The 288,358-nt window shown below is 39.3% G+C and overlaps 3 protein-coding genes across 3 annotated transcripts; 1 reads left to right on the top strand and 2 right to left on the bottom strand.

The window, feature by feature from the left end:
• Positions 1 to 50,556: 50,556 nt before the first annotated feature.
• suclg2 (succinate-CoA ligase GDP-forming subunit beta) lies at positions 50,557 to 186,669 on the top strand. Its single transcript, XM_078947330.1, has 11 exons — positions 50,557 to 50,709; positions 70,698 to 70,839; positions 101,475 to 101,574; positions 102,510 to 102,600; positions 104,016 to 104,168; positions 107,719 to 107,808; positions 109,896 to 109,992; positions 135,271 to 135,432; positions 136,536 to 136,678; positions 177,600 to 177,720; positions 185,704 to 186,669. Exons 1-11 carry the CDS (start codon positions 50,626 to 50,628, stop codon positions 185,814 to 185,816), a joined length of 1,296 nt encoding a protein of 431 aa, XP_078803456.1. The 5' UTR covers positions 50,557 to 50,625; the 3' UTR covers positions 185,817 to 186,669.
• A 45,205-nt stretch (positions 186,670 to 231,874) lies between these two features.
• Positions 231,875 to 247,539, bottom strand: LOC101163407 (monocarboxylate transporter 2). The gene is made up of 5 exons (XM_004068851.5): positions 247,307 to 247,539; positions 246,955 to 247,175; positions 241,721 to 241,864; positions 238,648 to 239,460; positions 231,875 to 232,958 (listed from the first exon to the last, which is right to left on the bottom strand). The coding sequence occupies exons 1-5, from the start codon at positions 247,396 to 247,398 to the stop codon at positions 232,663 to 232,665; spliced, it is 1,566 nt and encodes a 521-aa protein (XP_004068899.2). The 5' UTR covers positions 247,399 to 247,539; the 3' UTR covers positions 231,875 to 232,662.
• Position 247,540: 1 nt separating this feature from the next.
• Positions 247,541 to 254,781, bottom strand: kbtbd8 (kelch repeat and BTB (POZ) domain containing 8). Its single transcript, XM_004068852.5, has 5 exons — positions 254,466 to 254,781; positions 252,042 to 252,249; positions 251,568 to 251,874; positions 250,599 to 251,418; positions 247,541 to 250,515 (listed from the first exon to the last, which is right to left on the bottom strand). Exons 1-5 carry the CDS (start codon positions 254,479 to 254,481, stop codon positions 250,052 to 250,054), a joined length of 1,815 nt encoding a protein of 604 aa, XP_004068900.1. The 5' UTR covers positions 254,482 to 254,781; the 3' UTR covers positions 247,541 to 250,051.
• Positions 254,782 to 288,358: the final 33,577 nt, after the last annotated feature.

Raw genomic sequence — 288,358 nt, forward strand, 5'->3', positions numbered from 1 at the left:
GTCCTGGCTCGTACCTGGGGTTGGGGCGGGGGGATGCCCAGAACCCCTGGGTGGTGATGGGGTGCTCGTCTGGGGCTGTGGGCACCCCTCTCGGGTGGGGCCCGGCGTTGGGCCCTGCTGGCCCTGCTGGCGCTGCGGGGGGACTGCTCTCCTGGTTGGGCCGGGGTGGCACTCTCTTTCTCTCTTTCCCCCCATGCCTCCCTCTCTGGCCTTTCACTCTGGCTCTGGGGGCCTCGTGGCGGTCCTGCTGGCCCCGGCCTGGGTGGCGGGCGTGGTCACCCGGGGGGCGGTTGTTCTCTGCCTGCTTCCACGTGGCGTTGGGGGCTTCTGGCGGCCGCGGCTGCTGCGGCAGGGGTCTTGGTGTGGGGGTGGCTGGGCACTCTCCTTCCTTCTTTTCACATTCCATCATCCATTTTAGAAGAACATAAACACTCAACTGAGCACAGGTGTTAGCTCACCTTTGCACTAATAGTTTGCGTGATTGAATGAAATATCTCACACTAGTTGGCTTGAAGGCATAAGTATGCATGTGTGAACAATATCTGTATTGTGTACATGTTGACATGTGGACATTTTTGCAGCTAACAGGTGTGTTTATGACATTTGAGTGTGTGTGAGGACATGCCCCGCTCCTTTGAGATTTGTATTCTATCTGAACCTTACCGTAATGATAAACATCCAGTAGCTTGTTGCTTTATGTTGATTCATGGTTTTACCCCCCCTTTCTATAATCACTCTCCTATCCCCCCTCTCTCTAACGTCCGTCTCTCTTCTTCCCTCCTTTCCTTTTCCGTCCGGTCCAACACAAAAGATTTTCAAAAACAATTAAAATGAATAAAGTTTGGCCTCGATTACAAAAGGGGTTTATTCAGAAATACCTCTGGTTTGTCAGAAGATTTATAACCCTTGTTGTTAAAGTAAAACATTTCCAACACTAGAGGCCGTCAGCTCTCATCTGTCTGCCCAGCTGTTGGACAGGACAAGTTAAAAAAAAAATTGAATAAATAGATTTGATATCTATGTGTAGTTTATTAGATTCTATTAGGAAAGAAGTAGGGCTATAAGGTGATCTTCAGCTTGATGGAACTCCTTATTTTATGTAGCTAAGTGTTACTTTTCTCTTTGCAACCAAATACTCTTGTAAATATTCATCAGGTGGATGCTTTGTAAGCTTGCTTTTCTGGATCGATCATTTCTTTGTTTAATGTTTGTTTGACTTTTTTATGAGTATTATTGTTTGCCAGAGTTGTGTTTTCTAAAACCAGATACTTTGCAGTTAAACATTTAATAACTCATGTTAATGTTTTTTTTTAAAGACCATAATGTTCCTCTGGCTTGCTCAGGCATCCCACTGTACAGCTGAAGCAAATGCAGCTTTTCATTACTTTGTGATGTGGATCGAAATATTCCCCACGCAGTTCTGACTATTGATTAACAAGCCGTGGGTTCTGAGAGGTTTGACAAACAGACACAAGTGGGAATAATCTATTGCCGACCACATTAACAGGGTTGTCCATTTATAAACACAAAGGTCAGTCAATCGATGGTTAGTATTAAAACCAAAAACACAAGAAGATGCCTTGTCAAATCAATGTGTGAGCAATCTCTCCAACTCCATGTAGTTTTGACCTTTTCAAAAATTCTGAATCTCCACATCCCTCTGTGTTGTTTTCTTTTCTTTTTCCTTGCAGGCGATTATTTAAGATAAACATCAAAATATAACTTTAATTGTAGGCAATTGTTAATTTGATGCTGACATTTTTTCCACCAACGTTAATACTGAATACGTGTGGATTCATGTTGCCTGAAAATGGAAAGAATTTACTTTTTGTTTTAATTATGAGCAGTGTAAATACACCTTTGCACCATAATGAACCATTTGTACAATAACAAACAGGTGCAATTTAATGGAACATGCAAAACTCACCGAAAAATGTGTTTTTCTGTGGATGTCCAGATGAGTCAGTAAAAAAAATAGAGCAACAAGTACAATAATACATTGGTAACTAGTGTTTCAACAAATGGAAATGCTGTGTTAAATGGTTCTGGTAGGATTAGTGTAAAAAGTCATGCAGATCTGGACAATGTAGGCATATTGTTCAATAAATGTAAACTTCCTGTGACTAAACTCCCTTTTTTCACAATTTAGTCATGAACTTTCATTAGTCAAACATTTCTAGTTTCTAGTTTCACAAGATTGTGGACTTCCATCTTTTTCACTTTCATGCTTAGACACAAAAGTGGTCATAAACTCACCTAAACTGATCCCTTCAGAGGCAATAGTTTTATTAATAATTAGTCAATTATATAAACAAACAAGAATGATAATTAACCTTCACCAAAGTACAATTGGTTAAGTGTGCAGTGGTTCACATCCAACTCTGCTAGAACTCGGCTTCTCATTTTGCTGGACTGCAAGGACGTGGGGTTTACAAAAGGGAGAGATTATAAGGGAGTGTTCTTTCAAGTAACAGGTTTAAGCTAAGTCAGGACACAAAATTCACTCTACAGTCGTCGTCATTCCCCCTGAATTTGATTATGCATGCCATGAGGAGGGAAAGGATGGGGGGGGGGGTCTACTTTGTAGTCTGATTAGTTGATCAAACCTTTGCTTTTTGTAGATGATGTGTTGGCTTCATTTGAGTGAAACACCAGGAGACACTGAAGCAGTATGCAGACTAAACCAGTTTAAATGAACTACCATCATCTTTAAACCTTGACCCTTGACACACATATTTTAAATTGTTGTAAAACTTACTTTAAAAATAGTAAGAGTTAGTTTTAACCTTCATTCAAACTTGGCTTCTCTTAAAGACTGGTGATAGTTTTACTCAACAGAAAAATATTTACTTGTTCGGAGCCCTCCGCTTTTTCAATTTTATTTTACTTCACGTTGCTTGCCATTACACAAACTTATTTTTAGTAAATCCTATTTCTCTCTGTTTTCCTGGATCCTTCAGAAGGTCAGTTGTCCCATTCCTGACTTCTGCAGTAAAAAGTGACACTTCTGTGTTTGTGGCTTTCCAGCTTGTCGGGCGGTGCCTTTTGAACTAGAAATGTTCTAACTCTGACACCCATTCCCAATATTGTCTGGATCTGCAGTTCAACAGCCTTGTTTTCTCAGAAGGCAGACTTGTAGCAGTGAGGCGCTAATAACCTTTTTTCTCTGCTGATATCTAAGACTGCTATTCTGAATGTAAATCAGAAAGCAGTTTTTTGACTGTAGCCTTTGAGCATTAAAACAATTTGAGGTCAGCACCACGGAGAGCTCCCACTCCCCGCTCTATTTGATGGAAGGGCTGAAGAGAATTTCTTTTTCTTGGCTGCTCTCATGGCTTGTTTCATAACCAAACAGCCTCACCAGAGAGATAATGACTGCACATTAATTTTCTTCTTGTTTGAAGCTGGAACACACTGGCCTTGTGCATCAATTTTAAATCTCTTTGAATATGACCTTTCTTCTTGATCAGTTGCACCTGCTCCTCAGATAGTCTTTTATTTATTAAATTGACAAATATCTAGTATAAATGTAAAATCCTTTAAAATGGAAGCTGGGCACAATGTGTCTCTCCTTGCGTGTGCTGTGAATGCAGTCTTTATCTGAGAAACAATGAGCTGTCTGTCGTTGTAGAAACTGTGAGTCATTCTAAACTCAGAGACAGACGTCACTCCAGGATAATTCAAATAATTGGTAACCCTCTTGTAATACAAGGGCACATGTATTTCTATAACTGTGTTGTACAGTTATGCATCAGTTGCATGCACCTATAGAAGCAATGAAAGTGTGAGTGTGTGGCTACTTCTATTTTTTTTCTTTAGCACTCATTATGTCTGAGTTCTAACATTTAATAAAAACCTATGAGATATTGGTATTGCCATATTAGAGCTCCTGCCTATGAGCTTTTTAACTCTTTAACCCTTGTGCTATCCTAGGCACTTTAACATTGGGAGTTGGGTCATCTAGACCCACTAGACAGTGCTCTGAACCTTTTTTCCTCAATGATTTGTGAACCTCACTGGTTTCCATGGATTACATGAAATCTTTCCACCTTTATCCACCTTTGTCATGGTAGGAATAACATGTCAATGTAAGGGTGGGGTCATCTAAGATGGCACAAGGGTTAACACAGGAGATGTCACCACCAGCTACATCTAAGTAACACACACTTTTTTGACATACAGTAAATCTTTGACCGTTTATGCCAGGGGTGCCCAAATCCAGACCTCGAGGGCTGGCCTCCTCCTAGTTTTCCAGAAGCCTTGCCTTATCTGCCGTTGATTACCTGGATCAGGTGTGTTTAGCCAATAAGGAGCCTCAATGGCAGGTTGATTAAAAAGCATGTAGGACACCGGCCCTCAACGTCATTTCAGCCCCCTGGTTTATGCGATTAACGTGAATCAGCTGATTCTGTGGTGGAGAAAAGCAGCAGACCTATGTAAAGCTGCTTTTCTCCACAACAAAACAGCTGGTTTAAGTTATTTGCATAAACGGTTAAAGAGTTACGGTAGTCGAAAGAAACTTGGAAGCTTTCTTTAACACTGGAACTAAAGCTTTGGTTTTCAAAGGGTGAAGTAAATTTAATTTCTTTAGTTGAAAATGGAATACAAACAGTAAAGAAAGTCCTAAATTTTTGAATTGTGGGGATTGGGTATCAATGACGCGTAGTTGCTTCATGCTCATGCAACATTGGTTAAAAGCTCTTCCAGACTGAGCCACGTTTGCACCAAGAGTCACAAGCTTGGTATTATTCTCCAAACTTTCAGAAGACCTCTGCAGTTCTTGCTGTTTTAGATTTAATTTTTTTAAGAGCTTCACAAAAGCAACGGTAAACCCGTCTCCATGCCTGGGTTTATGTGATCATTCAGTCTTTTTTTTGTACTGTTCTTTCTACTGCAGGAGCTGCAGCTGAATGACGTCCAGCATTAGACCAAGAAAAAAAAGGGGGGGGTCCAGGAATTTTTGGACTCCAAACTTTACACAATTGGCGTAATGGCTTGTAATAATCCTGTACAACTACCCCATGGTCTTATTCTTGTGACAATTCTGAATGGTACATCTTTTAGAATGTCCAGGTCAGATGCATGGTCCTGGATTAGGCAAAACAGGCCCAAACACCACAAACACAGTGATTTCTACTGCTTATCTGTAGATCTTTAACCTCAAAGCAGTTGTGTTTTTCATTTCACATCTAGTCCAAAACTTCCATTGAGTGCATTGGCTTTAAAAAAATCTTTAGCTTTTGGATCAATTATGGTTTCTTCCCCTGAAAGTTTGTAAAAGAAGTGCTCTCATTAATTTAATCTCCCTGTTGAAAATGACTGTTAAAAAATCTTGGCAGGTGAAAGAAGCCGTGAAGTTGATGTTATTCTAACTGTAATGTCTGCAGGAGCGATAAGAACCTGTTTGTTTTTGCCCCCATGGTTCAGAAAGCTAAAAATTGACTATTACTATCTAAGCCTCTGGGCGATTATCTGACTTTCCAGAGGGTTCATGCCTCAAAGACTAATTAGTTTCATTACCCTGCTCTCAAGATAAAAACAATTGCTCTTATGTAATTGAAATCCTGATTTTCTCATCCATCAGCTTTCCTGTCTTCCTCATCTCTGGGTGCGCTGTCTGCTGCCGAGCAGCGCTCCTCTCTCTCTTTTTTCTTTTTCTTTCTTATGAGGTTTGGCCCTAATCTTTTTGATAATTAATTTTTTTTTAACTCACACACGTCTCCCTTTTTGTAAGCTCTGGTGAAAATTGCTCTGTTGTGTGAGTCCTTTTTTTGGAGGTGAGACATTCTCCTTTGCGATCTTGGCAGTTTCCGAAGACAAAACTGAAAATGCTGTGCGTGTTAGTGTGCCACAAGATGTAAAAGGCAGATGTGATAAAACACCCTCTCATGAAACACACACAGACACGTTTCTCACCAGAACAGTTTTTTTGCCTTTGCCACCAACTCTTAACTTTCTTTATCAACATTTAAAATATAATTTTATTGAAACAGTCAATGCAATTTTTGTACAGCATGTAGTGTGAGCAGCAATGCAGGAGAAAAATGTTGACTTTGTTTAAAACTGTTGATCGTAAACGTTTTATTTCAAATAATACATACAATCGATCAAATTAAATAAATAAATTAAACAGTCTGATAACTAATAATTTAAAAATCAACTGCTCCCCTCCTCAACTCATGCCAGGAATTCAGAACAAACTAAATCAACCTGGATCATAATCAAACAACAACTCATGGCATGATCACATTCGACCAAGGAAACCGAACTAAGCTCAGCTTAGAATCCTCACGCATGTACTCAGAATCAGAAAGCACTTGTAAATTATTGAGCCTGCATCACCTCCTCTGCCAATTTCTACAACTTTCTCTGCCCACTACTTCACTTCAAGGAAATCATATATACTGTGGTTCACATTTGAAAGGATCTTGCGGCTAAGCTGAACACAGAACACACACTTTACATTCAAGTGGCTTCTGGTCTTTCATAATGGAGCAAGTGGACTCTGATGTGTGAGATTTTGTTTGGTATTGTTCTGGAAATGAAGCTCTCTATGGTTGGTCAGAAAGCCTCAGCAGGGACAAGTTCAGACCCGCTTGAGATATTGACGTTTTGACCAAAAGAGGCCTTTGCCCATCACAAATGACCTTTTCATATACAGAGATCAAATACATGTATTAAAGCTGTAAGATCAAATGTTTTTTTTTTCTAGCAATCAAATGCTGTGTTTTGTAAAGAGCCATAAGTCCAAAAATAGGAAAACAAAACTATTCTGATCCACATTTTTTTCTTTCAATCAGCTCAGTAGGTTGGATAATAGAATTCTCACTGATGTATGTTAGTTTTTGCAGTATTTATCCTTAAAATGGTAACAGTTTTTGGTTTCTGTTTCCTACTGAATTGGCCCTGAATCTGTTTAATTTAGGTCATTATATACAATGCCAGTTTACCAGTAAGGTAGTCTTAATGTGCTACACAAAAGGAAAAACACATCAAACCAAGTTACATCAATTACGATTTTCATAATCTACTGTTTTCCAAATTTTCAAGATCGTTCCAACACTGCAAAATTGACTTTTTATTTTTAAAATTACCAGTAAGGACCATATAGGGATCCTCAAGTTGGCGAGATTACCGGTACATGCTCAGAGAAAAAGCAATCGGGCAACAGTACTGAATGTGTCATGCATGTATTTCTCAGGATGCATTATTTATCCAAAAGAAGGCATAAGTGTTCCTTGTTCACCTCTTGGCACATCCCATCAGGGGTCGCCACAGCAAATCCTGTTTCACTGATTCACACAGGCAATTCGGCAGAGATTTTTATGTTGAATGTCCTTCCTGAAACAACCCTGTATTTTTCTTCCGAGCTGGGGACCGGCACAGGGAGATCCCAAACTTAGGCTCTCCTTATTGCTATATAGTGGGACAGTAGTACGAAGGGAGCCACACTGGATGAAGCTCAATATGCCTCCTGGGAATCAAATCCTATTTTCCACGTGTCAGTCCTGCACTCACACATCTGAGCCATCCAGCCACTTTAAAGAATGCACAAATGAACATCAGTATTTTTCTTAGTACGGACATTTTACAAGAAATTTAAGGGAATCAAAGTGAAAGCCATCATTCTATATTTCTCACCATATTCCCTCACTGTTTTGACCCAACTTTTGAAAAAACTTCAGATTTAGGTTTTTCACAATAAAGGCTTTGTGCAGTTGTCAGAATATAATATATTGAAATAAAAAAAAAAAAACAGCAACAACAACAAGATGTATCAGCAAATGTAACTATACATTTCTCCAACAGGAGTGTCTGTTAGTGTGTGGAACCACACACTGCAGGAACAGCCAGGCTTATTATCTTCATGCTGGTCACCTGCCTGGTCACACACTGCGGTGAAATGAGTGACATCCCTATTCTGTAACCAGCATTTGTCACAAGTCAAGGAACATTGAAATGTTTAATGTGGTAATCTCTGATAAACCCTACTCTGTGGTCACAGTAACTCATTTCTCTCTGCTTTGAAGTTGCCTCCAATGAAGACATGTCTCAGTTTTTTAGTGAGGGCGATTCTGCCCTATAAAATCAAACTGCCTCTTTTAAAATTTGTCACTTTAGTTTTGCATAGATTTTCAATAGTTTTTTTGGTAACACTTTATATTAAGATTCCTTAACAAGCTTTGTTAACATATTAACAAGCATTTTAAATGAATTTATAGGGTGTTAGTAAGACATTTATTAGTACAATAAGTCTAATAAGGTTTATTAAATTACTTATTAACACATTTACAAGCATTATTATTAGGATGTTTTCAAGATGTTAATGATGCATTTACTGATATTATAGGTGCCTAACAAATGTGTCAGTGTTAATAAGCTTAATAAGATTTATTAACAACCTTTGTTAACAAATGAAGAAGTATTATTATTGTTTGGGGTTCTAGTAAGATATTTATTAGCATTATAGATGTCTCACACAAGCCTAAGTGTTCATAAGCTTAATAAGTTTTATTAACTAACTTAAAAAATTAATAGGCTTTATTAATGTGTCAGATGCTAGTAAGATATTTATTAGCATTATAGATGTCTTGCAAATACCTGAAAGTGTTAATAAGATTTATTAACATAACGACCGACCGGTACAGAATCAAAGATGGGCGGGGCTTTTTTCGTCACCTGTGTGAAAGCAAAGTCTAAGAGGCTATTCAATTGGCTGAAAGTGAGCACGCCTGTTTTGCTGATGAGTTTGATTGACAGATTCATTAGTCAATGGTGACATTAGTTAACCTGCCCATCTTTGATTATGAATCGATGGGCAGGTTAGCGTGTTAGCTTTAGCATGGCTCCTGTAGGTTTATTGTCTTGGTTCTTCAAAAATGACTGGCTTGTGCAACTTTCTTGTGGACTTTGAAGCAAGGCAACAGTGGTTGAATGCAGTTGGCATTGAATGCAGAGAATTGTCTCCTGGTGATGGGATTTGCAATGAATGTTTCACTCAGGATAGATGCTAATACTTTATCCTATTACTAGCTATGATGCTAGAGTCATCCAACACCAGTTTATATGTTTTTAAAAAATGTTTATTTGTCTGAATTAAATTATTATTTATCTTTTACAGAACGATTTGTGTATGTTTAGTCTGTTTTCATGTCATAAAGTTCTTTTTACAATCTTTATGCTTTGTGGTTGTTTGTGGTAAAAAACGTCCACACTTTAGATGAGGTGCTGCAAAACAATTAATAAACTATTAACAAAGTTAATTAATACATTTGTAAAGCTTATAAGCAGTTTAGTAATATGGATTTAGAAGACAATGGTCTGACTTTAGATGTTAATAAATCTTATTAACACTTTCAGGTATTTGCAATACATCTATAATGCTAATAAATATCTTACTAGCATCTGACACATTAATAAAGCCTATTAATTTGTTAAGTTAGTTAATAAAACTTATCAAGCCTATGAACACTTAGGCTTGTGTGAGACATCTATAATGCTAATAAATATCTTACTAGAACCCCAAACAATAATAATACTTCTTAATTTGTTAACAAAGGTTGTTAATAAATCTTATTAAGCTTATTAACACTGACACATTTGTTAGGCACCTATAATATCAGTAAATGTATCATTAACATCTTGAAAACATCCTAATAATAATGCTTGTAAATGTGTTAACTAAGTAATTTAATAAACCTTATTAGACTTATTGTACTAATAAATGTCTTACTAACACCCTATAAATTCAGTTATAATGCTTGTTAATGTGTTAACAAAGCTTGTTAAGGAATCTTAATATAAAGTGTTACCGTTTTTTTTTTTTTGTTACACTTTGGCCCCATAATCTAAATGGCAAAAGCATAATCTGGCCTTGTTGCTACACATAAAGTCTACTCATGTCCTACGTTCTAGTGCACATTAGGAGGAAGTCTTGGCAGGACCTTGAAATTGATTTTCTTGCTTCTGATTGGCTGTTTTGTTTTGTTTTTTACTTGGGAAGGTCTCCAAAGCTGAAATGCACAAGCAGTCTTTTCTGAGGAACTCAGAGAGAAAGTAGGCCTCCACTATAAAGTTCTTCACTTGTACACAAAAAAAAATTGCAATAGAATTTTATTCACATGCACAATGTCCAGGCTATACAGATACAGGTAAAACACTTTTATTCATGGGTTTTATTTCACTGTCAAATCCACAATAAAACTGTCCAATCACAAATACCGAAAAACAGTGCTGTTATGTTACCGACCTACGAAAATAAATAGCTTGGTTTTTATTGGGAGGGAAAAGATTACACGCCTTTTCATGAGCAAAAGTGCACTTTTTCTTCAAGTGTATATAAACATGCAACATAGCCAGGAGATGAACCCTGTGCTGTGCCATAAAGCACCTTTGCAAGAGTGAGTCCAGTGAGCAGATGGCCAAGCTAAATTACAGAGCACACATGCACACAGCAAACTCACAAGCACACACATTTCCTTAAAAGACTGGCTTATTTAGCTTAGTTTAAACAGAAGAGGACAGTGTTTCAAAGCAAGATCTCAGTTTGTGCACAAAACAAAATTTAAGTAAAGTTCAAGTTTTATCTTACATTTGTAACAACATTGACAAAACATTGCACAGATCAAAAAATATTCCAATTTCTTTGTTATTTCAACTGTAAAAAAAAAAAAATCCAAACTTCAGTACTAAGTTAGTCAACTAGGGCCAAATTCGTCCTCTTCCCCCACAACTTCTCCCTACCCCTCCAATTGTAGGGGCATTTGGAGATCTGTATAGTTCTTTTAAGGGCTAACCCTTGCGACGGAGGGATGCCGAACCCTCTGCCGTTAAGGTGTTCCGTGGAGGAGAAGCGCATTTACTTCACATGGGTGTGCTCTGATGCACAGATGTTTAGCATGACCTTTTTAAAGTTATAAAACCAATGTTGTTACGTATTTCCGAGCAGCTCCACAACGTAGCTGACCGACGAATAATGATGACGTCATCGAGTGGGAGAAACATCCAAATTTGAAGACACTATTTTTTGATAACTCTCTGTTTGGAGGACCTAATGTAGGGGTAGGTAGAAGCCGAAGGGGTTAGGGGAGGAATTTGGATTCTGCCTAAGTCCTTTCCTTTATACAGTGGGAAGTTTGAACCTGTGTAAAATGCTCTGCAGGTCTCTCATTTTCTTTTTGCACATTTCAGAGCTGAACATCTTGAAAGTGATTATGCAGCATGAATGATGATGGGTTAATGCGAACAGAAAGTGACAGTAATAAAGCACCGCGGGATAAGCATACACACTGACTAGCGGGCAGAGTGAGACGCTTCCTCCCTCTGAAGTATAACTTCCTGAATTTCAATTTCAATCAGCCACTGCCTCCTGGGAGACCGCAGGCTCTGATACCTGAATGGGAGGAGTCTTGCCCCCTCTTTGCCAACAGTGGTTAGCATCGAGAAGCGCAGGCTGATGTCTCTTTGCTGTGCATCTCTTTCACACCTGGTAGGAACCATACTGAGTTGGAATGCACCTCGGTTCGTCCAATTCTCTTCCTGTCAGTCTTCCTCCCTCATCTCTCTCAGCAATTTTGTTTCTAAGCCAACACAGCATCAAACTTTCCTAACTCAACACAAGCAAAATTTAGGATCTCGTCAACTTTAGCTTCAGTTAAGATTCCTATTTTTAAACTGAAGGTCATTTGAAATGGTCATGAAACATCTTGTCTTCTGTCCTAGGAAATTGAAAACCTGTTTCAAGATGTAATCTGATTATATTATCTAATTTAAAAGTTGGCTGCATCTTACTAAACAATGCAGCTGTCTTCTCTCTCTCTCCATTTACTTTTATACGGCGCACAGGCTGTGTCGAGGATTGGAACAGCACTTTCAGTTTGTAAGTGAGATGCACTGATGCTCGCTGACATAAATAGGTCCTCCATATTTGGCAATCCATCGCCTCGATATATTTGGATGCATTGCAATAAAACCTTTATTAGCTCCCTATCTCCTTGTCATGACTGAAATATTCATCTTTGGTGCAAATAAGGCGTGGTTTAGTAGCTAATATCTGCAAGGCATTCACCAGAACATAAATATATGGTCTTCTTATGAACTCAATTGTCCACAAAAGCACTTCAGGCAAAGTGATCAGAAGCAAATTAAAGAACAATATGTCATTTCCTGACTCTCCTCTTCTGGGTTTCATCCCATTCATGTATGTACTGCCATCCCTGTGAGTAAGATGAAAGGCCTTTTTAGCCTAAATACAATAAAGACATTAATGCCTCTGGGTCCACTAACCCTTGATCAATGGTCATCAATTGTGTTTTAGTCTAACTAGCATACACAAATACTCAGAAGATGGATTTCTACTTGTATCAACATTTTTTTTTGTCTCCTATGATTTGGGGGCAGCCACAGAAGTGACAAATATTATCTCGCCCGTCTTTGCTGTTTTCTATCAATAAAACTGGGAATTATGGGCAAAATGTCATACAGATGATTCTCTACTATGACACACATTTGAGGGGATTGCTTCTATTTTTGGGAGCCTGTGTAGCTGCAACTCTGGCCCAAAAAGAACCCCACTGATCTTTTTTAACTCAATATAACGCCTATGCAAACAAACAACATGAGCCCGTCACTCTGGCAAAATTAGAATTTTCAACATTGCTCTGGCTTTCTCCTTCTTTTCAAAGTGCCACAAGCATTGTTCTCATAGTGCTTCTCTGTGATCTCTCAGTTTCTTGTCTTAAGTGTTCAAGATTGCAAAGTTAGTGCCAAATACCATTTGTAGGCTGCAACCAATCAGTAATCTTCTCAGCAAAATCCTCCAGTCAGTCCAGTGTGATGTTAAGCTCACATTGGGCACCAAATGCTTCCAAAAGAAAAGTCTATGTAAACTTGCATAAATGGGCATTTTGGGCTTCTGCATTGAAAATCCTCATGTTTTTGTGTCACTACCCAAGTACATTCTCGAGCTTTACATACAAAACACTAAACGCACATTAAAAGTTAAACCGGTTAAACTTTGACCAATCAAGACTCAGCTTTGGTGGTGATGTATAGGTAGTGTCCTTTTCAAAGGACAGAAATGCAAACCAGTTAAATATTGATCATCATGGAGACATTTAAAATTGTCTTTTGTGCCTGGCTGGAATTATACACACACCTTTATGTGCTGTAATTTGAGCTCCGATAAAATGAACATTTGTTCTAAAATTGTATGAATTGTTTTAAGCATTTCCTCTCCAATTAAGTAATATTGTCATAGTTCGTATGCATGGCAGACCCAGATGCTGGAACCCGGAAGGAAAAACACAGGTTAAGTTGGAAGGTAAGTAATGAATTTATTTTTAGATGTGGGTTGTAGTCTTATGAAAGGTCCTGGCTTGAATGAGGCTGGTGGCGTGACTGGAGATTGGAACTGCTTAGGAAGACATTCACACAGGTGACACTCGTGGGCATCCTGAAGCAGGAGAATAAGGTTAGCAAGGAAGCAAAACAGGCTTAGCATAACTGGAGTAGACTAGACAAGGCGTAGTCACCATGACGGGCAACAACATTTTATCTTTAATCAATCTTTCCTTTCCTCACGGACACACAAATCCAGACTACTCCTGCTTTTCCTTCATGTCCAAATTTTTGTCAGATTTCATCATTAAATCACACCAAGCCAAAGCTTCTTGATTCCTGCCCCAACCAGGCTGAAACCTTCCTTTACGCATCAAAATCATTTTTCTGGATCTGCTTTCAACGCAAACCCCATACCCATGACCCCATTTTGCAAAATGTTTTGCTTTTATTTAAATTTTAATTAGCATTGTTTCATAACTACATCTATGAGTTTTTCAAAAATTTTGCAGCAACAAAATAGAATTCTACTGCACAGGTTTGCACACTTTACTCTCCAATGCCAAAACAGTTTTGCCTCAGGAGAAAATCAATATCAGAAAGGATGTACTCAAATGAATTGCCAACGAAATGTTTTTGTAGCTTTTAAAAAAAATAAATTTAAATCTCAACAAGTAAATCATAAAAAAGAGATTAAATTTGAATTCAATAAACTTTCACATTTAGTGTAAATGACCTGTTCTGCAGTGAACTTCATTTTCTTTTTCTAAAATGTATTTAAAAAAGCGGTTTGTATTTATGTACAATCTATAATTCTTGCATTTTGTTTAAAAACAACAAAATAAAAAGCTTCTATTTTTTTAACTCAATTATATAACGGTAAAGCTGTGTCACACTCACGGGCAATGCACGTCAGTCTTCTCCTATTGTATTCTAAGTTTGTTAAAAATGTTGTGGTAAATGATACAGTTTCCAAGTCGCCCTGTGAAGTAAAGAAACTGGCGACAGTCACAATTGTGTTGATCAACAACATGAGAGCAAGCACAGAGCACACTGCACCTTCTTTATAAAGTGCATACGCCACCTGAGTGGAGGAGAAGGGCTTAAGCTGGATGACAGGAATTGTGTGCATGAACAACAGTATATCTCTGTGTTGCAGGCATGCAGTTCTGAACGGAAGAGGAGAAATTCTGCACAGCCCTGGGACCGTCTAAGCTCAAAACTTGTTGTGGAGAACACGCTGAACAAAATCTGAGTAAAACAATAAGAAAACATGCATTCAAACTCAAATGTTGAGCTCTTCGACAAGGATAGGGATGAGCACTCCTGATAGGCTGGTATCAAAGTGCAACATTTGCATGTCTGCTTTGTTTGTATGCAAGCATTCGATGCATGGTACACCGCACATTTAGCTCCTCCTCATGTTGATTTCTGGTTGTGCTCATCTGCTGTTGTAAGCTCTGTGCAAATCTCCCTTTAAGAGAGGGTTTCTTTATTTGATTTTCTCTTGGCAAGTGAGAACCCTGTAAAAACACAGGGCCCTTTGTAAATAAATCAAGAAAGCATTTGATGTGTAAATTTGTATTAAAGATGTAAATAGAATGATGTCAGCGATTGAAGATATGTCTTGATCTGGTTTTGCTTTGACAAGAAAGCAAACAGGCAAGTGTAGCCTGAGGCAGAGCTGGGGAGAAGTTCCTTAAAAGCTTATAAATTCTGGAGTCTTGCTGGAAGAAAACTTCAGCAGTTTAATTTTTTTTTTCAAATCATAAAAGCATAAGACATTAAATATTGTTTGAAATATTATACATTTGTAATCGTTAAACTGAGACTTGGTAACATTTTAGACATTATGATCAATATGAGAGCAAAAACATTCAAACCCTCAATATTTCAATGGCATTTGCCTCATACAGTTTTTTTTATCTGTTTCTTTCTTTCAATCTTTTTGCACTGTATAAGAACAGCTGCCAAAGCATGTCAAAATTTAAATAGGAAAAGCAGAGGTTTGACAATTGCTGTAAATTCTCTATTATTACATTATACATTATGAATTCCAACATGTGGAAATGTTTTCAAATGAAAACCTCGGAAGAAAAGCCTTTAACTCAATTTTCACTGCAGCCATAATGAGCCAAACAATTACTCCCAACACAACAGCTCTATTGACCCATGAAAAAAGATGTGGTTGTTCTGAGATACAACAATTGCCCATGCTCTTCATGGAAAAGACAGCGTGTTTGGACAGATTTACAGAAAAATATGAAGCATCGAGACTGTGTGAGTAATGATTTTGTGAATTTTTAATGAACCGTAAACTGTGCAGGAATCATTTAAGCACCACCTATTGATTTGCTGTCTGCTGTTTAAAATATTGTGCCACCATGTTGCACGAAGGGAGACACAGGAAACACAATTGTTTCAGTATGATTAATGCATACATCTGCAGCTGCAACCAAATATAAACGTATATAAGTTAAGTATAAACCTAATTTTTGTTTTAATACAAGGATTTTTCTGTAATAATACAGTAGAAAGGAGCTTTTACCCCCTAGATGTGATGTTGGTTTGGTGCACAATTAAAAAGCAAATGCCTTCCAAGCCCACAAAAGATAAGGCGTAGACAACTGTTTGATGTCACAAAACCCTGACCCCAGTGTTACGGAAAAGTGTGATTGGTGCACAAGTGTGGAGCAGGGGAGTCCAAAAGCTTAATTATGCTCCACCAGATCTGTCAGAAAGAATAAGCCAAAATTCCCCAAAGATGATGAGGAGTTTATGAAGGGCTTCCTAAAATATTTAAACCATGCTGAGCGGTTTAAAGGCATTTCAAACCAAATATATAAAATCATGACTTTGAAGAGAGAAAATATATACTTTCAAAGCACAGAACATATTATTTTCATGAAAGGTGATGCAGGAGATTGTGAGCTCAAATGTGTGGTTATCAGGGAGAAGGCATCCAGATGAAAGCAGTGATCTTTTATTGATAAAAATGAAACAAACAAAAAAAGCATCTAGAGCAATATCAGTGAAAAACTAAAAGACCAGTAAGGATACAAGCATACATTTTTATAGATAAGGCTTTATGAGACATTTAATTAAATTAAAAAAACAGAAAAATTACTTTTAAGAAACTGCTGAGATGCTAAACCAAATAAGGAGCTGGTGGGGAAAAATGCAGGACAGTGCGACCATAAGATGAAACAAGAATTCTAGTCAACATTTTTGAAAATTTTTCGCAATTGAGACCAAATCCCCTGCCCCCCACCCCCCACCCCCCAAAAAAGGTCAGTGCTTTTGGTTAAAACCAACATCCAACAACTGTGCAAATACCATTTGGTCCTTCGTCTTTACATGCTGCAATTTTCCAGATGCTTTATTTTTACCCCTTGAAATACTCAGATAGCCCACAAAAATAACTAAAGACCTGCACTTCTTCTCTTAAGATGGTTTAAGAATAAAACTAACCAAAACACTTCAAGTCCCCACTCAACTTCCACAACTTCCATTACAAAAAACATTGTGACATAAAAAAAACCTTCGACCGTGTGGCCAATTTTAAGACCCATAACATACAGGGAAGAATTTTTTTAGCTTTCTGTTTTTCTATTTATGTCAAAATAATCAAAATGAAAATTGGAATTGGTTCATGTCAAGTTTTAAGTTTGTCAAATTAAAAGAAAATTGAATGCAGTGATTGTTATTTTAGGGTTGTATGTGCTGGGAATGTGATACACAAGTAGAAGAACTACACACATTTAACCTCTATTCAACATACCAGCATAGTGAGAATAGTAACAACTACAAAAATAATCTATTTTTGGCTCATAACTATTGTGATGTTTTGTAATTAATGCAATCAAACTATATTTGACAGCCAAATAATTAATGGATTCCACGTGTTGTGTGTGTACTACATGATTAAGTGCAAATATCTTGATTCATGATTATGAACAAATATAATGTGAAGAAGATAGCATCATTTTCTTTTTTTTTCATTCTGTATTTTGTAATGACTGTGTCAGACTGACCACCTGTCCAGACTATACCCTGCCTTGGCTTACGAGTGGCCAGGATAGGCTTTGGCCGCCTCATCACCCCAAAAAGGACAAAACGGGTTTAGAAGATGAATTTAAGAATTACCTGTAATGTTTTAAATTTCTTTGAACTCACTGTGTATTTTTTTATTGTCTATTTTTATTGCTGTTTTTTTAGATCAACCAAATGAATCAAAATCAAAACAAAACAAAAACGTTGTTTTGTTTTTTTTTTACTTACAATTTTACTTTAAACATGCACTCATTTTGTTGGTAGATGCAGAAATTAAACAAATCTGAGGACAAACATTTTACAACAGTAAAAAGCATATAAAAGTAATATAACTTTATTTAGGTGTGAGGTGTAGAAGACTGTGCTGGGAGTAGCCATGTTGTTGGTTTAAAGACAGTGGCTCAAAAAATGCAATTGGAAGAGGTGGAGGCAGCAGAGCTGAAGATGTTGAAGTTCTCTTTGGTAGTGATGAGGATCGACAGAATCGGGAATGAATCCACCAAAGGGATGGCTCATGTTAGATGCTTTAGAGAAAGGTGCAGGAAAGCAGACTAAGATGTTTTTTAGAGAGGAGGGACAGTGATGATGTTGGCAAAAGGATATGGAGGTTGGAACTACAAGGAAAGAAGCCAAAAAGAAGATGAAAATGGAGGATCATGGATGTAGTGAAGGAGGATTGTGAGTGAAGAGGATGAAGAAGATGCTTAGGCAAAGGAGATTAATTTGTTGTGTTGAGCCTTAAAGGTAGCTAAAAGACAAATCAGGCTATCTGAATAAAATGATTAATTGTTAAGGAAGCTGTGTGTTTTTGGAATACATAACAATATTGATACATAACCCAATAAAAACAAATTTTACCTGTGCAACACATACAATACATTGCTTAAAATAGTCACAGCATGTTACTTTTGGTGCAGCAACAACAAAAAATCATGCAGCATGATGGGTAGTTACTGAAATACAGAGGAAGCTAAATACATACAAAGAATTAATTCAACTGGTCTTACACTGTAAATCATTCATATTTTAAGGCTAAAAATACTATAGCTGTTTTGTTTTAAAGATTCGACTCTAAAAATGTTAAGACCTCTAATCAAAGATAGTTTTTTGGGCTTTTAAAACATTTTTGTAAATAAATTCCTTTTAAATTTTCCTAAATAAAACACTCAAAAATCTACACACTGTTTGTGTTGATAAAGGAAAAGAAAGACAGCAGAATTCTTTTTTTTCATTTCTCCTAACGCCTTAAAGCTATACACTCGGCTTTACATATACGTTTTAGTTGTTATAAAGTCTTACAGCAGTCTCACGTGAAAGCAAAAGATGTATTTTTCAAAATGCCCTCAAGAAAGGTCTGTATCATGATTGCTCAAAGGCCAAACAAAAGGGGATTTGTAGCTTCTTTGTCTGCTTTGTGTTTCACTGCTCTGTCAAGAACTCTTTGCTGTAAATCTCAGAATTTGAAAACCGCCCCAGGAGAGCAGGCCCCCTGTGGTTTGATATGTAATCGTATAAAGGTCACAATCAGCCAAATCCACCTTCCAAACCAGACTTTCTCACTCCCACTGCTGCTGTTTTCATTTCAACTCAAACATTCGTTGATTTTATTTGTGGCTTTAAAAAGGAACCAAACATCCCAGAGATGTTTAGTTGGTCTGGATGTCTGATCTCACCACAAGCTCATTAAAAATGCATGATTGTCTTTCCAGCTGTGGCTGCTGGTTAACTGCTTTTCTATCTGTCACCATCTGAGGGAATTTGAAAGCTGATATCTGCACGATTTCTCCCTCTACGGCGTTTACATGAGTTTACATGAACACAGATGTACTTGCCATCGCTGCTTGCAGTTTCTACGTTGCGCCAATCATCAACAAGTGTATCAGGAAAAAGAAGGACATAAGTATTTTGATGCCTTGATGACCTGCAACAGTTTTTAGAGTTTTAACTATTTCAACAATAACACAATTGTGCGTTGATTGACAAACACTTACCTAGTTTTAATGTTTTGAATTGCTACAGGCTTCACAGGGTCTGCAGGTGGTCAAAAGGTTTGGGAGAGCAATGATGGTCATTAAAAACATGAAGTTATAATCATATTAACTGGTCACAGTTGGAACACTTTAGATATTTGCATGATAGAAAACAGTTACAACTTTAGAAGATGAAAGTCTTTTTATGAAGACTAAAGTAAAACACAGTTGATAATTGCAGGATGTCCAATAACAATGACATGAACATGATATGATACTAGAAGATACTATACATTATGCACCTCATGGCTCATGATGCCAGTACAAGAATCTGGTAAGTAAGGGTTAACGGCCGACGAAGTATGCATTATCAGAAATTAACACACGACATGGAAGGTTGCTTCCGTGAAGTGCGTTAATGCTGATAGTGCATACATCGAAGGCCATTAATCCGCTTATACCATGGTCACTTACAAAAGAAATAAACATTCAATCAGTTTTTAGTTCTTTATTCTTGTTATTTTTTCGGTTTGGCTATAAAAATAGCCAATCATTTTATTTTCAATTACATTTCCCTACTTAAGCTGTTTGAATACATCAAAAACGAAAAAAAATAAAAATTAATGGGGAAGTATGTATATGTGCTAAGAATGATTCTGTAACCCCTGAAGTTAATTCAAAAAGAGCTGTGTGACAACAACACGGCACACACTCTGGAAAAAAGAATTAATTTACAGTTATCGAATTATCTTTGTTTCAGCTGACTGACACTGATTCCTGCACCAATTCAGTCTCTCATCAGGAGATGGAACTGAGACCAACAAATGTGACAAATGTACTTTTAAATCTTTAATTACGGCCACAGCGTTCTGAAGATATTATTGTTTAAATATATTAATGCTGTTCATAGAGCCTTTTTGGGAAAAGGGTTTCAAGTCAGCTGCTGGATTTTAGCTGGAACAGTTGTTTTTTTTAAATATATATATATATATATTCAAATGTAGTTTTAAATGCATTTCCAGATTTAGGTTGGGTGTGCAAATAATTTAAGCATTTCAGGTTGTGTGTGAGTTAAAGTGAGGGAGAGAAAGGAGAGGAGGTTCTAATTTCAGTATTGATATCACAGATATCACTCACCAGGCACCAAACTGTCTGAACACTTAAAAAGAAACCCCTTGCAGCAATAAATCCCCCATGCCAGAGATGTTTATGTGCAAGCTGTCATTTTTTTTTCCAACCATCTGAAAAGTGTTCTTTTTTTTTTTTTTGCTGCTACACACTGTGGGACAAGCCTTGTCATTTGCTGTCAATTATTCAGAACTAATGTGTCTTTTAAGCTGTTTATGTTCCTTAAGCAAAGTCTCCCAGGAATGTTCCCCATGACAAAGGTTGGAGATATAATGATGAACAATTAATAAAACAGCGGAGGTCAAAAACTGTTTCCTCCTCCCTTTGACATCGTATCCATAAAACATGGTGCGATATCAAGGCTGATCATAGCAGACAACGACAGGCTCAGTGCGGCGCCGTGGTCATTCCAGGTCACAAATCCACTAATCTATATTTCACAAGTTGTTCTGTGAAAGTGAAGCCCTTCTGTTCTTGATGATAAGTTATAAATGATTCCTTCATGTTTCCCTTCCCATTTCTTAAAACACATCATCTCATCATCACACTCTCGTCTTTTCTTGGTTTATCTGATGGTTTCGATATTTCTCTGTACTTTGCCACCCTCGATTGTATGAATTTTTTATATTTTCCTTTAATAAATAACACTCAGAGGATTTTATTTTGTGTCGCAAAATGTGTTGGATTTGTGATAATGGAGCAAAACAAAAGAATGAAACATGCATTTGGCATTTTGAGGAAAAAATAACCTTTTTCCAAGCTAAGAAATACTTTTAGCTCTAAAAGCTTTGACAAACTTTTTACATTTATTCCTGACAGTATTATGTGGAGAATACTTGGATACATTCACAATACATGCACTAAGTCCAGGCCACTTGAGACCTGCCTGGCAAAAAGTAGTGCCAGAATCAGGTGAGGCTAATATTAAAAGCATGGCTCCGTGGCTGTGCCTCCCCGCAATGCCATAAAACACGTTTATAGGCCTCGGTTGCTCACGTTCTTTCCCCCCACTTTTCATCGCTGTGACAAAATGCCCTCTCCCTGCTCAGAGAATAACTCTCAGGCCGCTGACAGCTGCAAGATTATGACTATGGGAAAGTGGGTGAGGTGAGTGAGAATGGGAGTTGACGACCATGCTCCTCAAAGTCATCACGAGTCGTAGATTACAGAGTATCGTCTCCCTCACTCTTCCTGGCAGGCCCACAGAGGGCAACAGCTTGCATGCTGATCAGTTGTAGGAACAGCGAGGTAGGAAGGACTGCAGAGTGGGATCGTATTGCCTTGGTACAAGGAAGAAAAGCCACCTGATCCCACAGCTCTTGGTGCAACGTAGGCGCCTCTCTTTCACCCATTCAATAAACAGAGACAGGAAGTGCTTTTGTGAGCTGAGTCATGTGACTGTAGCCTTTGCTGTGTCTACATCAGCACTATAAGTTGACATCTAGTCTTTGAAAGAGCTATTCCCAAAGGTAAATCATGAGATACAACAAATATCTGTGTGGAACGAGCCATTTCACACAGAAAAGAACAGTGAGAAAGAGAAAAAATCTTTCTAAAGCATAGAGGGAAGGGCCAATGAGAAAGTATCCATCCCATAGACATGCATACACTAATAATATCTGATATCCATAGGATTCAAGGTAAAGAATGAAGCCTCAGTAGGTTTAGCAACAATTTATTTTCCCCCACCCATCTCAACAATTTCCAAAATTAAATTGATTTGTTGGAAAAAAATAAAGTACGGGTTTGTTAAGTCCACCTTTGAACTTACCAGTTGAGGAAACGTATCACTATTAATGCAAAAGATTTGGGCTCGAGAATAATTAAAATGGCTTTTTTTTTATTCCCCTTCTGAACCCAGCCAACTGTCTGAAAGAAGACAAAAGTGAACCTAATCTGGCATTTGACACATGTTCTTGAACGCACTTAAAGCATCTCCTGAATGTGCTTTAACATATGTTAGCATACAGTGTTTTAGCATAATAATAATTCACACTGCTGCCACCCAGTACTAGCATATGTGCTCAGAGAGGCTTGGTGTGAAATCTCAAAACGGTGTATATCTCGCCAATCGTGCTCCAGGCTTTTTCTTTCACAGCTCGACTCCAATAAATGAGAAGACTTGGTGCCATAGAATTTCAGCTGGTCACAAACCGTAATTATTGATTCTCCTCAATGATCAATTTTGAAAAGGGTTGGCCCTTCTAGGAATTAAAAGGAATGCCATCCATACGTGATTACCAAATCCAAGTTCCTCACAGGTCAAAATTCATCTGGTATAACCATCATGGCATGTTTTTTACTTAGAGCCTAAAGACTAACTTAAAAACTTGTGTAGAGAGGCATGAACATGAGAGTTTTGAATGTGGAAGCCCAAAACACGCTTTTGCACGTGATGGTATAGACTTTTTATTGGAAGTGGCCATTTAAATAGGCTTTTTTTTAAATATCAGAACGGATTCAAGCATCATTTCACTGATATTCAACAAAAATTATCACATCAACCAGAGTACAGCTAATTGATCTTGTTATTCAGTGTAAAGTGAGCTTCCTTTTTACTTACCATTTACATTTTGGATGTTCTGCCAAACTTGTTAGGGGTTTTCAGGCAAATCTGTGACTTTGTTATGAAGAATGTCAGCTCAGTCCACTTATCTGGAGTCAAGATAGATGCAAGATACAACAAATTGGCTGCTGGTATTCATCACACATACATTTTTTTATTTTTATTTTTTATTTTCAGCTGAGCACTGCAAACTGTCTCCAGAAGTCAATTGAGGAACTGCAACATTTGGTACTTCCTGGTTGGCTCAAAATCCAGGACAGAAGGTGCTTGGTTTAATCTCATGTCTGGGATGTTGAAACTGTACACAGAACAACAGGAGGGAGATTTTTTATGAGCTGCTTAGAGGAAGAAAGAGATGCTGTCATGGAGGGGCAAGTCCTGCATAGCTAACAAGAGACACAACCAAAGGCTACAAAGATTAGTCAGAAAAACAGCATGTGGTCTCAGTGATGGCAGCAACACATCCAAAGACCCTAAGCAACAGAGACTCTTGCTAAGCACAAGACTGGTTACACTCATCCATGTGGTTAGCTTTTACATTTGAAAGTATAAATGGGTTACATATTCATCCAAAAGTTGCATATTTGTGCCTCAGTGCAGGCGAAGCATTAAGACAGCTGTCTCTTATGAATGATATTCCTTACTTCTTGTCTTCTTGTCATGCAGACACTGTCAAGTTGATGGATCAGAACCTGATTTTCTCCACCAGGACTTTTCTGTGTGTCACAGATTTAGACAAAAAAAATGGGGTTGGGGAACCATGCTGATCTCTGCATCACATTGACTAGAAAATATCAGAGCTGTGTCACGCATGACATGTGATAGAAATCCAAATGAGTTACTTCTTAGCTACAGTGTGAGCACACCTTTGCCTTTCTATTTGTGGTTCCTGTCTCCCTCCATCTGTACTCATTTGTCTTTGTATCTTTCTGTCACCTTACAATCAGTTTGTGAATGTTTCTATTCCCCTCATCTGCTCTTCTTTCCTTTCTGCTACTTTCCCTCCTTTTTATCAGTTTTTTTCCTGACTCCTTCATTTTTTTCTGTCCGAATATGCCTGTCCCCTCTGAATAGATTAACATATTTTACACATTTAACAGTGGCTCCATAATAAAGGATCATATTCAGCTTGTTTCTCCAAGAGCAGAAGCCACATTTCCCCAAGGTCAGGACAGACCTGAATAGTCCACCTTAATTCATTTTTGGGGATGTGCCAGTACTTTGGCACTACGCCTATTTTGCATCACCTATTGGGCCAGGTGTTGCTTTTAGATTACAGTCTGTGCTCACAAAGGCAAGGTGAAGACCTGTAATCAGGTTAGCTGGATAAAGACACACAGCTTCTCTAGCTCTTCATGAAATTATAGCTATTGTGAACACTCAGGACCACTTATCCTCCAGGCTTTCTTACAAGCAACATGAAGCTGTGTGTGACTGTGAGTGAGAGAGAGGGGAACTGATAGCGAAGCAGCCAGAGGCGCCCCGAGATTGGATGCCGCATGCCAGCATGCAACAGCAAAGGTGAAAATAGGTTTTTGGATCACAACATGCACAGAAAAGACCTAATACCACCTTTCAACACCCACCTCTTCTCTCCAACCTCATCAACGCGTTCCTCTGGAGACATTTAGAAACAGCAGAACATCTGTTATTATTTCCAAATTTGGTTTACACTCCCTTGTTCCCTCAACACCAATCTGTCTGTATCAGTTAGGCAATCAACACACTAGTAAACACAAATGCATGTTTATTAAAAATTCACTTTGTCTGTCTGTGCAGGAAAATCAATCAAACAAACCTGGGTAGATGCTCTTTAAACCATGACCTCAACACCCACAGTCCAAAGTTAATTATTAGAGTGGTGAAAAGGCAGGACAAAAAATACGTTTTATGACAGCGTTGTGGTGAAAGCAAAAGAACAACTTATATCTCACACAACCAGCCTAGAGGACAATATTAAATGAAAACACACAAATCTCTGTCTCCGCCTTATGTGAGAAGGAAACAGGAATTATTAATATTTGCCTGGAGCTTTTACTTGCTATTCAAAAAGAATGCTATATGTTGGAAAGAACTTACCAAATCTGTGGGATTGATGCAGCCTCTGGAGACAGCAGGGAGCAAACCCGAATCCTCTGCATTCACCATTATTTACCACTTTTTATTCACTGTTGTAATACGCCCCCAAGTCATGAGATGAACTCTGGTTTTGTTCTTTTCTAAACACCAAAGTGTATTCTTTTAGCTTTGAGATTCTTTTAGCTTTGAGTCACAACAGAAACTGCAATTCCTCTGCTCTGTGTAAATTCTTGGAGTTTTCAGTTCTCTCTTCACAGTTAAACTAAAAAACTAAAATTTGTCATAATTTCATAAAAAAATGTTTAATTTATTTACACAGGGGACTCCAAGTGCTACACAAAAATGGAAACAATGACAATAAACCAAAAACTACCCATGGTATGTAACGCTAACAAATTCTCAATTAGTCAAGACAGTTAAAATGCAGTTAGACTAGAACGTTTTGACACTGCAGTCAAAATTTTCTGAAAGACATTCCATTTTTTTAATTTTTAAAAAGTATTTTCAAACACTCATCAGTAGGAATTTTCTCTCCAACCAAAATGTTTTTACCATCATTGGTGAGATCAAAATGTGCTTTTCATGTGTCAGCTGGAGGATGCCCAAATAGTTATTGCAATGGAATAAGAAAAGAAAAAAACAAGTCTTACATCAGATGTTTCTGGGGGAAAAAACGTGTTTAAGATTAAAAATATGGTTGGTGGATTAAAACAATAACAATAACCAACAGACAGTTAAAAACCCACAGATTAAATTCATGTTTTTGGTATTTTTAACATTTTCTTTGTAGTGTTTTTCTCATGATGGAGGACATGTATGAAGAACATTAAGCTTAAAATTGCATTTCTGAGTATTTCCTTCTTTAAATCGTGAATCACACAGTATGTATCATGACTCCCATTTGAGGCATAAACTATTTCTCATTTGTCAAAGAAATTTTAATAAAAAGCTCTAACTTGTCCATAGTTTTGTGGTTAAGCTTTTCATTAACAGATGTCAAATAGGTAGAACCTTGCTTCAAACATTGTCTTCTGTCAGTGACATGTTCACAAGAAGCAAGATTCTTAAACACAAATGTTGACGTCCTTCATGTGTCAAGTGGTAAACCCAAACTTCGTTTTTTCTTCTGCAATACATTTGACACTTTGAATACTTTCCTTACATCTTGCTGCTTGATTTATGATATCATCAACAGACTGAAAATGAAATCAACAGAAGTTTAAAAGCACTCGTTCTTATTATTATTCATCACCACATAAGCCCTCTAAATGTTCAAGACGGAACACACAAACACGACCTTGAGGCGCCGTGACTCACATATACTGTGTGTTTATTGCTAGCTATTTAACTCACATTTCTTATTTAGAAATGTCCAACTTACTTTAACTCATTACATTGATCATTTGAATTTATTTCTACATGAAAACGTTGTAAAATTCACTTTTGCAACAAGCTATCATTAAGATGAATTTGATAAGATTGATATGCATGAAAAGCGTACTTGGCAGCATACTGGATTCTCATTCAATTTACTGCTGCTTGTGCCGTACATATTGGAGGTTTGCTCATACTAGAAAACAGAACACCTTCCTGCAATATTCATTAACTTTTTTTCTGTCTATTTATTGTTTTATCCAGTTTCACATTTTTCCTCCTTGTCAATCTCATTTCACTAAAACGTGTCAGGTTGTGCAGTACAGGCATATGCGGGAGACCTGCATTTGCAACATTAAGCCTCATTAGACTTTGGGACATTTTTTGTTGTTGTTGTTTTGATGAAGATGTTTCATGCCTTTTTTTTCCTGCATGCACAATGCAACACGTACAGGCTCTTTGGTTGTGTTCCCAGATATAAAGAAAACAAGAAAAAAAAAATCTTTGACAGTCTTGTCTGTTTTAAGTTTTACAGCTAATTAGCTGTAATTCTTCTAGTGTAAACATTTGCAAAAACATTCTGTTTACATAGTAATTACTGTAAATTCTGCATGCCCTCAATAAGATCTTTTGATTAAAGCTTATTTATTATGTGAGACAGCACAAGACCCACACCCCACAACCATAGTAGCTTTATTGGCTTCATTTAATAAAACTTTTTTTCCCAAAATTATTTTATCTTGTGACTAATGTGACCAAAGTTTATCAGAGTTTCTGGCAGACAAAATTCGGTTTATTTACGGGATCAAAGAGAATCTTTCAAACCCCAGTTTCTACCAGCAGGTTTTGAACTGCTAAAGATGGAATTACCAAAAGGTCATTCATTGATGGATTTACATTAAAGTTAGAAAACTACCAAGTGCCTGGATGACCTTGACTCTCTTTTTCCACCTTGTGAAGTTTCATCTCTGTATCTTTCATCACTAAAAATTTTATTTTTCTGCTCAGAAAATAGAGCAGGCACATGTATTCAGACAAGTAGAGATTTGCACCTCAGAAAGCCACAAGTGTCATGATCCGCTCCTTTATCCTGGTTTTTGCTCTCTGCAGCCCGCCACATCTCTCATGTAATGCACCTTTCATCATGCTCCGACGGTTCACCTGTGATACGCTTGATTTAAGGGGCTACAGTTTAAGGACCATGAACTACTTGCCATCAAACTCACCCAAGATGGAATGGCGTCATTGACTTGAAGGTTTCAGGGACCCCTTTCCCTGTGTTTATAGACCAAAGGATACCTGCAGACTGCTAAGAGATTCAATAATTTAATTTAATTTATCATCCCAGGTGATCTTTGTTTTCAACAAATTGAAGTCTGACTCCTGTTGAATCTGCCATATCCTGCATGCCTGGCTGGTTTGACCAACAGTAAATTGAGGTAATTCAAGCACAGACACATGCATCCTGATTGTGATCTGGCTAAACCCTCATCAATGATTTAAAACTCTCTATTCCCAGATGTCTTTATATAAGCATGAACTTTGTCACAAGCATTTCTATGTTCAGTAATACCAATATGCTAATTGTTGTTGACAAGTTTTCACATTGGTTAACTTCCTTACTTTTCCCAAACCTCAATTGGAGGACAGTGCTGAAACCCTGTGTTTAGGCTCAGTGGTTTTCCTAGAGATATTTCATCCAACAAAAGCCCACAATTCACAGCAAGGTCCTAGTCAAAGTTCAGTTGGCTGTCTGATGTCACTGTGAGTCTCTCTCCTCCAGTTTAAAGGATAATCTATTTACACAGGGCCAATGGACCAATCTCCCAATTCTGTGTTGCTGCCATTCAGCATTTTGGTCCCAACATGTAGTTTGGGCTAAATACTCTCACAACATTTTCCCCTTGTCTGCCACAGATTGTTCACCTTTTGAGGTATCCTGTAGTTTCCAACTTCCTGAGTTCCCTTCTGAGGGAAAGAAAAGCCTTGTCACATCTGTCAAGTGTAATAAGAGGTTCATCTTGTTTTGTTCTAGACGGTTCTGGGCAACAGAGATAAGCGGCACGCCCCTAAAATCATATTAAATGAGAGATAATATGATATTTTCCACAAACTCAGAGTGCCAATAAATTCTTTAACATTATCCTAGGGTTTGCAGTTCTTGGGTTGTCCAGCATTTCATGACATCTAATAACCTGTTTTGTTTTTTTTTTGTTTGTTTCAAAGCTGAACCTTGGAGTAAAACCTAAGTACTAAAGAGTTAATACGGTGACAGACTATATGGCATAAAAATGCAGGCAAAAAGAGTCATGGTTAAGCAGTTTTTCTTTTTTTTTTTCCTATTAACACCAGAGATTGTAGAGTGGCACGTTCTCAAAAAGACTTACCTGTCAATTTATTGAACAATTACTAATTTAATTGGCTTTTAAAAACTCAGTAACAGTCTGTAGGTCATGGTAAACCCAACATCATCCTCACTGTTCGTCATTTTGGATAAATTCAGCCCTAAAATTGTAAATTTTAATTGAACAGTGGAAAACAATGCTTAAATGGCAACATCAGATGTTGGCATAGCCTGTATTGATAGTATTGTTAAACATAGTGACATGTCAGATGTCAAAAACCCAACATTGTTGGTCCTTAATTTGTTACACATTACTGAACACCTCTTGTTTAAAAAGACTAAAAAGAAGATGTTTGCCTTTATTTGTTTGATTATTACTATGCCCAATGATAAAGAGTTTTTGGTTACTCTGCTTAACTCAGATTGACACCATGCAAAGCTGTAAAAATGTATTTTGATGTTATTGAGGAAGTTTAAAAGAGCATCTACATTCTTCCATGTTTTTATGGTAGCAGTCTCAGAGTAAATATGCTCAGGGCTGATAAGTTTTTTACATTTATGCAATAATGTATCAACAAATACGGGTCTGAAATTAATTAAGCTGTCCAGCTCCCATTTCCTTCATGCTGATAGCATGCAGAAATGTTGCCAGCTGAGAAATGGAATGCATGAAAACTGAATGCTGTTCAGAATAGCTCGTGTGATCCTTCATATAGCAAACCTGTTCCGATTAAATTATAAGCCATCAAAACACACATGACTGATTTGCACACCCTTGAGTGTGTGACAAGCAGAAAGAGTGGGATGTGAGTCAGTGAACACTTTTGCCTGCACAAAAACCTCTCTTTTTTTCTTCCCTGGAATGACTTGTTTTTGCCTCCAGCAGTCTTTTTGGAAAGTCAAAAAGGGCATTCATGTGTCATGAAAAAAAAACTTTAGAAGAATTTCTCTTTCCTTTTGCATTGTTGACTAAATTGTCACAGTCTTTACACAATGTTTTTATGATTTATCTTTCATATTTTTTGGCTTAATTTCAAATTTTCCTACCTGACATCCACTTCTTGATACTTATACAACCCACAGGCATGAAGTCAGTTAGTTATTTATAACAGACCATCACCTGTATCTAGCAGCAGCAGGAGGTATCCCTCAGCCAGCCGGAGGACATGAGTGTGTGACATTGGTGTATCATTGTTGACTTTGTGCTGCGGTGGGGTTTCCATTGCCGGGTTGTGGTAATGACTGTTTCTTTTCAGAGCGGCAGCTCTGCCTGCTGAGAGCAACTTAGTCCATACCAGGTCAGTGAACGGTGAGACACTGACCTCTCAGGCTGTTGTGTGCAGTCTGCTCCTGCTGTGCAGGAAGTGTATTGTGCACTCTGAGCTCGCTTCACCAGAGTAGACTGACTGTTACTCCCTAGGGAGGTGCTGTCATGAGCAGGAAATCAGCTTTAAGAGGAGCCATTAAAGTGCGTCTGAAGATTTAAATGACAGCAAGACAATAATTAGCTGCTGGCAATGCTGGCTGTTATCAAAAAGGGTTTCCCTTGCAAAGATTTCAGGAAATATTATTTCAAAAATTGACAGTATCACCAAATTTATACATTGCAAAAAACTGACATTTTTACCTGAACTTAGATCTCTAAATAAAAGTGTTAAACTGTAGTTTATAATCTGCGAGCAAACGAATAAAACATTTTTGTTCTGGTTTGACAACAATTCCTGCTGTAAGAACCAAAACGCATGGGGAGCCTGCGGTTCACTGTTGGGGTCTTCGCCTGTGGATTTGTCTCCCTAAGAGTTTCCGCCGTTGGAATTTTTAAATGCAAATTGAAAATATGTTTGATACAATATAAACCAAAGTAAAATACATGTTTTTGAGTCATCTTAGTAATTTACTTGTTTTATATATAGTGTCATTTTTAAACTCACGATTTTTTATCAATTGTTTTATGTTAAATTCATCTAATGAACTTATTTTACACTACCAGAAATAATCAAAAGAAAAGCACAAATTATTGGCAGAAAAATATTTATTTTTAGCATGAACTGTAAACTAGAAAATAGTCATTTTAATTGGTGTATCAATATGAACACAACCTGTATTTGTGCATTTGACATGCAAAACAGCACAATTTTCCAATAAGGTTTTTAGTTAAGGGATTCATGGATTAACATCAGCTATTTTTGAGAAACCATGCACACAGTAGTCCAAAGACTGACGATTGCAGAGTTTTATCAGAGAGTGTTCATAAATGGCAAAGAGTGCAGTTGGTTCTGAATGTTGCAATTTTTTTTTGTGATATTTACAAAAACTCTATCTGAGGCCGCAAATGGGTGACTGGAATTTTTATATTTTTCTCCCTGTCTGTGACATATTCAGTCACATATTCTGATTAAAAAGGTTGTTAATCTTTTAAGGCCAGAACATTAGCAACAGTAGCATTTTTTTTCACAATGAAAGCAGTTTAATGCCAATAAAACAGAAAAAGAGCAGTAGTTTCTGTCAGACTGCAAAAACTTAGATTCCATCAAATTACCTGGTAATTTCATTGACAGAGTGTCTCATTAAGCAACATATCAACAGCAAAAGTGCATGATTCGGTTATCACTTACAGTTTCAGCATAATTAAATATTTATTAGTAAAGGTGACAAAACATGGAGTAGCTCTTTAGTGGTTTGAAGTGAAAATATATATTTCTATAGTATTAACGTATAGTATTAACATGCAAACGTACACTTTTTTTAACTTTCCGTATGAGATTTTAAAAATAGATATAGGCTAGGTGTAAAAATGAACAAAATCTTTCAAGGATTCTAGCTGTGTTATAGAGCTGATCCAGTGATCATGTCAGGACAGAAGCCACTGCAGAGTTTGTGTTTCCACCGTTAACTGTACTTCTGTCGCCAGCATAGACATGCAGCTGGGAGGCTGAGGAGTGTGATTCCCTGGCAGCTAGAATACACCTTTGAGTTACCCCCTTAAGAAATCGTACATTGGTGTCCTTGTCATGCTCTAAGACATTTTAGTCAGGTCAGTCCCAAGACATCAGGACCACAAACATTTTGGGACAGAACATGCTCACTCCCAGAACCTTGAGGCAGCCAATCAACAGGTACTGCTTGAACGTGGCAAATAACATGGTAGAATTCAGAAGAATTTGTCCTTCAACAGCCTTAAAACCTCCTCAATCAGGGTCAACATCTTTCCAATTGTAGTGCAGCTTTTGGCCTTTTTTTGAGACCATATAAACTCTTTTTATACCCATTGGCTTTGACTTTATTTTTTATTGTGGTCTTGATTATTTTGTGTTTTTATAGACCCAGTCCAATAAAAATTGTGTTTTTAACATGTTCCTGAAGCAGTTTTCTCATGATGGAGGACATATTTAAAGAAAACTGACCATAAAATTATGTTTCTATGTATTCATTTATTCAAATCGTTGTGAATCAGGAGCAGATGAAAATGTCGTTGGAAAAAGCTTGTGGCAGTGATGTAGATGCTACAGTTGGTGGGCCACAAGCTCCCTGCCCGCTCCATTCTGATGCATCTACTTGTAGACAAATAGATCCATGTGCGTCTTTGTTTCCTCATTCAAGCTGGTATCTGGCTTAAAACTGTACGACTGAATGGGTCCAATATTGCTTGCCATTTTGTTTCAGCTGCAATGTTAGGTTGGGGTTGTGATGGGCTGTGAGCTAGCAAGAGAATGTAAATAGATAGATGATGGGAAATGGGGACAGGCTAACTCACTGCCAACGGTCCTGCCCACCACTCAAAAGCAAATTTCTAATGAACTCCTGCCACTCTGCAGAAACTACGTCCTGGAAAACGACACCTTTTTTTTATTTTGGCTAAAAACTACATAATCATAATTAAAAGTTCACTGGGAATACTATCACAATAGATCGAAAGATGATCGGAGTTAGACTTTGAGAGCATATGATGATTTCAACAGTAAAGAGCTCAAAGGTGTCATCTTCTTCCTACTCTGTCTTAAGGCCCGTACACACCGGGATGAATATTCACCAGGCGTTATTCGCCAGCGTTTTTCGCCACGTTTTTTGTGTTCACACCCAGGCGATTTTCGCTGACGATGAGCCGAGCGAACATGCAATTTCATTCCCTGACATTAGATGGCGCTTAATGTAAACAGAAATACTCCTGTACACAAGGTGGCGCTGCGCAACTTTACGCTTCTTAAAGTCGCTTTTCGCTCAGAAGAAGAGAGTAAGTATTTACGCGCTTGTCAGAATAATACAAAGAAAACATGAATATTTCAAGCACCAGTAGCTCCAACTGGTACTTGGTTCGGGGATATTTTAGAATGTCCGTCATTATTTCTCCGCGGCAGTGTAGACGCTACTTGGCGTCTATCTTCTTCGCTGGTATGTGTGCTCAGCAAGGCAGTTTTGTGTTTGAGCGCCCCCAAGTTGTGTTTTACTGTAACTTCAGAAGCTCCAGACACGTGTGCAAAAGCGCCATTCTCATTGGTCGAATAGATTTCGACGCGAGGCGTCAAACAAAAAAACGAACCCGAGGCGTTTTTTTTTTTTGACACTTTGACGCGTGGCGTTTTTTCGCGTCGGTGTGCACACTCTCATTGGTGCCCTTTGTTTAGTCACGAGGCGTTAAACGTCGGCGAAAATCGCCGGCGAAATTCGTCCCGGTGTGAATGGGCCTTTATGTTGTTGCTTTTTAACAACCTGCTTTGAATTAAATATGTTTTCAAATGTTTTGTGTCCTCTTTTACTGTCCTTTCCTCCAGTATGCTGGTCATAGTGAGAATCATTAATCCTCAGTTGCTGATACAGGGGAAATATCTCAACTTGAAAAACGTGTGGCCATCAGGCTAATCAAATCCACACAAACATTTAGAAACATATAGAGATCCTTCCTATACTCTGTTTAGTGGAGGCCAGGGGCCTCATTTATAAAACTTTGCGTAGGATTTGCGTCAGAAGTGGCGTACGGATGAAACATAGGACGTACGTACGCACAGAAATATTCGGATTTATAAAACCGTGCGCACGCACATCCTACACATCTTTCCCTTAATAAATCACAACCAATTCTAAATGCAGCGCAGCTTTTGCGGCTTCATGACACGCCCATAGTTGCCCATAAATAGTCCGTGAAACGCCCACAAATGAATATTCATTGGTTGCGAAACCATGGCACACACCGAGAGGAATTGAAAAAAACGTGACTTCACTCAATGTGAAGTAGAAATTATCGTTGGCGAGGTGGAAAAGAGGAGAAAAGTGTTGTTTGGGGGGCACAGTGTGGGCATTACTAATGCCAAAAAGGCACTTGAGTGGCAAACGTTTAAACGTTTGCAGACGCCGTAAATGCTGTAACCTCACAACCTCGAACCGTGGCCGAAATAAAAAATAAATGGTCGAGCATCAAAGTCGAGGCAAAAAAAACGTCTGCCGCTGCATCGCCAGAGTGTGTCTGCCACGGGGGGCAACTGACGGCAATAATTAGGGAATCCCTTTTAAGTGGAGTGGTGACTGAGGCACAGGGGGAACACCGACTCGCCAGATGCACCGGGTGACATCCCCCCAAAAGCCCGCAGAGGTCCAACAGGACAGCTCGAGTCAGTCGGAACCGGCTCATAAGCCACTCATCCTCGTTTGCCAGCAAGTCTTCTTGCTGTCTAAAGATGCGTTCACTCCGAATTCTTCCATTTGCCACATCTTCTAAGAGCGCTAGATCAGCCATTGTGCGTCATTACACATTGTGATGGGGCATTTTATTTCCATCCATTTAATTACATCTGACAAGCTACAGATGTCGGTAATAATCGACGTGGAAATGGGAAATTGATCAGCGCAAATGTCATTTCTTGTTGCTTTCTGAATGGTTGAGACATACGCCATAAATTGTTTTATCAAAAATAAAACAAACTAAAGGCATATGCATGAATACAATAATTCTGTAGCTTATGAAGAAATGATTTACTATGTAAAGAACTTTCCCTAGTGGACAATTAATGCATCTCTCTCTATCTATCCATCTGTCTGTCTGACTGCACCTATATCTGCTCCGCCAGACGGACACATTGACGAGAATATCAGTTTGGCACATTATTTCTATCTGTTAACTATATTATTTATGAGGATGAATTGCACAACATGCCAATATTGCAGAACATATTTCACTTTTCTTTTCTGCAAATAAGTGTTCATTATAATTTCTGTTGTAATTTTCGTTTGATTATTTTGTTTGTTTCACTGCTGATCGATCAAACGGGTGTTCGTGTAGCTGTTAATTGTAAGACTTGCTTTGTGAAGTCTTCATGTTATTTATGAGACGCAGTATTGTCATTTTCTTTTTCACGTGTTTCTTCCATCTGCCGACGGTGTCGCCGTTTCTCATTTCATCCGTTTTTGTGCGCACGCCTGGGTCAGAGCTTGCGTGAAGGACCGCACATTTTCCCATCAAGTTTGCTTTTTATAAATCTCAATTATTGCGTAGAGAGTGGCGTACGCCTTCTTTTGTGCGTACGCAACGTTTATAAATGAGGCCCCAGGTCTTACTATTCCCCACTGACAGAGGGCAACAGTCATGCTTAAGCTTTAGTGTGAAACATTTCAGCGAATAAGCATAGAAATTGTACTTGTTTATGGTTGTATGCCTGCTGCTGGGGAAGGACAAACATGCACCGGAGTCTGAGATGAGAAGGCAAGACCCACACATTCATGTTCCACTCATTCAGCTTCTGACCTGCTCACCCCTCTGCGTCCTTGCAAATAAAAACAGAATATGTTATTCCTCCTCTCCCAGCAGTGGATTGTTGATTGGCAGCTGCTCAAAATGCAAGTTGAACAAAGTTGTTTTTGGCATTTTTAAGAAAAACGAACATTGTTATGGTTAGATTTAGCACAAGGAGCACAGTGTGTTTCTTTAATAACCATATCACAAAAAAAATCTGTTGTCTCATTCTGCCTTTTGTAATGCATATGTATTTTAGAGTCTGCAGGGTAAAAGAAAGAGGTGACTCATGAGCTGGAAGTGGAGAAGCTCCACAAACACAATACAGCATTATTGTAAAAGGGATGTGCTGCAATTCAATTTAAAAGCTCAGTGAAAGCAATGTTTCAGCTGATGGAGACACGAATGAGATGGAAAAATGAAAATCTGTAGATAAGTATATGCATATTTAACTTCTGAATATGGTTTTCTGCTTATTAACACATATTTTTTATTTATTTAATAGTTTTAAAGAGGATTCTTAAAAAAAAAAACAGAGGGTGATTTTAAAAAATGATCTTGTAATGGAAATAAACGCAGTAACACAGGCCCACACAAATGTACAAATGCATATGAAAGAAAAGAATTTGGTTGCTGGGTAGACCTCGCTGTACTCAACAATAAATGTTAAACCAATGACAATGAACAAAAGCTGTGACATTAACTAACCCAAACAACTAATTAAGTTTAATCCATTCAATAAAGCATTTTTACACTTTGAACTCAAGAAAAACCTAAATCTTTTAATGCTAAATAGGTTGGTAACTCACTATTTTATCTTCAGGCTTTTAAATGCTGTTCCAGAGATTCTAGAGTTTCTCCTTTTTTAAACCTGCTAGCCCAGATTTTGCTTTAGCATTTGTTAATTTCGTCATCTCTGTTTTTTAGAGGATCTATAACCCATTTCTCATGTATGCAGTAGAAGAAGGTATGAATAGAAAGAAAAACCACTTTACTTGGTACAAACTCGTGTTAACCCAGGCACTTTGCTTTTAATTAATTAAGGACCCTGATGTGCTGGATGATCCTTTTATTTGCTTGTGATCTTTGCTCCTCTCGTCAGTTCGGTCTTGACGTGATCATAAGAACTGAATGTGAAGTTCAGGCTGAAATGAAATGTATAACCACTTTGAATCAAAAAAGCTGCTTTGTACCTGTTTGGTTGATAAAAGAGTATGCACCCATCAGGTCTGAGAGGAGTCCATTATGCACCTGTTACAGCATAATACAAACGTCTTTTACCTGATTCAGGCTTGTTTCTATTTCTGACGGTCAAAGCGATGATCTTATTCAATTACCCATTATTTTTTTCCCTTTCTTTAAAGGTAGGCGTTTGCATTTTTACAACCAAATTATGAGCTTGTTAGTTTTAGTGAAGTAATAATGAAGATTAGTGCTACTTAACTGACACATACAGTATTTAAAAATAGTTGTTTTTATTTAAAATTGTTTTCCTCTAACCGATAAAAAATAACAGAAGACGTTTATTTAGAACAGAGGTCTGCAAAAAGAGCTATTTGCGGCAATTTCATTCTGACCAAAACCCAGCGGGAATCACCAAGTCTAACTAAACCTTTTGAAAGAATACACTTTATACAGTATATTTTTGTGCGGCCGTTTAAGTATAAAATGGAGCTTTTAAATATTTATAGTTGAACTATGAAAGTGTTATAATTTTCTATTAATGACAACTTTATCTTCTTTACTTTTGACAGCAGCACATACACGTTTCTTTCAAAATAAAATACTTGACGCTTTGTGTCATATTAGATCCTTTTGCTGCAGCAGATTTACTATAATTGAAAATGCAAGAAAACCAAGTCAAATATGGCCTCTTCTATCATTATAACAATGCTATTGTGCAGCATAGATTAAAATATGTGCCAATCTAAGTAATTTAAAATACATTCAAATTGTTAGCATTTTTATGGAGGGGTGAAAGAGCCTGGTTTAGAACCTATGTGGCCTGCTCTGTCCTATCTTCAGTGAGCTCTTATTGGTCATGCTCCTTTAGGTGTGCTTCAACTATTGCAAAGCCAGTTAATATTTCATCTTTTTATTAAAATATGGTCCATTTGAGATCATAATCACTATGGCATAACGCCAAGGGTCCATTCTGCTCTCAATATTCTGATTTATGTTCCACTAATGTCCTCCTGTGGGCCTGCATGCAGTATAAATGTGGCTAGTGGCTGACCTGGATATTTAGGCATTATACACCATTACAGGGAGTCACAGGCTTTGAGAACCATTGTGAGCAGAGTAATGCTGGGAGTTTACATTCACTGTTAATATATCCTTTTCCCTGAGGGCTGCATTTTCGTGCATGTTGGGGGCTACTGTGATCTCTTAACTCCAACTTAGATTAATAAAGCAAACATAAAGAGGGCTGTCTGGAAAAATCTACGCTCTTTTTTTCTTTTATGCTCATTAGGAAGCTTTCAAGAACTTTTTAGTTACTGCAGAATTTCAAATTCGCTTTGGTGCAAAAGGGTTCTGTGGAGTCTAGTTGAAGGTACTGGATTCTGGGATAAAGTGGTCTAATTTTGCTTGGGTTGTAGATGTTTTCTTCAGCATAATTTGCACACCAGGGAGAGCGATCCAGCTGCGATGAAAGGAAACTCTTTCATAATTCATGGATCTGTAAATGTGGGGGCAATGTGCTAATGGGCAATGAGCTCCTATGTAATGAAACACAGTATAAAGAAATTTAAGAGCAGTGTATGTCATGAAACCTAGAGGTTTGTAATTAATTTGGAGGTGAAAGTGTACTTTTTCAGTTCATTTAATTTCATTTTGATATGCTAGGTAAGGTAATTATCTTGCTGTTAAGAAAGAGATGCTTCTTAAGTATATATGGCAGGTGGAAAATAAATAAAAGGATCTAAAAGCAAACCAAACTGCACATGATCATGAAATTTCCTGTCTTGTCTTGCCACCGCTGGCGTCTGAAATTCAAAATGTTGACATGAAAAGATCTTTTGAAGTGACACTTAAAGACCCCAACACAGGCCAGACATTCTTGCCAAAATAAATCATTAAAACCAAGAGATAAAAGCAAGGTAGATGGACAGATTGGAGGAAATAAGACAGAGGAAGAGGGAGTGAGTGGGAGACAAAGACACCAAGAGCATGCTAAGGAAGCGCGCAGCTGCAGCAGCCTTTGTTCTCATGCCACATTTAGAAGAAGGCCACCTCAGTGATGCTGAATGTTTCCAGCAAATAGCAAAGAAGAGAGGAGGAAAGAGGTAGGAGAGGTAGAAAAGCTGTTTGATATTCTGGAAGGGCCTCAGTCCTCCCTGTCACTTGTCCATCCTTCGCTGGAAACAAAGAGCATTATGCATGAAGCCCAGAAGGTCCGTGAGCTCGCACCATGCTGTCGTCCACCTCCAGTGTACAAAGTTGCCTCAATGCAGTTTCTCCAAGAATCCACAGTGCAGAATTGCACAATAAAAAAGGTCCAAGTCACACAAGGGGTTAGAGTGATAATTTATGCATCTTTCAGCCATGACCACCCCCTCATTACTCTTGCTGAAGTGTGACTAACAGCAAGTCACCTTTCAGATATGACACTTCCTTTCCACTGGATAGAGTCTGAATAAAAATGGCGTGCAGAGAGCTATAAAAGATATTCAAATGCATTGTGTCCCTTTCTTTTGAAGTCTCAAAGTGCTGTCTTGGATTTTTCAGTCAATTTCTGTGGTATTTTCTCCTGGGTAAAAGTCCCAAACTTCCTTATTCTGCTGTAAAGTTTATAAAGAGATGGAGATGTGGCAAGCAGCTAAAACACTGTGCAGCACCGAGTCAAACACACAGCAGGGAGGGGATATGAAAAATATGATAAAGACTGAGTCAGATCAGAGACCGAGTTATGTGATGCCCCGATAAAGAGGTGGTGAAACATTCACCTTTGAATGCATTTTTGAACACATCGCTGGCGGGAGTCCCTGCATGTCAAGAAATCTGAGATAAAGACTGTCACAGATCCCGATATTCCCCTGCTTGTACAATGTTAGTGCTGACATTTTCCAAATATCCATGGTACTTTTTGTATGCCTTTTGCTGCATTCATCTGCTTGTTCAAGATATACAAAATGTAAAAATGACCTGATTTTTGGATTAAATTATGTTGAAGGGATTCACAAAATCATTAAACACAAATGCCCCATGGTTGTAAGTATACAGTTTCTCTCTGGCAGATTAATCTGGATTTAAAGGGAAAAAAGGTGTGTTTTATTTTTTATGTTTTATTTTTGAAAGGTAAATCTTTAGATTGCTTCAATTTTTCATATTTCTGCGTTCGGTTCAGAAACATTGGCTTTAAGGTTTTTTGTTACGGGAGGCTAAATATTTCAAACAGTTGGTATAGCATGTGGATTCTCAGTTTGTTTGTGTAAATTGTGTCAGCATCCAGTCCTGTTCTAATAATAGTTAATGAATAGTGTTCACTCTCAGCTTGGTGCAGCACTTTTTTTCTCAGTTTGTTTCCCAGTCTGCGAAATCATGCTAACTGTTTATTTACACAGTCTTCCTCCCACAGACCAGACAAGCAGGTCAGCAGAATTAATGAATCAAAATTGCCTGTAGGTGTGATACTCCATTTTTTTTTCTTTCTCAGTTCTTGTTTGACCATATTTCGTCAAGACTTTCCATGTTGTCCCTGTTAAACAGTGAAATGTGTGCAATCCCTTACCATAAAAAAAGGTGTCACTTCGAATTCAGCTTTGTCACACCACAGCTTGAACCGGCAGGAGACAAATATTGGTTTTGTGTCAAAAAGCTACTTGAAAGTTGGATGTGTTAATCTTCTCACTAATGGCCTGGCAAAGGCTCTCTTATTATTCAGGTCCCAACCTCCCTCCACTGAGGGTGTCTCCACAAGGTTAATTAGTGGAAGGTCCTGTGAGGTTTCCCACTCAATGAGAGCTTAGGATAGTGGAGGTGCCTCAACACATACAAGGTTAATGGAGCCTTGGATAACTCTCTCCTTCCTGTTCATGCATCCACACACATCCAAATGGAGAATCTTACTGTGACCCGAGTTATTTGTCTGCCTATGAGATGGAGTGTGAGCTGTAGGCATTAGCCAAGATGACATTTGCATCAGCTGGCAGTCAACACATTATTTAAGAAGGGAAAGTAAGGTACAAAAAAAATAAAACAACTGCTATTTTCCAATAATATTATGTGAAAGCCAAGAAGTTGAATCATTGTGTGTGCAGAAGTAGCAACCACAGAAATCATTTCCTCAACTGAGAAATGCATTTGGATATCATTTTGCCAAGAAAACCATTTCAGAAACCATCATCCGTCAGTGATCTTGCAGCGTTGCAGCTTTCTGATGTGAGCAATAATGTCCGTACTCATGGGTTTGAGCTAATCTCGAGCCCATGAGTGTATCTGTCATCAGCTCCCAAGAGAAAGACACAGTAACACAAGGCTTAAATCAAAGAAATAACACACAGAGAATGGGGCCCACAGAGGTCACCATGTCACAAATGACTTTGCATCCAGAGTCACACTCCGAATTGCACCTTTGAATAAAGTGTGTCTTCGAGCCATTCCCTCAGGCGCATGGTCGAACCTTGCCACTCCTCTTTTTCTACTTGCCTTCCACCGTCCTGACCTTCATCGGGAAAACCATGATTTATCACACCAATAGCCCTAGAGTGTACTGATTGCTTTGATTTCTCGATTGACATTTTCCATGATTCCACTCGCATTCATTTTTCCTGCTTGCTCTGACTTGGTGAGCATGCATCTCCAAGATGTATTTTTTTTTTGTAAAAAAAAAACACTGAATGCCTGGAGCTTTATGTGCTGGGATCCTTTTTACCTGACATTGACCGGATTTAAAGGCTGGTTAGTACATCTCTGTCTGTCCACACATTTGCTGGTCCGTGTTAGAGCTTGGCCTTCAAAGAAAAAGGGATGAGAGGGATCCTGCTGCTTCTCTGAGGTCACAGGCAGAGAGGGTGCTGATATGCTCTGTTTTTTTTTTTTTTTTTAAGAGGAATGAATTGCAGCAGAAGAGCAGCAGAAAGTTTGAAAGCTTGACCCAGTCCTCCTTTGGTGTCGAAGGTGGCAATACATGTGCTGCGAGTCTTGTAAAGGAATCTGGTGCTTCTTACTCTCATTTGCACATCTGAGCGCTCTCCAACTCTCTGTTGGCCTTGCCACTGTGTTCCTGACTGTGTTTTCTTGTGTGTGAGGAGTTGTGCCCATTTGGGTGTTAGGTTTTGTTTGGGTTATCAATTCAGCGCTCGTCTGTGCAGCCAGCCATGCAGCGTGTGATACTGGAGGCTAAAGAAAAAGACAGACAAAACAAAAAAACAATAGAGCCCTCTACTAAAGCAAGCTTTTTCTGATGTCACCTCTACTTATGCTGTTGAAGTTGAGAATTTGTCAGCATTAGATTTCCTTTGAGAGAACACAAAAAAGGGCCTCAATAACTGCCTCTTGCTGCAATGCAGCAGAATAATGCCCGAGATCAGCACGGTACGTCATTTACCGCTGAAGGCCTATTGCTGCTGAAATGCATGAAGTTACAAACTAACAGGTAACCCACATCCATTAAGACTAATTTCATGATAAATTAAAAACAATCTCATTCTTGCTTTGATCCAAGCTTGTGTTTTCTTTCATCCAGGGAAGTGCTGCAAACCTGCAGGAACATCACAGACTCATAGAGCCAATACTTCACAAGGTTTGTTTGATGCATCTGTCTCCAAGCATGGCACTCACTGTGTTATTCCACAGCACATTAATGGAGGGCTTCCAGCTGAGTGTGGCTGACAGGCATCTGGGGTAGAGAGATAGCAGAGATGTGGCAGCTTCTGTCATCGTATTGATTCAATCTCCAGCACTGACATTCAGAGCAGACACAAGCCAAGCCTCTGCAATCTTATGTTCTGTGGCTGTTATGGATTTTAGGGCAGAAAAGTGAAAGTTGTGGTGGGTAAGGCTGTGGCGTAGCAGTCAAGATTGTGTGGAAAAATAACTGTTTAGCAGGTCAAAATCTCTGCAAACTATGCTCTTTAATGAGGGATGAGAGGAGGGGCTTAGACTCATACATATGCACTGTGTGACATTGTGAACTCCAAGGCTTCGAACAGAAATTGATGACTAATTACATTTTCCATCTGTCATATTAAAAGATGTGCTGAGCACGGGAATGCACTGACCCCTGTTCCCCCCTTCCCCATTCTGTTCACCCAATCTTTGTTTCTCAGCACATTTCAAAGTATATTTTGCCTATTTTAACTTCCTTAACCTTTTTGTTATTATTGCCCGCAGCATGAGTCACTGACTGCAAGGCCCAAATTGTTTTCGCAGTTGGAAAGATTTCGGCGAGCGATCCCGATAAAAAAATGAATGGGCCGAAAATCGCTTAATAGACCGGAAAAAAGTTATTCCAAAAAAACAGTTACGAAACCAAAACACGTGTTGGAGATATCCCAAGAAAATTTTGAAATCATTATGGGACGGCCACATGACGTACGGCTTGGCGGCCAAGTATTGGCGAACTCTGAGAATTGGCGATTTTTGTGTTTTTTTCTCAATATGGGAAAACAATACTTTTGTTTGAGCAGTTTTCACGAAAATGCACACACTTGCTACAAACAGCACAGAACTGTCGTTGACCTTTGGTAAAAGGCCGCCATGTTGCATTTAAAAAAAAAGTAACTTTAGCACCAGATACAAACGAAAACTCATCCTAGGGATTTTTTGCGATCCTCTCGTAACTTCTCAGGCATCCATAGCAAGGCACTGTGGACAACATGCTGGAATTAGAATTTGTAGATTTTGAACGGCATGTCCGTGGCAAATTCACAAGCATTGCGATCTTAGCTAGCTCTTAGCTAGCTCGCACAATTTTTTTCTTGAGAACTGATTAACGAAACCAATATATCCTTGTTGCCAATATCCAAAGGAAGTTTTGAAATCATTACGGGATGGCGACAGGGCCTACGGTTTGGTGGCCATTTTGTGCCAAAATCTGCAATATCGCGATTTCGCATTTTTACACAAAATGGAAAATTACCTTTTTTTTGAACAACTTTCACAACATTTCACGCATGTCGCTAGCATAACTCTTCAACAACCACTGGAGTTTCGTCGACCTTAGACTTCGGGAAAAGGTCGCCTTCTTGAATTTCTTTTAAAATAGCACATTTAATATCAGAAACAAACATAAACTTGTCAGTGGGATTTTTAACGATCGTCTCGTAACTTTTCTGGTATCAATGGCACGCTACTGTGGAAAAAATGTTTGAATTAACAGTTCTAGATTTTGAACGGCGTGCGCGTGGCAATCTAGCAAAAGTGGCGCACTGTTATAACTCTCATGTTTTTCAAAGGATATGGACACATAAGGAATGTGGGAGTGGTTAGCAAAAAACTTCAGTTGCTAGGGACATTAAAAGGTTTACTTTTTCCGATTCTTGAGAAACTGGCGTTGATTTTTTCGTCATCCCGAGGCCACAAAAGCATAAAATGGTGGCTATGGAGATAAAATCAACAAAAAAGCCGCCATTTTGAAAAGTGGATTAAACTCTTACCAATGGAGCAGTGGGTTTTTCTGAGTGAGTTGATGATGCTGATTGCAATGCTAGCACCTTTACCCACATTAGCATAACTAACATAGTTATAGCATAATAGTTGTAGCATAGTTAGCATAGTTACCATCTTAAGCAATGTGTTCTGAGTGAGTTCATGATGCTGATCACAATGCTAGCACTTTTATCCACATTAGCATAACTATCATAGTTAGCATAATTAGCCTGTTAAGCAATGTGTTTTTCTGAGTCAGTTGATGATGCCAATCCTGAAGCTAGCACTTTTATCAACATTAGCACAACTGGCATAGTTAGCATAATTAGCACATGCAGCTTTGACTACCCTTTATAAAAGATGGGCGGTGCTGCGTAGAAGTGGGCAGCGATGGTGCGGCAGTGGTGCGTAGAGCCAGGCGGCGGGGGCGCATAGTGCCTGTGGGGCATTCTTCTTATTTTTTGTGAAACCTGGCTGCCGAGCTTGCTTGTGTACTCACACGTTAAGGAAAGTCCTTCATCTTCTGTTTCTTACATTTTTAATCATTTCGAAGCGCTAACACAAGCGCTAAACTTGAAAACACCCAAAAACTGTAGACCAATGCAACAGACTCTCACTGAGAAAAGTAAAAAAAAACATGCATTTATAGTATTACATGTTAATTCTGTACCCACAATCTTTTCATAGAAATTAGCCCCTGCATACCAAAGCACTCTGTCAAATGAATGCCCTCACAATTACAATTGCCTCACGTACTCTGTTACTTTCCCAGTAGAATGAAAATCAATTGAAAAGGTTTATTTTAAGAGAAGACCTTGTCACAATCACCAATTTAGCTGGACTGCACCTAATTTGCACCTGACAACACCTAAGGGTAAAGAAAACTCAATACAAGTGAAGGCTACTGGTGGGCCAGTGGTTGGTGACATGTGCCTAAAGGGTTGCTGCTCTATGTCCTGGTCCTTGTTTATCTTCGCCTCTAATGCACTGCTGTGGTGCCCTTAAGCCAGGCCCTTAACAGCTATATGAATGTGATACTGGGTTAATGTGGACAGTGTATCCTTGAAAAATGATGTTCACTTACAAAAATGGCAGCAAACAACAGTGTAAGCATTAAGAGCAGTTTCTTCACAAACAAGAAATAATTTACGATACATAAATTTCCCAAATTGTTCTGCTAAGTGTGTAATAACTGAAAGAAACATTGTAAAGGTTCAACAGACCACAACAGATTTGTCAGATTTCTATTACCGGTATATTTGCCAGGTTAACCCTACGCTTGGTCAGTCTCTGTAAGTGTCAGTATTTGTCAATTTAAGCACATTCCTGAAAAACTTGCCACTTTCCTCATCCACTGTGAGTAAGGCTGCTTTGCAGATGTTTGATAGCTCACTCCATAATTAAAGAGTCAGAGCATTGGGGAGTTTAGCTTGAAAAGATGTTTTGCCAGGATCATTCACCACCAGTCACTGCTTGTTGGCAGAATACAGAAAATGGTAGCGTTTTTTGACCTGGCAGAGGGTGATCAGGTAGAAAGGTGCTGTTAGCTGATGTCAGAGTTTCACCTATAGTCTGGGTAGTCACAATGGGCCAGTGCAGGGTATGAAAAGCTGTGTATTCCTTTTTGCTGATTAAATATGAGACAGCCATTTGGATTTTCTCTGAGGATTTTACGGCCTGTTGAACTCACGTTAGAACAGCATTAGATACATCAAGTTGTAATGCAACAAGTTCTTGTGCAAGAGGCAGGGCTTGATCTTTACTTTAATAAAGAAAAAATCCATCTGGTTTTTAAGCATTCAACTACTTAATAAACCCACTGGCCATTTTTCCAAGACTTTGATCAGAAAAGAAAAAGAAACAACACATAGACTTTTTCAATGCTGCTTTTGTCTGCGTGAGAGACTTCATACATTTGAGTCTGTCGCAAACTTAGAAAAAGAGTTATCAGAAATCGGTAAAAAAATTGATTAATCAATTGATTAAAAAATTGTTCTGTTCAGAGTGTCATAAACTTAGGGTGGTTTATGCATAAGAACAAAAAACTCAAATCATTCATTGAAAAAAGGATAATATCCCATGAGACAAAGCATAGATTTGATAAGGAAGTGAATATTTTGACGGATTTGAATATCTGTTCCTTTCAGACAAGAAACCATAAATTATAAGGAGACGAAAGGAAAGAAAAAAAGAGAATAGAACCAAAGACTTGGAAATCCAGACCTATATGATTCACTACTGGTTCTGCTTGAATTTAACTTGTAAGGATTTTTTCCCATCAGACCATAGTTGAGCATGCTACACTTCTGTGACACAGCAAAGCAGGCAGAGCAGTTTATTTATTCATGGATTTGTTGGCATACCAAGATATTTTGCCACTGTAGCCTCTTTACTTCCTCTCTGCCCTTACTGTGGTTATGTTAAACCACTCTGCAACCAAAGAATAATTTGCTGTGAGGAATCTGGATCACTGACTATCCAAAGCTCTCACTCAAAACAGAAAGTTTAAAGAGGAAAAAAAGATCAAGTGAACCTGAAAGCAAACTGTCTGCTAAAAAATTCAGTAACTTGGATATGCACATTTTGTAGAATTTTCAAGGTTTTATTATGTGGACTTATTTATTTAAGCATAACACGACACAGAGTAGAAATATCTTGGCCATGCCCGTTTATCTTCATCTTCTGCCCTTCATCTTGTCATCTGCAGCCTGCTGACACTGATGGTTTCTAAGTGAGGATCTTTCTCTCGCCCTTTGTCATAATCGCTGCTGTTTATGATCAGTTTGCCCTCTTTGCCCTTTCAAGAGGCAGCAAGTAATGAGGGCTCTGGAGAACTATGTGAGTGGGTTATTTAACTCTTCAGAAAAAAAATCAGCTCACACATGCAATGCTTTCAAACTAAATTCAAAACCAACACCTTTCAGACAAGCATTATTGTTCTGTCAACAAGGATTCTAGATGCTGCCTAGATGTTTGACATCCTTAAGGACACTTTTACTGCATACTTTCTTGTATGGACTAAATTACTTACGGTAAATTTAAAGTTAGTTAGTTTACTTATTTACGTAATACCAAGGACCCAATTACGTTGCCCGGATTGGCGTCACCGGGTTGCCACTCTGGAGCCAGGCCTGGGGTTGGGGCTCGCAGGCGAGGCGAGGTGAGGTGAGGTGGCTCGGGCATCTAGTTCGGATGCCTCCTAGACGCCTCAGTGGAGAGGTGTTCCTGGCATGTCCCACTGGACGGAGGCCCCGGGGACGACCCAGGACACAGTGGAGAGACTACGTCGCTTAGCTGGCCTGGGAACGCCTCAGGGTCCCCCCAGAGGAGCTGGGGGAAGTGGCCGGGGAGAGGGAAGTCTGGGCATCATTGCTCAGACTGCTGCCCCCGCAACCTGGTCCTGGAAAAGCGGAGGAAGATGGATGGATGGATGGATGGATGGATGGATGGATGGATGAATGGATGGATGGATGGATGGATGGATGGATGGATGGATGGATGGATGGATGGATATTCACACCAGAAGGCAGTGGATGCAGTTTGATTTGCTAGACATATATTTGGGTTTTGGAGTTTTTTTTTTCTTTCTACGCACTGCATCACAAAGGATGTTTTTCTACATAAAACTATGTATGAGGCTGATTTGCACCAAGCTGCCTTATAAATGTGCTCACAAGTTAAAGTAACCAATTAACCCATGGAGAATGAACATTATAATACACTCAAATGCTCAAAAAATGGATTCTGCATTGTATAGGCCCCTTAGGTCCATGATTACATATGTGGGCCCCAGGAGACATTCTGTTTTCCCTTAATTAATGCTTCCCCAGAGAGGCATCTGTCATGACCACCTTTCTATGTTTCACTATACCCATGGAGACACCTTGAATATATGTGTCTGGAATCCTTGAAGGGCTCAGTGCAACTGCACATTTTGCTGATATTCACACTCTTTTTGACCTGTGTGGCTTCAGTTTTTGCCAGGGCACTCACTGTTACATTCATCTCATGTGCAGGAAATCCAATGTGATTACAGCCAGCATTGAAACCATCAGCCCTAAAAATCTGTGGCAGAGACAAAGTCAAGTAAGCTTGCATCTGCAAAGAAAGTGAAGCAGTTCACAAGGGCTTCTTCACTGTCCATTGTCAGTTTACACTGGCTAATGATGACAAAAGAAAATACCTGGAGAAAACTTCAAAACTTTGCCATCTCTTTACTTGTTTTCTGCACCGAACAAGGCACCACAAGTTGTAGAATTGGCAAGGTTTTTCTTGTTGGTGGGGAGAGTTGCAAGGTTCAGCCAACAAGCAACATCAGCCCATGGACCTACCTTAACCCTTTGTGCTATCTTAGATGACCCCACCCTTGCATTGACGTGTTCTCCCTACCATGACAAAGGTGGACAAATGTGCAAAGATTTCATGTAATCCATGGACACCAGTGAAGATCACAAATCATTGAAGAAAAAAGATTCAGCTCACTGTCTAGTGGGTCTAGATGACCCAACTCCCAACGTTAAAGTGCCTAGGATAGCACAAGGGTTACCCCTGGATGGTAACCTTTTGAAGGTGTAGACAGTGATATGTGACAAAGTATACTTCGTCCCTCAGTGAAGATAAGGTTGTCTTTTTCTCGTTCAGTTTAGCTGAAATGAGAGAAGTCACTTTAACAGGGCGTACTGACAGAGGAGCTGATTTGTTAGATTTCACAGTAAGTCTAATAATAATAATGGATTGGATTTATCTGCGCTTTTCAAGTCACTCAAAGCGCTTACATTGTGTCCATTATTCATTCACTCCTCATTCATACTTGGTGATGGTAAGCTACTGATGTAGCCACAGCTACTGATGTAGCCACAGACTGACAGAGGCTGCCAGTTCGCGCCTACAGCCCCTCTGACCATCACTAGTATCATTCATACACATTCACACACCAGTGGAGCCACACTGGAGGCAAGGAGGGTGAAGTGTCTTGCCCAAGGACACAACGACAGTTGGCTGGGGGGAGTGGGGATCGAACCGCTGACCCTTCGATCATTGGACCACCCGCTCAACCGCCTGAGCCACTGCCGCCCTGTCTAGACTATAAATGGTCTGCTCTGGAAGGATAGGAAGGTAGGTAGGAAGGTTCCTCAAAGTACATAGGTGACAAAGGTGAGCCATGGTAAAGTCTATGTTTTTTTTGGGGTTTATTTTTTACCAATTTTTTGTTTTCTGTAAATGACTAAAAAACACATTATGAAGCTCCGTCCAGGTTTAGAGAATAAATGCAACGCATGAATTGCTTTAGTTCTAGCACTGCTTATTTTTTTGTAAAAAATTACAAAAGTGTTTGGAGTAAATTATCTCTAACAAAAAAGGAAAATGGAAAAAAAGAAATGAAAGCTACAACTTATATTTTCTTTTGTCCTAAAGTTGTAGACACTGGCTCATCTATCTAGCGAGGCCCTGTGCTTGAATAATTCAGAGCTGTTATTGTGTTAGATACACTTAACCAAAAAGTCAAACTCTACAAAATGGCAGGTGGAAAGGTCTGGATGAAATATAGAAACAACTGTTGAAAGAAGAATAAAAAGGAAAAATCCTTGAAAATGCCTGGGGAACCTTGTGCTCGATACAATTTGAAGAATAGCGTGGAAGTCTGGGTGCTTGGAAACAACACTTCAAATTATAGGGGAAAGGAAACTTCAGCTTTTTGCCTTGTTTGCTTTCACACAAAACTTTACAGCATTTTGATTACATATTTGCCTCGTGCTGAAAACGTTGACTCAGCAGCTAAATAATGCAGGCAACACATCAAATGTAGGCCCTGCACATTTCCAGGAACGCTATTTAGGGCAGAACCTATACCCACATCATTTGGGGTGATATTGTAATCTATATAAAAAAAAGATAAAGTCAAAAACTAAATGTTCTAAAAGATTCAGTGTTTTCTTTCTCTCCAAAAAGATACCTGGTAGATGAAGCTTTTATTCCGTTTTAAACTTCACACACTTAAATTAATGTTGAAAGGTTTAATTAAAATCTATTTTTATTATATTTGGGTTTTCTTTGTGTGTTTTTGGAGACAGTCTTTTCTCTTTACTTACTAGGATATTCATTTCAAATGGGAGTATTTAGACAAAACCTTAATGAAAATAGTGAAAGAAAGTGAAAGAAAATGATTGCTTAAAAGTAATACCCCTGTGTGACAAATAAACAAACAAACAAACAAACAAACAAACTAGCAAACACATGAACAAATAAATAATAATCATAATGATTTGCTGTCAATTTGGTTATCCCTCGTTATTTAGAAATAAAGAAAGGCTAAATAAAAATTGAATAAATAAAAAGGACTTGGTTCCGTGAGCACGTGACCACATTTGGAGGACCGCCCCCGTCTTCCCATTGACCTATCAGCGGGTCGGTTTCCAAACGCACATGTTACAACGTCATTACTATCTTCTTACGTGTCAACATGGCGGCATCCATGGCATCCCAGGCTGCAGCAAGAGGACTTAGGACAGCTGCGTCAAAGAACATTCTTCTAGACAAATTAAAGGTAATGTAGCGTTCAGGTTATTGGCAGGTCACTCCTGCGCGGGCACAGGAGTTGTCGCGGTGCTTTGGCTTCGCTGTCAGCGTCTCAACGCGCTGCTGTCACTCTGCCAGAGCTAGCACGTTAGCATGCGTGAAAAACAAGCAGAGCTCTGGGACAGATAACAGCAGAACATAGCAAACTCTTCAAAAAAGCTCCAGAAATGCAGAATAACGTGGGATGTTTTTTTTAAATGGTTCAGGGTTAGAGCAACTTTAAATATACTTTAAGAAATATTCATTACGTTTCTACTTGGAACTATAACTCATAGAAAGTTCCAAGTAACCTTCATTTTTATCATGCTGTGCTTGCATTTTAAGTGCAAGTCAATCGTTAGCATTTCTCTTTTTAATCGTATTCTTATTTTCACGTTTCATTGACATCTGTGCTACTTTGTATGGTCATTAATTTGGATAACAATTATTTTTCTTTTTCACAATAAAGTCATCATTATTCTTTAAGAGTATAGGCCTGTTTTTTTTTTAATCAGCGCAGAGTGCAAAGGGTAACTCTCTTGCACTTTGAACTTTAAAGAGTAAAAGCTGCTGTTTATATCTTTCTGCCTGACGACTGCTGTGTGATATCTGTGTTTTTGGCAAACAGAGTTATGGCCGGAGGATTCTAAAATGCCAAAGGAGTTTCCAACAATAAAGTATTCAATCTGACCTTTTTAATTTTTTTATTTTAACCCAATGTTTTGCAGGTGTTTTTCTGAACCACCAATCCCTCACCTTAATCAGTGACAGAGAAAAAGGAAAACTTTACATTTGACGTAGCCTTACAAGCTTACTCTAGCTATTCTGACTGGACACGGCAAACGTTCAACATTAAAGCCTGCAAGCCAACCTTAGCCAGCCTCAGCCATTTTTAGAAAACCTAATGTGTTCCTTACAGAATTACTGCTTGAAAACGGATAAAACAAGCAGATCGTACTTCTTACACACAGGTCTCCATTTTTATTATATTTTTAAGCAGTTTGAAGTCCCACTGCAATCATCTTTTGATCTATTTTAAAAGCGTTCCCAGCGCTTATTTTAAGGGCTTATATCATTCTATTCTTAAGCCTTTCAGAGTAAATTATATTCATGTATATGATAACCTTTGGCACACTAAAGAACGATTTATTTTTATTTTTTTGCTGATCATTTTCCTACCCACAAGTAAGACGACTCGATCTCAGAGGCACTGGCTTTGGCTCCTTGAGAGTGCTGCCCATTTCATGTCGTCAACCTATACCCGGCCTCGGCAGCCTGTCTGTGTTTTGCCAATTTAAACAAATAACACTTTTGCAAAGATGCATGTGCATATTGTGCTTATAAAAGGAGAGCGTTTTAGCTGATCATTCTAGCTTTGCAGTGAAAGTGTGTTTGTCTGATAGCCTGGGGGATGGGTGAGTGGGTGGGGGTGTGTGTGCTGGCAGCGCAGATTCTTCCTGGAAGGGGCTGTTCCCCCATGTTCATATTTAACAATGTGGGAACCCACTAGTTTTTGTGGATTGGTAGGAGCTGGTGCTCAGAGAGCAGGGTTTAAACGAATGGTTAGAGATCCGTGAATGGAGCAAAATACCTGTTTGGGGTTCTCTTTTGTGAGTAATTAGCATTATAAAACACTTAAAAGCTCAAAGAAGTTGATTTTGCTCAATCCACTATAGGCCTTTTAATTATTATTATTATATAGTTTTTAGCCATAAAACCTGGGTCGTTTTTTAGGACATAATTTCTGCAGAGCGGCAGGAGTCCATTAGAAATTTTTCTCTAAATTGTGGGCGGGACTGTTGGTGCAGTGTAGGCCTGCTCACACTCCTTCACACCCTTTTGTTTACACTCTCTCCCGCTAGCTTACAGCCGCTCACACCCCGAAGCTAACATTAGTGACGCAACAACAATGACGAGCAATGTCAATGCCATCCAGTCGTACAGTTTAGAGGCATAGGCCAGCTTTTTCAATTACAAGCTTTTTCAGTTGTCTTTTTTTCATCTGCTCTTGTTTCACCATGATTTGAATAAAGAAATAATCCGAAACACAATCTAAATTCTCTTTCAGATCATGCCCTCCATCATCAGAAAAAGTGTAAGGGTTCTGTGTTTTGTTTGGTTTTTGTGGTTTTTGGTCATGCTCTATGTTGTCTTCAGTCACACTGGTTCCAGGTTCATCGTGATCCACAGCTGTCGTCGGTTCAGTTAATTTCCCTCAGCCTATTTAAGTGTCTGGTTTTCAGTTCATCCTTGTCAGGTCATCTGCTCTTTTATTTTCTGTCACCATGCCTGGTCTCCTGCATTTTGGGTCCTCCACCACCAGTTAACAAGACCATGTTAAAAACACGAATAACATGATTTTTATTGGAGTAGGTCTTTAAATGGCAGCTCCAGTTGTGCAGGCCTAATATATATATATATATATATATATAAAATCAGTGACATGTAGGGTTACATTCATGTGTATAAATGTGTTTAAGAAAATAACTGTTCCAAAAGTTTAAATCTCATTTTGACAGACATTTTACCTGGCAGATGTTTGTTGTTGGCTTCTCCCACTAGTCTCTTGCTGTCTACCTTCTCTGTTTGGTTCTCAGGCGTGAGAGGCGATAAGAGAGATGATCTGGAATTCTTTCTGGTCCATCGCACACTATCAGAGCCTGAACTGATTGACAGCCAGGTTTACCACAATAGAGTCAAATCAGCTCTGACAGTGTGTCAGCTTAGCTGAGAAATTCAATTTGCCATGATTTGTCAACAACAATACAAAGGACATACCAATATTCAGATGGTTAGGCTCCAGGATGATGCACAATAAAGGAGTGGTGGGATGTTGTTTCTCCCTCTTCCATAAATCAAAATCTTTCAAATTCTTGTCTGCAAAGAGAGATACATTTCAGGTTATTTAGGCTGTCACTACATAGGTCTTTTGAGAAGGTAAGCCTAGGAATAATCCCAGTGTCCAACTCCAGCCTAGTTTGAAGGGGCATACTGGGAAGAAAGGTGGCTCATTGAGACTGTCGTGAATATTTTACAGAGGGGGGTGGAGAGCCGCTGTATGCAAAGATTTCTTTTGCTGGAACTTCAAACAACATGAGGTTTCCCCATCTGTCTCAGCCAGAACACATTTACATTTCCTCCCCGCGAGGGACACTGGAGGACGAAGTTAGCTCTTACTGGATTTGAATATCTCTCCTCAAGGTTAATAGCCGTTTCTGTAGCTGATGTGGTGCTTTGGCTTTCTCAATTATTTAAAATGGCTGCAGTCATTTGGAAATGTTGCCAGCTTCTAGAATGAGGAGAGCAGTGAGTAAAGGTGGGACACGAATCAACCTAGTGCCTGCTGTTGTGCTGTAGATATATTTAAGCATTAGGATGCTGAGACAATGATAGTAAAACCTTGTGACTGAGTAGTTACAGACAGAAATCAATCAAAGTGCTAATATTAAAGATTATAGTCAGTCTATCATTTTTGAAATGCAGGGAGACTATCAGTTGGGAGTGTGGATTTGATTTTATGTTTGAACTTTGTGCTTTTATCAGTGATTTGACTTTTCGTCAGACGTGAATAACTTGTAATTAAAAGTACTCTTCAAGTCATGTGTTTATAGTTCTAATTTTTTTAACTGTATGAAGCATTTAGCTGATAATTTTTAAGTTTCAAGTAAGACTGGATTTAAAAAACAATTTATCTAATTTGATATTCACTTAAAGAGTTGAATATAGATTCATAAAGTTTATAAATGTATTTTCTTTTATAGCAAAGTTATGGATATATGGAGAACATATTTTACAAAAATATAAATATTTTTGCTTTTAAATGGAAATTTGAAAACTTCATCAAATTAATTCATCTTCTTAACTGTTTTGTCCCTTCCGGGGTCATGGGGGGCTGGAGCCTATCTCGGCCACTTGTGGGTGAAGGCAGGGCACATCCTGGACAGGTCGCCAGTCTGTCGCAGGGCAACAATCACACACTCATTCACACTCACATTCACACCTAGGGAAAATTTAAAGTAACTAATTAACCCAGTGCTTCTTAATGATTTTTTTGCCAGGCCCCCCCATAGGAAAAAGAAAATGTTTCCCACCCCCCAACCCCCATAACCTTCCCCCAGGTTAAAAAAATATGTCAGTCCTTATTCCAACTAGAAACATTTTGACCAACTGAACCATTTGATGTTGAGAAAAATTATTAAATTAATAAATAATATTAAATCTAAATTGATCTGAAACATTAACAGCACCAATATATTTAACGTTTTTAGTCTGAACAAATGGGTATAAAACATTGTTCTTATTTTTTTTTCTAAATGATGTATTGTTTATTTAGGATCTCATAAAGTGCAGCTGTTTTCCTGCATGACCTGCTGTCTTTATGTCTAATACTGACACCAACTAAACCACAGGCAGACAAAGAATACATTTATGGAAACAAAAGAGACATTATCAAAATGTCTACAATAGTTCATAACGAATGACATTATTAGCATGAGCTGAGTCATCTAAAGGCAGCGATCATCCTGGTGTTGCGTAATCCAGGCAGTGCTTGGAGCGCTCCTCCGCGTGCCCCGTTTCACCTCTTAGCCTGAGCCCTCTACCCTTCCCTTTTCGACAGGAGACGGGAACGCGCAGCTGCAGGAACGGGGATTCAAAGGTTTCAGGCTGTTACCAACTCGGTGATAGAACAGATAAAAGGAAACCAATAGTGGCAAAGATTTTTTTCCGAGCACTGAGCCGCTGTCACCCCCCCCCCCCCCCCCCCCTTAAATTTGCACCCCGTACAATTGCCCGTATTACCTGTGTATAAAACCGCCACTACTGCCACTATTTGAGCAGCACTGAATTAACCTATGAAGCATGTTTTTGGATGATGGGAGGAAGCCATAGTCCCTAGAGAAAACCCATTCATGCACGGGGAGAGCATGCAAACACAGAAGGGTCCTCCATTGGTGTTTTGTTTGGGTCCCCCAGCAGGGATTTTAACTACTCCCTGATTGCCTAATTTCTTCATTTGTAAAATTCAAGCCTCAAGCACAAAACGCACTACAGGCGCTCAAGTGTTCTCTACGACCTGTTAACCTGTTAACCACAGCATGCCGGTTTAAAAATGTGCCTGGACAACTCAAAAACCTGTAGCACCCTTATGGATCAACTCTCGTACGGGTGCATAGGACAATAGCCACAGTTTGTTTCTGAGAGGGATGAGTGAAAGCAAACCAAACCAGATGCACTTCCAAATCCTCCTATGAAAGAAATCTAAGGATAGGGTTTATTGTTTATTTTTTTCTTGAATGCTGCTAGCACTTAACATTTTGACACCTTGGACATACAGCCACAGAATTTGGTTGAAGTGTTTTCGGCATAGAAAACCAAGAAAATCATCTTTTTTCCTTCTTTGCTGTTATGTATCTTACAGTGCAGCAGTTCCACAATGACATGCATATGTGGATGTACTTTGAAGGTAAAAATGAAAGTACAACAACTGTCTATGACAATTTTATATGACAACCTGATAGTAACAGATGTTAGCTGCTGGTGCTGGTTGACAGGAAGAACGGAATGGGAAGTTTCTATATTTGTTATCCATGAAAAAAGAGATATAGATGGCATATACTTTTTCTGTCTAAAAATACCATGAACTAGCTTTTTTTACCTACTTGACTCAGCTGTGTTGCTAAGATTTGATTTTCTTTGCAATCATGGTTTCTCTTAAAAACTGTGACAAATGCATAGTTACACGTTGGAACATGGAGTGATGTTTTTACAAACATACTACAAACCACAAGAACATTTTGGGGTTTTCGCATTTTTTCTTAACAATGCTTCTTAGCAAAACATTTTTGGGCATTAAAATCCTATTTACCTTTTTAAAAAGCCCCATAGAGCTGGGTGTGTTAGTTACACCCCCCAAAAAATGCCCAAATCTTCCCTGCTAATGCCAAACTGCCTAAATTGCTGTAGTTTTCATACATGGACTTAGTTTTTTCTTGTTTACTTGAATAATATATATATATTTTTTTCTGTGCAGGTGCTCATATTTGTATGTCTGAAAATTCGATGGAGCCAAAATCAAGCTTTCAACACAGCCTAAACTATGTCCTGGCTGCACTCAATGCCAAACAATAGCAGAAAGCAGATCAAACCCCTCACAGAAACCAAAGCATGGCTCAAACAATGCAAGAAAACTATACTGAATAGGCGGCGTTCTTTACACTAAAGGCTGAAGTGGGGTGTGTGCAAAGTGAAGCAGACTGGGGGCTTTTTGATTTTTTGGCTTCACTGAGTTTCTTAGAAAAGAAGCCATGTTCATCGTAGTTTGATCTACTTTTTAGATGTTGTGAAAACCACAAAACTTATGGAACAATCTGTTCAAAAAAGAACAAGAAAACAGAGAAAGTTTTGCCAATACAACCATATGGAATTATATAACTTGATTATTTTATAATTAATTTACCAGTACTGCTAAATATTCCTAAATGAATATGGCTTGCATGTCTGGTATGATTGCAGCCATTGTTTGTTAATATACTGTTTTTTGGTCTTGTGTTTTTTTTTGTCAAACCATGTTGTTGTTGCAAGATACAAATCCTTAATCTAATGTCTTTATGTTTTATGCTACTGTACGTTTGTGTGGGAAATAACTTTGACATATAGTTTGTGAGTTTTTTTTTTGTTGCCTTCTGCATAATGCATTTTCATCTTCCCCATGGACTGAAGTACTTTTAATAGACCTACTTATTAACAATACTAATTATTGAAATCTGTATCTTTAGAGACACAACAGTCAGCTTTCTCTTTCCTAAGCCTGTCTGCAAGAGATTAGACCTGTCCTACCTAAAGACCTGCCAATGATTCAAATCTCCCTGATCTAAATCCTGCAGCCATGCTCTGCTGCTCCTGTGCCTATCGCTGCTCTTGCTCGCCCCTCTTCTCTGCAACAGCCAGATGTCATTTCTGTTTCGTCTCTCAAATGGTTTTGGTTTGACCTTTAACTTAAAACGGCACTTAAAATACAACAAATGCTGTGAACTAATAATGAAAAACATGTTATGTTTATTCCTGTAATAACACTATTATTAATTACAATATTTATTTAAACTATTTATATACTTTAATTGAATTCCTGTTGTAAGTTTTTTTTTTAAAAGCTGTTTCATTTCAAAAGGTCGTCTTATTTATATTACTATGATGTATCTAATTATGTAAAGCACTTTGAGGGGCTATTTAGCAGGGAAAGTGCTCTATAAATAAAGTTGAATTTGAATTTAGTTAAATGTTGCTAATTTAACCTGCAGCCTTATTTTTCAAGAGATGATAACCTCTGTAAACACATAAGGACTGCATTAAAAGGTTCCTCTGGAGGCATGCTTTGGCTGCATGACTGGTTATACCACTGAATCACACTGGAATGTTTATTAGTAAATTTCACTGCTTTGCCTTGTTCATTTTCTTCATTGGTTGTCACCTTCATCACCGCTTACTTACTTCACCGAGCTTGTGTAATTGCAAAACAGTCTGATTTATAGGTTGCAACGAAGTAGCAAAGTGCCACCTCATTAACCGAGAATCATTCCACTGCATTCAGATCGCAATAATTCTGATAGTCACTGTGAGAACTGCTGAGTGTGATTCAGCATGTGCTCATGCATGTGGACCCTGATAAATTTCCCTTTAAATATTTTTGCTGGATGGTTAGTCAAATGGCTGAAGAAAAGACATTTGTTCATAATATGAACGAGAACAAATCAATTAGCGAGAATTGGGTGTTCTGTTAATTCCTTTAGCATTTGATAATGCCCCCTAAGGAGCATACTGGTTCATTAAATCTTCTGTGATTTTTTTTTTTTTTTCACTAATTAGGTCACTTTGTTTTTGACATACTAATACTGCTTGTAAATCATTAAAGACTTTAGTCACAACTGCCTTTATGGGTGAATACTGGTTGACTGCGGGGGAAAAATGGGCAAATCTTAACGGGTCACTCAGGTGGCCCATTAACAAAATTTTATGATTGTAGACAAACCAGCGAGTCTGTAAGGTGAAAATCTTTATGCACATTTTTTCTGCGGGTATGCTGTAGGCGAAAGGTTGTAGTGAACACGTAAGGATAAGTAAGGGTGAAGTGGGTGAGATGCAGGCATGTCGTACAGATTTTTCTTTTTTTGACAAGTGCTTCCCTTGCGCGCAGCCTGACTGTTAGAAATGAAGACATTAGACAGAGTTTAGTTAATGTCAGCATCCTACAATCGTATGAGCGTGTAACTTACATTATCCTTCCAAATACTCCACGATACACTTACCGCATGCATAACGATGACACGTTCCGTTTTCATGAGATGGACACATGCGCCTCAAAGAAAATGCAAGACGCACCTGTGCTCCTCTTAAGAGAATCAGCCATGCCTAAAGCTTTGGTAGAAGAGTGGGCCCCTCTCAGCTTCCAAGTAAATTCCTCTGTGGTTCTGTGATAGGATGCGGTCTGTGCAACAAGTCAAGTTGTAAAAATTCTATACCACACAAACTGAGTGGTTTCAAATACAATGTGAAAGCGTTTGGAGATAGCAACAACTTCAACATTGTCATGTAAACTGACTTAGTTGCATGCTGAGGCACATTGCCCAGATTAAGCCAATTCTCTGTTAAGGGAAATTTGTTTAAAGGGTGAGCGTTAGCTGAGATATTACATCCTGTCTATACACCACAATTGCAATGCAAACTATCAGATGCACTTCACCCTGGCCACTAGGGGTGTAACGATGCGCTAAAATCTCAATTCGGTTCGGTACTGTTGTTTGACAAATCTGCCTGACATGAACTGCTATTTTATGAACTTATATTTTATTATTTATTGTGTGTGTTTGTGTGTGTTTTACTGCCGGACACACACCTACTATCTATCAATCAATCTATCGCTCTATCTATCGATCTATCTATCTCATCTATCTATTTTTGGTATTTTTTTGGTACAAATAAAAGAAGGCAGAAAAAAATTACTTGCAAAATGCATTTATTGGTTTTACATAACAATAAATAAAATTGATCTATGTAGGTGATCTGCTTAATAAAATAAGAAAAACTATTAGCTGCCAGGAACCAAAAACTTTGGATACTTAACACTGGCCTGGAAAAAAACATTTTAACTTGCACATTTTTTTTCTTGTAGACCCGATTGTTAGTCAGGTGATGCCGTTTTAAGTTCATTAACAGATTAGATGTGTTACCTGTGGCATACGCTATCTTTGTGTAACAATGTACAATGTAGACACACAGCATTCCACCTATCCAATTGTCTTTTCACTTCATGGATGCTGACAACGAAGCCGAAGGCTGCATTTATGCCACAGGTCTTGAGGCCCAAATCCAATTTTCTGACTATATCCGATTTTTTTGACGACCCGCTTACATCATTTTTTTAAAGTGATTTTTGCATTTACACTATACAATGCTGAAACTATCAAACGTAGACGTTCTGAGGACTACGTAAACGAAGCAGCATTTCCGCCATCCGCGGACCTGAGCACTGACTGCACGGATTTAAAAAATTATGAGCGAGCAGGCCCTTAATAATATTCATGACCGTGATAAAAGCACATTTAAAAGATACGTGTTGGTCCAAACTGCAAACGTTTGGCAAAGCAAAACCCTGCACCTGCCCCAGGTTGGTCTAAGAAAATAAATAAACGGCTTCTAGCCTGTTCCAGAGCAACGGTGTCCCGCTTGATTAGTTACCGTTTACGTTCCGACCGGGACCGGACCGGAAATAGCGGTTTCCGACTACGGTCTGAAGCCTGAGGCTGAAAGGTAACACGCTGATGGGGCTCCAGCTGTCCTCGAACAGCAAAATCAGCGCACAAAAGCACCTTAATAAGTCATGTGATCTCAGTTGGTGGTGTCCTGAGTTGATTTCACTGACATACGACTCGCATTTACTGGGGAATATCCACTTTGTCTGCTTACATGGCACACGCAAATGCACGTATCCGATTCGTATCCGATTTATTTCCACATATGATAGAGGCCTGATTCTGATATGAGAAAATCGGAATCCATGCGCTTTTTTCCTGCTTACACGTTCACCGGTCATATCCGATCTGTGCCACATGAGAGGAAAAAATCGGAATTGGGTCACTTGAACCATGCAGTGTAAATGCGGCCAAAGTGTTCGTCACCTAATAGCATCTCGGAGGAAAGTCACGGCTAACATTACTTCCGCCTCGGCGCAAAGTTAAAACAGTGGCGACTTGGGGTTAGCCCCGCCTATAGCCACTAAGACTCATGGGAAGTGTGAAATCTTGTGCGTTGAATTCTTCACCATCACTGAGAGAGCTATGAAGAGAAGTCAGGTTGTTGTTGTTAGCTGTTCGTGTGTGTTCATAATAAATGGGTTTTAATGCCGGAAAGGAGATGGAGCAATCTTTTTCTCTGTCTACTCTCTCTCTGAGACTGTTTGAGGGCGTGTAAAGCATGGAGCAAGGAAGGTCAACGCAGCTAGTTAATTAGCAGCTCGGCTCTTATTTCCCCGCTATGAGAGAAAGCAGTTGGGTTGTTACAATGCATATGCGGGAAAAAAAAGAAAAAACGTACCGAAACGGTACAGTAGTGAACCGAACCGTACCTGCTATACCGAAACGGCTCGGTTCCACTACGTGTATCATTATACCTTTACTAACCACTAGAACCAGGACTTACTAGCTTTCATTTTGATTTGCCGGGAGACTGGTAGGTGTTCGACTAAACTGTGCCAAATGTAGAGTTTGATGGAGTGAGTGTTATGGTGTGGGGTTGTTTTTCAGGAACAAATATGACTAACTGCCAAAGCTCTAATTGCACGTGCAAATGGAACAACTTTCAAAGAACATTTGTATGTCCTTGCCTTGCTATTAACCCTTTTATTAAAAACTCTTTGGAAAGAGACAAATGTTGTCATCAGGTTAATAAAAGGTGTTTATCTTTAGGTGAAGTTGTGTTTGCTTTTTCCCCCCATGAGAAAAGGATTTTTTGGTCATTTGTTTGTGAAATGTAATAAGCTTTATGTATTTATTATTTATAAGCTTTTAGTAAAGAAAAAATGTAGTCTGTGTTTTATTTTATTTTTTTCTGAATGGAGGTAAAAATTAAGTTGTCATTTGGTGTACAATAAAACGCATTTTAGCATTATGGTTGTTTGTTAAAGTGCTGCTGTGTAGTCATGGGAGAGTTTGGCCCCATTAGTTTGCACAAGTCTTACTTTGCTATAGATCAGTCACTTGACTCTAATGAGCATTGTACAAATCAAGCAAGCGAACAAATCTGTTCAAGTCTGTTCATTTTCAAATAATTAAACTTTGCAAAGTTTAGGCCTATATCATTTTTTAAATCAGCAATAGCATTGTCAAAGAGAAAGTAATATATTGTTTGGAAGTAAGTTTTTTTTTTTATAAACACCAGCTGTCACTTAAACAGATGACTCATTTTAGTCCAGCTGTCTACTTTATGAGATCTAATGACTTCATCCTTTAATGAATACAATCAGACATCTATTGGTTACAACATTCCTCCACTCTGGAAAGATTTAATAAACTACCAGAACCACACGTAATCTTATTGCCTTTAAAAGCATGCATGCGTGTTTATGTAAAATATGGTTACTTGTTAATTATTCATTGAGAAACTTTAATTCAAGGTAACATATTTAGACATAAACACGTCTTTTTAAGCAGACACAAACTAACGATACACATTTTAGTACTATAGAACTCAGGTGCTAAGCTACTTTTTCCATTAAATCTGACTTAATCAGCTGCACTTTTTACATACAACTATTGTATTTTGTCAAGAAATGTTAGGCTTATTTGATCACTTATATTAGCTCTTTACATTTTTAAAGGATAGATTTGGAGATTTGACTGGCTGATGTTGGTGTGCCTGATCACAAGTAATCGCCTGCATTATAACCTTTCTATGTAAATTACAGTTTATGGCTCAAATAAATAACTAAAAGGTTCAGGTCTATTCTGTCATAGACTGACATTTTGACCCTTTTTCAATCTCTCAAACTGATGAAGACAACTCAAGGATATTGACTCATTAGGTTTAACAGAAGGGTAGTGAAAGTAGTGGCATTTGTTGAAATGACTTTGCAAAGCATCAAGTTCATTGGCTAACTATGATGGCACTTTGTACATCAAGTGCAGTTTGACATTGGGCTTTCTACTCTCAACCAAATATGAGACTGGACAATTTCAAACCTCTTAGGACAAGAAGTCCTGATGTTGCATGGTGCTAAGCAGAATGCCATATGGTTTAGCCTGAGAAGTGTTTTTAAGTCTAGCATATACTCTTATTTTGTCCTTCAGTAGTGCTTGCTGTTCAGTGCAGCTGGAGCAAGGACTTGGCAATCTGATGCATCTGCTGCCTTAGCACTTTGCCCTCCATGTGTCTTTGTAACAACCACTTTATTTTAAGACGAAGGGGTGCATATTTTATTTCTTTATTTTTAAATTGCCACTTCATGTGTCTCTATAATTGTAATAACTTTTTGAAATGCAACTTTAATTACCATTAAAATAGAACCATATTGTTGAAAATGCTTCAATTAAGGTGTAACAAGCTGGTTGGTACTTGTGTTTGCTCACTGATTGCATTTTTTCTGTTTTCATGTGGAGACATGTCAAGTTTTTTTGGTAATTCAAACATATACATACTAGTCATTTTACGTTATTGTCTATTCTGTTGTAAGTTATAACAACAATTGCACTGCAAACATTGCAAACATGTCTTTGAAACATTTAAAATGTTGAATAAAAGTTAATTGAATGAATGCTAAAAGTTGTATTTTGGTCTACCATTGAGTCTATAATTTTTTCTTAAAATTACACTCTTAAAATTAAAAGATTTTTTTGCACACATTGAAAAACTTGTTTGAAGTTTAGTAATGTATGCTTTTATCTTTTTAGATGCTTTTCTTTTTTGTGAGTTGTGAATTACCAAGCTGCACAGGTTGGGGTCAGTACACAGTGACGTGTACTTAAGTAAAAACGCATCGCTATGGAGTTGTGCCATAGACAGGCTGGTCCTTTTTAAAGGGCAAAATGTTTTCGGGGCTTACTTTTGTTATGATGAATTTTACATCAATTCATCATTATTTCATAGACATTTGAGACAGGTTGGTGTTAAGAAATCTTGTGTCCCGAATTTAACCGCAAGGGGAAAACTCTTAAGAGATTTAGGTGGCATACTCTTAAGAGATTGTGTTGACTTTTCCCTGGTTTGTCAGTCACTCAGATTTGGTGAAACCTCAAAAGAGACAGATGAACTCTAAATGCAGGGCTCTTTTTGAAATGTCAATTTTGGGGATTTTCTTTTATCTGACTTTTAATATATTGGTGCTCTATCCTATCACTTCTTTTTTTTTTTTTTTTTTTTTAACTTGTCCTGTCCAACAGCTGGGCAGGCAGATGAGAGCTGAGGGCCTCTTGTGTTGGACATATTTTACTTTAACAAGAGGGGTTATTAATCTTCAGACAAACCAAAGGTATGTCTGAATAACCCCTTTTGTAATTGAGGCCAAACTTTATTCATTTCAACCATGTTTGAAAATCTTTGGTGTTGGACCGGACGGAAAAGGAAAGAAGGGAAGAAGAGAGAGGGATGTTAGAGGGGGGGGGGGGGGGGTGATAGTGAGAGGGGGGGGGGGGGGTTAGACCATGAAGCAGCATAGAGCAGACAGGTTTACTGGTTGTTTATCATTACGGTACGGTTCAAATGTAGTACAAAAAGGGCGGGGCCTGTTCGCACACACTCAAATGTTATCAACACACCTGGTAGCTGCAAAAAATGTTCACATGTCAACATGTACACAAAACAGATAGTGTTCACGAACGCATACCTATGCCTTTAAACCAACTAGTGTTGGTTTAAAGGCATATCACTTCTTCTGTAAAACGAGGCTGTTGTCTGAACTTTGCTTGATGCAGTTCAGAGTTCAAATCCCGTAAATTCAGAAGTGTTCATTGTTCACTTCTTACCTTAATAAGTAAATGTTTTATTTGTCATTGTCGCCAGTCTGTTACTCTCCTGCCAATGTGCCCCACTTCTCTCCACATGGGTGCATTCATCAAGATGATCTTGAGTGCTTTTGTGTGTAGATGGGTTTGCTCGAATACTTTATTGTATCTCAGAACCTCAGCGAATACTTGCTCATTGTTTGGGTTCTATCTTTTTCTTGTATGTTCATGAAGAAGAAGTAGAATAATAGCTTGGTAGGTGCATTGTTTGGAATTGTCTCTGGAGTCCTACTGATGATAATCACTTCAGAGAGAATGTTTCTAGGGACTGCATGCCAGCTGCCTGCTTTGCTGCCAGTATGTCATTAACCATTTACTGTTTTCTTCCGGTGCAGACAAGGAGCACTTAAATTACTCATGTCCCCATCAAGACGGCAGCAGTATTAACCTTATCTAATGTCTGAAATAAACCTTAATAGAGCTTATAAAATAAGCAAAAGGACTCCCACAGATTCAACTTTAGCTAGTTATGTTTCTGTACTTTCAATTTTCTTGTGCTTGAGATGTTTTTTTTTATCATCGCTGCTTTCCATTTGTGTCTTGCTATGTATAGTCAGTGCTGCGCCATGACATTATCACAATAGTCTTAAAGATCCTTTTAAGTTCAGAAAGCACCTATGGTCAGAAATATAATTGATGGACGCAAAGTCACCTCTAAGAGTCTGTTTTCTTCCAACAATGTTTTTAGCTTTAATAGAAGAAATAACATTCAGCCAGCAGTCAGAACTCGGCATAACATGGGTAAAACTGTCTCTGAGTGGGACAAGTGAAAATGAAATCTTTGCTTGTAATGCTGATTGAAGAGATTTGTTTTGTTTCTTTCTGCAATCTGAAGTCAGAAAAGCGTTGCAGCCATTAAGAAGACTGCAGTCAAATGATCCATCATTTTTGCGTTCGCGGTCAGTCACTTGTCACTTTTGGTGATGACAGAAAGAGATTCAGCCATGCCTGTTTTGATAATGGGGGAATCTGGAAGGGATTTTAGTGCTATTGCAGGAGTGTGCGAAGCAGAGGGATAATGGTAAAAGGAGATGCTTAGATCTCTGTCTGAAAGATCCTTTTTGTTATTTGCAAAAAAAGCTGCTCAACAGTGTTGCATATATCTCACAATTTGTGGAGCTGAGCAGCACACACATCTTCACAAAGGAGATAAAATAAATCTTGCTCTTCATGAAAATGTTCCTAACCTCATACCTTAATCAACTTAGCTATAAACCTGCTCTGTCTTAGCACCTATGTTTGAATATGATATGATAAAGCAACATATTTAGGAAGTAGGAAAAACTTAAGCTAACAGTTATAAAGCAAAAAAATGCATTTCATAATGAGTCCCTTGCTGCCTGAATGTGAAGTTACATTTTCTTTTTGGAACTAAAAAAAAAAAAATCACCTTTTTGATACAAGCTGTCTGTAAGTTTGGTTCTTGCATTGCCCTAGGTTCTTTCCATTTTCTGGTGTCTTGCCTCAGTTAACTGGCAGAGCCAGGGGGGGCACCTCAGGCCCCACCTGACTTCTCCAATAAGCAGTTGTTATTTTGGGAAGTCTGTATAGCTGTATAGCTTCTTTTCACTTCTTTTCATTGTTCTCAGGGAGTCACATTGTCTGGTTTGGGCTTCTCATTAGTTAGTTACTTTCTAAGGTAACCACGAACAAAAGTGTTGAAAATCAACCTACTCTTTATAAAGCAATCAGTGACTATGCTATTTTCCACGTCATTAGTAATTATTAACGACTATTTTATAATAGTAGCCTATATAGCTCTTTTAGTGGCATAAGAGTAGTTGATTTTGTAATTTTTTGTTATTCTACATTTAAAAAACAACAACGACCTTATCCTCTTGGGTTAGCTATCAGAGCTTGCTAAGGTCTAAAACTACATACCAGCCTCCCAAAAATGCATGTTTTCAAATTGACTAAACCAATGTATGTTATGGAGCCCGTGTCCTGACATGGAAAAAATAAAATAAAAAGATATTAATTTGTGGGAGCAAGATATTAATTTGTGGGAATGAGATATATTTTATTTTTTCCATGTCAGGACACGGGCTCCGTAGTATGTTCTATTGTTAGATTAAAAAAAAAAAAAAAGTTATATTTTTCCATCTTATAACCATTACATTGAATTTGACCAATATTTCCTCAATTTAATGTCTTCACCATAGGGATCTGTATGGCAAATAAAACTTGAGATACATGTAATTTTTAGTATTTCGAGACTGACTCTAAGTGGCAATCACTAGTTCGGCTAGATTAAACAGCTAATTGGTTTCTTAAACAATAATAGACCAAATTGTAGTAATTTTAGCCATATTGTTTGTCCAATTCTAAATTTTTGGCTGTTATTTCTGCTTTATATGATGATGGGTGCTTTTTTTCTGTTTGATTTTCTGCATTTACAGCTATTTCAGCTAACAGTTTAGCATTCTGTCTGTGATATATAAATACAATTTACTTACTTGATTATATTTTAAGCAATAAGAGGAACAGTTTTTGGGAATAACGCAAGCAAAGGGAATTGACATTTAATTAGTTTTACCTGATCTTTAAAGACCCTATCCAGTCATCTTTTGATCTATTTTAAAAGTGTTCCCAGTGTTCTTTTAATTGTGATTACCGGTATGCTGTTTTTTGCCAAAATAAAAAAAAAAAAAACCCTACACCTGCTCGAGCGAGTCCAGTTGTGGTAAAAATGTGCGCAGATGCAGGTTTATGGAGGAAGGACGGATCCAGATCCAACTGAATAATATAAAATGAAGGAGTTATGGTCAATGTTCTAACTGGCTTCTTAACTATCACTCATGTCTTTTATATTTGTGTTCTCTGCATCCTTTTGGAAACTTTGAAGTATTTTATCATAGCAGCAAACATGCTTATAACATCAAAATTAGTTTTTTTTTGCTATTTTCTTGATAATCCAAATATATGGTGAGATATTTGAGTTGTTTTCCTTTCGTACACAAACAGTTGCTGCCACAGAATGGAACAATGACAGTGTTATAACACCTCAGCAGTTAATATTCCAGGCATCTCTCTTCTGCCCCAGCATGGCGTCTTTCGCTTCATTCAGGAGAAAAACACAGCAGGGCTGCAGGGTGAGTTAGGTGAGATGTACTTGAAACTTTAAGGGTAAAAGGTGAGAAACTTTAGCAGGTGATGAGGTGATACAAGGTAACTGCCATACATTAGTTAATTTGATGTCAATTTGAGCAGATTCACATAATCTTCTGGGTTTTTTTCTTCAATTCAAATTAGGTTTTTATTAATCATTTTTTAGTATCATTAAAAAAAACACAGAGGCATTATTTTGCACATAATAGCATTGAGGTTTTAGCTTGAATTTTGATCACATTTATCAAGGGTTATTTAAATGATATTTTGATATTTTGTAGGTGAGTTCATTTTGGAAGAACTGAATGTTCATGATGTTGTTTTTTTTTGCAAGCATTCTGAAAACCTTTTAAGTCTATGTTAAGTGAGATGTAATTTTTTTGTTGTTTTGAATTTGGGCAATACAAATAAAATTGAATTTAATTGACACCACTCCCTGAATCTTACTCCAACAATGAAACCTTGGTTTTGCTATATTAAGCAGGTCATTTCTGATTAATTTCCAGCAGAAATATGTAAACTGTTAATTATGTCCATTTATCGAACACAAACCTTTGGTTCACTGTCAAGTAAGTTGATATAATTTCTTTAGTTTTATTTTATTGTGTCTGAGTGATAAAACCAAATTGTGGTCCTGCAGTCTTTAGAAACAGTAAATTAATATAAAGAGCTAAATGAAGGAGAAATTTTGGAATTTTGTGTAAAAAGTACTTTCTGTAGTGGATTAAAACTTTAACTTTGCTAATGATCATTATATATCTATATTACTTTGAAAATGTTAAGAGTAAATGGTGTATGCTTATCTAGCACCTTTCTACCTTTGTACCATCACTAAAGCCTAGAGTAATTTACAGTCATAAGCCTCATTCACTCAAGCACACTAATGCCAGGCAGGGCGCTGACCGGACCACCAGGAGCAATGTTGGGTTCAGTGCCTTGCCTTTGGACGATGTGGGGAAGAAAGGAACTAAGCCTGCAACCTTCTAGACAAAGGTCAACGGTTCTCAGCTGAAATCCAACTCCAATTTTATAGCCATGTTGATGAAATGCAGTGTTGTAAAAGCCCTAGTATATCTGTAAACCAATGACATTCAATGGCAATGACATCCATTCAATTTTTTCCTATTTAACAGAGTAACTGTTGCCCACCTCTTCAAAGGACTATAAGTCCCACTTTCTGAGTTGGTTTCTGAGCTGAGAAACTGTTAAGGTCAGGAGTTGTTCATTTGGTTCCTAGTTATTCTTCAAATACATATAATCCTCGAGGTGTGATCTTAAGTGCCCTTTTCACACTTTTGGATCTGTGGTGCTTTTTGGGTTGTGATTTACGTTGTCACAAGGGATCCAGTGTTGGTGTCATTAAGCAGTGAGGCTAGTTTGACATTTTCATTAAAGAGTCAGAAGAAAACTCAAACTATGGCCTAGTTTGGGGGTTTATCAGCCCCTCCCTAACAACTCCTCCCATCATTGCAGTATCTTAATGGAGGCACATACCTGACACAGGTTATCAGTAGTACAGGAAATTCAGGAACAGAAGTAGGACACCAGCCCTCAAGGACAGCAGTTGGACATGACTGATTTTACGGATTACAGTTTTACCTATGATCTTTTTTATAAAAGGTTGTGATGTTGAAAACTGGGTTATATTTTACATCATCTTCCGTTGAAATGGTTTCTAATTTAACTGTAGAAAAATAATGTTATCATAATGGAAATGAAAGAAGCTGAACCTTAAGGAGCACAAAGAATTTACCAGGAACATTTAAGTACTTCTTTTCAAACTCCTGGTTCAGACATCAATACTTATGATAGGATTTAAGGCAGTCCTAAATGCTTTCATCTATTATATAATCGTTTTTATTGCACTCAAAATAGTTTGGAAATGTCCTTCATATTTCCTGCGTGAGCTTTTAACCTTTTCAGTTTGCAAAGTGCTTAGACTTCTGTTTCCAAAGTTGTCACACTTTGCTGCGACCTAATTAATGGAGCAGATTAGGAGATTTTGCTTGTCCTAATCTCTCCTATATCACAATGAAACATTTTCTTATCCACTTAGTTCTGTGTATGCTTTACCTTATTAAATAGCCGTGTCCTTGTGAAGTCATTGCTGGCACAACAATCAGAATTTTTAAGACTATTGTATCTTGACATTGTCAGTATAAGTGAAATCAATTGTGTTCCTATTTGTATGTATTCTAGTTGTTAAAGAAATACAATTACTAGAATATAATTTACATGCTATTTCTGAATTCATCTCATAGTCCTTGTTTTCGTTTAATTTAATGCTCCCTCTTTTCTTAATAACTCCCGGAACGCCTTGGTTGTGAAAACATTTGCATGCATGCACACATGGTTATTTGTCCTCCTGCACTTGCACACCTGTGCTGGGAGTCTGTCTCTCATGCAGCCTGGTTCTCCCTCTGTGCGTCTCTCTTTCACATTAAAAAGCCAATTTCTTTTTAATAGCAACAACAGCTGGAGCTGACAGGGCTGGTGTCTACTGATGGAGCAAACTGCTTCCGAGCTGTCCTGCAGCTAAGACTCAACTACCTGCCTCATTAAAGAAAAAAAGAGTTCATAGCATGGGGAAGACGAGGAAAGTGTTGAATGTACATTTCAAAACAGGTTGTAGGCATGTTTTAGAGTTGTGCAATGGGAAATGTCTCAACAGTAAAGTCAGATTCTGCTGTGTTGTTGAGGAGAAGAAAAACATCCTCTTTATATGGAGCTAAGAGAGATACCATTGTAAACTCTTTTAATTCCCACATTCCCCATTCACTTGCTCGTCAAACCCTTACCCTACTTTGTTCCCCTCTCACAGTGCACCTGGCTGAATCCCAGGAGATGGCTGAATCTACAGGAGTACCAGAGCAAGAAGCTGATGCAAGAACATGGTGTGGCAGTACAACGCTTCTACGTTGCCGACACAGCTTCAGATGCTTTGGATGCTGCAAAGAAACTTAGTGAGTATTAGAAACACTGAAGCGCAAGCAGCCATGGATCCCATCTACTGTAGTGGTCTTCTAAAATCTAGATAAATTCTGAATATTTAAAAAAAAATAATTACAATTTGTACATTTACTGTTTTTCTTCACAACAGTTTGTTAATTTTCTATGAGAAACCATTATGTTTTTATTAAAGCCTGAATAAAAGCCCTAGTCAAGTCAATTCAAAGCCTTACCCAGTCCTTTACGGCTTGATAAAAGTTGTCTGCAGGCGAAAAATTGACAAATCTGTTCGGGGCATGCAGGTTCCCTGCACAAAACAGCAAGACTGTTTACCACTTGGTGATCCCGTAGAGAAAAAGTGTTCATGTACATATTATTTGGCGGGCTAGCTGCTAGCAACAGGTCGTAGCAAACACCTATGAAAATGCATGGCTAAAGTAAGGTTGAAGTATGTGAAAACAAGCGTGTCGTACAGAATATTTCTTCTTTTTTTAATCCCACCCCAAGGGAAAAGTGTGTGCTGGCTTCTTGCAGATTCCTTGCAGGCTTCTTGCATACAGGCTGACTCAGGTGAAGACTCTGGGTGTCATCCTAGATAGCTCATTATCTTTTCAGTCCCACATCAAAAACATTGCTCGGTCAGCCCATTTCCATTTTCCTAACATTAATCGTCTACGCCCCTCCCTCACTGTCCCCTCTGCTTCTATCCTGGTTCACAATCTGGTCACTTCCCATCTAGATTACTGTAATTCCCTCCTCTTTGGTCTCCCTCAAAAAACCTTCAATAAGCTCCAATTGGTCTAGAACTCAGCTGCCCGCATCATCTCCAGAACCCCCTCCTTCAGTCACATCACCCGGGTTCTCCACCAGCTGCACTGGCTTCCCATAACCTTCAGAATCAAATTCAAACTCCTCCTGGTCACCTTTAAGGCCCTCCATAACCTGGCCCCTCCTTATCTCTTCGGCCTCATCCATTTCAAAACCTCCTCTCATTCCCTCTGTTCAGCTCTCTTTTCCTCCGGCCAGACTCCTCACTATGGGAAGCAGAGCCTTCAGCTGCTCGCCTCCCAAACTCTGGAATTCCCTCCCTCCTGATCTCCATAACATAGACTGTCTAGCAGCTTTCAAATCTAAACTCAATACCCACCTGTTTATGTCTGCCTTCCCATCCTGATTCACTTTTGATTTTTCTTTTGATATTTATTGTCCTTTTAATGATTATTTTTAACCTTTGTTTGTACAGTGTCCTTGGGTTTCATGAAAGGCACTTTAAATAAAATGGATTATTATTATTATTATTATTATTAATAGTTTTGGAAATTCAGTGAAAGGTTATGGACAGGTTTTGGAAAGGTTCGCTAAAAAGTGTACGAATCCTGATGTATGTAAATACAGTCAGTATGCAACACTAGTTTATCCGACTTGGGCAAATTCTGTGTAGACCAACAAGTAGTTGCTTCAGAGATCGGTTTATGATTCTGCAGTTCTATCCTCAGTTTTGCCTCACAGCTACACGATGATCATCTCAAAAGCACCTTCCTAACCACTATCTCAGTAGCATGGCGGGAAGAGCGAGTGAGTGATGGGGGGAATTGATTCTACAACCTCCTTTTACCAATGACTGTAAAAATAAGGCCCAATGCCACCTGGCCTGGCACTCATCACCTCATATTAGGCAGCTAAAACACCAAGTGATTACCGAGCTCAACTGCAGCTCACCGCTCCCTTAGGCAAGTGTCACATCCAGCGAACAAATGAAGCATACTCAGGTGTGTGACAACCAGTGACACATTAACTTTACCTTAACACTCTCATTCAGGTCTGCAACTCATACCATCCACTGTGTTCTGCCAGCTTATGGTGACTTAGGATCCTCAGAAAATACAGCAAAAGATGACAAACTACCTTTTTTTAACTCTCTTTCCTTATTCTTTTGCCAAGTTGGCATCACTCTCAATATTTAAATGACGAGGAAAACTGAACTGTTCTACAGCCTCCTATACAACTTAAAGTCTATACAGACCTTAAAATCTTATTACAAAAGACATTTTTACTGGTGCTTAATTTTGATTGTGTTCTTTTCTGTCTTACACTTTGCTTGCTTAGTATCTCACTTGATGTCCCTCTATCTGTCACACACCTGAATGTGTGAAATGCTTTTTCCGTATCCACTGGGAAAGCATTGAACTGTATTCTGGCGTGTCCAGGAACAACTTTGTGGTTTGACCACCGAAGAAACCCTTGATGTTTGGAGCATGGACACCCTGGGTCCCATTCATAATTCCTTTTTAGTCAATATTACCAGGACATGGATTCAAACCCACAACTTTTTCAAGTCTCAGGACATTTTAACTCTACACCAATGTACACCAATGAACTGGTTGCTTGAAAAGTTGCTTGGGATAACAGCATTTTGCCAACTGACAATTGTATTACTAAAACATGAGGTCATGATCCTGAGGTTTTTGTCCCGGTTACCTATCAAAATCATTTTCTCACAATTCAATTTAGATGCAGGTTTGTACTTAGAATTAGTATGAATAGTGTAAAGGAGCAGGTGGTTTACAGCATATATGGGGGGACCTTGTTAGTTCTTGGTTTTTTAGTCCCAGCCACAGGTTTGTATTTATTTGCTTTAGTTATTAAGAAATGAGGCTTTATCAAGTTGAATTTGAATCTTCGTCTTGTAGATAGATATAAGTGTGAGCGTGTGTTTTATTTTTGGAGGGGTTAGTGGTGATGCCTGCTCTGTTTTTCATCACTGCTTTCAACCATGCTAATTTGTTTTATAACCTTTTGCATTGAGTTTTCATGCTTTTGGTGTTTTTTCTATCTCTTTTTCAAGAGGCTAATATTTATTCTTTAATAGAATTTAGATTATAGCTACATGCGCTCTCGTGAAGTTGGGATCAGCGACGGGAACTATACTTGTACGACAAATTGTCAGGAATGCATTGCATTTGTGTGAACAAATACAGGTCTGCACACATACCTATGCATCTGCACACAACTTTGTTCACACTGTTCCGTCTTCCTCTTTTCTTTTTTGGTTTCTGCACATCAAACCATCTGACACAAGCAACATATTTTCCCCCTAGTTGATTTATATTTTATTTGGTGTTCTTTCAAAACATAGTAACAGCTTTTTGAGCATATTCCGGTGAGTTTCTAAGCCAGCAAGGTGTCTGTATAGATGCAGAAGCACATAGCTATAATAAAAATATACTGAATACAGAGGAGATGTTTTTTTTTCTATATATTTACTTTGTTGTACTCGTATAGATAATGCTGTAAAACAAAAAAAAACACAAATTAAAGAGAAGTTGTGAAGACATAGATATTTTAAAAGCTCTCAGGCAACAATCAGCGCATGGTATAGTACTAGGTTTGCATTCAAGAGGTCCTACTAAAATGGACATGGCTGGGTTGTTATAATGCACTTTGTTTGGTTGAAATCAAATGTGCATAAATATATGACTCCATGTCTGTAGTTCTAAACTATGTTGGTTTTGTTTTTTTCCCCCTGTATTTTAAGCTCAGCTGTGGAGGATTTGCAACTTCTTTTATGTACCACAGCTTTGCAAAACATGAAAGGACCTTTTTTTTTAGGTAATAAACAGCAGCTTCACATTCACGTTAATGTAAAAAAGGCCCTGAATACAGAGATGATAATATTTTTTGTAAATTCACAGCCAAATTGAAAATACATGCCAGCATAAGTGCTCACAGTGGTTTGTGGATGCATTTAGTAAATTGAAATCTGTGTTCCTACTGTGTGTTTCAGACCTGCTTGGTCATCTCATCTCCATTAGTGCATCCAGTCTTATATGGAATCCTTGCTTGAGTGCTTCACATTTTTGTTTCCTGTGAATTTGCTTTAATAAAGCGGTACAATGAGCATGTGCAGATGCTTCATTTCTTCTAAATACATATCCTGTATGTGACTGGTTGTAATGGCTTGTGTTAGGTCATGCATTAATCCAGCAGAGGGTTAAGGTGAGAGGGAGGTTAATGACCTCTTTATCTAAGCACCGTTGCACCATTACACCAGCTGAGAATGGCAGGCTCCGACTTGTGGGGCATGAAGAGAGGGCATTGTATGAGGCCAGCTCTAAAATGCTCTGTTTGATGACTTTACACTGTGGAAGACATATGGCTTTGCTCTGTACAGAAGAGGTTGATGGTTAATATTTTTTTTTTTAAGAGGCCCTTCCTTCTTTTGAGTGAACTGTTAAAGCATAAAAACACAACTGAATGACATTCATTGCTTTTCAATGCAAGCAGAGACAAAGCAAACATGAACTACAACTAGAAGTCCATACTCGCTTAACCACTTAGGTTGACAGTTCACTAACAGCTATGTTACACAGAAAGGCCTACAACTCAACTCATGCACTATTAAGTGGTCCAGCTTCATTGCAATTGACTGAATTATTCCTTTGTGACTGTCAAAGCAACCTAAAACTCAACCACTGAAAGATAAAAAAAAAGCCTTATATGGATCCTCTGCGGTCTTGTTAGAAAGTTTCAATATAAAGGGATATATACATAGAAAAAACGGTTATATTTCTGTGATGCTATACCCAATGAAACCTCCAGAAAGTTATAAGAAAGTCCAAAGCTCTTCTACTACACAGACAAAGTGGAACAACGCCTGTTGTGTCCTTCAAAAGCCAGTAATAATGACCTTTATTTTTATTTTGTACATGTTTTTAAAAAGTTCAGATTTAAATAATTTTTCTACACTATGTTAGTCTCATCAGTTTTGTGATACAAGAAGTGTGCATACTTATTGTGGGTGAAGATGTGTGGTTGCAAATTTCAAAGTTAGACTAAGTAATGTCTTACATTATTGCATTGCTTGCTTGCTACTCACTTTCTGCTGGTAAGATATTGATAAATGCTTAAAGCGTCTGTTACTTTAGTTTGTCCACCCAACTTTTATTGCACAGTGTTACATTAAATTAGATTTTAGATGTGGAATTGTTTGGAACCTTCTGTTTTTTTAATTATTGCTTTGAAAAAATGTGGCACAAGCTGTAATCCCTTAATGTATTTTTCTGTCTGACAGCCTTGATAAAAAAAACGTTATTTATCAATAATGTTACCAATGTTAAATGTTTGTAATGTCAACTTTGCATATTTTAGTTTTTAGTTGTCATGTTATGTCCTTGTCTCAATGGGAAACTGCTTTTCAATAATGTTTACTGCTTGTTTTACCTCATTTCAGTATTTTAAAAATGACTTTTTCAAAAAAGTAATAACAATTTGAAAGTATTTTTCTGTTAGATGTAAAAATAATTCTTAAAGCAAACATTTTACAAACCTTTTTTTGTTTTGTTGTGTGTTGAAAAAGTCTGAGGTGCTTCAGAAATGAATATAAATGTTGTTTTCGCCTTTTGCAACAAGTGCAATGGCCGTGTACATGCACAGGAATATACATGCTCACACACCCTTCTTCATCCAGAGAATATGATTATGCAGTCCACTTTGTGTGTCGCCACACGCTTGACAGATGCACCTGTTGAGCAAATCTTGATGGATTTTCTCTCTAAATTCCAAATCAAACCCATATTTTCCCTCCCTCTTCTTCTTATTCATGCCTGGCAGACCTCCTGCTTCCCACACAAAACACTTATTGACAAAATGGTGATGGAGGAATTCATAGCTTCACAGTCACATCTTTAACGCATGCTGAGCCTTAGTATGAATGTGAGGAAAATATACTTGTATACTGTATATATGGTGCATGCGTGCGTGCGTGTATGTATAGGTGTGTGGTCTATCACTTGAACACATTTTTAACATTTTTGTGATTTTTAGATTGACTTTTGGGTGTGTGTGCGTGTGTGTGCGTGCGTGCATTGCTTGTGTTTGTGTATTTATAGGTGTGTTGTCTATCACTTGAACACATTTTTAACATTTTTGTGTTTATATTTGTGCTCATATTTTCTTTGACTTCAATTTTTTTTCTGGTTTCATGCATTTTTTAGATTGACGTGTGTGTTTGTGCATGCGTGCGGGTGTGTGTGCGTGCGTGCGGGTGTGTGTATGTATAGGTGTGTTGTCTATCACTTGAACACATCTTTATCATTTTTGTGTTTATATTTGTGCTCATATTTGTTTTGACTTTTATTTTTTTTCTGGTTTCATGCATTTTTATGGCCCGCAGCACTCACAGAGTGCAAGGACCATATTGTAACTGGTACGAGGGTCGAACACTCAAAAAGGTCCAAAACGTCAAAAAAACGCGTCAAAACGCCAAAAAATGGGGTCAAAAGTCGCCCAAAGCACACAACGACACGACAATTGTGTAACGCAACAAAACGCAACAAAAATAGACACACACACGCACAACACCCCGCACAAACGACAAAATTGTAGTCGCAAAAATGACGACAAAAACCCAAAAAAGCCCCAAAAAGCCCTCAAAAGACGGGTTTAAAGCCAAAACGACATGCCCAGCCTATAGTAAAAGACAGGCCGCATTGAAATACATAGGCCACCTGACTGCAAAAACTTCTATATTGTTTCTGCTTTGTTTCATTATTATTATTATTATTATTCCGCTTTCTATCTGCGCCTTTGAGCTCAAATTTGACCCCCGCCACATACCCGAAAACTCACCAAAATTGGCACACACCTGGGATAAATTGAAAATGAATTTTCGGCAAAGAGAACGTCACCCCCCCCACGACGATGACATCACGGCGAGCGTTCCCGTAAAAAAAATGAATGGGCCGAAAATCGCTTATGGGGCCAAAAAAAAATATTTTGAAATACAGTTACAAAACCAAAACATGCGTGTTGGAGATATCCCAAAGAAGTTATGAAATCATTATGGGATGGCCACACGACCTACGGCTTGGCGGCCATTTTGTGGCGAACTCAGAGAAATGGCGATTTTCGTGTTTTTTCACAATATGGGAAAACGACACTTTTGTTCAAGCGATTTTCACGAAATTGCACACACATGCCACAAACACGATTCTACAACTACCAAAGAAGTTTTGTTGACCTTTGACCTTGGGAAGGGGCGGCCATCTTGAATTTTCATAAAAAAGCACCTTTAGTAAGATATTCAAACGAAAACTCGTCCTAGGAATTTTCATCGATCTTTTTGAAACTTCTTGGGCATCAATGGCAATCAATTGTGGACAAAATGTTGGAATTAAAAGTTGTAGATCTTGAAACGCGTGCGCGTGGCGAATTCGCAACCGTCGCCATTTTAGCTAGCTTGCACATATTTTATCGGAATGTCGTGAAAATGAAATATACGATTCCCTGGGCCACACTGAACAAAACGATGTCAGATACGACAAAATCGATAAAGGAATGTGGCCGTGGTAAACAAAAAACGATCACAAAAAAAAGTGCTGACTCGGCTAAAAAAAAAAAATTCGGATTTTTTTTTTATGAATCGGCTAGCGAAACCCAGATAACTTTGTCGGGTATATCCAAACAAAGTTTTGAAATCATTACGTGATGGCGACACGACCTACGGTTTGGCGACCATTTTGTGCCAAAATCAGCCATTTTGTGTTTTTCGCGTTTTTACACAATATGGAAAAAGGAACTTTTTTTTTGAGCGATTTTCACGAAATTTGACTCGCATGTCCGTAGCATAAGTCTACAATTACCTCTGGAGTTTCGTCGACCTTTGACCTCGGGAAAAGGCGACCATCTTGAATTTTCTATAAAAAACACCTGTGCCATTGGATTCAAACGTAAACTTGTCGTTGGAATTTTCAGCGATCGTCTCGAAACTTTTTGGGCATCAATGGCAAGCTACTGTGGAAAAAATGTTGGAATTAGAAGTTGTAGATTTTAAACGGCGTGCGCGTGGCGAGCTAGCAAAGTGGCGCACTGTTATAACTCCCATGCATTTCAATACAATACAGTGAAAATTGAATGCATGCATTAATGCCTGAAACAGAATACATTGAAAAACACTGGATATGGACATATAAGGAATGTGGGCGTGGTTAGCATAAAACCACTGTTGCTAAGGACAACAAAAAATGTACTTTTACCGATTTGTCCGAAACTGACGTCAATCTGTTCGTCCTCCCGAGGGGACCAAAACATAAAATGGTTGCTATGGAGATAAAAACAACAGAAAAGCCGCCATTTTGGAAAAAGTGTTTTTTTTTATCAACTTATGACATATAGCTCTCACCAATGGAGGAATGTGTTTTTCTGAGTCAGTTGATGATGCTGATCGCTATGCTAGCACTTTTAGCTATGTTAGCATAACTAGCATAGTTAGCATAATTAGCATTTTAGGTAATGTGTTTTTCTGAGTCAGTTGATGCTGATCGCTATGCTAGCACTTTTAGCCACATTAGCATAGCTAGCATAGTTAGCATAATTAGCATTTTAGGTAATGTATTTTTCTGAGTCCATTGATGATGCTGATCGCAATGCTAGCACTTTAAGCCACATTAGCGTAGCTAGCATAGTTAGCATAATTAGCATTTTAGATACAGTGTTTTTCTGAGTCAGTTGATGATGTTGATCGCAATGCTAACACTTTTAGCCACATTAGCATAGTTAGCATTGTTAGCATAATTAGCAAATCCAGCCTTGACTAGCTTTTAATTTGCGGGCTGTGAGGGCGGTGAAGTCAGCGGTGGTGCGTAAAGTTGGGCGTGGGGGCGGGTTGCGTCTGCGGGCCATACAACGCCGCTTGCGGCTTTAATTATGGCCCGCAGCAGTCATAGACTGCAAGGACCATATTGTAACTGGTACGAGGGTCGAACACTCAAAAAGTCCAAAACGTCAAAAAAATGCGTCAAAACGCCAAAAAATGGAGTCAAAAGTCGCCCAAAGCACACAACGACACGACAATTGTGTAACGGAACAAAAATACACACACACACGCACAACACCCCCGCACAAACGACAAAATTGTAGTCGCAAAAATGACGACAAAAAGCCAAAAAAGCCCCAAAAAGCCCTCAAAAGACGGGTTTAAAGCCAAACAGACATGCCCAGCCTATAGTAAAAGACAGGCCGCATTGAAATACATAGGCCACCTGACTGCAAAAACTTCTATATTGTTTCTGCTTCGTTTCATTATTATGGCCCGCAGCAGTCATAGACTGCAAGGACCATATTGTAACTGGTACGAGGGTCGAACGCCCAAAAAGTCCAAAACGTCGAAAAAACGCGTCAAAACGCCAAAAAATGGGGTCAAAAGTCGCCCAAAGCACACAACGACACGACAATTGTGTAACGGAACAAAAATAAACACACACACGCACAACACCCCCGCACAAACGACAAAATTGTAGTCGCAAAAATGACGACAAAAACACAAAAAAGCCCCAAAAAGCCCTCAAAAGACGGGTTTAAAGCCAAAAAGACATGCCCAGCCTATAGTAAAAGACAGGCCGCATTGAAATACATAGGCCACCTGACTGCAAAAACTTCTATATTGTTTCTGCTTCGTTTCATTATTATTCTTCTTCTTTCTTTCTTCCACTTTGAGGCAAAATTTGACCCCCGCCACATACCCGAAAACTCACCAAAATTGGCACACATCTGGGATAAATTGAAAATGAATTTTCGGCAAAGAAAACGTCAACCCCCCCACGACGATGACATCACGGCGAGCGTTCCCGTAAAAAAAATGAATGGGCCGAAAATCGCTTATGGGGCCAAAAAAAAATATTTTGGAACACAGTTACGAAACCAAAACACGCGTGTTGGAGATATCCCAAAGAAGATTTGAAATCATTATGGGATGGCCACACGACCTACAGCTTGGCGGCCATTTTGTGGCGAACTCAGAGAAATGGCGATTTTCGTGTTTTTTGACAATATGGGAAAACGACACTTTTGTTTATGCGATTGTCACGAAATTGCACACACATGCCAAGACCCTGATTCTACAATAACCAAAGAAGTTTCGTTGACCTTTGACCTTGGGAAGGGGCGGCCATCTTGAATTTTCATAAAAAAGCACCTTTAGTAACGTATACAAACGAAAACTCGTCCTAGGGATTTTTATCGATCTTTTTGAAACTTCTCAGGCATCAATGGCAAGCTACTGTGGACAAAATGTTGGAATTAGAAGTTGTAGAATTTGAAACGCGTGCGCGTGGCGAATTCGCAACCGTCGCCATTTTAGCTAGCTCGCACATATTTTATCGGAATAGCCGGAAACTGAAATATGCGATACCCTGGCCCACACTGAACAAAACGATGTCACATACGACAAAATCGATAAAGGAATGTGGCCGTGGTAAACAAAAAACCGTCGCAAAAAAAAGTGCTGACTCGGCAAAAAAAATTTTTTTCGGATTTTATTTATAAGAATCGGCTAACGAAACCCAGAAAACTTTGTCGGGTATATCCAAAGAAAGTTTTGAAATCATTACGTGATGGCCACACGACCTACGGTTTGGCGGCCATTTTGTGCCAAAATCTGCCATTTTGAGTTTTTCGCGTTTTTACACGATATGGAAAATTGAGTTTTTTTTCGAGCGATTTTCACGAAATTTGACTCGCATGTCCCTAGCGTAAGTCTACAATCACCTTTGGAGTTTCGTCGACCTTTGACCTCGGGAAAAGGCGGCCATCTTGAATTTTCTATAAAAAACACCTTAACCACCAGATTCAAACGTAAACTTGTCGTTGGAATTTTCTTCGATCGTCTCAAAACTTTTTGGGCATCAATGGCAAGCTACTGTGGAAAAAATGTTGGAATTAGAAGTTGTAGATTTTGAACGGCGTGCGCGTGGCAAGCTAGCAAAGTGGCGCACTGTTATAACTCCCATGCATTTCAATACAATACAGTGAAAATTTAATGCATGGATTAATGCCTGAAACTGAATACATTGAAAAACACTGGATATGGACATATAAGGAATGTGGGCGTGGTTAGCATAAAACCACTGTTGCTAAGGACGACAAAAAGTTTACTTTTACCGATTTGTCCGAAACGGACGTCAATCTGTTCGTCCTCCCGAGGGGACCAAAACATAAAATGGTTGCTATGGAGATAAAATCAACAGAAAAGCCGCCATTTTGGAAAAAGTGTTTTTTTTTATCAACTTATGACATATAGCTCTCACCAATGGAGGAATGTGTTTTTCTGAGTCAGTTGATGATGCTGATCGCTATGCTAGCACTTTTAGCCACATTAGCATAGCTAGCATAGTTAGCATAATTAGCATTTTAGGTAATGTGTTTTTCTGAGTCAGTTGATGATGCTGATCGCTATGCTAGCACTTTTAGCTGTGTTAGCATAACTAGCATAGTTAGCATAATTAGCATTTTTGGTAATGTGTTTTTCTGAGTCAGTTAATGATGCTGATCGCTATGCTAGCACTTTTAGCCAAATCAGCATAGCTAGCATAGTTAGCATAATTAGCAAATGCCGTTTTGATTAGCCTTTATCAAAAGTGGGCAGTGAGGGCGGTGAGGGAGGCGGTGGTGCGTAGATTTGGGCATGGAGGCGGTGGTGCGTAGAGTTGGGCGTGGAAGGCGGGTTGCGTCTGCGGGCCATACAACGCCGCTTGCGGCTTTAATTATTATTACGTTTCTTCTTTCTTACTGCGTCTTTGAGCTCAAATTTGACCCCCGCCACATACTCGAAAACTCACCAAAATTGGCACACACCTAGGATAAATTCAAAATGAATTTTCGGCGAAGTGAACGCCCCCCCCCCCAAACCCGATGACCTCACAGTCGGCAAAACCGTAAAAAAAATGAATGGGGCCGAAATCTCAAATGGAGCCGATTTTTTTTTTTTCAAGATACAGTTACGAAACTAAAACACGGGTGTTTGAGATATCCTAAAGAAGTTTTGAAATCATTATGGGATGGCCACACGACCTACGGCTTGGCGGCCATTTTGTGGCGAACTCAGAGAAATGGCGATTTTCGTGTTTTTTCACAATATGGGAAAACGACACTTTTGTTCAAGCGATTTTCACGAAATTGCATACACGTGCCACTAACACGATTCTACAACTGCCAAAGAAGTTTTGTTGACCTTTGACCTTGGGAAGGGGCGGCCATCTTGAATTTTCAAAAAAAGCACCTTTAGTAACGGATACAAACGAAAACTCGTCCTAGGGATTTTTATTGATCTTTTTGAAACTTCTCGGGCATCAATGGCAAGCTACTGTGGACAAAATGTTGGAATTAGAAGTTGTAGAATTTGAAACGCGTGCGCGTGGCAAAGTCGCAACCGTCGCCATTTTAGCTAGCTCGCACATATTTTATCGGAATAGCCTGAAACTGAAATATGCGATTCCCTGGCCCACACTGAACAAAACAATGTAAAATACGACAAAATCGATAAAGGAATGCGGCCGTGGTAAACAAAAAACGATCGCAAAAAAAAGTGCTGACTCGGCTAAAAAAAAAAAATTCGGATTTTTTTTTTCTGAATTGGCTAGCGAAACCCAGATAACTTTGTCGGGTATATCCAAAGAAAGTTTTGAAATCATTACGTGATGGCGACACGACCTACGGTTTGGCGGCCATTTTGTGCCAAAATCTGCCATTTTGAGTTTTTCGAGTTATTACACAATATGGAAAAAGGAACTTTTTTTCGAGCGATTTTCACGAAATTTGACGCGCATGTCCCTAGCGTAAGTCTACAATCACCTCTGGAGTTTCGTTGACCTTTGACCTCGGGAAAAGCCGGCCATCTTGAATTTTCTATAAAAAACACCTTTACCACCAGATTCAAACGTAAACTTGTCGTTGGAAATTTCATCGATTGTCTCGAAACTTTTTTGACATCAATGGCAAGCTACTGTGGAAAAAATGTTGGAATTAGAAGTTGTAGATTTTGAACGGCGTGCGTGTGGCGAGCTAGCAAAGTGGCGCAGTATTATAACTCCCATGTATTTCAATACAATACAATGAAAATTGAATGCATGCATTAATGCCTGAAACTGAATACATTGAAAAACACTGGATATGGACATATAAGGAATGTGGGCGTGGTTAGCATAAAACCACTGTTGCTAAGGACAACAAAAAGTTTACTTTTACCGATTTGTCCGAAACTGACGTCAATCTGTTCGTCCTCCCGAGGGTACCAAAACATAAAATGGTTGCTATGGAGATAAAATCAACAGAAAAGCCGCCATTTTGGAAAAAGTGGTTTTTTTATCAACTTATGACATGTAGCTCTCACCAATGGAGGAATGTGTTTTTCTGAGTCAGTTGATGATGCAGATCGCTATGCTAGCAATTTTAGCTATGTTAGCATTACTAGCATAGTTAGCATAATTAGCATTTTAGGTAATGTGTTTTTCTGAGTCAGTTGATGATGCTGATCGCTATGCTAGCACTTTTAGCCACATTAGCATTGCTAGCATAGTTAGCATAATTAGCATATGCAGTTTTGACTAGCCATTATCAAAAGTGGGCGGTGAGGGCGGTGGTGCGTAGAATTGGGCGTGGAAGGCGGGTTGCGTCTGCGGGCCATACAACGCCGCTTGCGGCTTTAATTATTATTCTTCCCGTTTCTAACGGATCCGTAGATCGCAAATTTGACCCCCGCCACATACCCGAAAACTCACCAAAATTGGCACACACCTAGGATAAATTGAAAATGAATTTTCGGCAAAGAGAACATCACCCCCCCCACGATGATGACATCACGGCGAGCGTTCCCGTAAAAAAAATGAATGGGCCTAAAATCGCTTATGGGGCCAAAAAAAAATATTTCGAAATACGGTTACAAAACCAAAACACGCGTGTTGGAGATATCCCAAAGAAGTTCTGAAATCATTATGGGATGGCCACACGACCTACGGCTTGGCGGCCATTTTGTGGTGAACTCAGAGAAATGGCGATTTTCGTGTTTTTTCACAATATGGGAAAACGACACTTTTCTTCAAGCGATTTTCACGAAATTGCATACACATGCCACAAACACGATTCTACAACTGCCAAAGAAGTTTCGTTGACCTTTGACCTTGGTAAGGGGCGGCCATCTTGGATTTTCAAAAAAAAGCACCTTTAGTAACAGATACAAACGAAAACTCGTCCTAGGGATTTTTATCGATCTTTTTGAAACTTCTCAGGCATCAATGGCAAGCTACTGTGGACAAAATGTTGGAATTAGAAGTTGTAGAATTTGAAACGCGTGCGCGTGGCGAATTCGCAACCGTCGCCATTTTAGCTAGGTCGCACATATTTTATCGGAATAGCCTGAAACTGAAATATGCGATACCCTGGCCCACACTGAACAAAACGATGTCACATACGACAAAATCGATAAAGGAATGTGGCCGTGGTAAACAAAAAACCGTCGCAAAAAAAAGTGCTGATTCGGCAAAAAAAAATTTTTCGGATTTTATTTTTAAGAATCGGCTAACGAAACCCAGATAACTTTGTCGGGTATATCCAAAGAAAGTTTTGAAATCATTACGTGATGGCGACACGACCTACGGTTTGGCTGCCATTTTGTGCCAAAATCTGCCATTTTGAGTTTTTCGCGTTTTTACACGATATGGAAAAATGAACTTTTTTTCGAGCGATTTTCACGAAATTTGACGCGCATGTCCCTAGCGTAGGTCTACAATCACCTCTGGAGTTTCGTCGACCTTTGACCTCGGGAAAAGGCGGCCATCTTGAATTTTCTATAAAAAACACCTTAACCACCAGATTCAAACGTAAACTTGTCGTTGGAATTTTCTTCGATCGTCTCAAAACTTTTTGGGTATCAATGGCAAGCTACTGTGTAAAAAATGTTGAAATTAGAAGTTGTAGATTTTGAACGGCGTGCGCGTGGCAAGCTAGCAAAGTGGCGCACTGTTATAACTCCCATGCATTTCAATACAATACAGTGAAAATTGAATGCATGCATTAATGCCTGAAACTGAATACATTGAAAAACACTGGATATGGACATATAAGGAATGTGGGCGTGGTTACCATGAAACCTCTGTTGCTAAAGACAACAAAAATTTTACTTTTACCGATTTGTCCGAAACTGACGTCAATCTGTTCGTCCTCTCGAGGGGACCAAAACACAAAATGGTTGCTATGGAGATAAAATCAACAGAAAAGCCGCCATTTTGGAAAAAGTGTTTTTTTTTATCAAATTATGACATAGCTCTCACCAATGGAGGAATGTGTTTTTCTGAGTCAGTTGATAATGCTGATCACTATGCTAGCACTTTTAGCCACATTAGCATAGCTAGCATAGTTAGCATAATTAGCATTTTAGGTAATGTGTTTTTCTGAGTCAGTTGATGATGCTGATCGCTATGCTAGCACTTTTAGCCACATTAGCATAGCTAGCATAGTTAGCATAATTAGCATTTTAGGTAATGTGTTTTTCTGAGTCAGTTGATGATGCTGATCGCTATGCTAGCACTTTTAGCCACATTAGCATAGTTAGCATAATTAGCATAATTAGCATTTTAGGTAATGTGTTTTTCTGAGTCAGTTGATGATGCTGATCGCTATGCTAGCACTATTAGCCACATTAGCATAGCTAGCATAGTTAGCATAAGTAGCATTTTAGGTAATGTGTTTTTCTGAGTCAGTTGATGATGCTGATCGCTATGCTAGCACTTTTAGCTATGTTAGCATAACTAGCATAGTTAGCATAATTAGCATTTTAGGTAATGTGTTTTTCTGAGTCAGTGGATGATGCTGATCGCTATGCTAGCACTTTTAGCCACATTAGCATAGCTAGCATAGTTAGCATAATTAGCATTTTAGGTAATGTGTTTTTCTGAGTCAGTTAATGATGCTGATCGCTATGCTAGCACTTTTAGCCACATTAGCATAGCTAGCATAGTTAGCATAATTAGCATTTTAGGTAATCTGTTTTTCTGAGTCAGCTGATGATGCTGATCGCTATGCTAGCACTTTTAGCCACATTAGCATAGCTAGCATAGTTAGCATAATTAGCATATGCAGTTTTGACTAGCCTTCATCAAAAGTGGGCAGTGAGGGCGGTGAGGGCGGTGAGGGCGGTGGTGCGTAGAGTTGGGCGTGGAAGGCGGGTTGCGTCTGCGGGCCATACAACGCCGCTTGCGGCTTTAATTTAGATTGACTTTTATTGTTCATTCACCTCAGTCTGCCAGTGCTTCCACATAATGTCACTACCTGAATTGGAATAAAACTGAGGGGAAATCATTCTAATTTATATGGCTGTGCTATGACTATTCAGTGTTTTTCCGTTTGAATGTCCAATGTTATGTATGTTTGTTTGTTGGATTATTAATTTGAACTGTTGCGTTTTTGAGCAATCGGAAGCTACCTTGAGATTCATGAGTCAGGGACGTGTGTGCAGGTTTGATCATTTCTCTATCTATATGTATACTGCAGGACATAATGCCAGCAGGCAGGGCACAAATGAAACTAGTGGAGTCTACAGAGGCATCTGAGCCAGGAACGGCTAGTTTCCCAGGATTGGGTGGGACACACCGTTGAGGGAGGTAGAGAATGCTTATGGTGATGTGGGTTGAAGTGGGACCTCCAGATACAGACAAAAGGAATTGCTGACAAACATGGTTGCTACCCCAGTAAATATGAGCATGACAAAGTTAAAAAAGATCAACTTTTGAAAAGAAGAACTAAAAAAAAGTGAATTAAGGCTAGGCCTGCACAATATACCGCAAATTTATCATTATCGCGACATCAAGCTGTGCAATACGCATACCGCAAAAGACGGCGAAAATCGCAATAAATGGTTACCTCAAATGTGCAAAAAAAAAACTCATGGCAGCCTGAAATAGTGAACAAATGAAATTAATCCCTTTATGCATTTAACCAATCGGAAGGACCCGTTTACCTTGTTGATCAATCAGATGGAGGCCTTTTATGTTTGATGTTTGCGTCCTACGTCGACAAGGGTCATTTGGAGTATAATTTTTAAACTGTTGCAGTGAAATGTAAATGATGTTTTTGGTTGTTTGGCTATTTGTTTATATACCGCAAATTATAACGTTATCGCGATATTTATCACCAATATCGCATATCGCGAGTTTTCCTCATATCGTGCGGCCCTAATTAAGGCTAAGGTCTGTTACTGTTGAAGCATGACTGAGAAAGATGAGGCCTGAGTCTTTGTTTCTTTTAATTATTGTTTAGTCAGTAATTTGGTTTTATATTAACTAGAAATAAACGAATTAAAAAATAATTTCGGAAAAGAACAAATGTTTGAAAAAACTATGCAAAAAATGTTATAATGTGTACATTATTTTAGCAAAATAGTTTTAAAAAAGAACTCTGTCAGACAACAATGTTGAACCAAGGCACAACAACCTGTGTGTGCTATTAAGTGACTAAACAAAGATAGAAGTTTATTATGGTCATTCTAGAAATTCTCAATTTTTCTTGAGAATCCAGCTTCCAGTTTTTAACTTTAGTTGCAATTGCAGACTAAAATGAAATGCGTTTCACAAATTTTTCCAGAAAGCGAGACTACTGAGGGAAGAACCAGCCATTCATCATGCACTTAAGCCTTCCTTAGCTCTTTCACATAATTGACCATTTGTATTTTCTGTTGAAATATAAAATAGCCAGATTCTTAGAAGAAAATGATCAGAACATAAAGAACATCAAAATAAGATCGATCAACCATGGCACTTAAACAAGAACTAGCTTTTATAATATGACAAGCAATTGCTTTCCTGATAACAATACAGCGTGAAGCAAAAAAGGAAGAACTATCTGCAAAAAGATTTTAGAGAATGAAAAGTGGCTTATGATGACTCTGAGAAACGAATTTTGGAAAATCCTAGAGCAGAGAGAGAGTAAAATCTTTTCTAGGAGGATTTGGATGTTTTCCACCTACAGATGACTTTGATGGAGCAAGCTTTAAAAAATGGGGCAACTGTTGGAACTCATGAAGGGTTCATGCCAAGACCTCAACTCAAACATGATGCTATTTTTTAATTTTTTTTTACAAGAGCCAGAAACCATACTAGCTTTGCTAACGCAACAACTAGAAAATGAGATTCTCTTAATGGAACAGATAAGTTTCATACAAGACATCAGCTTCATTAATGGTTGATGGTTTTGAAGCCGTACAAAAGATAAAACCTCACAACAAGGGCTGTGCAAAGATAGACGCTTGCTCACAGGAGCTAATGAAGAAGCTGCAGCTTATTAACAGTGTTAAAGCTCAGCAGGATGCTCTTTGCCAAAACCATGGGTAAGGAAATTGCTTTCCTGACAATAACATTGTCTGGGAGGAAGCTGAATTTCTAGATTGAATTGGAGGACCTAAAAACTCAGCTCAAAGAGAAACATGGACTTATTGATCAAGCTTGATTGCTGAAAGAATTCAGGCTTTTTTTTAAATTGTTGTATATGTTCTTCAATCCTAGATGTAGGAAGAGGGTGGTGTTGTGACAAAGGAGAAGGAGAGGCGGATGAAGAGATTTGCATTGTTGTCTCCAGGAATGTAAAGACAGAGCTTTTTCAGTACTTTAACAAGTTGAACCGAAAAGAAATGTTAAGACAATTGTTTAGTTTGTTGTATTTCTTGACCATATTAAATAGAACCATTTAGTTTTGAGAACTTCATCCATCATATACACCTTACAGTATGTTTTTGTTTTGCAGTTGTAGAAAAATCCAGACGGAAAGTTTCAAAAGCAACGCTGCCTGACCTTACACACACTCACAACTTGTCACCATGTCCCAATAGAAATCATGACCACAGCCACGGATGGGTGAATGGAATGCCTTAGTCATATGGCCACATAAGGGGGTTGACCCATACAGGTGCTGCAGGGTTTTTGGTTGTCTGGGCAGTCGACAGGTGTGGCCACATCTTAATGGTAGCATAGGTATGTTTTGCAGTTCCCTTGAGAGGTGTGCGGCCACCTTAAAGGATGTAATTAAAATAGAGTGTACGATTGTTGGGCTTGTGGTTAGTATATCATATTTGTAAGAATATTATAAGTTACAGACTTATTACTTATGCCGGGCTCTAACTAGGCTCTCTGTTGAAATTCCCTCTCTTCTCCCTTACTACTAAAAAACTATGGTGCAGAACTATCCAGTGCCCTGGGTTTTAAAAGCAATTTGGACACCATGCTCACTGCTTTTTTTTCTAAATGGGAAATATGACGTCACCAAATATACGAAGTAAAAACCTAATAAATACGAACATTTTAAATTAAAAGACATTTTTCCTAGACAACTGCTCTGCTTTTTTATTTTATTGTCACTCGACACATTCTGGTAGATCTAGCACTTCAGCTTCTAAAGAAAGTGGAAAGAAAATTGCTAAAACATATGACCACTTTATTTTCAGCTATGGACAAACAAATGTGTCTTGCTGTCAGAACATATTTAAAGCATAGACTTTAGCCAAATGTCTCATCACTGCATTCCCTCCCATCTTATTCACACAGTCCCCACCGGAGTTTGTTTAAGCACTTCTACATTTCAAGCGCCTTTTAAGACCACTTTTATCTTTCTCTTTGAGAAAATGAGACAGGGTCTCTGGTGAGAAGTGCTGACTGTCACAGTTAGTGGTGAGTAGTTTTTGCTGAACTACAGCCTGTCTTTGTTGAAGCACAAACTCCATCATGTTTTAGAACTGTATGTTTGCGGATACACCCCATAGCTACTTCCCTACTTTTTGAATTACTGGACACCCACCATAGCTATATGTAAAGACAAATTGTCTTTAAGGAAAAAAAAAACTTAAAAAATGATGAATTTAAGTGTTTTTTAAGTGAATGCTGCCTTCTTTGCTCTCTTGATCTGCATCTTTCTATGTTAACATAAGAGCTGTGGCAAAAACATTATATTTATATTTTTTTTTGGATACATTTTTCTGTTTTGCATATTATTATAATGGCATCTTCAGATGTTCACATGGAAATGTAACTATAGGAACTTACCGATAAGAAAATGTATATTGAGTGTTTTGTTGATAATCAGGAGTAATATTCCCCTGCTCAGGGGTATAATATTCCCCTGCTCAGGGGTATAATATTCCCCTGCTCAGGGGTATAATATTCCCCTGCTCAGGGGTATAATATTCCCCTGCTCAGGGGTATATTACTAAACCCAGCTGAGTCATTAATGTACAACTGCATGAAAAAAAATCTGTGTGGAAGAACATTTCTAGACATTAACTTGATTACCTTCACAATCCTGCTTCTGTTTCACAACACTTAACCTCACTTACTGAGTGCCAAATCTCTGATTGGGTCCTGCTGCTTGATGAACCAGACTGTAGAGCAGTAAAAATCTTAGATAAAAATAAATTTAAAAAAAGAAAAGAAGCATAACTTTAGCTGTAGTGATGGGGTTTACTCAAACTCCTCTTTGTTTTTGGAATCTACTGGATTAATACGAATCTACACAGACACTTTCTGTTTTTTGGGCATTTTTGTTTCTTTTTCTATGACTACAACATTTTTACTTTGATCTTGCTCAGTGTGATTCGGTTGCAATACAACTTTCTTGTTGGGAAAAAAAAAAACATTACCGTAAATTCCGGACTATAGAGCGCACCTGATTATAAGCCGCACCCATTATATTTTTAAAGAATAAACCCTTTTGTACATACATAAGCTGCAACTGTCTATAAGCCGCATGTGCCCACATTGAAACATGTGTTGTAGAATGAGGATGTGTATGTCTTGAAACCGCAAGAGGGAGCGAGAGCGCACAGCAGAAGTGTGTTAGGGGTGTGTGTTTATGTTTGATATACAGAGTGAAGGAGAACTGTAATAAAAGAAGGTTTCCCCCACATGAGCTGTGAATGATTCTTTATTAACCCGCTCTGGAGGCTCTGAGGGTCCGAACGGGGAAGTGAACCCCAAAGGAAGATCCACCTTTGGCGGAGAGCATCTCCCCTGCATTTTCCGACCACCGTCACAAAGAAAAAAGTAATCGCAGGAAAGCACATGATATATTTACAAAGAAAGACGGTGCACGGAAAGAGTTTTCAAAGTTTTAAAAAATCTACTTGAGCTTTTCTTTCCAAACACTACCTGTGACGCGGCAGTAACACTGCAGTAAGATGGTAGTAACAGCACTAACAGTGCTGTTTAAAAAAACATACCGGTAAAAGTCACTGAGAGCAGCAGTAACTTATATGCGCAGAGGCACGTGCCGCGCAGCGCGTGCGCCAGACGTTTTCTTTCACAACAGTGACACACCGTAACACAGCACTAACGGGGCTGTTTTAAAAAACATAAACGTAAAGTCACTGAGAGCTTTCTTCATTTTCCTCCTGTGCACTGAAACCATGAAAGTCTTCCTTTTCAGTGTTGGATTGGAATAGCGTCAGATATTCTTCGCCACACTCTCTCAGTCTCTCCTTCGTTGTCGCTGTCAGTGTCACTCTCATCCTGAGGCAAATTCACTCCTGAGCTTGCGCTGTCCTCTCCGTCACGCAGCAGACCGGCTTTTCCAAACCCGTTGGTGATGGTGGATTTTTTCACACTGCTTTTAACGGTTACTTTTAACTTAAAAGCTGCGTCATTTGCATTTATTCTTGCATTTTCCATGATGAGAGTCTGTTCGTGCTATTCATTTTACAAAGCAGGAATTTACATTAAACTTGCGCCTTCCTCGACACATATACCGTATTCCCCCTGTCTCACTCTTACCATTTCTGCTCGAGCGCCCCTAGCGGCTGTTTAATTTTATAGAAAGGAATGAATGTATTTGGGCTGTTTGATCAGATTGGATTCACCCGTCTCCTCTGTCTTACCCTTTCACTGCCTGTTGACGGATGGAGAAGATTTCCTATTTATTCATAGACCTGGCCTATTATGTAGGAAGACAGACATTAACCTGTTAGCTTTGCTGCCTGGATTACCTACTATAATAGCTAGCATAGCTCACTCTGTGAAGAAAAGAAAATGAAAGAGGTTGGTGTAAAAATAAAAAGTTCTTAACATTGGCTTAGTGCCTCTCTGTTGTAGCACTGAAGCAGAAATAGCCTTCAGTGTTCATAGGTCCAAACACATGCAGACTTTTTTTAGAATCTGCAAATATAGCATTAAAGAATAAACACAGAAAAGCTTGCCTGAACACACGTACAATATTACACTGACCTCTCCATGGACCTATTGTTATCCCACACATTAGCAGGCTCTTAGGCCGTGCACTATTTAGACACAGGCAATGCATCTGAAAGTGTCTCAATAGCTGTTAACAGGCTTTTCAGGGTAAAGCAGGCTGTCTCTCAAAGAGCTGATTTCTGTAAGCAGCTTACTGTTTCCACCTCCTCATTACACACCCTAACCTATTCATGTTGAGGGTAAGATGTAGAATTATTCCTCACATGTTGTCTTTATCGTGTTAAGAGGAAACTCGTGCCAATGGAAGCGGAAATATTGGCTTTTTGTTCGTTGTAAGGGTCCACTCCTTCATTCATCCAAAATGCTCCCCAGTGCTTTTGTGTTGTTCCACTGAAGGACACTGAGGAATACGTTTAGGTTAGCAAAACTAGGAGGATCAAGTTAATTTACATTTTTTAAAGATGGAAATGATTTGTGAGCCATAGTTTTTTGTTTTGCTAGTAACATTTCATGGAATCCATTATCTGGTAGTGTTTTGGGATTCATAAAAATGACATTAAACAAAACCCAGTAGTCTGCAAGATGTGCAGTAAAATCATTGCCATAAAAAGGAACCAGCACCACAAATTTGTTCCATCGCCCGAAGTTTTATGCTCTGCAACGAGAGGAAAGGCACAAACTCGGTGGCAAAACATCCACTGACACAGAATACATTCGTAAACGACAGGCACAAAACAAGCAACTCAGTCCCCATGTCACCAACAAAGAAATGCAAATAAAAAATAAAAAATTAACTTGGTTTCAATTTTTAGCATTTTGCTTTAATTAAGTAATTAAGTTGCTTCTTTCTTCACCTATTTAAAGGTAATGAAGGACAGAGTACACATTGACTTACCTATTTCGGTAACATGTTATAATAGGGTACCCTTTATTGACATTAGTTAATGCAAAACTAAGCATTATTTAACTATTAAATAACCTTTTACGTAGACATTTGTATGCATTACTAAGTGTATTATTTAATGCATTAGTTAGGAGTTAACTAATGTTTAGTAATCTACCTTATTTAGTGCATAACAAATCATTGAAAAACGTTCCCTATGCAAATGCTTAGCATTTTGTATCCACAACATATTGGCTATATGTAAAGCCTTGATAATGTCTGAAGTAATCATTTACTATGGTTGTTCGGAGTTGGAAAGCAAAGGGTAAAGATGGTTATACTTAGTCATTTTAGCCTGAACTAACCCTTTATAAATGCTTCAAAACCTTGTAAGCATTACATAACCATTACTTAACCATGGTTAATACATATGAAATGTATATTGGAACCTTATTGTAAAGTGTGAACAATCGTCCCTTAGGGAATGACTTAACAAATGCTATAAAGTACAGACTTTTGGTTTGTAATGTGTATATATATATATATAAATATATTTTGTTCTGTGGTAAATATATATCCTACCGGTACTTATAGACGTCTATAAAAATTTCAAACATTTTATTCAACTAAACAAGTGTACGATTTACAGGTCAACCTTACAAATTATTACTAGTAGATATTTAAATACTCAACACCTTCAATAACTAAAAACAACGATTACAACTTTGGATATTACCATTTCATTGTCAGTCTTGTTACATCAAATGCCCAGTTTTTTTTTAAATACTTTTATTAATAATTTTGAGCTGATAAAAACCATTCTGTCAGTGAAGGCTCTGTCTCTGAATAGTAGATACTTTTTTTTCATTTTACTGCTTCATAATGTGGTACATCTTTAAACAAGCTTTGCTTTGACAGAAAACTATTGCTCCTACCGATATCCCTGTGGTCGTTAAGCACACAACACCATTATCGTTACTATCACCCCCGTGGTTGCATTGCAATGAAAAACTCCAAGTCATGGGTTTGAACCACAGCTCTGCCTGAGACCCTGGCTATCTAAGGTTGTCATTAAGAGTGCCTTGTCTGTCTGAAAGCCAGGTGGACTTCTCCTCTAATGAGGACTCAGCTGTCATCCAAGCAGTAAGTGGAGGAGGTGTCACATAGAGGTGCCAGTTTGGTCTGGGACAGGGATATTCTATTCCTTCAAGTTGTTCTAAGACAGCATCATTACTGTAGATACAGTGAAAGACACAGGGCAAAAGGTTTAACTAGAAACGGCAAAGTGAAAGTAACGATTTATTTAGCTGTGGCGAGAAAACATTCTTTGTATCCAAATCTCTTTTAGTCTTCAGTTATAGCCATGCACGGCCTGACAGCAATGTCACTAACAAGAACGCTTTACAGATGGTTTATCAGTTGGCTGACCTTTCAACCTCAGCTGAACAGACAACAACATTATTTTGGTTGAAGGATTCCAATGCTAGTATGTGTCAAAGATGAAAGAACAGTTTTGGTTTCCTTTCTTTTTGGTTCACTTCCGATCTTTGCATGGATAAAGAACCATTTTTTGTTTGACCTTTTCACAGTCTGGCAGAGTTAAACAGTAAAGGTTTATGGAAAACTCATCTTGAATAAATGTATCATTCCACTTTCAGGAAATGAAATCCTCATACAAGCAGCTGTATGAGCTATTGTGTGCTGACCTTAACTATACTCCTGAGTAATTAAAACACAATTTGTTGACACGGCTATTACAGTAGATATTATGCACAAAAGTAAAACTAATTTGTTCCTGTAATGCATATAAATTGGAAAGCTGCTGGTGAACTGGAAAGCTACTTGTAATCTGTGCCCACACAATGTTGGATATATTAAGCTTCTTAAAAGTGGTTTATATTGTAATGACATTTTACTGTATATTTAGATAAAATATTACAATATTTAGATACATTCAAATTCAAACTTTTAACTATTTTTCACTTTTTCGTACCATATGTATGTCAAGAGTTTTTTTTACCTGTTTTGTAGTGATTATATAATCAATGCTTCATTAAATTATCACTTTTGTTGATCTTTTATTAGTTGTCCCGTTGCTCCCACTCCCGTTTTTCCTAGCGTTTGATGTATTTCCTCAAAGCAGTTCTAAAATCTAAACCACTTTGAAGTTTATTTGGTTCACTAACTGAAAGGAACGCAAGTTTTGCCATTTTTGTCATGTTGCATTACGACAAAACTAAGATGAATAATCATGACCCCTTAATCCAGAAATGACTGGAGAAAACACAGTTATACCTACTCTATTTGTGTTAATCACGATGTACACTGGCTTTTCCAACCTTTTCAAAATGACTGATTTCCATTAGTGTGACAGCAATAAGCATAATCTTGATTTATGAGCAGGAAAGTTGCTCTCATCTTGAGCACAGATGCTCAGGGTTGAAGGTCTCAATCTTTCCATTGCTGAATTTGACATTTATCTGCAAGAAGACTCACATTCTGTTTGTTTTCCGCGTTTTTCCCAAGAGTTTGACTGTTCCCTCCCTGTTTATCCACAAATCGGTTTTGTTACGGCACACATGGATGCTGGGGGAGGTCCTCCCTGATCTTTTTCTTTCCCCTCGCAGATGGTAGCTTCATCGTCCCCTCTCTGGATTGGCGTGTAGCCTGCATTTGTCCCTTACCAGCAGGCATCCCCCTCATGGCACAGCCTCGAAGGCTCAATTAAATATCACACCAAAGCTAACTGTGTTGCTGGCCGCTCATGAGCTGCACAGAAAAGGGAGGAAAGGGCGGAGGGAGTGGAATAAGCCATTCCACAGAGCGCTGAATAAATGGAAGAAGGAGTTATTGTAGAAGTAACTTCCTCTCTCCAGCTGCTGTCACAGGCAAGCAGCCCGTGAGTTGATTTTCTCTCATCACTGGAAAATGAGTAAGGCCTGAGGATGATGACCGCATTACTCAGAATGCATGTGATGTGATTGGAAATGCTGCAATGTTTAATCTCCTCCCCTGTGTCCCCAAGACATAGAAAATAAATGGAAATGAAAATCTTGTTCTACATCTTCACTGTGTGCTGTGTATGACACAAATGGGAGTGGAGAACTGATTATGCAACACCCCCACCACCACCACCACCACCCTCTGCCCAAAGAAAAAGCTTCTCCTCCAACTAAAAACCAGAGCATTTTTAGTAGGAGGTATTTGTAATCATTGTATCAAGTTAAGAAATAATTCATTTGTCCATGACCTGTTCAGTTTGTGCTCTGAATGATGCAAACATGCAAACAAAAAGTAGCTGGGACAGAATGTACAATACAACGCTGTCTGATAGAACACACGTCTGTGTCACCCTTCATTAGCCTGACCTCTTAGTTCACAGATTTACCATTGCAGCCTTCCACTACATGAGCTCGAACTCTGCAGCAACACTTGCTGGTGTCTCCACCGATTAATTCCAGGCATGTGACCTTTTCTCCTCCTGTACTTTACAGTGTGTAAGTCAAACACAAAAGCAAGACTTGTTTCTGGTTTCTTTTTTACATCCTATGTTTCCTTTTCTAGCCTTGGCTCGCTCTGCTCCATGCTCATTACAGTCCAACCTTTGTCTGAGCGTTAGAGGCCATTTCACGTCTGTCACACTACCAGATAATGGTCGCCTTGCTCTTTACTATACACCATGTTCACTGTGATCTTGGAAGACATCATTATCCTCCATCCACGCATTTGAACTCAAAGTGGTATTTCTGTTTCAACCAGAGAATTTGTTCTTTCTATAGAAATGCCCAGGAGCGTTTAAGAATTTGTCGGCACACTTTGTCACTTGGTGTTTTGTCTTTTCACTTTGTTCCCGATATTGTCAGCACATTGCTTTTCCTGTACTCAGGTTTTTTGTGAGCTGTACCTTAAAGCAGGCTTGACATCAAACATAAGCAAAGCAGACGGAGCACTTAAAATGTTCTCAACCCATTCTGTGCTTTATCAAGTTACATAGCGTTTTAACATATTCTGTACATTTTCCCTTTACAGCCTTACCCTGTTTTAAGGTCTTTGTAAGATTGTCACATCTTTTACCTTTTCTCACATCTCAACAATGCAATTTCCCTGTAGGGTCTTGTTCTTCTTTTCCTGCCACTTGCTTCTTTCTTTTCCTATTGTGTTAAAGCAGGAGTCACTTCCTCTGCTGTGCCTCACTGCTGCACGTGCCCGCAGGACACTCCTTTTTCTTCGTGCTTTGAACTCTTTAATTTTGCACATACTAGCAGTTTTTTAGTGCTGTATTTATTCATTTATAACTCCTCTTAAAGCCTTCTTCATGTGGGAGCACCTTTATTTCCTCTTTCTTCCCCTCTCTTTTCCCTCAGTCCTTAACTCTCCACACAGACCGGACCTCCCTGATGTAGTTTTAGTTTAATCCCTGTCACCCTGTCAGAGGCTATTTTCTCTGGGTTCGTTTCATTCTACAACAGTACTGAGCCCAGACAGTTTTTCAACTCCAACTACTTTTCCTCTATTAGGCAATTTTTGAAGTCCCCCCACCCTCTCTCTCACTCTCTCTCTACCTCACAAAGTCAAATGAGGAGCCTGTGTCTATCAACAAGGTCAAGGTGATTTTTTTGGCCATCACAGATTATTCCTCTTCCCACTCAGGTCAGGTCTGTCAGTGGTTGAGGTGCTTCAGTAGGACAATGATTACCTAGGCAGAGACCATCTTTCACCAAGTGTCTTTTCTCTATTTGAATAGAGGTTGCAGAATGGACACATGAGGGGCCTCCTCCTAAAGATGTGAATAAGAAGCTGTGATGATATAAGTCTGGCTAGATTTTATTCTAGCGACGTGACATGCAATATTTCAATAGTTGCATAGTTTCAAGAGTAACCTCAGTAACTTACATGTATTTTAAATGAAAGCACGTCAGAGATATTCTTTTTAGTGAATGCAGCAAAAGGATCAGGGGTCATATAGATCACTTGTAGATTTATTGCTTTATCATTGTCCTGATCAAATTATTCGTTTGCTTTGGTCCCTCTGTCACTTCATGACAAATTAGAGAGTGATTTTACAATAATTAACCAAACTCAGCCAGTCTTGAACCAAACACCTTTGGTTTAAGACCCTTCTTGTGGCATTTTTCTGATGATTGAAGACATTTATGAAGAAATCTAAGCTTAAAATTGGATTTCTGAGTATTGATTATTTTTAAAATGTTTAAGAAGAGCAGATAAAAAAATGCAGTTGAAAAAGATTGCACTTGTTATATAAAAAACCAACAGGGCGGGCAAAAGATCCCTGCTCTGCGTACTAGCAGACAGATAGATCCATGTACATCTTTGTTTTCTTCGTTCTAAACTGGTATCTGGCTTAAAACTGTACTTCTGGAAAGCTCAATTATTGCTAGCCATTTTTGTTGTACCTGTAATGTTTGGTTGGGGTTGTGTGGAGCTGTAAACTAGCGGGAGAGCGTGTAAACACATAACTCAGTTTTAGGTGACAGGAAGGGGGGTGGGGGGTGCTCTACGCCAGTGGTACTGCCCACAACTCATGGGTGAATTTTGAATAAACTACTGCCGCTCTGCTGAAAACTATGTCCTAGGAAAATGAGACCGTTTTTTTTTTTTTATTTTAACAAAAAAACAGCACACTGGTAATTATAATTAGACCACTGAGAACATGTTTACTATAGATTAAAATATGATTTTTGTTAAGGGAGTAAGCCACCAGGAGAAACATGTAACAGTTTGTTTGTAAGTTTTTATCATCTGGCACAAGTTAAAAAAAAGGTTTTGAAAAAGTTACAAGAAAGATTTAGAGATGAAGTCGGGTTTTATTTGCATCCTGAAATTTTTTTTTATTTTCATCTGCTGATGTAGAAATCAATCTGGCTTGATATTAACAGAACCGCAAATTCTCCATGTCCCAGTCTAATGTTGAGCCCTATTGACCACAGTTATGCAGGTTTATGGATGGAACAAAACACAACCAGCATCTATCCATCCTTCTTCAGAATGCGCCTCATCCCTTTCTGGGTCACAGGACAGAAGCAGCCAAGCCAGCTAAACACACACACACACTAACACACACTCTCACAAATCAGAGATACCAATTAACCTATGAAGCAAGTTTTTTACAGTGGGAGGAAGCCGGAGAACCCAGAGAAAAGCAACACATGCACAGGAACAACATGCAAACCACACAAAAAGGTCCCACCCGGGATTCGAACCTTTTCCCTGTGCCACTGGACCTTCATCTAATAGAAAAAATATTATTTTTTAAATAGTCAAATGAAATCAATATGCATTTTTTCATTAGTCAGGCCAAGCATTTAAAGCTGTGTAAACCTTTGATCGGGGTCTCTTTTTTAACAGCCAGTTTGCCCTCAAGTCCATTAAATGGGTTTGCAGCATTACATGGTAACTCTTCAAAATAATAAGCCTCACCTCTGTGTTTTATATTTACCACTTTGCCAGTCAGCCTGTTTGTTTATTCTCACCCACTATCCTGCCCACTCCTTTATCTCATTTTCAGCTGCAAGCTAAGCTGTTCACAGCGTTTCCTCAATTACCAACTGTCTGTTTTCTCCCTTTTTCCACAGAAGCATCAAATTATATAACCTTAACTGTAGCAGTCTGTTAAACAAACAGCCGCTCATATGGAAATTGTCCTTGCCTCATCTGTATCTGTAGAGTAGATGGATGTGAGCAGCGCATGCAAATAACAGTTCCAAGTCATTTTAAATCCATGCAAAACCTGAGACGTAATGTCAAAGGTGAGCTTATCAGATAATGTTTAGGATTAAAGTCTGTTGGATGCTTTTACGCTCCATTTTGACTGATGTTTAAAAGCTAAGTAGAAAATGCGAAACAATCTTCTGTGTTGTACCATCAATATTTATAAGAACACCGTATTTTTTAAAGGTTGGTATTTGCAAACAGAAGCCTCTGTGACCAAAAATATGAGCATATTTTCTGACAATATGTCCCTTTATTTTGTCTTACTTGACTGTCCTGATGCAAGTTTAGTTATTTTAAAAATATTTCTTTTAAATTTCTGTTTTATATTGTTAGTTAAATGTGCATTGGTACAGCCTTGTTAAAGGTTTGCTAGTTCTCTTTTTATAGGTTGTTTTATGTAAATCAGTGCATTTCGTTACATGATTAAGTCAACATTTGTTAATCCATTTGAGCCTTCTACAGACTTTTTTTTGTTTAATCTCTAAAATGAGCAAATGCACTTTTGTTCTGTGTTCTCTGACCTTTAAACCAGACTCATTGTTCTACTGTTTTCCATATTAGTTTCCTTGATTTCATCACTGATGAACAAAAATACCTCAGGGAATTTGGGCTAATTGTTCAATTAATATTTCACTTTTGCTTAATGTGTTATTCTGAATGACTAAAACACTGTCGTCAAGAAAAGGTTTTTCTGTTTACATGTCATTAACAGTGTCAATCATTTGACCAATTCTATTCTTTGGTAAAAAAAAAAAAAGGAAAAAAATCTTCATGTTAAGTTCAAGTAGATCTTGAACATTTTGGTCCGAACTGTACTTGCTGATTGAATCTGAACAGAGTGTAAAGTTAGTCTGAGACTTCTTTGTATTCTTTTCACACATTACAGTCGGTCCTTTGTTTTGCTCCTCACGTCTGCTCTCCGTCATAAAGACAAATAAGTGGCAGGCTCAAGGGGGCATTTTGGATGCAGAAGCCGTCTTAAGTGGTCTAACTAAATTTCCCTGACTTTCTCTGCCTTCCATGTTTTGTCTCTTCTTTTCAGATGCCAAGGAAATCGTGCTGAAAGCTCAGATTCTGGCTGGGGGCAGAGGCAAGGGTGTGTTTGACAGTGGCCTTAAAGGTGGAGTGCACTTAACTAAGGAGTAAGTGTTCCCTTATGTGCATTTTAAACTGAGTTAGTGTAGGAGATAGATTCATGGCATTTCCCCGTGTGACAGTGGCTTTTCAGAGTGGAGGCTCACTCAGAGAGCTCTCTGAAGATAGTCCCAGAGCACAAAGACATTCAGGAGGCCTTGTGCTGCAAACGTGTATTTTTCCTTTAAATCCAGTCACTCAATTCTGAACAACTACTCCTAATTAATAGTTGAAAAAAAGGAGTTTAGTGTTAGCTGGAGCATCACATTTGTTTTCCTCTGTTTGAAGGTGTGCTACTGCTGTGTTAAAGTCCACTGCAGTGCTGCTTGTTTTATTCCAGTGAGGACTCATTTTTCAAAAGGCTAAACCACAACTGGAAGGAGGATTGTTTTAGAACCCCCTTTCCTTACGCTAAGCTTTCATGAACTGAAAAAAGTGGATTTCTTTTTCTTTTTTTTTTCGTAAAAATCTTCATGGAAAAATAGTAATTCATGACAACAACCTCAAAGGTAAATCAGCCGTACCCTACTTTGCGTTCTGAAATAGCCAAAAAGTTTTTTTAAAGTGAGTTACAGAAGAGTTCATCTTCCCCAGACAATGACAAAAGTCTGCAGTTCAGCCAACCTCTCATTTATCAAAGGATGAATGCAACCCTGGGCTTAATTTGTATCTTCTTAAGAAATCAGAACGAGTTACTGAAACTGCCGTGGCATACAGACATCCTTATAAAAGTCATTCAGAGGGATGAAAGTTTCCCCGTAAGAAAGAAAAAAAGCTGTGTTGTCAGAACATGTTACTGTCTTTTTTTTAAAGGTGATTCATAAGATCAAGGCTTTTAAGAAGTGAAGATCTCCATGCCTTTTGAGGGATCTAAGTTTTTTATAGGTCTAATTGAGATGTCCTTTATAAATGTATTGTTTGACATGAACCCTGTCCCCTTTAGCCCTGCAGTGGTTGGTGATCTGGCTAGTAAGATGCTTGGTTTTAATCTGATCACCAAGCAGACACCTAAAGATGGAGTCAAAGTGAAGACGGTAAGTCAGAGTAAAAGAATGTACAATTTTCTTCTTTTTGAAAGTGTCTTTATTTCAGGACAGTATTATTTTAGTCTAAAAATAATGTCTGTGAAAACAGTCTGGCTTTTGCTTTTTTTTTTTTTTCTTCCTGTTTGAATACTTGCTGTTTGCTGTTGTTTACTGTGAATTTGCGCAGACTGGTGTTATGGCTCATTGCATAAATTGAGCCTGTCCTTTGTGAATTTGCTGGTTTTCGTAAATAGCCTTTTCCATGTGCTTATAACGAGCAGGTATTTGTTTTTTCTTTGCTCTCATGCTGCATGCTGTACCTCCTGAAAACAGACGTTTCCAGGTGATGAAGCTCCCTTCAGTCTGTTGCTTGTGTGTATGCACCTCTGTTTCTGTGTTTTTTTTCTTTTTCTATTCAACTCCTTCTCCTGTTTTTACTGTACAGTTTTGCTATTAGTTTTTTTTTTGGGAAAAAGCTCAGAACAATAAATTTTTCTTTGTGTATATATATATATATATATGGTATTGCCCCATTCTACCTCTTCTCAAATTTACGACTTTAAAAAAACGTAAATCTACAAAAAAAGGAAATTAGCTTATGACTTTTGAAATCATAAATGTATGACTTTATTCTGGTAATTTAACAGTTATAACTTTTTATCATAAATTTAAGACCTTAAAGTCATAATTTAAAATAAAAAAATGTTTTTAAAGTGGCCTTTATACTCTGTCATAAAGGGTAAACCTGACAAGAGCAGATACTGACTGACTGCAGGATTGACAGTGTGTCCTGAACCGGTTGTTTCAGGTGACACTTAGACAGCCGAGATCATGTCCACTGCCGGCTGACACTGCAGCTCAGAGCAGGGAACAACACAGAAAGGGCCAGCACCTCCGTGTCCGCATGGATTTGCTGTCCTGGCACTGATAAAGGAATAGCAAGAGAAGACAAGGCAAGATGAGATACAGAACGAGCAGGATTGCTGAAGGAGGCCAGCGGAGGAGACACATTAAGTTTGTTGTATTTTTAATTAAGAGAAATAAATTGAAAAGGTGGGAATTTAGGAAAATGTTTTAGTAGAAAAGGAAAGCAGCCTTTAAATGTAAAAATAGTGAGGGATATGAACCTTCATTCACTATAAACTCTGCACCTCAATATTTTTTCCCTTCTGAAAAATATTCTGTACATTTCTCATGTTTTTTCAAACATTTTTATCATCTGCTTCCATTTGTGTGTACAAGCACTTTTCGTTACACATCCCCTTAAATCTATAAAGCCTGATTATCCATGTTTTCATTTGTCAGTTAACATAAGAACATGTTGAAAAACAATAAAAGACGTGTGTCTGATGACATCAAATTTGGTTTAGGATTACAGACACCTCCTGTCAGTCATGCACCCTTTCTGATTTCGTCATATCCAGGTGATGGTTGCAGAGGCCTTGGACATTAGCAGAGAGACTTATTTTGCCATCCTCATGGACCGTGCCTGTAATGGTCCTGTCATGGTGGGAAGCCCACAGGGAGGCATGGATATCGAAGAGGTGGCCGCCAGTACCCCAGAACTCATTTTTAAGGTACATCATTTCAAGTTTCCACCCATCATTGAAATAGGGACATAAGTTCAGAATATTTCAACTAAAAAGTAAATGGATGGAAGTGTTTCTCCTTTTTTTTTTTTCTGAAACATTTTTCCATTTTGTCTAATGAGGTCTGCAAATTGGAACAGTTTGTGTTCTTAGCTAATCCAGTTATATTTACTGTACCACCTACATATACGCTTCAAGCACGGAGCCCAGAGCACACACAGGAACACACTATGGCTTCACACGAGCAAATACGAATAAACAGAAAAAAAATCCCCAAGTGCTAATTTGCTGTTAATTAGATAGCAATGGCACAGAAACAAGTGCTGCATCTATAGAATAAATGCATATATATGAGGCTTATCCTGTTTGTCATTGCTTTCATGAGAACATTTTTTCTTTTAATTGATCTGGGGATAAAACTTCAAATTCCAGATAGAAGCTTGTTAAGGAGTGAAAGTGACTGTAGCTGAGGAGCCACCGGCTAAGGTATTATTCAGGGAAGTTTGTCCCAATTTACTTGTAAGGAAAACCAAATTGCAACCAAATTAGGCATGTTTTCATGATAATGCTATCACTTTATTTAATATTTGAAATAAAGGCTTTATTGACGTCATGGTAGATCAACTGCTTTAGATTTGTGAAAACATCATATAAATATAAACATCATATAAATATAATATATATAAAAAAATGCATATATATATATATCTATCTATATATATATATATAGATAGATATATAGATAGATATATATATATAGATATATATATAGATATAGATATATATATATATAGATATATATATATAGATATAGATATAGATATAGATATAGATAGATAGATAGATAGATAGATAGATAGATAGATAGATAGATAGATAGATAGATAGATAGATAGATAGATAGATAGATAGATGACTTTATTAATCCCACAATGTGGAAATTTCATTTATCTGTGGCACCAACACGACATTCAGAAATAATCTATATAATATAACATCAATAAAGGACATCACAAATTACATTTATATTAGATAAATAAAAATATTACTAAAATTATTATGAAAAATTATTATCAAAAATGAGATTCTTATTAAATAAAGAAATAAATATTAAATAAATACAGCTGCAAAAGTGTAAAAGACATGCGGTCTGCAAAACATGTAAACTGTAAAAAAAACATTACAAATTTTTTCAAAATACAGAAATAACTAATGAAGTTCACACCAAGAACAAAAACAAACAACTGTTCAGGAACAAAAAACAATTTAAAAAACAATTTAAAATTGAAAAACAACAACTACAACAAAAGTAAATGAATCAATGACTAAACAGAAAAACACCCCTGGGACCGTGGAGTGTCACTTTGACACGGTGTTGTACAGTCTGATGGCTGTGGGGAGGAATGACCTGCGGTAGCGCTCCTTCTTACACTGAGGGTGCAACAGTCTTGTGCTGAAGGAGCTGGTCAGCGCCTCTACAGTTTTGTGCAGGGGGTCGGAGGGGTTATCCATGATGGATGTCAGCTTAGCTAACATCCTCCTAACATAGATATGTATATATATATATATATATATATATATATATATATATATATATATATATATATATATATATATATATATATATATATATATATATATATATATATATATATATATATATATATATATATATATATATATATATATACATATATATATATATAAATGTATCCCGAAAAGCTACAGCAAAGAGCTTTAGAAAATGAATGTGACTGATTTTCTTTGGATTGAATGTTGGTTGTAGGAACAAGCTATATTAAAACTTTTGTCAGTTCCATTGTCAAGAACCAACTACTGTGCATTCCAAAGTGGCAAATTCAGCTTTAAATGCATAATTCATTTTTTTTCACATTTTTACTTGCAGCTACAAACACTCTCTTTTTCTTTCTATAATTATTTTTTGCTTATTGTTGGTCAGTGGGAAATGTTTTCTTTTTAAATTACAATGGAAGCTCCAGATAAAAGATTAACACTAGATTTTTAACATTTATTGATAATTAATGTTGTTAAATATTTTGCAGCTATTGTTACTTTTAGGGTTGAATTCATCCAACGATGTCATTTCCATGTTCTTAATAGACACAAAGTAACCTGACCCTTGACTTAAATATATATATATATATTTTTTTTTGTACTTTGACGAATTGTGTATTTGAATTTGACACCCCTGCCTTAAAACAATTCTGCAAAAGTATATCAGCCTTAACCATCACAAAGCCCTTCATTGGTGTGATATTTTGGACTATCGTTGAAGGATAGCTTTCATCCTAATCTAATAACCTGCACACTTTGTCAAAAGACGGTCACTCAGTTTTGGACTCTATTATAATGTCTGTAGTGCTGCACCGGTGGTTGTCCTTCTGTAAGATTCATCCATCAGGATAGAGGAATTCTCACTCTGTTATAACGATCAAGGCCCTTCATCCCCAATTTCTCAGCTGACTGGACAGCTAGATCTAAAAAGTCTATTAGTGGCTTGAAACTTCTTCCATGTAAGTATAATGGAGGTTTCAGCGGTTTGGAGTACTTTTAATCTCACAAGCAATTGTGTGGATTGATGAGTGAAAAATAAATCAAGTCTTTTTTTAAGATTAGAGCTTAATTAAATATAAAGAAAACTTGGAAAGACATGAAAACTTTCTTTCTGTGATCTCAGTCTTTTCCTGATTAATTCAAAAATATTACTTTTAATATTTGAAATGGTTGTGAGTTGTGACAATAATTAAAGTAGTGTGCAAATAAATTCATGTAAGTATGTCACATCCAAAACAACGCTGTTGACATGCAGCACTCTGGACATCCACAAAAATGTTTTGATTGTGTGTTTTCAGGATTTGTTTCTTTGCATTTCTGTCTTTACTATTTGAACTGAATACTTGACCCTAAAAAAATTGGTTCTTTTTGGGCATCTCATAAAAAGACTCACTCAGAGGTGTTTATAGGAAATTCCCTGACAGCTTAATGGCCAAATAAATGAGATTTTGAAACAATAATAGCTAGCATTACACAATACTACAAACATAAGTGCTTAATTGTTCTTTAGTATTTAAAGGGCTCATAATAACACCTGCAGCTTGAAAAGTACACAGCATTAAAATAATAAGTCAATGCGGGTAAAGAACTCTGCTAAGTTAGACTGTTGTGTGCTCACAGCAGCAGAGATCTCTTGCTGGAGAGAAGCGACACACTTCAATGAACTTAATTGGTTTAATCTACCCTGCGCCCTGGACCTGAGTAAAAATGCAAAAACACAAGGTTCAAATATTCTCATAGTGTCTTGATTGAACCACAGGTTGTTTACGCTCTAGGTATTGTCAGACACAATGCATCAAAAAAAACAACAAAAAAAACATCGTAGTTCTTATATCTCTTATTCCAAACCCACATTTTTATCACTATTTCATACTAATTCAGTGTGGTTTAAACATTACAATGTGTCTAGAAAATAGAGTTTTTTTTAACATGTTTCTCACTTATTTCCCTGCTGTTTCTACAGGAAGCTATAGACATATTTGAAGGCGTGCGGGATGACCAGGCACTTCGCATGGCAGCTAATCTAGGTTTCAAAGAATCCCTTCAGAGACAGGTAATGGGCACAAACAAGGTTTTTAAGTGTCGATGCATTAAGGAGGCTGGGAGACGCACGCACGTCCACTTCCAAACACACCGCACTTTGCTATTATTACTTTTCCAAAAGCAAGTTGTGAAGTGTGATTATGTGCTGCTCCCATGCCAGGTGGTCCATTGCCGTTGCTGGCAGCAATGCACGGTGCCTTGCCAGACTCACAGAGCTGACATTACTAATGATGCCATTATTTGACAAAACATGCCAAACATTGATTTTTGTTTTTGAATCAGGGAGTAAACAACAACCTTCCTCCATCAGCTGTTGTTCTTCTGAGAGTTAGGAAAGGTTTTTTTTTTTGTTTCTTTTTCTTTACACAAAGTTTTAAAAAGCTTGTTTCGGCATTAAAAAGTTATGCTACTTTAACTGTCCAAGAGGTCTGTTTCGTCTGAAATGACTTTAAAGTCCGGCATGAGAAATTATAAAAACAAAAACATTTTATTGAGTCTAAATAAACTCAATAAATCAACCTCTGTGACACAAAATTCAAGCTAAACATGCTTTAGTTGGCTTTTTTCCACATAAGACGGATATTTCATTATTTAAATAGCAACAATAACAATAATAATAAAATTCCTGTCATAAGTTCTGCAAAAGATTTTGTATTGGTTTGCAAATGCAGTCAATTGTTGCACATTGTGTAACATAAACATGTGTAAGTATCTGCCAAGAGAAACATAGATATACCAAATAATTCACAAAAATATGATTCTTGCAGCAGAAAAAATAAGTTCTTCAAAATACACGTTCAAACTGTTGGATCCACACACTCCTCTGAAAACGCACAGATTGGCCAGCAGACGCTCAATTCAGTCAGGGAGCTGGAAGACAGAAGGGTCCTGGCTAAACTGACATCTATTCTAGACCAAGAGTCCCACCCGCTGCAGGGCGCCCTGTCTACCCAGGAGAGCAGATTCAGTGACAGGCTTATCCACCCTCCCTGTCTATTGGAGAGATTCTACTCTGCTCTACAATGAGCATCACTGACAGGACCACTCTGCACCTCTCACCTTAGTTCTTAACAAGCACAATTATTGTATTCTAACATTTTTTATTCTAATTTTAAGTTGAGGATGGATATATTGTATAAATATTTTTTTATATTAGGTTTTTCTCCTGGCACTTTACTGAATATTTGTACATTGAGTCTTTAATAAAGGTCTTTTTATCATTTTTAACGTTTAACAATTCTATCTTTGAAGAACTTTGTTGGTTTTTATCGTTTCAAGTTTTGAGTTGTGTGGTCTGAGCTGCAGGCTAGATCATCCTATATCTCAAAAACAATGAGAATGTCTACATATATATCGATAAATAATAAAAAGCAAAACATCCAGTGTTTTAATTTTAGAAAAATATTAAAGCATTATACGTAAATGTCATCATTAAATTGTTTATAGGTAGGGAAATCATATAAACACTATATCCTATGTCAGCCTGCCCTAAAAGGTAGATGTTTAATGATTGTAAAATGTATTTATTTTATAATTATTTATTCCTGAATATCATTTAAACTGCAAAATGGTGGCAATCTATCCAAAATTCCAGTGCTTTTGCCATGCATTAAATACATAATTTGGTTGTGACTGAAGCACAGAGATGAAAAAAACATTTCAAGCTTTCAAAATGTGAGATGTCCAATCTGAGCTTTTAAAGGAATTTGCTTTTGAATTAAACAATGTATTAGTGTATTTCTTTATTTACACAAAAAGGAACTTTTAGACTCACATAAATCTTGATCAAAATGTTTGTGAATCCTTTGAATTGTTCTTATGATTATTATAATCCTATCATTTTCAGTCAAATGACTGATGCTTTGTGTTCAGTGTCTGACATTTTCCCTTCTACCTACAGTTTTTAGAACCAGCAGTCACAGTTGTCCCTGGCAGAGATAAATCTCCTCAATCGTGCTGAAACAGCTCAGACAGAGCAATGTTCTAAGTGATTTGCCTTTTTACATGAAGCTTGCGAGCCAGGCTCAGTGGCATTGGCATAGCTGAGTGTTCAGTGTCAAAACCTCAGGTAATTACTGTCATCTGTGGACCTTGCAGGCGGCAGATCAGATTAAGAAGCTCTATGATCTGTTCCTGAAAGTCGACGCCACTCAAGTCGAAGTCAATCCTCTTGGAGAAACTCCCCAAGGACAAGGTACTGTAGGCTTCATTAAAAAAAAAGTCTTTGTATACATTGTCTGCCCTTTTCTGTATGTTTTTTTTGTGGTCAATACCTTAAAGTTCATCTGAATTTTTTCTTCTCCTGTGGAGATTAAACTGTCTGTATGGCTCTGATGCAGGCACTCCGTGTCCTCAGTGTTCAGTAACATGCAGTGTGCTGTAATTGCAACACACTGACATCAGCTTCTTGTCAGCCTGGTTTTGTCTGGGTCAAAATTCAAACAGCTTTGGGAAGGGGGTAGCAAAGCTTCCTTTAGTCACAGCATCTTGATGTGAAGTGATGTTCCCTCTTTGATGATAAGCAATTAAAGTCAAGTCTGTCATAAAACACGTATCAGAAGCTGCATTTTGCAATACTTTGCTGAAGTACCCCACACTTGATAAAGTGTTGATTTTAAAGACAGTAAAAAAAAAGAAACCAGGTTCAGATCAAAGAAGTATAACGGAAAAAAGTAAGGTAAGTGTCTTTATAGTCAATTGACATCTACTTATTAGACTAAAAACATTCAAGATGTTTTCAAAAAGCTGTGTTTATACGGTTTTTATGTTTTTTTTAAATGGAGCAAATATAGTTACAGCAAAAAATAAGCTTTTAAAAACCCCAAAAGCAGGCTCATAAACATTCCGGTTTATTCACTTTAAGCCCTATTCATAATCAATAATTGGTATGTTCAGTCAGCTATACTTCAGTCAGCTCTCTCCTGACCAAGGTGCAGGTTTCTGAGAAAGCTGAAGTCTGCTTGTTGTAATGGATAACTTTGAATGGATAAAATAAGCATTATGTTAAATGAAAAGGTTTAAAAATATATTTTAAAACAATGCTTTGTTAGGCATCTCAATATAACAAATGCTTGATTTGCTAAAAGTAAGAATAAAATAACTAATGTCTAAGAAATAGGCAAAGTCATTAGAAGTTGCTGTAATCTGCTGTGCAAAGAATAAAACACGAGGAAATCAGATAAAGTCTTTTTAAAAATTGTAATCTGCTGTAATTGATTGAACTTGAATGTTAAAATTTGAAATCTTGGACTACAAAACAATGATTTTGGATTCCGTGTTAGACAGAATAAAGGTGAACCGTCTGTTTTGGGTTTAATCTTTCAGTATCACTGCAATGCAGCGGAGACCCCCACTGATATCAGGTGTTCTCTGTAGATGGGTGCTGATAATATTCTTGGCAACTTTCGTCATCTGCAAAACTTTCTTTTAGCCCTGGAATCTGCACATTTGATGCAGTATCATAGTATTTTCAGCGAGGATGCCTCTCCGTTATTTTCTAGACAAGGCACAAAAACTGAGCTACCTCAACCTCTGTGAAGTTCCTAAATGTCCTAGTTAGGATTTCTATAGAAGTGCTTAAAGTCCCCTTTTTGCTCCTCTTCCGCTTTGTTTGATCTTCTTTGACCTTTTTGAAGCCTTTTCCTCATATATTGGAATTTTTAGGGAAAGAAAGCTGGACTAAATTGAACTTATTTGAAACTTATTTTCCTGTTTTTTAAATAACTGTAAGTAAACAATACCTATCCAAACTAATAAAAAAAAAGATTTTGTGCTGTTTTCTTTGCAAAAATCTGTATTTGCCACAGATTTTTTTTTTTAAACATGAACATTATTCATTTGTGTCCCTGACTTTTTTTGTTGTTTCAGAATATTGGAAAAAAGCTGTATTGTAGGGGTTCTATGAGTGATGACTGAGATCACATCTTTTGTTGACTCTAGGTTTTTCTCCCTTTAATACATATTACTTGTTTTTTTACTCTTCTGTAAAATCATGTGCCTGAACAAAATACATGGAGGAGGTTGTGGAATGTCAATGCATATAAATTTCAGGGTTTTAAGTAACAGAAATGGTTAAACAGTACTGTCCTTTTAATGATTTACCTTAATTCCATTGAAGTAGTTACATGTATGAAAAGATACCAAAACAACCAAATTAATTGTGGTCAACTTTGACACCTCTTTCCAAATTCTATTATTATTTATTATTATTATTATTAGTCTAAAGGGTGTGCTATTGCATAAAGATCACAAAGACTCAGGCAAAGTTCCCTGGTAATCTCAATTATGTTGAACAAAAGTCTCAAAAAGGTCCACTATTTTTTTTTTTTTTGTCTTTAGTTAGAATTTATTCTAAATTAACAATTACTACTATAGGTTTTCTGTCAGTAAAATCACTTATCAATCAGTAACATTTTGATTCACATATTTGAATAGAAAGCCAACTGTAATTCAATACAGTTTGATTCAATTTTATTTGAAATAATACATTTTAATTATTAAACCATGCTTATATCCAATAAAGAACTGTTTTCACAGGTATTGACATTTTTTGTGCACACATTTCTATAAAAGTTTTGGAGAAAAACACCTTAAAACTCCAACTAAAAAAATCCTCCCATGAAGACTTCATTGAAACATAAATTGGGAAATCATTGCTCATTCTCCATTGCTTCTCTGATTACTTACCAGATGTTTTTCACATTGCAAGTGTAATAGCTTTTCTTTTACTCAAATAGGCTGCTTTTTTGGAGGAATTTAGCAACAACGTTTTCACTATGACTAAAATCTTAGCAGAAACAAACCAATCAGCTTGATTGTTTTCCATCAAGGCTCTGTTTGAACTAGTTACATTGGTCTTCCATAACGTAGGTGCACCAACACTAAAGTTAGGTGCACCTACACTCAACTAGTTTGTATCTGTTTTACAGGGTTGCTTTTCATTCTTAAACTGCTGCCCATTTGCTGATGCATGTCGCTGAAAGGGAGAGGAGACACTTGGGCAGGGTATTTATCGCTGTGGGGAATGTCTTTTATAAATGCATTGAGCATTTTGGGTATTTTCAACTTAAAATGTATTATAATCAGTCACAAATGCGCTTTTGTTAGCTATCATCTTCCTACAGTCTTTACAAGAAACAAAGCACTTAATTGTCTGGGCTTTATTGTATCTGAGCCAAGCAAATTGGTCAGGCCACTCTCTTCTCTATTCTTTACATCTTCTCTCTTTTGGTGAAGAAAACAAAAATGTCACTAAATGTCATATTACTGCACAATATTATATTCTCTGTTATTAAAACAGCTTTATTCAGGATAGTGGCCAGGTGTGGCCAGTGTTCAGTTCTGTTTGACCAATGTCTCAACTACCCTTACGTGTGGATATTGGCTGCCTGCAGGGGCGCAAATGAGCATACATGCACAAGGCATGCAGGTGGTACTCAAGAAATGTTATGATCGTGCTCTTTTTTTTTTATCTTTGGGCATGCTTCTAGCAACAGGTTGAAGTGAACAAGGGTGAAGTAGGTGAGGCACAGAAGTGTCAGACAAATTTTTCATTTTTTTTAACCCCCCGCTAACTGTGCACACTGCACAGGAAGCCGATTTGTGCTGTTTATCTGAAACGTGTGCACTCTTGCACGTCCCTTGTATGCAGCCTGGGTGTTAGAAATAAGGAAATTGGACAATTTGTGTGGTTTTTGTGGACGTTCTTTGAGCATCTTGCAGGCACTCACTTACATATCATGTGCACAACCTGAGCAAGCAGTATGGCGCGTAGTCAATAAGGAGCCACTGTGCACACCTTACTGACGACTGGACAGCTGTGTAAAGGGCACTGTACAACAACATCCCCGATATATCATGAGTGTATGTCCCTTAATTTAGTCATACAAATACCACACAATACACTTACATGACAATGGTATGTTCCATATTCATGACGTTCCATAGGTGGCCACATGAGACTTGAGGCAACTGTAAGTGTATCTACAATCCACTATGGGCCGGGACAACCTAAAAACCCGCACCACCCATACAAGTTAACTTACTGTACGAGTGTTTGTGACCAAGAAATTAGGTTTGATATCTTCGAATAACCACCAATTTTCCAGGACAATCTGTATCTTACAACAATCAGTTTGCTGAAAAACAGGACCTTCGGACCCGAACAGGACTTCGGACCTGCTCTGACTGATAAGAATGTCTTTTAATTGAAGTACCACCAAAGTGAGTCCACACCACTGTGTAAATGGAGTAAAAATTTGTTTAGTTGGACTAAGTCTTTCTAATTTTTGGATGGATTAGGCCTGAACATTCTTTATTAAAAAAATTGTCAAGCATTTTTTAATCTGCTCTTATCTTCTTTAATCTCACGGTACATCTTCTCCGTTTATTGGACACGTCTACTCGCCTGTCTGTAGCAGTTGCAAATGGAGCCTCGAGCCCAAACACAGACATGCAAAAATATCTGGACATCTGCCAATCAATGTCTGTTTTTTGATCTAATGGATACTTTCCAAATTGTGTGGATGTTTGTTCTTAATGCCTTGTATGGCTGGGTGCACTTATCGGTCGCTCTTTTGAGAAATTGGTTTGCTTGTCCTGTTTGCTGTCGTCAAGGTAACCTGTTTTTGATTGGTATTTATGATTTATTATTAGAAAATGACAATGATTGTTTACTTTTTTAGGGCCCGAGCACGGAGTGCAAGGACCCTATTGTAATTCGAATGTTTATTATTATTAGGGCCCGAGCACGTAGTGCAAGGACCCTATTGTATTTACTCGGATTATTAGGGCCCGAGCACGGAGTGCAAGGACCCTATTGTAATTCGAATGTTTATTATTATTATTATTATTATTATTATTCTACCGGAAGAGTCGCCTTTTTGAGGCCTTTAACATACCCCAAAACTCACCAAATTTGGCACACACATCAGGAGTCGCGAAAAATTTCGTATTTTATAGGAGATTGACATGGGCGCAGAAAAACGGCTCGATAGCGCCACCTACAGTGACTTTTGTCCCGACGCCCCGCATACGCTTTAACGTACAAGCTTGATTTTTACAGGGCATGTTCTTCAGATGGAGACCTACAAAAAAGTCTGAAAGGACCCACCTGTCACTCGCACAGGAAGTCTGATATATTGAGGTCAATATGTCATTTTTGCTTCATTTTGGACATTTGCAGGCCTCGCTCTAGAACGAACTCCTCCTAGAGATTTTGGAGTAATGACTTCAAACTTTGGTTGTGTAAACTAGACACATGTCCGATGTTAAATTGCGAAGCTTTTAAGTTTTTATGGATGTTTGTGACCATGGCGGCGCGTCAAAATTGGAGGTCGTTTCGAAAACACGCCATGAAAAGAAAAATGGCCATTACTCAGCCATGCAAAATCCAATCTGATCCAAAATTGATATGCATGATTGTAGTCTGGCTCTGAACACATCTGCAGTGAAAAAATCTGGAAAAAGTGTAGCGCCATCTGCTGGCAAGAGGAAATAACATGTTTTACTTGGAGCATCACTACTCCGAGTAGGATGAGCCGACACACCTGAAAATGACGTCCACCTGTTGAAAAGCCATTGAAGTTTACTCTGACAAAAAACCATAACTTTCAATGCGCGGGTGTGGTCGTGACAGAGCGGCAAAGTTGGGCATCTCGCTATGCACACAAAAGTTGCTCTCACGTGCACATTCCTTGTCCAATCTCACTGAAATTCAATGGATATGATGAAGCTTCTATTCTGAACCCATGGATATGACAATCTTGGACGAGCTCTATAGCGCCACCTAGTTATTGCATGGGGCACATTCTGCCCTGTATTTTCTCTTTGCTTTGTCCGATGTGCATGAAATTAAAACTGGAGATACTCAGAAGGGTCTTCTATCATCATGTAAAGTTTCATGGGTGTACACCTGACGGTGCCTGCGTAACAGGAAGTGGTCGATTATGTGCACCCAAATAATAGAAATTTATTATAAATCAGCCGTTTGTCTCAGGAAGCTGAGATTTCAGAATTAGATGCCTTTAATAACCTCCAGCTTTGATATGTAACACTATAGGGTCTACGAGAAACTTCATCACTTGATTTTTTTAATGAAATTTTGGACTGAACAAAGATTTTTAGCATAAATTCTGTTTAGGTTATCAGCACCAAGAATTCAACTTTCATAGGCATTTATGTGCTACTGCTTCCTAAAAAAATTCAGAATGATTGAAGTTACAGGTGACATCTTAGAGAGCATTACATCCAAAAAGGTCCGAAAACGTCTTTTTAGGCAAAACTACAAACACCTATTTTTTTTCATAACTTAATCATCATATATCAACACCATTTATTTTTTTAAATGTAGGGATCTGTGTTTGCTGCCTTCCATATTTTTTTCAGAAGTCCAGGTGAAACAGATGATTTTAAAAAAATCCTGATTCATCCCAAAACCTGTGCTTTTTCCGTCTGGACTCCAAACAAGTGTGTTTTAAAATTACTTATGCTTCAAATATCCACACCAAGTTTCACACGCATATAGCTGAACATGTCTAAATGCTTCTTGAATATTCTTTACAGATATAAAATGAACTGGTCAACTGTAGGATGTCATTTCCTCTTACATGTTTCAGTCTTTTCCTCATGCTGCAGCCTGCTCCTCAATCCGCCCTGTTGCTGGAGTCAAATTTCCCCCCCCCCCCAAACACACACCAGCTGCCTGTTTATATGCTAACTAACCCAGAAGTGAGGTGACAAGAGTTTAGACACAAGAGGGAGGGCAGACTGCTTTTTCATTTGTTTTGTATGTCTTTCATAGATTTTTATGAATAATCATTGCTTTTCTAGTCATGTAAAATGCAATTAACTTAATATTTTATCTTTTTTTTTTTACAAACAAAACATATGAATGTGCTCCAAAACAAAACCCAACTCTCAGTACAGTTCTACAGATGTAACATAAGACTTAGACAGTAAATGTCTCTTTTATCCTTTTTTAATCAATGCTGCAACTTCTTTTCCTTAATATAAATCCAATGAAATTAAACTACAAAACCAAAAAACACAACCTATAGCAAATTTCTCTAAATAAATTATGTGTATATACAATATGTAGCACTTTTAAACAAAATAATAACAAATCCTTCCAATACAAGCACAGAAAAATGGAACACAAAATTTAAAACCCAAATTTGAAATGGCAATTTTAAAAAGATAATTTTTTCAGCCTGCTAAAAGTGCACAATTGTAAAAGCTCTTTTATATAGACAACTGTTTGGTTGCTTAGAGCTCTAAATATAAAAACAATGCCTTTATGGACGTGGCACGGATGGCACGGATGTTCAGCAGGGTAAACCCCAGGAAAGCGGTTTTTATCATAAATTTAGCATAAATTCTGTTTAGGTTTTCAGCACCAAGAATTCAACTTTCATAGGCATTTATGTGCTACTGCTTCCTGAAAAAATTCAGAATTATTGAAGTTACAGGTGAACTTTTATTCAACATTTCATCCAAAAAGGTCCGAAAACGTCTTTTTAGGCAAAACTGCAAACACCTATTTTTTTGCATAACTTGTCTTTCAAATATCAGCACAAAAAAATTAAAAACGGTAGGGATCTGTGTTTGCTGCCTTCCATATTTTTTTCAGACTTAAAAGTGTAACAGATGATTTATAAAAAATCCTTTTTCATCCAAAAACCTGTGTTAAATCTGTCTAGACTCCAAACAAACATTTTTTTATGGTAACTTATGTTTCAACAATCGACACCAATTTTCACAGACCTATAGCTAAACATGTCCCATAGCTACCTGAATATTTTCATAGATATAAAATGAACTGGTCATTCTAACATCTGGCATTCTAACATCTAACATCTTACATGTCAAAGCCTCTCTCAGCCTGGCTCTGCTGAAGGAGTCGTGTTACAACCCCGCCCCCTCCTGCTGGGACCCCTGCTATGTAAATTAGCAAGCAGTGAACAGAGAGATGAGAAGTAAGAATGGCCATTACTCAGGCATGCATAATCCAAAGACAGCCAGTTAAACACTGAAAGACATATTTTTTCGGTATGTCTTTCATACATCTTTAGTATTAAAAACTCTCCAAGATGAATGTGCCTGACTCCACCTGCAGGTGGATCACAGACTTCCTGACGGACAGACAGCAGTATGTGAGGCTGGGGAAGCTCGTCTCAGATACTCGGACCACAAGCACCGGATCCCCCCAGGGCTGTGTCCTTTCACCCCTGTTACTCTCCCTGTACACAAACAGCTGCACAGCTGGTCACCTGTCTGTCAAACTCCTGAAGTTTGCTGACGACACCACACTCATCGGCCTCATCTCTGACGGAGATGAGTCGGCCTACAGGAGTGAAATAGCCAGGCTGGTGTCATAGTGCAGCGCTAACAACCTGGAGCTTAATGCTCTGAAGACAGTGGAGATGACAGTGGACTTCAGGAAGGCCCCAGCCCCCCTCCCCCCTGTCATCCTCTGTGACTCCCCGGTGACCTCTGTGGAGTCCTTCTGCTTCCTGGGAACCATCATCAGCCAGGACCTCAAGTGGGAGCAGAACATCAGCTCCATCACTAAGAAGGTCCAGCAGAGGATGTACTTCCTGAGGCAGCTGAAGAAGTTTCACCTCCCTGAAAAGATGCTGGTAGACTTTTACACCGCCATCATCGAATCCACCCTCACGTCCTCCATCACAGTCTGGTTCGCTGCGGCCACGGCCAGAGACAAGGCCAAGCTGCAACGCGTCATCCACTCAGCAGAGAAGGTGATCGGCTGCCACCTCCCGTCTCTCCAGGAGCTGCACATCTCCAGGACCTGGAGGCGGGCAGCCAGGATTGTAGCCAACCCCTCTCATCCAGGACATAATCTCTTTCGGCCCCTCCCTTCTGGCAAGAGGCTCCGGTCCATCAGGACCAGGACCTCGCGCCACAAGAACAGCTTCTTCCCCACTGCAGTCAGCCTGCTGAACAGAACCCCAACTCCCCCAGGTGACCCCCCCCCCCCCCGCCCACCAAAGGACTGTCGGTGCCACTTACAGGCCCCACCATCCCAGCCCATCTGTGCTCCCACTTTAATTCACCTTACTCTACTGTATATAGTGTGTTGTTGTTGTTAACTTAATTTTTAACTTATTCTTAATTGCACTATACACCAAGTCAAATTCCTCGTTTTGTAAAGTGCGCTCTACTGAACCTGGCAATAAAACTTTTTCTGATTCCTGATTCTGATTCTGATTCTATTAATCATTGTTTTTTATTCATTCAAAATGCAATTAAATCAATATTTTATCTTTTTTCTTTTCCTTTTTCTTTTTTTTTATCTCTTATATCCTTTTTTATAATCAATGTTTGAACTTCTTTTCCTTTCTATTGTCATGGTTTCAGTTTGTTGTCTTTTTTTTCGCTTTAGTTCTTGTTCTGTCTTGTTTGGTTCTGTTTCCTGTTTTATTTTGAAAGGTTTCCTGTCTTGTCATGTTTCTTGAGTTTTACTTCCTTTGGTCCCCATCTGCCCTAATCGTGTTCACCTGTGTCTTGTCTGCCCTGTCTGTATATAAGTCTTGTCTCTGCCTTCCTCCTGTGCTGGTCCATTAACTTCTGCTCATGTTGATCACGTCTTCTTGTCTGGCGTCCATGTCCCTTGCCATGCCACAGTAAGTTTTTGTTTTTAGTTTTGTCATCCTGCTCTGCAGCGCTTTTTGTTAGTTAAATAAACCCACTTGCCCTGAACCCGTTTGCCTCCCGTCTCTGCGCCTGGGTCCTACCTGCTCTCGAGCCTCCCCCCCACACGACATCTATACATCCAATGAAATTAAACTACAAATCAACAAACACAACTGATAACAAATGTCTCTAAAAAATGATGTGTATATTTGCAGAACCTTAAAAACACCAAACAAATAACAAATGCTTCCCAATTAAAGCACAAAAAATGGAACACAAAATGTAAAACCCAAGTTAGAAATTGCAATTTGAAAAAGATACTTTTTTCAGCAGCTTTTCAAAATCAATCACCAATTCTACTCTTCTGTGGATGAAACAAAGAACTCCAGAACAATGAAGCCATTTCTCTAAGTCTCTCTCACCTTCAGTTTTAAACAAGGTCTGTGAAAATCCACCATACATTGGTCACATGAACTCAGAGACCTGCTAAAAGTGCACAATTGTAAAAGCTCTTTTATATAGACAACTGTTTGTTTGCTTAGAGCTCTAAATATAAAAAAAATGCTTTTCTATCACCTAGACACAGATGGAGAACCATATCAACTGGATTAATAACAGGGTGGCATGTTTAGACAACATGAAGCTGTCCATCACATTTTTGACCTAAACATGTAAACACATCCTTGGCTCTGCGGTTAGGAAATGGTATTTGGGAATCTCTTTATACCAGGAGCCAGCCTGGCCATTGGAACATCGCCACAGTGCCCATCCAGACTGGGACAGCAACGGGGTCCACTTCAGAGCCGTGAGCTGCTGTGTTTAACTCCAGCTGTCCCAGCAAGGTAGACAACTGCAGCAACATCCACTGACCAAGCTGACAAGCCCTGGCAGAAAAGATCCCCACAAGAAAAACACTGGCTCAGGCAGGCTGGTCGAAAAAAAATAGTTTTGCCATTGTCTTGCAGCTCGCAGATCAAGTGGTTTAGTTTTCCAGTAATGTCAGTCAAGAATGCAAGTTCAGATTCACAATGTTCATATTCACCATATTCAACAGACATCTCCTCCAATAGCACCTTAAAAATCCTGTGCTGTTTAGCTTTGCAGCTGAGGTTGTTTACGATTTTCAGAATAAGAGTCATTATATGTCCAGAGCCAATCACTTCTGCACATAAGGCCTGCTGGTGAACGACGCAGCAGTAATGCAGACATTTTGGAAAGTCTGGGTCAGCTTTACAGTGAGTGATGAAACCTGTTTGTCTATTGATCATAGCAGGAGTCCCATCTGCAGTCACTGCTACCAGCTTTTCTAATTGTACCTTTTTCTGCACAAAAACTCCTTCACCGTGTTATACATTTCAACTCCTCTTGTAATTGTCTGTTAGGGCAGATGTGTCAGGAGTTCTTCTCTTGTGGAAACCAAAAGCTATGCTGTACTGTTGCCGTCCACAGACTCATCACACTGGACGTTAACCACCTGCACTTTGCAAGATCCCGGTCCAGCTAATTGGCCAAGTTATCAGACATAGCTGACACTCATCTAGACATTGTAGTGGAAATTGAATGAGTTCTATTGTTCTCATCCTTAGGGACAGTGATAGCAATTATCATCATTGCTTGAATTTTTTTCATGCTATATGCAAAAGTCTTTGTCCCTTAAGGCAACAGATTACAGCCCCCCCCCCCCCCCCCCCCCCCCCAGGCTGCTGTCGTATTAACAATAGCTTGGAGCTCCAGAATGGACAAGAAAAAACGACGAGAATGGCTCGAGCAGGGCGTTGCTCACGGGGCGGTCGCTCGTGCCATGCGGTCGCACGTGCTCGGGCCCGCTAAATGCTACTTGTAGCTTTAATTATTATTATTATTTTTCTTCCGACGGAACAGTCGCCTTTTTGAGGCCTTTAACATACCCCAAAACTCACCAAATTTCGCACACACATCAGGAGTCGCGAAAAATTTTATATTTTATGGGAGACTGACATGGGTGCACAAAAATGGCTCGATAGCGCCACCTACAAAATTTGTTTTGGCGAGCCCCGCCACATGCTTTGACATACAAGCTTGATTTTTTCAAGGAATGTCCATCAGATGGAAACCTACAAAAAAGTCTCTTGGGACCAAGCTGTCAGTTGCACAGGAAGTCTGCTATATTGATGTCAATATGTCATTTTTGCTGCATTTTGGACATTTGCAGGTCTCGTTCTAGAACGAACTCCTCCTAGAGATTTATGAATAATGACTTCAAACTTTGGTTTTGTAAACTAGACCCATGTCCGATGTTAAATTGCGAAGCTTTTAAGTTTTTACGGTTGTTTGTGACCGTGGCGGCGCGTCAAAATTCGAGGTCATTTTGAAAACACGCCATGAAAAGAAAAATGGCCATTATTCAGCCATGCATAATCCAATTTGATCCAAAATTTATGTGCATGATTGCAGTCTGACTCTGAACACATCTGCAGTGGAAAAATCCGGAACAGGTGTAGCGCCACCTGCTGGCAAGAGGAAATGACATGTTTGACTTGGAGCATCACTGCTCCAAGTAGGATGAGCCGACACACCTCAAAATGATATCCACCTGTTAAAAAGCCATTGAAGTTTACTCTGACAAAAAGCCATAACTTTCAATGCGGGGGTGTGGTCGTGACAGAGCGGCGAAGTTGGGCGTCTCGCCATGCACACAAAAGTTGCTCTCACGTGCACATTCCTTGTACGATCTCACTTAAATTCGATGGAGATGATGATGCTTCCATTCTGAAACCATGGATATGACAATCGTGGACGAGCTCCATAGTGCCACCTAGATATAAACAAATACATTTTTTGTCACATTTTGACCTATCTTTTCTCTGTGCTTTGTCAGACGTTCATAAAATTACAACAGCAGATACTCACAAGGGTCTTCTCTCATTGTTTAAAGTTTCATGGGCGTACACCTGACGGTGCTTGCGCAAGCCACCGCCAAACAGGAAGTGGTTGATTGCGTTGCAGTCAGATAATTAAAAATTCATAAAAAATCAACCGTTTGTATCACGAGGCTGAGATTTCAGAATGAGATGTCTCTTACATATCTCCACCTTAGATATACAGCTCTCGCATGGGTGCACAAAAATGACTCAATAGCGCCACCTACAATGTTTGTTTTCGCGAGCCCCGCCATGTTCTTTAACATACAAGCTTGATATTTACAGGACATGTTCATCAGATGGAAACCTACAAAAAAGTCTCTTGGGACCAAGCTGTCAGTTGCACAGGAAGTCTGCTATATTGATGTCAATATGTCATTTTTGCTGTGTTTTGGTCATTTGCAGGCCTCGTTCTAGAACGAACTCCTCCTAGAGATTTGTGAACAATGACTCCAAACTTTGGTTTTGTAAACTAGACACATGTTTGATGTTAAATTGCGAAGCTTTTAAGTTTTTATGGTTGTTTGTGACCGTGGCGGCACGTCAAAATTCGAAGGCGTTTCGAAATCACGCCATGAAAAGAAAAATGGCCATTACTCAGCCATGCATAATCCAATTTGATCCCAAATTGGTATGCATGATTGTAGTCTGACTCTGAACACATCTGGAGTGGAAGAATACGGAAAAGGTGTAGCGCCACCTGCTGACAACAGGAAATGACATGTTTTACTTGGAGCATCACTGCTCCAAGTAGGATGGGCCGACACACCTCAAAATGACGTCCACCTGTTGAAAAACCATTGAAGTTTACTCTGATAAAAAACATATCTTTCAACGCAGGGGTGTGGTCTTGACAGAGCGGCAAAGTTGGGCGTCTCGCCATGCACACAAATGTTGCTCTCATGTGCCCATTCCTTGTCCAATCTCACTGAATTTCAATGGATATGATGAAGCTTCCATTCTGAACCCATGGATATGACAACTTTGGACGAGCTCTATAGCGCCACCTAGTTATTGTATGGGGCACATTCTGCCCTGTATTTTCTCTTTGCTTTGTCCGATGTGCATGAAATTAAAACTGGAGATACTCAGAAGGGTCCTCTCTCATAATCTGAAGTTTCATGGGTGTACACCTGACGGTGCCTGCGTAACAGGAAGTGGTCGATTATGTGCACCCAAATAATAGAAATTTATTATAAATCAGCCGTTTGTCTCAGGAAGCTGAGATATCAGAATTAGATGCCTTTAATAACCTCCAGCTTTGATATGTAACACAATAGGGTCTATGAGAAACTTCATACCTCTTTTTTTCCTATACAATTTTGGACTGAACAAAGATTTTTAGCATAAATTCTGTTTAGGTTATCAGCACCAAGAATTCAACTTTCATAGGCATTTATGTGCTACTGCTTCCTAAAAAAATTCAGAATGATTGAAGTTACAGGTGAACTTTTAGAGAACATTTCATCCAAAAAGGTCCGAAAACGTCTTTTTAGGCAAAACTGCAAACACCTATTTTTTTGCATAACTTATCTTTCAAATATCAGCACAAAAAAAATAAAAACGGTAGGGATCTGTGTTTGCTGCCTTCCATATTTTTTTCAGACTTAAAAGTGTAACAGATGATTTATAAAAAATCCTTATCATCCAAAAACCCGTGTTAAATCTGTCTAGACTCCAAACAAACATTTTTTTATGGTAACTTATGTTTCAACAATCGACACCAATTTTCACAGACCTAAAGCTGAACATGTCCCATAGCTCCCTGAATATTTTCATAGATATAAAATGAACTGCTCATTCTAACATCTGGCATTCTAACATCTAACATCTTACATGTCAAAGCCTCTCTCAGCCTGGCTCTGCTGAAGGAGTCGTGTTACAACCCCGCCCCCTCCTGCTGGGACCCCTGCTATGTAAATTAGCAAGCAGTGAACAGAGAGATGAGGAGTAAGAATGGTCATTACTCAGGCATGCATAATCCAAAGACAGCCAGTTAAACACTGAAAGACATATTTTTTCGGTATGTCTTTCATACATCTTTAGTATTAAAAACTCTCCAAGATGAATGTGCCTGACTCCACCTGCAGGTGGATCACAGACTTCCTGACGGACAGACAGCAGTATGTGAGGCTGGGGAAGCTCGTCTCAGATACTCGGACCACAAGCACCGGATCCCCCCAGGGCTGTGTCCTTTCACCCCTGTTACTCTCCCTGTACACAAACAGCTGCACAGCTGGTCACCTGTCTGTCAAACTCCTGAAGTTTGCTGACGACACCACACTCATCGGCCTCATCTCTGACGGAGATGAGTCGGCCTACAGGAGTGAAATAGCCAGGCTGGTGTCATAGTGCAGCGCTAACAACCTGGAGCTTAATGCTCTGAAGACAGTGGAGATGACAGTGGACTTCAGGAAGGCCCCAGCCCCCCTCCCCCCTGTCATCCTCTGTGACTCCCCGGTGACCTCTGTGGAGTCCTTCTGCTTCCTGGGAACCATCATCAGCCAGGACCTCAAGTGGGAGCAGAACATCAGCTCCATCACTAAGAAGGTCCAGCAGAGGATGTACTTCCTGAGGCAGCTGAAGAAGTTTCACCTCCCTGAAAAGATGCTGGTAGACTTTTACACCGCCATCATCGAATCCACCCTCACGTCCTCCATCACAGTCTGGTTCGCTGCGGCCACGGCCAGAGACAAGGCCAAGCTGCAACGCGTCATCCACTCAGCAGAGAAGGTGATCGGCTGCCACCTCCCGTCTCTCCAGGAGCTGCACATCTCCAGGACCTGGAGGCGGGACCTCGCGCCACAAGAACAGCTTCTTCCCCACTGCAGCCAGCCTGCTGAACAGAACCCCAACTCCCCCAGGTGACCCCCCCTCCCCCCCCGCCCACCAAAGGACTGTCGGTGCCACTTACAGGCCCCACCATCCCAGCCCATCTGTGCTCCCACTTTAATTCACCTTACTCTACTGTATATAGTGTGTTGTTGTTGTTAACTTAATTTTTAACTTATTCTTAATTGCACTATACACCAAGTCAAATTCCTCGTTTTGTAAAGTGCGCTCTACTGAACCTGGCAATAAAACTTTTTCTGATTTCTGATTCTATTAATCATTGTTTTTTATTCATTCAAAATGCAATTAAATCAATATTTTATCTTTTTTCTTTTCCTTTTTCTTTTTTTTATCTCTTATATCCTTTTTTATAATCAATGTTTGAACTTCTTTTCCTTTCTATTGTCATGGTTTCAGTTTGTTGTCTTGTTTTTCGCTTTAGTTCTTGTTCTGCCTTGTTTGGTTCTGTTTCCTGTTTTATTTTGAAAGGTTTCCTGTCTTGTCATGTTTCTTGAGTTTTACTTCCTTTGGTCCCCATCTGCCCTAATCGTGTTCACCTGTGTCTTGTCTGCCCTGTCTGTATATAAGTCTTGTCTCTGCCTTCCTCCTGTGCTGGTCCATTAACTTCTGCTCATGTTGATCACGTCTTCTTGTCTGGCGTCCATGTCCCTTGCCATGCCACAGTAAGTTTTTGTTTTTAGTTTTGTCATCCTGCTCTGCAGCGCTTTTTGTTAGTTAAATAAACCCACTTGCCCTGAACCCGTTTGCCTCCCGTCTCTGCGCCTGGGTCCTACCTGCTCTCGAGCCTCCCCCCCACACGACATCTATACATCCAATGAAATTAAACTACAAATCAACAAACACAACTGATAACAAATGTCTCTAAAAAATGATGTGTATATTTGCAGAACCTTAAAAACACCAAACAAATAACAAATGCTTCCCAATTAAAGCACAAAAAATGGAACACAAAATGTAAAACCCAAGTTAGAAATTGCAATTTGAAAAAGATACTTTTTTCAGCAGCTTTTCAAAATCAATCACCAATTCTACTCTTCTGTGGATGAAACAAAGAACTCCAGAACAATGAAGCCATTTCTCTAAGTCTCTCTCACCTTCAGTTTTAAACAAGGTCTGTGAAAATCCACCATACATTGGTCACATGAACTCAGAGACCTGCTAAAAGTGCACAATTGTAAAAGCTCTTTTATATAGACAACTGTTTGTTTGCTTAGAGCTCTAAATATAAAAAAAAATGCTTTTCTATCACCTAGACACAGATGGAGAACCATATCAACTGGATTAATAACAGGGTGGCATGTTTAGACAACATGAAGCTGTCCATCACATTTTTGACCTAAACATGTAAACACATCCTTGGCTCTGCGGTTATGAAATGGTATTTGGGAATCTCTTTATACCAGGAGCCAGCCTGGCCATTGGAACATCGCCACAGTGCCCATCCAGACTGGGACAGCAACGGAGTCCACTTCAGAGCCGTGAGCTGCTGTGTTTAACTCCAGCTGTCCCAGCAAGGTAGACAACTGCAGCAACATCCACTGACCAAGCTGACAAGCCCTGGCAGAAAAGATCCCCACAAGAAAAACACTGGCTCAGGCAGGCTGGTCAAAAAAAAATAGTTTTGCCATTGTCTTGCAGCTCGCAGATCAAGTGGTTTAGTTTTCCAGTAATGTCAGTCAAGAATGCAAGTTCAGATTCACAATGTTCATATTCACCATATTCAACAGACATCTCCTCCAATAGCACCTTAAAAATCCTGTGCTGTTTAGCTTTGCAGCTGAGGTTGTTTACGATTTTCAGAATAAGAGTCATTATATGTCCAGAGCCAATCACTTCTGCACATAAGGCCTGCTGGTGAATGACGCAGCAGTAATGCAGACATTTTGGAAAGTCTGGGTCAGCTTTACAGTGAGTGATGAAACCTGTTTGTCTATTGATCATAGCAGGAGTCCCATCTGCAGTCACTGCTACCAGCTTTTCTAATTGTACCTTTTTCTGCACAAAAACTCCTTCACCGTGTTATACATTTCAACTCCTCTTGTAATTGTCTGTTAGGGCAGATGTGTCAGGAGTTCTTCTCTTGTGGAAACCAAAAGCTATGCTGTACTGTTGCCGTCCACAGACTCATCACACTGGACGTTAACCACCTGCACTTTGCAAGATCCCGGTCCAGCTGATTGGCCAAGTTATCAGACATAGCTGACACTCATCTAGACATTGTAGTGGAAATTGAATGAGTTCTATTGTTCTCATCCTTAGGGACAGTGATAGCAATTATCATCATTGCTTGAATTTTTTTCATGCTATATGCAAAAGTCTTTGTCCCTTAAGGCAACAGATTACAGCCCCCCCCCCCCCCCCCCCCCCAGGCTGCTGTCGTATTAACAATAGCTTGGAGCTCCAGAATGGACAAGAAAAAACGACGAGAATGGCTCGAGCAGGGCGTTGCTCACGGGGCGGTCGCTCGTGCCATGCGGTCGCACGTGCTCGGGCCCGCTAAATGCTACTTGTAGCTTTAATTATTATTATTATTATTATTCTACCGGAAGAGTCGCCTTTTTGAGGCCTTTAACATACCCCAAAACTCACCAAATTTGGCACACACATCAGGAGTCGCGAAAAATTTCGTATTTTATAGGAGATTGGCATGGGCGCACAAAAACGGCTCGATAGCGCCACCTACAGTGACTTTTGTCCCGACGCCCCGCATACGCTTTAACGTACAAGCTTGATTTTTACAGGGCATGTTCTTCCGATGGAGACCTACAAAAAAGTCTGAAAGGACCCACCTGTCACTCGCACAGGAAGTCTGATATATTGAGGTCAATATGTCATTTTTGCTTCATTTTGGACATTTGCAGGCCTCGCTCTAGAACGAACTCCTCCTAGAGATTTTGGAGTAATGACTTCAAACTTTGGTTGTGTAAACTAGACACATGTCCGATGTTAAATTGCGAAGCTTTTAAGTTTTTATGGATGTTTGTGACCATGGCGGCGCATCAAAATTGGAGGTCGTTTCGAAAACACGCCATGAAAAGAAAAATGGCCATTACTCAGCCATGCAAAATCCAATCTGATCCAAAATTGATATGCATGATTGTAGTCTGACTCTGAACACATCTGCAGTGAAAAAATCTGGAAAAAGTGTAGCGCCACCTGCTGGCAAGAGGAAATGACATGTTTTACTTGGAGCATCACTACTCCGAGTAGGATGAGCCGACACACCTGAAAATGACGTCCACCTGTTGAAAAGCCATTGAAGTTTACTCTGACAAAAAACCATAACTTTCAATGCGGGGGTGTGGTCGTGACAGAGCGGCAAAGTTGGGCATCTCGCTATGCACACAAAAGTTGCTCTCACGTGCACATTCCTTGTCCAATCTCACTGAAATTCAATGGATATGATGAAGCTTCTATTCTGAACCCATGGATATGACAATCTTGGACGAGCTCTATAGCGCCACCTAGTTATTGCATGGGGCACATTCTGCCCTGTATTTTCTCTTTGCTTTGTCCGATGTGCATGAAATTAAAACTGGAGATACTCAGAAGGGTCCTCTCTCATCATGTAAAGTTTCATGGGTGTACACCTGACGGTGCCTGCGTAACAGGAAGTGGTCGATTATGTGCACCCAAATAATAGAAATTTTTTTATAAATCAGCCGTTTGTCTCAGGAAGCTGAGTTTTCAGAATTAGATGCCTTTAATAACCTCCAGCTTTGATATGTAACACTATAGGGTCTACGAGAAACTTCATCACTTGATTTTTTTAATGAAATTTTGGACTGAACAAAGATTTTTAGCATAAATTATGTTTAGGTTATCAGCACCAAGAATTCAACTTTCATAGGCATTTATGTGCTACTGCTTCCTAAAAAAATTCAGAATTATTGAAGTTACAGGTGAACTTTTATTCAACATTTCATCCAAAAAGGTCCGAAAACGTCTTTTTAGGCAAAACTGCAAACACCTATTTTTTTGCATAACTTATCTTTCAAATATCAGCACAAAAAAATTAAAAACGGTAGGGATCTGTGTTTGCTGCCTTCCATATTTTTTTCAGACTTAAAAGTGTAACAGATGATTTATAAAAAATCCTTTTTCATCCAAAAACCTGTGTTAAATCTGTCTAGACTCCAAACAAACATTTTTTTATGGTAACTTATGTTTCAACAATCGACACCAATTTTCACAGACCTATAGCTAAACATGTCCCATAGCTACCTGAATATTTTCATAGATATAAAATGAACTGGTCATTCTAACATCTGGCATTCTAACATCTAACATCTTACATGTCAAAGCCTCTCTCAGCCTGGCTCTGCTGAAGGAGTCGTGTTACAACCCCGCCCCCTCCTGCTGGGACCCCTGCTATGTAAATTAGCAAGCAGTGAACAGAGAGATGAGAAGTAAGAATGGCCATTACTCAGGCATGCATAATCCAAAGACAGCCAGTTAAACACTGAAAGACATATTTTTTCGGTATGTCTTTCATACATCTTTAGTATTAAAAACTCTCCAAGATGAATGTGCCTGACTCCACCTGCAGGTGGATCACAGACTTCCTGACGGACAGACAGCAGTATGTGAGGCTGGGGAAGCTCGTCTCAGATACTCGGACCACAAGCACCCGATCCCCCCAGGGCTGTGTCCTTTCACCCCTGTTACTCTCCCTGTACACAAACAGCTGCACAGCTGGTCACCTGTCTGTCAAACTCCTGAAGTTTGCTGACGACACCACACTCATCGGCCTCATCTCTGACGGAGATGAGTCGGCCTACAGGAGTTAAATAGCCAGGCTGGTGTCATAGTGCAGCGCTAACAACCTGGAGCTTAATGCTCTGAAGACAGTGGAGATGACAGTGGACTTCAGGAAGGCCCCAGCCCCCCTCCCCCCTGTCATCCTCTGTGACTCCCCGGTGACCTCTGTGGAGTCCTTCTGCTTCCTGGGAACCATCATCAGCCAGGACCTCAAGTGGGAGCAGAACATCAGCTCCATCACTAAGAAGGTCCAGCAGAGGATGTACTTCCTGAGGCAGCTGAAGAAGTTTCACCTCCCTGAAAAGATGCTGGTAGACTTTTACACCGCCATCATCGAATCCACCCTCACGTCCTCCATCACAGTCTGGTTCGCTGCGGCCACGGCCAGAGACAAGGCCAAGCTGCAACGCGTCATCCACTCAGCAGAGAAGGTGATCGGCTGCCACCTCCCGTCTCTCCAGGAGCTGCACATCTCCAGGACCTGGAGGCGGGCAGCCAGGATTGTAGCCAACCCCTCTCATCCAGGACATAATCTCTTTCGGCCCCTCCCTTCTGGCAAGAGGCTCCGGTCCATCAGGACCAGGACCTCGCGCCACAAGAACAGCTTCTTCCCCACTGCAGCCAGCCTGCTGAACAGAACCCCAACTCCCCCAGGTGACCCCCCCTCCACCCCCCGCCCACCAAAGGACTGTCGGTGCCACTTACAGGCCCCACCATCCCAGCCCATCTGTGCTCCCACTTTAATTCACCTTACTCTACTGTATATAGTGTGTTGTTGTTGTTAACTTAATTTTTAACTTATTCTTAATTGCACTATACACCAAGTCAAATTCCTCGTTTTGTAAAGTGCGCTCTACTGAACCTGGCAATAAAACTTTTTCTGATTCCTGATTCTGATTCTGATTCTATTAATCATTGTTTTTTATTCATTCAAAATGCAATTAAATCAATATTTTATCTTTTTTCTTTTCCTTTTTCTTTTTTTTTTATCTCTTATATCCTTTTTTATAATCAATGTTTGAACTTCTTTTCCTTTCTATTGTCATGGTTTCAGTTTGTTGTCTTTTTTTTCGCTTTAGTTCTTGTTCTGTCTTGTTTGGTTCTGTTTCCTGTTTTATTTTGAAAGGTTTCCTGTCTTGTCATGTTTCTTGAGTTTTACTTCCTTTGGTCCCCATCTGCCCTAATCGTGTTCACCTGTGTCTTGTCTGCCCTGTCTGTATATAAGTCTTGTCTCTGCCTTCCTCCTGTGCTGGTCCATTAACTTCTGCTCATGTTGATCACGTCTTCTTGTCTGGCGTCCATGTCCCTTGCCATGCCACAGTAAGTTTTTGTTTTTAGTTTTGTCATCCTGCTCTGCAGCGCTTTTTGTTAGTTAAATAAACCCACTTGCCCTGAACCCGTTTGCCTCCCGTCTCTGCGCCTGGGTCCTACCTGCTCTCGAGCCTCCCCCCCACACGACATCTATACATCCAATGAAATTAAACTACAAATCAACAAACACAACTGATAACAAATGTCTCTAAAAAATGATGTGTATATTTGCAGAACCTTAAAAACACCAAACAAATAACAAATGCTTCCCAATTAAAGCACAAAAAATGGAACACAAAATGTAAAACCCAAGTTAGAAATTGCAATTTGAAAAAGATACTTTTTTCAGCAGCTTTTCAAAATCAATCACCAATTCTACACTTCTGTGGATGAAACAAAGAACTCCAGAACAATGAAGCCATTTCTCTAAGTCTCTCTCACCTTCAGTTTTAAACAAGGTCTGTGAAAATCCACCATACATTGGTCACATGAACTCAGAGACCTGCTAAAAGTGCACAATTGTAAAAGCTCTTTTATATAGACAACTGTTTGTTTGCTTAGAGCTCTAAATATAAAAAAAAATGCTTTTCTATCACCTAGACACAGATGGAGAACCATATCAACTGGATTAATAACAGGGTGGCATGTTTAGACAACATGAAGCTGTCCATCACATTTTTGACCTAAACATGTAAACACATCCTTGGCTCTGCGGTTAGGAAATGGTATTTGGGAATCTCTTTATGGTATTTGGGAATCTCTTTATACCAGGAGCCAGCCTGGCCATTGGAACATCGCCACAGTGCCCATCCAGACTGGGACAGCAACGGGGTCCACTTCAGAGCCGTGAGCTGCTGTGTTTAACTCCAGCTGTCCCAGCAAGGGAGACAACTGCAGCAACATCCACTGACCAAGCTGACAAGCCCTGGCAGAAAAGATCCCCACAAGAAAAACACTGGCTCAGGCAGGCTGGTCAAAAAAAAATAGTTTTGCCATTGTCTTGCAGCTCGCAGATCAAGTGGTTTAGTTTTCCAGTAATGTCAGTCAAGAATGCAAGTTCAGATTCACAATGTTCATATTCACCATATTCAACAGACATCTCCTCCAATAGCACCTTAAAAATCCTGTGCTGTTTTGCTTTGCAGCTGAGGTTGTTTACGATTTTCAGAATAAGAGTCATTATATGTCCAGAGCCAATCACTTCTGCACATAAGGCCTGCTGGTGAATGACGCAGCAGTAATGCAGACATTTTGGAAAGTCTGGGTCAGCTTTACAGTGAGTGATGAAACCTGTTTGTCTATTGATCATAGCAGGAGTCCCATCTGCAGTCACTGCTACCAGCTTTTCTAATTGTACCTTTTTCTGCACAAAAACTCCTTCACCGTGTTATACATTTCAACTCCTCTTGTAGTTTTCTGTTAGGGCAGATGTGTCAGGAGTTCTTCTCTTGTGGAAACCAAAAGCTATGCTGTACTGTTGCCGTCCACAGACTCATCACACTGGACGTTAACCACCTGCACTTTGCAAGATCCCGGTCCAGCTAATTGGCCAAGTTATCAGACATAGCTGACACTCATCTAGACATTGTAGTGGAAATTGAATGAGTTCTATTGTTCTCATCCTTAGGGACAGTGATAGCAATTATCATCATTGCTTGAATTTTTTTCATGCTATATGCAAAAGTCTTTGTCCCTTAAGGCAACAGATTACAGCCCCCCCCCCCCCCCCCCCCCCCCCCCCCAGGCTGCTGTCGTATTAACAATAGCTTGGAGCTCCAGAATGGACAAGAAAAAACGACGAGAATGGCTCGAGCAGGGCGTTGCTCACGGGGCGGTCGCTCGTGCCAGGCGGTCGCACGTGCTCGGGCCCGCTAAATGCTACTTGTAGCTTTAATTTATTTTTCTTATTTCTTTTGTACACCTATCCCCAAACGATATATTGGAGGTGAATTATTTAAGTGTTTACTATTCACTCACAGAAAATCCCTGTGTCTTTAGCAATGTAGCTTTCCTCGAACTTTTGCTGAACTTTGTTCTGCCAAATCAAATAAGAGACTGTCTTGTCTGTGACAACAAACACATATTGGCTGAGATGCATCTTGCTGATACATTAAGAAATGCTTTGATGTCGTTTGGTTGCCTCAACCACAAATTCTTGTTCAAAGTGTGCAGTGATCAAACTTTGAGGCGACGTGTTTGAATATTTCTGTTCACAATGTCTACGTTCAAGTTGTAGATTTAAACTGAGAGGTTGGGTTTTCTTTTCTGCCTACAGTGAGGTGGTGATTTAGCAAGCTTTGTGAACAGGCTTCACAAGTTTTCCTTTTCATTCTATAGCTTGATTTGTTCTTGTCGCCAGGGAACACCGCTATTTCCCAGCAGGCATTCTGCAGACATGTATCAGAGAGCAGCATTTCTGAAGGGACTCATTGTTGCTTGTCTACTTTTTTTTCTTGCTTTGTAATAGCTGAATTCATTTTGCAGATAGACAAAAAAAAAGAGTTTCCAAAACAAAATGAAAAGCATTCCCTTATGGGAAACATATTTTAACCCAAGAAAAGTGCATTTCTTCTGTATATGCTGTCCAATGTGTGAAGTTTATTTGTATTTAAGTAGTTAAAAAAACGTTCACATCCATCCATCCAGTGGGCTGTTGTCCAAATCACCTCTACTGACTCTTTTCAGTTCAGAGATGGACTGGGTTCTGGTTCTACTCTAAGTCCCTCCAAAGCATCATGCTGTCTCTAAGGGACATCCCAGCTATCTTGCAAAGGAAGCTAATTTGTGACACTCCTATTGTTAGATTGATAAGTAATAATTACTTCTGTTTATAGAGAGGCAAATATTTTTATTTATTTTCTAAGAACTATTACTTTTCAATTAATCACGATAATTAATTTCCTTGATTTGTCCCTCAGTGGGGAAATTTCCCTGAAAAAGCTGTTTTAGGACTGACCATACCCGATCACCTGGACCATTGAGCCCGCTGTGTACTTGCAATTTGAATTGCTAATATAACAGAAAATAAAGAATTTTGTGAAAATTAAGTCATAACAGTTACCCTGTTGCCCTGGATATGAAGTGATCACAGTTAATGTCATGTTCAAATCAAGGAGGCCGTAAAAGTGATGCCCTTTGGTAATGCTGCTGGTAAATGCAGAAAAAAAAAGTATGTCACTGACAACTCCATTATATCCATTCTTTAGGTTTGACATGTTTTGCTATATTTAGCGAAATCCAGTTTTTCTGTCTGTTTTGTTACATTTTGGAACACACACAGCTTTGACATGTTGACTTTCCCTCTTTCCCTGCTGCAGGCAGATGCACATGCTGTCATGTTTGCAAAGTATTCATGTCTTTAAGCTAAAGACAAAAGGGATTGAAATTGAATTTTTACTTTCAACAGTTGCGAACCAATATTTGTTTAAACAATGCCATATTCTTAATTTCAGACAGTAGTATTGTCCATCAAATTAACTAAACCAGAGACTTCGCTTTGTCTGTTAAGGATCTAAAACCCTTCGACTCACGGAGAAGGCTTTCTGATTTTACAGGTAGCTTCAGCCCATTGAGAGAGGACGAAGCTTCGAGCTATTTCCAAGCTATTGCTAAGCTCCAAGTTCTCCAAGCTATTTATTTATAATTCAGCAGCTATTGAAGTACCTGCTTTTTTAGAGACTTGTGTTTACTTTGCATGATATTTTCAGGAAAGCTTCAGTGGCGTGGTTTCTTTGAAATCCATTTTCTTTGATGTGTAAAGAGAATGCCTATTTACCATAATGGCCTAATGGCAGAGTCAAAACACATGCATTAGTGTGCCAAACTGAAATACTGGCTAAAAATTGACTTTCATTAAATACGTTTTAACTTTACAACAGTTTTCGGTCAGAGGTTTCTTTTTTCTTCTTTTGTTCTTTCTAGCATGTTGTTTCACGCTTTTGTTTCTCACTCTGCCTTTGTGTCTGTCTCCCCTTCCACTCTCACCTTCACCCCAGTGGTTTGCTTTGATGCTAAAATCAACTTTGACGACAACGCCGAGTTCCGTCAGAAAGCTGTGTTTGCCATGGATGACATGACTGAGAGCGACCCCACAGAGATGGAGGCAGCCAAGTGGGATCTCAAATACATTGGAATGGATGGAAACATCGCCTGCTTCGGTATGGATGGGAAACCCTTTAGCCGAATGTATGAAACATATGGCATATGGCTTTAAAATGTTGCTAAAGTCATATAATTGAAAAGCTCAGTAAAAACTTAGTCAAACTACAGGCAGACAGGGCTCTCCTCTAGTCTCCTCTACAAGCAGGTTTCCTAAGACACCAGAACAAATGCTGCCATAACCAATGTGTTCTAATTAGCTATAATCGCCCAGAAAGTCTCCAGTGAGCCAGATTGTTAGCATTCTCATTAAAGTCACTCTCTGTTGTCATAAATCAAAGCCTTTACAGTGTATAGCGGGACTAACAGGTGCTGGAGCTCCTTACCCTGTAGCCTCATAAACACATTAGATCTCTGTCAGCTGTACTCCCCCTTTGAGCCTGCACCCCAGCCTACATCCCCAGCATCCTCTCTCTTAGAGCAACAGCAGCTATAAGACCCTGCCGCTTCCTTGAGAGCTCCGAAAGCCTCCAAAGTGACAGCTATTCAAGCAAATTTCCTTTTTACTGAGACCCAGTTGGGGAGCTTGCTAAAATACAAGTTCAGCTTGACTAAGCCAGATGAGGTAAGACATGCTCGTGCAGTTGGCTTCTACACAACCGGGAAGGGAAGTCTTTTTTTCATTTGGCTTAACAATAAATATGTCAACAAATATATGTACATAGTAGGACCTCTTTTAAAACAGTTAGTCCCCCCCCCCTTTTTTTAAAATTTATTTATTTACAATTAAATGTAAAATTTTCATAGGTTACTGGTCCTTTTTTCCTTGATGGTATTTTGCCCGAATCCTTTGTGGGCATTTTTATAGCCATCACTTAGTTTGTGCCACTAATGTTGTTTTAATTAAGGCATGTTTTCAGGCATTACAATTTCCTCTCAGGGACTGTTGTTTCAATTTCTGGACCCAAGTCTTTCCTTAATGGGAAATATAACCTCATTATACATAATAAATTAATCTTTATTTAGGTCATTATGAGGCTATAGTGCCATTAATACCCATTATGAGAGTGCAGAGAGGTGAGTACTCCTAATGGCTTGTCTGAGTCGACAGTATTTCTGTAGGTAAAAGTTTTCCTAATGTTTGTTTTTCTTTCTTTAACAGTAAATGGAGCTGGTTTGGCAATGGCCACATGTGACATTATTGACCTACATGGAGGAAAGCCAGCCAATTTCCTTGACCTGGGGGGCGGAGTCAAAGAGAGGCAGGTTTATGAGGCTTTTAAGCTACTCACTGCTGACCCAAAGGTGAGAAGGGGGTGAAAATGTCCCTTTTTTGCAGAGTTTGACTATAAAAAGAGAGTATATAAGTGAACCAATGAAAAGAGCTAATTTCAGATATTTGACAGAATGTTTTTGTTTTTTTTTATTATTATTTTGATCGGCAGCTGTCTACCGTATCTTGTTGTAGCACAAACGTAAAGCTTTGTTCCTAATACCACTGATCGTTTCATTTATGCAAATATGCACTCTGGGTACCACTTCAGTTACTGGGAAAGGGGTGGTCTGTCCTCATCTAAGATTGTAGTGCATGTTAATGTGTAGCTAAATCAATCAAGCCAATGCTTCCGGGCTGTGAATGACTGGCAGCTTGTGGTGTTTCTCAAACAATTCTCTTTAGAGCAGAAAAATAGTAACTCCAATCAAAACATTGTGATCCTTGGAACAATACCAGAGTGCTGATTCTGTGTTGACACTTATCACATTACTAATTCCCTTACTGCTGTCACTTCTACATCCTTGCACTGGTCTGCTTGCTCTGTTTTGGCATTTTTGGTGACGGCTGGTTTCATGAAGGATAGAATACATTTACAAGGGAGTTCAATCTTCAGCACATCTTGTTTTATCAGAGTTTACCAACTTTGCAATAAAATGAGAAAAAAAAAACTAATGTGACTGTGTTTGGCAGTAATTGTGAATGTGATTTCATGTTCAATATTATAATTAAATTAATCATTTTATTTTATTTTACTTAAAATGCCACTAATGTGGAGTGAATTCATTGTACTTTAGTGGGACCAAGTGTCATGATAAAAATAATTCTGGGGTTCCTTTTTTCAATTCATGTTTTTATTATTTTGTATTAAATGAAGGTTAAAATTGTTATAAATTGTGTTTCCCCTATAAAATCCCTTCATTGTTTACATTTTACTCCTAGTCTCCCTTTTCCATTGCAGCTGCAGATCTCTGAGCAGCAAATTAGGTCCCATTTCTTATCTCATTATTACAAAGTAGAGAAAATAATTTCTTGATTTTTTTTTTTTTTTTGGCAGAAATTTCTAAATGACAAACGGAATAATGCTTTGGATAGTCTTTAATATCTATCTAGCTATATTGTATGTGCTATCTCCTCAGAACTTTGTAATGTAGTTGTTAAAGTTGTCATCACTAGGTTTGCAGTCACTGTAGATTCTGTTTTGATCCATTTTTCTATGCAGAACTTCCCCATCAAGGAAAGTTTTGGGCCCAGTGCTGGGCAAGACAGACTTTGAACTCCCTCCATAGATTGTCTGTTGAATTATCATGCATAGACTAGCAAATCCACTGCTGATCTTGGAATGCTTTTAAAAAAAATCACTCCTTTATTTTCAGGTTGTTGTGTTTGGGATCAATGTCATGCTGGAAGATTTAGCCACTTGCATGAAGTCCCAAGTGGAGGGAGATTGGCAGTAATCTTGTATTTCTTTAATTTACCAATATCTTGCTCCAATAGATGATCTCTTCTCACCAAACTGTTTGCTTCTGGTTTTGTTCAGGTGAACAATCTAGCCCCTGGTGTCCTTAGACAGCTCTTTGGTCTTGTTCATTATGGATAGGTTGCAGTCTGGTTGTTTTAGGTTGGGGACAGGTGTATTTTATTCAGATAACAAGTTCAAACAGTTGCCTTTTATACAAGTAACGAGTGACTGACTGACAGAGGAGCCTCTTAAAAAATAAGTTTTAGTCTATGAGGGACAGAATTTGGACATAAACCACACAGTTGAAGACCTTTGATGACCATTACAAACCTCTCTCGTCTTTTTAAGTGGAACAAATTTCTAAATTGAGGACTGCCAAGTACTTTGTGTCCCACTTTATGTAACAGTCAACTTAAAGAAACCAGACAGATGAATATAGTTTTAGTCATTCCCCATCTTTATCCAGCAGTTTTTTGTGTTTGTTGCAGACTGAAATATCTGATTTTGCTCCAAATGTTTGCTCTAGAAAAAGTTAAAAAATGTGAAATCACACCACTGTTAAACACAGCGGTTATGTCATTTCAATTTCCCCCCATCGTCAACATTTTGGAATTTGGAGGAAAGGATTGATTAAACCTTTTTTAACATTTCATGTCTTATACCCTTTATAGTTTTTATCAGTCATACTGGTTGGCACACATGTTGGCGCACAAGCATTGTTTGTGATAAAAAAGACTAAACCCCACAAAGCCTACCGGTATATTTCTGACTCCCATAAAAAATTATATCATTTTTAATCCACTCACTTTGTTTCCTTCAGCACTTAATAATTTAATCAAATCTTGTTTGGTTTGAGAAGATCTGTTATTTTCACTTATTATATCCTCTTTTCAATCATTTTCTGGCAAGACTTGACTTTTTCCCAATTTAAAAAAAATTCCATTTCATTTAAGTTCACAGCTAGTTTTCAATCTTTTATACTTATAGTTTCATCATGAACTCATTCACTCATAGTTGACCTAAAACAGGAAATGTTAAGTCACTTATTAAAATGTATGGATCTAAACCATAACATTTGAATATACAAAACAAACAATATTCCTAAGCTAATGTAAAATGATCAAACCAATATATAAAGTTAAAATCACACCAATACTGCAGCCCAATCGGAAAGGAGAGCCTTGAATTTCAGCTGTTGATGCAAAAGTGTAAATTAATGATCTGATCAATATCACTGCCTTAATGATTAAAGCTCCAGCAGATCTGACTTTTTTGGATGCTCCTTCCTTTTGAATCAACGTTCTGAAGTTGCAGCCTGTAGAGCTTCACTGCTGTTCTGCCAGATGCTCCTCTGGCAGCCAGGAACCTTTTTACTATGAGGCAGCAGTGCTGATAAGAGGAATTTTAATTAGAATCAAGAGAAGAAACACTTTCTTCTCTAACACACATACATTAATTTAATAATTTTAAATTCCAACAAAAAAAAAAACACTTTTGGAGAGCTTGTTTTGTTGAGGTAAAAGTTCACATGAAATTTACTTCACCACTGCACCTGTTTGAAAAGGCATTTTTTTATGTGGAAAAGACAAAATGCAAATTCTTAAACAGCAGAGTGAAAAGTACTATGCAGTTCTGTATTGGAGTCATAAAGCACTTAATCATTTTTGTAAAGGATTCTTGTTTAGGCTTTTGGCCAAAATTGAATTACTAAGAACTAATTTTTAGTTACACTTGAAAAGTAAAATGAGCAAGAAATAGTATCCAAATTTCTGTCATGGTAGATCAGATTCATCAAGTAGTTATTTTAACTGTTTAATGAGTTTTTTTTTTCTTTCTCTTCAATCCTAAACACATAAAATGACAATAATCTTTCTCACCTGGAGGATAGAATGAAAACTTAATATTTTTAACAGGTCAGAATTATATGTTCCTTATTAGTAGCCGTGCAGTTCTGGTTTCATATAAAATATGAATAAAAATCCACAGGACTTTACTTTGCATTACTCTGCCTTAAACTGTGGTTAACCAGCCAGTGATAGCAATGGTAGGTTTGTAGAGCGGCTAGATACCTCAGTTAGCTGCATGCAGAACTGGCCCATGGAATGCTAAGGTTTGTTTCCCAGGGGGTGCGATGAGCTTTATTCTGTTTGGTCCTTGGGCAAAATCCTTCACGCTACTGTCTAACTGTGCAGCTACAACGGGGCCCAAATCTAGGTTTCCTTGTGCCGGTACCCAACCCTGCTAAAGTACAGGGTTGTATCAGGAAGGGCCTCCGGTGTAAAAATCTCTGCCACACCACTGCTATGGCGATCCCTGAAGGGCTATGCCGAAAGATAAACAACAACAAGTAATAGTAGGTTTCTATCTAGTTCTCTGGTTCTCTCCCTAATTTAACTAGTATGCAGCGGGAACAACGTTAAGTATAAATTTTACACATAAAGGCCCGTACACACCGGGACGAATATTCGCCAGGCGTTATTCGCCAGCGTTTTTCGCCACGTTTTTTGTGTTCACACCCAGGCGATTTTCGCTGACGATGAGCCGAGCGAACATGCAATTTCATTCCCTGACATTAGATGGCGTTTAATGTAAAACAGAAATACTCCTGTACACAAGGTGGCGCTGCGCACTTTACGCTTCTTAAAGTCGCTTTTCACTCAGAAGAAGAGAGCAAGTATTTACGCGCTTGTCAGAATCATACAAAGAAAACATGAATATTTCAAGCACCAGTAGCTCCAGCTGGTGCTTGGTTCGGGGATATTTAAGAATGTCCGTCATTATTTCGTCGTGGCAGTGTAGACGCTACTTGGCGTCTATCTTCTTCACTGGTATGTGTGCTCAGCAAGGCAGTTTGATGTTTGAGCGCCCCCAAGTTGTGTTTTACTGTAACTTCAGAAGCTCCAGACACGTGAGCAAAAGCGCCATTCTCATTGGTCGTATAGTTTTCGACGCGGCGAACCAAAAAAACGAACCCGCGGTTTTTTTTAAAAAAAGTGACGCTTTGATGCGTGGCGTCTTTTCGCGTCGGTGTGCACACTCACATTGGTGCCCTTTGTTTAGTCAGGCGTTAAACGTCGGCGAAAATCGCGGGCAAAATTCGTCCCGGTGTGAGCAGGCCTTTAGATATCATAAAAGATGTTTTAAACTAATTAAAACAGTAGTTTTTAATGTACTTCTGAACAATTTGCAAACAGCTTTGTTATTTTATCAACTGCGATTATATTAAAAAAAACACTTTTATTTAAACTTTAAACGCACCGAATACTAAAGCAGAATTTCCCTTGACTTGAGTCCTTCAGCTGGTGACACAATGCCTAACTGAAAATCCACTGTTTGATCGATTTGGCCTCATGAATTAAAGCCAGTCGAGTGTGGAGTTGAAAGGAGTATATAGGCTGGCCTAGAAGGAAATGTAATCGACCTAAGGAACAGAAACTGGCTTGACACTCTCTTCATATGAGGCCTTTATCATTATTATAATAACCATTAAAAATAAATAGGATGTCAGCTGGAGTAGAGACGGTAAAAGAAAGAGGAAAAAACATCCACATAAATAGAACCCTCATCTTATCTTTCTTTTTGTTGTCTTTTCCCAGACTGCCTCCTTAGATCAGAATGATGGTAAGGCTGCTGCTTCCCCTTATTGTAGATGTGTGTATGTGCTGTAATTAAAAACTCCTCCCTAAAATACAAATATAACTTAAAAAAAAGATTGATAATAACTTGCTAAAGAAAGCACCATTACGGTGTTTACCAGGTAAACTGATAGAAGTGCTGCTTTTTTTTAAGTTGTCTTTAAAGGAAGTGTGAGGATCTGTGCATGGCTGTCCAGGGCTCCAGACTAACTTTTTTCACTAGGAGCACTGTGGCCCCTAAATGAAAATTTTAGGGGCACAACCTGAAAATTTAGGGGCGCATACCGTAAATCAACATGCAAACCAGATCTTCTAATTTCCACTGTATTATAAATACACTAAATAAAATAAATAAAGTAAATAAATACTTTAATTATAGATGCAAAAATTACAATCTGCTTTTTCAAATTCAGTGTCAGATTTTATTCTGCACTTTTGAAGATGCAACCAGAAGGTAAACTGACAGCAGCATCGCTGTCATGACAGAAAAAATAGTAAACAAAATACCATAAATTTAGAATAAAAAAAGTTTTTAGTAACAAGTGATTACCGTAATAACCTTTCGGTCATTTCACAGTTAAGAACAATACTTAAATGTATGTAAACATTAGGGGATGGAAATTCATGTTGGCGACACCAAATAGGTGCAGCCAAGATGCACAATAATTTGAGATCACGCAGATGGACGCAACGCTGCACAGATCACCTGGTGTGAGACATATTTTTGTTTTTGCTCTAACATCACCTGTCAATCAAAACCAAAATATCACCAGAAAGGGGCGGAAGCAAGACCCCAACCTGACCAAACACAGCTGGAAATTTAGTACTGAACTGATTGAAAGCTGCCCCACAGACTACAAAACAATGCATTATGGGACATGCGTCCTGATGGGTTTTTGTAGTTCACTGATCAATTAAAATAATTTAAAATACCAACTGATTAAAAAAAGGCTACATACATCACAAAACATTGAAATAATTATAAAATATGTAATATCACAGATCATACTTAGGGGGAGAGGCATAATTATTAAATTGAATGTTAAGGACAACTCCAACTTCCTGTTGCAGCTTCGCCTTCATGAGGCGCCCCCCCCCCCCCCCCCCCCCCGGGCGCTGGTTCATCTCAAACACGTCTATCGTTGCATTTTCCACACGTGTTTTAAGTGCGTCTAAGACTAAATCGTGTTGTCGCTCACACGTGTTTATGTTCGAGCCCCGTTAGCTGTCACGCATGTAGGTGTGGGACATTTATGCTCCTCAGCTGACCATCTCCCGCGGGAGCGGTGTGCTGTCGTTACAGCCGCGCATGAGAGCCGTGGTTTGCTTCGCGAGTTTGAGACCCCTGCTGTACACTCTGGCACTGGTATACTAGCCGCAGGTCGAAAGAACGAATCAATAGTTCGCTAGCTGTTCATAGCTCAGACGCACATATCAGGTTGTGATGATTTGTCTCCGTTTCCTTCCCACATATGTTTACGCGCACTCGATTATCTCTAGGCCCCGCCCCTCCACATATTTTAGCCACTTGCAGTGACTTTCCCTATTCTTCTCAGACGCATTGGCCGCCTCAGGCATCACTCAATGACATACGAGTGTGCGCTCGCGTGTGCTCCAGTCTCACGAGTGTGTGTGTGTCTGTCTGCGTGCATGTGGGCTCGCGTCTCATTGATGATTTCATTGCTCATTTCATTGATCATTGACGGGCCGCTTCCACGTTTAATGAATAAAAAAATACGGAGGGTGGGGGAGGCAAATTTACTGGTCGCGCATGTGCGACTGGATGTAAAATTCAGTCGCACACTCTCAAATTTTGGTCGCAAAATGCGAGCAAATGGTCGCAGTCTGGAGCCCTGCTGTCCTGGTTTTTCCTCTTTATGTCTTTGTCACATGGATCCATATGGGGGTTTGACCCATACGGGTGGTGCGAGTTTTGGGGTTTTCAGGCAATGTTTAGTTGTATGCACGAGTGGCTGGATCTTAAAGGAAATCTAGGTGTGTCTTGCATTTCCCTTGAGGCTCATGTGATCACCTTAGGCTACCTTAAGGGAAGTAAATGATTGAACATATGATTGTCATGGTACTTGATATCATGAAATATTTGTGAGCAAAGCATAATGTAAGTTACACGTAGGGGTGTGACGATAACCGCATCACAGCATCATCTCATCACTGCACTTTTTTTTGGGAAAGTTCTGCATATGGTGCGTGATTGGAACTACAATAAACACATTCAAAACATTCATCTTTGCTGATAATTTACTTTTTCTGCTAGTCTTGTGTTCAGACTTCAAGGGCTGCTGGTGGAAACCTTTTATTACTGTTCTCCTTCACTCCCTGCACCGAGCCTCTCACTCCCTCTTGCTCTGCACGCCGCGCTTCCCCTTCTTACACACACACACGCGCACGGTTTCAGAAGCACTCACATCCTCATTCTACAACAGAAATTTCTGTCTCGTGAGGAAATACAACAAATTTTCTGCGTTCTAATTATTCATTTCCATTGTATGCATTTCCATTACAAGCTACCTGCGTTCTTGAGTGCGCGATTTTGTGTTGGGGGGGGGGGTTATTACTGTTCTCCTTTACTCCGTAACGCCAAACATGTTAGATTTCGATGAATATAGCTACATTTTTTGTTTGGGAACTATTTTGTGCAGTGCAAAGTTACGTGTCTGTATAAACAAAGGCGGAGCCTCCTGTCCCGCGTTCTTCCTGGGTGTCAGGCTTCATGGCTACCAGAAAGGTGACATAGTGTCTGCAGTCTCGTTTAATACTGGGCAATATATGATAGTCTGAGAAGATGTCTGTACCAGAGAGCACAGGTGAAGCCTTGCGTGCAGCTCCAGAGCGGTCCGCTGCAGAAGAATCAATAAATACCCCCAACACACGTGTGCGCTTCTTCCTCCTACACACGCAGCACGCTGACACACACACACAGTCATTCTACAACACCTATATACTTAGTTCATTAGTTAGATAGGTAATATTTAAGTTAGTTGTTACTGTTATTTGTTACTAACAGTAACAACTAACGCAGTGTTGCAGTTAACTGCAACACCGCGCCCCCTGCTGGTTCATCACAGCAGTGATCAAAAATCCCACACCATCACAGCTCAAGTTACACGCACTTATGACATTTGGGTTGTAGGATAACCCTACCCCACATTAGTGACTATGCACAAATGCTGCATTCACGGGGTGTACTCGTGATACATAAGAGCCTGTAGGATGCCCACACAAACTGCGCTTTGATTATCTAATTTTTACTCATTTCTAACAGTCAGGCTGCAAGCACAGATCATGCAAAGGTCACGTAAGGATTGCGCTCTTACCACTCGAACAGCTCTAACGGGCCCCTTCCACAGTTCACAGGGTTGGGGGGGTTGAAAAATGAAAAACTCTGTATGACACACTTGTGTCTTAACTACTTCATCCATACTTACCTAGTGTTCGCCATGACCTGTTGATTAAAGCACGGCCATTGAAAAAATGTGACCGAACATTTCTGCGCTACGAGTTCACCGAGCAGTTTACAGTTTCGAAATTTTTGTTTGGGCCACCTGTGTACCCCATACAGATTTGCCCACAGACAACCCAGATCCACCCATAAGGACGGTTGTGTTGTGACTAAGGCATTAGTAACTGAAGCAATTTTTTATGCGTTGTTCCAGTTATGTTTAGATATGTCATTTTTTTCTCCGGCCCTTCCTATTGTACCATAAGCACGTAAGCAAAGGTCACAACCATGGTAATGGTACTTGGAGTTTTTTTTTTTTTGTTGAAGTTTATTTATTTATAGAAAAGCTACCACCATCCTGTTTAAATACTCCTGCATTTAGTCCTGTAACATGTCAACTACTTATTGCAAATTACTCATGTTTATTCATATACTTCCTTTTGAACTAGAAAGTTTAACCCTTGTGCTATCCAAGGCACTTTAACGTTGGGAGTTGGGTCATCTAGACCCACTAGACCAGAGGTGGGCACTGAGGGCCGCATTCCTGCATGTTTTCCAGCATACCCTGCTCTGGCATGTTCTAATTGGCTGGACACACCTGAACCAGGTAATCAGCCATGAGTAGGGCAAGACTATCTGGAAATCATGCAGACACACCGGCCCTCGAGGCCTGGAATTGCCCACCCCTGCACTAGACGGTGCACTGAACATTTTTTCTTCAATGATTTGTGATCTTCACTGGTGTCCATGGATTACATGAAATCCTCTCCACCTTTGTCATGGTAGGGATAACACGTCAATGTAAGGGTTGGTGTCATTTTGACCCCACAAGATAGCACAAGGGTTAAAGAGTTGATGCAAACAGTAAAAAACCTTTAATTTGAAAACATCTGCCTTGGACATCTAACCTGAGCTGCCCATAGGCTCAAATTTTCAACCCTTTGAGCCTTTTTTCAGGCACGGTGCTTAACCCAAAAGTCGCAGTGCCTTTATTCTACAACTTCTGGCATTAAAAATTAGCATTTACTATCAGATGTTTATTTAAAATATAGAAACGCTGCCTATGCTGTACGACCATGCAGAAAACCAATAAATTGTCTACATTCCTAAATATGTCCGTTTTTTTTCTTGCTTTGTTTTTAACTGTTTAACTGAAGGCCAATGGGAGTTTTTCGTGCAAAGATTAAGATGTTTTATGTACCACAAAAATAAGGACAGGCATACAGTAAAAAAAAAAAAAGGTGGCAATAGCCCACCCAAAAAAAGGCAAATAAAAAATTCTGGCTGTTTCCCTTCTGCTGTTGTGCTTTGGTTTCCCTGTGCCTGTCTTTCTTCCTCCCAACCTCTCAGATCCCACTTTGATGTCTTATTGCTCTGTGAGGAGTGGAAGCAATAGGAGTGTGCTATTGTTTCTGAATAACAGAGCTGGAAATGACAAAACCTCCTTATTCTTGTTTGCGCTCTTCTCCGCCATTCATCCTTCAAGTATTCATCACCCTATTCATTCTTATTCTCTGATGGAAAAGAGAGGGGAAATTGATGAAAGTAGACTAGTGTGTGTGAAGAGGGAAATTCATATAAAAGCAGAAAAAAAAACAAGGAAAAGGTGAGAATGTGTTAGTGGTGGAGGGCTGCATGTTGCCTTAAATAAGTGAAGTGTTTTGTAGCTCAGCTGGGTCTGCTAGACCATTCAGCTTTGTTTGAATTTCAGCCTCTGGCTGTTTAAGCAGGAACATATTTATTTTCCATGCTGAAATAAATAGCTTCACTTTTTTCATACCAACGTATAGAGCAGTTTGTTGACAGAATGGCTGAATATATTGAGGTTTCTCACAGATCACCTGTAGGCACAAAAGAGCAGCAGGCAGCAATACCAAGAGCCAAATAACATCGTTATTGCCTTGTGCCTGTGCCATAAAGGAAGTGGCAGATGGATGTTTTGTCCAACTCAACATTTATTTTGTTCTGTGAGCTGAAGGCAGTCTTGTTTTTTGGTAATTTTTTTATAGGCTCAAGTAAATGATGGAATTTCTCAGAAACACTTTGCTTCCATATCAACCTATGTCGTAGTTGTTGATTTTTATGAATTATATTGCACAGGGAGAATGTCGCTACCACATTCTGCAAATTCTCTTTTTTTATGAAGTTGCTGTTCAACTATTGGGGCTAAGCTGCTAAAGCAAAACACTTTGTGACCTAGAAAGGTTAATCCCTGTATAAATGTTCACTCCTTTATAATGAGATCCTATTTCAGAAATCTAAATGAAAAACCAGAGGTAAAGGCACGACTGAAGTTAGCAAATTAGAGAACTATGTGAATTACATACATGTTGTATAGCTGTTGTGAGTGTTAAGCTATGTTTACACCGCCCCCAGTAACGTGCGTTCAAGCGACCCTTTTCAATAAAAAGTCTGTGTAAATGCACGTTTCAGGCTTCAGCGTTCAAAATACTTGTGATCACATGTAGCTGCTTGAGTTTCTATGACTGTTTTCTGGCTCTACGTACAAAACGCACGGTCATTGAACACGTGTTGAAAGTTAATCAGGTCTAACTTTAACCTATCAGGGATTTGGATTTGGTAATGATGTATGGAGGATATATTCCCTTTGATTCACGGAAGTGCCAAACGTTTGAGAATTGATCGTGGAAGAGAAATTAATAATTGCGGTTTGTGCCTGGCCACAATTAAATGACACCAAGTCTTTTATATATTGTAATGGAGCTGTGAAGGAAAAAGCCTGGAGCAAGAGCTACAGGATTTGCACCCCTTTGACATTTTGCTCCAAGCCGCTTCCATCGGTAAGTGTTGGAAATCCTATAGACTTCTATTGAGAAATAAACAGCTATTACTGAGTCCTTTTTTTGTAAGAATTACCATTCTTGCTCTGATACCTTTTTATTAACATCTTCTTGAGAATTATTTTGTCATATTTTTTTCTGTTTCGCAAGTAAATCAAGTTATGATCTGCCCAATGAAATGCTTTAATAAAAGCATGTGGTGCCCGCTAGCCCCGAACTCGAACATTTAATTGACAGATTCTCCGTTGCTACTTTCAGTGGAAGAGGTGTAGACTTGCCGACAGTAGTTGCCCTAGAAATGTTGCATCAGACCGACTTGGACCAATCACCGTCGACTGGTTCCAAATGGCAGTGACGTATTCTAGAAAAATGGCGACTGAATAGGCATTTTCTATGAGTGACATCACCGCCGCTCTGTCCAGTTCAATATTAAGTCAATGATTATCCCAAGTAAGTCCATCTTTCTCTGGTTGTGCAAATCCAAAACTAAGATAATGGTAGAAACAAAAAAATGGGGGAATCAAAACCAAATACCTAATTGGATTTTTACTAAAAAAAAAATTCCTTGGGATAATGTGACACAAGAAATTGTCATCCATTTCAATGACTAGAAAAATTATGTACAAATTTGTTTCTTTGTTGCAATGAGAATTGAGAAAATTTTCACTATTTTGTTGGTGTTACAAAAAAACACAGTAACTCTGTCTTCAGTTAGGCATTGTGACCTACCTTCCAGGTAAACGTGGTGGTTCACTCATATTGTCGTCGTAGTTAAAAGTCCCAAATCAATCATCTTTTGATCTACTGTAAATATAAACTATTAGCTAGAGATTGGATTTTTAAAAGCAAATATTTCTTTTAAACTTGTGCTGTTATGCTGTTGGGTTGATGATACAGATTCCAGATTATAGATAGATAGATAGATAGATAGATAGATAGATAGATAGATAGATAGATAGATAGATAGATAGATAGATAGATAGATAGATAGATAGATAGATAGATAGATAGATAGATAGATAGATGACTTTATTAATCCCACAATGGGGAAATTTCATTTATCTGTGGCAGCAACACGACATTCAGAAATAATCTATATAATATAACATCAATAAAGGACATCACAAATGACATTTATATTAAATAATTAAAAATGAATTATATAATGTCTTCTTGCTCTCACTGTGGAATATCAAGGTTTTTTTCCCCTTGGTTTTTCACCTGCGTTTGCAGAGCCTCACAGCCTGTTTGTGTAGCATTATTATGTCCCTCAGAGCTCCATCCTCCATTTCCCCCGAAGAAAACTACATGCAATTTTACTTCTTTCCAGCTCAGTGACTCTGCTTTAACTCACCTGTGGTCCCCCTTTAACCACTTTTCTCCTTCATGCAGTGACAGCCCTGAGCCCATCTCTTCCTTATAGGGAGCACACCACTGTTAATACTTTCCCAATCCTATTTTCTTTTTCTGTCTGACTTTTCATTGATATTATTCACCACATGTTATTTGGTTGGACAAGCCTGGACATTTGTGGCGATAGCGTGTTGCCAAAACCTCCTCACCACTGCCGTTTCAACATTTCATCATCCCAATATGATCTTCTGTGTTTCTCTTGGTCCCTCTCCCTCAGCCGTCTTCCTTTTTTGTGTCTGTCCCTTCTTCCCTATAGCCTTTCATCTCTCAAAATCCAGTTAAACTCAATATGAGGAGCTTACCTTAGTTTCATGGCTGGTAGTTAAATCCAGAAGGAGCTCAGGCACTTTCTTTCGTATCCTCATGTGGAGATGTGTGATACCCCATCTAATGTGTTTTTACATGTACAATGTCACTGAAATGCACAGGCTTTGCTAAGCCAAGTGAGAATGAGAAACTTGTTAGGAATATTGTGTTCTTGCAAAAAAAAAAGGAAAGGAGCTTAGAGAGAATGTTTTCTTCAGAGCTCTTTATTTTACTTTGACAAGATGAAAATAGGTGCAAATGTGTACTTGGTACTGTTGCACCATCTCAAACAGTCATTTGTACACATGCAGCCCCACAGGGACAACAACAGCTTTTAATCACAAAAGACACCTGTGATTTAAAAGTCCCATGCTGCGTTATTTTAGAAGGAAAGAAATTGCTTCTCGGCCTGTAACGGAAGGCCTGTGGGAGTTTGCAGTCCCCTGTGCAAGGAATATGAGCAAAGCAAGCCAAAGAGTGTTAACGAAAAAAGAAAGCAAACTACCCTGGTAATAGAGTTCATTCCCAGTGTGCAGAGTATTACAAGTACTAAATAGGGGACCGGTCTTGGGGGGACACATGCTTACTCCAGCTAACACACTGGGGCTGCTAAATTGAGGCCAAACTGCAGGTGGACTGTTCATTGCCTTTGACAAACATAGTCTGCACACTCTGATGGAGCTCTGTGGTCAATGCATATTTTGTTTTGCTTCTTAATGTGCTGTGTATGTCATTGTATTAGTTTTCTCATTATAGTAGAAATGTTTTGCTTTACTTCATGTTTTTTTCTTCAGAATTTGCTGACAGTGCAGCAAATCTGACAGATGGTGAGCTTGTGTGTGTGTCAGCATCTGCTTCTGGATATTTTGAACCACTGCAGCAATGCGAGAAGTTAGTTTAAGAGTAGTTTTAGTTGACAGAAATGTCATTTGTTCTTTTTCTCAATTGTTTTCTTGATTAAAATGTTTGTGCCAAGCAAAAATTCACAGTTGGCCATTTTAAAGTCCCACTCCAACTATCTTTTGATCTTTTGTAACAGTGTTCCCAGTGGTCTTTTAATCATGATTATGCCGTTTTCAGGTTACATCAAAAACTAGACATTTTCCAGTAAATAGTTTCTGCAGAGCTACAGGAGTTCATTAAAAATTTGCCTTTGAGTTGTGGCTGAGACTATCGGCGCTAATATCCCATCAATCTTTGTTTACACTCTCTCCCACAGATGTAGATGCCAGATGCCAAATCAGGCAAGGAAAATTAAGACGTTAATGTATCTATTTGTTTGCAAACTGATTTATTAGAATGGAGCAGAGCAGTAAGACTTTGGCCCACACATTTCACTTGCTGCGTGACAAATAGAGCTTTTTCAAACAGCATTTTTTTTCGTCTGCTTCTGATTCACCTGTATTTGAATAATACTCAGAAATGCAGTTTTAATTTTAAATGATTTTATATATATCCATCATGATGCCACCAGAACATGCTAAAAACACCAAAAAACCCAATTTTCATTAAAGTGGGTCTTGAAGATCAACACCCCAGTTGTGGAACTTTAATGAAACTTGTATCCGCAGATAAATAAGTAAAGATAAAATAATTAGAGACCACCTTTGCTAGTAAACCTTTAAACACATTCAGGAACAAAATAGTGTGCATTAAAGAAAGGTCTACTGTCTTTTTGTAAATCTAAATTTGTAATTTTCTGGAATAATCTGATTGATACAGTTTGGTTAAGTTTTATTTGTGCCAGGTAAAGCTGTAAAACTATCCCAATCAAACCTAGAGTCTTGGTAGAGTCTCAACCCAAAAAAGTTACTAAAGGTTATTGGTTGAGTGAGACATGATTCGCGTATTTTGTTTTTCCCCTTGAGAGTACAGACTTGTGACAACTGTCTTGTTGTTTCAGACACAGAGGAGTCAATCTTGGGCTGTTTATTCTGTTTTGAAGTACAATGTTTGTTCATGGATCTATCGGCTCAAGCGGTTTGCTTTGCAATAAAGCAATAGCTGCTCTACTCATGAAATCAGAATGAAAAAAATAGTTTTATGAAGGCAGGAATATTTATTTTTGTTGTAATATAAATCATGTTTTTGCCATCACAGACGGCTTCATGCTGGAATTGTTTATTTACATAAAATCAAATAAATACAGGAATTTTCTTGTACTTTATAGGTTTTAGAGATTAGAGAGTAAAACATCCAGTTATGTTAGAAAATGGCAACGTCTTTGTGAGTGCCTTAGTAGTACTATTGACTGTTACATTTCTTTTGTACAAGTTTAGATGAGAGTATGCCATCTAGAACTGTATAATATATAATACACTACTCATTAGATCACTAACTAATAATTAAAACTCACAATGATAAAGCCAGACACAAGACACTTTGACTGTAATTATTTTTCTTGTTATTTTTATGTGTAAACTACATTTTAAGGTTCTCTAGTGGGCTAGTCAGTCTCCAGATCTTAACCCAATAGAAAATCTATGGAGGGAGTAGAAAATCTGAGCTGCACACCTACATCCTCACAATGAGGAATGGGCCAAAATATCAGCAACAGTCTATGAAAACCTTATGAAGACTTATAGAAACTGTTTGACCTCTGTCATTGCAAACAAAGGGTAGATAGTCTTATTAGATGTACTTTTGTTATAGACCTAATTTATCTCCAAAATGTGCAACTATATTAGACAATGTGATTTTCTGGATTTTTTTTCTCATTTTATTTCTCATAGTTGAGGTAGGTACAGTATACCAATGATGAAAATTACAGGCCTCTCTCATCTTTGCTCTTAAGTATGTTCACAACATCACTATTTATAGAAAGCGCTAGTAAGATATACAGTAATACAAAGGTTGAACTTTTAAGTGAAGGGCACATAGAGTTTGTTCTCCAGCTTCAGTCTGTCCATGTCCTCTAGTGAATTTTAATTTGAAGAAGAAAGGGAAATGGCCAGAGATGCACTATGGGGCTGATGACTTGTGCAATTGATTTGCCCTTCAGGGAGCTAATACCCTGTCCATCCTCTTGTCCATTTGATCTGATTTAGACCTGCACAGCATGATTTTAAAGACTTGTGTCATTTTACATAGCGTATTACTTAACCACCATGTACCCCTGAAAAACTTGCATTGCTAATGTATTCACCTCGCCTCTGCCTCTTGTCCTGGCACCAATTTATTCCCTGTTGATTCTCGCACACACTGCCATGCTCACACTCACATACACAGGTGTAAAAAGAGACAAGTCCCGTGGTTGTCTCTGATCGAGCTTTCTCCTGTCTGCCATTTCTCATCTGTGGAAAATCAATGCAGGATCTGAGATTGGAGCTCAAGTTAATTGAGCACTGCTGGCAAAAAAAATGAACTGAGCCACCTTGCAAGGTGTCTATTCATCTTTTTTGTAATATCATCTGAAAACATTCATTGCAATTGTCGTAGTTAATGGCTGTTGTTTGTTAGACTTATTTCAGAAAGTAAAAATGGAATTGCTAAATTGTGGGGAAAAAAAAAAAAACAGCATCAGAAAGCACATGAAATCGCACTTTAATGTCAGCTTGGATTTTTCATAGCACTTCACAAAATGAATAAAAAGTATACAGAATCAGTCAGGATCAACTTTTTTTTCATAGTGTACTGCTTTGCATGTTAAGTTGGTATGCGCATTGTTCTGTCAATTTTACTAAACATTCTGAGTCAGACGGGGAAACGCGGTTTAACATCTTCTCATGTCTTGACATGGAGCTTAACATTATCAACGTGTACAGATTTTATTTAATCAGTCATATAAACCTTTTACTGCTTTTTACTAAACGGAAGAATCCACAACATGTCTATGCCCCTCAAAGGCCAATGTAACAACGATTTCTTACTTTTTTGGCAGTGTTAGAGTTCATGTTGGATGGATTTAAATGTAAATACAAATTCATGTAATTTCATATCCTTGGCTTACAGACATTATATTTGCAGTGTGTGTCTATTTTTTCTGAAGTTATAGAGTTTATTTTTTCTTTTTATATTAATTTCTGCTTTACTTTGTTTTTCATACGCTTTTTGACACAGATGTCTTGAATTCTACAAGTTCATGCAGCTTTGAGGGTTTTTTCCTTATACAAAAATAAAGTTTTAAAATATTTTTACATAAATTGTGATTATTTAATAGACTCTTTCTGGAAGATTACTTTTATGTCTGTTGGATGGATGGAACACCCCCCTCAGGTTTGTAGGCAGTTTGCTTTAAAAACAAAAGAATATGTAAATGTAAAACGTAAGGGGTAAAAATATGTTTTTAAGACTGATTCTTGAGGTTGTTTCTTGGACTCGGTCATTTGGTGTAAGTTTAGGGAAATAAAAATGACCAAAACAAATCAACACAGTTCACAACATCCTAAAGTGGTGATTTGTTGTTTCCATTCTTTATTTTAATGCTGACAAGAGCATTTCATCATGACAACACCTGATCCACACCTGCAGCCAGCGAGGAGCCAGCCCTTGATTCTACAGAGACAAAAATCTCTTTTGCTCGAGCAACTTGGCGTAGTGAAGCATGAAAAGGGCAAATACGAAAGAATAAGTGCTTTGCTTCTGTTGGTGTGTAGCTGTAGATTGTTTCACTTCCTTGCCTAAAAAAAAACCAAACAAACATATTTCTATTTTAGTAACTCTGGGATCAAAAGTAACCACACCCACAACAGGCCAACTTCATTGTTTTCCAGAACTTAAGTACGTGTCCACTGCATCAGAGGAAGCTTTCTCCAACACTTATGGAATCATCCTTGTATGCTAAGCTGCATGCTGAGACCAAAAATTCCTCCTTTAAGTGTTAATGTGAAGAAAGTTCATATAATATGTATGCATATAATATTCTAAAATGAAATGACAAAAAAAAAAAGTATTTTCTCCTTGGCTGTACACTACGACGGAGTATTAGGGCCACCAAAAAAAAAAAAATTAGAGCCACCAAAAAAAAAAAAAAGTAAAATTACGAGATTTTATCTCGTAAATTTAGGAGATAAAAACTCGTAAATTTACGACTTTTTATCTCATAAATTTACGACTTAAAATCTCATAAATTTACGAGAAAAAAGTCGTAGATTAAGGAAAAACACCGAAGTTGTCCGTTTATTGGAGCCTAGCTTGAAGATGAAGTATGTGGAGCCTTTTGTGAAGCTTCATTTCCGGATTATTATAGGTTTAAAACAAAGAGATTCTGAACCTTTTGGTTCAAAATCAGATTATTTTCCGTGTAGCAGTCTTTCCGGGGTTCAGTGTCAGTAAAGCGGAGTTTAATATATAAAATAAGGAGCTCAGAGACACGTTTGGATGTAGACAATCGCTGCAGCCTTTATTCTCCTTTTCATTCACATATCCTGAAGTTCATTTGTCTCATTACGTCATGAACCTGTCATCCCAACACCAATGCGGAAGTAAACAGTCTTACAAACGCCCCCTCCTGCAGATGAAATGTCCCGTTTCAGCATAAAACAATAAAGAGGAATGAAAATAGTGTTTTATATTAGCTTTGGAACGTTGAAAATGCCAAAAAAAAGTGCTCCTCCTTTTGTGTGACGGAAGCGTCCCACAGACGTAGAGTCTTGTCTTTGGTGGAGGAAGAAAGGATTCAAGCGAACAGCTGCAGGGACACCGACGACGGCTTCATCGGGCTGCAGAGATCCTGCAAACCAACCATCAATAAATAAAACTTTAATGAATCGTAAATCAAACAAATGACCTTCCAGACATTTGGAACGTTATCAATAAACATTCAGCTCACCTGTTCAACAAAGTTTACTCGGTCTTCTCTGCGGCTGCACGGCGTTCACCTGCTGCTCTGCATGCTCACTTCCACTGTAATCTCCTAAAATTACGAGTTTTTTTCTCCTAAATTTACGAGTTTTTATCTCCTAAATTTACGAGATAAAATCTCGTAATTTTACTTTTTTTTTTTTTTTTCGTGGCTCTAAATTTTTTTTTTTTTTGGTGGCCCTAATACTCCGTCGTAGTACACTGTTAAACTGATCTTCTAATGTTTTTTATGAGTCCTTCTGCTCTGCAAATCTTTCCTGGTGATTATTTATTTAAGATTGCATGACTGTCCTAACATAGTCAGGGGCATTGTCAGTTCAATCACTTTTCTGACTTGTTCTGGTTCCCATTTGAACCATGCTGAAAGTGAGATGAGGGGATTTAAGGATCGCACAACGCAAAGTCAGATAATTCACAGAAAGGATTACTGCGGTCGAACCATTAAAAGCCAAGTCTTTCGGGTTATGCTGTGGGTCAAGCTGGAGTAAACAAAACCCCTAGATCCCACTTTTCCTTTTTTCAGCTAAAATAAATCTTTAATTGGATTTGGAAGTGTGCTGCTGTTTGAACAGGCTGTCTATGTTGAGCCAGTTTTACTTAGTCAGTTTGTCAACCTTATGGTTTCTTTTATTGCTCTCACCTGAAATCTTACCTGACTTCTTTGGATGTCTAGCTGTAAATAATCACCACACAGTTGTTTTTTGTAAATGAAAATGAACACCCACTCCAATGAAAATTGTGTTATTGGTGTTTTTAACATGTTCTTGTGGCAATTTTTTGATGATGGAGGACATATTTTTAAAAGTTTGTTGTGAATCAGGAGCAGACAAAAAAAAACAACATTTGAAAATGATTGTATTCCTTGCATAGAAAATACAAATAGGCAGGTCACAAGATCCCTGCTCTGCTCCATTCTGATGCATACACTTGTTGACAAATAGATCCATGTCTTTGTTTTCCTCGTCTCAGCTGGTATCTGGCTCAAAACTGTAGCTCATATCTTGCTTGCTGTATGTCATTTTTTATTTCCCTAAAGGTTTAAAGTAACACGATGACCTTGGAATGCAGATGATCTCTCTTTTTTTTGTTATTTTGCATTGAATGTGTGTGTGTGCAAGTGTTAGATTGTATTTTAAAGTTCATACTTTGACGAGAGGCATTAAGTGAATTAAAAACCCTTCCTTCCTTCATCATAGTCACTTTTTCTTCTTTACTTTTTTACAGGTTAAGACTTTGTTTTTGTTTTTTTCACTAGCTCCTCTACTTTAATGAACTCCATGAATTATTGCCTTCTTTACGATTCTTTGCTAATACGTTTAGTTTTATCGGTTCATCTTCTCTTACTGTTCAACATTTCCGTTCACTTTGTCGTATTTGTTATTTTGTGTGGCAAGACATGCTGAAAGTAATACAGCGAGAGATTATTGTCACTTTAATTGGCTTTTCCAGCTCTGAGTTCATACAAGCCACTTGTCTGATCCACACACTTCTTTGTTATTGAGCATTATGAAAAGACAATGAGGCTCCCATAAAACATTTGCCCTGTCTCATCTGCTGAGAAATCATCTAGTGCACCATATTTCTGAGCTTTAGGTCACGATAGATGATAATAATACCAAATATTAATGCCAATTCTTTATTCTCAAAGCCATGGTGTAGTATTGCCTTTAGCAAATATTGTGAATATATAAACAAATTAATAATCCAGATAGCTCCTTTTATGGAAAGTAGCGGCTGAATTCTTCAGATAACATCTTCTTGAGTTGTGCTTGAAAACAGCTGCTTTAATTCCCCTGTCCACAGATAGCAAAGGTGAACTTGCATGAAAATTCACACCTAACAGTTAGATAATTATCTTGCAGACAAATTCTGCTTTGTCTGGAGTTCCTTAATGTCCTTATTGACTGAAAGCTACATGAAGAGGACTGGAATATGATCCTGTAGCTCAGTGAATTATATAAAGCAGGGATCTTAACACTACTGTTGTGTCCCTGTCATCCATCTTTTTGTTGTCATCAAGAAGACCGCAGTCCAACTATGTGACAAAATAGTTACACAAGGCATTTACATACATAAACATAAATATGTTAACTTTACACTTAACAGTCATGTAATGAAGACCGTCAACTGTTTTTATTCAAACATCCCATGTATCAAGATATAATAAAGACTTGTCTCATTTCTTTCCCTTTTTTAAAATCCAGTAAATACAACGTCAAATAAAAATACAGTAATACAGCAATACAGTATTGCTTTTTATAAAATATGTTTTAAGGTTTGGGGCTAGATTTTCCACGTATTTTATTTGGATCTATGACCAAAGGTCCTCTTATATTTGAAATTGTCGTAAAAAAAGGAAATATGTCATGTAGCCAGGATTATTTGGGTTTTACATACAGAAATTGTTCTTTTAAACCAATTTCACATTCTAGCTGTGGCTTTGTCATTTGTTTGTCTTACCCCATTGGAAGATCTTATTGTGTTCTGTTTAAATCTTTAAATTAATGCAGTGTATACCTTCTTATTCACTCACCTATATTTATTTGCAGACATGGGGTGTAAACTGAGATGGATTTTAAATGTAGACATTACAGGTTGCATATTATCTTTTGCATTATGTCGGTATGCCAGAGCCATTGCATTTACGGTTGTACACAAAGATTTACCATGCATTTGTGTTTTTAATGTTTTGCTATTTACTAATTCATATATCTCATATTGGGGTCTTATTGTACCTCCATGCCTAATCATAAACGGCCTGCTGGAGAGATATTCTATCAAAAAGCCGGATCCAGTTCAATCCCTTGTATCCTGTCCAAGCTGACAGGCCTGCTTTGTTCGCTAAGCAGCAAAGGCGATGTAGAACACGGCTCTCTTACACTAGTATCTTTGTCAGGATCTGCTGCTGCCAGAGGAAGATACCAATGAACAAGAGATTTGCACTGTAAAAGAGCGGAGAAGTTCTATTTATAGTTCTGTTTTACTCTGGTCATATTTGCCTTTACAAATCTTTGTTTTATTTTTTTCTTGATTTGGGTTTGGTGGTGATTCACCAGACTCCAAAGTTACTTATGGTGTCTTGTTTCTCATATCCCGTGACCCCAAAAGGGATACAGGATGGATGGATGGATGGATGGATGGATGGATGGATGGATGGATGGATGTTTCGTCTATGACTTTTCAATGGTGGTAGTTTTGCTTTTCCATATTTGGAGAAAACAATATTATAGATCAAGAACAAATCTCTCCAAACTCGATGTGGGGAAAAAAAAGGTTTTTACTTGGATATTCTTATCTCTGTTTTAAAAGTATATTTCTATGGTTGCAAGATAATTAGTTTTATTTGCAACCTTCATAAGCCTGGTTACTGTTGTGCTGTATTACACTGGCTTTGGTTCCTTTTTCTCCAATTTTGCTCTTTCAGAACTATTTCAATCTTGAAAAATGTTCACTATAAAATTGTTCTTATCAATCTAATATAGTTGAAATCCCTGAATATGTTTGCTTTTGTTTTTTAATGTTCCGTTTAAAACAAGAACTCGCTGAAGCCCTGTAGGGGTCATGATGCGTCTGGAGCAATCCCAGCTACTATTGAGTGAAGGTAGGGTCACACTCTGAACAGGTTGCCAGTCTGTTGCAGGGCCATTTTCTCTCATTTATTCAGAAATAGATAAGAAACTTCTTTTTCCTCAAATTCATTCCGTAAACAACGTCAAACTTAAAAGATTTTTTTCTGTAATTATTTTTATCATTAAAAAACAATTGAATTAATCTGCTGTATCTCCCAAATTTGATTGCATGATGTGCACCACTATAAAAATGTATGACTTCTTAATTTGTCCTCAACAGAGGTCACTTTAATGCTTTAGATTTTCTTTGCAATTTGAGAGAAGAATAAATCTCTTAATAATATATTTTTTCAAGTGACTCAATGCACAGATACTTCAAAAAGTGTCTTTGTTTACCCTGGACCCTGTTTATATGACCTTTATAGTAATAATAAAAGTGAAAGTTGTAAATGAAGTTTACATGACAGACAACAGTAAATTCTGTTGACCTTCATGTGGAGAAGCATAATTAGATATTCCACCAGCACTTTCAATCAATTCTATTATTTGCCATTCCCATGCTGATTTTAAGAATGTTTTTAGACATGTTTAGCATCATATGCTAACAGAGCACACACCCTCATCTTGAAATTTAATAAACACTTAAGTCTTTTGATTATCTTTTACAGCTTTTTTGGCCTCTTTTTTTTAATTTCTTTCTAATTTTAACAGCTGGTGGCCAGCATTGGGACAATTGACATGGTGTGCAGTGAACGAAGATGAGTTACAGAGCTCAGACAGAGAAGGAGTGTGTGAGACTTGTGTCAAGAAGAGCAATAAAGAAAGGAAAATGAGAAAGTGCAGCGGGTGAAGAAAAAGAGGAGGAATGTGTGAAGAGAGTGGTAAAACGGGTGGAGGAGTTGGGGTGGGAGTGGGACCCAGCAGTGATTACATTGTCCATCAGGCCACAGGACGGCCTGCATCAGCCCACAGGATTGATGTTTGACAGAATAATTAGAAAACTGTCTCAGTTTGTAATCACCGGAGCTCATCTTGCAGAAGAGGACTTCCATTCGCTCGATCACACACACACACAGGTTTATACACACACAAATCCTTGAGTGGGAGCCATCTGTGGTTGGCTGGTATATGAGAAGGTAGCTTGATAGAGAGGTAAAATGGGAGTGTTCTTGTTTATTCCTAAGAAGCTGAAAGACTTATAAGCAGCAGGTGGGCAGCAGAAGAGCGGAGTAGCTCTTTGGTTTTGTGAATTAAAGCGTGAAGAACAAACTGGTCATATAAAAATCATAGAAGCAGGATTTATATGGAACCATTAAACAGAGTTTAACCACTCCTATACGCATTCACATTTCCTCTTTTTATTGTTGCATGACATAATAAATACCAGGATTGGCTTAATAATGCAGAAAACCAAGATGAGATATTCTACTGGATAGTTGACAAGACTAGCTCAAGATATGATGTTTTGTTAGGAATGTTATTTGCTATTCACTATAAATGCATTGTAATATTTGATGTGAATGTGCTTATTCAGTGCATGTAGTGTTGTTATTAGAGAGGGAACAGGACTAATAATATGTAGTCCTGTATGTATGTAGTCCATACATTTCGTGTAGGGCAGGGTGGTGATAATTCTATGACTTTCACTTCTTCTCACTCTCATTCAGATATCTCATAGTTTTTTTTTTGTTTTTTAATCTTGTCCTAATTTTACTTTAATGCATATCCCCGAAACAAAAATACAATTATATCATGCATATCTTTCTAAAGCTGCACACTCAATAGACAGTTGCAAAAAATTAAACTAAAATAAAAATCCTGAGAAGCCCAAAGAGAATATGCCATGGTCACACACTATTATGAGCTTGGATTATTTCAGTTTAGCACTTTATTATATTTGAGTAAATAACATTTTTTATTAGTTTCAGCTCTTTTGAATGTCATAACATGAAAAAGGACTTTCAGTTGGACTATAACTAATAACAGATAATCTATGGTTGTGTTTGTTTGTTTTTTGTTCACTTTATTTTTTAGGAATCTGAGATTCAATTCAATTCAATTCAATTTTATTTGTATAGCCCAAAATCACAACAACAGTCGTCTCGATGGGCTTCGAAGAGATGCACTGACTTACTGCTGAACTCAGTTTTTTTTTTTTGCTTATTTTTGCTTGTTGAGGGAGTATATAACTGTGTTAAAAATTCTTATGTTTGTAGGTTTTCCTTCAGGCCAGTTACAAAGTGACAGTTTAGGAGTTGAACTCCTAACCTAATGATCTTATGACCATTGCTGTGGGTTTACAGCTTTAAAAATGAACCAGAAAATATCCTGTTGTATTTATACATTTTTTCCTGCATGTTTTTACCAAAAACAAAGTTTTAAAAATACAGAGTTTACCGCATTAAGAATAGCTGTTATGTAAAATGGAAAGATGGTGTTGTATGGTTGAGACACAAACTGAGCTGGAATCTGAGTAGCTAATAGAGGAAAGGTTTTCCTTATAATATGTAGAATTAAGAGAATTGGCCTTTTGGCCCATATTGATGCAAATATGCATCAAGCCGCTTCAGCTCCAAAATTACCTTAATTTAGCATTTAAGCTAAAAATAAATGACATTTTTTTTGTTTTGCTTTTCAAAGCTGGAAATAGATTCAAGGGTTAGAATGCATTTCTCAGAAATACAGCTTAAGTTAGTTTCAGACAAAAGCAAAGCACAGAGTAGAGACTTTAGAATATGCCCCTACTGTGTTAAAGTTGTGAAAGAATGCCTTTATTTCTGGTCCTACATTACTAAAGTAAGGCAATAAATTTGTTTATCAGAAAAAATAAATAAGGTGAACAACATGTTTTCAGTAAGTCTGGACTAGGCCTGCACAATATACCGCAAATTTATCGTTATCGCAATATCCAGCTCTGCAATATGCATATCGCAAAAGACGGCGAATATCGCAATAAATCGCAAACCCAAAATGTGTTAAAACAATCTTCTAGCAGCTTGAAGCATTTAACGAATCAAATAAATCCCTTTATGCTTTGACCAATAGGATGGACGCCTTCCCATTGTTGACCAATCAGATGGAGGCCTATTATGTTAACCCTGGTCCTGAAGAGCCTCAACCCTGCCTGTTTTCCAGCTCTCCTTAACCAGCTTGCTGTTGATTGGCTGACTCAAGTGATTTCACATCCTGATTGACTGAACACACCTGATTTTGGTTATCATTATCAAGCAGTCTAGGGAGAATTGGAAAACAGACATGGTTGAGGCTCTTGAGGACCAGGGTTAGCCACCCTGACGTTTGTCCCCCATGTCGATGAGGGTCATTTGGAGTATAATTTTTAAACTGTTGCAATGAAATGGGAATGATGTTTTTGTTTATTTTTTTATTTGTTTATTTACCGCAAATTTATCGTTATCGGAATATTGATCACTAATATCACATATCGCAAGTTTTCCTTATATCCTGCAGCCCTAGTCTGGACATTCCATGTTCGCCTTTGTGTTGCATCATTCGTCTTTAGTGATGCAATCCTAAACAGAACCCTCTATTGCATTTAGAAAGTGTAGAAGCCAGTTCTTGTATTTTGAGAAGCATTTTCCTTCCTGCTTTGATCTTTTTTTTTTTTCATGATTGCACCGACTCACCATGTCCCACCAGAAGAAAATATGTGAAAATCATTGGCTGTGACAGTTTAAATTAGTTATTTTAAATAGAGTCTATATATACAATTTTTTGTTTTACATAGTCTTCATCAATGCATGACTCAAAACCAAGTATTAATTCACATTTGTCCATAACCCTTGAAGCATTTTACATGAATGTTTCTGTTGCCCAACAAATTATCAGCATTACTCATGTGTAAAAAAAAAAGAGAAAGAAATGAAAAGAATGTTTGACATCTTATAAAGGTTAATTTCCCTGGATTGCATCCAAAAGTTCAAGGGTCACATCATTTGTTGACCTTCTACAGCCATCCTGACATGGAGCAAGCTCCTTCAAGACATCTGCGTCACTCTGGGATCAAGTTAACTTATTCCTCTCCTTCTGAGAATTTTATTAGTTTCTCTGATCCCTCTAATACCTGAGCAAAGCCTTAATGGCTAATTGATATGCTGCTCTTTCCTCCTGAGCTCCATCAAAATAAGCTGGCAGGCCAAAATGTCAGCCCTGGAGCCATCGGTTGTCGCCCTCTCCTCCTCAACAACTAAAGAATTCTTCTCATTTGTATATGAGTGGAGTCTACTTTATCAGCCTCCAGGGGTTGCGAAGTTTTCCTGTAATGGCTTTCACCGCAGCAATACAGTAGAAGGTGGAAGCACTTACACGCCCAATCAGTGCATGTATTCATGTCTGGCTTTTGGAAAATTAAACCTGATTGAGCCAATCTGTTAACAGCAGTTTTAATTTTCATAGGTAATTAAACACCTGCTTTGCCAGAGCTTTCAGGAGGCAAACTGGTGGAAAAGGTGAGCAGAGAAAGTAAAAATAGAGAGTACGGTATATTAGGTCCATCAATTTCTAAATTTGTCTTTTGGCCAAAGCTGAGTGGCATCTAGACACTGGCGGTGCCTCTCAAAAGCTGCAGAGAATTGATCAAATCAGGAGGACAAAAAATAAAGAATCAGTTCATAGAATCCTAGAATTATTTCAACGTGGAAACCTTGAGTTTGAACTGATTGTTCATTTGTAATGCTGGTAATAACACTAGGTGACAACCCTTTTTTTTATGTATTTGTCCCAATGTATTTATTTTTTCTTTTTTTTTTTTTAATTGAAACTTATATTACTGTATGTTCCACACTATAAGGTGAACCGGATTATAAGCTGCACTATCAAGGAAAGGTCGATTTTCAAACTTGTGACATAAAACGCACCAAACTATAAGGCGCATTCAGCGAGACGAAAGAGTCAAAGATAAATCCTTCATTCAGTCAGACTTTATTAACTGCATTCATGTTAACTCTAGAACTTGTTTGTAACATGTTATATATTAGCCACAGTAGAAGCCATATTAAAGTATTCACAGTACCTGTAATACAGCTCAAACAAATGTTACAATGACTACGATAAATCCCTACCTTCTAAGTAAAACTTACAAAAACACAGTCTAACACCATTGCATGTTAGCCGCATTAAGAGAGCGCTGTGTACCTCCCAAATTTGCTCTGACATCTGTAAACACAACCAGAATTACTCCATACATAAAGCGCTCCGGATTGAAAGGTACACTGTCATTTTTTGAAAATGTTAAGGCTATGGCAAAATGTTGCTATTTTTTAATATATTTTTTGTAATTTGCTAATTTGCTTCACTAAAAGGCCGCTTTAACAAGCAAATGGTTCACAAACAAGCCCATAAACACAGTTTGAAGTGATGATTTGCCTTGCAAAACACACTTGTGTCCTTTCAGTGGCTTATTGGCTTCCAAGATCAGGTAAAAACTGAACTGGAATTATTTATAAAATTGACCTTCTGTCGGCATTTATTACAATAAATTAATTATGATTGGCCCTGCAGCATTACACACTAAGTAGGAGATGTTGGTTCTTTTATATTCAGCTGCTGATTTGTTGTATCAAATTTCTGAAGTCATTATGTAGGCCATGTTATTGTTCATAAATTGATATTTAAAAAAATTAAAATGAAATTATTGTGCATGCGTGGGTTTTCTCCGGGATCTCCGGCTCACTCCCACCGTCCAAAAACATGCTTCATAGGTTGATTGGCAACTCTAAATTGTCCATAGGTGTGAGTGTGAGAGCGAATGGATGTGTGATTGTGGACATTCTACCCTGCGACAGACTGGCGACCAGTCCAGGGCATCCCTTGCCTACGCCCAAGTGGCCGGGATAGGTTCCGGCAGCCCTTTGACCCCGAAAGGGAATAAACGGTAAAGAAGATGAATGAATGAAAATGAAATTATGTTTGTTTAGGAAAAAGTGACCAACACCCCACAGAACTGTATTTACCTTTTAAAACACAAAGCATTATTCTCACTTTGCTGATATATGTGTTGAAGCAAATTTTTGCTTGTAATATTTTGTGTTGTCTGAGATGCATGGGAGGAATGTGTATATTCATTTTTTTTTACATTGCTCATGTGAACAAGCTACAGCATGAACCTTTTGACTGCTTCACATATTGAGTGTTTTTTGCCTCCTGTGGATGCTCGTCTTCCCTGGACTTTTCCCATCCTCATGAGTGACCTTGGTATTTCAATAAAAGTAACAATACCGAACGTCTCTGCATGAGGTCACACAGCTCCATATGTGCTATAGCTGTTTGATGGACACCCATTAACCCTTGGTAAAAGGGTTGAGAAATATTTATGTCTGCCTGTCAACAGTGACACCACCACCTCTGAAAATGAATAATATGCCTGCCCTGAGCTGGCTCCCATTGTTGAGCTCATTCTACTACAAAATGTTGTTTGTGTGTGCGTGCCTGCTGATAGTGTTGCATTGTGTGTCGTTGAATTCGGGTGGGAGTTCAGGAGCATTGTGATACCCCAAGGTGAACAGCAGGATATGAGTTGTTCTTCCCTTACTGACATCTGACAAGACCTCTGCTCATCACAGAGGTGTTTCTGTCCTCCTCACCCTCCTTTGGCTTTCATACTGAAGTTACATTTAAAGTTTTGTTGGGAACAAGAAATTACAAGATATCTCTGCTGTAATGTAAAATACCTTAAGTGGGTTTGTTTGCATATTCTAAAACAGCTGTTAAGGTCAGAGCAAATATTTACAGATACTTCTGTAAATATACTTTTAAAACAATTAATTAATAAATTAATTAATTAATAGAATTTTATTTTTATTTTATTTTTTTACAAGACCGTTTTATTTACACTTTTTATTTAGATCTTTTTGAGTTTCCTTATAAGTTTTTTAAAGTAATTATAATATTTGTTGGTAATTACACCAAAAGTGAATGTTTCATTCTCTTTTCTTTTAACTGCCTCTGTGGTGAGTTTGACATTTCCTGTTGACCTTGGAAATCCTTGTCTTCCCAATTTTATACTCCGTAGCTGCTATTCCTGAGTAGTTCAGAACACATATACATCCAAGTACACGGTCACCTGTGCAAAACAATTTAAAAATTCATTCTGTGGCTTAAAATTAACAGTGCATGCAGCCATCTCCCATCCCCACCACAAAGGACGCACTGTGTGTGGAAAAGCAAACTCCTGGGAGGCAAATGAGTTGAAAAAGACAAAAGCATATAAGCAGTAAACAACTAATGTTGAAAAAAAGTGTCTTGTGAGTCATGGTATTACGAAGTCTATAGCTTTTGGGTGAGAATTTTCCGTAGCCTTTATTGCTCTGTTTTACCAACTTGTGATTATTAGATGCTAGAATTTACACTGGAGTAAAGGGGAAGATTTAATACTTCAGCGAACACATTCATTTAGGCCTGAGGCACTAAGTGTTGTCCTTAAATCCAAAGCTTGTTTCTCTATGTGTGTATGTGTGTGTGTGTGAATCACAATAATGTAAATGATTGCTTGGATGTCCTCCAGTATGTTGCCGGGATCATTTTCATAGAGACTGAACTTCTACTGAACTCTCTGACATGTCAAGTCTGGTTATTTGCTGGAGTCTTAAATTAATGTGGAACTTAAGACAATGTGATGTTTACCTTAAGTACAACAGAGGCTCAGTATTGCTTATATGACATCTAAAGGCAAGTAAGAAATATGAAGTATTTTCAAGATAACATTTTGAGCCTTAGAGAAGAATAAGGGTGAAAGCTGAAGATGCTCATGAAGACTTGGCAGATTTAACGCTCACACTCTTGTTGTTTTGGTGATCTAAGGTGTTGGAGACAAGAACATCAACGTCTGAGCAGTAAAACCCACAAACCTTCTGAAACCATGCTCTGTACTCACTTTTAGAACATTTTTTTTTTCTGAACTAAACACAGTCTTGATTTTTAAGGTTTTTTTAATGGTATATATCCTGAAAACATTTCATTCTTTAATTCATTTTAAACTAAACTGGTGAATTATTAAATGACATCCATACGATGTGGTAATCTTTCCAGTCTTTGCGATTTTTTAGCATTGTAATTTTCTCCCTTAATGCTCATTATAAATAATGCTTAACATTTGTTTTCAGTCGCTCAATGAGCTTTATTGCTTTAGTGTTGGTCGGATCTTTTTCTGACTTAAATGCTTGAGCTATGGAAAATATCTCCATTATTGTCAAGATTGGTTTGGGTAAAGGATAGAAAAAGCATGTGTGCCATGCATATTTCACACAAAAAAAGGTTTTTCTAATCCTACTGTATAAGTTGACATGAATAGTCTGCTTTCACCACTACTGGAATCCATCAAACCTTATTTATACTGTGGTTCATTGAATAAAAATAACCACATAAATAACAACCACAGATACACATGTTTTACTGTAAAGCACAGTTTTTTTTGTTCTATATTTGTTGTGCCTTTCACCCTTGTCAAACATGTTTAAAGTAATCTAAATAGGAACGCCTTGCAGTAAATGAATCAGAAAGCAAATGATTGCAATCATTAAACGCCACATGCTACAGTTTTTATGTCCCTGCTGTCAACACCAACTGGCTCAGACCAGCATAGATCTGATCCCATTTGGTCCAAATCAGTCATTATACCCAAATTATAACTGTAATGTGTTTTCAACACGTAATTTTTTTATTGACTCCCCCCTCTCTTCCCCCAACTCCACAGTATTCCACCCACCTGTACAGGTCTGTGAAAATCTGAAATACCTTTTCTTCCAAAGACTCGTTAAAAGCAGTGATTCATTGTTTATCTTTGCACTTCTACCTGTCTAGGTCCCTTTAGTTCTATTGGGCCTGAGGGTGTATTGACTGATTGAAAGCAGTTTTTTTAAAGTGCATTTTTTTCTCTGAGAGAGGATATGGTTTGTTTGTTTGTATGTTTTGTTATGATTAAACATAGCCATGAGCAAAATGTCACAGCCTATAACCTCACTACTCACGCAATAAACATTTTAAAAGTAAAGACCATTCAGTGCTGGATCACACAGGTTATGCCAGAGATCCCCTTTTGTAAACAATCTACTTCTTTCCTCTACTGCACATCCTGTACCTTTGCGCAACTTTCCCTTGACTAGAAGAAAACCATCTCCGGGTTGATTGGCTTCTTGTTTGATGCTAAAGGTAGCTTTAGGGCACAAAGCACTCATGAGTTACTTATGTGAAAAGACTCAAGGGTGTGTGTGTGGATTCGAGGAAGGCTTATTGATCAGGAGTATGATTCAAACCCAGATATGGTAATTTTGAGGCACTCAACGTGTTTTTTCTGAAGTGTCCTTGGGCAAAACATGGAGCCCATCAAAGTCCCCCCCATGAACTATAAACAGTTCAAAAATATCATGTTTTATATTTAGAAATGGGTACTATTTAATGTTTGCTAGTTTACTGTATTAAAAGTTTCAAAAGTAATCAATTCTGAATTTTTTTATGCAACCTGTTATTTTAGGGATGAACTGAATAAACCAATAGGGAGCGCTTAGCTAAACTAAATAGTTTCTTAAGCAACATAAAGGCAGCATTGCTGTAGAAACAGAAAGTAGCTAGACCATAATAGCAGTTAAACATGTAGAGAGAACTAAACAAAATGCTGTGTGGGACCAAGTCCAGGATAAACTCTACAAGTTTGTATACATTAAGGTATACATTATAACGTTCATCGTGATGGAATATAACATCTCGTCCCCCGTTTGACCTACCATCACCGAGCTGTTAGGAAGTAAGAGCTGCAATCCTTAGTGTTTAGAGGAAATAACCAGAGGGATTTGAAAACTCCCTCAAGTTTGCAAATCCCTTGACTTGATTTAGGTGACTTGAATCTGCTGACTTTAAGTGTTGTTGACTGCTAATTTTTCTAAGATTTGATTATATTTATTGAAACCAAACTTAAATATCCCATTATGATGTACCATCACTAGATTTTTAAAATGTGAAATTATATGCAGTGAGAAGACCTGTGTGAGACATTACCAGTATTTTTTAATTCTGAGCTGACAGTTGGGTTGACTAAAGTACATAGAATCCAGTTTAACTGACATGGCCTTTGGACATTGATTCCAATGCATGGGTGAAGACTGCAATTGCTTTTTCCTTTAATTTGTCACTTGTCTGTACATGTGGATGGTAGACTAAGTTTCTTGATTAGCATAGTGTCTTCCAGTTAAACCTTGTGTCCAATGGGCATCGAGCAGACAGGTGCCTGCCTGTTACACTTGGATGTTATATCACCAAGGAAAACTTCAGACACCAGTGTCTGTCAAAAGTTGTCTCTGCCATTGACATGGCCAATCTTTGACATAATGCTCAGACTGTCTCACTGCAGTCCCAAGAAGGGGCTGTCATGCTTCAGCAGGCTGGATAATTATTTTCCTCTTATCCCTTCTTGCCAGGGCCAATTCCAGTCTTATATAGAAGCCAGGGCCCCGCACCACTTCCCATGACATCTCTCTGTTCCTTTTTTTTCTCCAGCTCTCATCTTCCATCTGTTTCACTTCACCTCTGTCTCAGATTTCTTGGACCTTTTTTTCATTTATGTAGTCTTTATGTCATTCTTTATTTACCATCATTTCTAAAAGAAAAGAGTCACACAAAAAATAGATTATCGAAATCATAAAATTGATTGTGTCATAGAATAATGTCAAATGTAGAACTTCATCACCAGGATGAAAGACTTGTTCATAGTGCTTTAAATATTTGATATTTTAGACTAGCACACACTAAATACTAGTTTGGTGTGTGAATAGTTTGCTGTTATTTGCACAGCATTGTTATGCTCTTGACATTCAGTATTATTGGTAACTTGGAATAGGCTCATCCAATAAAAGCTTTTTGATTTTAACCTGTTTTGGTCAGAAGTTTTGTTTCTAATTTTAAGAAAAGTGATTCTGCATTTTTATAGGTTCTGGTTGGATTGCTGGATCAACAGTGCTTTACTTAAACTCTGCAATGTTCTTAGCATGAATTGAACATCTGAAGCAACTTGCTCCAATCCTATCTCAAACAAAAAGAAAGCACCGTCATTGTTTATCACCAACTTCACTCATGTCCCTCCAAGATTTGTGATTAGAACTGCCAAGCCACTTTGTTTTTTTGGAACCATATGTTGTTAACCTATGGCCCCAAGGCCAAGCTTCTGAGCCCCCAGCAGACTGAATACAAATAAAGAAGACCTGCCAGTACAAGCGGTGACAGTACAAGCTGTCTCCAGAAGATAAGACAGAACAATAGTTCCTAATAGGCCACAAAGAGACGCACACCAATCTCCAGCCCTGCCATTTTATACTCCTATCAGCTTTCTGGTAACAAAGGAAACAGAATTCTTTTCCTTTCCTTTTCTGCTAAGAGATTAGCACTACTTTGAAGGGGTATGGGGATGAAATAATGCATTTTTGGGATATTATAGCAGTATACCTTATAGGGACAAGCCTTTCGGAAAAAAGAGATACAATGCTAGTATTAATGCTCAAGTTAGATTTTGAAGAACAAAAGAAAATCATGTTTGTTTGTGCAGTATCAGCTCAATATAAATGAGGAGGAACACGTCCTGGATATCCGAATATGCTTTACAATGCTAGTTTCACACTCCAGCCAATACAGATGACTATTAATGTAAACTTTGTAACGTACCTGCGCCCATCATAAAACTTTCTTTTTGTCGAACACATTTCAATACTTGTCTCCTAAAAGCACAGTGGAAGGCAGAGGTTCATGAGAGCATGTCAAATTGTCTGGGCCACATTTCTTTTTTGCCCTAAATGCAGTTAGTGGCAGCATAATAGCAAGCAGAAAAGCGTGTTTCTACGGTGAAGGCCCTTTTTTGACTTTGACACTGAAGAAGCCTTGGCAGGGTATCAGCATGCAGGACGAAATGATCCTATTTAACAAAATTCAAATCATTTCACCCACGCCTGAAAGGAAGGCATCAACTCCTGTTATGACATTGCCTGAAAGAGCATTTAACCCCCCCCTAAAAAGAGTGAGCTGGTACATTATACTTTACCTTATGCTTTTATGCTGAGCTCTGATGAAAGAGACATATCTTGCAACAAGCTGCGCTTACCTGAAATTAATCTTTAAGGGAGTGAGACTGCTCTACTGTAACAGGAGGTAAAATGCTTCAGAGTGTGATATTGAAGATTTTCAGCCTGATTGACACCCTTCCTCTGGACTCCTCAGAGCCCAAAACAGAAAAAGAAACTTTGATTGGAGAAGTCATTGCACACCAAGACCAATGATACCTACATTTGCCAGCCACTCTTTCAGAAAACTATTGAAGGATTATATCACCACACTAAGTTCTCTTCTATGGAACAAGAGTTCATGCTGCTTTTAATGCAGTGCGCACACACACACACACACGCACACACACACCCACCCACATAACACAAAACGTAATACTTTGTCTTGCAGCAAAATGTAGTAAAAAAGGACACATTTAATTTGTTTTGCTTCATTGGTTTACAAGCAAATATGTTTAAAGCTTCTAATTCCAAATGCCTTAACACTATCTATACAACTAAGAATAAAAATAAAATCAGGGAAAACAAGCTTTGCTTTGTATTGCCTCTTTGCTTTGGATGAGTAATACACACACTTAAATTTGTAATGTTTACAAAGTGTGTTTTACCATTTGGCTGAGCAAGCAGTTAAATGTTTAAATGTATACCATATATAGTATATTCAGTACTACATAAAAGTATCCCTTGGTTGAGGTTAATTTTTTTTTTCACATAGAAAACTAGAGGACCATGTTTAAAGGTAATTAAGGTTTATTAGTTTTTTTTTTTTTGTTTGTTTGTTTTAATTGGCTTGTGCACTAATAACCTAAAATGTCAGTTATTTTAACATGATCTTGCTGAAAGAATTGGGATTTTTTTCTCTTTACTCTGCATTCATGTAGCCTAAGCTTCAGGATACGTTCAATTTTCTACCAATTGTTTTACTTGCAGTTCATTTAATGATTTTTAAAATAAAAAAAATCGGAAAGAGCTTCCAAAAATTGCTAAAGATGATCATCATGGCGATATCCACCCCCACACACAAACACTTACAGCATTACTCAAACATCAAAAAAGAAGTTTACCAAATCCAGCTATCAGTTTTTGTTCTGCTGGGCTTTTTGTAGTTCAATAATTAGCTCTCTGCTGATTATGAGGTTGAGTTGTTGTAAGACATCTCCATTGTGGTCTTCTCTGTCTGAAGGGCATAGGTCCATAAACTGTGGTTTGTTTGGTTGCACTTTTAATAGCCTGATGTGGACTGTTATGTTCTTTTTATTGTGAAAAGGATTTCGCCTGGCAACCCTCAATCCATAAACTACAGTTTAACAACGGACCACTCTACCTTAGGCTTCTACATTATGAGATGTATCTCTTGTCTTCACAGCTTCACTGAAATTGTCTGACTTCAAACTTTATCTCCTTATTGATTTTTTTGTTGTTGTTTTTTATATATATAATTTGAAATGGTTGTTACTCTTTTCCAGAGAAATAGGTTCAAGTAGAATTTGATTTAAAAAAATGTATGCAGTACATTCATTTGCTTCAGTTGTGCTAAAACCTCCTGAGATTTTCTATTTATTTTTTTTCTCTACTGAAAAGCTCTCAACTCTGGGCACACCAGAGTATCTCTTGAAATGATTTTAAAGTGGTTTTCTGTTGTTTTAGCATGGCTGTGTTATCCCTTCCTGGAGGTTGGATTTTAGAGGATATTCTGTCTAGCACTGAGCAATAACAAAGAAGAAGTCTGTTTTGTTAAAACACAAAAGCAGTGTGCAAATTATTTTCAGATATCTGTTGGGTTAGGTTTTAATTTAGCATTTTTATTTATTTGGAGCAATTGAAAATTGATTCTCAGAAAATAACCAGAGGTTGGTATGAAGCATAAGTACAAAATCAATTTCATGTACAAAATCAATTTCATGAACAAAACAAATTAATTTAGCATTTTATTTGTAAAAGATTTCACACTAAAGACCTAGCGAGGACAGTTCATAGTTATAAAAGGATTTCAAGGTTAACAGTGTGTCCTTAAGTGCAACATAAATAATAAATCAGTGATATCTTTTCAAAGTAATTTTTAAATTGTAAAATTGACCAGCTTTTTAGAAAACCGTACTGACTAATTGTATAAATGCGAAAATGTTTTCCCAATGCAAAGTTAGAGAAAGGATTTTATATTTGAAAACACTTTCACATTTGTTTTTTAAAGTTGTGTGAAGATTTATTTCCTTTCATTGTTTGCTGAATTAAAAAAAAACATTTTTAAATGCAAAATACCAGTGAAATTGTTCAGTTCCTGCTTTTTGTTAAATGTAATTTCTATGTGAAAGTGCCTCAACATTTTTAATTTTCTAAAACTTCATTTATTCATCTATTTAAGGCACAACACAGAGTTATATCCCAAAACCACCAAAAAGGTGACAAATACAGCTGTAAGAGTTAAAATCTTTTAAAAAATGCTGAGTGTTTTGATATTTGGAAAAGGCAGATAGCTGTTTTTATAAAGACTTATTTGAGGATCTTGAGAACATGGATGCTTCTTGGCATTCACACAATGAAAGAAAGTTAATTACAGTGAAGTTCTCCAGAGGATCCCACTATAAAATAATGCTGAAGTATATATATACATTTTACCAGTAACTCAAGATTTTCTTGACAGAAGGTGAGAAAAAGAAAAATGGTGCAATACCTGTGTATTAAAATTGCTGACACAAATGGTGTTTTGTCATATATTAAAGTCTTTTTCATAGTTGATCTGAGGACTTTGCTGCTAGTAATGAAGGAAACTTAACAATACATTAATGAGCGAAAGAAGTTGACAATGTTGGTAGCAAATAGCACTAAGAAAGTGAAGGTACCACTCTGAATGTAAGATTCTTCAGCTATGCCAAATGTTCACTCAGTCACTGTTTTTTCAAAACCACCCATCACATAGCACTTAGTGAGATACTCATGTGATTTCTAGTCTTATTTGGTTTTGAGGAACTCAGCTTCCAAAGAAAGACTCTTTATAAAAACACTGCTATATTTAAAAAAAAAATCCCTTCTTATGAAAAAAATATAGGGACAAAATTAGCTCATGCAACATCGGAGAAGATCATTTCCAAAACATCTAATTTTGTATTACTTACTTAATAGGCTCTTGGAAAAAAAAAGAAGAAGAAATTTAACCCAGATCTACCGGTAAATGTATGCAGCTGTGTTTTTCTGCCGGCAGAACGTTGTACCAAAGCTGTTCCATCCTTGTGACAGATTCAAACAAACTTGCTGCAAAGTCTAACCTGGGGCTTCTTGCAGTCTTTCTTGTGTAAATTGTATTTTTGTTGATGCCAAGCTGCATAAATCATGTATCATGTATCATTAATATGCATCTTGTAAATAATAGACATTTGAATAGAAAAAATATGGTTCTTCTCAATGGAGACAGAGTTGAAAAATGGGCTTTAAAGTGGTTGAGAATTTAGTTTTATTAGTTTATCTGGAATTAGGGTCTAAACCTCTGCTGCCCCCTAGTGGAGCAGGACACAATGGTGGGGAGTGTGCAAGGAGGTGTGTGACACTATACCAGTGTAGTAGACCATTTAGGTTTTAGGGTTTTGCCTAAAACTCTTCATTTTATGAGTATTAATACACTGGTATCATTTGGTGGTATGGAGCAAAGCAATAATATTTACAGTAATACCTTATAAAATGTCAGCATTTTGCTTCATTAGTTGTAAAAACATCTTGTTTTATCTATTTAAAACTTTAACCCATAACAGTAGTTTGAAACATGTTAAATAACATCAATTCAAGGATCTTTTTAGATCATTTTAAATACTTTTATGTATGTTACAGCAATGAAAACACTGTTAACCCAAAAGCCAGTACTGCAGGTTATTAATTATCTAAAATATACACCACTGGTTAAAAAAAGATCGGGGCAGCAATTAAAAAAAAATCAGATAATAATGTCAAATGGAGAAACTTTCAAAGACTTACGGATCCTGTAATATAAATTTATAGATTATCACTTTTCCCTTAATATATCTAAACTCAATTTATGCTCAGAAAAAACGCTTGTCATCATCATTTTGTATACAGATGATCAATTAGGCAAAGAAATCCAGGTGGTGGCAGTGGAAAAACATAGTCATTTTAAAGGCAAAGAAACTTTTTTCTAATGTTTGACTTTTTTACATTGTGTTCTGCTATCACACAAACAAAAAAAGGAAAAATAGATACAGAACTAATACTATGACAAGTATGTTTTTACAACTTGTTCCAAATACTTTCTTTAGTTTAAATATCATTGTCTCTTCCAAAAGAAGAAAAAAAAAAAACATTTAAATTCTCATTATTCAAAACCTCTCAAAGAAAATAAATAATATTTCCAAATAAATATTAATGGCAGAAACAAAAATCATTTTATAGAAACAGAAAGGGAAGTTATTTCCACGAAACAAATTACACACTTGTGTTTTGCCAGTACTTAGCAAGCAACACAATTATAACGTCTTTTATTTCATTAACATTTGTCACAGCTTCATTTTGGTCAACAGTTTTGACATTCCCCTCTGAATGAGCGTTCAACATGCAATACACCAACTCCTCACCAGTAACCATGGTTACAACACTCCAACTCACTGATTAGACCATCGTGGTTGAAATTCATATCAGCAAAAAAAAAAAACTGCAAAATGTTATGAAAGCACTCTACCTTCTAGTGGGTACACAACTGTCGTACACTATAAGAGATTAAGCAAAAGACTGCCTCCATCTTATTCATTATCTTGGCATATTTCCATCAATTTTCATCCTCTTGCACTGGAACATGTGAGTCATGTTCATCTCTGAACTCTATTCTTAACCTCTCTCCTTTCCTTGCTTTAGTCATTCCTGGTCACATCTCTGCATAATGAGCCTAACCGGCATGAAATTTTACTCGGTGTCCTAACTGCTCGCTCAGTTTCCTGCAGGAGCCTGAATGGTCCTGCCTACATCTGTTTGCTTTTGAGCTCTCTCCAGCTTATGTGCTGTTTTTTTCATAAGGGGATGCTTATTTTGATAGCATGTCGAGGACAATGCCATGGCTGCCGCTCCGATAGCGATCCAAGTCCTTGATCCCCCCCCCCCCTACCTCCTGTAAACATCATTACCACACACCGGAAACATACACATTCACAACAGGCACACGCACACCCCCACAAGCTGCTCATCCAAATTGGCGCTAACAGATTAGCAGTGATTATAAACAAACATGGAGGATTAATCCTGTGTGCTCTGAGTCTACTTTTCCACTGAGCTACCCAGGGTAATTACCAAGTGCTAGATTGTTAGTGTAATCACACACGGACACACACACACACACGGACACACAGAGGCACACGGACACAAGCTAACTGCCTCACCTTAGTTTATTTGAGGGGCTTTTTTAATTTTAGTTAAAAGTTTAGATATTTGTCTAAAGATAGAAGAAGCTACCATGGCTGCTTCAAATGTTAGCTTTTATGGTGAAATATGTGCTTTTTAGTGCATGTTTTTCTTCTTTCTTTTCCGGGTTTTTGTTTCAAAAAGTAGCCAAAATTTTAAGGCAATGCCTTTGGTGCTAAAAGAAACAGGACACCATGTTATTTTTCAGCCACATGTGTGCAGAGCTGCTGCTTTGAAAGCTTGTGGAGTCAGCCCTGCGGCTCTGCTTGGTCATTTTTTGTCAGAGTTAAGTTTAAGAAATGCCACCACCCTTTCATACTGCAAATGTAACATAATGTGTTGAAGGTTAGTGGGGGGAAATGGTCTAACTACATAAACCTGCCAGGGTTTGACATGTCAAAATCTGAACATTTACTGAATGGAAGTTTGGTCAGACTTAATGGGGTCCACACTAAAGAATGTATTTAATGTATAGTATTAAAAAAGAAAAAGGAAAAGACCCAACACTTTAACAGTTTCTTTTACACTTTCAAATGCTAATAATTCTCTTTTCTTCTAAAAAGTAGAACATTTTTCCCCAAACCACATGTATCTGAGTGTGTTCTCTTTGACTTTGAACTTCACTTGTAAGTCTTTTTGGATAAAGTGTCTGCAAAACCACCCAGTGTAAATGTTTAATGGCTTATTTTTTAAGTAGGGCTCACTATAAAGGTAGAAATTTGCACTTTCAGTTCAATTAAGATTCATTTGATTCATCAATGAATTTAAAAGCCTTCAAATTCTGTATCATTTAGTAGTTTTCCCTTTTAATAAACATATGTTTCGCTACTTCAACCATCAATGTTGAATATTGGTGACTTTCTGATAACTATCTTAGTTTACGCCCTCTGTGTGTTTTCTCACCAATTTCTTTTTTATTACTATAAAAAGTGTTCTATTGGAAATATGTTGTATTGAATTGAGGCTTCAACCCTTCTGTTCAATAAAGAAGTCTCCCACAATGACTGATTAAGTGAAAATTTTATGGGCAATTCTTCAACATTTTCTTGTTTTTACAGGTTGAGGCCATTCTGGTGAACATCTTTGGCGGTATCGTCAACTGTGCCATTATTGCCAACGGCATCACCAAGGCCTGCAGAGAGTTGGAGCTGAAGGTACCTCTGGTGGTCAGGCTTGAAGGTAAATAGTCCAGGGCACACACATTAACTCAAGGAGTTTTACTTTGTTAGTCAGGTGCTCTCAGCTGACCTCATACCTGCAGTCTAAATAAAGAACATTTCCCCCTCAGAAATGAAAAGCCATCAATCAGCATGTAGCAGTAGTTAAAATACTTGACCCTTATGCAGATTTCCTTGTGCTGGATAATGATGTTGGCCTCAGAACCCACAACTAACAACTGTTTACATCCATTTGCAATTGTAGGCAAAAAAAATGTCCTTCTCATCTTATTACATGTTTTAATTTGGTGCAAAGACACAATAGTTATGTAAATGTAGCAGGTTTGAGTATTAGTACAAGCTTTACATAAAAGGAACAGCATTGAACTTTTCTTTTTGACATTTTCATTGATAGCTTACAAGAAAAAAGAGGCTACTTTTAACTGTAAAAGCGTGACGTTGTCAGTCCTTGCCTGACTTTTCTTAGTCCCTCTTTGTGCTTGTGAGGAATTTGGGGGACATTATTTAAAAGGGTTGCTTCATTGAAGATTTGGGGTATTTTCTTTACCTTAGGGTCCAATAAATCATGTCAAATACCGTAGCTTCAAATCTAACTAATCATCACCCCTTTGCACACAGTTGTCAAGAACATATTGCAAATTTTGATATCATTTTAATTAGGGGTATACGATTCGTTTTAACAATCATTCTATTCACATCCTAATTTATGGTTGCTGAAACAATTCATCGTCAATATAAATCTATTAATTGATTAAGTCGATCAACTGTTACACCCATAATTTTTATCTGGATAGTTCATGGGTTGTCATGCCAGAAGGACTTAGTTTGTTTAAGACCAGTTTGTATTCATGTTTGAATTTCAAAGGATTCTTATTTTTCAGACAAAATAAGGAAGAAGATTGCTCCTTTTAACCTTAACCTACAATTGTGCATTTGTTGAGGTCACCACATCAATTTAAGGATCAATTTATCCATTATTATGAACATTTTTTTTCCTGTCTTCCTGGTTTGTTTTGTTATTTTTGGATTTATTCATTTTTTATTAAGAGATCAACATTCCAATCAGAAATGACTTTTTCTCTTTTTTGCAGTTTCAATGTCATAGATTACAGTTTATTCTGTTTAGTTTGTTCTGACATACTGTGTTCTCTGTGTCACTCACTCTGACCTTGAGCTATATTTGCTGACTCATCCCCTTCCCAATAAGACAGACAACTATTCACCTTGTGAAGTCTCACTCCACAACAATGGACTCAACATTTTTGGAAAAGAGCTTGTTGACCCTCAACAGCTGATTCTCCAAAAGCATTTCCAAATGAAAGGAAGATAGAGAAGCTAACATGCAAAATGTCTGCATGAGTTGGTAATTAAAAACACCTTGTTCTAACATCCAGTTGAAGCAAAAAAAAAAAAAAAAAAAAAGCTGTTTTTTAGTCATTCAGTTATTGTGTTAAAAAGTTTAGGTGTTTGTAGGTTTCGTAACACAACACCTACTCTTCAAGAGATTAAAAAATATGTAAATCTAACTTTTGTCAATGCCTTTCCAATTATCATGTAAATCAACGAAGGATGACGATGTCCAATAGTCTCTATAGTTGGATACGTTTGTGAATGTATCTATTTAGAGTTTTAAAGCTGCAAAGAAGGTCAGACTCCACATTCTTGTTACAATTTGTGTCCGTGCTGCTGCATTCTCCAGAGCCTCTCTGTCTTCATTGTGGTTCAGTGTTCCGGTAAGAACAGCACTGCATTTCTCATACATGTCACATTCTGCCGCAGCAGCCACAGGAACAGTTGAGACAGCACTGATTGGCTCACCTTTCACCTGTGTATGCTAATGAAGCCTGCTATTGTGTGTGTTGGATGGGAGCTGTGACTCTCGGGGCCAGAGGGGCCAGTGAGTGGTTAGCTTAATTATCAGGGTCCCACAGAGGGCTGTGTCCAGAGCAGAGAGATGCAACGGGAAATGTGTGCGCATGTACTTCTTCACACTTTCTATCAGGTTTCTAAGCTTTTGGAGAACTTGAGTGAGTAGAAGTACTCTGACTGAGAATGGACTTGGCTGATTGGAGCACAGTAGAGGGTGAAATGTGTCATTTTTCTTTTTCTTTCCACTCCATTTCTCTACCAAAAAAAAAGAGAAACAGCTTTCCAGTAAAGTAGAAAGAAGCAAAGAACCTGTGTCAGTAAGAGAAAGCTAAAATCCAGCTCATTTAAACTGTTCACACCAGATTTGTTGCCATAGAAGTGAAAGAGGTTCCCATTTACAACACCTTTCTCATATTACATGTTTCTCATCCAGACTTGCTAACAGAATGCTGTAACCGCTATTTTTTTATTAATTTTTTTTGGCGAGGGCCTAATGGAGTTTTAGTTGTGGGTCATTACTTCCTGGGCCACGGACCTGCAGAGAATTGGTTCAGGATCAATTGGCTCAGCTTGCTGAACTGTCTGTAGGCCAGTGAGAATGGCCCTACGCTCTTCAGCAGGAGGATCAGAATGGATTAACAGCCACAGTTTTTAATTGGAAAGGCTTTTTTTTAAGTCTGGGCTTGACTGGAGTGATAAAAAGGTATGCACCCCTTAATGTCAACAAAGGAGGGTCCATTGCTTTAGATCCCAATTGGCATCTTCGTCTTCTTCTTTAGCTTCAGTCACAATTGCCCCTATGGCTAGATACAGGTTGTCTGCAGGCAAAAATGGGCAAACCTCTATGAGGCACACAGGTTCCCCACTCAAAATAGAGAGGTAATAGGAAACAGGAAAAATGTTTATGCGCTTTTTTTCTATGGGCATACTCGCGAACACCAACATGCAAAAGTGACGTAAGGATGAAGAAAGTTAAATCTAAGAGTCTCAAACAGGTTTTTCAACCCCCACCCTACCCCAAAATCCTTCGGACTGCACAAGGGCCCCTGTGTGCTGCTTACGTAATAAGTGTGTTTTTCCTGTGTAGACCCAGATTGGTAGAAGTGATGAAAGGAAACAATCAGAGCATAGTTTTTTCAGGCATCCTACAGTTGTCTTACAGACACTACCCTGTGAGAGCGGCATCCGCATGGTCAGTAAGGGGCCAGTATTTGCACCTTACTAATTACTAGAGATTGGTGTACAGGCAACCAACCATCTGACAACGTCATCCATGCTTCAGAATATATATAAGTCTTAAAAATGCTTCACGATACACTTATCATAAGCACGACACTTGTACGTTTCGTTTTCATGACATCCCTTGAAGTAGCCATAAAAGCCTAAACGGAACTGCACCATACACCTGCGCTCCCCTTAACCCTTGTGCTATCCTATGGGGTCCAGATGACCCGATCCTTACATTGACCTGTTCTCCCTACCATGACAAAGGTGGATAAAGGTGAAGAGGATTTCATGTAATCCATGGACACCAGTGAAGATCACATATGATTGGGAAAAAAAAGGTTTAGCGCACTGTCTAGTGGGTCTAGATGACCCCACTCCCAATGTTAAAGTGCCTAGGATAGCACAAGGGTTACGATGCAGCCGTTCCTGTCTATGGATGCACCTGTACTAAAGAACCCCTTACGGGTGCATCTGTCTAAGGCTTTTGGCAAATCCCTCTCCTCCATTTAACCCTATCCTCTGCATCAACCTTGCTCACAGTGCTCATGTCCTCCTCATCTACATCCACAAACTTCCTCTTCAGTCTTCCTCTAGACCTTCTTTTTGGTAACACCAAGCTTTTGCCAACATAATCGCTGTCCCTCCTCTGGCCGTCTCCAAGCCATCTAAATCTGCATTCCCTGCATTTATCTCCAACACATCTAACATGAGCTGTTCCTTTAATGGATTCAGTCCTGACCTTATCCATTTCATTGTAGGTACAACATTAGATTTTGGGAAAAGCTAATTGGACAAAAACCTTCAATAACAGAATTATTGCTCCTCTCTATATCAAAGATAACTGACTAACTCAGAGGGTTTTTTTCTGGATAGATAAACAATACACCCTATAGTCCACAAACACGTGATTTCCTTTGTTAGTTTGTTTTTTACTTTTTCTGACTTGTTGATTTGCTTGTTGTTCCACTGCTGAGTGTCTTAGATTGAAAGCTGATCTTAGATTTTTCCTGTTCATAAATTAAAAAGACAGAGGAGGTTTAAATGACTTTGAGATGGCTCCATCAGTCTTGACATCATTATTGTTTAAGTAGCCATCTGCTTCAGCCATAAACCTGCAGACTCATACTATCGGAAAATGAGACTCCTATTCTCTTTCCCTCTTGGCTTCTTCTGTACAAATTCTTCAGGTACAATACTGTTTATTTAAAAACAGAATAAGGCTCTGTGTCAGTCGCCACTCATAAAAACATAATTTCCAAGATCAAACGGTCTGTGTTAGAAACATGGCGTAAATCCGATAGATTTATCTGTAGCAAGTCTTTAGTCTAGACCGTTTAAGAGACATGAAAACTTGGATTAATGAATGACTGGGACATCAAAGGCATCAGCACTGTGGAGCACCCTAGTTGGTGTTGAGAAAGGCATTAGACGTTTGACACGCCGGAACAAGGTTTATTCATTTTGAACTGGGAGGGGAATTTTCAGTCAAAGCAGGAATTGCATAATACCATTCCATGAGGAGGTTTTTCCAGAGATCAGATGTTCAAAGAGCCTCAAAAGTCATTTAAAGTAGATTTTGAGAGCTTCTCGGACTGAAAGCACATTGTTCTTTATGGGATTTAGATTGAAGTATCTTTAAATAAATGTTTAGATGTGTTTTTTTCCAGTAAATCCCATTCAGACATTTTTATTAAGTAGTTAACATAAAGTTCTTGAATAAAAAAATGGTAAACATCATATATGAACATGTCTTAAACTTGATTAGTGACGATTAATCACATGACAGCAGATCAGGTCTTTTTCTCCATCAGACGTTGGCTAACTTAGTCACAGTTCTGCAGAACTCCATTGGTGCATGAACTGGCACAGCAGCACACCTTATTATCCACAGACCTGATTAAGTGCAGTGGCCTGTAATTGACTCATAGATTAAAGTGACATTTTTCACAAGTGTCACAAGTGAGTTTGCTAATTAGAGCTCAGGTGCAACAGGAATATGTTGCAAAGGGGCGCTAACTTACATGGCAGGTTTGTTGTTGTGCTTGAAGTTTAGGTAAAATTCCCAGTGTGAACAGAAGAGATGTGTGAGAGAATTCCTGTTGAAAATAAATACAGTCTACAGTAACATCCACATCAAAATCCCCCTCAGTATGGAAAGATTTCTGCCCACATTTCTTTTTATTATTATTATTTCAATAGCCATCTGGTTATATTAAATTATTTTCTGTGCAATTCCAGCCTGACCTCAGTGGAGCTGTTTGTGCATTTCATGTATGTAGGTCTCTGGCAGCACCTAGTGGCTACAGGTGAACACACAGGCATGAATATGCTCATCCTGCTCTTTACACGCAATCACACTTATCCAGCCACCGCCGCCACCGCCGCTGCTACAGCTGCAGCTGTGAGCCATCAGTGCTCCCTACTGCTCACAGTGGAACTGCAGGCACCTGCCTTACACACACAGAGAGGGGCTCATAAATGTGAGACTCTTCCTCCTCACCCCCACAGATGTGTCATCTCCTCTCACATGTATCTTGAATAGCACAGGTACTACAGGAGCCTCATCAGCAGCACATAACACTGCTGTGTTTATTTATGAATAAAAAACTTGCATGATTAAATTCCCTTTTTTTCCGTATTCGTATTATTTTGCCACAGCGATACTACAATATCAGCATTATATCTTCCCAGAACAACGCATGTCAGGTGTATCTTAATGTTGGGTTTCTAATTCTCCCAAAAGCAAACCTGTCAAGGTGATGGAAATCTGTCAATGCGGATGCTTCTCCTGGATCAGCCATGGATCAGCAGGCTGCTGCCGTCACCCAGAAGACCCTCAATTGCCCCATGATAAAATGACTAGAGACACCCTATCCCCTGTTTATGCACCAGAGCAAGGTCTCCTCCTGCTCTTATTCTAATTAATTGCATTGCAGAATTGATTGTTTGGAGTGCGAGCCTGCAGAAAATGTGTTGGGAATGACTTACTCTGTGGCCGGACAAAAGAGATGAAATATTAGGCGTTAAGTGGCACTGGTAATAGAATTCCTCGTGACGGGTCTATTGATCAGGGTGGCCAGGCCTCTGGAGAATTCACACATCATGCAGTTTTAATTACACGCTAGCCCGGAGAACCGAGGTCAACCTGTGAGCATTCAGGCACACACACACCTCCACTTCCTTAGAGTTTACCAACTACATGCAGATAAACTCTTTATATCACTTTAATAGTCCTACTTGTGGTAAATAATCAATGATGATGATCAATGATGGTTCAGTTGATCTTGAATGACAAACATAATCAATTATAGTAAAATGACAAAGAACTTTGTAAAACTAAGAAAGTGTGTTTTTTGTGGATTCATGTGGTAACCGTCTGTCACAGTTAACTATTAAATTGTCTCTTATCAAAACTTTTAGCAGCTGACATTTCACAAAAAGCAGAGTTTGGTTCAGATCAATTTTGATCTGACGATGGGACCTTCATAGCACCAAGAAACAGACGTTGTTTTTTTCTTTTTCTGTATTTTTCCTCCAAACTCAATCTTACCTCTGAAACACTAAAACCCTTAATTGTCCTACTTATTATCTCCAATGCACTTTAGATTAATTCTAGAAAATGACGTCTGGCCTTATTGATCGCCTTTACACACACACACACAAAAAAAGCATGCTGTGAACATTGTACAGAAACTCACAACAGTTGTTATTGTGGGTTTTCACAATGTGTCACGTTTTGTGTTTGGATCAGAACATGATTGAGGGGGTACTCCATCAAAAATGACAAACCAGCTCACAGGGAAACAAAAAGGTGGGAAAGCCGGGTTTTTCTACAGGGAACGCGGCAAAATCTCCTTCAACTAAAGAAAACTTTAAATGAGTCAACCACAAAACAAATGTCTCAGACCTCTTTGTTTCCAAAATCAACCCCAAATGACCAAAGCAAAAGAGTTAATAAAACTGTTAATATTTCTCTTTTTTGCTGTAATTTAATGTTTTTCCTTCATGTATTTTAACTCTGGATTTTCTCCTTTTGTAGTCTGCGCCTTTTTTTTTGTGTTTTTTACAATCTATCTCCACAAAACCTTTTACAAGGAGGCTAGACTTTCCTTTGCATTGTTTGGAAATGGTTTTCCCTAGAAGGTTCCAGAGAAGGACAGAAAGAGCATGTCATTATGTATGCAGGATGGCGTGTGCATGTTTCTGTCTGCACATTTGCTTCCAGATGTGTGTGGTTCTGTGAAAGGCCCTGCACAAACAGCTGGATCTTGATCTACATGTCTAAATGCAGCAACATAAGAAAAATGACCTTTTCATGATGGCCTCTTTTTTTTCCAACCAACCAATCACCATTTTGCCCGCTTGCCTTCTCCCCCCTCGGTGTCCTCCTGTTCAACACAGCGCCCCCTGCCCTGTTGTGACAGGGCTGTCAGGCCCACATTTGGCTGAGCAGCGTGCAGCGCTGCAAGGCAGCCAGTTGAGTGTGCCGAGACTCGGGATCCTGCATGTCCCTAGGAGACTCTGTCTTCACGTGGCTTCAGGTCCACCAGGGGCGTGATCGCCGGCGTGTCACCCAGCACCTGCTACCCCCCGACCTTGTTGTTGCCAGAGGGGATCAAACCAACACACACAAATCGCCCTTCTGCCCCGCGTTCACAGTCAAAACCGCTCTCGGATCAGTAGTTAAATGTGCTTCCACTGACCCATAGCTCCATCCATCTGTCTGTGTTGTTTGATTGCTCCAGAGGAACGCCTCCTCCTTCACACGGCTCGCTCCGTTATCACGGATTCAGACGGCAGGCAACCCTCAACTCTGATGACTTAACTTGTTTTGGCTTTTCTTTGTGTATTTTTCTGTTGGCTGTAATGTTCTTTTTTTTTTTTTTAGGGACCAATGTCCATGAAGCAAAGAGCATTCTAAGTGAGAGCGGACTGCCCATCATGGCCGCAGACAACCTGGACGACGCCGCCAGGAAAGCCGTGGCTGCCATCAAGAAGTAAAAGACTCAGTGAAGCTGAATACACCCAGTCCTCCAATGTAATTTTACAGGATCAGGATCATCTCCATGAGCTTCTCCTGACACACTTGTGAAGCCTTTTTTCTAAGATCGTCTTCCAAATCCAATGCAAAATCCCCCAAATTAAACCGGTTATTTGTCTAATTTCCAGTAAAGTAACTTATACAATAAACATTGTGATCAAACCTTTTGAAAAGAAATCTTAAATATCGTGAGTTTTCACTTGACATTAGCAAAAACATCAGGACTGACGTGTAAAATTCGGCCTCATTTCTTCTCTTTGCAGTGCAAACCAGTGCCTATTAATTGCTCAAATAATTTTATTTACTTTGATTCTAGTCTGTTTTTGGATGGAAGTGGGAATTCTCAAACACTTTTTGGGCCGTTAAATCATTTTGGGAGAGTGTATTTTCTCCTCTAAACTACTTTCTGCATTCCATTGTTTAAGAAAGTTTTAAACATTTTGCATGCATGTTGCAGCATTTGTAACGGAAGGTTGAAGGAAAAAAAATTCTTGAGTTCAGCCAAATAACCACCGAACTCACTAAAACTGTTTTAATTGATTGATCTTGATCTTGTAGATCACATATTGATCTTGATTATAATGTGCCATTCAGACACAGACCATCTCTGCTGTAGTCTGAGTCTTTTAAATGAAGACTGGAGCGCTCTGTAATCCATCATGACAGTTCCATGTGTTCTAATCGTTTCTTACTAAAACGTTGTGAAAAGGAATGAAAAGAAAATGTTCTTATCTTTTTAATTACCAAGAATGTATATCAATATGTAAACCTCACTGTATATAATCAGATGGATTAAAAAATGCTATTTTGAAAGTGACTCACATTTTTCTCTGCATAAGATGGTGTTCTACTTTTTACAGTAAAGCTATTTATCAGGCGGTTTCTACTGTTGCTTGCCTTTCAGCTTTTTGCATTTTCATTTAAAATGCTGTAATATGAATTAAAATCCCTTTGAAATATTTATCTTAGAAATAGAAGTGTTAGTTAAAAGGTGATCACGCATTACAACTAAGACAAAAATATAGTTTTACATGGAAAAACCCGTGCTCGTCATAGTAGTAACAGTACATAAACAAGAGTAACTACACTGGCTATAGTCACATTAATTTATCAACAATAAATCCTAAATAAAAACATAACCGTCAGGGTTAAAAATAACTTTTTTTAAACTGAAATGTTTGCTGATGAAAATAAAGTTCTCCTTGTCATTTATATGTGTTGCTCAATTGGAACTAATTGGAAAGACAAAAAAAATAAGTTTTCACTTTTCAGCATATCCTTTTAAAGGTCGCCACAGCGAATCAGCTTTCACTGATACACACAGCTGGTTTGGATGCTGCTGACACAACCCTGTAGTTTATCCGGGCTGGGGACCAGCACAGGGGAACCAGACCTTGTTGCTACATAGTTAGGCAGTATTGCAAAGGACCTTGCCCAAGGACCAACACTGCATGAAGCACATTGCCCCCCTTGGGAAACAAGCCCTGGTTTCCCGTGTTCCAGTCCCACATGCACCCAGTTGAGTCTCCCAGCCAATACAATAAATAAATATATAAAAATAAAAGTACATTTTGTGTTTTTGGAGGTACAGATAGAAGACCAGAACACATTTGTATCTTTTGGGTTGTCTATGAATTTAAAAGCCTTTTCACGGTTCCACCAACATTTGCCCAGTAAGATGTATTTTGAAGCACTTTGTTCCTTAAGTTTGGCATCTGTCGCGCCTTCCTTCCACTCTTTGACGTCCACGAACACACCTAATCTCCTCCAATCAGCTGCCTTCATTCCTTCTAATGAAGCCTGAGTGTGTGTGGTCCCACGAGAGGCTGGAAAGGAGTGACTCTCCTTCATCGGCTTTGTGTGAGCCGCACTCGGAGACAGAGAGCTGACTGAGACCTCTTCCTGTCAGACACACTGACTGTGTGATGGATTATCTGTCAGGCAATCTGAGAGGACGCCCAGGATCGACTGCCACCTCCATGAAAGACACACACACTGCATATTTTTCTCCCAGTACAAAATACTGGGAAACTGTCTCTTGAACAAACTGAAGACTAGCTACCATTTCTCCACATCTTTTTTCTCTTCGTGACATATTTATGTGGCACAATTAGGTGCATTGTTTGGTCCTAATACTGCCTGTAAAGCGTTCATTTATTTCTCCCTGTCACAGAGTCGCCTCAAGACAGTGGCTCTGTGGGTCGGTGGCTCTGTGCTGCATCGTGCCAGCCGTAAAAATGGGCTGAAGGGTTCAATAATTGCCTTATTTCATGCTCTTCCTTGCGTGTGTCAGAAATATCCCTGCTGATGGATTGGACGGAGGAATTTAAGGCTTGTTAAAGCGGCCTGCTCGGGTCCTGATATACTTTAATTCAGTGTCAAGCTGGAGGTCAGAACAAAATGTGCACACTGATTTGCCGGGCAAAATTAGTGCCGCTCCCTCATATAAATATAGATGAGGAGGGGAGTTGGGGGGTGGCTAAGAAGCTTTGGAGGTCAGTCTAAAGACTTCTATTGTGTAGCAAACTGCTTTTAACTTGCTTAATACCTGCAGAGGTGAGAGGCTGTTGTTTAAATCCAGCCTTTAGATTGGCTGCTCTTTTAATTAAGATGAGTTAGCATGCAGCGCAGGAGTGTTTTTGGCTTTATTTGTCTTTGTGTTGTCTGTTTTTACATTATTTTGCAATTTTTTTTGACTTGATGTCAGAGCAGAAATTGAGTCATTTCCTGTAACAAGGTCGTCTCCAAGGAAACGTATGTTTGGCACTTTGAAAGAAGCAGTTAGTTCACAAAAAAAGCAACAATGGCATGACTTACTTCAAGATTTATATTTCAAGGACAAGGCGATGCTCACTTTTTTTTTCTTCTTAGATAAAGTGCTCAGTGTTGACTGTAAAAGTCCTGTGTTTCTTATTTTCTCATTCACATGAGAAAATGAGGAGATTGGGCCAGCCTCACCTCCTGCAAACATTTCAACAAAGCCTGTTTGTGGAAGGAAAAATGTAAGATTGAGGGTAAAAAAATGTCACGAGTGAAGGAGGGGCATAAGGATGTGTGCTGTTTCGAGGGTCCTTGGTTTTGGCATTGATGGGCAGAAAAAAAAAATCCATTCCCCTCTCTGCAAACTGTTGTCAGAGCGTCTGTAACTAAAGGACTTAGAATCGATTTAAATTACCGCTGCTGTCTCTAAAAATTGAGCGAAGAGGACGCCGTTTTAAGAAAAAAGAAAAAAAAAGTTTGCAATAAGCAATACCCACTCCTGAATTTCCCTTTTTTTTTAATCCAATGGCTCTCTGGTCGTCATCCTGTCTCCCTGCAGCTTCTGAATCGATACGATCCAAGTGTGTCTTTAAGTGCAAACACTCAAGTTTGGTCTGAAAGAGGTTTGGGATGTTCCTGCACAGTTTGAGCTGATTTGGTGTCGTCAACACGTTCTTTCCACATATTAAACTGTTATTTCATCTTTTTTTTAATGTATTTAACTATCATTTGACTTTTCTGCTTGATATCCATGTATTTCTAACATCATCCTGTATTTTTTTCATTTAATGTTGTCCTGTTCAATTTTTACTTTATTCTAATTTTAACCCTGTAAACCCAACTGGATCAAAGAGTTGACAGAAAACTCTAAATTTGGGGAATCTAAATCATTTATAAACCCGTTTAGATTATCTGTTGGGTAATTTGGTAAGTTTTTGGATCCACACATTTTTAAGATGGTGTAACTGTATTGTAAAGAATGATTTGTCAACCTATTTTTCATTCTTTCACTACTGTAAGTTGTCATTTAAACATGAATAACAATAGATGAGTTATTCTCACTATAAGGTTTTGAAAAATTTCCCGCCCAAAGTGTTTTTGAGATTTCATGGAAGCAGCCATTTTAAAATGAGCAGGAAAAGCCCTTCTACTGCCCCTGGGAGGAACCACATGGCAGGAAACATGGACCAAGTTCTAAACAGTAGGTTTTAAAGGAAAATAGGATATGATACAAATGGTTATAATAGCTTAATGGCTGTCTTCATTCATGGGAGACAGTAAGTGAGCCTTTATTACTCTTTTCATTTGTTTATCTTTTTCACTTAATTTGTTTTGGCTGAACGTTGCAGCTTCTGGAGAAGCAACCGGAAAAGCTTTAGTTCTGCAAAAGACATCCAATCTTGGAGCTGCAGAGATTAAATGCTTGTTCGATGTTTCAACCTGAAAAATTAGGTTCCCAAGTTATCCTGGTGCAACAGGTGACAGTCCCATGAGAATGATTGAGAAGTAACAATTAGGGAAACCCTCCACACTGAACACAGTCATGACAAACACACCGTCAAAACTCCTAGAGGAGGTTTTGCTTCTTCATCTCCTTCACTTCATCGTGTTTCCTTGTGGAGGTGAACCTGCTGAGCATCAGAGTCTGTTTGATCTCTCTTTTTCCTGAAAAAGCTGAGATCCATCAACTCCACGAGGCAGTGAGGCTGCAGCCGAAACGCGTGTGTGTGCGGGTGTGTGTGTGTGCCTCAGGGTGAAGGTGACTCTGACAGCTAGTACTGATACTGGTTCCCTTCCATCGCCTCCTGCTCGGCTGCTGTCCTTTGGTGCTCAGGCTGAATGTGAGAAAGCTGCGTTGTGTTTGCAGCTGCCGCTGTCACATGACTGCAGACGGTTGCTGCGAGGGAGAGAAGTGAAGTGTCGCCTCTGATTTTCGGATGAAGGCTGTAGTCCTCCCAAACTTTCAGCAGCAAATAAGGGGATGAAGGCGAAGAATGAGGCGCCTCCAGATGATGCAGCAGCTCCAGGCTCGTTGTGTTCTTTCCCTTTGTGTGCAGAGGATGTGTGTCACAACCTGCACAAACATCAAAGCTGCGCCTTTTCTTTGTGTTGTTTGTTCTCACTGACGAGAGATGTTTGTGTAAATGAACACTCTGAAAGTTTTGTTTGTCCTCTGCGCTGCAGCTGAATTACTTTTTCCAAACAAGTAAACAGAAATCAGAATTTATTTATTTTTTTGCATCCCGGCCTGAATATTTCATTTAGTTTGCTATTCATCCTGCAGTGCACACTTGCACTTTACTTTTATGAACACTTTTCTTTTTGTTTTGCAAAGGGAATTTTCAAAATAAAAGTCCATCAGCCTGAAAGTCTTACATCTAAGGTCTGTGCAGAAATTTGAAAAACCCTAAGAGACGCTTTCACAACTGTGGAGATCCAGATCTTGTCCAGTGACCTCATACTCTCTATCTTGAGTTAACTACCTTCAATAAACACCAGTTATGAGTTAAAAGGGAAAAAAAGCCTGTTTTTGTCTCTAAGCATGGATCGTTTATTTGCTCTTTTTTTTCTTTCAATCTGAGAAAAAAATGCTGATGATTGTTTCTGTTAAGATGGAGAGATGACCAAACCCAGCCCTGCACTACTGACTACTGACTGGTGAAGGGCAGCAGGACTCTGTTCTAGAAGTTAATGTGATGGAAACAGAGAAAGTGAGCAAGCGCACATATCAGAGATGCTGACGACAGCAAAAGAGGGAAAAGGTCGCAAAGAAAGCTTCTCCAACAGCAGATTTGTGGGCCGTTCTTGGATGAGCCGCCCTTTTAACGTTTTACTTCTCCCAGCGTTTTACACAGACAACACTTTCAGAGCCTCTTTGGTAGAGATCAATGCATTTACAGACCAGATTGAAGAGATAAAAATAAATTATCTAAGAGTTAAAATAGTTTTTAGTGACTTTTATCGGAAGGTTTTATTATGGAAACAAATTACCGTAATAAAGGGTTAAAAGTAATTATAAAGCTGAATTTCACTGCAAAAAAGTCAGAGTAGTATAAACCAAAGACAGGTGAACTTTTATTTGTGTTATGAAATTTTTCATCAAAATCTTATTAAAGGTAGTTTTTTGTCTCAATATATGAATATTACATTGTAATGAGCATTAATGATTACTGGAAGGCTTTAATTACAATCAATAAGTTATCAATTTTGTTAACTTGATCTGCAATGTGTGGCAATAATTACTGGTTTAATGTGATAATGTGTTCTAATGATAAAAAATCATTATTACATAACGGTAACCATTACTGCTTACTGTAATCATGAGTGAATGTTTTCTGAACACAATCTGAACATAATAATCAACCATTAGGCACTGGATTTTGTCACTTGATAAGAATCTTTTCAGATCAGGACCGGATTTCAAAAACCGTGAAACTATCAAATAATGACCTCAGTAGGGGTGGGATTATATAAGATAGCTTCTTCCCACTCCTTTTCAAGCAATAAATCAAGCTTGCAACTTTAGTTAATGATCACTGTATTTAAATTTTTTGTTTTGTTTTTATTTTCTGTCTTTTTAATCTATGCATTTCATCATTTCTGTAATAAGTTTGATAAATATGTGTAAATTCTTTATTGCTTTGACTACAATGCCTGAAATAAATCAACATACTTTATACTTGGGAAGATTTATAAGTTTAATGAATCAATATAGATTTTCTAAGTGAAAAAATTTGTTCTTATTTATTTATTTATTTATTTTATCTAGCCCCTAAGTCACAGTAAGACAAAATGTTGTTTCAGAGAGAAATCCATATTTGAACCTCTTAGAGTTGGAGAAACATTTCTCCTGACCCAAAGAGTTATGATTATGCCGTTTTTAGCCATAATCCAACTACCTGTGTCATTTTCTTGGACACAGTTTCTGCAGAGCTGCAGGAGTTTGGGGGACAGTTGGCATGGAGCTGACAGAGGCAGCACCAAAATCCTAAATCCTCTGATGCCCAACAAAAGATTTCAGCACTTTCTGTCTCAGGATAATTGTGCTTAAGTTAAAGCAAGGCCAACAGACTCATCAGTGTCCACTGAGGCCCACCCCAATATGGTGAATATGATGCTTGAATGCTGTTACAAAAATGCAACATTCAAGAGATGATCAATTGTTAAATTTTGACACTCTTTAAAAATATTTTCTCTTTTTGTTAAAACTGTGCTGCATTCACTGTCCTTTCTTTTTTGTAGAGCATGAGGAATGGATAAAGCAGTTTCAAAACCACAGTGGCGAACACTGTGTCTCTTTTAAACAATCCATGTTCTTTCTTTTTTGTCAGAGGAGCCCAAATCTGTGCAAAAATTGAGTTAAATAGTCATCAATGAGCCAATCAAGTCTTTGTAAAAGCAACAAAGTTACCTTTAACCCCCACAGATATGATAACGCATGAAAATGTCTTCATGGTGGATGAGAAAAGAAGCTGGGCCCCGTTTCCCTACACGTTTCCTACATCGGAGGATATCTGAAACACTTCCTCCTGTAAAATTCTCTATTACATGGGTCAATAGAGGGCAATGGGAGAAGAATAAACAGCTTTCTCTGAGAGACTGCAGCACTGCTCATAGCTTGCACACAAATATGCGACCACTCACACGAGTTGACACTCGCTGTCAGCCCATCTGATTGCCTGTTAGACAGTCTCACCCACCACGACAAGTGCCCTTTATCGCCAGCAACCATTTTCTCCGCCATGTCAGATACGGCGATATTAATAAATGCACAATGACAGTACTTATGGAGGCGAGCAGCGATCCTGCCTCTGCAAATTTACCCGCAGGTCACTTCTGTAAGACAGGGAAAAGAAACAGTGGAAACAAACAGGTGTGGGTCAAAAACTCATCTCCTCTCCCAGATTAAAAACTCATCTTTCAAGGCAGTGTGACGTTATTGAGGCTGATTCTTCGGTGCTCTCCATGCAAATGGAAGTGTGATTAGGCACATGTGGGGCAGGGGGGGTATGGTTGTGTAGGAAGAAAGTGATGCTGCATCCCTCTGCTCAATTACCTCTGTAGGAATAACACAGAGGTAAAAGACCAAAGAATGATCTGCCTCTACAGCAGGCGAAAAAGGCTAAAACTGGATTTTTTTATGCAAAAATTGAAATTTGCACAATTTTAAATTATTTGCTAAACATGAAATATTTTATTAGTCAACTCTTATTAGTTCATTTAAGATGTAAGGGAACAATCCAATGAAAGGAAATCTCTTTATTTTTCATTTTTGGAAAAGCAGAAAAAAACTAAGCTAAATATAATTTAAATAAAATGTCAAGAAAAAGTTTTAAACATTTCTCTTCCTGTTTTGCAAAAATAGGTATATTTAGCATATTTAGCCTTGCAAGATATTTGCAACTCTGATATAAAATAACAGTGTTTGTACGGCAGAGAAAAATAGCATTTTTTTATATAAAGATTCATGAAGTTGTTTGCGTCTTTTGAAAAATCTTGCTTTGATGTTTGATACCTTTTTTTAAAGACACTCCAGCAAATCAACTATTTTTTAATCACTCTTGTTCTCTCATTAACCTTCAACTATGCAAACCTGCAGAGTTCCTGTTTGAGCAGTGTTTTTATGCCCTTTATAAATACCCCCCCCCCCCCCCCCCCCTACAAACACACACCTTTCTACACAGTCTCCTTTACTAACTAAGGGTTATGCCTGCTTTTCCTCGCCTGCCTTCTCCAACAATGAGCTCTAGTTAGCAGTCAAGGTCGCGGCGCCTGTGCAAAAGTATCTTCTCATAAACGTGAAGACTTTGTGTGTTTGCACAGGATCATTTTTCCACCTTTAGAAGCACATGTGTTTGTGTGTGTGTAGGCACAATGAAGCCACAGAGCCACCAAGGTCGATGTAAACATAAAGTCCTCCGTGCCCACACACATTTCTCCAACATAACCGTGGTCGGCTACAGCCTCGGGGAACGGCTTCATAATAAAGTATCCATATTTATGGATGCTCCGCTGCCATCCGTGATCCTATCAAGACCAGTGAGGGGGATTAGCATTACACACTGAATTATAGGACACCCTGCGTTCCACTAGCAGTGAACTTTTTATTTATTAGAACCATTTCTTTTTTTTTTTAAAGGACTTTAAAAACATCTCACCCAGCTGCAAGGAGTTATACCGTAGTTTGTATTTCTGTAGGTTTGAACCTGTGTGTTTGTGCCCCTTTAGTTAATCATCATTGCTGCTTCAGGATCCTCCTGTTCACAGAAAGTCTGACCCCGATGTTTCAGGGCAGGAGAGCTCAAAAGGGAGCAGTCCGGACAAATGTGAGATTTTTAAACAATTTTACTTTAGAATTTTCTTTTGCCAACGTTTATTTTTCAACTGCAACACTCAGTGGTTCCCTAAGATTCTATGCTGCTGCTGCAGAGATCTTCAATTATTTGTTCATTTTAGTGTCCTTTTTTTGCTGGGTTGATCAAAAAGGGGTGTCACCTGCTGTTCTTCATGAATCACTTCACAATGTATTTAGCAGAGAGACAGAAAATGGAAAATTTTGAACAATTTTCTCTCAAGCGGTGAAACAGCTGCCAATTTTCTGTCTTGGTGGAGCTACAGAGTGGTGGCAGTGATCTGGGATATCCCTCCTGTCTTCCTCCACCTGGATCTATCGCCCTTCATGAGCACTTTCAAGGGCGCCTGACAAACTGTGGTGGCAGTCGATAATGTCGACAGCGATCCTGACAAGCTCCTCACAGCAGCTTCTTGGACAGATGCTCAGGGAGAGGAGTGTGTGTGAAAGACAAATGAAGTGTGGAGTTGCTTTGTTTTGAAATTAAAGGGGGGAAATTGCAAGTCAAAAATATTCACATTCTTATTATGACTTTCATCATATTCTGGCAAAAAGCTGGATGTCCCTACTGTGTTACATGTTACTTTGAGCCAGTGGTACTAGAGATGTTTGCAGTATTTGTGTAGTACTGCTGTAAACAGAGTTGCAGAAATTCTTGTGGCTTTTTAGAATCTTCTTAAAAGATGATTTTATGTTTTTTTATGCAATAACATGGTCTGCAATTGGTCAGCTGGTTTGCATGATTCAGTCAGGAGTCAGGAATGTTATCTGAAACCATGAAAGAATGTGGCAAATTTCCCCGGTTTTTCTGTTCACAAATCCCTCCCCCCTGCATGTCTGTGTTTCTGTGCACTATAAGTCGTTTAATCCAGTGATGCCGATTGATGCAAATATAAATCAAACCACTTTGATTCCAAAATTACCTTAATTTAGCATCTGCTAAGTGAATGTTTTTTCATAGCTGCAAATAAATTGAGGTGTCAAGGGATAACCAATCAGAAGAGACTGGACCTCACGGTGGGCAGGGCAACACCAAAACAACCAGGGACATAAGCAGACAGGATTGTTTTAAACCAAGCATATTGTTTTCTTTTTTATAAGGATTAAATCTCCTCATAGCAGCATTATGGGGTGTTTTGAAGTTGGGTCTGAATATAATCTTGGTAATCTGTACATTCACGGTGTAGATCTTCATCAGTTCTGGCCTCAAACATAGTGATGGAAGTGATAGTTACATGATGGTTACATGATGTTTCACACAGTCGACAGCAATGTAAAGAATGTGTGTTCTTATTTATCCCTTGTGCTATCTTAGATGACCCCACCCTTCCATTGACGTGTTCTCCCTACCATGACAAAGGTGGATAGAGGTGGAAAGATTTCATGTAATCCATGGACACCAGTGAGGTTCACAAATCATTGAAGAAAAAAGGTTCAGAGCACTGTCTAGTGGGTCTAGATGACCCAACTCCCAACGGTAAAGTGCACAAGGGTTAACCAGAGCAGCCTGACCAGCTGATCTCTATAAAGGTGATGTTTTCATTGCCACATATACCGGTATGCCTATGTTTCTTTTTCCTTCTTAGGTTCTGAGGAGGATAAACAGATGTTCTGAATTTCTGTGAAGCATCCTGTCACCCATGACACACCTCTCCTCTGACTTCTTTTATGTTCTCAGAGATGTGAGGGCCTGTCACTTGTCACTGCAGCCACTGAAGCCAACCAAAGAGAGCAGCTTAAGCTGAAAGACCCCTAAAGATGGAACCAACTTCCTGATGATCTCAGACGTTCCTCAGATAAATCTAAACCTATGTATTATTTATGGTTTTGCTTTTTAGTGTAATGTTTTGTTTCAACGCTGTCAAAACACTTTCTGAAAGACGCTGTACAGATGAAGCTGTCTTGTCATTTTTACAACATTGAACCGGCGTTTTTCTTTCCCTTCCACTGGGACCATGTTTGCCTTCAACAGCTGTACTTACAGACCCAGTTCCCCAGAGAGAAGCCTGTAAACTATCACAGCATGAAAGCATAGCTTTACATTGTATCGCACAGACTCTGCTGGAACACTGATTGCTGATAAGCACTTTATATGATAATTAGGCAAGTTCAATGATTTTTAACTGAACCGGCTGACTTACAGACGAGCACGATCGATCACTCTTGTCTCTTTTTGTGCCGGAGTTGTTGGTGTCAGTTTTCAAAGCTCCTGCAAACATCAATGATCAGTAAATTCTGTTCTGTAAACTGCCCACTGCTGCAAGTCACAGCAACATGAACTTTTGAATGCAGTTTAACTGATTTTTTCCAACTGTTATAAGAAAAACGGTTTAATTTTAAAAATTCTTTGCAGAAGCTTAATGAAGATCCTGCTTTGACCAGTCACAAAACATTCCAAATTGTTTCTGTATGTTTAAAAAATTAGGAAAGTAATAAAATATAAATGCAAAGATTTAAGAAACAAACAAAAATGGTTTAAAAATGTTTCTAAATGAAATGAAAGACATAAATGCTGTGCACAAGTGTGCAGGTGTGAAAACCAGATCTAATCCCCCTCCTCCTGCCGCCTTACAGCAGCAGATGACATTTCATCAAATATTTATGAAAAACAATCTCTGAGCGGCGTAATTAGAGGCCAGCGTTAATGTCGGACTAATCCTTGGGCTCTGCTTTCACCGCCGTCCTTGCTGTGCGGTTATGAGAGCCACTGCCGCAGTGTCTATGAGCAGATGCAAAGCCAACGAACGCCTCCGCCGCGTGGAGCCATGCAGGGGCACCTTGTTGGTGCCGCACCTATGAATCAACATTTAATGTCTCCCCCCGCTCGCCTTCCCCACCGTCAATCCTATTTATCTCACCGCTAGACATCAGTGAAGCTGCTGCAGCGGAATAATGCTGACAAGACACTTTCCTCTCAATGGTGTGCAGATGAAGCTGCTGAGCCCATTATTATATTTTCAGGTTATTAATTACTTTCCAATTACTTAAACAAATATGCTACATTGAGTGCCTAATTTTCCTGCTAAACTGGAGCAGATGGATGTGGCTTTAGCTAGCGCTTCATGGCTCAGCATAAAAGCAAAGCAGAGACACGGAAGAGGCAGATCCTGCACTGATTGCCTCGCATAGTTGTAGCACATTAGTTAATTAGTGAACCCTGAGCTGCACGTGTGTTTGCTGTGCAGCCTTGCAAAGAAGCAGCTGTTATTTATTATATCTCCGCTTCTAAAGGAAAAGTTGGCAAAACGGATGGGTGATATACAAGTTCTTTCCCCTGAAGTTTCGCTTTCAGGTTGCCGGCAAAGGCCCATTTTTGCAGGTAGAGGGATGTGCATCCCTCTGTTTTCACTTACATGCATCCACAAACGACATCCGCCACATTCTTCAGTCACATCTAAAAGCCTAATGGGAGATCTCTTTCCTAATTAAGATGCATGAATAATTCAAGTGGTGGCATGCTAATTAGTATTCTATCAGTCCTCCGTGGCGATGACGGCCTGTCGGGGCTCATCGCAGCTCATTACGGCCGGTATGGGAGGACGGAGGCTGAGGAGAAGGGATGTAGACACCTTGAGAGCTACTTGACAGAGTATCCTGTCATTACTGTAGAGAGCATGACAAGCTCTCTGTTTTTCTCCATCTCTGTAATCAACAACAACATGTATCTTTTGTCAGCGGAAAATCAGGAGAGAAAGATATAATTTAGCAGGAAAATGAGTTTTTTTTTTCTCCTCCCACATATATCTATCGCCAGCCACGCCAGGCAGGGTTACATTGATTTGTCTGAGCATGTGCAGCTTTCTGCAGCCAGGAAAACGGCCTTACGCACATTGTGCAGCATTAAATGCATGATTTAACAGTGTTATGGCCCCACGGTTATTGCCTGCCTCTCAGAGGGGCTGTTTATTGCTAGTAAAAGCAATAAAGAGGTGTTAAGATGGAAATTAAACCTGGATAAATCACTGAGGTTAACCTCGCTTTGGCTTGCAATTACAGTGTTCCTTCTGTGAAATTCATAACTTTATTATCCTCAACAGGAGCATCAAACCCATCTGGAAATCTGCCATGCTAGCTGTCACACTGTATGACGTCTCTGTATTTTTCATGCAAACGCCCCGCCCCCACATTAAATACGGTATCATCTGTGAGGTTATAACAGAAATGTGGGGGCTGTAGCTGCAGCCTGGACCTGCTGCTGTGTTTGAGCATTTACCATTTTGTGGCCATGAGGCGCAGACACGCGTTTAGAAGAAAGGCTCCCGCCGAGCCCCCGCCTGTGCGAGTGTATGTTGCCCCGGGGAGGCAGGCTGAGGTTTCATGGCGTCTTTTTGCCGGGGTTAACCTTGGCTCTGGGCTAAACACACAGGGAACGTTCTAAGAGGACCTTCAACCATCAGCAGTGGCTTTTCATATACTGCTGCACTCCTGTGGGAGGCCTGCCACAAACACAACTATTGATCCACTGTCACACTCTCAGCCACTCCTCCCTTTGGCCTTTCTCTTTTCTCTCAGTGGGTGTGTGTCTGTGTACGTGTGAGTGTATATGTTATGACAGCCAGGCTAAAAAATACTCTCTTAAGTGGTCACAGAGTCCATGATGTGGGATTGGAGGTATTGATGTGTTATAGGTGTGTGTGCATCCTGTGGACTTCGGCTTTTGCATCACGTTTCATCTCAATATTATTTTGATCTATTTTTGGACTTAGATTTCTGCGGATTGTGTTAAAAATGTGTAATATAGTCTACATTCTGGATGCACTTTACTGTCTTAGAGAAAGGAGACTAAATGATGAAGATGAGGGTTTAAATCTCGATTTCTCTTTCTGGTTGTCAACCACCTCACTTCACAACAGATTTTAAATCTGCAAATCAAAGAATCAAAATTACAGTCGGTTCATGATTCTATTGTGAAATTCAGCTTAGGGCCATAAAATTTAAAAATGTGTCAACTTCATTGAAAATATAACATAATTTATTTATCGACAAGAACAAGCAAGTCGTTTAACCCTTGTGCTATCCTAGGCACTTTAACATTGGGAGGTGGGTCATCTAGACCCACTAGACAGTGCGCTGAACCTTTTTTTTTAATGATTTGTGAACCTCACTGGTGTCCATGGATTACATGAAATCTTTCCACCTTTATTCACCTTTGTCGTGGTAGGGAGAACACGTCAATGGAAGGGTGGGGTCATTTAAGACAGCACAAGGGTTGAGTGGACCACAGAACCCATTTCTGATGTTTTTTTCTGTGACACTGATGTCACCATGGATTCCTTTGGGTTAACGATTGTTGCTGTACAGTCTTCCCTCGCTGTATTGCTGTTCGCCTTGTGCTGTCTCCCTGTTTTGCAGCTGCAAATTTCCATGTTTTTTTTACCCTTGTGCTATTTTAGATGACCCCACCCTTACATTACATGAGGGGTTTACCAGCCTTTAAACATCTATAATCCTAGTTTGCATCTTATTTATGGAGCGTAACTCCCACGATAAATAAGGGAACACTGTATTTGAAAAATAAGATCTATCCGTCTATTATGTCCATATCTATTCTTTTTCAAAGAACTGACTAAAAAAGCACTAAAAAGATTTTATTGAGTGATTGATTGATTATAAATACTATTGTAAATCAGTTACTTATTTTTAACCATTAGCTTATGCAGCAGCCAGTGACTGAGCCCCTTCCACAGACAGTCAATTTAGGCTTGTACTTTTCTGCTGCTGCAAAAATAACCCTCAGTTTTTCTGTTTTGTTTGCATTATTTATTCATGTTGACATTTAATCAAGTAATGTTGATGGAAAATGTAGAAAGAATCGCAACTATTTATACTATGTGGCTCTGGATTGGGCCCAATCTGGTGCTGGGGGGTTTCTCACATAAAGGAATCTGTACCATGATCAAACATGTTTGTTGGTGCTCACTTTATTTGATCGATGTTATCTATTGTTTTATGCTCAAGTATGATTAGGACAACCTTGACAAGTCTAGCAAGCAGGCGCTAACCCCAAACTCATGCATCTTTTTTGTAGTAATTACATTAAAATGGTAAACATTTCTCCAGAATCTTGTAATTTAGCACAGTGTGCATGAAGACTGAAATAATCTATGAATTTGAAGTGGAACGAGAATTTTATGAGCATGGTAAAAGGAAATCTGGTGGAATAAAGTGGACGAGACATAAGTTGAATCGTTTTGAAAGAGAAAAAAAAAAAGATCGAAGGGAAAGGTCTGAGGGACCCCATGAATCATCTCCACTGCTGTACGCTGAATAAAGAACAGCCATTTCCACATCATAAATACCATTCCCGATTAATGTGCTGAGCTCCAAGGTGGGCCCAGATTGCATCACCCTGGGGGGGATTTGGTGGACGGGGTAGTGCTTTCTGCAGGGAATGACCCCTTACCTGCAGCTTCAAGAGTAGGATTGGGAGGGGCAGACAAAGGCTGGCCCAGTCCCTAAAGCAGGTGCCATATCTGTCCTGGTCCCAGAGGAGCAGATGTGCTCCAGATGCCAAGACAGACAAAAAGGGGCATAAATCATTTTCAGTTTGATGATTCTGTCGTTCCTCTCCCTGTCCGAGTGAGTTCTTGTGAATAAGGCAGAGCATCTGCAGCGTTGAAGCACTTCCTTACTGTAGCAGACCATGAAGACTTAGGGGAATGACTGTCTAAAATATAGACAAAAATAGAAGTGGACACTGCATAAATGTGTGCTTTGTATCTGTTTTATCTCTTCTGAGTGGGCTGCACATGTTGATGACATTGGGCACCATTTTGTCCCGACATGTGAAGGGTTGAGCTCATTTTTCTGGGTGTCAGGCTTTGTCCCCTCGGATGAATCCACAGGCCCTGGGCCAGGGAGGATTGTCTCAGAGTGGCTAAAGGCGAGTGATTGATGACAGAGGAAGTAGTCTTCGCCTTTGTTCCGGCTTGACCAACTGGGGCATGTGACAGCTTCAATCGACAATCAGACTCTGGAATTTAAGACCTCCCAACCTGCAGCTTCAAAATTTGAGTGTATAGTGATTTCTCATTTATTGACTGATTTGCGTTCTATAAATAATCTGCATCCAATTATTATGGATGTTTTAAGGCTGTAAAATACCTCACTGCACACTTTCGATACTTTTCTCACACCGACATGAACATTTTTGCACTTTTTTCTCTTGTGTCACTCTGAAAAATCAAACCTTTATGGAAACCTAAGTCCAGTTTTATAGAAGGAAATCAAAGATCGAAGATCTATGTAAATTTGGCAAACTGAAAGCATTCTGTACAGGAGACACAGCATGAAGGAGACTGCTTGACAATAATCTATAGCCAATTAGGAAACAGCACACAAAGGTGTCCAAGATTGCACCCAAAAAATCCACTAAACAGCGGGGCCACTAAAGGAGAATTATAGCGATGGATGACTGTATTTACAAAGCAAATCCATTTAGCTTTGAAAGGTTCTAGTACATTACTATCACATTGACATCAATTAAGAGCTAACTTGCTGTTTCCCAATTTTATGTTGAAATAAAATACATTTATTGGGCCCTTTAAAACCCTTTAAAATCTGAGAACCCCTTAAACAAAGCAAAGTAATGATCTAAAATCTTCTTTTGCTGCTTAGTTTGGTCCCACTCTGCATCACTGCTCATCTTAGATGGTGAATCTTTTCCATAATTAACACCTTTTCGGAAAGCCCCATATTTCTCATGGACTCCCACAGTATAAGTGTGAAATTTAAAGTCCCCCCAACCTGGAAAAGTGCTCTTTGTTTCAGGGCGCTACACTGCCGGGGCAGCATGATGCCAGTCATCACTGTGGATCCGAGCTACAAAAAAAGGATGAAAAGTGAATCTGGGGCAGGAGTTTTTAAATGGAAGTTAGGAACCCAACCCACAGAGGCGCCACTATTCTCTGTGCCAGTCCGGACCGTCTGTTCCAGGGAAGCAGACCTTATTTCTCACACCCGTTCCCACATTTTAGACTTCACTCCTCCCCTCGAGTTTGCAAAGTTGCACTTGGCAATTACCAAGGTACCACCAAGGGGATCAAGCAAACCTCCAGGTTCACTGGAAGAGATGTGATTGGCTCCACTTACTGGGATGGACTCACTTCTGTTTCAGAAAGAGGATCAGAAAACAGTTGTTTAGGCTTTGTTGCCTCTGTGCTATCCTAGACACTTTAACGTTGGGAGTTGGGTCATCTAGACCCACTAGACAATGCTCTGAACCTTTTTTCTTCAATGATTTGTGATCTTCACTGGTGTCCATGGATTACATGAAATCTTTCCACCTTTATCCACCTTTGTCGTGGTAGGGAGAACACGTCAATGTAAGGGTGGGGTCATCTAAGATAGCACAAGGGTTAAGTTGCAAGCAGCTGTGGGCTCCGGAAACCCCACTGCCCCAAAAGGGTTCAGAAAATGGATAGAAATTCATGGAAGTTCATGGAAGAGAATTATCATATTGATCCACCAAATCTGATGAGCATTCTACCCGCTGTCACTGAAAATGTCTCGTAGCCAAATTTGAGTCCCTGATTGCCAGAGTTCAGGTTTTTTAACTCAACATGCCGCCCAAATGGCACAGCGCCGCTCAAATCGCCCTGCTGCCAGACTTTCCCACTGCCCCCGTCTTAAAACACACAGCTAGACCTCAGAATTTAGGTTGTGGGATTTTGATTAAAAACTTCATAATTATAATTAAAACACCAAAGGGGGACTTTAACAGCCAGCCAGTTTTCACTGCAGAATATGTCATTTCTTGTTGCTAAAGTAAGCACACATCAGACATCACACACATCAGATGTTAGCACACATCAAACATGTCATGTTTACTGAGGAGTCCTAGACAAAACAAAACAAGGTTTACTAAAACGGTGAAGAAGAAAATATGTTTCTTTTACTTTTTCAAAATCACTTTCTTGTTAGTAAAATAAAAAAGCGTAAACTAATATTAACGAGTTAACCAGTAGTTAAACCCTCATTTCGAAGTTAATGTCAGAATTATCCTTTCGTATGACATGTACAGTAAAGGAAAAAGGTATTTAATCCCTTGCTGATTTAGGTTTGCCCACTTAAAGAAATGAAAATCTGTCATATTAATAGTAGGATTATTTTATCAAAGAGACAGAAAACCACTACAAAAATCAAGAATCAACTTGAAATTATTTGCATTTTATTGGGGGAAATAAGTATGAACCCCTAGTAACCATCAAAAGTTCAGGTTAACACAAACCAATTAGGCTCTCTTCCACTGTATGATTAATGCTGGACAAATGGAGTTTCCATGGCGATGGACAGTTAAACCTTTATTTGTTTCTCTCCTTATTTACAGGCCACCGTCAAAGAATGACCTCTATGCTGACAAGTTCAAAAACAAACAGGGTATAGTAGAGTGTCTTAGATAAGGTATTTGATCAGTTTCAAAAGAGCTTTCAGAATAACATGTACACTAAGAGAATCAATATTAAACAACAGTTTTTGTTCTGTTGTCAGATTATGTCTTAGTCTTTGCACCGACGGATCCCAATGTTCCACAGGAAATGCAAACATTTGCACCACATCCGCCCACTCCAATCCTTCTAAAACAACAAATCAGACTTTTATAGACTTGTTTTTTTGTTTTGTTCCTATTTGGCAGCGTGAACAGTTGCCTAAAACTCTGCAACCAGAAATCAGCCAGTCAGTGTTGTCACCCAAAAAACGATAGAAGACTGAAGTCACTTCCACCAGTTTTGGACTGTTGATATCTCCGATTCAAAGGCTGCAATGTCAGGAAAAGAAGTCCCACTCTGTGGCTGCGTAAAGCAAGAATGAGGAGAAGGGGCAGACACGTTATTGCAACAGACTTCTCTGTGTTCTCTCCATCAGACACCGTTAAAATATTCCATTACATTATCCTCCAATTTCTGTCCCTGGATCAGCTTTTGCCACCCTGGGGGGAATGCTAACAGTGTCAGTTGCGGAAATGTTTCCTCTATTCCATCTGTGGTCATGGGAGGACATATTGGAAATCAAAGCAGGAACAGGAGGAGGGTGCAGAAGACAGGTCCCTTTGGCTCTGGAACGGCTCCTCTTTGGCCAGGCATTACTTCTCTGTGGAGTGAAGGAAAAGTAAACACACACATAGCCTGATTAAAGTAGACACATTTACCAAAGGATTTGGTAGTACTCTATGCATACACAACTACATTCTATTTTTCTTTTGCTCTTATTTCTATATGAGTTTAATTTTTAGCAAAAAATTGAGTGAAAGCAGAAGCGACTTAACAGCAACGCAAAGTTTTTGCAAAGAAAAGTTTGAAGGAACAGAAACACTCAAACCTAATGGTAACGATTGGAGAGCATCAACAATATGAACATTTAAAAAATATATGCTGCATTCAAGGTGTTCAACTTGGAGCTATCACCTGAGATTTTTGGCAATCCTGAAAACATCTCCCTTCAATTCCGATCTGTGCAGCGCAGATGGTAGGTGCTGTTATACTTGCAGGGCTTTGTGCAGCGTGGAGAAGTTTCTGTCTTACCTCATTGACCTCATTGCCGTCATTGCCCAAGAAGGTGAGACCAGCAGAACCTGCTTCACGCTGTTTATAATTTACATTCATTTGTCTCACAGAAATTTAGGAGCAAACATTTCCCAAATGCTGTCTTATCTGAAGAAATACTGACATGTGCACATCTTCAAGGACACTTGACCGTTTAAACTCTTTGGCATGAGGCTAGTGGCTTTGCAGGTTCTACAGTGCAAATTGATGGTCAAGTGAAAAATGTACAATCAAAGATTTCAATGGAAAACAATAGATATGTTGTCCCATCAGCCTTTACTGCCCATCTGCAGAAAGAATGTCATCAATAATTAAACAAAACTTAAAAACATGTAAATCACAAACCTCTACAGACTCCCTGAGGGGATTTCCCTGCTGTGTTGAATACTGATAAGCTCCCAGATGAGCTGGATTCTGACAACCACAGTTACCTCTCCAATTCCCATTCAGTCACACAAAGTCCCTCTGGAAAAATCAGTTTAAACTGTGACAAATTTCCTGTTTGTAGATTTTTCAGATGTGTTGCAGTCTCCCAAGAAACATGTTTTAATTGTTATAATCAAGTACATGTGCACCTTTCAAAGCCAGCTAATACAGACCATTGAACTGTTACTGTTAAATAAAAGCTGCACAAGACAAACCAGGTAGTGGGGGAGGGAGGTTGCTTCAGACTAAATATGAGAGATGACTGATCCCAAACAGGTTATCATATAGAAGTGAATTAATAATGAAAGACCTGAGAAATTCTTTTAAAGATTTTGGTGTTTTTGACATGTTCTATGACATTTTTCTCTTAATAAAGGACATATAAAAAAGATTAAGATTAAATTGCATTTTGAAGTATTTCGTTTTTTAAATAATTGTGAATCAGGAGCAGACAAAAAAACTGTACGTAATGCTAGTTTAGGGGTGTGAGGAGCTTTAAACTAGTGGGAGAGAATGGAAACAGAGAGCTCTCAGCAACGGGGAGGGGAAGAGGAGACAAGGATGCTTCACGCCAACAGTTCCGCCCACAACTTTCTGATGGACTCCTGCCGCTCTGCAGAAACTATATCCTAGATAATGACACAGGTTTTTGGATTTTGGCTCAATCATAACTACTAAGTTACTTGGCATGAAGTGATATTCTGAAAAGTTGCCACTGATCATTATAAAATTGTTCTAAATGACCATTTCCTGTCATAATCTCTATTTCCTATCCCTTTAAAAACAATGAAGTTTTGAGACATAAACAACAGCATTTACCAGCGTATTTTAATTTTCTGGACTAAGCTGAAAAAAAAATCCAAAATACGATCAACAACTTGAGTCTACGAGCATCATTCCAATATGCAGCACAAATATTTTTGCTGCCTTCAAACATCGCCAAGCTCATTCTAGGGGGGGGCAACATTATTTTGTCAGGCTTTGTCAGAGAGACAAAAAAAAATGAAAGAAAGGTCTTTTCTGCTCTCTGTTGGTTGTTCTAGCCTCCAACTGGCACCCAGTGATCACATGACCTGTCGATGCAGCTTCATGAATTATGCAGCCTAATCAAACAAACAAGCCACAGGGTCATTCGAGGAGAAGGCAATTATTTTCCCACAACCCTGCAAGTTTCCAATAAATAGAATAATAATTGGGGTGAACTGGGATGATACACAATTGATTGCAGTTGTTGGCTTTCTAGTTCTAATGTGACCCTGGTCCTTTTATTTCTTCCAACACACACACACACACACACGGAGTGGGCATATGACTCCAATCAGTACCTCCTGGCAGCCCAGCTGGAGATTCAGGTTTATCTCAGAGAGCTATGACAGTACAGCAGGAGCACCTGTGTGGGGGGGTGGGGTCAGAGGGACAGCCAAGGGTAGGAAACAGTGGGATACCATGGGTGCAAGTGAGTGTGGAAAATGTGTGGCGTGTCGTCACTTCAGTGGCCTGAAGATCGAGCCAAGGGCAATCCAGTCAGCCACTTTGTGAGCCAGAATTTTCTCCAAGTACTCTGTGTGTGTGAGGGGACAACACACTGGTCTGTCTTTGTGTTTGCATCTGTGTGTGACTTACCTATGACCTGCTCTTCTTGCTCTGAGGCAGCTCTTCATCTTTATGCTGACAGAGTGAAGATGATGGAGCATTCTGCACCTCCACCTTTACACCGCCGAGGGTGCTGGAGCCGTGCTCTGTTTTTGCATGTCATCATTTAAACACAATCTCACTTCCCCCTGCAGTGCAAGACATAAAAACACAAAAGCGCTCAGTTTAAAGGGCCAAGCTCTGTTCAGTCATAGTGATGCAGCCGTTTATTGATGGAGAGTTTTGCTGCTTTGATCAAATCAACCAGCATGTCATGTTCTGAGCCTCACGTTTGATGGGAGTGGTGAACAATGTTAAGAATTTCAATTACTGAAGTAAGGAATATCATCATGACCAGTGGCTGTCAAAGACCCACTCTAATTAAAATCATGTTTGTGGTGTTTTTATGTTGCTGTGGTATTTTTCTAATGATGGAGGAGGACATATATAAAAAAATAAGATTAAAATTTCATTTCTGATAATTTTGTAATTTAAATTGTTCTGAATCAAGAGCAGATGAAAAATGCTATTTAAAAAAAGCCTGTAGCAGTAACGTATGTGCTGCAGTCGGCAGGGCTCCCTGCTCCGCTCTATTCCGATACATCCACTTGTAGACGACTAGATCTGCGTCCGTCTTTGTTTTCCTCATGTGAGCTGCCATCTGGCTCAAAACTGTACGGCTCGCCCTATTTTTTTCTTTTTGCCTCAGTTCTTTGCACCTCTAATGTTAGGTTGGGCTTGTAAAGTGGCAGGAGAGTGTGTTAACAGATGGATGATGGGAAATGGGGGCAGCCTTACAGTCAGACAGTCCAGCCCACAACGCAGAGGCAAATTTACAATAAACTACAGACGTCCTGGAAAACTACACAGATCTTTTGATCCTAAAAACTGCATACAAACATGCTTTTACAAAAGATCAAAATATGATGGGAGCTGGACTTTAAGTAGCAATGTAGCAGTAGCATCACTTACATCAGTTTAAAACTTTTTTCCCAAATCCTTTGTTGTTCTTAAAGCACAGAACATGTAGCAAGCTAAAAGGGTTGAATTTGCATTAAAACCTTCACTTACGCTGCTGCTATGTAAACACTGTACCTTTAGCTTTGTTAATGTGGGTTTTTGAAATCTGCAGAAACTTAAGGTTTAAGACATCAAATTTTTGTAAAGGAGACATTTCTGAGATGATTTCTGGCATTGTAACCCTTGTGCTATCCTAGGCACTTTAATATTGGGAGTTGGGTCATCTAGACCCACAAGACAGTGCGCTGAACCTTTTTTCTTCAATGATTTGTGATCTTCACTGGTATTCATGGATTACATGAAATCTTTCCACCTTTATCCACCTTTGTCATGGTAGGGAGAACACGTCAATGGAAGGTTGGGGTCATCTAAGACAGCACAAGGGTTAAGTGAATTTCACAGCCATGTTTCACAGCATGCATGCTTTTTCTTGTCAGTCATTGCAGATCACAGAAAAAAACTGACCTTTCATCAAGAAAAAACAACAAAAAAACAACTTGGATGAACAAACTTGAAGGTTTTTTCTAGATTTGATAAATCTTTAATGGACAGAAAAAATTCTCCCAGCTCTATCAAGCCATAAAATGCTCTCCTGTGTACAACATTAATAAAACAAAACAAAAAAAAACAACCACACAGAGGCGACTGTTCAAAGCAGCGACAGACACAATGAGGAATCTGGTGATTATTGCTGAATGCTAAATGACAGCATGCTGTCATGCAAAATGTCAAGTTGCTTTTCACAGAGTTTCCTTCAAATGTCTTTTGAACTAGAAGATGAAAAAGAATGTTTTCAACCTCCTTGGAAAGAGAAATAATAGATTAATTTGTTATCAAGAAAAGAAGATTCAAAAACAGTTAATAGGTCAGGTGGAAGCTGGAAAAACAAGTTTTGGAGAAGAGCTGTAAATTTTAATAAGGTTTTAGGTTTTATTTATTATCTTCCATGATTTGCTCCGTATAATAAAATTGAAGAGTTTTGTTGTTGTTTTTTTTCTTCCGCCATTTTTCAGCTGAATTTGAAAGATCTTTTAGATTTATGCAATACTTGTTATGGTTAGGGGTTTTCTTTTATTTGGTTTTGTGTTGTTGTGTTTTGTACTTATGTTTTGTCTGCTTTGTGCTTCTGCAGGGTGGCCTGGGGCAGGAGGCGTGGCTTTCTAGACTGGTGTTTCTGCACACCTGGAACCAATCTACACTGTCCTTTAAAAGCCTCTCCCTGGCTCTTCCAACCTGCCAGGTTATTTCCCTTTCCATGTGGCCTCGCCCTTGTTCCTGTGAACGCTGTCTGTGGCCTAGCCTCCTGCCTTCACCCCCAGTCTGTCTCCTTTGGTTCTTGTTCCTGTGGTGAAGCTAATAAACATCACTTATCTGACACATTCAGTCTGACTCTGCTCTGGGATCCGTCTACACGCCGTGACAGAATAACCTGGCCACAATGGATCCCGCGGAGCTAGACAAAGTGAAGCAAGCCATCACATCCCAAGGGGCTCTCGTGGGACAACATGACCGAGTTCTTCAGGAGATCATGTCTTCTCTTCAACATCTCTCCACCGGAGTAAACCGGCTCGGCGGTCGTCTGGACGAGGTCTCCTCCCAACTCACATCTCTAAAGTCTTCAGACCATGCTCCATCCGGGGACCTCAACCCAGCTCCGAGTCCAGCTCCTCCTCCGGTTCCTGCCTCACAGCTCCGTGAGCCCTTCATCCCCACTCCGAGCAGGTTTTCAGGAGAACCAGGACTCTGCAAACCGTTTCTCCACCAGTGCAGGCTTGTGTTTGAGCAGCAGCCCTTCTCTTATTCGTCCGATAGAGCAAGAGTGGCTTTCATAATGAGTTTGCTTTCAGGGAAGGCGTCCGCCTGGGCTGTAGCGCTGTCTGGCGGAAACTCCCCGCTCTGTGAATCCCTGCCGCTGTTCACCGCAGAAATGCTGCGCGTTTTTGATCATCCCCTGGAGGGGAAAGAGACGAGTAACCGCCTGCTCGCCCTACGCCAAGGTTCTGGTCCAGTGTCGGCTTACTCCATTGACTTCCGGATTCTGGCTGCAGAGTGTGGGTGGGACGAGAAAGCGCTCACAGGAATCTTCTACTGCGGCCTCAGGGAGGACATTAAAGATGAACTGGCGGCTCGCGACGAAACGTCAAGTCTGGAGGAGTTGATTTCCCTCTCCACCAGACTGGACAACCGACTTCGGGAGAGACGCAGGGAAAGAGCAGGAGGAACGCCGTACTCAAGCCGCTTCTCTCCGCCTGAGGTACGTCACCAGCCCGTGAGTCCCCCGGCTGCGGCTCAGAGGGCGGCCACGCCCACTTCAGCACCAATCCAGCTGGTCAGCAGTGAGGAGCCCATGCAGCTCGGCAGGACTCGGCTCTCGGCTGAGGAACGTCAACGCCGTTTCCACCAGGGGCTCTGCATCTACTGTGGCCTGTCCGGCCATCTCCGGCGCAGCTGTCCCGCGCGGCCAAAAGACCAGGCTCATCAGGCACAGGAGGGGCACTGGTGAGCCGAACTCCTGTTGACCCCTCCTCCCGGCGCCTCCTCCTTGAAGGTACTGTTTCTTTTGATTCAACCACAGTAGAGATCCATGCTTTAATGGACTCGGGTGCGGATGACAACTTCATTGACTCTCGGTTTGTTTCTCAGTCCAAGATCCCTACAGAACCACTCCCTAGGCCTAGGAGAGTTTATGCTTTGGACGGTAGACTGTTGGCCTGTGTTACTCATCGTACTCTCCCTGTGTCTCTGCTGGTTTCTGGAAATCACAGAGAACTGATCTGTTTTAATGTGGTTCCCTCTATGTCAGCTCAGCTCGTGTTAGGTCTACCTTGGTTGAAATTGCATAACCCACACATAGACTGGTCATCACAATCTATTGTAAACTGGAGCCTGTTTTGCCATTCTCATTGCTTGCATGCTGCTGTGCCGCCTGTTGCCTGTTCGCACACGCCCCCTAGGCCTGTAGACCTTTCTTTAGTTCCACCAGAATATCATGACCTCAAAGATGTTTTTTCAAAAGACCACGCTAAGTCTCTGCCACCCCATAGACCATATGACTGTGAGATTGAGCTGATTTCTGGAGCTCCACTTCCCTCTAGCAAGTTGTATAACCTCTCTAAACCTGAAAGGGAAGCCATGGAGACTTATATCACAGAGAGCCTGGCAGCTGGTCTCATTCGCCCCTCTTCCTCTCCAGTAGCGGCTGGGTTTTTCTTTGTTGATAAAAAGGACAAAACCCTCCGCCCTTGCATCGATTACAGAGGTTTAAACGCTATCACTGTTAAGAACAAGTACCCTCTTCCACTCATGGACTCTGCCTTCAGCTCTCTCCAGACCGCCACAGTTTTCACTAAACTAGACCTCCGAAGCGCCTATCACTTGGTGAGGATAAAGGAGGGAGATGAGTGGAAGACGGCATTCAACACCCCCCTCGGACATTTTGAATACACTGTGATGCCCTTTGGACTTACCAATGCTCCTGCGGTATTTCAGTGTCTCATTAACGATGTGCTGCGCGACATGTTGAATAGATTTGTGTTTGTTTATTTAGATGACATTTTGATTTTTTTCACAGACTCCTGCAGAGCACGTTCAACATGTCAGACATGTCCTTCAGCGGTTGTTAACCAATAGGCTCTATGTCAAGGGGGAGAAATGTGTTTTTCATGTTTCCACTATCAGTTTTCTTGGTTTTGTTATTGAAAGGGGGGGGCAACTCAAGCCAGACCCTGCTAAGATTAAAGCAGTGGCGGACTGGCCTAGACCCACTAACAGAAAGCAACTCCAGAGGTTCTTGGGGTTTGCTAATTTTTACCGTAGGTTTATCCGGAATTATAGTTCAGTGGCCTCCCCCCTCACCAGACTCACCTCTGTAAAAGAACAGTTCTCCTGGTCCAAGGAAGCCAATTTGGCTTTTCAAAGGCTGAAACATCTTTTTTGTTCTGCACCTGTGTTGTCTCACCCTGATCCTACGGCTCAATTTGTGGTAGAAGTGGATGCATCAGAGTCTGGAGTTGGCGCTGTACTTTCCCAGCGGTCGTCCTCTGATCAGAAGATGCACCCCTGCGCGTTCTACTCTCGGCAGCTCTCACCAGCAGAAAGAAATTACGACGTGGGAAACCGGGAGCTGTTGGCGGTGGTGCTGGCCTTGACCGAATGGCGTCATTGGTTGGAGGGTGCATCTCAACCGTTCCTGGTATGGACTGACCATAAAAACCTGTCGTACCTCCGTTCTGCCCGCAGACTAAACCCACGCCAGGCTCGTTGGTCCCTTTTCCTGGGACGCTTCAATTTCACACTCACCTACCGTCCCGGATCTCGTAATGTGAAACCAGACGCTCTATCCAGACAGTTCGACAACCCGGCTTCAGACCCGGCATCTCAGGATACAATACTACCCCAGTCCTGTGTGATCGGTGCCGCTGTCTGGGAGGTGGAGCATGCTGTCCAGAGAGCCCAGGTGAACTGCCCTTCTCCCCCTGAGTGTCCCCCTGGACTTCTGTTTGTTCCTCCATCGACTCGTTCGTCAGTGTTGCAGTGGGGTCACTGCTCTAAGGTAGCCTGCCATCCTGGTATTCACCGCACCCTAACTTTACTGCGGCAGCGCTTCTGGTGGCCTTCCATGGCCTCAGACACCCGGGAGTTCGTCCAGGCCTGCACTATATGTGCTCGTGGAAAGGCCTCCCACCGTGCACCTGCGGGACTCCTGCGACCGCTTCCTGTACCGCACCGGCCCTGGTCCCATATTTCACTGGATTTCGTTACAGGCCTTCCACCCTCTGAAGGTAACACTACCGTTTTGACCATTGCTGATCGATTCTCAAAGTCTGTCCACTTCGTGCCTCTCTCCAAGCTTCCTTCCGCCTTAGAGACTGCCCACCTCCTCGTCCAACACGTGTTCAGGTTACACGGACTCCCCCAGGACATCGTGTCGGACCGTGGCCCCCAGTTCACTTCTAGGGTGTGGAACGCCTTCTGCCGAGCTATTGGAGCCACAGCGAGTCTCTCCTCGGGTTACCATCCCCAGACCAATGGACAAACGGAGCGTGCTAACCAGGACCTGGAGGCGGTTCTACGCTGTGTGACTGCCAGTCACCCTGCATCCTGGTCCACTTTCCTGCCCTGGGTCGAATACTCCCACAACACCTTGGTTTCTTCTGCGACGGGTGTATCTCCCTTCATGGCTTCTGCTGGCTATCAGCCTCCCCTGTTCCCCTCTCAGGAGAGTGCGGTGGCTGTCCCATCTGTCCAGGACCACCTCAGGAGGGCCCGTCGGGTTTGGCGTGAGGTTCGGGCGGCCCTCTCCCGGACTGCTTCGCGGAACCGTGCACTGGCGGACCGCCATAGGGTTCCTGCTCCGGACTACGTACGGGGGCAAAAGGTCTGGCTGTCGACCCGGGACATCCCGCTGCAGTGTGAGTCTCGGAAACTCTCTCCTCGCTTCATTGGCCCCTTTGTGATTGACCGTGTCATCAATCCCTCTGTCGTCCGCCTGAAATTGCCTCCCTCCCTGAACATTCATCCGTCCTTTCATGTGTCTCTCCTGAAGCCTGTGTCCTCCAGCTCTCTTAGCCCTCCGACCGAGCCCCCTCCTCCCGCCCGGGTCGTGGATGGCGGTCCGGCTTTTGCTGTCCGTCGCCTTTTGGGGGTCCGGCGGCGGGGTCGTGGCCTGCAGTTTTTGGTGGACTGGGTGGGTTATGGTCCTGAGGAGCGTTCTTGGGTGCCCCGCTCTTTCATCCTGGACCCTGCCTTCATTTCTGACTTTTATGCTAGCCGTTCGGCTGGGTCTGGTTGCCCGCCGGGGGGCGTGCCTTGAGGGGGGGGCCCTGTTATGGTTAGGGGTTTTCTTTTATTTGGTTTTGTGTTGTTGTGTTTTGTACTTATGTTTTGTCTGCTTTGTGCTTCTGCAGGGTGGCCTGGGGCAGGAGGCGTGGCTTTCTAGACTGGTGTTTCTGCACACCTGGAACCAATCTACACTGTCCTTTAAAAGCCTCTCCCTGGCTCTTCCAACCTGCCAGGTTATTTCCCTTTCCATGTGGCCTCGCCCTTGTTCCTGTGAACGCTGTCTGTGGCCTAGCCTCCTGCCTTCACCCCCAGTCTGTCTCCTTTGGTTCTTGTTCCTGTGGTGAAGCTAATAAACATCACTTATCTGACACATTCAGTCTGACTCTGCTCTGGGATCCGTCTACACGCCGTGACAATACTGCGCTAATCTGATAGCTGTTGTACTCAATTTGTTTCACATTTTAGCTGCAAATGAGTTATTTGATAATGAACTGTTTTTTTTTGATAAAATTTGCACCTTTGTGGCCTTGTTTCAGGCAAATTTCTATTTCAACATTATTTATTCAGTTAATTGAAACCATCATCTCCATGGCTGTAATAACAGTAAATGTTTCAAATTTTTACAAGGTAATAGAATTTCTTTTCTCACTTTGGCAGGAAATTCTATAGAACAGCGTTTCATTCTAGCCCATAACATCCCATTTCTAATCCTCTCGGTACCGTTATGTTGACAAGTGTGCTGGATTAAAGTTTGGCTCCTGTCCCTGGAGAGCATTTGCTGTTGGACTGATTAGTAAAGCATGTTTGCTGTTAGCAGCTTGCATCTTCTTATGCCAGACAGACAGAGAACATATGTATGTGTGCTGCTCCTTGTAATCAACACATGGGCCATGAGGATGGTTGCTGCTGCCAGGAAATAAAAGCACTGCCATGCTCTGCTGAAAAAAAATTGAGGTAAACCACAACAAAATGCATCCCAAATCAAAGCATGCTTGGATAAAGAAGCCAAGATGTCGTAAAGAGAAAAGGGTTAGTTCCTCAAATACAGCAAATCTTGCCACAGTTTTTCGTCAAGAATCAACAGTCTGAAAGGCACTGTGATGCTGACAGCAGCTAATTAATAGTATTGCGCCTTTGTTTTCTCTCCCTGTGGTGAGTCTGCCCTGTGATCAGTATTTGTCTGCTGTCAGTAGATTGTAACAGCGATGCTGTGGGTGCACACAGATCCCAGCAGCTTCACACGCTGCCAGCCGTCACTCCTGTCCCGCCAAAGGCTGCTGTAATTAGAAGCCACACACCGGGGAGTGTCTGAGTCTACGGGACAGCTGGGAACTACCCACCCTGATCCATCGAGACGAGTTGAATTAGCCGCAGTGCAGCAAGGTAATTAAAACGTGCGTGTTTTTCTTCTAACTTCCAATTGTTTCATTGACATTCATAATTTTTGTTCATAATTTTTCTTTCTGTTTCTATGACTCTGATCCTCTGACCTCCGGGACTGAAAAGTAGCTCATTGCTAGAACTTTTTTACTCCAGCAAAATGTCAAATGATGGAATGCATTGTTTGCTTATTCCCTCCTTTGTCCATTTTTTTAGTCTCCATTTAGACGGTTGCTGGAGCCTATCCAGCTACTTTTGGGTGAAGGCGGCTTACACCCTAGACATTTTGCCAGTCCTTTGCAGGACCAATCATAGACAGAGAATCTCCTCAGTAGCAATTCTGGGTCATCAGTGAATCCAAAAAGCATGTTTTTGGTCTGTGGGAGGAAGCCTGAGTGCCCAGAAAAAGAAAAAAAACACATGTGCACAGGACACCATACAAACTCCACACAGAGAGGACCCAACTGGGGTTCAAATCAGCTGGGTACGTGAAAGAGCTAACCAATGGGGCTGTGTATTACTAAAAGTCTGGCATAGGATACAAATCACATTACACGTCATGATATGATACTTTAAATATCTGGATATATCCCAAAACTGTACTAAAGATGATATAGCTATTATCTATACCTACTTTTTGTAAAGAGTATGACTTTAAAACATGTCGCATGAACACTAATACACCTTTTATTTGAATACAATTGCAAAATAAAGTATATTTAACTATCAGAGCCTTAGGCAATGCAACTGTATCTCACATACATGTTGCTTTGACTAAAGCTAATTCCAAATACTTTTCTAGGGTTTTGTGTGGTGTGTTGCAACCAGCAGTCGGGGCTTTAAGTGGAACACAAAAGTAAGACTCTAAACTACATGTTTTCTTATAAATGATTAATAAATTTGGCAGCATTTAAGTATTGCCCTATGAAATATTGTGATATTTCATTGAATCGATATTTTCCTACAACTCTACTAACTACACCACCATGCAAACCTAATGTCCTACAAGTTCAATAAAAACTACATTTGCAAAACAATTTGATTACAAAAGGAATCAAAAGTAAATAAACCTTCATTAAAATAGGTGTTAGGAATTTAGTAACAATAAAAAAATGTAGAGTGGAAATCCCAGTTACCAACAAAACAGCAGTGCTGTCTGGTAATGTGTTGCAGAAACAGAAAAAAGTTGTTGCCTTTTCATAACAGTGCCTAGGATAGCACAAGGGTTACCTCCTGACTCAACCCTCAGGCCTTTCCCAACTGGACAAAGTTTCTCCAAAAACCTCCTTTAGATAAATTAGAAAAACAACCTGGTTCCTCCTGGACCCAAGAAAGGGATTTGACTCTACTGGGATGTGGCTAAAGGTGAAAAACAACAACAACTTTAAAAGAAAGTCCTTTGTAGTTAATGCATTTACATTCTCATCCTTTTGGGATTATCACCACAGATTGAAAGGAGACCAACAGCTAAATTCTCAGCACAGCTCAGGCCTTCATGCAGATGTTGTGGTTTTTCACTCCACTTCCAAATTCTTTGGCTTTTTTACGCAAGAACCTTGAGTAGACTTTGATGAAGGTTTACTGCCTGGATTGAAACAGTTGGTTTAAGAAGTGATGCACTGGTCTGAATGAGCTCCAGGCAAAACCGTAGATCTTTTGGTCTCATTTAAGCATTGGATTAGCTTTCACAGATATGCTTTTACATTTGAATGAAAAGGATGTACCAACCTATGCAACATGACATCAGCTGATGTGCAGTGCTCTGCTGAGCACCACTTTAACAGGTTATGAAGTTTGCAGCACACTGGGTAATCCATGTTCATTACGGATGCCGCATAAATAGCTATCCATTTTCTCTCATTTTCTCATCAAGCCTGCTCTCCAATGTGATGCTCTGCTGGGGGATTGTTCCCACTCTCCCCTCATCTCTATGACAGGGAGGCAGGTGTTAAATGTAATAGGGAAAATGAACACAGTGGAAGGAGCCATTGGAACCTCGCCGTGGAGCTCAATCGAATAAATAGGAACACTGCTGTTATCTTGGCAGCCTGTGGTCAGTTGAAAGCAATCCTGTTATCAGATCAGTCACATGTTCACACATACAAGGGCAGGGGATGAACATGTTTCTGGGCTTTGAAATCTACACAATTTAAAAGAGATTCCTTTTTTCAGTTATGTTTATTTTATGTTTACATTTTTTTAATGTTTGTTTTGTTTCAGTGCAGCCAATAAACCAAAGTTGATGCAGGTTGCTTGTCAAGATTTGTCTCCTCTTTTGCAGCGTGCTTCACCCTCCATCCCTACACTTAGTGGACTGCAACTTTTACCACTCCTCCTCTTCCTCCTCCACTGTCATTCGCTGACTTACCGTCACTGTTCCGCTCTCCTTCTGGTCCAGAACTCCTCTGAGCAAATTCCACGCTCCTCTGATTTTCTCCTGCGAAATTTATTAATATGATTTACATAAAGTTAAAGTTCCTCCGCAGCCAAGCAGGCCGCTCTAAAATAAGCTGTGGCAGTGACAGAGTCAATGTGTTATGCGTGTCGTGGGCCCGGAGGGCTCTCTGGGTTACTGAGGAGGGAATGTGGTGGAGGGTCTCATGGGGATTTGTGGCCTGGAAATGACACGGAGTGAAGGAAGAGCCCCCATATCATGGAATCAGTCACTTTATCTGCAGGGGCAGAGGAGCGAAGACAATGACACATTGCCACACCGTTGGGCAAAGGCACTCACTCGTGGGAAATCCACTCACAAACTAACTCACTAAAATATCATATTTAATGTTTTTAGCTTTAAATATAGCTCCAGAGTGGGATTAGGCAGGAGATGATGCGGTTCAATTATGGGTTGGGGGGATTAGGGCTCAGCAGGATGTCCTCTGTGGCACTCAGCACACCAGTGTATTTAGTCATTGCAAAAGTATTTACAAATCTGAATTTATTTCTCCTAAAAACCAAAAAAAAAAAAAACAGACAAGCATGTTGAACCTCTAGCAGTGTGTTTTTAAAGTAAAAAAAATCTGTGTGCATACATCAAAATTGTAACTCAAAAGTAGCCAAAAGAACTTTAGGATGAGTTGTCTACAAGATGGAGATTCTTTACTGCTTATGTTTTAGTCAGTGCAGCAGTCTTCCGCCCCACGCTGAGATTGCAACACAATCAGATGTCAACATGGCCTGATAATCACCACATCTGCGAGAGACGGCCCCAAAAATAGAAACGCGGTGTAGCTTTCCCATCAAAAGGTCAATATCTGCTTGCGCCGATGACAGCCGACTGATCTCAAACTACACTGACAGCTTTTTGATAAGATGATTTTTGAGAAACCGCCGTGAACCCCTGGGAACCCCCCCCCCCACCCATGGCACATGGGCAATACAATCCAGTGTATAATGGGACAGAGGTGGTTACAAAAAGAGAAAAGCCTTCTAAACTAAAAAAATTAAAAAATCCAGACCTGTGATTACACTTTGTGATAGCTTCCCACAGGCTGAAGGCCTTGTTTCGCTTATGAAGACTTAAGTAGGACTTGGTGTACTGCTGTGATCACCTGCACTGCGTGACAATAGAACAAGAAAAATGTCAACCCCGTTTCTTTCCTTGCAAAGGTTTAAGATAAGTGTGACTAATAGAAAGGTCCTGGGAGACGGGAAAGGTACACAAAGATACAAATCGGCCGAAATGTTCATGCAATGTTTTCCCTCACGCTAGCTCCTAATTACCACCGTGCAAGCCATGCAAATCCGATTGGCCGTTTATGCCAGGAAACTGATAACCACAGTGCGATATTAATTACTCCGGTAGGATTCACGCTGCATTTGATATGCATGAGGCGTTGTGGTCATTACCAGCTTTGTGTTTCAGCCTCGGCCCTGCGTGTCAGCGGTAATCAACTCTAAACGTTGACAACAACACATTCGCCAATCAATGAATGATGGGAGGGATCCTTTGATGGTGGAATTTCAATCTCTTCCGTCTCATGTGTGAGTGCCCTTAATCTGTGTCGATATCTTCTTTATATCCCTCACGCATAACTCTAACTGATTTCTCCTGGAGGTTGCTGGCTGGATTTCCTGATTTAAAGTGCGTCTTTTATGTTCCATTGTTCGAAAGGCTATTAAATTAAGTGGAGTCGAATGCAATTACAGCACACATCTGTTCACTGCGAGGCTATCTGCTGTTTTAGAGCGCAGATATGTGTGCCACAGCATGATCATTACATAATGTTCCCAGCGCTGCTAAAGAAGGATCCACAGATGGATGGAGGGGAAGGGAGAGACACCAGGCTTGACAGAGAAAACAAACAGCTCCATCAATGGAGCAATACTGACCTCTCCTGGCAAACGCTCCCTATGCGTCACCAGCGGTGGCTTCATACCTGCTTTCCTGAATCAGCCACCGTGTGATGGAGCAGGGGCATAGATCAAATGCTCTGAGGAGTGGAAATAATGAGGGGGAAAAAAACACAAAGCACTGTGCCAATTACAGCTGCAGCCTGTACCCTGCTTTTAGAAAAATGTAATCAATCACCTTCCATGGTGTAGGCCACACACCGTTTAAACACACAGCCACCACAGCCGCAGAAAAAGATCACCGGGGGAGAGACAACAGTGTTTTCCCGGTAATAATTGACTCCACACTCGTAGTCAACTTCTCATCACCCAAACAGGAACCATTTATCTCTCCATTTCTCCCTTCTTCTGAGGATGCAGTGGCAGGAATGTGGAGGACATCACTTAAAGCGTGAGGGGCTCATAACAAGAGTCATTGCAGGACGAGGGTCTTTTACCTGCAGACATGAAACACCTTGAAGGGATCAAGTATAGGCCCTGTTTTGTTTGGCGTGATCTAGAGGAGGAAGAGCAGAAAATCAGAAAAATCTGTCAGGGTTCTGACTTTTTCCTTAATAAAGAGAAGAACCACACAGGAGATGAGAACTTTTGCTAGACTTCTGCAGAAGGAGAATCGGTCTGTGATAGCGCGAACTGTCACAGAGGAGTTCTGCCTTCCCAGTGTATCCAGTCTGGTTTTATTGCTGGCAGGGGTTGATTACATAAAAAAAGGTCATTCAATCAAGCAGTACAGGAACATCATATTCTTGTATAATCAGAACTTTTCACGTCATTGTTTTCTTACTGAAAGATAGAACTGAGACAAACATATCATGGTGATAATAGCGTGTTAGCAAATGATAATTACATAACCCTAACAGAATCTCACTGCATTTTCAGCCCTTTTTAAACTCAATTTGGAAGCAGTGCAAGGTCCCAACTGCAACTGCTGCCTCTTTTATCACTGAATCTCATCATTTAAGATGTTTCTTAAGTAATTTCAGCATCTGGCACCAGATGTGCATGCTCATTTCTGTGACCAGCTCCTAACAAAGTCTAAGAGATGAGACACAAACAGTGACCACAGATAAACAAAACATTCATTTTCCACCAAAAATCCAACTGAATAGTTAATAATTTTAATGAATTCAAACATCACAGACTTCTTTTGCTTGTGTGTGTGTGTGCGTGTGTGTTTGTGTGTGTCTGTCTCCCTGTTATTCTCGTATTTTTTTTTTTCTTTTTTTTTTTTTTTCCTTTTTTTTTTCTTCAATCATGTTTGAAAATCTTTGGTGTTGGACCGGACGGAAAAGGAAAGAGGGGAAGAAGAGAGAGGGACGTTAGAGAGAGGGCGGGTAGGAGGGTAATAATAGGAGGGGAAGGGGGGTAAGACCATGAAGCAGCATTAAGCAACCAGTTTACTGGTTGTTAATCATTATGGTAAGGTTCAAATGTAGTAGAAAAGGGGCGGGGCCTATCCACACACACACTATTCCAACACACTATTCCATTAAATCCGTTATTCTCGGATTTAAGTAATGACACACTGGGGTGTGCTTTGTAGTTTGCACATGCGTTCACAGGGCTGGCACACCACTGCTGCACGCACGGTCATGGTCAAACTGATGCCAGTGAACCACCACCCCTCCGAGAAAAAAAAGCAAGCTGCAAAAGTCATAAATTCTCTGCCTCCATCTTAAAAAATTTGTCTTTCCTCAGTGTATGCCATTTTGTAGTGTAACCCTTGTGCTATCTTAGATGACCCCACCCTTACATTGACGTGTTCTCCCTACCATGACAAAGGTGGATAAAGATGGAAAGATTTCATGTAATCCATGGACACCAGTGAAGATCACAAATCATTGAAGAAAAAAGGTTCAGAGCACTGTCTAGTGGGTCTAGATGACCCAGCCCAACGTTAAAATGCCTAGGATAGCACAAGGTTAAATGTTCAGTTTAAATTGTTTTTTGGTATTTTTGCCAAAGTTAAAGGTATTCCAACATAAAACAATGATTGTGGATTTTTCCTGGCTGTACTTTTGCTTGTTGCCTTGCTGAACATGTGTGTTGCGGCTGACTGATGCGCCCCTTTGACATATCGGGGTATTAGAAAGCGACTCTGCAGAGACCGCTCTGGCCCTCTAATTAAACGCCCCCCATGCGACCTTATTGCAGACTCCAGTTGCCATAGAGTCCAACTCTCCAGTTCCACCATCCTGGTCTCCATCAAAAACTGCATCTCTCTGCTCTAAATCACACAGAGCCTCAGAAGGTCATTACCTTTAATCAACTAATGAGTTTACAAAGTAATCACACTGAGGCCAGAGCCAAAGATCAACATACATGAGAGCATCAACCTGAGGAAACTACTGAAATGACAGTTTTACTGGTTATCTGTTTGACAAAAAAGCAAATGGTGTTTTTTCCATATTTAAAGTTTTCTGGTTTGGTTTAGTTGTTTTGTTGTTTAGTTTGTAGTTGGTTTGGTTTAGTTTAGTTTGTGGTGATACAATGAAGGTCATACAATGTGGTCATACAATGAAGCATAAAGCCCCTAACTCACTATAGTAAAAAGAAAAAAATGTAAATCAAAGTATTTAGCTACCACTTATCCATTTCTCTGAACTGCACCGGTCTGGCTCCTCTCTTTAATAATGTTGGTGTGTGAAACTTGAGCTGATTTACAGGAATGTTTTGGTCATCGGACCCGATGCACTAAAGTCTTTGCCATGCTCTAAGTGTTGATCCCATGTTTTAATATCAATGTTCAACTTATGACAGCCAGTGGAGTAGCGATTGAACCTGTTTTTGATCTAAAGGAGTTGCTGTTTTCTTAACTGACACATTACAGCAGAATGTTTTAGTGATCGGGTAGAAATAAAAATAGAAATTTAACAAAACACAACCAGCTTTTCCAGATCTGCTCAGTTTGGAGAGGATCTGCAATAAAAGCGTGTTTACACAAAAACAATACAAGCAATAGTTTTGAAATAGATTTGAAAATATATGAGTGTGTGTGTATGGATCAGATCCCGCAAAGAAAGGTGTCGTCTGAATTATGAGGTGAGGGGTAAGTGCAGCAGATGACTCAGCACCTGTCAGCTGCTGATCTCCCCCCTATCATTCACAGACTCCATATGCTGCTCATTAAAGCCGGACGCGTGGTTAGTCTTCTTGTGGAGTCTGCGCTCACTAAGTGGCCTCCCTGTCCGTGTGAAGCACTTTTCACATGCGAGTCCACGTCTGTGGCGTGAAGCTTGAGAATATCAACCCACTTCCATCACATCAAAGAAAAAAAAACACAAAAAAGGTCTTTGCAAGGGAATGGATTTATTTTACAGCAAAGTTCTTACATTGGAGGCTAAAAAAGAAGTAGTGTATTTTCTTCGTGACAACAGCTCCAATAGCCCATTGTGAACCAGACTGGCTACACACTGTTACACACTGCAACTGACTTGGGATTCTTGGGATGTAACCCTTGTGCTATCTTAGATGACCCCACCCTTACATTGACGTGTTCTCCCTACCATGACAAAGGTGGATAAAGGTGGAAAGATTTCATGTAATCCATGGACACCAGTGAAGATCACAAATCATTGAAGAAAAAAGGTTCAGCGCACTGTCTAGTGGGTCAATATGACCCAACTCCCAATGTTAAAGTGCCTAGGATAGCACAAGGATTAAATGTTTAGTTTAAATTGTTTTTTGGTATTTTTGCCGAAGTTAAAGGTATTCCAAAAAAAACAATGATTGTGGATTTTTCCTGGCTGTATTTTTGCTTGTTGCCTTGCTGAATTCATCATAAAACGTTAAAGACATTAAAAAGATAAAAGTAGAAGATTGACATATAGATAGACACATATGATGATTTATTTTATCTTATTTAATCGTTATTTTACCAGGAAATCCCATTGAGATGAGACCTGTTAGCATGGTCTTTTTATGTACTTAGTCTTGCCCCTTTCTGATACTTTACCTGCATCCCAGAGTGGCGCTTGCTAAATTTGGGCCTGAATTTAATGGCTAATTAAATGTCATTAAATTCAGATCAAAAAATTAAATGTTCAACAACTACAGCATCCTACAATTGTATCACAATATTTAGCATTTATGGAGGCATGGTAAATGCATGATTTTCTATTGTTTTGTTTTTTATTCAGTTACATTTTGTTTTTGCAAAATAGAGGTAATTTCCTGCTTGGTACCATTTATTTCGTACTTTGAGTCTGAATAATCTTCAGGACAGATTATCACCTGATGGAATGGAATATTTGTGATAAAACACCATAGAGGTGAGTGGAATCTTGTTTAAGACCCTTCAATGTGTTCATGTTTAAAGGTCAAACAGAAAACATTATCTGGCGAAAAACAATTTCAACCAACTTCCCAAAATATATTTCCGAATAAAAACCTTTGAATTTCTTTTAGCAACTTAGCCACTTAATTGCCTTGTGTAACCCTTGTGCTATCCTAGGCACTTTAATATTGGGAGCTGGGTCATCTAGACCCACTAGACAGTGCTCTGAACCTTTTTTCTTCAATGATTTGTGATCTTCATTGGTGTGCATGGATTACATGAAATCTTTCCACCTTTATCCTCCTTTGTCATGGTAGGGAGAACACGTCAATGTAAGGGTGGGGTCATTTAAGATAGCACAAGGGTTAAACTGACAACAAGGGGTTCGTTTGTAGGGTTGTAAAGCTGCTGTGAGGCAGTTCAAATTGGAGTTTAGCTACAGTGGAAAACTAGTAGTTTGGCTTTTAATTGTAGCCTGAGAGATGGAGAAGAAACAAAATGACAGTTCAAAGTAAACGAGAAACTCACTCTGCACCACAGACAATGTGCAAGCATGTATGATAGAGCGGGGAATTCTGCGTTTGTGCACGCATTTATAGTTGCAAAACCCAATTTCTGCACGCTCTAATTTGTGTGAGTATGTGTGTGGGTGCAAATTCAGTAAAGCCTGAGAGTGGCTGTGTAAAAGAAATGCAGAGGGCATTCACTTCAAAGGGACTGGTATTCAAAGAGCAGGGAGTTTCAAAAGCAGACAGCACAGAGGGCAGCAGAGTTTGAACTGTGTTTGTGCAGAGGGGTCCTGCTTTTTAGAAAAGAAAAAGAAAAAAGGAATTCCTGAAGTGCGCAGGCAGAGTCCTCGTGGAGGGAGAGAGAATATTAGGAGATGTGAAAGGAAAGTGGCGAAGATGGACAGACAGAGTGATGGGGTTTGCAAACCCAGCAGAGAGAGGAACAAGCAGGAGAAGGGATCTGTGGCTGAAGGCAAGGGATGGAAGGAAAGAAAAGGAGAAGGAGAGCGGAGGGAGAACACTGGCCTGGGGCTCTGCTACGTGCTGCGCCTCTTCAGGAGACTCGGAGAGGAGGAAAGAAAAAACAGAGAGAACAAAAACCCACTTTTCATGCATACCTGTGGGAGTGCTAAAGCCAGCAGCGCCCCATATAGCTGCACCAATCTGACCTCAGCACGGCAGGAGTGATGGCTGCTGAATTACAGCGTCAACGGCCCGGTGCCCCATCATGCCAGCTTCCTCACACACACACATAATAAACACACTCCATCACCGGTTCAGCCGCACCGCCCAAAGAGAGCATATTAATTATAGATGTACGTTAAATTACTTTCATTACCTCCTCCTGCTTGCCGGACGCCACACAGACAGGGATGATGGATTTGAAAGGCTTTCTTACATCTCCCCAAGTAGCAAATGGCTCTTCTTTTACTTTTTTTTTTCTAGCCATCGGTTTGTGCTGTTCATTTGCATCAGTTCCTTCATATGCTGTGGCTGTTTGCTTGTGACTCCCTGCACAACCCTTTTCAGATTTCTACCAGACTCTTCACTATGAAGAATAAGAGAGGTGGGACGAGGTTGATGTCCGAAACACACTGCAGGAAACAGGGAACATTCATGCATGAAAAACTATTTTTGTAAAAAAAAAAGCATGCATTTAGTCAGAAATTCATGTGTTTCGGGAAAAACAGCGACATAACTTTCTGAGTGTTTGAGCTTGTCCCAGTTTGTCTTTTGCTCTTCAAACTTTTATGTGAAACTTTCCTTTCTTTGTAATGTTTTACAGACGTACTAATCTCCTGTTTTCAATTTATATCTTTAAGATTTAGACTTTGACACTACACATCACCGACAAAACACTTTTCATTTAAAGAGACTAATGACAACAGTGAACAGTTCCTACTGGGACTTACTGGTTGTCAAGTAACACAAACAGAAAATACATCTCTAACCCTTGTGCTATCTTAGATGACCCCACCCTTACTATGACTTGTTCTCCCTATACCATGACAAAGGTGGATAAAGGTGGAAAGATTTCATGTAATCCATGGACACCAGTGAGGTTCATAAATCATTGAAGAAAAAAGGTTTAACGCACTGTCTAGTGGGTCTAGATGACCCAACTCCCAATGTTAAAGTGCCTAGGATAGAACAAGGGTTACGGCAGCTTTACCTTTAGATTTATTCAGTTGATGTTAAAATTCAAAATCAACAAAAATGAAAAGAAATCTGACAAATGCTCGTCTGTAACTCATTCTTCAGTTGTTTTATAAAATCTCCACTCCAATCATCTTTTGATCTATTGTAAAACCGTTCCCACTGCTTTTTTTTAATAGTTGTTTTCTCTTAGACATAGTTTCTGCAGAGCGGGCAGAAGTTCATTAAAAATTCACATCTGAGTGGTGGGGGGGAAAGTTGGAATGAAGTAATCCTGCCCTTAATTCCCATTATCCCTCACAGCCCCCAACCCCAAGCTAACATTACCGGTGCAACAAAAATGGCGAGCATTATTTGAGCTTTCCAGGCGTAAAGTTTTGAGCCGGAGGCAAGATGAGGACGAAAAGGAAAACGTACATGGATCTTATCCAAGTGGATGCAGCAGAATGGAGAAGAGCAGGGTGCTTGTGGCCCATCGATTGTAGCACCACCTCCCTGCTTCAAGCTTCTTCTAATGCCACTATTTTGTCTGCTCCCGATACACAACAATTTGAATAAAGAAAATTCAGAAATGCTATTTTAATCCTAATTATCTTTATCCTTGTCCTCCATCATTAGAAAAAAGGCCACAATAACATGTTAAAAACACCAGGATTTTCATTGGAGTGGCTCTTGGATGCACTTTTTAAGTATTTTCATGTTTTATATATTATTGTTTTAGTCATAGACTTTATCATGGCCAATTGTTGTTTTAATGTATGACTATTGCACACACCAAAAAGTACTTTTTAAATTTCATTGTACAAGTGACAATGACAATAAAAAACTATAAAGTCAATTAAAGAACTATCAATAACACTATCAATATGTCAATATATTGAAGTTAAGCTAGAAAACTAGTAGTCTGGCTTTTAATTGTAGCCTGAGAGATGGAGAAGAAACAAAATGACAGTTCAAAGTAGACGAGAAACTCACTCTGCACCACAGACAATGTGCTAGCATGTATGATGTATATATATATATATATATATATATATATATATATATATATATATATATATATATATATATATATATATATATATATATATATATATATATATATATATATATATATATATATAACTTATATATATATAAGTGAAAAAATTTATGGAAAACTTACCCCATAGTTTGGTGCTTTTAAATTATCAAGAAATATATTTTCAAAATAAATCTGTCAGGTTTAATTGAAGTTGAAAACATTACAATAGGCAGCCCTAATGGAGAAAATGTTGAGGCTTTCACAGCCTCTTTTAAAACATTTTTCCGTTTTCTTCTGCTGCTTTACCTCTTGCACTTTCCATTTTAGACTGACTTGTAATTCATTTTACGTGACACCTCAGAACCAGCGTGAGACAAATGTCTGCTTTTGAGCCAAAGCATTACATAAATCTCTCTCTAAGATTTCGGAATTAAACTGCTAGAAATAGACCAACTTATTTCACGTGTTGGTCTTTAGAGTGACGCATGATAAAATCAGCTACATAAGCCCACCTTGATGAACTTTAGCTGAGGGAGTTCATGACAGCATCCACAGGCGCTCTACAACATGTGGCTAATATGGAAAAAGCCAGTGATCTCTCACATTATCCCTCGGCGGTGTCCCCGATCAAATAACGCTCCACATCTTCTCTGCAGACCTAAAGGCCACAGCAGGCGGCTCTGTGCCTGTACACATTTACGTGGGTGCACTCTTGTCCTCGCCTCACTGTGTGTTTGGTGTCACTCCTGAGAGAAAAGTGTTGCAGTGGTGGCCCTCGCTTCCTCGACGGCCCAGGTCTATCTAATTTCTGATGCCCGCAAACATCCCCTTCAATTTCTCCCGCTGATAGATGCTGGAGCTGCTTGAGCCCTCCGGGAGCACATCCTTCCATCCTTGTTCATCCACTGAGTGTGAGAACACTTTAGACTCATCGGGTCAGCCCCCTCGTACTGTAAACAACTGAGATCAGATTGGCACAGATCCAAAGGTCAGCGGAAAGGCTGATAATCAACATCCAGTCAGCAGTCTGTCTCTTGCGCTCTGTTCCGTCATGAGGCGTTATGTGACCCTCGCAGACTGAAGCGCTGTGTGAAATTTGACACACTTTGACAGTCTGAGACTTCCAGGCTGGTGACTTGTTTAACCAGCACTGACAGTAAACTGAGAGCTGTCACAGACATTGTCTGGTGATAAATTGTGATTGCATTGCTCATTAAGAGTTGAGCACAAGACAGGTGCTCCATCTCTGCCAGTGCTGTCTTTGGAAGTGCACTTCTTTAATCTAAAGATTGTGCTTTGAGTTAGTCAGATGCCATATAAGATTAACCATCACTGTCAACTGATGAGTACCAAAGTGTTTTGTTCATAAAGGCTATAGTAACTTCGTAACTGCACTTTTTTATTTGGACCTTTTTGGTTGTTGATTAATTTCTAAGCTTGTGTTTTCAGTATAACCTGTTGATGGATGGAGTGCGGTTGTGTTCCTTTTGTTGCATTAAGTCACGCTGCAATAACATTGCACAAAAATGTTTACGCATTTTTGGCACCATGAAGACCCGTCCGTGTTTGCTGAAACACTCTTAATTGAACAGATGGGTTACATCAAGTAGCTTAACTCTTGTGCCATTTTATTACATGATAAATCATGAAACAAAATAATTACGGTAGAACAGGGGTGGGATTGTATAAGTTCGCTTCCTTCCACTCCCTTTCAAGCAATATTTATTAATATGTCTAATTATCCTAAATTTGATTCGTCATTGTATGAATGTATGATTATTGTATTGTTTTGTGTATCATTCTTATTTGATTGCTTGAAATAAACCATTTCAAATCAAAATAAAAATCAAACATTCCCATATTCAATCTGAAATTACCCCCATCTTCCTCTTATAATTGCATCTTTCTCTTTTCTCCACTTCCTTCCCATCCACCGTATCCATCCTCTGAGCGGCACAAACATGAAAGAACACATAGGGTTTCCACAGTTCTGGAGTTCCCAAAGGACTTTTTCAAACCCCTTTACTCAACCCTTGTGCTATCCTAGGCACTTTAACGTTGGGAGTTGGGTCATCTAGACCCACTAGACAGTGCACTGAACCTTTTTTCTTCAATGATTTGTGAACCTCACTGGTGTCCATGGATTACATGAAATCTTTCCACCTTTATCCACCTTTGTCATGGTAGGGAGAACACGTCAATGTAAGGGTGGGGTCATCTAAGATAGCACAAGGGTTAAAGACCCACTCCGATGACAATTGTTTTTTTAACATGTTTTTGTGGCCTTTTTCTCATGTTGGAGGACATGTAGAAAGAAAATTAAACTTAGAATTGCATTTCTGAGTATTCCTTTATTCAAATCGTTGTGAATCAGGAGTAGACAAAAAAAAATGTTGTTGGAAAAAGCTTGTAGTTGTGACACAGAAGCTACAACAGCAAACCACAGGCTCCCCTCTCCTTTCCCTTCTGATGCATCCACTTGCAGACAAATAGATCCCTTTGCGTATTTGTTTTTCTCGTCCTATCTGGCTCCAAACTGTACGCTGGATAGCTCCAATTTTGCCCGCAATTTTTCTGAGGGGTTGTAAGGTAGCGGGGAGTGCATTAACAGATGGATGATGGGAAGTGGAACAGGCTCATTACCACTGTCGTATTTTCCTAGAAAGTGACACATTCGATTTTGGCTAAAAACGGCATATTCGTAATTAAAGACCACTGGTAACGCTTTTACGATAGATCAAAAAATGATGGGAGTTGGACTTTAGGTTGAAGAATTTCCTCACAGTCTGCTCAACTGTTAGAGAGGACAAAAAATAAAAATAAAAAGGCACACTGGTGTTTGAAAAAGAGCATTAAGTAAAGTTGCCAAGAATTAATTGGAAATATTCCAAAGATAAAGTCAAGATCACCTAAAGTCAAACCATAGAAAATGACTGATATCCTGAGGATATTTTGTGGTTCATCTTGTAACATTATAACAGGTTTTTAGAAACTGTTGACTATATATTTACTCTTTATGTTAACTTTAACTTCTTCTTCTCTGAAAAATATTTTTTTTCTTTGCTAAGGACAAGTGTGAAGCAGCAAAAACCGTTTGGGAGGGGCTGCCTGCAGAGAAGGGTCAGCAGGCCAGAGGGTGCCTGTGGGTGAGATGGGGAATAATAATGACAAACAGATTGTTGTGCTGGTCCGTCTCTAGGGAACCTTTCCACCTTGTCATGCCCAGAGACCTTATGGAACAACCGGCCAAAGAAAAACAAAAAAGAAAGTAACAAACAAAATAGCCCGCGTTTGTGGTTCTGTTGGTTTCCAATTTGCTGACGTGAATGAGGCTGCGTGCTGCTCCGAGCACTCGCCTGGAACCTGTGGGCCTTGCTTCATTAGGCGCTTTCGCCCCCAAGCTGCTGACATTTCCAAACTTCTTCCCGCTTCTTCTAATTGTTGTGAAAAATTGTTCCCGGCCTTCAACATCACAAACCTTCGATCTCAAACTCACTTGACTTTCTTTGGAGGTGGTTGGGTGAATGTTAATTCTGAACTGAATCAATCATCTACAATAAATACAACAAGAATTAAAAAATTATTTTACCAGCAACAAGAAGAATAAATGGAATTCATTATGTTGGGAGTGTCATACAATGTTTAGAAGCTAAAATAAAAGTTATTGTGAAGAATAGTTAGAAACTGCCTTTAACTTTTATTACACTAATGGTTTAAACTTAATTCACTAAGCATGTATTGTCATCTCAAAATTGTATTACATTTGAAGACAGCACAGCCAAGCTATTGTTCTCACAGTTTATTCTCACACTCCCTTTTTTCTGTGCATGTGTGATCTGCTGAGGAGGCCTCAGAGTTTCTTTCACTTTAGCCTTGAAGCGCCTCTCCAGCAGCAACTTGTGGGCTTGATTTTCACACAGGGTCCATCGGACGATCTTCTGAATATGCGGATGCAGGGTTTATATACCAAGCCCATCTCTGAGGCTCGTTGGTTCGGACTTTGAATGCACCATGTTCATCTGTCTGTCCCCTTCGTACGAAGTAAAACCTCCACATAAGATAAGTAACTGTCTCTGAGTCATTATTCATTCATTTCTGTGTGCAGGAAACTGAAGGGAACGAACCAACCTAATTTACCTATTTTACAGTCCTGTTTAGAATCACCAGTTTCCTCACAGTTATATTTGGTGAATAGTACATTCATAGCATCACTTTCTGAATTTTATGAGATTTAGGCACGAACCAATAAAGATTTCAATTTCTTTTTGCCCAACCAACAAATATTTAGAAATAAGGAATGCCATTCAGTTTCACCATGAAAGCTTTTATCAAAGATTACAAAGAATTTATCTTCTGTAAGTCACAAATTGCATTTTGGAGTGGACCAAAAACAATACTGGAATTAATAAAGAAACAAAACTTGATTTGCAAAAATGCGATTGTCAAAAAAAGATAACAATGTCCTACTTAGTATTTCATAACATGCACCCCTGCAAATACAAAATACTTTATATTTTCCCCTGAGGTTTTTAACATGTATTCATTCTTTTCACAGATTGCTTTCAGTTGAAATTTGCAAGAAAGAACACCATAATAGAGAATCATGATCTTACTGCAGAAAAAGTTCTGCACCCGTGCAAACACACTCTGTACTTCAAATCCTTTAGGATTTCTTGGGAGTTTGGAAATACAATGAAAGGCAAACATCCACAGACACTGACAGAAATATAGTGCAAACACCACAGTGGGCCTTTATGTGAGGCAAGATACATTCTGCTTCTGAGCCATTAAACATTGTTTCCCCTTGATAACCTTTGAGGTGAAGACTAACCACAAAACAGATTGTGTGAGAGAATTGTGGTTAGACACTATGTAAACTTTTGTTTTTTAACATTATTAGGGCAGAAAATGAAATAGGTTCCCTATAGAACCTGAAATATTTAAACAATTAAGAATGATTCCGTTCAGACCGATTTTGAACATAAATGTTCTGACTTTGTTCAAGAAGTTCCATCATCGTATCAAAAAGATTATTGGGAGCTGCTGAGCTCTACTTTTCTCACCACAAAGTTTAAGAGAAAAACATCGTGGACCTTTTAGAAGTGATCAGTTATGTCTGGCCCAGTGTCATCAGTTGAGGGATCTTGTGGATCTCTGTTCATCGGTGCTGATTCAGCCTCAGTCGGCTCCCTCTGTGCCTCCGAAAGGCTCACCCCGTCCTGGTTCCCCGTCTCTGGGCTCCTCCGTGCTCCGTTGTGCTCAGCCTTCTCTTTTTCCAGCATATGGTAGTGTAAGATGTTCATGATAATGAGGAACAGCCCGCCGCTCATGATCACGGCACCGCACATATAGAAAAGGTACTTGTAGTCACCATAGAGATCAACCAGTAACCCTAGAGCAGAAAAATGTAAAGAGATACGTCTGTCAAGTTTAGACACTTCACAGCTCTGAAAGTGAGAAACAGCTTAACATTTGGACTGCTGCATGGTGTGAAAGTGAAAACTACTGTAAAAAAAAAAGAAAAGAAAACTCTCTGGCCAATTTTAACTAAGCGAGCAAAGCTACTTTGGAACTGACAGAGAGCCATTACACCCTTCCTGGAGCGGCTACATCTCTGCGAAGGCAATTTCGGTTGGTTGCTACCAAAACGAATCAAAAGTGAGGCCCATTCCCAGAACTATAAATACCTAACTCGAGCCTGCAGAAAAATGACAAATATGGTTCAGATCAGGTTTAATCCTCCAAACTTTCAAACATCGGCCCACCCCCTTCAGGTCCATTTTAACAGAGAGAGGTGTGATCATTTTTCTCATTACGGCTCAACTTCTAATGATCTTCTTTTTGTGGTCATGAACAGGGAAAATATCAGAAAATTGGCCTCAAGAGATCTGACTTTTCTTTTCATTCATGAACAACTAATAAGCAGCTTTGAAATACCAGCAATGTATCTTTGAACTCCATAAACGCCAGTTTAACCTGAAGACTGAACGTCTTTTATTTAGGCATTTAGGACCTGGTTTGTAAGTAGGTGTTCTTTTGTTACACGTTAAAAACATTGTCTTGTTGGGGCTCCCATAAGCTACTCTGATCATATTTATGGTAAAGTACAGAGGTTGACATTGTGTACAGATTTTATTTTTGATTATCTCAATGCGCGGTGCGTAATCTGATTGATAGCGCTCATCTGGTTCCTGCACTCAGATGACCATCACCCTCATTAAGACAGCCCTTGATTGGCTGAGCGATAATTGCGTCCATCTGGCATGGTCACCTCTTTTTGAATGTATTCGCAGCATAATTATGGCCCAGGTACAGAACTTTAATGGTGATAGTTTGAACTGAGCATCATTAAACACCCAAAGCAAAAGGCTAATTACACCCACTTACCTTACTTCCTCCTAATTGGTTTGACCCGAAGGTTCGGAGACGCAGTAACAAGCGGATACTGTAGACTTAACGACTGTGCCCTCTGGAGGAGAATGTTAGCTGTGCAGGAGGGCACTTATTTACCCCATTAAATGAGCCCCTCGGAACAGGGATCACACTGACTTGGGGGGGCTATAACTTTTCACCTCATTAAAAGTCATATTAAAGGCAAATGAAAAGTTTTTTAAAGGGATAATAAAGCGTATATGACTAGCTAATGTGCAGATAAACTGCAAAAATTATCTGTTTATTTAGATTATTTAACAGGGCGGCCTGTGTCAAAGTCCTGTCTATTTGTTGGTTTTTATGTTTTCTATGTAAGAAAGTCTCACAAACACAAAATGTTCATTGTTGTTTTTTTTAGCTGTGTTTGTATAGAAACACAGCTACTCTGAGGCCTGTCCATCCATGACATTTGAGTATAGCTGAAGGTACCAAACAGTCAGCACATGGCATTTTATTTTGAAAACCAAGCATCTTCTGAGCTTTCTTTCTCTCTCTATGTCCCTCAAAAACTTCAATTTTTGGTCAATTCCATGAAACTAAGCATTACACTGTTCCCACTTAGTTTTGAGGATGAAGCAAAATGCTCCACCTTCAACCCAGAGAAAACAGCTTGTTTCTATTTAGAAAGAGTGCTTTGGGAAACAATCTGCTACTCATGATGTCAGGGGTACTCAGAAAAGCCAAGAAAGTCAATACAGACACCACTTTCTGTGGGTTGTGATGTGTTGTTAAGATAAAACTTCTGAACAGCAAAGTGTGACCATCAAGCAAAGATCCTTACACATCTCTGGTTTGGAAGTGTAAGTGACATTTTTGGCCTTTTAACTTGAAGTCAAATCTAACGTATTCACCAAAAGTATATTTGTGTATTATAAAAAAGTGTATTCATTTACATAATTCCATTTAGAAAGTGAAACTTTCATAAAACATAAATTTAGGCCCCACTGTTTAATTGTTTTCAAGCATTTGTTTTTACATAATTTGGGGTTTCAGTTCATAAATCCCTCAAAAGCAGGATTTTAAAAAATTTGAATACAGAGGAGAAATGAAACGGAATTTCACCAACTATTCACGTACAAACCTCAAATCACCTGCACAGGTTCTCCAGATGTATATAAATGGGTTCAGTTTGGTTCAGTCGTCCTAATTTGGTTCAATATGGAGAAGACTTCAGACCTGACCACTCCCCAAAAGACCATCATTGATCCCCTCCATAGTTATGGGTTAGCCACTAAAGTTCCTAGCTAAGGAGGCTGGTTGTTCACAGAACGCTGTACACAGATCAACGGAAAGTCTAAAGGAAGGACAAAATGTAGCAGGAGAAGATGCAGCAGCAAAGAGATGACCGTGGGCTTCAGCGGATTATCAAAAGGATAAAATTCAAGAACCTGCAGACATCCAGAAAGAGTGGAATGAGATGGAGGAAGAGCTTCCAAAAGCATCACATACAGACACATTTGGGAGATGGGCTACACCTGTCTGGTTCCTCAGGTCCATCCACCTCTTACCCTGGGGCAACCGAGAAAATTTGTCAACTGGACGAAGTAGAAGAAAGACCGGACTTTTGTCCAGTGGTCCAAGGTCCAGTTTTCTGATGAAAGTAAAGTGTGTCTTTCATTTGGGAATCAAGGTCCAAGGATGAGAGGAAGACTGGTGAGGAGCAGAACCCAAAGCTGCTTGAGGTCCAGTGTGAAATCTCAAAGTTGGTCATTATTTAAGCTTCAATGTCCAGCGCTCGTGTTGGTAAACTCTGACTTTATGATTCCATCTGCTGTGGACCTGGATGGAGATGCAGATTTCATCTTCCAATAGAACCTGGCCCCTGCCCAGAACCTGTTTTGATACCCGTTGCCCATGCCATGACCAGCCTGCCAACATCGTCGGACCTAAACCTAACTGAAAATTGATTGGGTATTATATGAGAAGAATGAGGGAGACAAAGAGCTACCATAAAGAAAATCTGAACTTCCATTACTAAGGTACCTTCCATTGTTAAGGCAAAGAGATTCCCAACCAAGTACTGAAGATGGACATATCATAAATATTGTACTTTGAACTGATCAAAACCTCTATCTTTATCTTTTGTAAGAAAAAAGAGAAGTCATAGTGATTTCTCCACAGTATTTTAATTTTATGAAATTTTGTTTTTGAGGGTTTCATGAAAAACAACACACAACAACAAATAAATTGTTAAATCAATTAAACAGTGGGCCCTGAATCTATTTTCTATGAGTTTCATTTTTTAGAATGTAAAAATGGAAATGAATACACTTTTCCATGATATTCTAATTATTTGGAAAGGGTCTGTATTGGTCAAGGACAATTCATTCACAGCATAATTCAAAGTCCTTTTCAGATTAAAAAGTATTTTTCTGTTGTTGTTGCTTTTTTTTTGTTGGGGTGTTTGATGGAGGACAGCTTCATGAACAAAGTGCAGTTCAAAGCTATTTTGGCCCAGACATGCTTTATAAATCAGGAGTGTCTGCTGAAACACTGGAGAGGCTGAAAGTGTCTGTTTGTGTGCGTCTTTGTCCTTGTCTAAGCATGCACACAATGTAAGCAGAGCGCATTGTGTATAAACATATAAGTAACAGGACAGTTTGGGGTTCCATCAATGTCAGACAGTGACATCATTTATCTTTAGGCCGCTAGGTCCTCATTATTTTACTCTAAAACTGAAAACACTAAAATGAACCATTGCTTTCTGTTAAAACTGCAGAGAAATGTATTGTCTGAATTCCATGGGTTATTTACAAAACTCTCCCGTTCGTCTTCCTCTGAACACTAACCAACTAAAAACCAATTAGTGGTAGGCAGGTCAGTGGTCTACAGAGGTAATTTGACCAATCAGAAGAGACTTGGCTAAGGCATCATTTAAACCTGCAGAGGGCGAAGAGAGCAATGGGGCTTGAACAATTTAAAAATGTTTGAGCTTTTTCTACCAACACTCAAGTAAATCATAATATAAAAGCATAATATTCAAAAGCATTAAAAACCATGTCTATTTAATTGTACTCGTCCTCTTTTTGTCTGAAAGTTAGGATAATACAAAATGTTCAAACATTATGCACAAGTAATATAGTTTAAAGGTTACTATTTAGTCAAGGACGTCAGCCTAATGCAACACAGGATATGCTATTTTAGAAAAAGGCAATATTTCTATGGGGAAAATACAAACATTAGCTGAAAAAAATTCAGTGTGGATCCGTAGCGAAGTCACTTCGTGCTGCTGCCTATCCAGTCTCCCTGTGCTTTGAAAAAAGGGATGTGTCAGGAAGGGCATCCAGCGTAAAAACTCTCTTCCAAAACCACTTGTGCGAATTAGTGAAAAGGTGATTCGCTGTGGTGACCCTTGACGGGATGAGCTGAAAGGTGAACAACTAACAGCTATTTAGTGTTCCAGTGATCTGCCATGTACTCAATGACAGGCCACATTATAAACTACAGGGTTTAAGTGTCCAGACAGATATAAAATAGACTTGAGAAGTCACAATACAGAAAAAAAGAAACACTTAAAAAAAAATCTTTTTTTTTTTTTATGAATAACCAGACTAGTAACTTTTATAAATCAGGTGGTATGCAGGAACATGTGACTGAAGTGATTTATCTCCTATTTGTAGCCCTGTGATGCTTTGTCGGGCCGCTGGAACATTTAAGATGCTAACATTTATTTTAATGTAAAGCTGCCAGTATTTGATCATTTATCATCAGATCTAGGATAACTAAAAGTTTTGGCAAAATTTCCTGAACAAACTGCTGGATGGCAGTTTTACCATGGAAGAATAAGAATTTCCAAAAACCAGGCGGAGAAGAGATCCCACTTCCCTGCTGGCCCCCTGCTCTCCAGTCTTTTTTTTCACCCAATGAATAGAGTGGCATGTCTTGTCAGGGTTCTGACTTTTTCCTTAATAAAGAGAAGAACCACACAGGAGATGAGAGCTTTTGCTAGACTTCTGCAGCAGGAGAATCGGTCTGTCACAGCGCGAACTGTCACAGTTACCGCTTTCTGGACTCTTTTGTGCCACTTCTGGGTCTGAAACTGTCCGCTGGTGCGTTGTTTACACGATCAGCTGTTGACGTCCAGCAGTGAAAATATGCGTTCGGAAATCGCTGAATTATTTTCTGTTTAATTCAATTTTCAACAGAGTTGTGTTAACAAGATCATTTCTCCGTTATGGGATCAATAAGATTGAAGAAAGTTATATTTTATTTTAGTTTGATAAATAAACCTCAGTGAGCACATTCAATTTGAACAATCTATGTTTCAGTACTGGATGTACATGCCTGTGACCCCGTAGGCTATTTTTGACAGAATCAACACAAGAAATCTCATATTCAAGAATATTTCATATTGCAGAACTTTGTCTTTATAAATAGGTTTCGTTCTGACAGATTTCTTACCCCATACAAAAAGGCACATCCCTTTAAAATTGTGTTGTTCATCTCTATGTCTACATTACTCTATGTCTCTATTTAAGAATCGTGAAGGATACAAAATTAAAAACATCCATTGTGCAAATAAGAGATATGAAATGGCCAGATCTAAACACATCATGTATCAGTTATTATTACCTAATCGACTAAACATTATTTGTGATGTGATCTTGTTTGTAAATGCATAGATTACTGTGGGATTTAGGCTTTCTTACCTGCAGTAGGTGGTCCTAACAGCATAGGGAAGCACTCTATGATGGTGACCAGTCCAACAGCACTTGGGAACCGTTGGTTTCCCATCAGGTCCATTAGGCATTCAAAAATAAGGGCAAACACCATGCCAAAGCCCACACCAAAAAAAACAGCGTAGCCCACCAGGAAGGCATAGCTCGTCATCATGGGGCAAAGTAAATGGCACGCACCATTAAAAATCATGGCAAAGCCAAAGAAGTACTGGATTCTTGGTCTGATCCACTTGCTGTTGGCTATCAAACCGGTGCCAGGACGGACAAACATGTCAACAAAGCCCATGATGGAGAGCAGATAGGCTGCAGAATACTCCTCCACACCTTGGCTGACTGCATAAGCTGACAAGAACACGATAGGCGCATAGGCACCAAAGATGTACATCGTGTTACCCATCAGGTAAATGATGAAGCCCCTGTCTTTAAAAAAAGAAAAATCCAAAAACTGTCTTGCATTGGTCAGGCACCTTCCTTTTTTGCTCATGTTGTGTTTAGTTGTCGTTTCCATATTCTTTAGTGCTGCAACAGCGGATGGGTTGCAAGATAGAGTCACAGGTCTCATTAGTGCCCCTGCAACGCAACAGTTAAGCATCATACCCCCCAGTATTAGCAGACTTCCTCTCCACCCAAAGTCACCCAGAAGAAATTGGTTGAGAGGGGCGAGAAAACAGAGGAAAACTGGACTTCCTGCCATGGCGAGTCCATTAGCTAATGGCCGCTTGGATAAAAAATATTTACTGATGATGGTGAGAGATGCATTGAGGTTAAAGCAGAGTCCACAACCTGTAGAAAGATATAAGGAAAAGAAATAAGACACTTCAAGAAAATAGAAACTGCAAAAAGAAACCTCTGCTGAACTTGAACTCCAAAGGGCCCTTGCCAAATTAAATTACAACTGATTTTGTAAGGTGCTAATTTAAGTTCCATCTCATTTCACTTTTGCCAACTAAAATCTCATTATGGAATGTTGGAATTATTTCAGAAATAATTTCTCCATTCACGTAGAAGGAAATTGGGAGCCTAGGTAATACGTTTGCTCTCTTGCCTTCCTACCTGGAGCATATTAATTTAATAGGACCTTAATTTGAGAAAGATGAAGAGCTACAGATAGATGGTTGTGAAGCTACATTTTCTCCCCCCACCCATATCAATTTACTCTTCTTCCCTGGATCTATGTTAAAACAAAAAGTTTTTTTCTCTCCTCTATTCACTTAAGTTGCCAACAAGGGCTGACCACAGAGATCACATATGAAATAATATGATAGTTCGCCGTTCTTTAGGAGTGCATAAAAATATTTATATTTTGCCATTAATCCCACAAATGGAAGAAAGAAAGGAAAATGCTTTAAATGTCAACAGGACTAGTTGCTTTAAAGCAATTTATAAAATGTGGCATCTTTGAAGAGCCCACTACGATAAAAATTTTGTTTTTAACATGTTCTTGTGGTCTTTTTCTCATGATGGAGGACAAATAGTAAGAATATTAAGCTTAAAATTGCATTTCTTAGTATTTCTTTATTGAAATCACTGTGAATTAGGAGCAGACGAAAAACGGCTGTGGGAGAAAGCTTTTAAGTGTGTCTTACAAGTTTCTATGGCAAGCCACAAGTCCTCTGCTCCATTCCCTTCTAATTTACTTTCAGACGAAGATCCATATACACCTTCATCTTCCTCATAGGCCTGCATTTGGCTCAAAACTGTACAGCTGGACGGCTCCAATATTGTTCACCATTTTTGTTGTGCCTGTAATACCAAGCTGGGGGTTGTGAGGGACTGTAAGCTAGAGGAAGAGCACGTAAACAGATGTCTACTATGTCCTGGAAAAACTACACAGGTTTTATTTTTATTTAGGCTAAAAACAGTATAATCATAATTAAAAGACCATTGGGAACGCTTTAAAATTACATCAAATGGGACTGGGACTTTTAGTTTAATTTCATGGATTAATACCAACTCGTAATTTATGTTGCAGCACATTTCTTTTAAAAAAACAACCACATTTATGTGGGATTCACTTTACTTTCAGCTGCCAACTATTGTAACCCAGGTGTGGAGGCGAAGGGATTATTATGTATAACAGCCAAAGGCAACGATGTGTTCAGGTGCTCTTTTGCTATATTTATATTTTTGTCAGAAAGGTGTCTGATGCAAGGATTTCAGCCTTGAATGAATTGATATTTTTGCCGTTTGCCCCACTCACACTTCTGCCCTGTGTTTTCCTAATTTTTTTTTAGTTCGTCTTTGATGTTTATGTTTTCATGTTGTCCTTGGTTTTGCCATGCGTGCTGATCCAACAACAGCCTGAACGTTCCCAACAGGAAACTGGCTCCTCTTTGTTGTGGCTCAAAGAAAATACAAAGTAGAAAAAAATGGAAAACTTCTTCATTTTGTCATGGGGGCCTTTCCATTGAACTGGTAGGTTTTTTGCATTTGCAGGTATTAATGGGGACGTAGGCATATGTTAGTATGCCTACTGGGTCAAACTTTCTGATACCTGCCTGTCAGCGTTCCAGGACACAGGGGAGCACAGCGAGGCCAGCACACGCCCCTGGCCACTACACATGGCCCAGCAACTAGCTAGGTCCATTAATCCTTTACAGGAGCCGTTGGCAGGGTAATGAGCCTCATAGGGTAAAGGAGAGCCCCCATGTGACGACCATGATTGGACACCACGGGAAAGTGCATAGGGCCACAGAAGACCACGCTCTCCTGGATCAGACATGGTTCTGTCTTAATTACTGTCCTACTCTTGCTGCTCTAACTGAACCCCATGAGCAGATACCCCAAGCTCAAAGATAACATAGCTGCAGACTCAACAGAGAAAGGTCCGGGCTGGAGCTTCTGACAATATGTACAAAAATGGAAACTGCCATTCTTCCATTAGTGGAGCTACAAACCCATGGAACAACAGGCAGAATGACAAATGGCTCCACTTCATGCCTCTGTTCTGGTTTGGGATAGACTAATTGACAAAAGAGGGCATTACAGGCAATGCAGGAATGTATTTCCAGAGCACTTTGACAAAAAAAAAATGATACCTTACCTCCGATGATCCCGATGCTCAGGTAGAGATAAACAATGGACCTTCCAAAAGAAGCAGTAACCATGGAAACCCCACACATCAGTCCACCAACTATGACTATGGGTCGGCTTCCAAAGCGTTTGACCAGCACGCTGCTCACCGGTCCTAGAGGCAGATAAAATACAAAACCCTTTCAGTCATTTTAAAACTTCAAATCAATTAACATTGTTAGAATAATGTTTAACATAAAATATGAAATCTCTGCTCAAAAAACTATGATCTTCAATGTTTGTAGAACAAAATCACAGAAGATTATTAAAACCTGAAGCAAAATACCTGTGTAAAACTGTCATAAAAGCTCATGTAGTGCAGGCAAAAACGGATACAAATCAGGTTTAAATACTTCAATGCTATGAAAAAAAATCCTCATTTTATTGTTGAAAATGACAAAACTGATTTCCGAGAAAATTAGATTATAGATAGGATTTTTTTTAGGAAAACATCAGCAAAAACAGTAACAACTTACAACCAAACTGCAATAAATTTGATCATATCATATTTAATTAAAATGTGATTTTAAATAATATTAACATAATTTGGACTTAATAAAATTAGATTGAACCTACTTAGGTTAGATTAATGAATCAAAATATTTTACAAAAAGTATTTTTTGTGGAAAAAAGTCATAATCTGCTCAAACCTGAATCAAAAAACTGAAAAAAATGTAGTTGAACAAGTATATAGAACACATCAGTCATAGTATGCACGCAGTTGCATTCTGACTTTATTTAAAGTACAGATCAACTTATGTAGTTGTTTCTATTGTATTGGCCCCTGCCATAAAATTTGACATTTGTGGGATTTTAAATTGCAAAATTAGCTTCAAATTGTAAAAAAAAGTTAAAAACTTAAGATTGTCTGTGTGAATATAAAAGTGAACAAGCAATAGAGGGCACGGTTAACTGATGCTGTAAACACATTAAAACATTAATAATATGTATATAAAGGAGCCTATGTGTCACTGGTTTGCTGCTTAAAATTCCATGAACTTGTACATTTAGTGCAGATTCTCCTAAACTGCAAGATGGAACAAAGACTGCAGAAAATTTTGAACCAAAAGTTGTTCCGTGATGAGGCCCAAAGAAAACAGCAAACTCAAGTGTTTCAGACGAAGGACAGAAAAACATCAAAGCAGAAGATGAGAAAGACCTCCACACCCAACACTGTGATCAATCAGCAGGTCAGCAGTCTTTATGATGCTGCCAACTTTCTTCTCATTGATAACCTTGCTAGAAAGAGTGACATTGCACCACCAGCTCTCCAGCATTGATTAAACTTTTTACATTCTTACAGCTGTAAAGACCACAAAGATGTTATCCACGGATGTTAAAGATATGCTGCACTCACACAAAAGGCTGTTGTTACCTGAAGACCGAGTATTGTAGGTTACTTAGACTTCCAAGCCTTTGATTAAGGAACAGTTCTTTGGGTCAAAATGTGAAAAAAGGTCTTGATTTGACCCTTTTTTACTCACATGCTGGTTTAGGCGTCTAAAAAAAATAAAAGAATTAAAAACAGGCAGCAGCATACATTTATGAAAACAATGGAATGCAAAAACTACTCTTGTTGGCTTCCAAACCTTTTTTGAAGATGAATATTAAACTAAATATTTCATTTTTTGGGAATTGTCTTTTGGTTTCCGGAATTTTGTTTTGATTTCTAAAATGTAATGTTTCTTCATAATTTGTTGAGCTTTTTTTAATTGTCATTGTGATCTTTAATATGTTTTTGCATTGAGTGATTTGTTGATGTGATTTGCACTTCAGGGCCACCGTAGTTTTTGCACCGAAATGAGTAGACAACTGCAAGAAGTTTTAAAAATAAATTGTTACAAGTTTAATCATTGCTTCCACTTTCCAACTTTAGGTTAAAAAGAATCCCCTCAACTTTGAAACTTAAAGAGTGTTGGAAAGGAAACTGGAATGATTTTTAAAAGGGATACAAATTTGAAAGTGCTCTTGAGCACTTTGTTCACCTAACACTACACTGATTATTAAGTAATACTATTTTGTCCATTTATCTACACAAGTACAACGTGTACCTGAATAAATGGCGTATACTTATATAGCGCTTTCTACTTTCTTACGAAGGCCCAAAGCGCTTTACAGTCACAGTCCCATTCACCCAAGCACACACACATTCACACACTGATGGCGGCTCCGCTGCCAAACACTGGCGCCAACCTCCCACCAGAGGTAAGGTGGGGTTCAGTGTCTTGCCCAAGGACACTTCGACACATGGGCGTGCAAGGCGGGAATCGAACCTGCAATATTACGATCATGGGTTGACCGCCCTTCCGCTGCACCACGGCCGCCCCCATAAAAAATAAAGTATTTCAAAACTTATTATCTAAATCTGTTTTTTTTTTTTTATTATTTTCGACATCTGTATTCACTGTATGTACATTCATCTTGCTGTTAATGTAGTTTAGTGGAGCTGGCGTGGGTCAAAGATGGATCATTGTTCCCTCATAGAGGGTGTCTCAATAGGGCATCTCTTGTTTCAACACAAATTTCCATTCCAAGTTCATCATTCAGGCCCCTTGAGAGGAAACTTTCTGAAAGGCCGTCATTTCTTCCCCCATGGGGACGCGGTGTCCAGCCCCATTGTGCTGAACCGTCCTCTGATGTATCGTCTCTCTCCTCCACTGGATGACATTGCTGAGGCCTTGCCAAGGACAACATGATAAAGTCTTGTGTCTGCGCCACAGTGGAGGCGTATATTTCACAGGTTAGGCCTCCCTGACCCAACTGAAAGGGAGTCCCATTTCCCCAAACTCTGTCACCTTGAAAATCGTAGATGATGAACTCATATGACGTCCAAGCACAATAACCATTTTTGGATTTTTTGTTTTGCATCCACTTCAAAGTTCATGTACTTTCTCTTAGCAACCAATCATTTCAGTTTTCCTTTCAGAAATATCTTCAATAAGTTCACTAAAGTAAAAAGAGAGCCCTCCAATAATGCACTCTTCGAAGGCCATTATCCTGCTTAAACCACGGTCACTTAAATAAGAAATACTAAATGATCACTTATTTTTTAGGCGTGTGTTATACTTGTGCATTATCAGTTTTTAATGCACACCCAGCAGCCAATCAGAATAAAGAATTAACCCGGACCATGGTATGAATACATATATTCTTCCATTCATTCATCGTCTAATCCGTTTTGTCCCTTTCAGGGTCACAGGGCTGCCGGAGCCTATCTCGGCCACTTGTGGGCGAAGGCGGGGGACATCCTGGACTGGTCACCAGTCTGTCGCAGGGCCACAATCACACACTAATGCACTCTCACATTCACACCTATGGACAATCTAGAGTAACCAATTTACTTATGAGGCATGTTTTTGGACGGTGGGAGGAAGCTGGAGTCCCCGGAGAAAACCCTCGCATGCACAGGGAGAACATGCAAACTCCACACAGAAAGGTGCCCCATTGGGGTTCTGTTCCAGGCCTTCTTGCTGTGAGGCAAGAGCGCTAACCACTGTGCCACCATGCAGCCTAAATACATATACCGGTATTTAACTTTTCTAATAGAAATCAAAAAAAGAAAATTAAAAGGGGAAAAATGTAAAGGCCAGACTGTACCAATGCTACATTTTTAGAGTAAAATGAATTTGAATGTGATCTGAAGCATTCAAACTCCTCCCATGTCAATCTCCTGTGCATAAACCACCACAAAACACACGATTATCCAGCAAGAATGAGTCTAAAGGAAGGATCTGCACCAACTACATGCAGCCAAACTGCTGTAGAATTAGTTTTACAGAGCACACTGCAGGTCAAATTATTATTTTTTTCTTTTAAACATCAAGTTGATGGATTTCACTTTGCCTTGATGATTTATGTTATACAGGTAATATGTGCCTCAAATGCTAATGGCTCTAATATGCATTCAAATTAGATTTGTAAGGTCATGGAGAGATTTAAAAACTATCTGCTTCACAGAAAGTTGTAGACTAAGGCAGGGAAGCCATCATGACAAACCTGAAGGGTTTACATCCAGATACTCTGTCAACACACTTGTGAGTTGAATCAAACTTTCTTAGGATGATGCTTCTTATCCAAATGATTTCTTATTATCTGTGAGGTCTTTGATCATTTCACAGTTCTCACACATTGAATGCATCGCAAATATAAGGGGTGCTGTCAGTCATCTATAACTGCGGCACAACACAGATCCCAAGTTAGCTTAGATTCAGATGCTGCACAGTGAGGACGTTACAATTACTGGTTTCTGGTTTTTAAACACTGAAACCTGGAGGCCACGGCAGCAATAAATGAGAGTTAACCACGGCCAGCTCACCGCCTGAAGGTCGGTCAGGTGACGGCTCCAACTCGGCGACAGCCTTCCAATTACGCACATGAAGATATTTGAGTGTGCAGTCATGTGAAGTTAGTTTATCAACTGTTTGTCTGTGGAAGAGGGTCCACAGTACAAACATGCACAAGTACACAAGTTGTTGTCTTTAGGCAAAGCAAATACAGACAATTGAAAGATTTGAGTGTGCGTCATGCAGATACACAAAATAACTGCAGCTGGCTGGTGTTAAGTGCCTTTACTTTCCTTTTTTTATTAAGTATAAGGCAAATATAATGTAAAAATTCATCCCACAGAAAACCCTACCTTATAATATGCTGTAAAGAAAATATAAGGAAAGGTTGAATTATGGCCCGCAAATACAAAAAAAGCTCCATATCCATGGTCACTTATTGATGCAACTTGTCAAATATTGCACAGAAAATGATGCATTTAAAAAAAAAGCAAATAAAAGTCAGCTGATACTTACAGAAGGGCTAGTTTAAAAACATTTTTGAATAATTGAGATGAACTTCCATTAGAATAAAAAATGGATTCATCAAATCAATCGATTGCTTCATAGAAGCAATTTCTTGGGTTTTTTTTGGCAAAAAAAAAAAAAGTTTCTTTTTTAATTTGTAGGAGTTAAACTGTCAGGCCACTTTCAGGCCTGATTAACACCCTGGGAATTTCTACCGGTAGGTTTTTTTGTGCTTCACATCATATCCAGATGCAAAGACCTCTGACATCTACAAACCTGACAAAACAAGACCAAAAAATAAAACCTAATAAATATTCTAAATCATTTGTAAAGATTCTGATTCCCATAAAAAAAAACTTTGTTTGGACATTAAAGATTGCAATGATTGAATCAACTCATGATTGGATTAACTCACCGCCTGCATACATAACAGCCAGCATTATGGAGGAGATCCATGCTATTTCACTGGAGCTGGCCCCCAAATCCTCTTGAATTTCTTTGAAGAAGATGGAAAGAGCTTTAGGAGTAGAATAAGCAAATCCAATGGAAATATGGGCCCCGACCACCACCATCCAACCCCATCCCCCATCTGGGGGTTTGGACTCCGCAGCATCTGTTGCAGCAGGGCTCATGATCCTGTTGAACAAGAAAAACATGAAATCAAGAAACACATTTTCCTGTGCAATTGTGTTCACTAAAAAGAGGAAAAAGTAAAGTGCAGACTTTCAAAATAAAAGCCGAAGCTTCCAGGTCAGTTCAAGCTTTACCTTTCACTTGTCACCTCTTTCCACCGGGAGCCTGTTGCTTGTCTGGTGGCTCGGCAGCAACAGTGCTCATGTGGCCGCTCGGGCTTCCTCATTCCACGCTGGGTCACATGTACTTCTGCCTGAAGGAGGGGTTTGTGGGCTGGGGTTAGGGGTGGGAGGTTGGTCTGCACTCCTATCTGCTAGCTCGTCATCTTTGCTTTGACTAAAATAAATATCCAAACACAAATTCCACTCTTAATTTTGTTTGTTTTTTATTATTTTTTGAATAATGTGCAATGTGAATTTCACAGTTGAGCTCAAACAACCACTGTCACCTGCAATCCAAAACAGACAAAAAACTAACAAAAATAAAAATACCCAAAAAACATAAAGGTGAAGAATCAAATGGATGGAAATGGAATAGCACCAACCTGCAATCTGCATGTGGATGTTCAGGACAAATGGCAACAGATAATCAGCAATAACACAAAAATCTGTCATGTCATCTGGCATGACTGGTGATCAGAAAAGTTACTTGACCTCTAATGCTTAGTCTGTCAGACAATAGAAAGAAATACAAATGTACTACAAGAAGCAAAGAAATCTAAAGTATCACACGTGCAGGTAATATCTTTTTTTGTTTTAGAATTACTCTACTATACATAAAGAAAAGAAAAACAACAACCACTAAAGACAACAAAATCATCTATTTCTTTCAAGTTATAAAAGAAACTGAGAAGTTTAGAAACTGTGCAAGTGTGGCAAACCTATAGTACAGTATGTTACACGTAACAAAAAAATACAGTACTGTGTATCAGCAGAAATCCTGAGAGTTCTCTTGGTTCTCAAACAGCATTTTTTTTTTTTTTTTGGGGCAGAGGGGGAAGTTGGTTTATTGGGATTTTAAAAAAAAGCTTCAAGTCTTTCAAACAGAGGGTCTTCTCTTGGAGAAGTGTATCTTCAAATCCCTACTAAATGCATTTCTTTAAATCCATGTAAACCTTTTGGATGATTGCTATACTACACGTCATTGATGGGCACCATTTTATTGACTCTGTAGATGTGTAGTGCAAAGATGAGACACAAGAACCTGCTGGAGAAACCTGACAGCGCTGACTCTTAAAGGAGGGCCACTGAGTGGTGGACTAGTTTTCTACAAGATTGTCCTTGAAAGCGAGAAAAAAAAATGGCAGCACCAACAGTTTGTGTCCTTACGTGACCTGTGGAGGTGGGGAACAAAAACAAAAAGAAGGTCATGGTTGTTGAATGAAATGATCCAAAATGCAGACACTCCTCCTCACTTGGTAAAATAGTCTGGTTCTGGAGGGTGCTTCACAAAGTCTGCAGTTGAGGACTTTTAAAGTGGGGAGCGATCCAGTGCAAAGCCGAGTAAGACTTCTCAGTTATTCTTCATCAAGGAGGGGAAGTTTTCTTTTGGATCTCCACGCTTCCTCTGCTTGCCAGGCACATCGGCATCACACATGTCCTGCACCAAATTACACGCCGCTTCCCGCCCGCACCCACAAAACAATCACAACTCAAGCAACCTTTGCTCTCCACAGCAGAAACAAGCAAACAAAACATTTTACTAAAGGAAATACGACATAATGTAGCCTAATCACAGTTCCTTGATTTATTGCTACCACACAATCCACTTTACTGTCCACAACAACCAAAACAAGAACTCAAATATTTGTTTTAATGTTAGTCTGATGCAAAAGAGTAACCTGGAGCATCAATGCTGAACTGAGCATTTCACAAAGCTGCGTTTTCAGCCTACAAAAATAAAATAAACATCCCTTTTCTCCTTGTTTGTCGCACACAAAAAATGAACGTCTCTGAGGTAAACCTGTTAGTTGGTCTGAACTTGCCACTTAGCGTTAGCACAAATTTGACTGTCTTACTTTCTCCAATGTGGAGAGCGAATACTCCAAGATTTCAATTACGATTTCTCTGCACATCACACAAAAATCCACTCAAAAGAACGGGAGCCCCATTCAACTGGAATCTCAAAACTAAACAAAAAAAATACAAATAAAAAATAGCTCTGAAGCCATATTTAGTGTATGTTTTGACACACTGACTTGTGAAGGAAGAGAGGGCAATAAAAATATACATGCTTCTAACTTTTTAAAAGACTACGGTAATGTATTATCACAAGCACGCTTATTATTAAAACAAGTCTAGAAAAGAAGCCAAAGACAGACATGGACAGACACACCAAAAGAAAAGCAAGAAAAGAAAAAAACCTCAGAGCTAGCAACCTACTAATGAGCTATGGTACTCATCTTACCCGTATGAATATATAGTTTATAAAGTTATTTATATAGAGAGAATATCAATTTAGCTGACACATAGCATCCATATCTCCAAGGGGCATGTAAATTTGCCATCACCCTTATTGGCATGCCAAAGATTTGTAAAAATCCAGACCTATTTATGTATCTCAAACAAAAATAGAAGATGGCTCAACAACAAGCAAAAAATAGGATAATTGCACTTATGATCTGTTGTACAGTTCTGTCAAACAAGTCTCAGTGTGGGTAGTTGGTGCTGTCAGGAGAAGAAAAACAAAACAAGAACAACAACGAAATACTGCATTCTTCAAAAGCACCCTCGGTTTTGATCACGGGAATAACCAGGAGTTTGAACAGATGAGGAGACGTCCGTATGGTGCGCAACCAAAGGCAATGACCAGGCACAAGACGGGCAGAACCACGCAACTCCCTCCACTGAAGTAGATTGGGTTCACAGAAACCAGCTCCCTCAAAGCACTTTCTGGAGACACTGGGGGTAAAGTTTGGCCACCGCACATTCAAAATGGCGACCCAAATCCCAGAGGCGATCGGGCGTCTCATAGACTTTGGCCCATGCGTCTGCCTCGTCGTCGTACTGGTAAAGGGAGTTCTTGCGGCTGGTGCGGAACACGTGCTCCTCCACCATGACCTGTGTGGCCCGCACAAACAGGTGGAGCCTGCCCTGCAGCAGCATGGCCTTGATGTATGGGCTGGTGGCGTGGTCGAAGGGCAGATCTCTCCTTCGGCTCCACGTGTTGGTCTCTATGTCGTAGACCTCCACTGTGAAGGTGCGCTGGTGGTTCCTGCAGATGCCGGCAATGTAGTAAATGCAGTTCTTATACAAGGCAGCCAGACCTTGACTCCGAGGGACGGTCATTGGGGCCAGATGACTCCAATAGTCCTTCCGAGGATCAAAGCAGAAGAAATTTTCACCTGTTTTGGGGAAAAAACAATCCGATTTTAGTTGAGAGCAATCCAAAAACACTTTTTGTTCCCCTTGTTTTTCGTCATCTCACCTTGGAGGACATAGATGCGGTCTTTATACTCCACAGCACTGTGAAACTCCATGGCCACTGGCATAGGACTGACTGCAGTCCAACAGTTGTCCCTGGTGTCGTAACACTCCACGGATTTAAGCGCGTTTCGCCCGTCGCCTTCGTACACCCGTCCTCCCAAAGCGTAGAGCTTTCCACAGCAGTGCACCAGTCTGCAGCCTATTCTTGCTCTCAACAGGGGTGCGCGGGGGAGCCAGCGGTTGCCTGCGTGCTCGTACTGCCAGAAGTCACTCTCTGCTCGATGGTCAATGGACACCTCGCTGTTGCTTGGCCGGTATCCACCAGCAATATAAATGTCATTCTCTGACGATACTAAGATCCCAACCTCACGGAGATCGTTGGGGGGCTTGCAGAGTTTGAACACCCGACCTGTGACGGTGTCCAGGCAAGGCACCGTCTGCTTCTTACCTGAGTGTTTGTGGGCAGCGTCAAAGCAGATGACCATCTCGGAAGCGGTCATGCCCAGTCGCTGTGGGCAACCATTTGTTCCCGTGAGGCGGGCTTTGGTCTCTGCGGGATCGTTTGACAAGGCCAGGGCACAAGCAAATGTGGCGGGAATCCGACTGAGGAAGGCCTCATCCAGCAAGGGCAGACGGATGCACTGAGAGAAAACCTCAGTAAGGTAGACTTCGCGTCCCGATCGATCGTGTTCCAGCCAGCGGACGATGCTCTCAAAAACATGCTCTTCTTTCTCTACATTTAGGTCATCGCTGTTCAAGATGCTGACCAGCTGCTCTGTGGTCATCTGGAGGAATTCTTGCTCCCTCGCTACACACAGAAACTACCAGAAAACAAATACATTTTAGTTTCAACCATCTAAGAGTTCAATCATTAAATCAACAAAAATAGAGATAAAATAACTTTAAAACACTCAAGTTCCAGTCCAAACACACGGTTACAAATTCAAAGCACTGTTCATGCCCAACTGACCTTTTTGCGAATGTAATCTTGCGAGCGTTCCCTCAGTTCCTGATGCCCGTACGCATCGGCAAACATGAAGACTCCTATGCAGTTCTGAGGGTCGAGCCGGCTGACCATGAACTGGGCACATTGATCCTGCAAAGCGGGGATCTGGAAAATGCTGGCTGCAGTGAACAGGGCTTGGACGTTGGACTCAGAGAGCGTGACTCTGGATGTGTAGGCATAGTCTAGAACAAGGTGCATGGATTCCGATTCCACCCCAACAATTCTGACTTCACGCCGACTGCTCTCTGTAAGGCCACTGGTGAACATGGACCTAAAAATGGGAGAGAATAAAATAAAAGTTGAGGTTACAATGCCATTGCTACCCTTTATCTATGAATTTTCAAAAAGAAAGACAGAAAAATGCATGTTGGGAATAATTATTTTGTCAACTACTTTGTAAAAGAAAACTTCTGTTGCTTTTATTTGACATGGTTTTACCTAAAATATGGGCTGATTGCAGCAAGAACATTCCGGTGGCACGAGAAAGTCTTGCCATGGTCCACTTCCACAACAATATCTGTGAGCTGTGCTTCATCATACAAGGCTTTGAGCTGCTGAAGAATGTTGCAGGCGTGCACAGCATCTACCCCGTTGAAGTTGGTGGTAGGAGGTGTCCCATTTTGTACTTGTAACAGCTTCCCTACCTCTGCAAATGAAAGAGGTTAAAAAAGCAATGTCACATGCTTTGTGATGTAGTTTCCACCATAAATACACTTTCTAAAAAATTTCACAAAACAACTTGTGGTCCCACAGTCCCTTATTGTGCGATCACCCATAATGTGATTTTATTTTTTGTTGACTATGATTTTGATGCGAGATATTGCTTTCTAGTAAGACCTGCAGGGAAGCAAAACCCCATACACACAGGTTAGAGCTAGGTCATCTATGTTGCACAGAGGTACAAACAAAGGGTCCATCCTGAATGTCTTCAAGAGCTCCTTCTAAAACACAGATCACAGCACAAGTTCTTAAAAGTGACCGTGTGAAGTAACAATGGATCAACAGGGAAACGCAAACACCGATTGATCTTCACACAGTTAGCCTGTTTTGATTTAGACTGTGCAGGGTAAGGTAGGGCTTACGATTGGATCTGCTGTCACAGAACACATGAGGCTGAAATTTGTGTTTCAGGGTGCAAATGCTCCAATTTAAAATAAAATCATTAACATCATCTTTTTTTTAAAATACATTATGGCAAAAATAAAAGTGTCTATTCACACGTAATTTTTCGAAATATGTGCGGCCAGCCCTGTACTTGTTTCTTGGCCGCACGGACCTAGAGAAAGGGTTAAGGTTAGGATTAGCGTTGGGTTAAACCACCAAATAGTTTCTGAGCGCGTCTGTTTCTGCATCTCACCGCTCCTCCAGGGGATAAACCAAATGCGGAGAACACATTTCACACACCTTGGTGTGTGACAGATGATAGGACTTTAACTTCAAGTCTAACTTTAAATACGTGTGGCCAACAACAAAATGCAACCTTGGACGCACTTAAAATACATGTGGACAATGCAGCAATGTGCATCTTAAGATGAATTTTAATCACTTTTTGTGCTGGTGGTGGCACGTAAATATCTGCAAATAACATCAGCCAAAATAAAATCAACTTGTATAGGTTAATCAGCATAAAACAATTGTTTTTTTAGAAAAAGAAAACAAAAGGATGGCATGTTAAATCTTTGCCCTCTTTAATCTTAACTGTTGAAATTATAACTGTCCTCATCAAGTCTTGTGTTTATGTTTTTTTTACAGATTTACTGAAAAAAAAGCAAGAACCTCTGTGCTCTAAGTACAATAACTTTTTAATGCTGTTGATTCTCATTACTGGTTGTTTTGCCTCAGAAAAATTAAATAACGTAAAATTTGTATTACTTCTGTGATATAAATGACTGTTGTGATGACGTTACCTTGTGACTTTAAATTATTAGATTGTCAGTCTGGTTTCACGACTGCTTACGTATTTTTCTGCCCCTGCCCCCCAAAAAAACAACTGCAAAGTTAGCAGGGCAAACACTGCGTGTGTTGAGAGAATTTGTATGTTTGTCATCACAACATTTGGATTATTACAGTGCGGTTTTTTTGGCTCTGTTTTCACGATCGTTAATAGGACACTGTTATTTTCAACAAAAACCTCGTCGTGTTGAGAAACGCCTTTTTCCTTGACAGGACAAAGACTCTTAGTGGATGAATAGAAGACTGTCTCACCAGGTGGTAGCTAGCTTGCTAAATTCACCGACCGAAGCTTCTTGCGGTTGCTGACCGACTGCCGGCAAAAACTACATTTGACCATCCGCGTGACTTTACAAGGATTTTATTATGTATAATCTAAGTTTATGTACATATTTAAACGATTGAGATTGGCTGCTATACTAGTAGATAAAAGACTGGCGAGCTTAACTTTTAGCAGACAGCTATGTATGTTGCAAGCTAATATTAGCAAGCATTACTTAGAACATAGCGAGCTAAAGGGGTAATTACATGTAAAGTAGTAACTTATAGATATATAGAAACATGCAACACAACTTATTTTGAAATAGTTTATTGTACTGTATCTTCTATTGAACTTGTCTATTCTCTGTCTCTTGTCACAAACAAGTGTTTACACAATCAGCTGAGAGCAGCGAGCTAACCTGCCGAAAGTTAGCAGGAGAGTTAGCATTAGCAACCTAGCAAGTCTGGCGAGAACCGATAGTTTTGAGTGGCTGATCCGACTGAGACTTCTTCTAACTACAGCAAAACACGCCTTCATGTTCGGCTAATCTGTTATCTTCCGTTTCAATACATCCCCAAAACGCAACTGGCAAATTTCAAAGGCATTATTTGTTAGTCGTTAAAACACAAAACAATGAAGACTTTGCTAACCTCCACTGGCAGCCATTCTCTCCAGTCTGTTTCGGGGCAGACCGAGAAACGTCAGGGTGAACACACAGGAGCCCCGGAAACAAGAAGCAACCAATCAGCGTCTAAGAGATGACACTCGAAGCCAATCACAATTCGATTCTCTGATGAGACTAAGAAAAAATAGTAAATTCTTCCAGCAACACAATTAATGAATCAACCTGCTTAGTCAGTTAAAGCAGGAATTCCCTAACAAGTGGAATTAGATTTTAGGGTGGTCTGCAGAAGCAAAAGGCTTAAAGGAAACCCTTTAGTGTCAGTACTGTGCTAAATGCAGATTTTACATTATTTGACTTTAGGCTTTATTTCTTTGTTTAATTTCTAACAATAATTTAAGTAAATTCACAAATATATTGTAACGATGAGTCTTAGGGGCTGAAGGGCTAACCCCCAGGTCGCCACAATATACTAATTTATTATTATTATGAGTTGGATTGTCTTTAATAAATCTAATCTGTTTTTTGTTCTCTTACGAGTAAAATAAGAAAGTCTAAATCTATCTAAAGTGAATTTTCACTAGAGTCTCAATAGATTAAGGAAAACATTTTTTATTCAGTAAAATGTTTTGCTCTTTTAAAATCATTACCAAAATATTGTCTTTAGCAAAAAAAACAACATTCTATAAAATGAAACAGGCTATTATTAAAGAGAAAACCTAAATTTACATTACTTTTCTTATTTCATTACATTCTTTTGGGTTCTCTTTTGTGATTCTAAAATACATTGAAAAAACTACAAATAAAAAGCATATAACTTGCTTTATAAAACTTTGGGAGACAAATGAATCCAGAAGGGTCTAAAATGGCAGTTATGTGGTTGAGGTTTTTTTTCCAAGAAACACTTTGGTTAAAATTATTTCCTGTGATTACATGAACAGATTTGTCTCAAATCATGGTCAGGAAATTTGTAGAGGCTATCCAAAGAACTTTTCTTTATTTTATAGAGCATCAAAGTCCTGCGTGTTGTTCATACATTTTGTATTTCTAATGGAGCATTGTGTCACGCTGTTCCCTGGGGTTTTTGCTGTACTATCATTGATAGCTACTTTGCCGAAGGGCAATGTCCACTTTTGTGTGTTTGTTGGGGGCTCACATGTGACTGTAGAGAACAAATGGGTTTGTTGTTTCTATTCCTTAATGCTAAAAACCCCCACATGTGCTCTGACTGCACTCCACCACCATGCCTAACAGTTGATACAACGCAGGAGTACTGTGATCTTTGTTGTCCAACATCTTCATTTGTGGTGTGTTTGATCAAGTCATATGTTTTGATAAAAGTGACATCCTAAAACATGGCACAATGCTGCTTTTCGAGAGAATTATAATGCTTCCCTAACAAACTAGTCTGTTAGGACCACAGTCACTGACTCTGTAGAGATGAAATCTTCTGTATTCGTTATTAATGAGTTTATTCAGTGGTATTTCTCAGATAAGTACTTTGTATTATCTGCAAAAAATATTTTTTTTTTTAATCACAGATGAATGATTAATATTATTTTTTAGGTAAACAAACTTTATTCAGTAAAGTTTATGGAATTTTAACAAAGCATATCAATAATTTGTGTGGTGATCGGCTACTTTTCAATTTGTGTTTCATAAATCTCAAAATTACTGGATATATGAGGATGTTTTTCCTGATGTAAAGGTGGTTTGTCCTTTCTTTTCAGACACAACCCCTCCGTCATAACTTTGAAAAAGTTAGTTCCACTTTTGTTTGAGAATTAGCTTCTAATTTTTATTAAAGTTTTTTTTTTTTTATCTGTTAATATTCTTACTAGATACAATTAATGATTTTTACCTTTAATTCATGAATATATTTAGAAGAAAATCTTCATTGCTCTTGCTTCTTAATTGTGGTACAAACAGTGCTGATACAAACCAAAGTTAGTGCTAAAACAGGGTGAGAACGAAAATGTATGTGCACTGAGATTTAACTATAATTTTTACTTGTAAAAGGCAATATTCAATACTTATGATTTTATATTTAAAGGAATTCCCTTTATTAATGCAGCGCTCAATCAAAATCAAGGTCAGCATAACTCCAAACTAACCATTATTTTTCTTTGTTTGCTTCCGTTAGAATCCAGTTTAATATGAATAATTCATTTGTAGTCATCTTAAATCCAGATCAATCTAAAATAACCAAGTTTTTTATCTTGTGTTCGTGTGAGCAACCAAAAGCTTTTCTCTGTGAATTTTCTCTAATGTCTTCAAAATGACTGAGTGACTGAAAGGAGGAAATTTCTTTTGAGATGGATGAACAGGAAGAAACCTGTTGTAAAATCAGATCGGCAATCTGCAAGATTGGTTGTGGCCAGAGAAGACAAAAAGAGCCAAAAATAGAAGCAAAGTAAGTGCAACAGCGGTGTACATCAAAACGCAGGGAAGAGACAAACAGAGGGAAGGTCTCCAGAAGGATAACAACACAGTGACTCCTTACAGACTTTGGTTAATAGCAGGGTTAGCAAAAGGCACAGCTCAAGGTCACCCAGACGTTTTTCAAAAAGTAATTGTTAAATTATGTATGAGCACCATATTTTACATGTACGTGCACTATTGACGACATAAAAATTCACGCTATTTTATCCCAGCTTTTAGTCCAGAAAACATCATAATTGGTTTATGGTTATATATTAAATTTAACTTTATTCTTTTGAGACTTTGCAAAAAGAAAACTAGGAGAATAGGAGCCAAACACTACCCTTTGAATGTTTTTCCCTGACAGGCTGTGAGTCTAGGTGTTTAGACTTTAAACTCTTCTCAAATGAAACTTTAAGCAAATGTGAAAGAGAGCTGTTTCGTGGAAAATATTTATAAAGCAAAGAGTAATAAGTAAATTAACTAACTCTGAAGCACCACTCAGAATCACTTTTACATTTTTTTAATTGTGAAAAAAACTCAAATCTTTTCTTCTAAACTTGGACTAAGACCCTGTTTTGTAGCTTTAGTTTAATTAGCACATGGACACCGAAGCTTTGAAGCTTTACTGCAGCTCAATAAATTTAGTTTTTGTGGAAAATTAAATGCAAAACTCAGCTCCAGGATGGATTATCCAATCATCAGTTTTTTCCCACCAAGCCTGCTTTGAATTTTGTTTTAGTTTGTTAGTTTGCTTGGGGTCTCATTAAATGTTGAATTATCCTCCAAGATAACACAAAAACAGCCACATTTGAAGCCAATAAAACATAACTTTAGGATCACTTCTGAAAATATATATTTTCTTTCATTCATTCATTGTTTACTTGAAATAACATAATATTTTTTTTCTTTTACAAAAAACTATGTGTAACTAGTTTTACTTCACATTATGCCCACAATTTTCTGTGTAAATGTCAAAACAACATTAACGTCTGTATTAATGAACAGTTATATAAAGTGAATGACTTGTTTATAAGGTTGCTGTTTTTTTTAGATGGCAGTCTGCTGATTCTTCTCTAAAACTAGATTGAAGCGTCAGCTCCAGTTTGTTGTTTGACATCATCTGGAACCAGGATGCTGTCAAACAAAAGTCCTTTTCACTCTCAGGGATTAAGCCATGACAATCAAAATGAAAAGATTTACTGTTAGCAACTACTTATTATGAAGAATGGAAGTCTTTCAGATGGTGGAGACTCAGCATGGGGGCTCTGTCCCACTTCTTCATCAGGTGGCTCTGAAAAGTGAGGAAAAGGGACCAAATAATAGAAAGAATGGTAAGTGTAAGAGGGGGAGAATGACTGAGATAAAGACTGGATGATGAGTGGGAAGGGTGGAGTTGAGAGAATAAAGACAAACAGCACTGAAAAGATAAGTTAGGGGATCAGGAATGGGTTTCGGGTGGCCAGGGTGTGGTGAGTCTCCCAGGCAATACTATAAACCCGTCCCAAGACATTGAAACATTGTAATTGAATGTAAAAAAATAATAAATTCACAAATAATAAAGAAACAAATTCACAGAAAATAATCTGAATTGGTTTTAAATTATTTTTCTAGTACTCCTACTTCAGGACTTAAATTCTAGCTGCCACATCCCAAACTTTAAGTATCTTGTCAAACTCCTCTGAATACCATCTTTACAATTGATTCTTCTAAAAGCATGTCCTACCTTTAGCCTTTAACATAGGTAATTTTCCACTTTGCAGTAATTATTTTAGGATAGGCATGGTTTGAATGGTGTTTTGCTCAGCAGCTGTTTCCAAATGCAGCACACAGCAGCTGACATGTGAAGGCTGCACCTTCATCGCAGAGCCATCATCAGTGCTGTGCAGGCTTGAAATGCGCTCTGATGTTGTGTAACACTGTAAAATGACAGAAGAGGAGACAAGTAAAAGCACAACTGCTTTCCAAGCAATCGATTTCAAATGTTTTTTCCAATTTCTTTCCATTCAGCCACAGTGCGGCCTGTGAAATTGGGCCTAGCTATGTTGAATGAGAGAAAAAAGGATTCCAAGGCTTGCTGTTGTTTTATGACAGATCTGGTATCTGATTACCTGTCTCTCGTTGTCCCCCTTTCTGGGACAATAAAACTGATCACCTGATGGCTCCAGTTTCTTCTTCCTCCACTTTTTGCACAGATATTTCTTGTCATGGAACGCTGCTCGGGAGATGTATTGTTACTCTTTGATTGTAAAACGTTTTAGTCTGTAAAAAAAACTAAAAAGCCACAAAATTAAATAAAAGGAGAATCCTCAGTCTGTGCCCATCTGTCTTTTAGACAATAATCTTGTAGTGTACTTTACATTGCCTATGTTTTAAACTCAAAAAGTGTTTTTATTTCAACACATTTGTATTTGCATTTCTTGAAGCCTCGGAGAGGGTAAGCCATCCATTTGTGTTTCACTCTTCAAAGAAAACTTTCCCAAACACCCATGTATGATATTTAATGACTAAAAAAAGGTGCATCTTTCTGTTTTATCCAGACACGATAAGAGACCATAGGATCATTGTCAGATATTAGAATAAACACCTTATTATAAAGTAGTCTGTTTCAGAGAATAAACAAAATGTGTACCATATTTTCTGGACTATAAGTCGCCCTTTTTTTCACAGTTTGGCAAGGGGTGCGACTTATACTCCGCAGCGACTTATATTAGAAATAAATTGAAATAAATACATTGTTAACCCTCCTGTTTTGTTCATTTGTGAGGAACAGAGATGATGTTCCTGGGTCAATTTGATGTATGAGGTATGTTAAGTGTTAAGAGTATGTTAAGTGACTCAGAGAATCAGCAAACTTTTTTTACAGTAAGAACTTGAAGGCTAACAACATAATATTCTATTTTCCAATGATTTCATAGATTCAGAAATGCAATAGAAATGACAACTGTTTCTACAAATACAGGATGAAAACAGAGTATTAGTTGGCTAATGATGCTTCATGGAAGGAATAAATAAATAGGTTTGAGAAAGAATTACTGTGAAATTATGAGATAAACAGTCTGCTATGATTGTGTCAGAAGAGGTTGTGAAAGTTATTAGTTCTTGGTCCCAGATTTTGTCAAATAAATTTCCCGTCAAAATGCGACTTATAGTCCAATGCGACTTATCTGTGTTTTTTTCTACTTTATAATGCATTTTTGGGCTGGTGCGACTTATACTCCGGAGCGACTTATAGTCCGTAAAATACGGTAGTAGTTTGTGGAAAAATTAACAATTAAACAGGATTAGAATGACCTTAGTGTTGCCCCTGATCAAGGACAACCAAATTGTAAACCTTAGTCACATGCACCTGGATGAGGGTTGACCCGTAGAGGTGGTAGAGGTTTTTGGGTTGTCCAGGCCTGTGGATGGTCGTAGACAAGTGTGGCCACATTTTATAGGGAATGCAGATGGGATTGCAGTTTCCTTGAGGCTCCTTTAGGTACGGTGACCTATGGGGATGTCATAAAAATGGCTTGTACAAGTGTATCATGAAGTATTTGTAAGGAATATGCAAGTTACATGCACTTATGACGTATGCTGGATGCTGTCATTGGATACCCTTACGCTACAGTCTAGTCATAGGTAAGGTGTGCAGACTGGCTCCTTACTGTTCCCGCTCAAATGCGACATGAATGGGGTGTTCAGGTGATACGTAAGTGTCCGTATGATGCCCACACAAACTACAATCTAAATTACCTGATATCCTAAGTCCTAACACGCAAGGAAAGTGTAACAGGGAATGAAAGGAGCTTGCACCTATTACTTTAACAGCACTAACGGCCCCTTGCACAGTGCGCAGGGTTTGAAGGGGTTTAAAAATAAAAGACAAATCTGTACAACATGCCTGCGTCTCACCTACTTCCCCCTTACTCATCCTTGGTGTACGCAACCCACATTATGCCTATAGAGAAAAATGTGCCATGAACATTTTTGCTCAACAGGTTAAACAAGTGGTCTACAACTGTGATATGTCCTGTGGGCCACCTGCATGTTCTGAACAGGTTTGCCCATTTTCCGCCCACAGGCAGCCTGTATCCACCCAGAAGGGCAGTTTTGACAAAGGCCTTAAAGGTCACTCTAAAAATCCTTTGTCATAATGATTGACAAAAAGGGGTAACATCACTTGGGTTAAAGTGTAGATTGTCTTGGTCAAATCTTAATACAATAAAAATCTCCAAAACAAAATAGTTTTAAAGGTAAAAGAGATCTATCTATACTGGGGGTCATGATGGACAACCAGGTTTACTTTAAACAAAGCATCTCTTGCACTTCTTTATGCAGCTTTGCCCTTCACAAGTTCAGATCAAGATCAGTTCATGCAGTTCAACTACTCCAGCAATAAACTAGATTGTGTTAATGACTATCTTTTATTGATGGAGAACCACTAGTGAAAACAGCAATGGTTGACTTTGTCAACATTGTAGTCCTTTTTAACCCTTGTGCTGTTCTAGGCACTTTAACGTTGGGAGTTGGGTCATAGACCCACTAGACAGTGCGCTGAACCTTTTTTCTTCAATGATTTGTGATCTTCACTGGTGTCCATGGATTACATGAAATCTTTCCACCTTTATCCACCTTTGTCATGGTAGGGAGAACACGTCAATGCAAGGGTGGGGTCATCTAAGATAGCACAAGGGTTAAACTGCAAAGCAGAGGAAGATGAGGGTAAATACAGGCAATGGGAGTGTTACAATTAATTTGTTAATTGATGAATCGATTTATGTTGTCATGATCCAATCAGATTGATCTTTTTGAGGTAAGTTGTTAACCTAAACCATTAGAAAATTGTTTCAAAAGGACATAAATCAATGATAATTGATCTTGGAAAATGTCATTTGGATTGAGGTGCGGTAGGCTTGTTTTACCATAACGTGTAAATGACCAAGTGATGGCAGCAAAAAGTGATCAAGCCATCATTCCAGTCCACTGTGTAGAAACACTTTAAATTTTGCAAAGATATGTGACCATACAGTGTGGTAGAATGTTCTAATAATGTTCCATATGTATTATTTTGATGTGGAAAACAACGGTAGGCTAATCTTTGTGAAACCAAAATGTGAATGGATTTCACAGTAATTCTTGTTTACTTGTTTGTTTGGACACATATTTCATTTACATTTGATTATCTTGCAAGAAACACAAGGAATCTGGAAAACTTCACCTCTGAGTCACACTGGAGGAAATTTTGGCTAAAGTTGTCTTGGACTGATTTTAGGCCAGTGAATCGGTCTTTTGAAATGAACCAATATCCACTATGAATTGTTTTGTCAACTACAAATTATGATATGATTCAAATAGTTGTTCAAATGAATCGTTACACCTCTAGCAGACAAGAAGGAAACAAAACTGATATCTTTTAAAAAAATGCTGCACAATGGATAGTGATGGGCTATAATGTCTCTCTATAAATCTCTCAGGGGGGCTAATGATGAGTTTCTGCAGTTGATCTGATTGAACAGACTGAGTTTTTCCAGCATAGGAGAGGAGAAGGGCTCAATGGGAAGTCTGGAGGTACTTTTTCATTATCTTGCTTCTTTGTGCAGCCTGGTAAATTAGAAGGAAAAGCCTCTAAAGTTTTTGATTTCAAGAATGAAGTTTAAAAACGGATGCATCTCTTGTTTAAAATAAACATGTTAACCTGAAATTAAGCAGACAGACACAGCCTTATAGATATCATTAAAGAAAACATAAAAAAACCTGGAATCACTTTAACTCTGCATTGGAGAGGGAAAGCAAGTGGCGCATGTTCATGCAGCAACTGGCTGACAGTGTTCACGCTTCTATCTTTACAGCACAATCCATGATTTACTGCAGAGTGAGAGAAAAGCACAAACGTTACATGTCAAACAGAATTGATGAGTTTTTAATCAGTAATGCAGTTGTAAAGTACTAGTATATGCACTGATTATGAGTATATTATTATATATAGTATATTATTAGTTTCTTAATCCATAGAAACACAAAAAAGTAAACCTCTTCATCATCAGTTGTGCTGCACTTGAATTAACGCTCCATCCATTCATTTAGAGCCCGTTTCCATAAATGAGAACTATGAAAACTAATTCTTGCTGTCCAGAGTTAAAGCTCTAACTTTCAGAGCAGTTCAATAGTCCAACCCCCCTCTGCGACCGTGTATTGTGTGTCCTTCAAGTTGCACAAGCAAACTAATACGGCTACATTACCTCCTTCTTTGAGGTCGCCTCGTTTGTTCCACTTGTCCAACTGATGGATATCTTTGATAAAATTTGGCTTTTTATAGCTGCGTGCTAATTAGTTAAGGGAAAAACATGCACACAACGCATTTGGTTTCATCTGAGCAGCCTCTTTTTTTAAATTATCCTCTCTAAATCGTCCTCTTGCGATCTTCCTCTCAGACATTTGCGTATTTATGCACTTTTTGATGAGTCGGCAGAGCCAAAGTGGCCTGGAGGGTTTGGGCAACCAGCGGGAAGCTTGGAGCTCTGATGGTAGGAGCGGATTAGGGTGATCCCCTGGTGTGTGCTGCCATGCACCCATGTGTGAATGCTCTGTCAGACATCAGTGACACGGGGAGATCTATCAGCAAATCCGATTGCGTGAAAATTCTCAGGTCCCAGGAGAGGGCTGGTATGGGCTTTTTTCTGCTTCTTTCCCACTTTCCTTTCACATTATTTTAGGCCCCAGGAGAGTATTTTTCATCATGTCAATGTGATGTAGCACACAGAGGCAATCATGCAGCCTTTCTGGCCTCAGGGCTGCCTGCTCAGTGGAGAAAATGCAACTTTGGCACTTAATCATCTCACTCCTACCTGCTGCACGAGCCTATGAGAAAGTTTTCCACACAATATAAAACCAGATCCCCGATGGTGGTCAAGTTTTTTTGTATGCCCCCCCATGGTTGGAAGCTTTTGCTGTGCCTGAAAGATCGGTGAGTGCAGTGCCTCAGACCTGTGCTCATGTGCCAGTCCTGCCCGTGTGGGGGGAAAAAAGGGCACAGTTGGGTGCAGTGTTACAGACTAGCACCCCTTGAAACATTTGGGATTCATGAACGCCGTCATCTCACTGAGGACTGATCTGCTATCAAAGTAATTTTAATGTGATCAATACAGAGCAAAACCATGCATGCCAAGGTACAGCAATGAGGGGATTTATTGATATTCCATTAGATCCCAGACCTTCCACTTCCACGTTTCAAGTCTTTACATAAATAGAGCACAGCATTCGGCCTAAATGTTTTTGTGTAAAGACATGTGCGTAACAGGAGTTCATGCAATGGATAGAAATAAACAGGAAGGTGACGGTATTATTAGGTGATTGATCAGCTAAACACATGGCTTCAAGGAAAGACAGGGAGAGGTCAAATAAAATTGTTCTAAATAGACCTGTCTGAATTGGCCTCAGGGAGGCCGAACTCCTCAGACAAGGGCAATACTTTTTTTTTTTTAAACACAAGCGTCCTTACTTTACAGAGCGTGGAGTAGCCCATGTATTATTCACTGGCTGATAAATTGGTGTGTTGCAGAGTTCCATCACAAGTGGTGGAATATTCACCACTGCTTATCTCAGTTAATCCCATGACCCCAGGCCGAGTCCCTAAATTAGCAAGCGATGCTTAACAGCTCTGCTTAAACTGCAGGGGCAAGGTTGCTTAACGAAGAGATTTATCCAAAAGATATGCCTCTGATAAATTGTTTCAGTTATGTTAGGCCACTTTCTTTGGGCCAATAAAAGCACAAGTGTTTATATCCAAAAGATTAATTACACTTACATGTCTGGTTGCTGTAAAATTAAATAGAATGTTTTGTGTGTGTGTGTGTGTTTCTTTACTTCTTCTACTTGTCCTCTCCAGCAGATGAGTTGAGAGCATCTTGTTTTGGTCTATTGGAGTTTTTTATGCTTCTTGATCAATTTGTGCATTGTGCATTTGTGCTGTAGTTGTGGGGAAAAATGTATTAATTTTTTTTAGTTCTGAACTGGATGGAAATCAGAGAAAACATGGGTAAACCAGGTAAGCAGGGGGATAAATAGAGAGTATAGATTTCAGAAAAATCAAAACAGAAAGATAGAAAACAACAAAATAAAAAACAAAAGTTGCTTGAGGCTTAACATTATTACTATCATAAACAACTGTTTACAGAAGGGCTGCATCTTTGTGCACAGCTGCACACAAGGCTGACCTCCGCCTGTGAGTCCTGAACGCTCCCAATCAACACCTCTGGAGGCGGTGGTGGTGGGGAATCACTTTTTCCTGCAGATTAAGTTATTATTAAGTTATTTCTGTCATCTAAAACAATGAAAAGACTTCAGGCTAAAGCAAAAGTGCCATCAATACAGTTTCCTCTTGAAGTTTTGATAAATGGACACCGTTTGCTTGCAATAAACATCTAACCTCTTAGAACCCGAGCTAATATTTGAGCTAACTCTCAAGTTAAGCAGAATTAACTACAGTGTTAAAATAACCCAAAATGTGATGTCCACGCATGAGGATGCCAGGTCCAAAAGGTTAAAGGTGAAATTTGGAGTCGTTTTCTTACTGCTCACCTGAACTCTTTTTGATTTTACATTTTTCAGAACCCTTAACATCCCGTGTACGTGGACTGTGATTGTTCAAGAATGCTGCATGGGTGGGACTGCAGGTGATGATCGTACGTTTGGAGGGATTTTTTCTCTCATCATTTACTCCAAAAAGCTCATTTGTGTCACGTAAAAGAAACAAAAAAATTGTATTATCTGCAATATTACAAGTGTGAATGCTTTAAGATGAAAGTGGTCGCTAATGCTGAACCTGTTTTGCCTGGATTTTTGAAGGTGTTTGCTTCATTTGCTTTAGGGGTTTGCAGAAAATGGTAGAGCAATTTACTTAATGCTGAAAAGCCTGAAGGATTTGAAGTTTCCTTCAGCAAGAATGGTAAATTAATTGCTGAAGGGGTTTGATTAAACCTTAGTCACAACTGACCTTACAGGTGGGGGCTGTCTCCGGGAGAAAATTTGGGGAACTTGTATGGGGCACAAAGTTGTCCCACACGAATTGGCAAGGTCGTAGGTCACTCGGTGGCATAAGTGATCATGTAATTTTTTTCCACGGACATGCTGTGGGCTACAGGTCATAACACTATACGACATTAGAGTGTAAGTAATTGTAAAGTAGGTGAGATTCAGGCACGTCGTAAAATTATTTTTTTTTTCTACCCCTCACCCTCAATCCTGCAGGCTGCACAAAGGGCAAGTGAGTGTTGCTCAGGGGTTAGCATTAGACATGAGGAAATTAGACAATCAAATCACATTTTGTGTGGGCATCCTATGGGGGTCCTATACAGGCATTTACATCCCACGTGTGTGCAGCATTTGCACCGCCAGAAAGGGACCAGTTATCACACTTTTACGAAAAAAATCTGAAAAAAATCACAGCTCTGTGACAAACAGTGCTGGAGTTATGGCAATTTATCAGAAAAAAATCGTCTTCAAAAATCCCCTCTCCACACTCCAAGCGGTGATGTCACCACTCTCACTCCTGAACACTGGCTTTCATTTTAAATCTATAACTCCCAGTTGCTCAGGGCAGCGCCTGGCTGGGGTGGTGTGCTTGCTGGAGCTGGCCCCTCATCGCCTCTGGTTCCGGGGGTGGGTTGGGGCCATCCTGATTGGCCTGCTTGTGCTCCAGTTGCCTTCAGTCAGCTCGGCAGGGGCTGATGAGGGGTGGGGATGGAATACTCTGCCTGGAAGGGGGTGCGGGAGCTTGTGGTCGGTGGGGTCAGGTGGGTCTGGGCTTCAGGTGCCTGGGGACCAGAGCTCCCTTTGGGGGCCTGATTGCTTAGTACGGGAGCTCTGCTCTGCCACTTTGAGATGATATCTAGCCTGGCTCCCCCCTGGCTGTTTGGTCTTGGGAGGCTGGGGATGGGGGGCTGATGCATTCTGTAGACCGCGCGGCTTGACCTGGTGCGTCATGCTCAAATGGGGGTTGGGAGACGGGTTTCCGGCACCAGTCCATGTTGAAGTATGACCACTCTCCCTCTTTACACCTAACATCTCAGAAAGAAGCCTGGGAGTTGGTGTATGGGGGGGGGGGGGGGGGTGCAAAAAAAATAAAAATAAAAATATGTAAAGACACAAAAATCAATGGGGGGGGGGGGCATGATTATCAATTGAGGAAATAAATCTGTGCGCCGGCGTAGGTCTTGTGCGGTCAGGGCATTAGGTCATCTTCGAAACTCGTTTTGTCCCTTTCGAGGTCACGTGGGTGAAGGTAGGGGACATGCTGGACAGGTCGCCAGTCTGTTGCAGGACCACAATCACACACCCAAGCTCAGTCATATCCACACCTTGGGACAATCTAGAGTAGCCAATTAGCCTATAAAGCAGAGGTGGGCACTGAGGGCCGCATTCCTGCATGTTTTCCAGCATACCCTGCTCTGGCATGTTCTGATTGGCTGGACAAACCTGAACCAGGTAATCAGCCATGAGTAGAGCAAGATTATCTAGAAATCATGCAGACACACCGGCCCTCGAGGCCTGGAATTGCCCACCCCTGCTAAAAAGCATGTTTTTGGATGGTGGAAGGAAGCTGGAGTCCTCGGAGAAAACCCGTACATGCACAGGGAGAGTATGCAAACTCTACACAGAAAGCTCCCCTTACAGAAAGGCCCCCCATTGCTGTTCCTTTTTAGGCCTTCTTGCTGTGAGGCAAGGGCGCTGACCACTGCGCCTCTGTGCAGCCATTCATAAGTAGCAACCTTAAATAGCAACCATTCATAAATAGGTCAATGTCCAACATAGACATCTCCTTTACTACAAAACAGCTTCACTGTCACTGATGACTAAGAGAGGAAACAGCTTTCTAATTTCAAAAATGTGTCTATATAAAGGATTTCCTAATTTCCGTAGACTGAACTTTCTTCGTTATTGACATCATAGTGCAGGGGTCGGGAACCTTTTTGGCCAAGAGAGCCATAAATGCCACATATTTTGAAATGTAATTTCGAAAGAGCCATACAGTAATGTAGTGTCCCTTTCCCACACTGAGGCACGGAGACTTAACCTCTTTTAAAGTTCTTTATTCTGGTTACTGCAGACCGCAACAAACGCCGTTCAATTAATTCAGCAACTCCTGAATCTCTCCCGCCGACACGAGAGCGCTTCTCCCAACTTTATATTCACCTGCTCCCGCTGCAGCCCTCCCCTTTCCCTTATTCGGCCCATAGCTGAACCCCATTGGTCCAAACTACCTAACAACAGGCTGAGCGACAGAACTGAGGGCCAATCAGATCTCTGCTTGACGCGTTCAATGAACTCCAGAACTTTTAACGCGGCCCAACAGCCATCCAACTCAGTCCGCGACAATTTGTTTAAAACTAAATATACAAATGAATGTGTGCATTTGATTTAATTTCAACATTTTTAAAGTACAATAAGTCTGTGGATTCTTTTTAATAACATTGTTATTCTGTTGCTAATAAATGATGAGTATTTCTCGTGGTAGTTTTGCTGATTGTCTAGTCTGGTTGATACGTGGTGAGTTTCTGCTTCATGCAGGCGTTGAGACTTTAAACGTGATCTTAGGTCTGAATGTTCTGTAGATGTGACAAAGACTGCTCACATGCAGATACGGAGCCAAACACACACTCACACGCTGCAGTGAGTGACGGGAAGCGGGTTTTACGTTATTACAATCCCTGCGCGATTCACCTGCTGCCGGTCCCCACAACCCCTCACCCCCACCCTCTGCTTTCTTCCTCACACATCCCGTCCCCGCATCTGCGCGCTCTTTCTCAGAGACGGGAGCGCGTAGTTTTAGGCACGGTAATTCACAGGTTTCCAGCTGGTACAAACTCTGTGAAATAATAGATAATAGTAAACTGATAGCGCTGGTGTAGATTTCTCTCTCTAAGCACTGCTACTACTGCGCGCCTCTGGCATCGCATCGCGCCCGAGAAGGACTGGTCTAATGAAAAAAAAAAAAACTATAATTAAAGATTTGTCTGCGAGCCACATGTGACCATCAAAAGAGCCATATATGGCTCGCGAGCCATAGGTTCCCGACCCCTGTCATAGTGTCTTCAAAAGGACACACAAAAATCTTGTTTTTTGTCAGGACTGAAGTATAAGTAAAACGCTAAGCAAATGTATTATTTGTTGTCTGTTTACACCATTATTGATCACTCAGAGCTCAGGGAAGTCAGTCTAAAACATGAAGCTTCTTTTCTGCACTTGTACAACAGTACAGTGCACAACATCTGCAGTTTAAGGAAATCTTCTTGTCATATTGCTTTATTGGCTTTTGCAAATAATGTATTTTTGTGTTATTCTGAGAGTTAGAGTCTCCCAATGGCAAACACCTACTAGTGGTAGCATAAATCCTCCAAAGTACTAGAACTGTTTCATATTATCAACTGATTGACCTCCTTCATAATTCAACCATTTAAAGCTCTTTTCAGTTTCTTAGTAAGAGATTCTGTTAAAGGTTTAATTAACTCTTTAAAATAACACCCAGAACTCCAGTTTTGCAGTTCCTGGAATTCCTTTATTTCTTTTTTTTGTTTCTTTTTTCTTCCTTTTTTTGATCTGGTTGGGAAATGCTGAAAGGACAAAAGCTACAGCAGACAAGTAAAATAAAAAATAAAAAAAGAAATTAAATGCTGTCAAATACTGCAATTTTGCAAATCATCAGTGACTGCTTGAATCTAAACTGCTGTTTCATGTCCAGCCTTTTTCCTCCAACCATGGTTCATCACAGTCCTAAGAGTAACTACACCCCAGCCTTAGTCTTTCCTCACATCAACTTTATGTCTATTAAGCACTACAGAATACTAATAAACTAATAAGGGTGGTTAAGAGATCACTGACCTGAGGTGCCAAGATAACAAGCAGACCAAGGGCTTGTAGGGTTGAGGACAGCTAGGAACCTTCTGCTTTAGTAAAAGAGTTTCTATCTAATCACAAGACAGACTCAATCTATATTTGTCTGTCTGCACACTGTCTTGTATTTGTTTTAGAAAAAATTAAAGAGACAGTTTTGGGCTGCTGCCTATTTTTCGTTTTTGTTTTTTTTGTACGGTCCATCCCCACTTTTTCCCAATTTCCATATTGTACCTTAAGAAAGAAACTTTGGGTGAAACTTTTACCATTCATCAGCACAGGCTCCCAGCCAGTGGGAGGAGTCTTTAAGCCTTTTTAAACAAAGGGATTACTCAACTTCACTTTAAGAACACGTCTCCAAAATATTCAGCTGAACTAAAAAATACAGTGCTTTTGCTGAAACAGGAGCCCTAATTGTATAGTGTGAAAAAATCTTTATTTTTAATAAAAGCTTGGATTTTAGGGTTGATCTGGCATTGCACCATGAATGCTGCTCAATAAAATATAGAATGAAAGTTTTACTTTTATTGTTATAGATACTTTACTTTTCAGAACAATACTTGTTTCTCCGTCTTACAGCATATGTTGAGCATACTTCTGCTGGAGGTTTCTTCCTGTTAGGAATTATTCACACCTGTCTACTATTATCCCATAAAAGCTCAGAAAATATGACTGCAAAAAAAGGCACCGTAGATGCATTCTGTTGATCCCTCATATAGACTTTCCATATTCACAAATATAGGTTGTCTCCAAATGTATTCACTACTTATGATTGAGTACTATATGGTGCATTCACCATTTTGTAGGGCTTTCCAAATCTATGATTTTAAAATCCAGTGCCCAAGAAATTTGTCAGGTTGGGAGGGCTGGGGGCAAAGGACCCAAAAATGCAGAGACGGGAGGCACACGGTTCCAGGGCAAGGGGTTTAATCACAAACAAAAGACGCTGCAGAGCAGGAAAACAAAACTAAACTCACTGTGGGCAAAACATAAACATGGCAGAAGGGAAGAGCCGATAAAGACGTTGGAGACATTACATGAGCGACATTAATGACGTTAATGGACCAGCACAAGAGGAAGGCAGAGACAAGACTTATATACAGACAGGACTGACAAAACACAGGTGAACACGATCAGGGCAGATTGGGACCAAGGAAGTAAAACTCAAGAACATGACAAAACAGGAAACCTTTCAAAATAAAACAGGAAACAGAACTCAAACATGACTAAAACAAGACGGAAAGCAAAAACGACAAAATTTCCCAGTGTGCATTGATGCTCACGAGATTGACAAAAATAGACCACAATGCATTGCGTTTGAACAATTTATCTTGTGAAAAAATTCATTCTAAGTTAGTTTTTTTTTAAACATCCAATTCTCCATCTTTTGAACACAGTGGATTCATAAACAGGCTTTGTAAACTATTCATATTTATTTAGTTTTTACTACAAGAAATTCACGATGTCATGTAATGTTTCAAAAAAAAGTAGTTAGCATGGTGTCCGAATTTATTTTAAAATCCAACGCAGTAGATAGTCCCAGACTATAGTTTTTCAGTAGTTAGGGAATAGGGAGGGAATTCGGACATTCCCAGACTTGGGATACTTTTCACTCTTAGCCTTGTTCTGAACTGTTTTGCGTTGCATCATCTTTCCAAGTTATACGTCTACTTCAAACTGATTCCCAAACATATCAGAACAAGACTGACTAAAACATAAAACATTGTAAATCTGATGTGCTTGTTAAAGAAAGAATTACAGACACTTGTGGTTTGCTGACTAACCACTAAATTGCTGCATTGCTCGTAAAACAAGCCCTTTAAATGAAGGGGTGTAAAGGCTGAAGCTGAAGTTACTGTTCTGAATTAAAACTTGGTCTTCAAGTTGGCTCAGGTCTCCAGCAATTCTGATCTGGAGTTTTCCAGAAATAGTACATAAGTCAAGCTGTATTAGCATTTGCATGTGCCACACCTATACGTGTTTTTAGTGTGTAGCAGAAAAACCTGTTTAGTCTTTCGTTTTTGCTCAGTTTAGTCTTCTAGTTTTTAGTGGAGGAAAACAAGAACAAAGTTAGAAATGACATGAGGACTATGCTGCTGCAAAAGACCAACATGTTTGGAGTTCAGAGCCACAGAGGACTTATCATTTTTTAAATTCAATGACAAGGCAGTGGAGGTTCTGAGCGGCATGTGAGCACTTTATAATTAGGTACTCGACCCTGAAGACCTTCTCTGGCACATGAAGAATGAGTCCTGGCAGAGGCTGAATTTACCCAGTTTTTGGAAGCAATGTCTCCCCCTTTTTTCTTCACTTCTCAGCACTTTCAATCATTTACTTCCCGGCTTCCAGCAATTCCTTGTGTTTCAGCTTATGTTGCCATGTATTTTCCACAGTTTTTTCCCATTGTGTACTTACTTTCCAGTTTCATCCAGCCTAACTATTCCCCCAATCTCCTACAAAAACAGCACCAAGGTGGGAAAAAACACACTGGAATACATTATTTTTTCAAAGCTAGAGAGTCTGCCCTATAACCACCCCTTTTCTTCACCTTGCACCTTTTAAGGAGCATGGCAATGCCAATTAATGTGGCCGGTTAGCTTCTGTTTTTACAAATAAAGCACAAGGAGATAAACCTAGTTCTTTTAGCCAAATCAGGCAGGAGGAGAGTAATTGTGCCCCCCATGCCGCTTATCCCTTTCTCTTCAGCCACCAAATTCAATTTTCACTGTGCATGGTGTTCAAGGAATGCATTGCTTTTTTTCCTGCGCTTTAATTCACCTCTTAGAAGAAGATAACCAATTAAAAAAGAGCAAGCAAGTCTTTGATTTGCAGTGCAGTTCTGAGCCACTCTCATGGCTCAGGCGGAGCTTTGCTGCAACCATTTACTGTGTTCCGTACAGACATTTCATTTCAACTCAACGTGACAGCAGATGGGAATTAAGTACATTTTTGTGAGGAAAAGTGGTAAAATATGAAGGAAAATAAAGCTAACTAAGTGCACTATCAGTCTTTATGCGTAAAACATAAACACTCATAGTGGCAGGTGAGAGTTATTGGTGTTTTTTTGTCTCCTAAGTCTAAAAGCCTGACCTTTTCAAAATACTTATTTCCTACTCTCATAACTTAAAGTCTTTCCCTCATTTGTGCTTCCATATAACAGTATATTTCCCACAAATGTCTTCTGATGGGTTAAATTGAACAATTACCCAGTCAAAACGTTTGAAACAAGGAGTTATTTGAAAAAATCCAAACTTGAAATCAGACGCGTCGTTTAATGGAAGAGCAACATTGCCATCTATCAGTGAGAAAAAGTATTGCAGCGCAGTTGACCTCTGTCAGGGTGTTTAGATGAAATGTCCTTTCATGTTGACAACTAAATCAATACATTTCGCTGTGTTAAATAATAACAACAATAACAGATACAGAAACTTATGATTGTGAGCCTAATACTCTGTGTTGACAGATTTGTAGTAAAGGTGAGGGTTCAGCAGAAGAATCTGCATAATTTAACCTAATTTCCAAAACAATACATGCAATGCAATTGTAAATATACTTTCTCATAACTTTACCAAATAGCGCTAAAGGTTTTTTATCAATCTTGTTTATTAATTTTGCTTTTTGGTTAAGAAGACGTTAGCTATAGATTTATTCAAGTTATTCCTTCCGTATTGTGTTTTCATGGGATGTGGAGATCATTTTACTGCTAATGAAGATCTGACAAAAGGGGTTTGTGTAGATGTATCTCATTCCTCTCTGAGAGGTGAAAACTGTTGTAAATCTGTTTTAAGAAACAACACAGACAGGTATTTGATATTTTTATTGTTCGGTCCACTGCTGCTGCATCAAGATCACCTGCAAGGAGACGGCTTCTTTTCTTCCCATCATTTCATGTTGGGTTGTCACAGATCTGCAACCCGTTTAGATCAACTGTTCTTCCTCTGAATCCTAATTTCTCATTCTGATTGGTTTGCTTCTGAGACGCCTTGGTAAATCAGACCCTTAATTAATCTGAACGATGCATCAATTTCAGCTTCCTCCTTCTCTTCCTTTGGCAATTTTCAGAGGTTTATGGGGAGAGCACCAGGAAGCAGAGAGGCGGACAGAAAAAATGCAATACCAAACGTCCACAAAACAGCCAATTCCTTTTCAGGACAGATGCAACACAGAGTATTTAGATGTCCAACATGGGAGCTCTAGCGGGCTTTGCCACCTTTTTTTTAAGCTTACTTTTACACGATTCTTTGTTTTTTTTAGCTTTGACAACCTCTCCCACTCTCTTTTTCCACTCTCCATCCTTTGCTCTTTGGCTCTAACAGCCCTTGACAGCTAGAGATGAAATAGAAAAGTTGATATCAAACACCTACAGAAAGGAGGGCTGACCTTTGATCAGTTCGTCGTTTGATGTTGTGACATGAAATTTGCATCTCGGGAGCCCAGGCAGCGGACGTTTCTGCAAAGGGGTAATGCCCGGGGCCTGTCAGAGAGCTCCGAAGGTCAAGGGCCTATTAGGAAGGAACAAGCCCTTTAATCCCACACAAGGGCCCGGCCCAGCATTTGATGTTCAATACTCAGAGAAGGAATAGAAAATTGAGCCCCGAGAACAGAGCAACAACTGTAAGAGTATTCATTAGGTATTAGCCCATGAGTGCACAGCAGAGACAGGGTGTTATGGAATTATGATTAGATATGATACCGGCATGGATGGAAAAAAAAAATCTTTACAGCTTGAGCGAGTATATTCGGCTTGGCAGAAAAAAAGAAAACCCCTGCAATTTGACATATCCAATTTCTTAAGCTATCTGTGGGATTTGAGGACTTCCAAGCAGCTTGGTGCCAGAAAAATAAAAAGGACATCCTCTTTCAGGAGATGAGCGCCACTTTAGAACATATGGCCCGCTCCATCTGAACGTTACCTATTGATCTGTGGACAGGTGGATCAGTGGAGCTCTGGAGCTGTTTAATTATTCAAGCTGGCATGTCATTTTACACAGTCTGTGCAGTCTCACAAGAGCAAATGTATACCTGTCATTTCTGCTGCCCATCCGTCACACGGCCATCGGCTGGCAGACTCATTAGACCAGGAAAGGAGAGAGGAAACTCAGAAAAGCTCTGATTCTTAAATGTTACTTGATGGGAAATAGTAAAAAAATACCTATATTTCCAAAAACTTTTAAAATGTAGACAATGCAACCTCAAATTTGTAGCAACTCAAACTAAATGAAGCTAGATGTGAGTGTTCCTTTAGTCTTGGCCTGTTGGGACAGCTTGAGCTGTTTAGTTTTTTCAGAGGAAAGGAAGGTAGCTGATAAGTTCAACCCTAAGAGTCTCAAAGATTCCCTTTGTTTGCAAGAGTGCTGCTGGAAGATTCTGGTGAACATTGTCTGCAAGATGTCCTGTGGAACAAGCCCAAATCATCATCCCACTACCACCATGCCTTTATGTGGAGTGAGATAAATAATGACCTTGATCTTCTCTTTCTAACAATTTGTTTACTCATTATTTGTCACAGCAAACTTCTTCCAAACAGTTCTAACACCTGTTATGAGTATTTTGAGAAGAAAGGCTGCCAAGAGGTTTTTCAGTTTTGTTGATATGATTTTTTACTGCTTGTTCTAGTGATGCAATTTATTAAAAAAACAAAAAAAGTCTGTGCATCTTTGCTTAGACTCCTGAGCCACAACCTGACCCTGGATGCGGAAGGGGATGGATGGATGGATGGATGGATGGACGGACGGATGGATGGATGGATGGATGGATGGATGGATGGACGGACGGATGGATGGATGGATGGATGGATGGATGGATGGACGGATGGATGGATGGACGGATGGATGGATGGATGGATGGATGGATGGATGGATGGATGGATGGATGGACGGATGGACGGATGGATGGATGGATGGATGGATGGACGGATGGATGGATGGACGGATGGATGGATGGATGGATGGATGGATGGACGGATGGAAGAATGGATGGAAAAAATAATCTGACATTAAAACTTTTGCATTACAGAAGATGAAACTTCCTGTTTATGTTTCTTAGAGTCTGCTCATCAAAGAAACACTGAGAAGATTTGTAATTACTAAGCGTCTAGACATAATTTAAGTTTTTCTATATTATTATATTCTATATATTCTACATTATTTTTTTTCACACTGTAGTCAGCCAGATTTCCTAGTATTCTTTTATTTTAACTTGTAATACAAAACTCTTAAAGTAATAAGTTATGCACAGTTTTGTGCCCTCCCTAAGTGCATTATTACAGTAATAATAAGTCCATATGTTTTGAGTTTATTTGTTTTCATGTGCAGTTTATCTAAATACTAAACAGTGTAACAGTGTAAACAGGTATATTTCTGTCATTTCTTTTTTCAAATATGTAAGTACAAAAGATAAAACTGTTTACTAATCTTGTTAGCATCTAAAAAAATCCTTTTATGGTATCAATCTCAAATCAATAATACACTTTTCATGTAATAACACCTTAAATAAACTATGTAATGGTTCAACAAATATACCTGTTGACTCTTATTTTAGATTCATTCTAGCTTTATTAGGAAGCTAGTACCCAATAAATCAATAAAATGTATTGTTGTAAATCTGTACAAACGTTTAAAAGTCTAAAATGAGCAATAAATTAAGAATTGTAAAATGAATAGGGTTGAAATAAAAAAATATATTTTGCTTGAATTTAATGTTTAAGGTCATCCAATAATAAAATTTGTGTTGTGAAGTTCTTACTATCAGATGGCGTGTCTTAAATTTATTAAGGTCAGGGTAATTTATAATTTACTTTCATTCTGTTGATGCAAACATACACTGATGTCCTTGCTGTTGTGATAAATCTTTGTCGTTTTTGATGAAATCTTTTACTTACTTTATGTATCCCTTGTGCTATCGTAGGCACTTTAACATTGGGAGTTGGGTCATATAGACCCACTAGACAGTGTTCTGAACCTTTATTCTTCAATGATTTGTGATCTTCACTGGTGTCCATGGATTACATGAAATCTTTCCACCTTTATCCACCTTTGTCATGGTAGGGAGAACACGTCAATGCAAGGGTGGGGTCATCTAAGATAGCACAAGGGTTAAATGTCAAAATCTTTTTTAAGTATTACACTAACATCAAAGACACCGGTCCAAATATGTCTTGCTTCAAAATTAGATAATTGCAGTGTTTAATCATCAGGTGGACCACAAAGCCTTCAGCTGGGTCATGAAAGTGAGTAATAGAGTTTTTCTATTTCTTAAATTTAGTTTTCTATTATTGGCTGCCTTTGCAAAAACAACACAGCATTGTCCTATGCAACATTTTTTTGTTCAAAGTTTAAAAATGAGAGGCGGAGCCGTGATTTGACAGACTCCTGTCTAATGTTTAATTCATTTTCTCTTTGCAGCAATTGCATTTATTAATGAATGATGCAGGTAATACATTGTCTATTCCTGTGTGATAACAGATGTTCCAGTGTTTTTGTGCATGGCAAAGTTGAGTTCTGCTTGCGCTTTTGTCAAACGTAAAGACCATTAGAAAAAAAGTAATTCACCTTAAATTAATACACTAAAGCTTTCCCATTGAGATATTTTTTTTCATTTTCAGTGTTTGTTTTTTGCATTCTGTGCATGGTGCCTTGAGATGACTTTGGTGTTATTTAAGAACTAATAAATGAACTAATTTAAATTGCATTAAAATAATCAGTATGTATATCTTGTACAAAAGTAAAACCTAAATTAAACATACTTTGGTCAGTGATGGGGTCAACACTTGGAGAACTGGATTTCTTAAAACAATATAAACAAAATCTTATGTTCTTGAACAATAAAGCTTAAACGCATTTAAACTAATTTTAAATAACCTGCTTTGTGATTTTATCTTCAGACTGACAGTAAAAGCTCTGCTGTCATGAGTCATGCTGCTGCTGTACATAACGGCCTGATGAACCTCCCCTGCTTTAATGATGACACCCTCCACAGATAGAAAGAGCAGACATCCATCCATCACGGATTAATGAAGAACAGTTCACAGTTTGTGACCCTTCCTCATACTCTGGCATTTTCCTGAGTTTCAGTAATCTCCCAGGAGTGATGAAGATTGGACATGCGCTCTCTGACATTACCTCACTCACCATATTTTTTTTACCAACATGAGGTAAGAGTTTTCAGGCTTAGACAATTCTTTTTTATCACTTCTAATTTGGTTGTCTGATCAATAATTTTGTCCCTTGTTATTATTTCAGTATGAAAGTTTATCTTTTTATCGTTTTAAGTTTATCATTTATCAAAGTTTTCATTTTACAGGCTAATTTCTAGTTCTGGTTGCAGATGCCCATCCTGTGGGGGCATCCAGAGAGGTGGTGGTGGTGGTGTGACAGAGTGGTGGAGGAGCAGAGAGCGACGCCTGATTAATCCTCTGCCTCCCTGTGCTCAGCTGGCTGCTACTCGCCAGGAGTAAAAGGCATTTTGTCATCCGAGGCTTCACCAAGTGTAAGACAAACGAGAACTTTGCTGGCAAAAGCACTGACTTCCCCCCTGATGAGCCAAATTTGAAGGGAGCAGCTTTCGGGAGGCTTTTCCACATGTGCAGAACATCTGACCAGAGCAAAGATGACTTCAAGAAAATGAACACAAAACCGGAGCAGCCAGCAACTTAATGGTCCAAGACCAACTCCTCTCTGTGTGTCATTAGTCCGGGTCTTGATAAATGTTGAAGGAAAAGGGAAAAATTTGAGTTAATTCTCCTGCTTAAGTAAAAAAAAAAGTGATTGAGTGAGTTTGGCAGATCACAAATCCAGAGTTGAGAATGACTTTGCTAAATGTGATCCATAACATGCCAACCTCTCCATCTGTCCAGGAGGTGGGTGTGCCAGAAAGGCTCTATACTTTTTTTTTTACACTCAAACAGCTGCAACGGCCCCCATCACCTACCTCCATTTGAAAAATATCAGGACGATAAACAAGGAAGTTCCCAGAACAGAATGAACTAAAGCAGCAGTAAGTAGTTTACTTTTCATCATACTAATTTTCAAAGTCCCATTTGGATCATATTTTAGTCTATTTTAACAACATTCCCAGTGGTCTTTTAATTATGATTATGCGCTGTTTTAGCCATAATGGAAAAAAAGTAATCGTTTTCTGGGACATGGTTTCTGCAGAGCGGCAGAAAGTCTCCTCTGAGTTATGGGCGGGACCACTGGCACATAATCAGCCTAACCCTACCAACCCTCATTCATCTGTTTACACACTTTCCCACTAGCTTACAGCCCCATGCATCCCCAACCTAATCTAACATTACAAACATTGAAGCTATCCAGCTGTACAGTTTTGAGCCAAATGCCACCTTGGACAAAGAAAACCAAGTCGTACATGAATGAATGTATCTACAATGCATCAGAATGGAGCGGACCTGTGAGCTTGTGGCTTTCCGTAGCAGCTTCTCCGTCTACTAACAAGAGGCTTTTTCTAACGGCATTTTTGCGTCCGCTCCTGATTCATAACAACTCGAGTGAAAAAATACTCAGAAAACCCATGTTAAGCTTAATTTTTTTAATTTATGTCCTCCATCATGAAAACATGCCACAACAAGATGTTAAATACAGTACACCAAAAACACAATTTTCATAGGAATGAATCTTTAAAATCTTTCTCTCCACATTTTTTAGGTTTGTCACAAAAGTTCCCTCCTTTTCTTTTTTGCTGTGCTTTTTCTTGGCCTTTCCGGAATACGTCATCGGGTTAAAGAAAGGTAATGGGAGAATTCCATAAGCACTTAAGAGATTCTGGCATTAGACCTTCACTAAGCTGCAGAGAAATGATGCAACAGCAGACGTACATCGGTCTTCTTTGGAAAAACTTTTCAAAGAAGTGCAAAAGACTCAGACAGACGCATCCTTATTGGCAATAATATTGTAAGTGAGAAGTAACAGTTCTAAAAAATACTGCAGAAATGAGAAACTTTATTTTGAAATTATTCACTGTTATTGTTTGCCTGAAACAGTGAATCACAAAAGAATGGATCACTAAAAAAATGCAAGAAAATGTGGCTGCCACCTGGGGTTTGTTTTAACATGTCTTTCCACAGCAAATGTAAAATCCAGACCCCTGAATGCCTCACACCTGCAAAATAATAGCCAATGCTTCTTGCAGTTTATAAGGCACCACTCAATTTATTCAGTTCCAGGATGTTTTTTTTCCTTCTTTCTTTGGTAGGTTTTTTTCCATGTACAGCCAAGATGCTTTGCTCTTGTAACATGTATCTGCTTTTTGGACGATTCTGCCCCAAAACATTAAAAGAAGAAGTTGATTACATTATAAATTTTTGTATGCACCGGCGAGCCAACATTTAGATCTTCTTCTTCTATCAAAACCCTGTGGATAAGAGCCTTTTTCTTCATAATAATTATTGTATTGTCAGTCTGACACTTCAACGCCATCTGCTGTCAGTTAACTAAATCAAAAAAGTTTTATGCACAAGATGCAAGTTTAGATCAAAACTAAAAAATAATGTGGTTTTTCTACCTTTCTTAAAGGAGACCTTTTGTTTTTGAAGAAATCGCCCATAAATGCAGCTGCTTTTTGAGCAGAATGTAATCGTCTGGCAGAGGAAAAAAAACCCATAAACCTCCTGAGGTGTAAGAGGTTTAGCATGTGGAGGGAAGAAGGAGAAGTAAAGAGAAAGATAGACATGGTCAAGGAGGAGGAGGAGGAGAACCAGCTGGGCTTTCTTCATCAGGATGCAGCTGTAAGCATAGTTGTGTGGCTGGGGCCAGAACGGGCCAAACGCAGGGCAGTTTCACGCCTCGGCTCCAAGGAAGTCAGCTGGGAAACAAGATGCTAATGAAGAGGCTGTGAGAGGACGATTTTGTGCTTTTGGAAAGCTCGTCTGAACTCTGGATTGGATTGGATCTGAGTCTGGTGTTTAAGGCTATATGATCTTAACCTGTGAGTCTGAATTGCCCCTTTCAGCACTTGGAGATGCAGAGTCACTGCATGCAATTTGTCAATTCACAAAAATGTAATAAAAAAAGAATGGCCTTTGGCAAAAATTAAACAGAAATTATATTGAAATGGTTGTGTTTCTGTTTGCCTACGCTGAAGTGCAGGTTTGCTCCACTAGAGGGCAAACCTTTCCTGCTACCATGAAGATGCACATTTAACTGGCTGTGATGATCTGCAGTGTGATAAGCAAAGGCCGGCCTGTAAGCCTGAGGAAAGCCAATCAGTTGTTTTGCAAAAGCCTGAGTTTGAGCAGCACCTGCACTGAAGACGTTTGTTCAAACAAAGCTATAAATCTGAGCTGCTGTTTTTTTCCCACTAAAGGCATGTAAGTCTTACCTTTTGCCTTGGAAATTAATTTCCCACCCGTATATGCAAACTTGGCTGTTCTAGAGCTGTTTTTTTTTCTTCTTCTTCTTGCTCCAGGCAGGAAACGAAAACACAGGAGGTTTTGTGCTTCGCTGTGCCGGCTGGGGCCTGAGACCCTCATTCTTCCCCAGCGACTCAACCTGATGTTAGGAGATGAGACGGGAAACAGGTGTCACCCATGACCTTAGCTGTTCGAACATCACAGGTCTCACACTCATGTTTGGGGGGGGGGTTTAACTCGTTGCTTTTTCTCCGGTATTTCTTCTCCCTTTTTTGGTCACTCCACTCTCTGCCGTTTGCCAGCAGAAGATGATTTCCGTCCGAGCCGATCAGCATTCCGGCTTATGTGTTTAACATCTATGCTGATTTACATGGCGTTCCTCTAGAGCTCACCCCCACCTTGCCTCAGAAAGATGACCCCACAGACAAAGAAGGGAACACAAAGTAATAACCTCTAAATCCCAGCCGGTGGCTTATGTGAAGCCAGAGACGATTGGGAAGTCTGCCTTTGAGAGGGCTTCATGTGTCTGTGTCCTCGGAGCGTCTGTCAGCGCTGCTCCTATCAGCCGCTCTGTTTTCCTCATAAGAAAAAGATTAATTCTGCAGATTATCTGGCTTCAATAAAGTAGTTACTGTTAACCAGTAATTGGGAGAAGTTGATGCCTTGTCCAGGAGTGAATAATGACCGGTCACACAGAGGTAAAGGACACTGCACAAGGTACTTCAAATAAATCTCCAGAGTCCAAACGTGACAACAATAGTCTGGTAAAATTAGAAAGGAAAAAGCCAAGAGGTCCTCAAACATGGAAACATAAAACAAATGTGGGGGGGCCCAAGAAGGTATCTGTCCAAGTGTCAAGTTGACCTGTTAGCTGGAATAGCTGCAAGTAGCACTATGTGGGGCCATGCAGAGCACTTTTACTCTATTTTGGGAATGTCATGCAGTTCATAGTAAACCCAGCTTCAGCTAAGATTACTTACTTACAGCAGAAATGAGCTTTTGCACAAACCTGATAAATCTTATTAAATTTACACATACCAGTATTTTCCAGAGTATATGTCGCAGGATAAAAAAAAATGCATATTCACGAAAAGAAAACATACATAAGTACTCTGGAGAATAAGTCGCACTTTTGGGAGAAAAGCGTAACACTTCTGAACAAATCCACCGAGCCCAACATAATGCTGCGATCACACCGAATGTGATTTAAGCGTCAAATTGGTGTCCACTGCTTCTGTTTCAACTCTGGTCAAATGTAATCCTAAAAAATCTTGTGACTGTTAAGTTTTGAGCTTCATTGCTACTTGGAAGCATTGACTATATATCTCATTTACAATGCACAAAATACATGGATGATGCTGAGAGATCAGGTTTATTTATTTTTAAGAGCTCTACAAAAGCATCTGTATGGAGCATGTCTTTTTTTTTCCAGTGAGGTTCACCATCTACTGCAGGAACTGCATCTGAATAGCGCCGCTTTCAGCAGTTCTTCTGTCTCTCTGTAAATAGGTTTAATGACTTGCCGTCCCACATTAGTCCGGGGATGGAAAAAATAAAAACAAGAATAATAATTTCTTAATGGAAATATGGAGTTCAGGAGAAGAACGATAAGATTCTGTTTGTTTTGGACGATGATTGTTCTGCTGCATTGCTGTCAGTAGCAAATACTGACATACACCTACAGTGCCTTTTAGTGGTTGTTAGTGGAGACAGTCACTTTATTTAAAAAAAATCACATACAAGTCACACCCCCAGCCAAACTATGCAAAAAACAAACAACTTCATTCATTCATCTACTTCCAATTGTCCCTTTCGGGGTCACGGGGCTGCCGGCCACTTATGGGCGAAGGCAGGGGACACCCTGGACAGGTCGCCAGTCTGTCGCAGGGTAACACATTTTTCTTTCTATAACCATGAACTACTCGTAAATGCCTAACAAGAGTATTTGAACAAACGACTTTAATTCAAAAAATGCGGTAAATGAATGCGCTTTGTTTTTTGGGGGTGAGTTTCTGCTCTGATTATATGAGAGGCAGTGAACCCTACAGCAGAGTTCAAAGTTAAAGGAACATTTTGCAAACAGCAACATATGACAGGCATCAGGGTGAATCAATAAAGATTCCCTTCATAAAGGCCTCCCGTTCATCCTCTGACAAATTAACAAACCCTCGCTTTAAAAGAAAGATGTCCTTGATTTCAGCTCTGTTTCTCACTCCAGCATATGCCAGAGCCTTGCGGCCATTATCTGACCACAGACATGACCATAGAAATCCCCAACCATTTGTCTATAGAAGGGCGCCTGCCTATGGACTAATGGTTATCCTGGTTGTGTGTCTGTGGCATGAGTCTAACAGCCAACTGTTTGACACTGAGGCCGCACAGACAGATGGCAACCAAATGCCTTTTATTGCCTGCCTGCACCACTTGTGTGTCCCAGTCACATCAGTCATGAACGCTGCAGGGACTGAGAGCTGTCTCTCCCGCTCTTTCTGACTCTGCAAACCTCCCCGGGCCTTCAGCCTGTCAGATCAAGATGAAATCTTTCACACAGTCAGTGACTGATGAATGTCATCCTCACACCTGCTGCACACCCTTTTCTGCCTCGTGTGTGCTTTATGCACAAATGTCTGTGCATATGCATGTGTTTCATGGGTGTCAAGTTACAACGCTATGTGCTGACACTGTGCCTCGAGCCACAGGTTGCACCTGGTGTGTGAATGCGGTGCACCAGCAGCTGATGCTTGACTTACAGGCACACACTCACACCCATACATCCACACAACATGCAAGCCACTGGATGTTTGCTCATTCCATTCCATAAGTGCGTGTATACACTGACATATGCTCCCTCAGGTCATGCATGACCCACAATAGGGTGAATGCATTTTTCTATATTTGACAAAAGCCTGAGCAGCACGCACTTCCTGAGGCACAGCGAGCTCGCGTTCACAAAGGGACACAGTGTAACAAAATATTTTGTTTTAAAACTGATGTGACAAATGGGGAAGAAAAAACAGTAAAACCACAACGTTAGTGACTCTAATGACAGTGGTAAAAGTAAATAGGAAACATAGATAGAGGTCCTCCTTGTTTTTTAATAAACTGACCACAAATCTGACCATGGCCTGAAAAAAAGCAACATGAATTTTAGAGTTTTTCAAAAACACACATTTTAATGCACATAAATCTGTCACAGCATCCCTTTCTGCTTTAAACATTTTCAGGTGATGCGCCACCTTCATTAAAAAGAGACTCTTTTGGTTATTCAGAGTATTGCGTGATGCCTCTTTTGATTGGCTCTCTGTTCAAAGGCGTGACCCACCATTCCATAATGCAGAAAAACAGGGGACAATGGTTTGTAAATGCATGGATAAAGCCATTAGACCATCCATCCATTTTCTAAACCATTTAATCTCTTGGGGGGGGGGGGGGGGGGGGGGGTCACAAGGTTGCTGGAGCCTATTCCATCTACTGGTGGCCAAAGGTGGGGCATAGCCTGGATGGTACACCTGTGCATCACGGGGCAACATAGAGATATGCAAGCACACATTCACACCAAGAGACAATTTAGAGTCATCAATTGAGCTGCCATGTATTTTTGGACTGTGGGAAGAACCTGGATTGTCCACGCATGCATGAGGAGAACATGTAAACTCCACACAGAGAAGACCCAGCTGGGATTTTAAATAGGGCTTTCTTGCGGTGACACATGCTAACCTATTTTTCACTTTTAACAAATTGGTGGACAGGGTCCAGGGGGAGTATGCAGCAATTTTTAGTCCTCATTGTGAATTTAGTAGTGTTTGTCTTTGGTCCAGAATAAGTGTAGGGCAGTTTTATGGTAAAGCACTCCCCACAACCTACCATCATTACACACAGACATACATTTTGTTGTAAATCTTAATTTTAGATTTTTTTCACAAACCACTTTTCCCTAAAGTATGTTGAACAAACACAACTTCAGAGATTGGCAGTGTTTCTGTTTGGGGGATAAAAAACTAAATCCAATGCCTCTTTTTAGGAACTCAAAATTGTTTTTAGTTTCTCTCATGCCTCATGGGGAGAATAGGAACCTTGTTGGACAGTGGGTAGTTTGCCCTAAAACATTTCTTTTATTTTTCGTAGGAACAATGTGACTGACCGCAAGAAGCAAATTACAACGGCTAATGAGTAAAAAATGTTCCCATGGCACAGAGAAACAATGGAAATATACACACCGTACAACATGGAAATTTTGTCCATAATTTTTTTAAGACCCAATGACAACGTTTAGGAATAATATTCTAAAACCAGAAAGAGTTGACGTTCAGCATCTGTGCCCCCTTTTTGGAAGTCTTGTCTGAACTTGAAAAATCTATTCACACAAAGTTTCGTCTCATTGAAGTTCTCAGCAGTTTCCATTGTTCTTACCAGAGAGCACAGCTGGGGAAGTTGGAGTTTTTCCTTTGCTAAGTAATGCAGCATCTTCTGTAAAGACGCCTCCCACAGAGGGGTTTGATCTGACTCCAAATTGGCCTGAAAGAGAAATTTATGGGCTGTGTGTGCAATGATGCACACAGCTGAGCCAGAGCTGCTTGCAGTCATTTATTATTCATATTAACCCTTTAGACAAGAGAAAAGAAAAGAATTGCCCCGTCCAATGAGGCAGGAATTCACTTGGATGTTATGTGTTACCACTTAGTGGTAAGCGCCTTTAACTATTTTAATCAATTTTAGTTCTTTCAAAACATTTCTGGCACCCTCATGATCTTGTCACCTGTAAATGCATTACATTTGTCACCTGTAAATGCATTACATTTACCTTTTGGTTTATGTCATTTCGCCATAACAAAGACCATTTTAGTCTTTATTTTTCTTTGCTGGATATTTCTTAGTTTTTTTCCCTGTTTTTTAATTAATATTTGAATATATTTTTATTATATATTGGCAAAAAAAAAAAAGAAAAACAGAAAAATAAATCCCAGAACAAAAAACAAAGCGCTCTGTTACCAGGCAAAGTTACATGAAGATATTTGAATAAATAAGCAAATATGAACTGAATCTGAAATTGTCAATTTCATTTTGTAGATCAATTCTTGTGTTTTTCTGAGAGCAGGTACATGCAGGAGACACTGGTAAATTTCTTGAAACACTGTTTAGTTTTTTTACTTTTGGTCAGAGCCAGCTATCCAATGACAGCATGAGGGGAAAATCAGGGACTGAACTAAATAATTAAGTTTCCTAAGTATCCAAGCCTGTATTTTTGAATTTTCCACACAAAACTGCAGCTTTCAACTGACTGTAGATAGAACTGGACTGAGCGACCCCCCCCCCCGTAGTTCCAAAACAGTAAGAACCCGTTGGCTCCAAGAAACCAAAATCCCAAAGACTTCCACTGAAAAATGAACAGCTATGACTCAGTCATTCTATTAGTCAAAATAAGATCACTTCGGTTGCCGTTTTTTCGCAACGTTGGAACCAGAAATTTTCAATAAGCAGTGATTTGTCTGAGTCTGTCAGTTCCATGACAACCACTTTCAGCACTCAGAAGTGAGCTTGTTAAAAGTCCACACCCCTACCACCTGAAAGCGGGCAAGGAAGAATTTGTCAATCAAACATTTCTAACTTTTGACAGGAGACCACATATTTTTATTAAGCCGACTGGCCAGTTTATAACTTAAACTACAAAAAAACATTTGTGAAAAAAAGAAGATTACAAAAAATGTGCTAAGAAAAAGGTAGCAGAGCAAGAATGGTTATTTGGTTGGAACCAGAATTAAGTCATTTTCAACGGGTGACATCACACTCGCTCAGTACATATATATACATATACAGTTAAAATTTAAAACTAATGTCATCAATGTTGTTATAGAGAATCAGATCTGTTGTCACAAAATGTCTGTCTTTTCTTTGGAATTTAGAATTTAACATGTCCTAATGAAAGACCAAACGTGTATTTTTTCTTTATTTCTGTAATCTGCAGCTCTGTATTTAAGCTTTTGCCACTTTTCTTTTCTCTTTTGTGTTTACTGGGATGGTTTTCTGAGACCAAACAGAATCAAACAAGTGAAACGTGTCACAAAACGTAAAGATAAGGAAGCAGATTTTTGACACTGATGTAATCTGTGTCATTACAGTGCTAATCTAAGGGCTTTGGCAGTAAGAATACACTGCAGGTGAAGCTGCTGCAAAGCTAGAGAGAAACTGATTGATTCATGCTCATCCTCTTTGTTTTTGGTAGGTTTTCTTTTTAATAAACCAGAAAGTATTTAATGTTAGTAGTTGATTTTAAGGCAGCAGACCACTGAAAGAGCTTCTTGTTCTGCTCCACTGGGATTTCCTCCATGATCTCTACTCACTGACGCGGATCTATTTGTGGCCGCGCAGGGAGGGGAGAAAAGGGTGAGGTGAGAGGCAAGGAAACCATCATTCCTCCTTCCGAGATGGACAAGCCCCTATTATCCCCTTCTTCACCCTCCACCCCCCTCTTTTTTTGCTTCTCCGAGTGGGTGCTCATAATTGGACCTTTGTGGTGCGTGTGAATTCTTTGCCTGCACACACTTTCCCAGACTGTGTCCGGCCACCAAACAGATGGGGGTCTGTATGCAGAGGACACACACATGCTTCTCCACAAACATCCACAGAGTGCGCTGCTCCACGGGACATGTCACACGCCCATGCCAGGTCCTTCTCATGCCCCTTTAATTCACAAAAATGTAGTAAAATAACAAAAGCGTTGGACAAACCCCTGCGAGGAGGGGAATGTGTCGGACCTAAATGCAAAAAAACTTTAAGTTCGTGTTTTGTTTGGGGAAAAATCGGGAAAGATAAAGGTAATGCTTAAAGCTTTATAATGTGGCCTTTATTTGGTTTTGTTCACATTTTTGAGAAATGTGTCACCGAGGCAACCGAAGCCTGTGATTGTCTATGAGTGCATGTGAGCAGCTGTGCGGTCTTCTCTGAACAAATCCTGTTTTGGCCATTTCCAAGAAGGTTAGAAAAGAGATGGAGTTCGGGGTGGGGGTAAGCTGAGTTTTTGTTTGGTGATGTGGGTGCAGAACTTTATTAAAAGTGTTTCTTTTTACATGGACCGTCACAAGAGAACATCTCCTTTCTCCAGTTTAAATATGCCAATGGGTCACTGGCCTACTGAGGATTTTTACAACGGTGACCCTGAGTAAAAAAAAGTAGAAAATATTTTAATTGAGAAATGTCACACTTCTCTGTAAGTTAAGGAATTTTGCACAAACTCTTCTTTTGTCCCCACAGTTGCTGCAGACCTG

This window comes from Oryzias latipes, chromosome 5 (assembly GCF_053564925.1).
Source record: "Oryzias latipes strain Hd-rR chromosome 5, Olatipes_Hd-rR_3.1".
In the NCBI taxonomy this organism is placed as follows: domain Eukaryota; kingdom Metazoa; phylum Chordata; class Actinopteri; order Beloniformes; family Adrianichthyidae; genus Oryzias; species Oryzias latipes.

Coding starts and splice junctions, on each gene's coding strand:
- kbtbd8 (XM_004068852.5), bottom strand. Junction 251,875..252,041: donor GCAATCAGCCCATATTTTAG/GTAAAACCATGT, acceptor TCCCATTTTTAG/GTCCATGTTCACCAGTGGCC. Junction 251,419..251,567: donor AAGATTACATTCGCAAAAAG/GTCAGTTGGGCA, acceptor GTTTTCTGGTAG/TTTCTGTGTGTAGCGAGGGA.
- LOC101163407 (XM_004068851.5), bottom strand. CDS start 247,398: ATGAGGAAGCCCGAGCGGCCACATGAGCACTGTTGCTGCCGAGCCACC. Junction 239,461..241,720: donor GAGCATCGGGATCATCGGAG/GTAAGGTATCAT, acceptor ATCTTTCTACAG/GTTGTGGACTCTGCTTTAAC. Junction 232,959..238,647: donor GTTAGGACCACCTACTGCAG/GTAAGAAAGCCT, acceptor TTTCTGCTCTAG/GGTTACTGGTTGATCTCTAT.
- suclg2 (XM_078947330.1), top strand. CDS start 50,626: ATGGCGGCATCCATGGCATCCCAGGCTGCAGCAAGAGGACTTAGGACA. Junction 102,601..104,015: donor ATGGAGTCAAAGTGAAGACG/GTAAGTCAGAGT, acceptor CGTCATATCCAG/GTGATGGTTGCAGAGGCCTT. Junction 109,993..135,270: donor AGAAACTCCCCAAGGACAAG/GTACTGTAGGCT, acceptor CCTTCACCCCAG/TGGTTTGCTTTGATGCTAAA.